This window comes from Diuraphis noxia, unplaced genomic scaffold (assembly GCF_037042655.1).
Source record: "Diuraphis noxia isolate RWA-SAM2 unplaced genomic scaffold, SU_Dnox_SAM2 contig0005, whole genome shotgun sequence".
NCBI classification, from domain to species: domain Eukaryota; kingdom Metazoa; phylum Arthropoda; class Insecta; order Hemiptera; family Aphididae; genus Diuraphis; species Diuraphis noxia.
The window spans coordinates 40,785,339-41,073,696 of record NW_028301715.1 but is presented as its reverse complement, the minus strand read 5'-3'; the positions used below and the strand labels follow the sequence as shown (position 1 = coordinate 41,073,696).

The 288,358-nt window shown below is 27.9% G+C and overlaps 21 protein-coding genes, 1 long non-coding RNA gene and 3 pseudogenes across 42 annotated transcripts in view; 10 read left to right on the top strand and 15 right to left on the bottom strand.

Moving 5' to 3' along the window:
- Positions 1–1,177, top strand: part of LOC107173435 (uncharacterized) — a 14,137-nt gene extending 12,960 nt beyond the window's left edge. For all 3 annotated transcript variants that reach the window (XM_089228401.1, XM_089228400.1, XM_089228399.1), the window contains one exon: positions 1–1,177. This exon is cut by the window's left edge and continues 1,821 nt beyond it. The gene's annotated coding sequence lies outside the window, so the exon portion shown is untranslated.
- A 601-nt stretch (positions 1,178–1,778) lies between these two features.
- LOC107173451 (uncharacterized) lies at positions 1,779–3,858 on the bottom strand. Its single transcript, XM_015523994.2, has 3 exons — positions 3,534–3,858; positions 3,177–3,416; positions 1,779–2,474 (listed from the first exon to the last, which is right to left on the bottom strand). The coding sequence occupies exons 1-3, from the start codon at positions 3,588–3,590 to the stop codon at positions 2,235–2,237; spliced, it is 537 nt and encodes a 178-aa protein (XP_015379480.2). The 5' UTR covers positions 3,591–3,858; the 3' UTR covers positions 1,779–2,234.
- Positions 3,859–6,163: 2,305 nt separating this feature from the next.
- Positions 6,164–10,160, top strand: LOC107173481 (protein arginine N-methyltransferase 5 pseudogene; annotated as a pseudogene). The gene is made up of 2 exons (XR_016191893.1): positions 6,164–6,631; positions 8,248–10,160. The product of XR_016191893.1 is annotated as a protein arginine N-methyltransferase 5 pseudogene (transcript).
- Positions 10,161–10,788: 628 nt separating this feature from the next.
- Positions 10,789–15,307, top strand: DNaseII (deoxyribonuclease II). 2 transcript variants are annotated; one of them, XM_089228402.1, is made up of 8 exons: positions 10,789–10,943; positions 12,694–12,898; positions 12,954–13,128; positions 13,414–13,657; positions 13,795–13,998; positions 14,743–14,848; positions 14,920–15,064; positions 15,163–15,307. In XM_089228402.1, the coding sequence occupies exons 2-8, from the start codon at positions 12,792–12,794 to the stop codon at positions 15,265–15,267; spliced, it is 1,086 nt and encodes a 361-aa protein (XP_089084528.1). In that variant the 5' UTR covers positions 10,789–10,943; positions 12,694–12,791; the 3' UTR covers positions 15,268–15,307. The 2 variants fall into 2 exon arrangements, with proteins under 2 accessions (XP_089084528.1, XP_089084529.1); XM_089228403.1 differs by lacking the exon at positions 10,789–10,943 and adding an exon at positions 11,656–12,590.
- A 1,734-nt stretch (positions 15,308–17,041) lies between these two features.
- LOC107173475 (cytosolic 10-formyltetrahydrofolate dehydrogenase) lies at positions 17,042–24,713 on the bottom strand. The gene is made up of 16 exons (XM_015524036.2): positions 24,405–24,713; positions 24,202–24,343; positions 22,838–23,072; positions 22,616–22,781; positions 21,476–21,580; positions 21,186–21,410; positions 20,859–21,070; positions 20,494–20,773; positions 20,016–20,350; positions 19,738–19,931; positions 19,472–19,665; positions 19,282–19,401; positions 18,414–18,664; positions 18,122–18,321; positions 17,975–18,047; positions 17,042–17,637 (listed from the first exon to the last, which is right to left on the bottom strand). The coding sequence occupies exons 1-15, from the start codon at positions 24,456–24,458 to the stop codon at positions 17,992–17,994; spliced, it is 2,769 nt and encodes a 922-aa protein (XP_015379522.1). The 5' UTR covers positions 24,459–24,713; the 3' UTR covers positions 17,042–17,637; positions 17,975–17,991.
- Positions 24,714–31,131: 6,418 nt separating this feature from the next.
- On the top strand, positions 31,132–36,495 carry Got1 (Glutamate oxaloacetate transaminase 1). 2 transcript variants are annotated; one of them, XM_015523977.2, is made up of 10 exons: positions 31,132–31,266; positions 31,342–31,518; positions 31,613–31,775; positions 31,868–32,046; positions 33,784–33,892; positions 34,591–34,808; positions 34,913–35,063; positions 35,147–35,312; positions 35,400–35,542; positions 35,606–36,495. In XM_015523977.2, the coding sequence occupies exons 3-10, from the start codon at positions 31,667–31,669 to the stop codon at positions 35,746–35,748; spliced, it is 1,218 nt and encodes a 405-aa protein (XP_015379463.1). In that variant the 5' UTR covers positions 31,132–31,266; positions 31,342–31,518; positions 31,613–31,666; the 3' UTR covers positions 35,749–36,495. The 2 variants fall into 2 exon arrangements, with proteins under 2 accessions (XP_015379463.1, XP_015379464.1); XM_015523978.2 differs by having other exon boundaries at positions 31,133–31,266; positions 31,342–31,505.
- Positions 36,496–40,318: 3,823 nt separating this feature from the next.
- Positions 40,319–42,446, top strand: LOC107173471 (protein FRA10AC1 homolog). The gene is made up of 4 exons (XM_015524030.2): positions 40,319–40,761; positions 40,826–40,988; positions 41,759–41,918; positions 41,980–42,446. Exons 1-4 carry the CDS (start codon positions 40,664–40,666, stop codon positions 42,252–42,254), a joined length of 696 nt encoding a protein of 231 aa, XP_015379516.2. The 5' UTR covers positions 40,319–40,663; the 3' UTR covers positions 42,255–42,446.
- On the bottom strand, positions 42,246–48,458 carry LOC107173469 (CUE domain-containing protein 1). 6 transcript variants are annotated; one of them, XM_089228791.1, is made up of 7 exons: positions 48,305–48,458; positions 48,098–48,243; positions 46,046–46,386; positions 45,220–45,370; positions 43,908–44,020; positions 42,664–42,755; positions 42,246–42,534 (listed from the first exon to the last, which is right to left on the bottom strand). In XM_089228791.1, exons 3-7 carry the CDS (start codon positions 46,327–46,329, stop codon positions 42,401–42,403), a joined length of 774 nt encoding a protein of 257 aa, XP_089084917.1. In that variant the 5' UTR covers positions 46,330–46,386; positions 48,098–48,243; positions 48,305–48,458; the 3' UTR covers positions 42,246–42,400. The 6 variants fall into 6 exon arrangements, with proteins under 6 accessions (XP_089084917.1, XP_089084916.1, XP_089084915.1 ...); XM_089228790.1 differs by having other exon boundaries at positions 46,046–46,389; positions 48,098–48,377; XM_089228789.1 differs by having other exon boundaries at positions 48,098–48,376.
- A 3,767-nt stretch (positions 48,459–52,225) lies between these two features.
- On the bottom strand, positions 52,226–59,196 carry Nop56 (Nop56 ribonucleoprotein). Its single transcript, XM_015524016.2, has 9 exons — positions 59,010–59,196; positions 54,159–54,363; positions 53,917–54,084; positions 53,431–53,629; positions 53,182–53,369; positions 52,872–53,124; positions 52,664–52,812; positions 52,445–52,590; positions 52,226–52,383 (listed from the first exon to the last, which is right to left on the bottom strand). Exons 1-9 carry the CDS (start codon positions 59,010–59,012, stop codon positions 52,288–52,290), a joined length of 1,407 nt encoding a protein of 468 aa, XP_015379502.1. The 5' UTR covers positions 59,013–59,196; the 3' UTR covers positions 52,226–52,287.
- On the bottom strand, positions 55,806–59,223 carry Caper (RNA-binding protein 39-like protein Caper). Its single transcript, XM_015524015.2, has 2 exons — positions 59,010–59,223; positions 55,806–58,454 (listed from the first exon to the last, which is right to left on the bottom strand). Exon 2 carries the CDS (start codon positions 58,441–58,443, stop codon positions 56,938–56,940), a length of 1,506 nt encoding a protein of 501 aa, XP_015379501.1. The 5' UTR covers positions 58,444–58,454; positions 59,010–59,223; the 3' UTR covers positions 55,806–56,937.
- A 3,654-nt stretch (positions 59,224–62,877) lies between these two features.
- On the bottom strand, positions 62,878–69,761 carry Gga (ADP-ribosylation factor-binding protein Gga). Of its 2 annotated transcripts, XM_015523982.2 has the most exons (13): positions 69,398–69,761; positions 66,730–66,971; positions 66,103–66,263; positions 65,801–66,034; positions 65,570–65,743; positions 65,287–65,509; positions 64,798–64,941; positions 64,491–64,625; positions 64,282–64,408; positions 64,039–64,211; positions 63,671–63,837; positions 63,482–63,592; positions 62,878–63,420 (listed from the first exon to the last, which is right to left on the bottom strand). In XM_015523982.2, the coding sequence occupies exons 3-13, from the start codon at positions 66,217–66,219 to the stop codon at positions 63,328–63,330; spliced, it is 1,698 nt and encodes a 565-aa protein (XP_015379468.1). In that variant the 5' UTR covers positions 66,220–66,263; positions 66,730–66,971; positions 69,398–69,761; the 3' UTR covers positions 62,878–63,327. The 2 variants fall into 2 exon arrangements, with proteins under 2 accessions (XP_015379468.1, XP_015379467.1); XM_015523981.2 differs by lacking the exon at positions 66,730–66,971.
- Positions 69,762–79,532: 9,771 nt separating this feature from the next.
- On the top strand, positions 79,533–82,271 carry LOC107173452 (uncharacterized). The gene is made up of 2 exons (XM_015523996.2): positions 79,533–79,647; positions 81,316–82,271. Exons 1-2 carry the CDS (start codon positions 79,578–79,580, stop codon positions 81,642–81,644), a joined length of 399 nt encoding a protein of 132 aa, XP_015379482.1. The 5' UTR covers positions 79,533–79,577; the 3' UTR covers positions 81,645–82,271.
- Positions 79,655–81,308, top strand: LOC149055351 (uncharacterized). The gene is made up of 2 exons (XM_089229084.1): positions 79,655–80,440; positions 80,505–81,308. Exons 1-2 carry the CDS (start codon positions 79,868–79,870, stop codon positions 80,505–80,507), a joined length of 576 nt encoding a protein of 191 aa, XP_089085210.1. The 5' UTR covers positions 79,655–79,867; the 3' UTR covers positions 80,508–81,308.
- Positions 82,272–84,456: 2,185 nt separating the features above from the next.
- LOC107173438 (peptide transporter family 1-like) lies at positions 84,457–97,156 on the bottom strand (annotated as a pseudogene). Its single transcript, XR_016192073.1, has 15 exons — positions 96,625–97,156; positions 94,143–94,215; positions 93,506–93,647; positions 93,316–93,408; positions 90,272–90,546; positions 89,950–90,032; positions 89,675–89,845; positions 89,339–89,590; positions 88,856–89,104; positions 86,876–86,985; positions 86,658–86,783; positions 86,087–86,195; positions 85,858–85,986; positions 85,475–85,579; positions 84,457–84,873 (listed from the first exon to the last, which is right to left on the bottom strand). The product of XR_016192073.1 is annotated as a peptide transporter family 1-like (transcript).
- Positions 97,157–102,773: 5,617 nt separating this feature from the next.
- LOC107173442 (peptide transporter family 1-like) lies at positions 102,774–113,030 on the bottom strand. Of its 4 annotated transcripts, XM_089229258.1 has the most exons (16): positions 112,836–112,853; positions 112,726–112,764; positions 110,442–110,514; positions 110,185–110,326; positions 109,989–110,081; positions 108,038–108,312; positions 107,661–107,743; positions 107,366–107,533; positions 105,623–105,874; positions 105,299–105,547; positions 104,755–104,861; positions 104,541–104,669; positions 104,357–104,459; positions 104,146–104,274; positions 103,490–103,594; positions 102,774–103,406 (listed from the first exon to the last, which is right to left on the bottom strand). In XM_089229258.1, exons 2-16 carry the CDS (start codon positions 112,756–112,758, stop codon positions 103,254–103,256), a joined length of 2,094 nt encoding a protein of 697 aa, XP_089085384.1. In that variant the 5' UTR covers positions 112,759–112,764; positions 112,836–112,853; the 3' UTR covers positions 102,774–103,253. The 4 variants fall into 4 exon arrangements, 3 of the variants coding, with proteins under 3 accessions (XP_089085384.1, XP_089085382.1, XP_089085383.1); XM_089229256.1 differs by having other exon boundaries at positions 103,483–103,594; positions 112,726–113,027; XR_016192056.1 differs by lacking the exon at positions 102,774–103,406 and having other exon boundaries at positions 103,574–103,594; positions 104,146–104,286; positions 112,726–113,027.
- A 1,271-nt stretch (positions 113,031–114,301) lies between these two features.
- LOC107173436 (uncharacterized) lies at positions 114,302–119,726 on the bottom strand (annotated as a pseudogene).
- A 35,450-nt stretch (positions 119,727–155,176) lies between these two features.
- Pkc53E (Protein C kinase 53E) lies at positions 155,177–236,805 on the bottom strand. Of its 4 annotated transcripts, none has more exons than XM_015524010.2 (15): positions 236,389–236,805; positions 221,263–221,294; positions 202,236–202,318; positions 194,430–194,541; positions 190,252–190,380; positions 174,175–174,328; positions 168,223–168,451; positions 167,822–167,848; positions 164,530–164,661; positions 164,287–164,460; positions 161,521–161,612; positions 161,256–161,457; positions 158,130–158,318; positions 157,887–158,027; positions 155,177–157,822 (listed from the first exon to the last, which is right to left on the bottom strand). In XM_015524010.2, exons 1-15 carry the CDS (start codon positions 236,571–236,573, stop codon positions 157,670–157,672), a joined length of 2,034 nt encoding a protein of 677 aa, XP_015379496.1. In that variant the 5' UTR covers positions 236,574–236,805; the 3' UTR covers positions 155,177–157,669. The 4 variants fall into 4 exon arrangements, with proteins under 4 accessions (XP_015379496.1, XP_089086061.1, XP_089086062.1 ...); XM_089229935.1 differs by lacking the exon at positions 194,430–194,541 and adding an exon at positions 191,012–191,123; XM_089229936.1 differs by lacking the exons at positions 167,822–167,848; positions 194,430–194,541 and adding an exon at positions 191,012–191,123 and having other exon boundaries at positions 236,389–236,804.
- Positions 236,806–237,041: 236 nt separating this feature from the next.
- LOC107173477 (mediator of RNA polymerase II transcription subunit 29-like) lies at positions 237,042–239,563 on the top strand. The gene is made up of 2 exons (XM_015524039.2): positions 237,042–237,754; positions 239,356–239,563. Exons 1-2 carry the CDS (start codon positions 237,367–237,369, stop codon positions 239,538–239,540), a joined length of 573 nt encoding a protein of 190 aa, XP_015379525.2. The 5' UTR covers positions 237,042–237,366; the 3' UTR covers positions 239,541–239,563.
- deltaCOP (coatomer subunit delta) lies at positions 238,995–241,499 on the bottom strand. Its single transcript, XM_015524037.2, has 3 exons — positions 241,339–241,499; positions 240,961–241,274; positions 238,995–240,882 (listed from the first exon to the last, which is right to left on the bottom strand). Exons 2-3 carry the CDS (start codon positions 241,251–241,253, stop codon positions 239,673–239,675), a joined length of 1,503 nt encoding a protein of 500 aa, XP_015379523.1. The 5' UTR covers positions 241,254–241,274; positions 241,339–241,499; the 3' UTR covers positions 238,995–239,672.
- Positions 241,500–246,781: 5,282 nt separating this feature from the next.
- LOC107173453 (glutamyl aminopeptidase) lies at positions 246,782–261,808 on the top strand. Of its 3 annotated transcripts, XM_015523997.2 has the most exons (16): positions 246,782–246,935; positions 247,995–248,244; positions 256,715–257,242; positions 257,303–257,564; positions 257,668–257,838; positions 257,951–258,048; positions 258,115–258,249; positions 258,310–258,471; positions 258,549–258,771; positions 258,831–258,955; positions 259,016–259,219; positions 260,186–260,405; positions 260,491–260,620; positions 260,678–260,791; positions 260,878–260,986; positions 261,110–261,808. In XM_015523997.2, the coding sequence occupies exons 2-16, from the start codon at positions 248,077–248,079 to the stop codon at positions 261,251–261,253; spliced, it is 2,793 nt and encodes a 930-aa protein (XP_015379483.2). In that variant the 5' UTR covers positions 246,782–246,935; positions 247,995–248,076; the 3' UTR covers positions 261,254–261,808. The 3 variants fall into 3 exon arrangements, with proteins under 3 accessions (XP_015379483.2, XP_015379484.2, XP_015379485.2); XM_015523998.2 differs by lacking the exons at positions 246,782–246,935; positions 247,995–248,244 and adding an exon at positions 256,265–256,539; XM_015523999.2 differs by lacking the exons at positions 246,782–246,935; positions 247,995–248,244 and adding an exon at positions 256,265–256,624.
- Positions 261,809–262,165: 357 nt separating this feature from the next.
- PIG-P (phosphatidylinositol glycan anchor biosynthesis class P) lies at positions 262,166–262,651 on the bottom strand. The gene has a single exon (XM_015524004.2). The coding sequence runs from the start codon at positions 262,649–262,651 to the stop codon at positions 262,241–262,243; it is 411 nt and encodes a 136-aa protein (XP_015379490.1). The 3' UTR covers positions 262,166–262,240.
- LOC107173455 (uncharacterized) lies at positions 262,593–265,010 on the bottom strand. The gene is made up of 3 exons (XM_015524001.2): positions 264,848–265,010; positions 262,864–262,989; positions 262,593–262,770 (listed from the first exon to the last, which is right to left on the bottom strand). The coding sequence occupies exons 1-3, from the start codon at positions 264,895–264,897 to the stop codon at positions 262,638–262,640; spliced, it is 309 nt and encodes a 102-aa protein (XP_015379487.2). The 5' UTR covers positions 264,898–265,010; the 3' UTR covers positions 262,593–262,637.
- Positions 263,078–264,825, bottom strand: LOC149055350 (complex I assembly factor ACAD9, mitochondrial-like). The gene has a single exon (XM_089228548.1). The coding sequence runs from the start codon at positions 264,786–264,788 to the stop codon at positions 263,124–263,126; it is 1,665 nt and encodes a 554-aa protein (XP_089084674.1). The 5' UTR covers positions 264,789–264,825; the 3' UTR covers positions 263,078–263,123.
- Positions 265,011–270,744: 5,734 nt separating the features above from the next.
- On the top strand, positions 270,745–280,931 carry LOC107173454 (glutamyl aminopeptidase-like). The gene is made up of 16 exons (XM_015524000.2): positions 270,745–270,926; positions 271,650–271,820; positions 275,177–275,704; positions 275,765–276,026; positions 276,173–276,343; positions 276,499–276,596; positions 276,664–276,798; positions 276,859–277,020; positions 277,098–277,320; positions 277,377–277,501; positions 277,560–277,763; positions 278,722–278,941; positions 279,039–279,168; positions 279,237–279,350; positions 280,468–280,576; positions 280,741–280,931. Exons 2-16 carry the CDS (start codon positions 271,734–271,736, stop codon positions 280,882–280,884), a joined length of 2,712 nt encoding a protein of 903 aa, XP_015379486.1. The 5' UTR covers positions 270,745–270,926; positions 271,650–271,733; the 3' UTR covers positions 280,885–280,931.
- Positions 273,995–274,891, bottom strand: LOC149055349 (uncharacterized). Its single transcript, XR_016192052.1, has 2 exons — positions 274,823–274,891; positions 273,995–274,562 (listed from the first exon to the last, which is right to left on the bottom strand). It is a non-coding gene; the product is annotated as an uncharacterized LOC149055349 (long non-coding RNA).
- Positions 280,932–288,358: the final 7,427 nt, after the last annotated feature.

Sequence of the window (288,358 nt, the reverse complement as noted above, 5' to 3'; positions counted from 1 at the left end):
CGTTAACACGGAATTTACTCTCGAAACATCTCTAAAATCCTAAAAATCTGAACAAAACTAATAACAGACATGTACCTGTCCTACCTAGCTACCTACCTAATAAAAATAAATAAAATAATACAATATACGTAAAAATCAGAATGACGACCATAATATTATCTAGTCATTATAACTATCGTAAAAATGTAAATATCATTATTCCTGTTTGCGATGAATAGTTAGGTACAAAGTAGGTATATACATTTATAACTGACTTTTCAGATCCATTAAAATAGTCCGAAACAAGAAAAGACGTTTCGATTTCACGTAGGGTACCTACCTACCTAATTGACGTATTAAAAGCTTTCGAATCCAACGACAAGAGTGCTTGATGTAAGTAATAGTAAGTATCTATACTCGTTGTGACTCACGGGTCGTATAGGCGCAATCTTATACGTTTTGAGCACTAAGTTTCGATAAGAATTTATTTTTCTTAAGCTGTGCGTGAATTGACCACGACATTTTAGAGCGATTTTTGGACTTAAATCGTATTAAAAGTGCGTGGACATATTCTGCAGGATTTCCGTTATTAGTAATAACTTATTACTATTGCGATTTTGCTATCGCTGTATATTAAACAATTAATGTTTCCAACACTGTAAGAAATAGGTACATATATCATTTTTATTTTTTTATAATTTTATCTATTACGAAATTGTTTATCGAATTAAGAATTTTGTATACATACTTGTCCTATGTATATATTATATTAGGATCGCATGATTTATGAATCAGGAATGGCCAACATTCTAAGTTACTTACATTAATTTCAAACTTAACATTATGTTCAACAAAGGCCAAAATAAAAATAAAAATATATATTTTTAAATTATATCAAACTAATTAAACTATGAATTAATTAATTATAACTATTAGTTACAAAAATAAGAGCAAAATCATGAAATCCATTACAACTGTTGTTGTATAGTAAAAAGTATTATCAATTATCAATAGTATAATAGTATATAAAACACAAAATAAATTGTAGTCCATCATTGGCCTTTTCTGGCTTATACGATGTATTATTTGTAAAAAGTGTAAACATAATTAATGGTGAAATGTGTTGTACACATACCAAGTACTGATTTTTTTCATTTTTGTATCTGTGTAAAAATAAAAGTGTATTTAATGCCTTCAATGAGATTATTTGTTTTTAGTTGCCTAATATAGGTAACTGTAATACAGACAGTCTTACGAAAAAAAATAATTTATTTAACATTTATATTGCTCTAATTTTTTTTTTTACTGTTTTACTTTATCAGTTTTTAATTATTATCCATTATCCAATATAAATTAATTGAGGGAGGGATTAGTTTTCAGTTAAAAATAACTAAGGTTATGATTCAAATGATAATAACAACACCGTGACTTTCATAAAATTTAAACATATAATTAATTATACTCAGTTCTTTCTTTTGTAAATTTATCTTCAATAAACAATGCCAATAAACACAATATTGATTTACAAACAAATCATGACACATAATAATATAAATTAAAAATAAATGAATATAATAGAAATGAAAAAAAAATGAAAAAAAAATATGACATAATTTAAGTCTTAATAAAATTAAAATACATAGACAAATAAATATTAAGAAAGTGTACAATGTTACAATGTTATCTTGATTAAAACACAAGTAATATAAAACAAACATTAAACACTAATTCGAACACATACTTTTTCGAAATAAAATATTTACAATCGATATGAAATTGTATGAGAGTTAAAATTAAAATATTATTTGTAATGTTATTAACAACTGAATGAAGATATCAAATAGTAAAATGGATAAATTATCCATTCAAAATCACTTTTATAGACATAATGAATTATTTTATTTTACATATAACAGGAATCTTCAAAATAAATAATCACTTATTGAATAATTGAAAATGCATGGCACATTTTTATTTAAAAATATATATTAAATAATAAAAATTTACTAGGAACATAACGTTCCTGTTTCAATAAAAGTATCTTAGGAAGAAATATTTACTTACTTTATAAATCAATCATTCATAATTTCAAATTGCAGGTAAAAATGTGTAAGTTAGAATCTAATTTTGATATTTTGATTATTTCAAATAAACATAGCTCACTTGAAATTTTAATTAAAATTTTTTTAAATGAAATTTATTTAATGTCTTATGGTAAATTTACTAAAAAGTAATAAGTCTTGAAATCAGTTACTTCACGGCCTCCAAGAAGTTAACAATAACTTGTCATTCAATTCAGATAAAATGATAGCACATACTTTTGCTTTTTCATTCTTCATGATAGTATGATATATTTTATCTTCTGGATCTTGCACGACTTTTGTTTTATAATTTTGTTTTAGAGATGCCACACCTTTTTTAGGCTGTGATATCTGTACACCTCGGCGACCTTGAAAATTATCTTTTGGTTTTGCATTTGGTTTTTCAGTACGTTTCTGTAAAAATATTTAAATTAAAGATAAAATTCAATTTTTTTAAATATAATATTATGAATTAAAAATATATTAAATAATAGATGTATGAGTAGGCATAGAAATCCCAAGAAACTTGAATATTTCACAAAAAAATTCATAAAATAAGTTTCTACAGACAAAATTAAAAATGTTATTAATTTTTTTTAATTACTATGAATTTCAAATGTACTTAAAATGTGAACATTTAAACACTAAAAGTTTATTTTTGTGAATACAATTATTAAATATTATTATAAATCATAAAAGGAAACAAATTTTAATGCATTTTTAATGCATAGTTAAATTAAATGGTTGAATTTAGAGTCAATTATATAATACGGTCTATGCAATAAGAACATCGCTATTTTTTAATAGTCATGCATAATTAAAATTGTATATATTATATAATCAATTTCTAATGTTTGACAACAATGTATTTTTCTTTAGGTGTGATAAAAAATATTGATAATAATTATATATTTAAGTTTATTGATAAATATTAACTATAAGCAATATTACAAGGTATAGTACCAGTAATAAAATAATATAATATTTTTAAAAAAATTGGTCAATTAAAAATTTAGCATTTGTCAAATTAAAAATGATAATTATAGAACATCAAAAACAACTAACATAATATACACATGACTCAAAGTGTAAATTTTTTGTGATGAATCAACTTACTCGAGTCTTACGTATGAACGCAGAGGCGTCGTAATAGTTAGGTTTTTCACGGCGTACACGTTCAGTCCTACGGCGGCCGTCTGAACGTGTAGTTGGAGCGGTTGAACCATCTTTGGATTCTTGGACTGACACTACCGTCGCCGCTGCCACCTTGGCTGGGGCGACTTTGGGGGTGATGTCTTTTTTGGACAGGTAAAACGAATGCTTGCATTTGGTACAAGTTTTCACAGCAACAGGGTACTGAAATTAATAATAATTGATGACAACATCAAACAAATAAAATAAATTTAATGGGACAATTGGATGATAACCAACATGGCTATCCATCGCGAGCGGTAATTAATTTTTTTACGTTACCTGTAGGCCACAACCGGGGCAAATTTTTTTCACGGAAACTTTTTTGTGTTTTAACATGTATTGATCTTTTTACGTGAATTTGACGGTGGAAAAACAACCGGCCGGCCCCGGTGTACTTGTGCCGTGGTATGTTAGCAATGACGACCCGGCATCACCAATGACGGTCGACGTGAAATCCAAAAAGTCGGACGAGTGAAGACGTTTATTTTAACTGGAAAATAAAGCAAACATCAAAACAAAATTGATTTATTGCCATTTAAAATCGAAAGGACGACGTCTATCGTCTAGTGCAAACGCTGTCGGTGACCTCTGGTGGATAATACTCCAACTGCCAAGTGGCAAGTACCAGTACGTAATGAACTAATGAGTACAATAATTCGAATTTCCTTATTCAGTGTCCCTCCTCGGTCGTCGTTATCGTGGTATTCTAGCTATTCATCACGTTGGCAACACCCATACGTGCTTATCATTCATTATTCATTTCTTAATCAAATTATTCATCATTCACTATTCACGAATCACGAATTCACTATTCAGACAATTCAGTATTCACTATTCACGAAATCACGACTCATGTGCATAGAGCCATAGACTTAGGTGTGTCGTCACGAGCGCTTTTCCGCAGTAAGGCCAGAGCCTGATTTACCAAATATATGGCCCAGGACAAAATAAAAAATCGGGCCATATATTATACATACATAATAATGTAATATCAATAATATCATATTACATAGTCAGTGTTAGTCACCGTTGGGCCCCTTGCCCCCTTACAGGCTACGTGGGCCCAGGAGGCCAGGACAAATGTCTATTCTATCCGTGCGTAAATATGGCCCAGAGTAAGGCATTCATTGGTTAATATAATTCTAAACCTGTCCTGCCAAAACAATTAGCCTGTTGAAAACTATACATGTAATATTTATATTAATAGTTTATAATTTTATATATTATCTTTTCCGTGCTTGCCGTGCTTGATTGATACTTATTACCTAATAAACACTGATTGGGAATCCTGTTGTAATTGTTAAAATCTTAAGAAAAATAAGAAAATATCACATTTTCAAGTTCACATCAATCTGAATAGTGAATAATTTAAGACCTTGTTCATATAAGACGCAAATCACAACAATGAAGAGTTGAAACAACGATCACACCTTAAATGTATATAATTAATCATTTTAATCGTGATGAATACTAAATAGACTAGAATTAAAATTTATTGGATATATCTTGTAAGTCTAGTCTTCGTTTACACAGTAATTTACGACACTTAATAATAATATTAATATGCACAAAACATTAGATAGGTAATGATTGATTAAAATACACTCGTAGGCTGCAGTGATGCCGAAATGCTTAAAATACTTAATATACCTACTATGACACCGTGCATCAAGAGGTCCTCATCATTCTCCTCCAATTTTAATAATTTAACTGTCAGATGCAAAGCAAAGCACCTAAAAATAAGTAACGTACCTAATGTTTAATTGTATATGTTTATATACATGGGATATACCCGAATAAATACAAAATAGAAAATCAAACAAAGTATAATACCTACACAATGCGTACAAAAGAATTAAACTAAAAGAGTTGATGGATCCTTATTTGATATGCACCCATGTCCCATGCTCATCATTCTCTGTAATGGTTGATTTTTTTTTTTTAATATTTGGTGTAGCGTATAGGTAATGGAAATAAGACGTACATGTGGTGGGCATTAAAAATTGTAGCTTAAAAGTTATTTTCTGTCAATAGCACAGGAGAATCAATAATACCATCAATTAGACGTCTCAGAAAAATTAAATTATTTCCAAGCTTCTGTCAACTAATAATAAAATTAATGTAAAAACGGTGCTGAGAACAGTCGTGGACAGGTGATCAATATTTCAACTTATAGTTGTATGCAACAAAGTAAAGAAACTTTCGTTGAACGCGTTCAATTTAATTCATACCATAGAAGGTAGGTATCAGGATCCCGCATAACAGCTCTATATTCCAAAATTGACTTCAAAAAGGAACAGTGTTAAGAACTATTAGGTAAGAGAAAATCAAAAATCTGCGATTCATTACAATTTCATATACAACAATAACAGTGTCAATACATCGCATTCACTTACAAGCGAGATTTGTCCATATCAATGCCAATTGGCCACCAAGACCGCTTACAAAATCGGGAATGATATCTGATAGTCATCAACGATCCAAAAATAAGCGATTTGGTTTTGCCAAATGACACAAGTCTCCACAAGGTTACAATATTATGCAATTATTGATCAAGAATTCGACTTTATCTTATCGCGACGAAATTGCTCATCGTTTGCTTGATCAGATAGCCTGCAGTACATTGCTTTAACTAATACGATTCATGAACTAGGTAGGTAATATCATATTAGCAGTGGATAGAGGAGTTGAGTTATTATAATATAGTATATATTATTATTAGGTAATTTCTATAAATTATACTGTATTACTGTCTATAGGACATAGGTACCATAGTATTACTACTATATATTATTATTTATAAACAACGATAATACTTATAAGTTATAAATTTATAATGTTTAAAGTTAAATAAATACTAAAATATGGTTTGCAGTTAGCCGGTTAAAAAAAAATCATGGGAGGGATACGAAACTCGAATTCCAACCCCACCATCGCAATTACGCCACTGACGTCGACGTCATGCGTCGAGTGCCAATCATGTGCATTGAAAAATAAAAACAAAATTTTGATGCGTGTGTGCCGCTGTTTAGTTTTGGACGTTTTGGTCAGTAGTCGGTACTCACTCGGACACTCGGTCAGTATGTCATGAGAGTGTGTCAGTAACTACAACTGTCTACTACTGACTCTGTAATCACTGCGGAAGTGCAGACTGCAGACGCTGTTCGTTGAGCTAAAGCTAAATCGCCGACAATCAGTTGTGATAACAGGCAAGTCGATTGGTGGCGAAGTGCCGACACCAGCTGACTTTATAGTGATCAGCGACTTGTCAGTTGTCACTTGTACAATCTGTTGTTGTGCTCCGCGCACGTGCGTTGTTTTGAACTTCGCCGATCGTCGACCGCCGTCAACAATCAACAAAAATTTCTTGAATCTAAGTATGTATCTTTAAACAATGAGTTTTTAAGTGCATGTTCTTATTTTGATTACTTGTACTTCATATTATGAATTATGATTGATTGATTTATTTATTGTTGCACATTTTGTAGAAAAACATTATTTTTTACAAAATGTAGAATGTCTATTTTTTACTATAGGTATGATCACGTCGAATACGGCTTTATGGTATGAGTGGTATGAAGTATGATTCGCGTAACACATGTGGGGAAACATTATAATAATATTTATACATACTATACATAAATGCATTTGTTGCGCTCGTGACGTCAGCGTCGTGCGTCTCGGATCTGCGTGATCATACCTAGCTATTTCTATCATGAATACTTGCACCACAGAATAGATGAAATTTCATCTATTCTGTGCTTGCACCATAAGTCTATAAGTTCTTATTATTCTGATAACAAATATCATATCATAGATTTTTATGTGTATATATTTTTAAAATTTTTTTAAATTAGTTAAATTTATATAAAAACCAATAATTATGGTTATTTTCTATATTTTGATTTGATTAATAATCAGTATTAAATAGACGGCTTTTAAATTATTTTATACTTGATAGGAAGCCTATGGGTATTTCTATACTATACATTTCGATCATAATAACATTTTAGATATATACTATACATATGCGCAAATCAACTAGGCTATGTGGACTTGGCTCCCTCAAAATCATAATTAGCCCCCCCCCCCCAATTTATTAATGTCCCACAAACTATTAAAAACTCAATTTATAAATAGTCAGGGCTAAAGCCCTCCTCCCACCAAATTGAACCAATTTGCTCATATTGGTGTAATCCTATGAATTATGATAGCTAATGTCATTTTGTTCTTATAGAATACAGTCGTTGGTTTGTAGTTTCATACTTCTCACTTCATAGTACATATTTTATGTTTATAAATTATGGTCTATGAATATTACCAATGCTTTGTATCACAGGTGCATAAAATTCTGTGCTTTGTGTATCTCATATTTAATTGATTGAGTGCACTGTTATGAAGTTTGTTCAGTAGGAGAATTCTTCATTCTATGTGACATGTATTTTCTCCATGGATTTTATATTTATTCATTGTTTTTTTTTAACTATAACATATTACCTATACGATACAACATTTAAGAAAAATCATTTGAAAGCACCAAAATATAAACAAAAATGGATTGGTGATTTTTTAGCCAAAAAAGTCGGTAACCTTTTTATTTAGTTTTTAATAAAAAAAAATATGTTGTTTTAACTATTTACCAACAATATTATTCTATTCGACGTTTGGACCATATAAAATAAAGTAACAATGCAGTATATATTTAAATGTTATTAAGTAATTAATTTAAAACTTATAATTTCATAGTTAATGCAATGAAAATCTTCTAATTGTGAAATTGTAGAATAATATTTTAATACATTTATTATCTTATTATTATTGAATCTGATGCTATGTATATTGATGTTGTTAATTCTTAAATAAATAGATGAAATGACAACCTCTATCATGTAATTATAAATTATGTAAACATATATAAATAATATAAAAATATCAAGTATCAAATAAAATGGTGTATATTATATACTAATACATATTTTTTTTTACTCTGTAGGATGAATAATAACAGTTTATCCAGTATAAATCAATTTTCATTAATAACCTCAAACATTCCTGTTGACTTGGCATTTGATTTCATTACAAAAAATGATTTACAACAGTGTCTAGAATATCTCACAGCATGGTACTGCAAAGTGGGCTGTATCCAATTATTTGACGATGAAAAAATTTTAAATTTGGATACAATACTATCTACAAATTTAATTAATAAAGTGATAGCAAAACTACCAACTGTGGATTGTGATGATTATAAACTTCAAAATGACATGGAAAATCAATTTGATCAAAAGCTTACTACATTGTATAATTTTAAATTTAGAAAGTTTTTAATAGAATTTAAATTATCAAACAATTCTGCAAATTTAGCTCGAGTGGTATGTAAATATTCAAATAAACCAATTATATTTTATTTTAATGTACTAGCATTAGAAAATGCTTGGGACTCTTGGAATATTTTTAGGAACATGACTGGTTATAGTTTACAAATTGGCATAGTTTTGTGCCTCACTAAATATGTGCCAACTCATGATGAGATGAGTCGATGGGTTGGTGAACCCATGTGTGCTTTATCTATTAGTACAAACCTTTTCAATTTAAACAAAAAAGGAAATCCAGTACTTAATGAAAATCATGAAGTTATTTTGAAAATGGCTGTACAACAAAAATGGACAATAATTGTATCGGGCGAACCGCTACCAAATATGAGAGATTATTTTTATTACATTATATTTATTGCCAAGAATGTTCATATACCAGCTCCAATAATTGTGTGTGATGATCTTCTACAACTCCCCTTGCAACCACTCAGAGACAATCTTATGTCTTGTGTATATCATGTTTTTGAACAGGATCCAGTTAAATATACACAATACCAAAAAGCAATACATTTGGCAATCATTGACAAAAAGGTAAAAAATATTGTTATAGCTGTTATTGGTGCCGGTCGAGGTCCTCTAGTTAAAGCTTGTTTGAGAGCTGCAGATTTAGCAGCTGTAAATGTTAAGGTATATGCAGTTGAAAAAAATGAAAATGCTATACCGACTCTACTTATGTACCAAAAAAACATTTGGGGGAAATCTGTTGATGTGGTTTTCAGTGATGGGCGTGAATGGGACCCACCTGAGAAGTGTGATATAATGGTGTCTGAACTTTTGGGATCATTTGGAGACAATGAATTGTCACCAGAATGCTTAGATGGAGCTCAGAAATGTTTGAAAGATGATGGGATAAGTATACCTTGTGAATATTCATCCTATTTAAGGCCTGTTATGTCACACAAATTGTTTAGTCAGACGATAAGAAATAAAGCTATCGATGAGTCATGTATATCAAAGTCAAAAGATTCTGCATTTGAACAGTCATACATTGTTTTACAACCAAATAGCTATAAGCCAACAAAGACCAAAAAATTATTTTCATTTTATCATCCAAAAAAAACACTAGAAAGCAATGCTCGTTATAAATGCCTTAATTTTGAAATAACTTCTAACATGCAATTGCATGGTTTTAGTGGCTATTTTAATGCTGTACTTTATAAAAATATTATAATTAGTATAGAACCATTAACTGAGAGTTTTGGAATGTTCAGTTGGTTTCCAGTTTTTTTTCCAATCAAGGATACCATGTTTGTTAAATCGGGTAATGTTATATCTGTGCATTTTTGGAGATGTTGCGATAAAAATAAAGTGTGGTATGAATGGTGTGTATCTTCCCCAAACCAAACACCTATTTATAATTGCCAAGGAAAATCAAATTCTATAAGACTGTAATTTATTAAATACTTAATTTTTATTACATTAGTAATATTTTTAACTAATGTAGATTCTTGACTTTGAATATTTAATTTTTATATTTACCAATGTTGAACATTCAATAATTAAATTTATGTTATTTATGTTATTTATTTAATGGTTCATTTAGTTATTTCATAGATTTTGTATAATGATTATTTAACACACTTTATAGAAATTATTACTTAAACGACTTAAAACTGATATGTAAGAAATTTATGACCTCAAAAAAAAAAGTAACTAATTTAAAATCATTTCTTATTATATTATTAAGAACACTTGCTCTTTAGTCGATTATTAAAAGTTGCAATAGACGATATATTTTCAAAAAATATTATTCATTGGCTTAAATTTTACTAGGTGATCATAACATTATGTACTTATGCCGTTACAACTTTTAAATTTGACCCCCTGCTACTTTTCCAACATAAACATTCCATAATGTCCTTATTATATACAGACATACAGTAGACTTTGGATGTTAAAAAAATACCCCTAGGTTAAGTTTTCATAGAAAACACGTACTTAGATTCCCTCAATAAATTAAAAATAATATAGTGTGAGACGACAGTAGACACTACATATATTGTATTCTATTTTGTATTAATTTCAAAAATATTTGAAATTAAGTGGTAAAAAAATTTTTTTGATGAGTATTCGTTTTTTACATAACCTTAAACTCGAGCACATACCTTTCTTTGTGATAAGTAAAATCACGAATACCTATAACAAAAGAGTAACATAGTTTGGTTTAGGTGGTGGTCGAAACAAAGGACTAAAGGAGGGAGTGTTACAGCCCTATAGAGAATTCAGGGTTGTCGAGAGTTTGAGACTGTAGTATGTAAACAGTCTGTTGTATATGTACATTTGGAACGTTTGTAATTCTGTATCGTCTACACAGGTAGGTTATTGTTTTAATAACAAAATTGTCAAAATAAAATCTCATGTTGAATTTTCATGTTTTTCTCGCTAGCCGAGAACTTTTTATTAGAAAGAGCGTAGTTAGACAGATAATATTAATGATATCTATTTAATCATTTTTATAGGAAACTTTTGCATTTAGGCAATTATATTTTAAAAATGTGAATTTTATCATTAGTGTAGAAGTAAATACTTTTTATGTACACCTACCTATGTAAATTCTAGGCTCCAGTCGTCAACGTTTTTATACGTCATATTAGTTATTTATTTAATAAATAGGTAGATAGATAGGTAATAACGACCATTATTGAAAATTATTATTGCGTACTATCATTTGTATATAATTATTCAAAAATGTTACATTGATGAGCTCATATTTTGTATGAGTGAAATCAAAATATTCAATAAGAATAACATGCAAAGGTTTGGTACCTATATATAACTGTAATTTTTTATATGAATAATAATAGTAATCATTTATGTAGTTATGATATAAAATTATTATTTTTTATACGTTAAAACACTTGTAGGTACCTATACTTACATTATATTACAAATAAAATACGTATATGTCATATATATGGGCAAAATATTTTTTTAACCGAATGATGGAAATGGCCAATGGGCAAAAAATTGAGAGTATGTATTTTTTAGATTTTTAATATTATTATAAGAAAAATATATGATGAATTTATATACGACAAAAATCAAAAATCCTTCTATTTTTTCTATGTACACAGTGAACTTTCATTGTGAGTTAGTAAGTATAACGTAAAAAACTTGAAAACAAGATTCTTATTTTGGATATTTCTAACATTAAAAAAATAAAAAATATCTAAAATACAGTCACAATTTATTTTATAAATGTTGAAACTTGGAAAGATTATAACATTCTTTAATTTTATTCCTTATAATCAATCAAGCTTGAAAATATAATAAAAGATTGTTACACATTTTTTCGAGTGAATAAAATATTGATGGATTTATAGGTACCTCATCGTACTTATACTTAACTTACTACTTAAATATTTATCGTCCTCAGTACCTACTTCGCGTGTATTAAAATCGCGTTATTAGTATCGTGGTAGATATTAGTCGTGGGTATTATTTCGTGTTAATTATTGTAATCGTGTAATTAAATTAATAAATAACAATATGGTAATTATTACGAAGTGTAAAAATACATTTTGATAAAATTTGATACCATTTATTAGTATTGTTAATGAAAAAAAAATTACCTATTATTTAACATATATTTAATTAGTTTAAGCCATCAAAACATTATTATTAAAGCGATAAACGACAACGATTAAGTTAATAATCAGAGACAATAATTATAGGTTGTAGGTATATTGATTCTAATTAATAATATTAAATAAGTTGATGCGCAATGCATTTGTATTTATTACAAATCGCGAATAATATTAGATATGATTTAATGTGTGACACCGTATATAACAGACTGTGAAACTTCCATTTAACATTCAACTACCTAAATATTTATGAGAACCAAGCTCATTTAATTCTATTTAAAAAATGTTTTTTGTTGATCATGAGATTCTGTATAACTAATACGGAAGTTTCATCGTAATTATAACTCGTTGACCTTTATAAATCAGAAAAGAAGGTAGAATTCGTTTAGATCACATTTTAAATAACCTATACCATATTCTTATCGTTTACATTTAATATTTTTATATAACTGGGTTTTTATAACTTTTATTAAAAAGGCAAAACATCGCTAGTCTTGCTGCTACAGTATTGTAGTCGGCAGTCACTATAGTGAAACAGTGCAACAATATTATACTGAATAATATCAAGTTACGATATGGGACGAGCGTTTTTGACATTTGTCGTCGTCTTGATGGCTGTCATTGCGGTGACATTTGGCGATCGACTGCAATGTAAAGACCCGTATGGACAACCAATCGACTGGTAAGTAGATATTTATTTATATTTTCAGATATTTATTAAAGTTTGTCAAAAATAGGTTTACGGCCATCAAGCTGCCGAACCTCTATTCGAACTTGTCCAATGGGAAGGTTTACGTCTATATGGATGCGAAAACCCCGGAGTGGATTTACTTGACCGGAATCACGACTGAGAAGTCGGCTATTGGACACACAGTGAAGCAGATGTACGCGACCACTCAAACCTATAACGAGGTAATATTATTAATAGTGGTACAAAAATAATAATAATTATATTTTCATCTACATGACTAGAAATATATATTTTGTGAGTGTACTTGAGTAGACAACATAATTCTAGTGCTTATATTTATATTAGGATTGGTACACTTTGGTTAAATACTCGTCAAACAATTAATTTTATTACAATTAATGTCTCGAATTTTATAATATACACGATTTCGTCAACTCCGAGAATAAGAAGAATTATAAATACTTATGGTCTGCTGTGATCATATCATACACCCTTATACATTTCAGTCGATAATGTGGGCCGTGTACAACGATGAGCCGACAAACGGTCCAACATCGTATTCGAAGGGTCATTCCAAAGGCATGGTGGTGGCCAATAACAGTTCGGGCTTATGGCTGGTGCACAGTGTACCCAAGTTTCCGCAGTTACCTTACCAGAACAACAACTCGTACACATACCCTAAGACTGGCTTGAAGTTCGGCCAAAGTTTTCTGTGCATGTCCATGACAGCTGAGGAGCTGGACAAGGTAGGTGAGTAATGAGTATCTATGCAATTTTCTATTACCTATATAATATGTTTGTAAATATTGGATTCATAATGTTTGGATACATCCAAAAAAAATACAAATGTTGCCCGGGATTTATTAATCAATGTAACGACCCTGCAGGCGATCAATTGATCAACAACGAAGTAGTGGTCTACAGCAGTCACTTTGGAGGCGATCTGAAATCAACGTACCCGGGTCTATACAACGCCTCTCTGCCTCAACCTATTCCCGGAGTAAAGAACGATGGAGTAAGGTTACAGCCTCTTAAATCTATTGAGGGCTTTGAGTTCTTGTCGATTTCAAAAAACAGGCATTTTGAAAAAGGTACACTTCGCATCTAAATATGTATTTGTATGGACTAGGTATACAGTTTAATAATACATAAATCATAAAAAAAAACCTTAAAAAGTCGAAAATTAAAAATTAAAAAAAAAGAACTGAGTTTTTTCTAACTATAAAGTACTAACTAATAAAATCCAATATTCTAATATAACGAATAATAACCTCTAACAAACTTGGAAGTCGAAGCATTGTCAACATTATATGAAACCAAACTATGCCTAGCGCTCCACTGAAAATCTGAAATTATACGTACATTTTTATACAAATTCCTATTGAATAAAATCTACTTTTAAAACGAACTAACCTTACTAAATTCGAGTATGGCTATGACAAGTATTATAAATGATATTGTGTTTGAATATAGTTACATGCCAGGGGCGTATTTAGACTTTTTTTTTTGGGTGGGGGGGCTGTGGTATTTTCTTCAACTGAAATTCCCAATCCAGCCTATATGAGTTAGAAAATTTACATCTGATAGGACATAATAAGCAGACTTCATAAACAATTCCTGGATTTCGGGGGGGGGCTGAAGCCCCCTCAGCCCCCCTCCCCCATAAATACGCCCCTGTTACATGCATATTTTACATCACATATTGCAGTTATGTACAATATACTTAAGTATGCCGTGAATGTGACCGTGTATTTAACTTATTATTGATATATAATCTTTTGATTTCGTCACACTAGTTCACATGCATATATCTGTTATGTTATATACAATTGTAGATTTATACGAAGACTTAATCACACACATGGCACAGTCAAATTTGTACACAGAGACTTGGTTAAATTCGAGAGATAGGTTCAATTCGTCATGTTCCAGCAAGTACAAGTAAGTTAAGATGGAAATACACTGAGTAGATCATCAGATTAGTTTTGCTAAATAATAATGATGGTTTTAAGGACTATGAACATCAAGTCATTGGCTATGAAGAACATAAATGGGTTGAAAAACGTATGGTACAATTCAACTAAAGACCATTCTAAATGGGTTGTGACTGGGAAGAGTTCTGTACATTGGACTTGCATTGGCGATATCAATCGATCTGTATGTTTGTGTTAAAAATACTATAATATCAATAGTAAAAAATATTAATGTTATTTTTATCAATAACATAAAAACGTTAATGTTTTTTTTTTTTTTAGAAAGAACAGACAAAACGTGGAGGTGGAACAGTATGCATAAAATCGTTGCCAATATGGAACCAATATAAAAAACTAGTGTCAGATATTGAAAAGTGTAAAATTTAGTGCTATTTAATTATATGACTCGCCAGAGTATACCTACAATTATTATCGTTTAATACTCTACCACCATCATGTATTTAATTTATATTCACTTGACACACACAAATATTAATAGTCATAATTTATAACTTACGAGGATTATTATATTATATGTAGGTATGGCATGAGCATATAAATAATAGGTATGTTTATTTTAAAAATAACTTTTAATTTCTATTGTTCTTAATAAAATTTAAAAAATGTCATAATTTATTTAAAACTACGAGTCAAAGTTCTTTGTAATAAGCTGATCACATAGACTTTTTCGTTAAGAATAGAGTTATTTTTGGACAGTGGTCGAAATTAATAGATAAATTATGTCATAGTCTTAGAGCCCAGAGGTTTAGAAACTAATACGAATACCTATATTCCGTAACACGAGAAAATGCATACGGCTGCCAATGAAAATGTTTTTTCGCGCACCAGCGTCTACCTCCGCGAACCGCCGTATTACAATATTATAAGCTCCTTCGAGGTGGAAATGTCACATTCGGATGCGCGAGCCGTATGCATTCTTTCGTGGTTTTTTTTTTTAATTCGTTATTTATAAATTTTTCCTAACAAAGTCATCTAAGCTTGGGTATAATGTACAACATTTTTAGCTATTTATAAAAACGATATTAACATAATATGTAGTAAATAACTAATTCTTTCGTAGTACTATACGGAGTATAGACAGTAGGTACTTTTTAACAGTTTGTACATATATCTGAACGTTATACTGTCGGGGGCCTGCACGTGTGTATTTAATAAGAGGTAATACTTAAGCAATATGCACTTTCGTTATTGTCTCCGCCCGTGGCATTTGGATCTTAAATTATAATTATAATCGTTTATGTGACAGTCATTGTAGTGGCTATTGGCGATCGACTGCCGTCAATTATTATAAAAGTAAAAAAAATTACAAAAATATAATATGTACAATTAAAAAAAAATTAAAATCTGGGTCTGTACATCACCACTTTGCCACACAACGTGAATAACAATGGAGGGAGATTACAGCCTCTTCATTCACTGAAGGTTTTAAGTTCTTGTTCACTCCTAAGAACAAACACTTTGGAAAAGGTAAACTATTTATATATATGTTACGCGTAATGTTAACATTTGGATAAAATCGACATTAGCCATTTGTTTTGATTAATGTGTAATTTTTCATTTATAAACATGAAATATCAACATTATCCGGATAATGTTAAAAGTTATATATTAGAGTTGTTAGCATTCTTAGAATAATGAAACGCTGGACTGCCAGAGTATAATATCTTAATTAATCTATAACCGAGTTAGTCAGTTATCTCACCAATAAGGTAAGCAATATATTATATGGGCTTACCGATTAAGTGAACAATATAATATATTATGGGCTTAATATTTATGTTAATTGCACAATATTTTCTTTATAATTTTATGTACTATAAAAATCATTATATAAAATGAAAAATAAACTCATATTAATAATTTATGCATTTCATTGGGAATTAATAATTGTGATTTAAATATATTCAATATTGTTGATAGTTTAAAATGATTTTATACATTTTTATGGTTGTTAAGACATTATACAAAAGTTCTTGGATGATATCATATTATCCGGTTAATGTTAACCAATATTTAATAATATATATAGTGAGTAATGTTAACAGATGGCTAATGTTGTATTATCCGGCTAATTTTAACTTTATCCAAATGTTAACATTACCCATTACATATACAAATAGAGTATACAGTATAGACTAACTATTATGTGTGTTCCAATTTTATTAAAAAAACAGAATGAAGATATAAATAACAATAATAAAAAACATGTATACATAAAACAAGATTTAACACAAAATTAAATGTACTTATTTAACAAATTGAACTAAATGCAAGTATGATATGTTCTAAAAAAATATTGGAATGCTCAAGAAGTGACCAGAAATCAATGATTTTTAATGTATAGAACTTATTCTAAATGCAATAAGATAATCTTTTGATTTCATCACAAAACAGATAAATGTACAAATTACATACAATTATAGATTTTAACAAAGAGTTAATCATACATATGGCACAATCAAACAAATGCAGTAAACACTGAGAATTTGGTTGAATATAAATAGAAAAGTTGGTTCAATTTGTTATGTTGTAGTCAGTACAATTGGGTTGAGGTAGAAATAAATTGAGAATATTTTTTGGTTTAATAATGTTTTCAAGAGCTATGAAAAATGTATGGTACAATTTGGTTTTGGACCATTCCAAATGAGTTGTGACTGAGAACGCTGGCAACAATTCTAAGCATTTAACTTGCATTGGCAACATCAAAAGAAGTATATGCTTATTGGAAATACCATACTAAAAATAATAAAAATAATCAATATTATTTAACATGGAAATTTTAATGTTGTTTAAGAAGAACAGCTGATAAAACACAGAGGTTGAACAGTATAGATAAAATCAATGCCAATTTGGAATCAATATAAACAATTAAGGCTCTGTTAAACAAATGCGTTATAATGCGCGTTAAAGCGGTAAATGGCTCGTCGGCATGGTGCTTTCATGCGCGTGAATAACGCAGCATTGTAACAAATTACAAAATCAAGCGACGTGGAGATAACGCTTTCTGTTTGACAGAGCCTTTAGTGCTGGATATTGAAATATGTAAAATACTGTACTATATTTTCCCTCTCACCTGAGTATAACTGTTGCTCAATATTCTACTGTTATGCATTTAGTTTTTAAGTATTCATTCAAAGCTTCTTCACCTAATGCAGACAATAATGAGTATAAAATATGTTTGACAAAAAAAATTAACAAGATCTTCAAGGAGTCACTGTACCTAAATCCTTGCCAAATCCAGACTTTTTGAACCCACCAAAAGGCGCAGCAACATCAGTTTTATTGTAAGTATTTATAAATACAGTTCCAGCATCAATTTTTTCTGCAAATCTCAATGCCTTACTTATGTCTTTTGTAAATATGCCAGAAGATAGACCATAATCAGTGGAGTTTGCTCGCTTGATGACTGCGTCTAGGTCACTAATGTCAAATTGTAAGCGCGATATATTAAATTTCAATTTTAATAAATATATAATAATCTTCTATAAGTGCACAAAAATTATTTTTTATACCTGCTACTAAATTTAGTAACAGCCATAATAGGTCCGAATGATTCTTCTTGAGCAATGAACATATGATCTTCAACTCCTGTGAACACAGTTGGCTCAAAATAGTATCCAGGTCGATCCAGACGTTTCCCTCCAATCTTTAATTCAGCTCCTTCATTCTTGGCTTTCTTGCAATAATTAATTAATTTTTCCAAATGGGCCTTATGGTTTTGAGGTCCATGATGAGTATCACGTTCTAATGGGTTTCCAATTTTCTAACATGGAACAAAAAACTGTTAAACTATAACCATATATTACAACTTAATACTTAATAGATTGCAATAAAATAACTGAATCCAATTTTTGATTTTAAAAGTCATTAATAAAATATTTTTGAAGAATTTACTTTTACAGGAAAAAAGTAAGTCAATTAATAACAAACTATAAAGAACTAACAAGACTTCATTAAACATTTTGAAACTTTTTTTTAAGATAAAAATTGTCAACTTTTTTAGCATAATGTAATATATACTCTGTTCACGGAGAGGCCAAAACTGCGTAGTGGACAAAAACTTGTTGATCCCCACCAATACAACTCATAACAGCTACGCACCACCTGCCGCTACCATCAGTCATTTGCACAAAAAAAGTTCTGGTTTCTCAGCAAACTGAGTATAAACTGTTTTTAATAGAGTAAAATATTTACACTATTTTAAATTTCAATAAAAATACATTTTTTTTTTTTAATTGAGTCAAGTTTCTTAAATAGGCAGAGCCGTAATTATTTTTTATTCAGCTATATTCAAAGAAAAAATTGCCATGTGCTCGTCTTATGTCGAATTAAGAGTACTTTAATTCAGTTAATACTTCAATACTTGTCTAATTTACTTACAATTTTTTTTACTTCTTCAACAACTTTGTCGATAAATTTGTCGTGTATGCTTGATTCAACAAAAACTCTACCTGCAGCTATACAATTTTCTCCTTTGTTGAAAAACACTCCTCCCATGCTCTAGTAACATCAAAAGCCAAATGCTTACAAAATGAATCAAAAAATGTAGAAAACAAACATAGAAACACACCATTCTAACAGATTTGTCTAGGTCACAGTCATCGAGTATAATCAAAGGTGATTTTCCACCAAGTTCTAAGGATACTTTTTTGAGATTTGATTCTGCTGAAGCTTTCATGATTGCATGACCAGTAGCTGTACTGCCTGTAAATCCCACTTTTCTGATATCTGGATGTTCAGCTATTGCTCTACCAGCCTCAGAACCTATTACACCATAAGTTTTTGTACGTTATAATGACATAATTAAATATTCACTAAAATCTACTGTAATAATACCAAATCCAGGAAGAATGTTTATAACACCAGCTGGAAAGCCAGCCTCTACAGACAATTCAGCAAACTTCAATGCTGTGAGAGGCGATACTTCTGTTGGTTTCATCACCACTGTATTGCCAGCCGCTAAACATGCTGCCATTTTCCAAGACAGCATCATTAAAGGATAATTCCATGGAGTAATAATACCACAAACCCTATTTTCAAACATAAAATAAAATATTATTTTATAATATATTATTTAATACATTTCAAGTTGTCATTTTAAATCATCAATTTACCCGTATGGCTCTTTTTTTGTAAATGTCAAATTTCTATTAGGTCTTGCATGTGATATTGGTATTGTTTGTCCATGTATCTTATCTGCCCAACCGGCAAAGTATTTCCAAACATCAATAGACATGCCAATATGAGTTTTCAATGCTAATGTGTACACTGCACCAGAATCAATGGACTCTATAGTCGCTAATTCTTCCCTATTTTTATCTAATAAATCTGCTATCTTATACAAAATAGCTCCACGGTCTCTGGGACTCATTTCAGACCATTCTCCTTCAAAAGCCCTACTTGCTGCAATAACTGCTTGATCCACATCAGCTTCAGACGCACATTGAATCTAAAATCATACAATGAAACAAGTTAAACCCAATTAACTTCTTTGCAATTCATATTATAATAATACATAAGAAAATTAAAATAAGTTAAAAGAAAAGTAAAAAGTTTTCATTATTAATAGATAAATTTTAGAGTAAGTCTTACTGAACAAATAACAGACTCGTCAGCAGGATTGATGCATTCTAAGGTTTTTCCAGACTCAGAATCCACAAACTGTCCATTGATGAATAATTGTTTTGCAAACTGTAATTTCATATTGTTGACTTCAATCACAACTGGATCATATTCTACACGAATATTGTCATCAGTTGAACCTCTTGACCTCTTGACTAAGGTGTTACAGAAATCAGAAAAAACAGGAGACATGTATACATCATCATTCTTCAGAGTCAGTTTCAATTTATCTTTTATCTCTTCAATTAACCTAAATTATTTAATCATAGAAACTAAGTGGTTATTAACTATTAACTAGTTATCTTTCAAAATTAAAGTTTAACTTAATTTATTACCTCACAACATCCATAGATCCTGCACCAGATTGGAAGAAATGAGTATCCTTTCCAACTTCCATGTTTAGAATATTTTTCCAAATTGATTCCACTACAGGGATGTATGCTTTTTCTTGATCTGTATAGTTTATAGATTCTTGAACAGTGTCTGCTTTACCATAATTTGATGCGGCCATCATTTTGCCATCCACAGACAATCTCTCAATGTTTATCTAAAACGAAAAATTAGATATTACAGTCAGTATATTAATTAAGATATATTGAAAAAAAATCAATTTTAAAGGACAATGTTAATGTCTAATAAATAATATCATATTTAGTATTTACTTTTATACCATCATTGCAAGTAATCAATAAACCATTATCATGAACAATAGCTGGAAATTGAATAGTATCAACAGTCACATGGTCACCGGTGGGTGTTTCATTTGTCCAAATAGACGATTTGTATAATTTTACTTCTGTTTTATCTATGGTAGTCCAAGCACCTGGAGAACTGTCTAGCCCTCTAATGAAATTATGAATATCTACTCCACTTCTGGACCAATCTACCTAAAATCAAATACTAAACATGTCAATAAATTGAACAAAATTATACATTGTATGTGGTTACTTACTTTTTGTAAGGCCTTTTTCCTAACCGATGGTTCAAAAGAAGATCCTTCTGTAGATTGGGGTATAACTGGAGCTGTACCATTAGCTACCATATCAACAGCTTCAGCCTAAGTAATTTTATAACATAATTTTTTCAAATGTGTTTAAATGTATACAATGTGTGCGGTGAAGAAGTGACCGACTGGCATCATATTATAACATAAATTAGAATTTTTGAAAGAAAATGCATATACCCCCATTTTTCCTAACCGATGGTTCAAAAGAAGATCCTTCTGTAGATTGGGGTATAACTGGAGCTGTACCATTAGCTACCATATCAACAGCTTCAGCCTAAGTAATTTTATAACATAATTTTTTCAAATGTGTTTAAATGTATACAATGTGTGCGGTGAAGAAGTGACCGACTGGCATCATATTATAACATAAATTAGAATTTTTGAAAGAAAATGCATATACCCCCAAATAACACTGTAATAACTACAATTTATACTTTATTTTAATCCATAATTTCCAAGTAATATCACTGCAAAATAATAAATTACTGAACAATGAACATAGAGCTTATATGAGTCACTGAGATATAATATACATACAGAGATAAAATTTAAAAAAACAATATATTTAAGGTACTCTAGGTATTCTACTGTAGAATAATAAAATAAAAATAAAAACTGTAGTAAACACAGCATTATTTGGAGTTACGTACAATTTCTCTTTAAAAATGTAAATTTTTATCAACTTTTTTAAATTTAATAATAACTGGTAAATTTATGGTTTGATTGTGTAAGTTAATTGATAGCACAGTTAAATTGTTTTAAAATAAAAATAAATACAATAAAAAGTTAAAAGTTTTGAAAATAAGTTTGTTAATAAATATAAATATAAATAAGTATGTTACTAAATTTTCAATATGTTCAGTTTTGTTTAAAAATACTAAAAGCTAGACATTTTCTTCAAAGCAGTTATTTTTCATAGGTATTGCAACTACAGTTTTATAGTATCACAAAAAACTATAAATATTTTTTATTTTTTTTTTGTTATAAGTAATGGATATAAAGTAAGATATTTTTAGTTATTGTGTAGACTAATTAAAATAACTAGGAAAACCATTAAATTTTTTTTTAAATAGAACTAATAATTACCATACTTTTGATGCCTTCAGGATATAAAAAACGATTATATAAAGAATCAACGGTGTCATCTGGTAAGACTGGGCATGACTTTTGAGACAATATTGGACCAGTATCAAGTCCGTCATCAGCCCAAAAAATAGAAAAACCTGCTTCTTTGTCTCCATTCATCAATGTCCTACAATAACACATATTTAATTATAAATAAATAATTCAATTCAATTATTATCTTACCAATTGATGGCACTAACACCTCTGTGTTTAGGCAAAATTGAAGGATGGTAACATATACTTTTATGTTTTGGATGTTCAATGACCTCCATAGGAATAAACTGTGAACAGAATGGTAGCACATTGAGTTCAGCATCAACTTGTTTGTACTGAGCTACGATCTCAGGTAATGCAATTTCACCTTTACGCCATGATTTGATTTTAAACACTGGAGTATTGTTTTCTGAAGCAACAGCGGCTAATAAGAAAACAGAAAAAAATTAGTAAATTTATACTATTATGCGTGAAACTAAAATAACTACAAATATATATTTAGTCTGATCCATAAGCAACAGTCTTCATTAAACAATAGAACTATAAAATAAATTAAATTAATATAGAGCAACATATAACAGTCATACCTAAATAATTTGGTATTTACAAATTATGTAACTACTGATGGTATCTTATATCTAATTTAGTCATTTTACAAAATGTAAGGTTGTGCATCCAAATCATTATTTTTTATTAAAATTGTTAATGAGCTAGCAACTGTTTTTATTTCTAGTTTCTTTGTTATGGTATTCTTTGTTGCCATAAACTAAAATTATTTCTATTAAAATTAAATATAATTTAGTTTTAGATGGTACCCAATTTTAATAATAATCATTACTAACTATTAAAGTTATAATTGATTTATGATTATACTTAAATTAAATTTAACTATATGATATTACCTCATTTAATATAGAATATTTTACAATTTAATTTAATTGTCTACAATAATTCAATCATATTGGAGAATTCATTTAATATTAGTTACAATAATGTGAAACTACATAAGTACTTTTATTCAAACTAAATATTACTAACTGTAAAGTTGTTAATTATACTAAAGTTTGAACTAGATGAGCTAGATTATCAATACTTAGTACAAAGTTTAACATTTGCAATTTGAATTGCTAAATATACAGTGTGTTTTCTTTTAAAGGTAACACTAAATAATTCTGTCCAGTGATATTGGATTGAGATGGGTTTTTTTTTAAATAGTTAGGGACTATTGAAATACACATTTTTTTAAATTTTCAAATTTTTAACCTTTTTATTGTGCGCATGCGCAATACAACTTGCATTTTTTAAATGGAAAACACATTGTTAAAGTAAGTTATTATACATTACATTTTGACATTAAAAATATATATATGCACATAGTTTAAAATTATATAAGTAATTATGACACTTTTTTATATGTTCTAAAAAATTTATGACAATACCTAATTAGAATTAATATAATAATACATGAAAAATTAAAATGTATTCCTTAGTTTTTTTGATAATTAAACATAAATAATATAGGTCACACTTATGTGAAATTAGTTATTACCTACCCAATGGATCTTGCCGATTGCCTTTGTCTAATATGGTAAACACACCAACTACGCGATGACCATTTTTCAACAATAACTTATAGACTTCAGCAGCAAATGAACTCTGACCGATGATGGCAACATTTAAGTCCCGTTGGTTGATCTTCAATGAACAATAGACCATTAGATCAAGTGAGGGATCAATGTTTAAAAATCATACTTACTAGACCGAAACGACTAATTGGTCGAGATTTAATAAATTTTTTGAGCATAAGCATGTTGAACACCTCTGGCAATACTGCAACAGTCTCAAGTACTCAACAGTCAACTTAATTCTATCGGAAGAAAATTTGGCACAAAACTATTCACACCCGAGGTTGGTCCTAAAATCTAATTACTGGTATAAAAAATTCTATTGAACTAATTTCTAACTTTCTAAGTCTCTGAGAGATCGAGACGATCGGGCACACGCCAAACAGTCGGCGAGTGAAATTTTAATTTTAATTTTTTAATAATGTAATAATGGATAACGTCTTGTGATAAGACGTTGCACCTATAATAGAATAGAGGACGCACACGGCACGTCGGCACGGCACACGTGGACGGGTAATTTTTTAGATAAGAGTTAACAGTTTATCGCACGACTATTTACACTTTACAGCCACCATAGAAGTTATAATTAAATATAATAAGGTCCTTAGATCATAATAATATTATACGCAATGTTTAATGATCTAAGATAAGGTATATACCCTATTATGACAACCGTCAACCACATAAACCATGAAGGCACGAATAAGTAGCTTTATAAATTTATAATATATCATATCTAATAATAATTAATATTATGTCTTAAGATGATGTAAGTGAAAAATTGTTATTGTATTAAGATTTTCAACTTGTAGGTGAAATCATCTACATAAAGATAAAACACATTATAGACTGTACAATATTTTTAATATGAATGTTTAAACTTTCAACTTCACGCAAATACAATTTGATTTTGCTGGATTATCATCTGCAACTTCTCTGTTTCAAATCTCACATATCTTGTCAATTTTAAATTTGAATGATTTTTTGCTTCCTATGCACTGTGGCCCGCTAGATTTTAAATTTGTAAAAATTGGCCTCTAGTACTTTGAGTTACCCATCCACGTTATGGGTGATAATATTTTTGAAGACTCAACATAATCTCTGTTTTGTATTTAATTATTTGACTTTGTAAGACTTTCAAAATGAACATATGAAAAAAAATCTTATAAACTTAAAATTGTTTTGAAACAATATTAAGATAAATCGATAATTCACTCTCTCAAAAATATTAATCTCTATTATAATTATTGTAATGTTTAATTTTACTAAGTTCATTCAAAAACATAAAAATAAACATGATTTTCTGTAAATTCGTTTCGTTTATATTACTCACATGTCACGTATACCGCAGAAAGAGAAATTAGAGTGCCAAAATACTCTGAATTTGATAACCGAAATAAATAATAGTAGCAATAGACATATTTAATAAAATAAATAATATTATAATTTATGCATATTTTTAGATGTATTATGTTATACTTACATATTATCGTTAAAAATATTTTTACTGTTATTATTCTAAAATACGTAATAAGTGCTGGGGCCAGAGGAAAATATGATAAATTACATTTATATTTTAAGTTTTCTAACTTGTATATGTATAATGTATACCTACCAAAAATCATTTAATAAAAAACAATTCATAAATTTAATCCCGATAATTTATTTTTTGTTTAAACTTTAACATGCCTAAAATGTTACTATTTAATTTACAGCAACATGTTATTTAAAATCGATTCTTCATTATTACTATACTTGTCTTGCTTTGTTTATAGTTTCACTTATTTAGACTGCAGTAGACATGTAATTAATTATACCTACACGTCCTATTCCATTTCTAGTTCAACACAAGCTGTATTACCCCCGTATGTGCACCAATGATCGTTCGAATTCTGTTTGTATGATTTTTAATTATTTTTGACAAAATTACTTTAAAATAATCAGTATATAATCCAAAACAAATTTTTTACTTACAAACCAACGTTTCATAACTCCAGAAAAAATATGCCTTTGCATCAAAATCCCGGCCCTAATTAATAACTTATAATGTGATATCATTATCAGTGGCATAACCAGGATTTTTATGGGGGGGGGGGGGGAGAGGACTGATCAATTTTTACATAAGTAGTGGTTTTATATTTTAAGAATACAATTTAAAACTTTTAGCGACTTTCATTGAGCATTAAAATTATTTTTTAATTTTCTCAATATTTCGGGGGGCTGCAGCCCCCTCAGTCCTCCCCTCTGGCTATATCACTGATTGCTATTTGTTATGATATAACTAAGTATTAAGTATATATTGTAGACATAATAATCGTTGAAAGAAAGAATTATTTTGGTTTGATATTTTGTCCGTGGATATATTGGCTAAATAGCTCATGTACCAACTATTATTATGGTAACATACTAACATGTATAATCATAATATATATAGGTACCAAACCTATGTTTGTAGTACTTTAGTAGGTAGGTACTAGGTACTGACAGAACTGTATAATTTATTAGTTTTAGGAACATTCAATAGAAGACATAAAAACTAAAAAATAAGAACCCTACAGTTTATATATAACTGTACATTATTAATTATTATACACTTGTCAAAATATGTAAATAATTACTACCTACACATCACAATATTAACTATTTATAGTAGGTACCTATTTATACTATTTAGACACACATAAAATATTTAAAAATAGGTATAATGAATAACAATGAATTGATAACATAACTTTGGGAGTATAATTACAAAATAATGTTATGTACTCCATGCCTTAAAAAAGACTACAGAGAGTATAAATGGATTTAAAAAAAAATTAAATTGTTAAGAAAGGGAAATGATGACTTATACGGGCGTTAGTCTCTGCCAGGAGTTGGAACGACTCAACTTAAGGTACTTATAATATATAAGTACTATACGTCTATACATAGTACTATATTACTATATTATTATAATGAATATAATGTATGAATTGTATAAATTGTATCATGTATTAGTAATTATACGTAAATATAATTTTTAAAAAAAATATTCAGTATTTTTTTTTTATGTAATAATAAAGGTCCTGTGGCCCCCGACTTCGGCACACCTAGGGGGCCCCGGGGCCTAGGCCCCGGCGGCCCCGGTCTAAATACGCCCCTGTGTATTACTTTAGTTATCTACTAGTTACTAGTTACATATTTAATAGTTATATACCTACTCATAATCTATAAAATACGAGTATATGAGTAGGTATACTTATAAGCTTATTAAGCAGGTATATGTATATTATGGTATATCGTATATTCGTATACATAATATTATGTACCTACTCGGTAGCCGTGTCTCGTATACCTATTTATTTCATTGTGATTTGTCAAATATAGTTACTCTTATAATGTTATAATAAATTGCTGTCATAGCGTGTAATGTGTGTTTTAACAATTTAATGTAAAAAAATTATCGTAGTCCGTAGACTTATGAAGTTGCGATAAGACTTAAATAATAATCGTTTCATTGACGTTAATAAATTAGAAATACTACGTAATATATATTACACAATAAATAATAATGTTTCGATGACTGATGCGATTTCTGATTGTTCAGTTCGGACGATTTTTCATGTACTTATCTACTACCAATCTGCCATTGAATATAATATATAAATAACAAATACTAGTATTAGTAGTATTTATAATCAATGCTAATACAGTACGCCCAGTACGGTTTCGTTATCCGAACGAGGTTGGGGAAAGAAGTTATTCGAATTACCGATTTTACGGATTAGCTATGACTTAAAGGAAGATCAATTTACATGCATTTAAATTTTAAAATTTAAATTTATTTTTAGCTATAGGTACATACTGTATTAATTCGTATCAAAATATTATAATCATGCATAATATACAGTCAGTCATAAGTTGTACCTTGTACCTATTCATTTAAAATGTTGTTGTTTTTTTTTTAAACTTAAGTTCATATAATATACTGATTAAACGCCTTGTCCCACATTCCTCAAACACCTGAGCAACATTAATTCTTTGCACTTTTCAACGTTTTCTTCAGCCCATTGGATAGCTGTATTAGTGTATTCTGCTATGCTTAATACTTTTGTAGCTTTTGAAGCAGAAACCACGACATATTAATTATACATTATGATATATATATATATATATACCTGTAATATAATATGTGTATTATTAATAGTATTAACACTAATTACTAATTGCCTACTATTAAATATCAATATAGCGATGCGACAATTTTCAAGACATTTCGGATAACTGTCGGATTAACTATAGCCTGTGTTCGGACTTACTTTACTACATCTATATGACTATGTGGCCATGGGACATGATATATGTATAAATTATAATACAGTATTACAGTAGGTACGTATATTAACTCTTTTAGTACTTATATTACATAGGCGCAACTAGGGGGGTGCTTGGGGGTTCTGAAGCACCCCCACACCAAATCCACTAAAAATTTAAAATTTAAAAATCATGAAAAAAATGGTTTTTTTTTTGTATTTGACGTTCATTAGAAGAAACACAAATTGGTGGTGATGATTATAGTTATATCATAATATCATATATTAGGTATTTATTTAAAATATACAATTATTGTAGAATTAAGAATATAATAATTATATAATATAATATATTTATATCGTTGCAATCATAGATAGGTAATAAATTCTTCAACAGAGAAGCTTCTCATCAATGTGTCGTTTAAAAAACTGGCTAAGAGCAAGTATGGAACAACAGCGGTTCACAAATTTATCAATTTTAAACATCGAAAGAGACATTGTTTAATTGTTAACAAAATTAATTCTTCAGAAATACTAGAAAAGTATTCTACTAAGAATAGAAAATTATTATTAGTATTAAATAATATTATTATGTATAATAGGTACATATATGTATATATTCAGTTTAAACTTTATTATTATTTTTATCACTTAAACAATTATATACTACACCTAATGTATTTATAAGGTATACGGTATACTATAGCTTTTATACTTAAATATTAGTGTGCTTATGGTTTTATAGTGTGGATTGGAATGATTATAATAATTATAAAATTGTTGTATGGTAGGTGTTTGGGGGGTGTGGGGGCTATGCCCCCACGAGTCTGTGTCCTCTGCATAATTTTAGCACCCCCAGTGATTGGCCTCTAGTTGCGCCTATGCTTATATAGTTAGGTATATCTTTTATATTAGACATTAGTACTGATAGGACTGTTTTATCGGTGAACACTGGGCATGCGGAGATTTAGGGCGTATACCTCTACCTTCATGGATATAAAATGAGAATAATTTAAGGGACTAAGGACCCCCAAATATATTTTCCTAAATGTTCTTAAGTGAAATGTTGATCAACATTATTTATAAATTAAAAACAAAATTCAAAGATTACCTTGGGCCTACTAATTTATAATAATAATAATTCATTAGATTCTGATATGAAACAGAAATTACTAAGTATAGTTACTGTAAAACCAACAATAAAAAAAAATAAGAATAATTAATTAATGGTTAGGTACTGTGCAAATTACCTTAAATCAATTTTTATTTTTATTTTAAGCAATGTAGATAATTTTAATCTATGTTTGTTTTATTCGTGTATGTTTGAATATAATGTTATTTTTATAGTTTTCTTTTTTATCATGTACAAATATTGTATTAATATTTGTTTATTTAGTTTTTATATGTATTTATAATCTTACTTTGAATCTTTAAAATTGAATTGAATTGAATTTATTTCTTTAAATAATTATATTATATAACTTAATAACTTTCTATCTCCAACACAAACTTTACTTAAAGGAGATACATAATCGAAAATGTTATATCTTCTTATCTTCAATTATTATAAAAATAAAATATATTGTACCTACCTTATTGTAGGGATTTAGTCCCTCCCCAAGGCCCAAATCTCAAACACTGTATTTGCAACGAGTACTACCATAATTAATATTAAACATAAGTAAACAGCATTACTATATAATACGTAATTTTTTTTAGTATTAGATAATTATAATTGGTCTTGTAAACTAAGTAATGCACAACGCACAAATTATATTTTTCATCATCTACACATATATGATTAAAGTTAATTATTTGAAACTATTTTTGTGCCCCACTATAAAGATGCAAACTATTTTTACATGACTTGCCCCCTATTCCTAAAACTACTTCAATTTAAGTAATAATTTGCATAATAATTTATAAAGGCTTTAATAAAATAAAGTTTTTTACCTACTTTTGTAACTTGCTTACACGAAAAAGGCTGTATGAACTTTTCAACAATATTTCACCGCTTAATCATAAATAGTGGCATAGCGTTTTGGGTGTTGAAACGTTAAAATATTCCCCTCTGCCATCATGGACATATTTACGCAAAAAAAAAGGTATTTATATATTACATTGCCTCGTTAAGCTATGATGCCGCCCCGGTGCATATTAAAACATGGTGCCCTTAAAAAAATTATAATTATAATTTTTTATTTTATGTTGACCCTAAAAATTGCCACCCCGGGGCAATTGATCCCCCTCCCCCATTAAACGCATCTCTGCTTCTATAGATACTATTTTATTTTTAATGATAAATAATATTTAGGTAACTATTGATTTTTTATACTTATATTTCTAGGGTTTATACTAAACAATAGGAAAGGAGTGGTAGGTGCATTTTCAATATTCTTTCAATGGCATCACCACACCTAAATACTATGCAAACTATTTATATGCTTCAGATTTCTATAAAATATATTAGACCAGAGGGTGTTGTTTGACTCCGGGCCGCCGAAAACCGATGGCCGTCGATTATACATGTCAAGTTTAACATGGTTTAAACAGAATAAAGTTGATTTATGAACGTCCTTTGACTCATGTGACTTTTTAGGCATAATTCTAATTCTAAAGTCACGGTTCACAATTTACAGCTGTTCCATCTTGTCACCCGCAGAAGTTACTAACGCTGATAACATTTTACATCATTTACATGGTATGCACGATATAATTGGTACTGTGTTGATATAAGATTATAATAAATTGATTTAAACAGTTTTTATTAATTCAGTTTCAGTGCTGTTCGCTGTTCGCTGAGTGGCCGAGTTGACAACATTACTGTCGAGTGTCGGCGAATGATACCTTAATCTTAAATCATTTCACTACTTATGTTATTCGTTTATTGTCCAAGTTATTAAATTGTAATTAATAATTATTATTCTACTGTTTATTATAGTGAGTTAATCGTGTAAGAGCGTAATTTAATTATTCCTCATTTTTTTGCTAACCTTGAGCTGAATATAGCTTAATTTACTTACTTTCTTTAATCTGTTTCATTACAGACTATAATATTATTTTCATAAATCGTAATATTAAAGTATACCGCCAGCCCCATTATGAGTATTTTCAGTGACGTTGAGGAAGCAAAGCCCATCGAAGTATTCGATCTAGTGAGAAAATTTAATGAAGACGAATATCCATCGAAAGTAAATTTGACCATTGGGGGTATGTATATTTTTAATTTTGATTTATATCTGCTATTGCTACTAATTTGTTTTAAGTTGTGTTGACAATTTTTTATTTGTATCAATTTTTAGCATATAGGACAGATGAAGGCAAACCATATTATATTCCTGTTGTAAAAAAAGCTGAGAGTGAGGTGCTTGAAGGTACAATGAATCACGAGTATTTACCTATATTGGGCTTAGAACCTTTTACTAAAGCTGCATCTCAACTACTATTGGGCGATATCACTCAGCGACAAGAGGAAGGAACCGTAAGATTTTATTTTATATTATTTCATTTTAGAAAACAGCTATAGGTATTATGATAAATAATTGAATGATGATCTCATCTTCAAGTCTTAATATTTTTAGTAAACAATGAAAATATTATAATAATATTGATAAAAACAAATTTTATTCATTAAATGATTTAAAGCAACAAAAGTTAGACATATTGTTTATATTTGACATTTGAAAGCAAGAAAAAAATCAACTAATATTATCTAATTTAATATACATAAGTTATTACTTAGAAGATATGGTTTAAATGTTGGACATGTTTTTATCTCAGGTTTTAGGACTTTTTCTCCAGCAGATTATATCCATTTAATTATATTATATTGTAATATTTTAATAGTAAAAATAGGATATTTTATCATTGTCAAAGTGAAAAAAAATGTATAATTATTAATTTAGGAAAAAAAATATACCACAAAATCAAAAATGGGGGAAGTAGGTAGTAACCTCTTTGCTATACTGCATGTGTCGAGGGTTGCTGTGTAATTACTAATCACTAATCATCATTGAGTAAGTCAGTGTAATGTAAAGTGTAAAATTTTAAATCAATGGCAATTCATTGCACACAAAAAATGAGTGAAGATGATTTGTCAGTCTATATTATTAAGCATATTTTATATTATTTATATTGCTTTTATAGTATAATAATTTATGTTACTATTAGTAACAGTGGCGCCAAACTCAGAATTTTTTTATGAAGTGAAATCTAGTGTTTTTTACCCACCCACTCACCTGAACTTTTCAGCCTAATATGATCATTTCTAATATGATATAAAAGTACACTCTACACACAATTTTTTTGTTAAGATTATTTTATTTGAGTTTCGACATGATTACACATGAGTTATACAATTATTATTCTTATTCTTATAAGATATTATAATTGCAAGACAATAGTAAATCTAATTAGCTTTATTATTTATTTTATGTTTATGTCATAAAGTACACTTGTTTAGTTATGCATTATGCAAAATTATATTATGCATATAATACAATGTGTTATTAATATATAAATAATTAATTATACAATTAAGTAAGCAACTTAGCAAGAAATAAACTATTGTAAGCAAAGTAACTTATCACATATTCTGTGTCGATTTGTATATCTAATTCACATGACACTATCATAAGTGCTCCAATTGATCTTCTGACACAATGCTTCTTAAACGGGTTTTCACTAATTTTAATTTTGAAAACACTCGTTCTAATTTAGTAATACAAATAGGTAGATTGAATTAATTTTTCCGAATATACTGCATTTTAAAATGTTATGAGAGTATAAAATATAATAATGTACATATAAAATTATGTCCCCACTAATAAGGCCATTTCTAGTAAAAAAATTGGGGGGGGGAATGACTTAGAGTTTTGACTAATAAATATTACAACATAAATAAGTTCAATAATATTTTAAGAAAAAATTTAGGGAGGGTTGAACCCTACACCCACCTTCTGAGTACTACCTTGTCCCATGTTCAATATTTTTAAATTATAAAATGTTTACACGTTATAATATGGGGAGAAAATGTGTATACAATATACCTGTTACCATTAAAATATATGCAAATAGTCTCAAAAAGTGTTAAGTTCTTAATTTAAAAAAAAATTTATTAAAATGCTCATGTTATGTATTTATATTCTGAAATACCTTTAATTGAATTATATCTAATAAATAATATTGTAATTGTTATTTGTTTATATTATTATTTTAGATATTCGGTGTTCAATCTATCAGTGGTTCTGGAGCACTTAGAGTAGGTGCAGAATTTTTAGTCAAACATTTGAAATGTACGACATTCTATTATTCAATACCAACTTGGGGTAATTATATGCAAATAAAATTGTTTTAATTTTGTTGAATATATTATTTATTATGTCACTAAGATATCATTTTTTAGTTAATTTATTTTATGATAATATAGTTGTGCCAGTTATCTTTTATTTAATAATTAATTCTATATTTTTGAACGAAAAAATGTGTAAATATTAGTGTGAATTGTGATTAAGGTTATTCCATGGTATACTAAGTATACAAGTATAATATTATATATAAAGAATTACTATGGCACTAGTGGGATTTTTTGTAGAATTTGTAGTGGTGAAATTATTAAATAAAAACCTATATATTATGTTTAGTGATATTGATATTTGATTTGTTTGTATAACTGTAGCATACAAATATTCTATTTTAATTGTATTTGAACTTTTAAGCATAAGCTATGATAATATTTTTAAATTAAAATTTTATAGACTAAATTGTTATAAAATTATTTTCTAGTATACATTATAAGAATAATAACTCCTCTGACACAAGTGACTACCCTCCTAACAATGATTTAGATATATACAGAGAAAATTTATAATTTACAATTTATTTAATATACAAAAATTTTATCTGAATAGTGAATATAGAGATAATGTTTATTTAAAAATATTAATATGATATTTATATAAAAATGTCTGTTATATATTTAAACTCTTGAAATAGTTTAATTGATTTAATATACTTATTTGTTTAGAAAATCATCACTTGATTTTCATGACAAGTGGATTTAAAGATGCCAAAACTTATCGCTATTGGAATGAAGAATCAAGATCTCTTGATTTTGATGGATTTTGTGAAGATTTATCAAATGCACCAGAAAATGCAGTTATTATATTACATGGATGTGCTCATAATCCTACTGGTTTAGATCCAACTGAAGATCAATGGAAAAAAATCGCAGAAATTATAAAAGTTAGTATTGATATTATTTTAAATAGAAAATCCGATATATTTGTGTAAAAAAAAACATCCATAATATTTTATACTCTAATGTAATTTATCAATATATATTTTAGGAACATAAATTAATACCATTCTTCGATAATGCCTACCAAGGATTTGCATCTGGAGATTTAGAAAAAGATGCATGGTCTGTGCGTTACTTCCTTAGTCAGGGGTTTGAGTTTTTATGTTCACAATCATTTGCTAAAAACTATGGACTTTACAGTGAGTTGATTTATTAATACACTATTTTTAATTTTTGAAGGTAAAATGTAAGCTATATTTTATTTGGTTAATGCATTTTAAAGATGAACGTGCAGGAAACCTAACTTTTGTATTGAATTCTGGTGAAAATGTCAAAGCTGTAAAATCTCAGGTGACAATGATTGTTAGAGGGATGTATTCAAATCCACCAAACCATGGTGCACGTACTGTCAGTACAATATTAAATAATGATGTATTCAAAAATGAATGGTGAGTTTTTAATAATATATTTTTTTATTTGTTGTGAAAAGTTATAATTTATTGTATGTATGTATTTACTATAAATTTGATATTTAGGAAGTATACCTTGAAGCTAATGACAGATAGGATAAAAGCTATGAGAAAAGCTTTACGAGAAAATTTGGAAAAGCTTGGTACAGTCGGGACATGGAATCATATAACTGATCAAACTGGGATGTTTTCCTATACAGGATTATCAGGTAAAATTTGAATAAAATGTCAATTAAAATATTTATATACATTAACTTTTTTAAATATTGCAGCAAGTCATGTAGAATATTTACGACACAAATATCATATTTACATGTTGGGGTCAGGGCGTATTAACATTTGTGGACTGAATACAAATAATATAAGTTATGTAGCTGAAGCAATTAACGATGCTCTATTAAATGTTGCCAAGTAAAAATATAATAAAGTAATAAGAACCATAACAAACAAATTGTTTTTATTGTTTATCTCTGTAGACTAGAAATATTTTTTATTTAATTTATAAATAGATATTTACACAATTATTGTATGTTGGTATATTAACTATCACTATTATTTTTATTGTAACTATTTATTTGTTAAACCTTTGTTAATAATATTCTAATATTAAAAATTGTTTAATGCAATATTATTTAATAATAAGTATTGTTTACAGGGATGCAAATTGTTCAATAAATTTCCCTGTAACAAACATTTTTAACAAATAAAAGGTTTTGAAATTCAAAAGACTAAATGAAAAATGTACTTTATAGCATTATAGCTAATTTGCATCCTAATGTAACCTTGTGATAATGAATTGAACAATGTAGAGTATTCACTATTTAATCATAATATAAATTATATATTATAATATAACAAGATCTTTTAGTTAAATAATTATTTTTGTTTGACGCTAATGACAATAAAATATTTATATGCTACTTTTTATGTAAGCTATGTGTTAAACATTATAATTTAGAAAATGTCTAGATTTTTGGCTAAGTTTAAAATTTACATAGATAGTTCAATACTATATTAAGAATTTTCTGGTCCTAGTATAACATTTATTTTAGTATCAATGTTTCTGTACTTATGTCAATAATGTTAACAAATATAAGTACTAAAAATATAATGTATAGAATGTTTTTGAAATAAATATAAATAAAAGCTAACTAAATATTAATATTTTATTAATATAAATGATAGACTGTATCTTGTAATATTTTAGTATCTAACAACTATTGCATTTTTATTTAAACTAGAATCTGAACTGCTCTGAAAATTGAAATAAAGATTCAACTATTTTTTAAAATTCATAATTTTAAAACCATGAAAAAATATTAATTTCTTGGCTCTACCTACTATTTATTTTGTAATGTATTTGTCATTTGTGGATTAGTGACAAAAATTTGACATACCTGTCAAACAGGAAAACAGTAAACACTACGCTACAAAAAATTATATAGATATTTAAAATATCCACGCATTTGTAGATGGCGAGTCTCAATGAGATTTGTCGCTTTTAACCACGATCAGAGATGATATCTGAACACGCATGTGTTGTCTCCGTCTTACAAGTGGGTAATATAGCAAATTGTATACATGGCAGTTCACGTTTAGCTTCGTTAGTTTGAAATTTAGTGAATTTACCTCGTATGAAAAATAAAGGTAACATTATTATCTAGGGCATTACATGGGCTTTTTATTATATTTTAATTTTAAAGCGAGTTTTGAGTATTTCAAAATTGTAAATTGTTTGTACATCTTAAATCAGTTAAATCGTGCCACGAATTAAAATATACCTATTAAGTTTATTTTAATTTGTGGTGTCGTGCGTCAAATCAACTACTATATCATATTCAAATCGTCAAATTGTTTACATGGGCAATGGGATTTATCCATATTCCATCATTATTTTTAAAAATGTGTTGTCTCAATATTCGCGTCTCGCGTATTAAATTTGAATCCAATGATATTATATCATTGTATACGAAAAACGATTCTGAGCGAAGACGGTTTATCTGTCTAGGATATATTAGAGATTATTAAAAATTTTCAAATCTTAGATTTAAAAAGAAAATTTTTTATGAATTTCTAGTTTAAAATAATTTGCGAATTTTCGTGATTTTCGTGATTTTTACATATGTTTTCAAAACTAAAACTTCGAATGCTTAAAAAACAATTGTGACTATGTATTCCTTTTATTTTGCAACTGCTATTGTAAAAATATGTTAGGAGCCTTGTATTAAATTTTCAAATCTTAGAATTAAAAAGAAAAACTTATGAATTTCTATCTAAGATAATTTGAACATTGCCGTAATTTTTACGTATTTAGTCAAAATTTGAGCTAAAAAATCGTGCCTACATATTTTTTATATTTTTTAACTGCTATTGTTACAATGTGTTAGAAGCCTTGTATTAAATTTTCAAGCTTTTCTACCGAAAAAATAATTTTTTATCGATATTTATAGAAAAAAAAACTAAAAAAGCGGGTAAGTCGTGTATGTCGCTCTGCTGTACAGTAGGTTACAAGTGGGTTACTGTAATGGATGGAATTAAATTTGAATCCAATGATATTATATCATTGTATACGAAAAACGATTCTGAGCGAAGACGGTTTATCTGTCTAGGATATATTATAGATTATTAAAAATTTTCAAATCTTAGTTTTAAAAAGAAATTTTTTTATGAATTTCTAGCTTAAAATAATTTCTGTATTTTCGTGATTTTTACATAATATGTTGTCAAAACTCAAACTTTGAATGCTTAAAAAAAAAATTGTGACTATGCATTCCTTATATTTTGCAACTGCTATTGTAAAAATATGTTAGGAGCCTTATATTAAATTTTCAAATCTTAGAATTAAAAAGGAAAACTTTTATGAATTTCTATCTAAGATAATTTGAACATTGCCGTAATTTTTACGTATTTAGTCAAAATTTGAACTTTAAATGCTTACAAAAAAAAATTGTGCCTACGAATTTTTAATATTTTTTAACTTCTATTGTTACAATGTGTTAGAAGCCTTGTATTAAATTTTCAAGCTTTTCTACCGAACAAATAAATTTTTATCGATATTTATAGAAAAAAAAACTAATAAAGTTGAAAAATTAAAATGTCAGTAAACAGCTCAAAACAAATCTAAATATTTTGAAAATTTTATAAAATATATAAAATGCCTATATAAACATTCAGTCAAAATTTCAAGTATCTGCGGTCATTTGTTTTAGAGTTACACCAAAATAAGGAAATCGCTAAATGTGAAAATCCAATGTTGTAAAAATTTAAATTTCAAATGCTCATAAAAATTTGATTTGAATTTCCGGTAGACTTTTTATTTGTGATAAAGATTGAAAAACTTGAAAGGAATCTTGTTTTAAATTTTCAAATCTTAGATATAAAAGGAAATTTTTTTATGAATTTCTAGCTTAAAATAATTTGTGAATTTTCGTGATTTTTACGTATTTTGTCAAAATTCAAACTTTGAATGCTTATAAAAAAGAATTGTAAATATGAATATCTTTTATTTTTCAACTGCTATTGTAACTATATGTTAAGAGCTTTGTATTAATTTTTAAAGCTTTTCTGCCTAACAAATAAATTTTTATCGATAAAAAAAATTAATTAAATTTAAAAAAAACTAATAATGATCGAAAATTTCAAATGCCTATGAATAGTTTAACTTAAGTCGAAATTTTTTGAAAATTGCATGATGGATAGAATATACTGATATAAACATTTGGTGAAAATTTCATGTATCTATGGTCATTCGTTTTAATGTTACATCAAAAACCAAAATCGATTTTGTCGAAAAATTAGTGTGCGTAAAATTTCCGGTTTTTCCCTTAATTTTTAGTTTGTTTTTCTCGATTATTTAGAAAAGTATTAGGATATATTTTAGTAGCCTTGTGTTAAATTTTCAAATCTTAGATGTAAAAGGAAAACTTTTTATGAATTTCTAACATAAAATAGATTACGAATTTTCGTGATTTTTACGTATGTTGTCAAAATTCAAACTTTGAATGCTTATAAAAAAAATTGTTTGTGACTATATATATTTCTTTTATTTTTCAACTGCTATTGTAAAAATATATTAGGAGCATTGTATTTAAAACTTTGAATGCTTATAAAAAAAAATTGTGATTACAAATTTCTTTTATTTATCAATTGTTATTGTAACAATTTGTTAAGAGCCTTCAGAGCCTTGTATTACATTTTCAAGCTTTTCTACCCAACAAATAAATTTGTATCGATATTAATTTTAAAAAAAACTAATAATAATCGAAAATTGCATATACCTATGAATAGTTCAACTTAAGTAGAAAATTTTTGAAAATTGAATATACTTATATAAACATTCGGTGAAAATTTCATTTATCTACTTGTTTTAAAGTTACATCAAAAACCAAAATCGATTTTGTCGAAAACTGATTGTGCGTAAAATTTCCCGTTTTCCCCTTAATTTTTAGTTTATTTATCACAATTATTTAGAAAAATATCAAGATTTATTTACTTTTGACTCCCCAAAGTACCAAATAGATTCACTTTCTGATCGAACGAGGTACTGATGTCAAAAATCGAAGCACTTTTACTGCCCCAAAACGTGATGACAGACACAAAAAAAAAATAAAAATAAAAACACACATCATGGTAAAATCATTACATTCATCGCTCCGCTCAGAATCTAAAAATAAGTAAATAATACCACTATATTATATTATGTATATACCTTACGGCTTACCTATAATAAATTAATAATTATTTTTCCGTGTCTGTGATAATACCACAGATTATATAAAATATATTTATATAATACTTAGATCATATACTAGTAAATGATCTAAGATATAATATATATTATATTTATATAATCTGTGATAATAGTAAATACACCGAAATAGATAACACGTTTTGAATTTTTGTATTTTTATTATTATCGGGACAAGTACCCCTATCTCTTATTATTATTGTTGTGATAAGACCTATCTACTTCTACATATTTTATAGTATTTTAGTGACTAAAGTAGTGAGAGCCGAGAGGATTCGTTCAACGTTTTATCCTAATATAGCCTATAGGTATTTATTATTTTAAATTTGAATGTAAACATCCTTTTGGTAAATATAATGAATATTATGAACTATAATTCAACGCAACTCGCTACTTATTGCAATCAAACGGTTTAAAATTTCTCTAGAGATACCGATTTTTAGTTTATATAAAAAATGGAATTTGTTTTATTTAATTTTACTAACTAAAATTCGTTGGACCAATTATATGAACTTTGCGACTCCAAATCATTGTTCGTTTGTATAACTATAAGAATTAAATAGTTAATAGGTACTAATACAGTATGGATAAAAAAAAATTAAATGCTCTACAACCGTTTGAATTGCACAAAGAATTATTGGACAAGTATCTAGAGTATTGCAAATTTGTTGATTTAAAAAAGTATGTTGATTCTTGAGTTGGAGAATTGGCTTATGGTAGCTATTATCTTGGTTTTTTGTTTCAGACGTGAAAAACGTGATTTCGATGTTATACAGGAAAATCACAAGTTTGTATGGGAAGAAGACGATGAAGTTTTCACTTGGGAGCAGAAATTGGCTAAGAAGTATTATGACAAGTTGTTCAAAGAATATTGCATTTGTGACTTGAGTTTATATAAAAAATCTAAGGTTGGTCAAAATATAAATATTCTTCAATTTTTTCAATCAATAGTTTATCTTGGGTACAAGTCTACACAACAATTTAAAAATAAAAGGTTAAACTAGTGGTTAAGGCTTAAGGTTGAACTATCCTTATCATATTCCACACTGCCACAGCAAAGTCTAGTGATGAGTTTCAAAAGCGGATCAATCCATATCCGGATATGGATTGATCCAGCTTAAAATATCCAATCCGGATTATTAAGCATTTTGAAAACAATATTATTATTATTTTATTTATCTAAATATTTAACTATATAATCCTTGAATTACTCACAAAATATATATTTTACTAAAAAATTAAAAAAATTACTGAAAGCGAATTGGATTCAAAAATCCAAATCAATGGATTGAATTCATGAATCTGGATTGATCATAATAATTCTCAGCACTACAATAAACCACCAGAATCCATTGATCTCCAATTTCTAATAAACCCCTCATGCCATCTAAAATACTACCGGCCAAAATACATCTTAAATAAATAATGATAGTAAAAAAATCTTAAAGAGTTTTAAAATTTTAAGTGGCGTCTCTGAATGACAGTCTTTTTACTCAAGTCAATACCTCCATAATCAAACTTAACTTTTACTTATTGTATTGTAACCATTTACAGATAATAAATATATTCTTTTAAAATCATAAAAAAATGTTGGTCATCTGTTTAAAGTATATTAGATGTTTATTATAAAATTGTAAATTATTTGTTTTATGCTAACCTAATATTATTTATTATGTAGGTAGCAATGCGTTGGCAAACTGAAAGTGAATTGGTCAGTGGTAAAGGTCAGTTCATTTGTGGCAATAAAATTTGTAATGAAACATCACATCTACGGACATGGGAAGTAAATTTTAATTACATGGAACACTCTGTATCAAAAAACACACTGGTCAAACTAAGTATGTCTTACTTATAAGTAATAATTATATGCAATTTTTGTTGATATCTAAATATATTCAGGGTTGTGTATGGATTGCTCCAATAAATTGAATTATAAACATAAAAAGAAAGAAGTCAAGCGTCAAATTTCCAAATCGAAAAAAGATAAATCAAAACATTCCAACAAAGAACGCGAAAAATCCATTAGTCGACCAACTACTGGCGTCCAGAGTGAATCACCAGTAACATCTAAGCTAGCAATTGAAGATAATGTTTGGAGTGAACAGTTACAAATAGACGATGAAAAACCAAGAGAGGATGATTTTGAAAATTACTTAGAACAACTGTTATTTTAAATAAATTGTTATATTTTATTAACTTAATTCTAACCTATATTATTTAACACTTTCTATATTATTCTAAATGGTAAAAACAATAACATGATTGAATGTAAAAGAAAATAATATTTTCTAAACAATTAACAACAAGTAAAATATTTGTTTCAGTGTTCTTCTTCATGTAGAAATAAATTGTCTTTTGTGTGAGTATCTCCTTGATTCATTATATTGCGTGCCGTGCTTTTCTTCTTTTTTCCGGTAAATACTCGTGCAATCTGGATAAATTTCTTCCTGGAAGCTATAGAATAATTTTATTAATATCATTTGGTTTGTTAATAAAATTCTATGTGTATTTCATAATCTATAATACTTAATTTTTAACTTTAATATTTTGACAAAAAAATGTATATCATTATTATTTTCATACCTTTCCCCATATTTTTTAACCTTTCTTTAAATGCAGCATCCTCGTCACCGTGTATCTGATTTGGGACGAAGAACTTTTGTTCTTCAATAGGACTGTCTGTTGAAACACAAACATGCTATACTTTCGACTCAAATATCGTAAGATTCAAGCATCATACTGAACAAGATGATCTACCAAATCTCAGGTTTATATTAATTTTTAATAACGCATTTATTCAAACATTTAGAATCGACCTCTTTCACTGTAATTGTGATTGTTAAGTAGAGGATTTTTTTTTTTTGAAAATTCTGATGGATCTAAACGAAATATTCAAACGAGCATAGGCGTAAATAGGGGGGCTTGGAGGGTATTAGCACTCCCAATTTCAAAATTAGCACCTCAAATAATGTTCGTATTTATGTAACAAAAACTTCTTACTGTAAAAGTTAAATGAGAAAATGCTTAGCACCTTTAGTTTTTTTTTATTGAAATTACGCCTATGTAAGCGTGATGTTATTGAGTTAATAAGAGAGCGTAACATGGCAAAATTAAGCTCAACAGATCACGTTTATAAGTTTCAAAATTTGAGTGGATCGACCTTTTATAAAACTTGAAATTAAAAATTACCATAACTTATTTAAAAACTAAATCATCGAAAACAACCCTTGTAAAAACACAGATAATGTTCTTACAATCAAGTTTCATAAGAGGCCGATTCGCTCTAATAATCTAATGATTAAACTAACACGAAGCTATACACGATGTGATCTGCTGAGCGAGAATTCGCCACGTTACGCACTTGTAAGACGGAGACATCAAATGCGTAAAATCTTTGTATAAATGTATAATGAAAGGTAAATGATGCAACCCAACCCATAAGTGATATTTTGTTATTAACGTAAAATAGAGCCATAGAGGTTAGTCGTGAGTAGCTATGTTTGGTGAATCACTATGTATATGTTTAGGTATTGTTCGGGGGTGTAATTATATAGAGAATAATTTATTACATTGGGAAAGATCACCATCCCTCATAAAAAGTTTGCTACATAAATTGTATTAATCAATGTAAGCTATATAGGTAATTAATTCGTTCACAGAGAACACTTAAATTATCCTAAAATGTCAGCTCCCCCCCCTCCTGGCTACGTACCTATACGGCTATACGCCATCGAATTATTTCTTGTACAATACGTCGCTATACCATAATATAAATTAAATCAAGCTTATAGTCTATAGGTATAATGTAAAAAGAGTAGGTACTTAACGTGCCTTTATCCAAGGTGGAGAGAAATTGTTCGTTTTTGCGCAGCTGCACGAGGAATTCTTCATTTTGCAACAGAATCGCTATTTGCTCGTCGTTGAGTTCGCTCTCAGAAACCTGCAGTTATATGATCAACTATCAGTGCCAGTTATTTAGTGCCCGTATTTATACTGGTCGTAGAGGAGTAGGGTCGGTAGGGATTATAAAGCGAAATTATTAATCCTTGACCAATTTTTAAAATAATATTTTGTATTCAAATTTCCAAGAAATTATTTGATTATATAGACAAATTATTTGATTATTTTATTTGTTTGTCCGCTGGTTGCAGTAGGAACCAGGAGGTATGGATGACGAGTAACGACGAATGTCAATATTAATGTGAAAAAAATTAATATTAAAAACTGAAATGTCCCATACTCCTATTCGGAGAAAGTAAACATGGGATATTTAAAATCTACTTTGATCAAAAAACTTAAAAATGTAATACAAGGTTCCTCATAAGTTGCTGTAAGTGGAAATTTAAAAAAAAGTACAGCGTAAATTCGCTTTTTTATGAGCGTCTGCAGATTTGAAAACATTTCGCGTTAAAAATTTATAAAAATCTTTCTTCTTATATTGAAGATTTTAAAATTTAGTTCAAGATTCCTTGAGAAAAATTGTCTGTATAAAAATACCGGTGGGGCAAGAGGGCGATAAAAAAAAATGTGTACGCAGAGTAACAAAATCCTAAATATTGGTACGCCACTGGGTCTTCCTTTAACAGATTTTTCTTTCAATTAACCCATATATATATATATATATATGTTTTATAATCAAATATTTCTTTAAAACAATGAAAAATTATATGTATGCGAGTGCCTTGTGTGGTTAGAGGCTAGAGGTCTGGATGGTACACAAATCCTTAATTTCCTCTCTATAAGACAAAATCCTAAACGGACCACGGCTATGCGGTCGACTTAGGCCGCGTGCACATTGTGTACGAATTTGTTTCGTACGAAAACGTACGAATACTGGTCGTACGAATTGATTGCGCACATTGAATACGTTTTATTCATACGATTTATTCATTTATCCATTGCCGGCGTACGAACGTTAATGAAATCCGGACAAGTTCGGATTGTTTTCGTACGTCAAAGTTACACGTACGTATACGTACGAACAAATCGCACCAAGTCTGCGCGCTCACATAGTATTTGGTAGATCGGGATCGTTCGTGCGTGTACGTACAAGTTCGCACGAATCAAATTCGTACGAAAACGCATTCAATGTGCGCGCGACCCTACGGTCTGGGACAAGAAAGAAGAAAATATGTATACGTTTACTTGTGATGTTAAATTGCCAGTGGTCGTGAGCCTGAGGAAGTCGGTGGGCAGGGGTCCGAGCATCGGTGGGTTCCAACGGCTTGACGAACAGCCATCGATTTGTCGGGCGGCCTTCTTGCCGAGGTTGTGCAGCACGTCGGGCAACCTGAAAACCGGAGACAGACATAGAGCGAGAGAGAGAGAGAAAGAGACTCGTGCGGGCCCATCGATCGTCGAAACTGCAGGCCCTGATTTACGGATGTGCATCCGGTGCACGAGTACAGGGTCTAAACATTTTAATTTTTAAGGGCCCACTGATGCTTTATCCAAAAAAAACACTTGTCAATGTCATATAAGTTATATGCATGAATAAAACATGATAAATTGTGTAGTATGCCTAATAAAGTGTTAACTTTCTTAACTTAAATAAATAATAATATTAAAAATTCATATTCGATCTTCATTAATACGAGGAAACTGCAGGATTCTATTTGTTATTATTACCGCAGGAATCAAATATCGAAGTTCCAAAACAATATTAAAGTTTGAAGTTAAACGAATAATTTGACAAAAAAAAATAAAAAAAAATAGAAGTCGATTTTGAAAGGATTTGGATTAAACATTTAAACGTGTATTTACTATTTAGTGTAGTCGGTTATGTGCGATAACGTACCCCAAGGATAAATCGATGTTTTTTTTTTGTGTGTTTTATAATTTAACCCATCTTATTTTTCATATATAGTTAAAAATGGCCCAAAACTGAGTGCCTACGCCAAACGAGCCACCTGCACTTGTTTAAATCAGGCCCTGCGTAGTCGAAACGACTCGACGTTCTCCTCACATCGGGTCGAAGACCGCGTGCTGCACGGGAAGACCACCACCGTCGGTCGGCCCATTGAGCAGGTCGGCCGCCCGACATTCGCAGCTCATCGTCAACAGTTGGTCGACCGTCCGGTCCACGCTGCCCTTGTTGCACCGCAACACCGCCTCGATCACTTCGTCGTCAAGCGTCGGAAACATCGTCTTGAAGTCGGCCATCGCTTCGTTGAAGTCCAACCCGACGGTTGGTGGCCGACGATCTGCCGCGGTCTCGGCAGACTCGGCCACAACGTCCACCGCCTCCATGCCGATGGCGGTATAGGTTCGACCTAGACTTGGTTCGATTATGGTACCTTTAAACACCTGCTTTCCAATAACGATGAATAACGACTTACATATTATGGTAAAACATAAAAAAATTAATTTTATTAGATAATTTACGTCACTCTACAACAAAAAAGAATGCCTAATAATTTTGTTCGAAATTTCTATATTATTTATGTGCGCATTTAAAATTTTTCATATAAATCGAGTTCGTTTAAATATATAATATAATATTTCATGTTAATTATTAAAATACACCTTCGTAAAAAAAAAATAAAAGTATGATAATATTCTAATTGCAAGTGCCAAGTAGGTACTATAGGTATACTTGTACTTCAACAGTAATGTGTATTTCGGTTGATAATGATTATGCAAAACTCGGGAATATTAGAAATCATTATCTAATTGTTTCTCTACATTATTTATTCGCGTTTATTGTGTTTTATGTGCTTATAAAACATTCTTCAGACTCTGTAGTCTGTACATTTACCAGGCAAATTCCAATGATTTAAGTTGAAAGTGTGGCGTAGATTAGGTAAGCATTTATTATTATATATTATATATTATTATACCCTTCCGTTTTCTGTCGTGGCGTAAATTATACCAAAATTAGTATGTACCTGCAGCGACCTCCCTACTTGGACGTGGCGTAAATAACTTATTTTTTATATTTTGGTGCATATTACATGAACTCTTTGATGATGTACTAACAGTGGCGTAATTTGGCTATGTTTGTGGGGGGGGGGGGGATAAAATGTTTTAACATTTTACCTATACCCCCACCCCCATAAAAAAATCAAAAGTATTTATTATAAGCACCTTTCAGAATTCAGAGCAATATATTTATGTACACATGAGACAAAATAATCTGATAATCGTCGAGCGTCGTCGATCCACGATAAAATAATACTTTACTACTCAGGGTTTATTTTTGTACCACTACACAATGCATAAACAAACTCAAAACATACACAAAACATATTGCAATAGTGATGCTTATAAACTTGCGTGGCTGCATTTAAAACGAACTAAGTACGAAGTATTTATGTACAACTAGCATAAAGGATTTGTTTTTTTTTTTTGTATTATTTCTATAAAGTATAAAATATAGACTATTTATAATAATATTAATTCACTGAGGTATTTGATTTCAATATATATATAAAATAATAATAATAATATTATTAGATAAAGAAATACATAGGTGAATGTAGTTAACCAGTCTTTAAAAAAAAAGGTCATGGGGGGGTACGACACCCAAATCCCCCCCCCGTAATTACGCCACTGTGTACTAATAATTGGTGGCGAAAATAACAAGTACTTCCTAAAATTGCCGCAAAATATCCTAATCTCCCATACAATATGTTAATCACTATCAAAAATATTGAGAACTTATAATATTTTAATTTTTATTAGTTATTATATCTTATAAAATATAAGTTATAAGTGTTATAACACTTATTATTCCGGGTTGCACGAACAATTACTAAAACTGTAACCAACTGATACTGAGCAAATTGTTCCATAAATATAGCACGATTTTGCAGCCCATAAAATTTTATCAAACCATACATTAATCAATTATAATTGTTCATGCGATCCGGCATCGTTTTTGTTGTCTAATTGTACCTACCTTACCTATAACATATGTTGCGTGTATGTTAATTTATTAAATTATTCGCTATTGTTACATTGAAAAAAGCCAAATTGCGTTTAAAAATAAATAAACAATAGTATTTTGTGTAGGTACCTGGTACCCACTGCGGAGCGAAACGGTGTCTTTCACAACGTTTTGACGATAATTGCGGTTTGACCCTTCGGTGTCACAAGTCCGGTATAAGAGCTCGCCCTTTGCCACCAGCCGCCGAGAGAACCGCGATGATCCGAATTAATTTACTGTCGAAACAGGCGGAAAATATTATCATTTGCGATATATTTTCGTCGCAGTTTTCAGTACCTGCATAATATTATTATTCCATACCCATAGACAGAGAATAATACATTTGATACGTCGTGCTTTGCGGAAAATCAATAATTTCCAGTGCTGACGCGACTCTCGACAAAACATTTTACCGGTCGCAGCTTTCGTAAGGCTAACCTATATAGTAGATAGCACAGTGTATAAGTATAACCACCATGAACTATGATTATTATTAAATATTAATAAACTATGATTAACATAGTTCATGCCGTTCAATGTTCATGCGGTTAGAATACCACATCACAGTAAGAATCGTAAACACCACAATCACAAAATATGAATTCAGTGGGGTTCGGCTTTTTTTGTTTTGGGTGATGGTAGGGAAAGGAGCTTTAGACTGCTGTAGCTCCCTTATATTTTTTTATTACTACCTATAAAATCTCTGTGAAGATTTCCCCAGCATCCGGTCGCTGCAGTTTATATATGTACTTGTTAATAATATTTAAATTAATAAATTGTAATCGGCTTGAAACAAATATGATTTTTTTTCGTAAAACTTTATTGAATATTTCCAATGATATACCTTTGTTTGTTTAATGAGTAGACAAATCAATTTTTTACCGAGTAGCCAAATTTAAGAAACAATCTATGGAACAAACATATACGTCTACCCCCAACGGTCATAGGCAGAGCATGATACATTTATTCGGGAGGCGGGGGCTAAAGCCCTAGATGTAATATTAAAATAAAAAAAATTAATTTACAAAAATTACATTTGGCCCTTTCTAAAATCATAGTGCGGACCGCTGGTCTTCAGGCTACTATAATCATGTTTCCAACTTTGATTGTAAAAATAAAACTAGGATATAACATATTATAATAGATATTAAAAACATAGCTGAAATTCAGGTTATACTTTTTTAGTAAAAATATTCAACTAACATAATGTTACTTCATCATGTGGTTATATCCATAATTAAGATTTTTAAGATACATATTTTCATGGTAATAATGAGAAAAGAAATCTGTCACCTTGTCACTATTATGTAGGTATAACGTATAACTAAGAGCTTGCAATTCAATATATTTATTTAAAGGTGTGTTAAAGCACTTAATACTTACAAGTTATAAGCTAACTTATTGCCACTTATCTGAGACGAGACATAATATATATATAAATAAAAAAAAGCGGGAAAGTGGATGTCGCTCTGCTGTACAGTAGGTTACAAGTGGCTGAAGTCTGAAGTGGGTTACTGTAATGGATAGAATTAAATTTGAATCCAATGATATTATATCATTTATATCATACTTGAGAAATTTTCAAGTATATACGACTTGTACTTTTTGAATAATAACAAATATTTAAAATCGTTTGAGGATAAATCGTTATCGTTAGCTATTTCGTAAAAATTTAAAATTCAAACGCACTTAAAATTTTTCCTATAATGATGTTTCGAGTTTTCTCTATAGCTACTTGAAGGAAAATTAATGGAAAACTTAGTGTTGTATTTTTAATCCTTAGTTATAAACACAAAAATTTTTATGATTTTTCAACTACGAAATTACTTGCAAATTTTCTCGTTTTCGACAGATTTCATAAAAATTTGAACTATAAACGTTTATAAAAAAAATTGTGACTAACGATTTTTAATTTTTTTTAGCTACAATAAGAAAAACTCATAATGAACCTTGTATTAAATTTTCAAGTTTTTTTGTCGTCCAACATTTTTTTACCGGCACTTCAAAAAAAAAAATGAAAATTTCAGTGGTCTATAAGTTACTCAAAAAAAGTCAAAACATTTTGAAAATTAAACTGTATATAGATAATACTAACATAAACATTTAGTGAAAATTTCAAGTATTTACAGTGATCAGTTTTTGAATTACAGCCATATAAGAAAACCGTTTGGTCGAAAACTGGTTTTGCGTAAAAATTCCCGTTTTTTCTGTCATTTTTTTTTTTGTTTTTCTCGATTTTTTCGAAAACTGTTGGAAAATGTCAACTTTTGACCTTCATAATGTACCAAGGATATTCACTTTTACATCGGAAACCACCACCAAAGTTTGAAATTGAAGCATTATTTCGATTAGTTATGCTGTACACAGACACACACAAAAAAAAAACACACATCATTGTAAAATCAATACATTCATCACTTCGTTCAGAATCTAAAACTAAAAAAGTTGAAAAATTAAAATGTCAGTAAACAGCTCAAAACAAATCAAAATATTTTGAAAATTTTATAAAATATATAAAATGCCTATATAGGTATTCATAGAAAATTTCAAGTATCTGCGGTCATTTGTTTTAGTTACACCAAAATAAGAAAATAGCTAAATGTGAAATCCAGTGAAAATCCAATGTTGTAAAAATTTAAATTTCAAATGCTCATAAAAATTTAATTTGAATTTCCGGTGGACGTTTTATTTGTGATAAAAATTGAAAATTCAAACGGCTATTACGCGGGACCGCGTCAATATATATTATGTTCATATAGGAGTATTTATAATTTTAGGTACAGTAGTAAGTTTGAAAATATTATGCATTACTTTAAGTTTAATTTCTAGTATAGTATTACTGTGCTGGTACTGAAAAATTAATATTGCAATGTTCACCTCTATTGGTAGACTGCCGAAGTTGAACTGTTAATTTTATTATAAGTTTGAATTTTAGCCAAAATGAATTATTTTCATAAATAATAAATCATACACATAAAAAAGTATTAGCACGATATCAATATTTTGAGTGCTTTACGTTCGCTAATGGCTAGCAACTAAGCTTAGCGTTTGTGTTATGTATGCATTAATATTGTTAACGGTCATTATGAAATTTTCTTGACCATATTTATGTTGAATTAAATGCCTAATCATTACCCCTTAAAACACGTCTTCTTGTTTCAGTATCATTACGGTTATTATTCAAGAGCACGAAACACTGGCATTTGTTGTATTTCAGAATTGATCTTATAAGTGTGTAACATACTACCAAAACAAATGTATGCTCAGATAACGTGTAATGTATAGTGATCTCGTCACCTACAGGTGTCGGTTATTTAGAATTAGGTGACTCTTTATTGAACTCGAGACAATGGTTACTATGATGTAGTTTGTTTATTAGTTTTTATTGAACGATTAAACTTCACTAATTTGATCAGTAAAATATTTTGTCTAAATAATTAATTTTAAAAACATAATGGCGTGAAAATGCTCTGGTGCTCTGTTCACATCTGAATAAAGACCGTTTCGGAGGTTTTCTATATAAACCTACTCTCTGTTGCTGGATGCCTGAATGTCAATAACTCAATAACTATACATTCACTAAACAAATTTTACAACTTATTGTTTCGACAAAATATAAGTTCGTCAAAGTATGATTTTGAAAAAAAATTTTTAATACAGCAAAGAAATGCCAGTAGATCATACGAAACATTTTAAGTTTTTAATTTTAATTAAGATTTTAAAATGTGCATATTTTTGTAACATATGATAAAAATGAAGTTTATTAAAAAAAAAAGTATCCAATAAAATAATTCAGAATTAACTAGCGATGAACACATGTCTAGTATTATGAAGAAAAATCATGTTTCTACTGTTAATTAACAATAAGTGTTACAAGAGTTTTTCATAATATATTTTAATCTTTTATCAGTAGTACTCATTACTATTATTCTTAACATCAGTATCTCAGTTAAATGTTTATTTAAATACCTACATTTTACAACAACTTAATATCACTATTATGTTGACTTACTTTGAACCAACTTACTTTAAATTCTTACTCTGTGCTTTGAACTCATTTAAATTATATTTACCAACATTAACAGTAAATATTTTCAAAAACTATTATTTATTTTTTCATTTTTATATTGTCAAAAGTGTAAGTATGGCTTTTCATTGTAAGAGTAGAACATTATAAAAATGTATAGATATAGTGGATAGTTAACAGTTGAAAGCAAATTATTAGTCAAAGTAACTTTTATTTAAAGAGTAAAAAAGTTGTTTTTAAAAATACAAAATAATTATTCCCCATTCTCTTTTTCTGCACCCTTAGACTTTTTTGATTTTTTTTCTTTCTTAGTTTTCTTTCGCTTGACACTTGTATTCAGACTTTCATTCTGAAAACAATAACAAACATGAAAGATTCATAAGTTGGTAAATTTTGAATATACAAAATACCTGTTGTTGTTGCAAGACAAGTGATTCTTGGAGCGCATCATGCATAACATCAACATTTTTGGGAGGTTTTTCACCTGTCTCAAAATATTTAAGTCTATCTTCACATTGTTCTTTCATTTTCTGACCAAAAATATTACATGGATTATCTGCAATATGGAACATATTCATAAAATTATTTTTTAAGGAAATTCAAATAAAGAAAAGAATTAAAATAAATACCAGAAAAGGCATCAATTCGGCTAGCAATGCTTAATTTGTTTGAAAGAAAACGAGATGCCCGTCCTTTAAACTGCCTGCCGGCACGGCCAATAAATGTTGAATGATATATGAGACCATATTTTGGAGTACTAGTTTTGGTCTTCATTGCTCTACAAGAATAAATTATCAAAATGAAATAACAATGAGTTATAAGGTTTAAAATAAATACCTAAAAAGGGCTTTTTCTGCACCCAAAATTTGAACGGTAGATGCAGGACATTTAGCTAAATTTGTCAGCGAACCAGCTTTGGAAATAAGTCTAGCTCCAACTTGTTCACCAATTAGAGCGGCCATGTTAGGTGCAACAGTCCCCATTTTGTTTTTTAAATATTCTGATAGACTTTTTCTGTACTCGGACAATGATATGACGCGATTGGTAAACATCAATACATTTGTTAGATCAACCGGAGAAATATCCATACCTGATAAAGGGAATAATTTAACCATAGAATATCAATTATGTCTAATCTAATCATTACCCATCGATGATTTGGCAGCACTCAAGATTGCTGCTGCTTTCCCTGCATCCATTACGATCTCTTCAAGACCCTCTAATTTTTCTTCAGTAAGTTGTTTACGATCACCAACATACTTCACTACTTTAGCAAACAAATAGTTCTCAGGTACAATCTTGTAAAGTTCTGGGAAATGGTAGGAGTACCATTCTCTATTGTATAAAACATTAAGTTTTAAAATTTTATTACAGAATATTCCATTAAGTATTTTACCTGATACGCATTGAGTAAGTGTTCAGGTCTTTGTCTAACTGATCAAGCAATGAAACACTGTGTATGATCATGTTATCTACTTTATTGACATTGAACTTTACTTTAGCTCTAGAATAGCTGTGACCTAAACCCAATTGAGCAATACCTTCTAATTTCGGAGCGAATCCCTTCATAAGGGATGGAAAATGGTATCTAATACCTAAATAATATCAATCACATAATCAAATACTTAGTAACATTGTAATTAAAACAAAATAATTATGCGTAAATACTAAATATCAATAACTTAAGTAATTAATATTACTTACCTGAAACATAAAAATATATTGTATGATTTAATGAGCATTTATATTTTAAAGAACTTTAAGAATTATTTGCCATTTGAAATTTTTAAGAAAATTATTTAATTGAAATTTTAAAGCATGGTACAATTAAGTTTTTTTAAATTGTTATATGAAAGCAAAATGAAAATGAAACAAAACAGACCTCTCAATATCTCGAGCACAAATCCAGTATGTTGTATCTTGAGCCCGAGTTTTTCATTAATGCTTGCACCCAATTTTCCATCAGCAACTCCCAAAGTGACTTTTGACAATTTACCCACTTTAGGTACATTGGTTTCTAAAAATATTTGCAGACTCTCCGGCAATACACCTATGAACGTGATAATAAACAACTTGATGAAACCAGGACACGGCAGACGGACATCAGATTTTATCGTTTTGTACCTTCAGAGATGCTGTTGATGGATTCCAATGCGTCAACTGACGTTTTGAAAGGAGCAAATGCCAAAAGCTCAATGATTTTGGTGAAACGCTGCAAGTCGCGAACAGATTTTTCAACTTCTGATAATTCTGAACCTATTTCTTCAAATTCTTTTACTTTAAACAGTGTGAAGCCGGTGGCATGCTCGTAAAGGACTGTTAGTTTCGCCTGCGGAAATGAAGATATTTAGAACGTAAAATTCTACTAAATCTAGTATTTAAGCTTAAGCCGAACAATTAGGCGCTTAAGATACATCCATAAAATTGAATTTATTTTAATCAGTAAGTTTCTGCTAAGTTTAACTATAAATTGATAGTATTTTTGGTATGGGAACTTTCAAAAAACACAATTTAGGTGAGATAATATAACCATTCTATTATAATTATAATAAATTAGTTAAAACAAATATGTATTCAGATAATTCAATAAACATTTTATTTCAAATTTTAAGTAATATAAATTTCAATGACTGTCAGATATTTTATAAATTACATTTTTATATTTTTTAAAGTACGCTTAAAATATAACAAAAATATAAAACATACAATAACAGCTATTTTTTTATTTATTTTTTAATATGTAAGAACTACACATACTGTAAATCAGTATGAAAATATTGGTATTAGTCACATTCGTAATATTTATTTCATAAACAAAAAATAATCTTATGCTTAGATCGGTTATTACTTATTATTAAACATACAAATTCAATAAGATGGAATACAGCCATACAGGTTATTTAATATATAATTGTAAGTAGATAGGTAGGAAATATTAATAAAATAATTATTAGTATAATATTATAAAATACATACTATCCAAAAATAATTTTATACAAGAAAATATAAGTTTGTTTTGATTTAGGTATTTTACAATTTTATTTTCTAAATTGAACCGTACAAGTATAATTTCCCATTAACATTGTTTGAAATAAATAATCAGAGCATTAAAATCTAAAAATTAAAATAAGTGATTGATTTTTAACTTTAAAGCTTGTTTACCACCAAGTATATACTAATATAATGTACCTATGCATTTTAACTAAAAAGTAAATTTATACAAGACAAAATGTATATAATAACTCAGGTGTAAATTCAATTTGTGCTTTAGATTATATGTATACAAGTCTACTTAACATAAACAATATTCAAACATTAGTACCAACACAGAATGGGTTTCTTCAATTAAATCACATACAGTATAATAAGATAGGGATGAAAAAAAAGGCTTTATATTGTTACAAATTAAATAAATATTTTTGTTAAAAATATTTGACAATTAATTAGTAGTACATGTTTTAGTTAATTAATAATACAATTTACGAGCATTGTTGATAACTTAATGGTAACCATTAAATATGAATTTAGCAAATAGTAATATTATTATATTGTTCAAGAGTTCAGTGCACTTCAGTTTTCTCTCTCTGACCCACACTCAACAGACAAAAAAAATAGAAAATAATATTTTTGAGGGAATGACATATTGATATTATATTTCATTAATATTAGATTTTCAAAATAAACAAAAAAATTTAAACTTGAATGATGTTTTAAATTGCTTTGAGACAATATTTAGACAAGTTTGATGTCATTCCCTCAAATATTATACTCTTTTTTTTTTTTTTGTATCGGGTGATTTTACTTTGAGATTATTTGAAAACATAGAAAAAACAAGTTTGAATAAATGCGTTTTGTCTACATTGAGCTAGGGCCAAAGAGAACAATAGCTGACATCTTCTTAAGATATATTCAAAAGTTGAATACATGCATTTAATTATTGTTTTACTAATACTACAATGTATAGGTATAGATAAGCTAATGTTATGTTTAACTATCAAGTATACTACAAGATTAATGAATTAATTTACATATGTTACATTGTTAATTAACTTTTTTTTTTTTAACTAGCAATTTCAAATGTACAATCAAAAATATTGTTAACTATTATACCTACTGGATAATTGATGTAATAAAAGTGATAAATACAAATTAGATTTAAATTTAATAATGAATGTTAAGTTCATATTATTCGCTTCAATGAACAATAGTAGGGTTAAAGATATATGTGGTTGTACAATAATCAAAAACCAGTAATATTTTAATATATGACAATAAGGAGCATTCTTTATAATGGTTTATTACAAATATATAACTACAATATGAATTTTTTAAATCAGATTCTTGGATATTTCAGTGAATCAGAAAAGGTAAATGGAAAAAGAGGACAAATAGAAAAAATAACAACTTGTTTTTAAAGTTGTACAATAAAAGTATATAAACAAATAAATGACCATTTGATATTTATTAGTACACACAATTTTTAAACATAATAATGCCAACAAAAGAAATGAATTATATTCTGATGGAGGCCAACAGATGAAAAAAAATAAATAAAAATTCAAACAGTAACCTAACTACTTATTTATATTTTAAAAAATTACTCCAAACACATAATTATGTCCTAAAACTATTCACATCAGTTCACATGGAAAAATGATTTACGTAAAAGTGATATAGAAGAAATTACTTTAATTTCTACAACTTTATTCGATCACAATTTTTTATAATATAACCATATTAAACATATTAATTAATAACCTAACAAAAAAGGTTAGCTAAAAAATATGATTAGGTAGGCATAATTTTTACTCTACCTATACAGAATAATGTAAACATTTTATATCAATATTTGTCAATCGAAAGTTTAAAAAAATAAAATTAATAAATTGTATACATATAACTATTAATTTTTAGTTCTGGATGATACCAACAGTTTTGTAAGTGAAGAAGCTTCAGGAAACAAATTATGATAATTTGTTACAGGCACATACGCTGCAGTGATTACACGTCCACCAAACCATCGTCCATGTAAAGCTGCTACAGATGCAAGCGCAGTTTCAATTGTTGTACATTTAACATAAACATTGCCCTGTGGAGATGCTTTATCCACATACACATGTAAAACACCACCATGTTTATTGCATTCTTCAATCACGTCATCTCTAATCTCAGTTTCCCAAGTAGTATTACTATCTACGTCTTCTTTGTTTGGATCAAACATGTTGGCTAATAAAAAGCATTGGGTTGCGATAGGAGGAGTCACCTGAACAGTTGGAGTGGTTGGAGCTGCCTGCACTCCAGAGGCAACTTGAAGTGCATTGGCTGCAGCCTGTGGAATTGGGAATCCAGTACCTTCTGCTAGTTTGTACATCAGTTGCAATCTACCAGTAGCTCCTAAATCATAGCCAGCTCTGTCTAACTCATCAACTTCAAAAGCAGTTTTGTCATACATAGAATGATTTTCAGTCACATGACCAACCTTCATAGGTCGACCAGCTATTTCAAATCCATTCAAATGTTCAAGCGCTTTTTTAGCATCTTCTGCATTGCGATAAGTCAAAAATCCATAGCCTTTGGAACGACCTGTTTCAGTGTCCATCATTAACTGTATGTTATCAACATGTCCAAAAGGTTCAAATATTCCTCTTAACATTTCTTCAGTAATGTTATAGTGTAATGATCCTACATATAATTTCATTGGTCCATAATGTGTACGTTGTACCATATTTGGCATAGAATTAGCCATACGGTTTTTTTCTGCCTGAGTAGGTTGAACAACAATAGGGACGCCTAAAAGCTTTTGACCATTTAGACCCATAGCAAGTGGAACAGACTCAGGATCTTTAAATTCAATGTAAGCTATACCCTTAAACCGACGAGTTTTATTACAAGTGATCATTCTAACATCTCTGACTTTGCCAACAGATGAAAAAAATTCTTCTAAATCTCTAGCTCGAATTGTCTTTGAAAGTTGCATACAAAACACGGTTCTAGCATCTCTTTCTTCAGGAGTTAACATACTAACTGGTGGCACTTTAGACGCCAGAGGCGATGGTTTTCTACTGTAGCGCGGAGGAGGTAAAGGTGGTCCATATTTGGGTAGTTTGATAGGAGACCGGGTACGACTTCTTTTGTCTTTAGAACTGCGTCGTCGTGAATGTCGGTCTCTGGAACGACTACGATGTCTGTCTTTAGAACGACTTTTTCGTCGATGCTTGCGGTCATCTTTGGACCGACTATGTTTGCGAGCCTTGTCGCGCGATCGAGATCTAGTACGATGGCGACTTTTACGAGACTTGTCTTTACGTGATTTTTCTTCAGTGCCGTTACTTTCTTTTGGTTGAGCTTCTGGCTCTTTTTTGTTATAGGGTGCTTCAAGCAATGCTTCTATGTCAAAATCGTCCGCCATTATCAATTTGACTGAAGATGGAAGGAAACGGCAGGACAAGATTGCGTAACAAAACAAATAGTATTAGTTCGGCACAGGCTACGGACTTAACTACGTAAATGCAAGTATATGTATATATATTATATTGTGCGTGGTGTAACGGACATTTTATTGGCCATCTACGCGAAATGACAACTGGTGTAACGGGGACGGTGATTATGCAACAGTCGTAATGGAAAAATAAAATAGCGTGTCCGGTCAAGATTTAACCATCAAGCCTAGAAACGCGCGTGCACGCACACACACACACACACGCATACACTCACCATATGACAATAACAAACGAGCTTGATAGGTTTTCCAACACGGAGAAAAACCTAGAAAACGTGAACCTAAGTTAGAGAAAAGTGCGGTAAGCACGCGCCGGGCTACGAATTCGGTCTCGACCAAAGACAAGAAAAAACGTGTTTCACGGACCAACGATGAGGTAGGTGCATAATCACCGAATGATCGTGCGCGTTTATTGTGGGGCGAAGACGAAAAAAATCGAAATGAAATTATATTTGTTTAAGTATGGTTTAACTCACCATTTCCTTGTAGTGTAGTGCAGCGTGAATACGGTGGAAGGACGTCTTCGGGCGGAATCTTCCGTCCGTCGGCTGCTCGTCTGTGACTGACACTACTCAGTACTCAGAAGTCAGTACTCGTGTTGTCTGGGCATATTTAAAACGATTATTAAATCAGAAATGAAACAGGTTAAGGGTCGAAACAACGTGTTCGGAACGCCTGCTGAAGTTGTCGTCGTTGTCGATTCCCTTGTAGTCGGTGGAACGGACATGCCCAGGGGCCAGGGCCACTCGTGTGACCGGTGGATGTTGGTGACGGTATTGTGGTAATGATGCCGCGTCGCGCCACTGTGCCTGTACCTTGGTTACGGTTACTACTACTGGTTACCGCGATGTAATGGACGAGTCGTGTTTGCGCGGTGATTTCGAATCTTCGGTTGAATATTGTGATTATTACGTCATTTAGTCATTATCATGCCGTCGTCGTGTGTTTAAAAATACATTGAAGAAAAGTCATTACTCATTGATTATAACAGTGTTATGTTTGCGGCAAAACGCAAAAGTTGTAACATTTTGCAACTGTGCTTAGCTTAGCTTAGGAAATTTTCAATCTCTATTTTATTCAATCCTAAAATAAAAATGTACGTATAATATATTTTTAAAAATTGGATTATTCAATACCAAGTAAATCGTTAATAGAACTCGTAAAAATAGCCATTCCATACAAAAGATAGTATACGTACTAATTGTTACTGTTTACTATGGTACATATAGATTAAAATATAATTTGATTATTAAAAATGTATGACACCTATTATATTATTAGAAAAATAAATTACCATAATCGAAAGATTAAGTTTTGTCTGTTGGTTCCACGTGATAAAAAAAAATGTAATTAACTTAACTGTACAATAAAGATAATTAACTAGAAAAAATTTAAATAAATACATTTTTAACTTGAATTTAACTTTTTAACAAGTTAATTATTCCCACCATTGGCACCATTGCTAGAATAGTACCATAGACTTCAACAGATTTTTCAATTTCAGTAATTTAATCTTCATTGGTATATTTTTCAGCTACGTCAGTTTCTAAAAATAATAATTTGTGATAATTTATAAAAATTATAGTAAATATAACAGTATGACTTCAATACCTACTTGGCTACTTCATAGTTCATATTATTGTTATTAAAAATTTAATACCTGACGATTGTGTGCTAATAGATAAATTAGTTCTAAACGTAAATTTATCCAAACTACTTTTGTATGTTTTTTGTTCCTTGATCTCGTTTACCCTTTAATTTCTCTTCATTGAACCATTTAAGTATTTTTTTGACATTTTAAACTATTAAAAATTTCAAAATAATTAACAAATTACTATAATAAATATATTCAATAAATACAATTATTAGTCATTCACGGGACTGAATGCACGCAAGTCAATGTCAATAGTATATTATATTATGACGATAAGTAGATTTTGTTATCCGTAATGATGATTAAAGCCATCGTTTTCGCGAAATCCCCATTTTACTTTATAACCCACCAAAATATCCAAGTAAAATTGTGTTTACCCTAAATATGATAAGACGGTAGGTATATTATTAATTTTAAATGGCTGAAGTCGGCCAAGAGAGCCCAGTGCAAAATATGTCCTCCTATTTGTCCTTGCATAGATATGGCCCTGGGTATATATCAACTATCAAGGAAGCTAATAGGTATATCATTATATGATGGGTTGCAGTATTGTGCTAAACATTCCCACTCGTTTTCGGTTTTTGAACGGAAAAAAAAAAGGTATATCATTATAAGAAACGTTGTAACTTGTATTACATTTATTTAATATACATCAGTGGCGGATTTGAGGGGAGGCGACGTGGCGATTACCCCTCTCTAGGGATTTTTTTTACTTAAATTATAGCGCAGTATAATAAAATGAACATGAAATTCATGTCATAGCTATAACATTAAATTTATCAATAAATGATACAAAAAAACGTCTTTTTTTTTAATAATATGATAATGGGAAATACCTTGGGAAATATGTATTCAGTTACGTCTTTGTTATTACCTATCAATCTATGATACCAATTCGCCCCCTCCTCTAATGATCTTCAGATCCACTACTGATATACATAAACATTGTAATGAATTTTAAAGCATTTTATCTGATAATTTTTTTTTTATCGGCATTTATAGAAAATTTCTATAAATGCCTCAAAAAAGTTGACATAATTTTAAAATTATAAATAGAAAATCATATAACTGCAGTATATCAAAATACTGTTTTTACCAATAATCTAAGAAAGTTCCGAGAATTTTCTATTTTTACCTCTGGAAAATAAAACTAAGATTCAGTTTTCTATAATAAAGATAGAAACATACAGACGAAGACGATACTGCTATACTAGCATCCAACAAAGACCCAACATGGCCACCCACGATATGCAATACCGTCAATACTATTTAAATCTAATCTCCAATTGGACTCAAAAATGGAAAGTTAAAATGAACGATAAAAATCAGTTCAAATAAATTTTTCTCCGAATAAAAACGATTGTCCACAACTTTCCACCTAACCTTGGCCCAACACACAAAACAGAAAAGAAAACAGTCAAACACACGTCTACATCTCCTCCGTCCATTATTGTCCTCTTCAATGAATTAAAAAAACAAAATATTACAAGACGACTATTACCCCCCTTTGGTCATATATGGTATTCAAATCTGGGGCCAAGCCAAACCATCCAATATAAGACCCATACAAGCTTTCCAGTCTATATTTCTCAAACAACTGGAGCCCCATGATACCATGACCAATGACGTATTACATAAGGATCTACAAATCCCAACAGTCAACGAAATAGAAACTCGACAATACAAAAAGTTCCACTCCTAACTGCACTCAAACCAAAACCCTCTAATTTTCTAATTTTCTGCATGTTCTCTATTACCCTCCCCAATAACTCTCCGAGGAGGTTAAAAAGAAAGTGACAAAGATACGCTCTTGCATAACAAAAAAAAAAACTGTCTCCATAACATATGAACCCACAAAATCAAATAGGAGGTACTGTTGATGGACGATTTTCCCCCCTCAAGACATTATATACTTTTATTATAATTACCTATGTTTTTAAATTTACTTATTGTGCAAATCGTATAGATTGTAAATATGCCTTTTAAAATAAAAAAAAATTAAAAGATAGAACCATCCTTTAAAATGAAAATCTGTGTACAAGGCACACGCCCAAAAAATTTAAAAAACAACATTATATAATATTATTACTCAGCAATTTTCAGTTTAATAACAAACAAGTTATTACATAATTTCTATCATTTTTAGGTTTTAGGATAATTTTTTTTTTCATGTGACGAAATATTTACAACTTGATGTTGAGAAATAAACAATTAGGGTTTTTTTATGAACAAAAAGTTTATTCCTAAATGTGAAATATATGCTAAATATTTTTTAATATGCAAAATATATTTTTCTTCAAATTTTGTACTGAATAAGTCATCCACATTTTCATTCCTGTTGAACTGCATAAAAGTCAATAAATATATGTTAGTAGCTTTAAATCTTCTTTCTAATTTTTATCTATAAATTACAATAATTATCTATTTATTGGATATGGTGTTATTGTAATTAAAAAGTTATGTAGCATATCATCACCATCAGGCAAAAAGTGATCAAGGGACAAAATGTACTTTTTATGTGACTACCACAATATAAGTCATGCAGTTTTGGTATTTGGTTTTAATGGTTTAATATTTTTTTTTGTAGGTCAAAATCCAAACCATTGTAAAATATAATTTTCATAGATATGCCTCAGTCCAATGGTTTCACTGTTAATAATTAAAATTAATACAAATCAAAAATACAATAATAACTTATGGTATTTAATGTTTATTTAAAAAAATAATGTTTAGTATAATAGTTCATAAAATTGCATTTTAAAATTTAAAATACATAATTATAATATTGTATATTCACTGACTAGATTTTATTGGTAAAGTTAAGTATTAAATAGCAAATGTGAATTCAGTATTGTTTTAACATAAATATTCATAAATTCAACCATTTAATACTTTTTTAATGACTAGTGTATGACTTTCAAATAAAACATCATATTATAATTCCTTAATAATTATTATTTGAAGAGGTATTAAATGTTAATAATAATAATAATTTTTTAACATTAAATATAACTTAATATTATTAGTTGTAAAATAAATAGTTTGATTATAATATAAATTAAATTGTATGGAAATTAAATCAAAACATATACTAGGTATCTTTTTGAAATAAGTTTTGTGAGATCAGAATATTCATAACCTTAGTTTATGCAGAGCTGTTCAGTTTCACCAAATTCAGTAAACATTTCACCATCCATTGTATAACTTATTACATATTTCAAAGGTATAATTTCCTAAAAGTAATTCAATCAAAATTAATACTTAGAAAAATTATCACTTATACAAAAAACTAACTTTATTTAGAGTTGCAACTAGTATGATTTGCACAATAGTTTCTTGCGGTAAAAATGCATTATAAATAGGAAGACTGGTTCTTGATTGCGGTAATATACGTAACCTACAGTCCTAACAAAAATAAAAATAATAATATTACATACATTATAGCATATCATTGCTTATAAATTGAATATGTTTATATTTTACTTTTGGAACAACCGGTTGGAATGAAAAATTAAATATTGGTAGTTTACATTTGCTTCTTGTTGTAACAACAAAAACGGTAACATCTTCTCTTGGTTTATTTGTTGCTAAATGTAGTTCTGTACTAATACCATTCTTATCAAATAAGCTCACAATGACGGAGTCAGGATCTTAAATAATTTTAAAATAAAGTAATTAGATTAAAATAAGATTAGATTTATACTTAAAAATATCATCAAATTTTATAGATATAAATTATATTTCAAAATTATAAAATATTCTAAAGTTTAAATTTTGGAGTCATTTGATGAGATTGATGGTTGATGAATTATTTAATTTAAAAATTTGAAAATTTAAATCTTTGTACGTACATGGAATAATGTTTTCAAGTTCAATATTAATATCTCCAAGAGGCTTTATCTGAAGACTATAGTTTTTTGGTTCAAATAACACTGAATCTTGTGTGCCTAAAAATGGTTCTTCTGATAGACCATTGTTTTTAATATCATCTGAACTTAATTCTGGGTCTGTCAAATTAAATGGTCTGTAAAACAATAAACATTTATGATTAGTGCAAATATATATATACCTAAAATTATAGAAAAACAACTAACTTTTCAACTGTTTTAGTTTCATTAGGTTTATTCAAAATAACTTTTCCAAGAATATTTAGTTCTTCAAATAGGTCTACATTTAACACACTGTCCTTAATTTTTTCAGGTTTTTGAGGATTTACAACTTCTAAAAAATGGATGTTACAATTTTATTTTACCTAGATATGGACAAAAATGAACCATATATATATATTGTAGAGTATACTTACCAGGCTGCGGAGGATTAAATTCTTTTAAAGGATGTGACATTTGCAAAAAATCATCTAGTTCATTAATATTCACTGATCCATTATTTGAAAAATTATTCCTTTCACAATTAGATTCACTTAAAAAGTATTTTTTCCCTATAATTAATAATTAAACCATGTAGTTTAGTATTGGAAATTAATAACTGTCTATATTATACAAAACCAAATTATTTTAATAGAAATAAAGTAGTTATTGCAAAAGAATGATAAAATTAAAAATATAATATAAATGTTTAATTTGTGTATCTAATAAGCAAATTTATTTTACCAGGAGAAGCAGATGATATGCTAAGGTCTAACAAATTTTCATCATTTTCTTGATTGGTTGGTTTTTCATGGTTGAGATTATCTAAAACTTCATTATATATTTTTAATGTTTCTTTTACTTCATAATTAAGTTTAATTATTTTTCCTGTAAAAATAAATTTATTGTTTAGAAAGTTGTAACATAATATAAAGATAAATATTTTTTTCTAAGAATATAATTAAATTTATTATTTAGTGAGAACTTAATTGATGGAATCTATGTATAATTTTCATAAATAAATGAAGAACAATAAGTTTTTATGAAAAAGGTCATAGTTAAAAACCAACTAAAAATATTTGCAATTTATTCAGCTTAGTAGTTAGTACAAGCACTACAAGCATAACAACTTACATATTATAACAAAAGATTAAATACAGAAATCACAAAAATCTGTTTATAGGTTAGTTCTTGACCAAATTAACCAAACAAAATCACAATAAATATACTTACTAACAGTATCCTCATTTTCTGGAATTTCTAGTGATAACATTGTTTGAACTTTTGGTTCCAGTTGTTTTACAGTAGTATATAATTCTTTAATAAGTTCTAAATCATTTAACGAACCAGAACCATCACAATATGATTTGAGCATTTCTGATAGCAATTTAACATTATTTGAAGTTATTTCAATATCAACCAACATACTACTAATTCTTTCTGCTTTCTGTTCTTCCTATAATAGAACATTAATATTTAATCACAATTTTACAATTATTGAACTTTTTTTACATACCTCTTCAACCATAGATTTAATTAATTCGTTTGCAGCTTTGAGATCTTCTGATTTTTTACTTTTAAGCAACTTTTGCAGCAATAATGATTTTTCTCCATTCAAAATTGAAACTTTATTAGAATCTAATTTAGAAGCAGAGGCTACTCTTGATGGCATATTTTCAAATAAAAAATCCTGCAGTAATTATCGAATATTACAAATTTGTTAAATATTTAAATTATAAAATTTTACCTTTATTACACCTTGTTTTTTTAACATGTCTAAGGCATCTTGTATCTTTATTTCTTTGGGGAATTGTGATGACCATAATCCAAGGAGTTCAATTATTTTGTTTTTTATTAATTCTGGTGTATGAATTCCATTGCAGTTGGGAGATACTAAACGTATAAGTTCATTAAGGAAACGGAATTTTCCAACTTCAGCTTGAAAACTGGCACTACCAGTCTGCATACATATGTCTAATAACTAAAATAAATTTCATGATAAAATAATTTTAGATAAGATTATTTATTTTTTGCTAATGTTAAATATACATGAAGGGCTTGTAAGGCTTCCCATTCTTGCATTGAATGAATTTTAGCTAAAATACACTTTGCAGCTAATGGTGCACAATCTGGATCTCTCTGTACAAATCCACTAAACGCAATCATTGCAGCACTGTCAATTTTTTCGTTGCTATTTTTAGTTGCTCTTTCTAAAATAATAATATATATGTATATATATCAATTACAAATTGATTAATTAATTTAATTGTAATCGTTATGTACATTATTTAACATTATTACATTTGTTATTTTTTTAATGTTTAATATGGTATTAAATTACACTAGTTTTTATATTATTCTTAATTATTTAACTATTTATCACAGTAATTATTGGACAATGATTCTATCAAATAATAACTGTTCGAGGTGTTAAGGTCGCCACACACTGCAGCGGTGTGTAGCGACCTTTAGTTTGATTTGTACATAATATATTAGTTGATGTTAAATGCTATTTCTTCAAGTTTTTGTTATCAGTTTGATCTCGGATTGTAGGGATATTAGTTTTTTTTAAATTAGTACTAAGTACCATCAATTATTGTCTCGAAATAGAGAAAAGACATTTTGGTACTATTTCAAATATTAAGATGTATTATTCATTATTTTCTTCTTTCTTACTTAGATAATTTTTTCAACTGCATCAAACTGGTCGAGCTATTTTTATGGTTTTTGATTTAATTTATGTTTAGAGATTGTACACAAACATAAATTAGGCTCTTCATAAGAATATACATGATAAATTTCAAAATTTTCTAGTATTTCTACAAGTTTTGTTTCCTTTTCATTAAATTTGTTTGTTCCCTTTGTTAAGGCAAAATAGGTACTATTTTTCTTACACAGCGCTTTTATACAAATGTAAACTAAAAAATCACAATAGTTTATTTTAATAAAAAAAAAAAGCAAACAAAAATATACAAATATAAATAATTAATACATTGCTACAAATAATAGGAGTGTCCAAAGATTTTTAAATTTTAATCAATTCAATCATTCTAAAACTATTAATTTGACAAGAATTATAAAATACTATTTTTATCCAGAAACATTTATAGAGCAATTTAAATTAAGAGGTAGCCATACCTACATGTTGTCTCCATCTTATCAAAACTTAACATGACAAATTGTATGTTCTGAATAATCAATTTAACTCTGTTATATCAATTATTCAGCACGTACAATTTTCTATGTTATGCATTTTTAAGATTTAATGTGGCGCCCTCTTATGCAAAAATTGTTTAGGAAGACCATATTACGTATGGCTTCATATATTTTATCTAGGTACCTAATTATAATTTTTATAAAATGGAGATAGTATCTACTTTACACACGGAAAATATTTGTATTTAATAATATTTTCAATCAGTAAAAATCATAGTCTCTGGTCTCTATAGACACTTCTAAAACAATAACCACTTAATATTATTTGCATAAGCCAAGTACTGATTAGTTGCCGGTTAGTTATATATTAGCTTATGCATTACAGATGTAAAATTATCATGCTAGAGCTATGTGCTATTTTATAATTTGTTCAAATTATTACACAGGAAAATAAGATTAGGTAAGTATATATTATATATATATTAAGTAAATAAATAGGTACAATTAAATTATTTGATTAAATTAACAATTGATAATCAAATGTTAGAAATCTTTAATAAAATTTAATAAAAAACACATATTAACTGTAGAACTGAAATAAATACATAATTTGATGGTTATAGATAAAAGGTTAAATATTATTTTTTTGTAAGAGTTGATAGTTCAACTAGTTATTTTAGTGTTTTTTATAAAACCTAAATATATTTAGGTTTCCAAAACATTAATAAAATTACAATATCAATAAAATTAGTAGGTAAAATTTACAAAGGAAAAAACTGTTTAATATTATAAAAATCAATTTCTAAATAAGAGATACTTACTCATATAAATTATTAAGTAAAATTAGAGAACTAGTTTTGAATGAATAACGAGACATACAAAAAAAATCAAGTGAGGTGGAAATAATATTGGCTAGTAAAAGAAAGAGCTCTATAATTGTTTATATTTTTTTTGTAAATAAGAAAAATGTAAATAATCAGAGTGTAGATTTGAGATTTTATACTTTTTATGTGCAAGTTTTTTTTCTTTAATTAAATTTCTTAAATCATAATTAGACCAAGGCAAAGAGTAGTTAAATTTGAGATTTAATTTTGTTCTAGGGACAAATAAATTAAAAATATGATTTAAGATATCATAGAACTTTAAGATAGTATTTTTAAGATCTAAATTCATTAAATTAAACAGAATATCAATATTATCAAAAAATGCAATAATCTCCATAAATTTACAAGAGTTATAATTGAATAATTCTAGATTATTGGACTTATCTAAAATTTCAAATAGGTACTTCAAGTAAATAGGTAAATTCTAAGGGTGGTTGATGGGAATCAAATAAGAGTGTAAGTGAATAATTAGTAAATACGGAATCAATATTAACATTCGAGAAAATTTAATCCAAAAACTACCATAATTATTTTTGATATTATTTAGTTGGTTTATATTTAGGTAGTTTATATATGAGTTCACAACGCAGTGAGATGAGGTGTTAGTAAATAAAGAATAGTCTGAGGAAGAAAATTAATTTAAGTTAAAATCACCTAAAATTAATATATTTAAATATATATATATATTTTAAATAGCTTTTACTGCTTTTAGTATACAAGAACAAGATAGCTTAACAATTATAAAAATTAATATATAATCCAAAGAGATATATTATCCATGTTAATAACGAGATTTTCAACAATCTCGCAGTGTGTTTTATAAAAATCAAGATGAGAATTTGGAGGAATATAAGCACATGCACAAGAAGGAGATTAATATTGTTATAATTAAACATAACAAAATAACTGATCAATATTGGGGTATGGTGATAGTGTCTAATAGTTTGCAATCTAAATTATTTTTAATAGCCAGTAAAATTCCACCACCTCTATTATGAAAATCAGAACATCGAACAACTCAAAATATACCTATATTGAAATTAATAAGACCTAATTCTGTATCATTTATAGAATTATTTAACCAAATCTCGGTTAAAAACAATAAAACGTAATTTAAATTATATGTTATATTATAATATTATGAGATTAATAATTTACATAATAGTATTAATTTACAAAGTAGAAATGTCTTATCTATAATATAAACAACCAGCGAGTCGTGTATTTATTCACGGTATCTAATCGACATGTACGTCAAAAAGATAATATTATTATTTATTATGCATTGCGCAATTTCAACTCACCGATTAGAGCTTCTAAGCTCGTGGACACTATAATAGGATCGATGTCCATCATTGGATGACGATCATTGGCGATGTGCACTACGTCTCGGTCGTCTATATGCACAGGAATATTAATATGATATTATAGACATTTATTTAGAAGTACAGACGAGTACGACTGCAGTGCATTGTTTTGCACCCACTTGATTACATCGCACAGTTACTAATGATGTATTTTTACGTAATGATCGACTGTATCATGCAGCTAGATAATGTCACCGTTTTCACTACTTAACAGTTGTGTGTGGGTAGCCAAAGTTTGGACTTTGAACGTTGTACACGAAGTTATTAAAAAAAAAAAAAAAAAACATTGTGTGTAGGTGTGCGTGGCTGAATGGCTGATACGAGCGGCGCCGTTATCTTCCCCTATCAACTATGTTATCATGAAAAGGGCATACATTTTCCGATTTTCATGCGACCTATCATTATTGTCGCATGTTCTATATAAGTTGTAGCTACCGATAGGTATGATATCGCTAATAATAATAATAATATTATACTCAACTGTAACCAAATATTATAGTATTTGCTTTAGTATTTGCTGAAACCTATAATTGGTTGCGATAACTGTTCAGTGTCGACAGTGTTGAAAATCCTGAAGATAGTCCATATTAAATCATGGCTGAAACTGATGTCGTTTTCACAGTAGTTTTCGCCGTGGAAATATGACGAGTTCCGCTTGAATTCCGACATTACTAAAACAATGATTATTGTATTATTCGTCGACGATAATGTTCAATTGCCGGTAGATACCGCACAAAATTCACTCGGTAGATACAATGAGCACGAATAGTATTTATGGGTAAAATTTCAAAAATGACAACGGAAAAAGGCGGGCGCCGGGTGCCGTTGTCTAGCAAAGTAGTAATCTTTTCTAAAGATTACCATAGGATAATATGAGATGTACATCTAAGTTCGTGTCGTTCGTGAATCGTGTTTCGTGATTAACGTTAGGCAACGACTGCAGAGATGGCCGCCGTGACGAATCCAATCGAAGTCATACACTTGAGCCATGACATTGCAATTGCCTTAAGCCCTTAACTACAGAATATGTTTAATCTATTCTGTGCATTAACCTTTAACATATAATACGTTCAAAAATATTAAATACTGCGCGGAGTGCACAGCTTGAGTGATTATGGTTATGGACACATCCACACTTAGGTATACACGTTATAGGTATCTATAAATATTTTTTTTTTTAATCGAAGTCCCGATATCTATGCTTTTTAAATTTGAATTCATTTTTTGATTGATGTGTGGTAACTCGTACAACTATAGGCTAGACAAATAATGACTGGCTAGCCACCGCATTCAGACGTGAAATATAAAAAGGGCCAAATCCCAAATAATGGTCATAAAAACATTTATTATGGATAGTAATAATAACATTACTTGTTGGTTGCAATGGTCAAAGATAAATGAAGATTAATCTAAACGTCGCTTGATTAAACATAGAAATAGGCTGCAATTATCGGCCTTTTGGTTTTCCAACTATTTTTTTTCATTAATTTGACATTTGTGGTATATGTTAGATAAAATGCTGTAGTGTATTATGTAAGCCAATAATAATTATAGCCTATAGGTATTATTTATTTTGCAATTGATAGATTGTGCAAACCATACCAGTGCGTTCTCATATTATGAACTAATGAGCTATATATGGTCTCTATGTAGTTTTAAATGTGTGAATTGCACCTATTATCGTGGCATGATTTCAATATAGCTATATAGAATATAGGTATGTAATTTATTGATGATTTTTGTATTAATGGAATTGTTTATACATAATATAGTAAGATTATTAAGTGTATATATTGTTTTTAAACTCAGTAAAATGTTCATGATATAACATTTAATTTAGGATACAGTGAATTGTCTGGAATTTCTGTTGATTTTAACTAACTTTTCTCATTATCAATTATATTTTTAATAGAATTAGTTATTTTTATACAAAAAACGTTATTGAGTTAAATTTTTTAAATATTACAGCTTAATTTGTTTATAGAATGTAGTTCATAATTTTCTTAATTTATTATGTTATCGCATTTCTTGATTAGGCGTTTGTTACTCGATTATCTTTGCCCTTTTACATTTTAACATTTCAAAATAATAATCTAACTATTTTAAATTAATCTTGCTGTTCAAGTTAACGGTATTTTATTTTATTTTTAATAGATACTAAACACAAATCTAACCGAAAATAAAGTAAAATGTAGACTCTGTAACTTACCTATATAAGTTTAACTAAATATATTTGTTTTAATAATTTATACAGTAAGCGAAGGTGGTCTAACTTTTTGGTTACCAAGCAATTGTTTTAAATGTTTAATAACAATATTACAATTTTTTCGTTTTTGTTTTTCCTGAATATTTTATAAAGTAGGTACTGAGAATTTTCAATTTTGACCTCCTGAAAAGTACCTTCTATAAATCCAATTTGCTGCCAAAAGTTGGTGATCAGAGTATTTTTTTCTATTAGAAAAACTGTGTTGAGACACAATAATAAAAAAAATAGACACATCATTGTAAAATCAATACATAGTTCGTTCCGCTCCACTTAAAAAGTTTGGCATTCTTTGCTACAGCAGAATATAAAATATTACTGTCATCGTCCATCGGGGTATTTCGAGGTATCTAAGCTCTAACTTTGTAATAGATGCACCTACAAGTGGTGAGATAGGTTAGTTCACTTGTTTGTATTTTAGTTTTGAAATTATAAATTTTTTTAATAAATTGTTCATGTTTAACTTGATATATAATTTGTTATAGTCGTCTGCTTTTATAAGCTTAGCGAGTGGGTTTGTGATAATTAAAATATTTTTTATAATGTGCTATTTTTAAATCCTTGTAGTAATCTTGTTAATGACATGAGGCCGTGTAAAGAAATAAATGTCCATTCGTAATTCATGTTGGTCTTCAGTTTTAACTTATAAATAGCTAAATGTCTAATAATAATGATTAGTCCTGCAGGGCAGACTGATAATTATTATATCTAGTTTGATAATTATTTCTAAGTGTTTTTTTTTAAATTTATCATTATATTTACTCAATGTTATATTTTATTCTTTAAATTGATTTGTTATTTGATTTGCTCATTTTTTAGATATGGTTTTCTTTCTATTGATTTTGTTGTCCACTCTGCTTGTTATCGTATATAGTCTATTCATCGTTGTTTCATATTTTCAAAAATATGGCTCCGGTCACAATATGACATTTTATTGACGTAAGTTACACAAGGTCTGTTGTTGAATTTTATGATTACTATAATATTGTTGACGGCCACACGCTCGACGTTCGTCACATTTACTTTTCGTTCGAAGTTGAGCACGTCCAATAAGTGCTACGACGGACGAAACATTTAACGTCCGACGACGTGTGAAGCTCGTGTGACCAGCCCAGTCTAAACGTTTAGCAATTTTAGGTTTACAAACTTCAAACTTGTATATTATTTCGTACTGATTTGTCTTAAGAGGATCGTACGTCTGCACAAAGATTCGATTTCGTGGATAAATATTGCTGTTTGTTTGTCGTCCAACTAGTTTGCGTTTTTCTAAAACGCACTGAGCTGAGTACCTATACGCATTAGTTTGTGCGATTGGTTTGGATTCAGCTCTAAACGTTAATTGTTCTAACTATGTCCATTATATGTAGTACTACTACAGTAGTAGTCAGTAAAAATAGTTTTCTTTTCAATACTTATTATCGTAAATTTTTATTTTAGGTCCCTCTTTTTTGCTACAATTCATTGGATTTTTTCTTCATCATCTAAGTGTAACCAACCATTTAAAGTGTTTATTTTGTAATTTTATATTCTTAATGGCTGTATATGTGACTTCGTACTGAAAAAAAAAATGAATAAACATAAAATACGACGCTAAATCGGCTTGTATCTGTTTTAAGATAGCGGTGTGCATCGCTTTGTTAATTGATTCGACCGAGGTCATTCGCCTGTGTCGGATTCAATATAGCACTATCAAAGTGTATTTTTGAACATGGTTCAAACTACTTTCTAAACTTTTCTTGTATCTCCAATAACTATCTAAACCATCTATGAAACTTTTGTCAAAATCGGTTGAGTAGTTTTTGAGTCTAAAAGCTACAAACATAAAAACATAGTCTTTTGTTGTACTTTTCAATAATAACAATAGAAATAAATTACTTATTTATATACGTTTATTTCAAATTCATAATAACGCATATGGCTAATCTATAAAAATTTTTTATTTATATTTTACATCTGTAAACAATAACGACCCTTTAACATACATATATAAAAATTATTTGCCATATAAGAGTCAAAATGAAATTCATGTATGAAACTGTGAGACACTCTATAGTGGTTGAAAATGAACCTAAAATCATTCTCCGAATCACAAAGGATCTATTGGCATAACTTTAATTGAAATCAGCCATGTATTTTCTGAAATTAGCGCATTCAAACCTATATACAAACTCTCCAGTTTTATAAAAATGTATATTGTAGTATCAATATTATTAGTGTATTTTATTTACTTATATGATTGCGTTTATTTATTTAATTATTTTATATTATTAATATTCAGGGGTGGACTGAGCCAGTGAGGGCCTACTGTCCTAGAATTGTAAAAGCCCCCTTTTTGATAAATCCAGAGAAGCAGTTACTTTTTTTTTAGATTCTGAACGGAGCGATGAATGTATTGATTTTACCGTGATGTGTGTTTTTATTTATTTATTTTTTTGTGTCTTTGGTACTTTGGGGGGTCAAAAGTAAATAAATCTTGATATTTTTCTAAATAATTGTGATAAACAAACTAAAAAATTAAGGGGAAAACGGGAAATGTTACGCACAATCAGTTTTCGACAAAATCGATTTTGGTTTTTGATCTAACTTTAAAACAAGTAGATACATGAAATTTTCACCGAATGTTTATATAAATATATTCAATTTTCAAAAATGTTCGACTTAAGTTGAACTATTCATAGGTATATACAATTTTCGATTATTATTAGTTTTTTTTAAATTAATATCGATACAAATTTATTTGTTGGGTAGAAAAGATTGAAAATGTAATACAAGGCTCTTAACAAATTGTTACAATAACAATTGATAATTAAAAGAAATTTGTAATCACAATTTTTTTTTATAAGCATTCAAAGTTTTAAATACAAGGCTCCTAACATATTTTTACAATAGCAGTTCAAAAATAAAATAAATATATATAGTCACAATTTTTTTTATAAGCATTCAAAGTTTGAATTTTGACAACATACGTAAAAATCGCGAAAATTCGTAATCTATCTTATGTTAGAAATTCATAAAAAGTTTTCCTTTTACATCTAAGATTTGAAAATTTAACACAAAGCTCCTAAAATATTTTTACAATCGAAGTTGAAAAATAAAAGAAATACATAGTCACAATTTTTTTTTACAAGCATTCAAATTTTAATTTTGAGAACATACGTAAAAATCACGAAAATTCGCAAATTATTTTAAGCTAGAAATTCATAAAAAATTTTCTTTTTAAATCTAAGATTAGTAAGATTTGAAAATGTTTAATAATCTATAATATATCCTAGACAGATAAGCCGTCTCCGCTCAGAATTGTTTTTCGTATAAAATGATATAATATCATTGGATTCAAATTTAATTCCATCCATTACAGCAGTAGCCAACTTGTAACCTACTGTACAGAAGAGCGACATCCACGACTTACCCGCTTTTTTTTGTTGTACATTAATGCATATCCATAACACTTATTTATCTACATCCAGAGAACTTCTTATTCATAGTTAGTCTACAATTCTACACAATTTAAGTGTTGCTTTAAATCCCAATATTTTACTGCTTTATATTGGTGACATTTTATATTCTATAACAATCGACAATTTTTGAATTAGATATAGTGTTAAGACGACGTGTCGCACCCGCTTTACCTTTTTACCTACAAAAAATGCAACACGATTGCACTCTGTGAAATTAGGTATACACTATTTAAAAATACAGCTGGAATGGTTAGCTCAAAGCTAAAGTTATAAATTATAGTTAACCTGCAACTATACTATACCACACTATGATAATTACTAAAATACCGGGTTATTATTTATAATTTAGCTTTTTTACTCTTTTATGTTATAATAACTGCACAGTCACTGGGAAAATACGTTTATAAAACAAAAATATGACAAATGTTTATAATGTCGTATGTTAATACAGTCGAAATTGATTAACTAGAACGTTTAATTTCAACCTCGAGCTTACCATTCCGACTGTATTTTATATAGTGTACACCTGTATTGCGGAGCGCAATCCTGTTGCGTTTTTTTGTAGGGAAAAAGGTAAAACGGGCTCAATCGCGCTGATTTATTTGGCGTAATCTTATTGCGTCTTTTGCATATAAAAAGTTAGGGCGGGCGCAATCGCCGTAATCGTGTCCTACCGATTACCTAAAAGTTTGGTAATGGATAAATTCACTCTAATAGTCTAATATCAAAACTAACAGCACACTATTGAAACTAGCGAACGGAAATTTGCTATGTAGTACGTGATGTGTAAGACGGAGATAACACTTGTGAGTGCGACGTCTTCTTAAGACAATACATCAAAGCACCATAGAATCAAAACCAATTGTATTGAACACAGATTAATAATAATAATAAAGATTTTTTAAATGTAACCCTTTAGTTATAGCCACTTGTTGCTTATTAATAAAGCGCCTCGTAGTACAAGGATCTACTATCCTACAGGACAATAGGTCAGTGGGCCAGTCACCCCTGTTAATATTATATATGTGCTTCACAAATGCTATTATGAAATACTTTTATTTTATATTTAAAAAGAGATACAAATACTAAAATACGTCGTAAACTTAAAAGTTATTTAAAGAGTATTTCAAATCAATTAGTGTTTAAGAACAAATGCAAATACTTTTCAAATATTGCATTCTTTTTAGTTTTTATTATAAATTCGAATTATTTTTATTCTTTAAAATGTTTTAACTCAACCATTTAAACTGTAAAATTCTTTGACATTTGACTAACCGGGTCATTTAAACTGTACAGTGTATTCTGAAAAACTATATGCGCATATAGGTATAAACCTATGATTTGTAACAGATGGTTAGGAATCAAACAACAAACTTCATAAATATTCTGAAAAATATCATAGAATTTACCTACTTGAATAGATTCGTAAAATGCCATGTGCCTATGTATTTTAATTTTATACTAAACACAACGTAAACACCACAGAACGTACACAAAAATACAAACCATACGTAATGCGATAGCGGATAATAACAATACCTTATAATTTTAAATTCACGTCACAATATTTGTATAGGCTTTATTTTGATGAAAATAATCGACAATGATGCTTGGAGTTTATTTTAAGAGGCCATATTAATTCATTTGAAATGGCAAAGCGTCATTGGTTTTATATTTGAGTAAAAAAAATAATAACATTAAATAATATAATTAATAGTTCAAACAATGACGAAAAAATGCTTAAATAAAATTATTTGAATTTAAAATACAACTATAAAGCCATTTTAATGGTTAAACTGTAAAATGTAGTTATATAATAAAGACACCTACGCATAAAACAATATTAAGTACTTATGCATAGGTACTATATTTAAAAAGTATTCTTTACTACAATGGTTATTGGTATTTGGTTTTAAATACTTAGTTTGAATAATATTAGGAAATAAGTCAGACTGGATGCTACTTTGTGATAAAATAAATAAACTGGTATTAGTACATTATTATGCTATCTAATAAATACTTCGCTCGTCGCTTCAACGAATATTTAAACAATTATTATTTAAGGCACAAAGCGAAAAACTATTAAAATATATAACACGTTTACAAACACAATAATCGTTATCAAATTAATAAATAATTACTTAGAACACAATTCACAGTTCTAAGTCCTGCTACTGTTTGTTATTAGTAATAGGTAATACCCTACGGCTACGTCCCTACCAATTATTATTATTATTATCGACGCATCGATGTTTCCAATAACTCGCACTGTCTTAAATATTATAATATTATGTGATCATCAGTCGGTCAGTTACAACATTTCAAGAATCAACTGCCTGCATGAACGTTAATAATTTGTGGTAAGGACAATTTTCAATGTTATACTGTTGTAATATAGGGACTTATTATACTCGTATGTATGTAATAATAATAATAATATGTAATAAAATCAGACTTAAAATGGAGTATACTTATTATTACTCATATTCATAATCCTATGGACGTCGGAGTCCTATGATGGGTTTCGATGAATAAAGAATAGATTTATTACGATATTATTATTATTATAACACGGATATTGACGTTTTCGGCTTTGTTTTTCTATGAGTTTGTGTTCACATTAAGGAAATGTCAAAATAATGAATGAAATTCTTGTTTAGTACCTAATTTACAGAATTTACGTAATATACGGAATTTTTAATAGGAAAATTAAAATATTTAAATTATAAATAATCTTTAAATAAAGACTAAATAAATTCTACGAATCGACGATTATTACATCTATAATACTTCTATATAGTTTAATGTTATAAACAGGAAAGATTTGTATTTTTAAATATTTGTAACGAATAAACTCAACAACTACTGGACCAATTTCAAAAAATTTTTCACTATTAGAATACTACATTATCGTTGAAGTAACACGGGCTATATTTATTATTAGAAAAATCAGGGGTCCTAGGGATTCCTACTAAAATTTCAATAATGTAACTCAACGTATAAAAAAATGTGTAATAAAATTTCTATCTTCACATACGCTGCGGAAAGTAATTGATGATAAACAAAAAATGTCCTACAATATTAAAGAGTATATCAATATCTACAAAAAACTTGGCGATATCATAATATGTCCAACTATATTACAGTTATGTCAATGTAACTATTTTTTACATTTTAAATGTTGATAGAAATGCCGACCAAAATCAGAATATAACATCATCCATGTCTTTGTATTAATATTTATCCGAATACATAATTTCGTATTTTCGTATTTGTTTTATTTAAAATAAAAGTGTACAAGAAATATAAAAAATAATATTATGAGTAAAAAATCTTAGTAAAATAACAATAATAATAATAATGTCTAGCAATAGCAAAACATTGCCGGGGGCAGCTATAGTATAATAATGTACAATTGAGAATACGACAAGTCGAGTACCTACCTATTTGCTTGATGGTATTGATATTGCTGCATGTGACGTAAAGATGGGCATCACGGTGGACATGCTATTTTATATTCTTAGCGGAACGAGAGAGCTATTAGTTTTACAATGATTATTCCGTTTTTGTGTTTTTTTTTGTATAAACATTTCATTCGAGGGAACTAAAATGGTAGGTAGGTGCAATGTGCAAAATGTTTTATGCAACACCACGCGTACGTAGGAAACAAAATACACGCTGTGTTTATAGTTTCTGTAATTCCTAAGTACGGTTAAAAAAATAAATCGTGAACACTGATGGAAAAAGACGAACCAATGAAAGCGATGGCTGAATTACCCATCATATTTAACTGATATGTCGCACTTTTTTGAGTAGGTATAACCTGCGCATGTATTGTTTGTAATAGTTTCTTGAAAATGACGATTGCTGAATTAAAATTTGAAACAACAATAATTATAATATGTACCATTTATTTTGGATAGAGGTGAATAATAATTAGAGTCTATTGCTTTAATAGTTTTGTAAATTTCGTGTTTTTGTTTTTTTAATTTTCGTTATTTTGCAATTTTTATAAAAACACTTTTTTATCATTGTTGTTTCATCATATTATAATCAGTTTGTTTCTTGTTTAGCGTAGGATCTGTTTTTGTTGAAGTTATAATATTATGCAATATAGAAGATAATTTTAATGCGTATACGCAGTAAGTATGTGTATTGTGTATAATATATGTATATATATTACACTACAATACTAGGAAGACATAACAAGATATTCAAATGCATTTTGAATTTTCTTACAAACTTTATCTTATGTTTTTATATTATATTTTATTGTAGTTTGAACTATTAAATTTGTTTTGACGTGGAAATTGGAAGACTTGTATTTGTATTATAACTGATAATGTATATTCAATATTATGCACACATGGGTATATTATGTATATAAAACTCGCACATGGCTTCTATTTACATCACTCCTAACTTTTCAAAATTACATGGTGACTGCATTTTTGCGTGCACCAAAAGTAAGTATTTACATAAAGTCTATACTGTCAAGTTCCTTTTTTACTGTAGCAGTTTTGCTACCTACTACCACAGCCAAGCGTACAATTTCAATGAAAGAATTACTGAAGCCTCCTGTTTTTTTTTTTCAAGTATTATTAACCATACAATACACACTACATTTTAATATATTTTTTTTCTTATCATTAATAAGAAAAATATATACATTCTGCTGTAAGTAATATGGTTAATAATTTACAAAACTGGACGGCTATCTTTGGTATAACTTCTCCCTTGAGTCGTTTATTACAAACAGAAAATCTAGACTTATCAACTGCAATGATTCTCGCAACAAACATTGAAGAAATGTTAATTAAAATGCGTAATGATAGTGAAAAAGAATTTAATTATATTTTCAATGATGTTCAAAAAATATGTTCTGATTGGGATGTTGATGTTAAAATTCCACGAAAAGTTGGCAGGCAAGTACACCGTAGTAATATTGAAACAGATTCACCTGAAGTATATTTTCGTGTTTCAATATTCATTCCATTTTTAGATTTTTTTACTACCCAAATTCAAAAACGTTTGTTAGATCATAAACAAATTTTGTCAAGTTTTCACTGTCTCTTGCCATCAAAAATAAATAATTTAGAATTCAAAAAACAATTTGAGACTGACATTGTACATTTAGTACGTCGTTATGAAAAAATCGTTAACTGCAGTGAAGAACAAAGTATCGGAGAACTTAGATTATGGTGGAATTATGTAAGCCAAATGAATGACAATCTTAAAAATGCCCATTCAGCTTTACTTGTATGTGATGAAAAAATATTTCCAATTATACGAAAACTTTTAGTTATTCTTGTTACTCTACCAGTAACGACGGCCACACCAGAAAGGACTTTTTCGACTCTTCGTCGTCTCAAAACCTATCTACGAAATACAACCGGAGAATCTCGCTTAAACGGATTAGCAATGCTAAATATTCATCGGGATATTGAAATCTCAACAGACGCAGTACTAGATGAATTATCAAAATCATCGAGACGAATTAATATTAAGTTATAACTTAATAGGTTAGTGTTTTTAGTCCATAAAATATACATTTTTAAAAAATTTTAATGTGCATGTCTTTAAATATAAGAAGAATACAATTGTTTAAACATTTTTTTTTTTTTATATATGTATATAAAATATGGTAACCCCCCCCATTAAAGAATTCTGCGTACGCCACTGGACGGCTTGATAGAAGGGGGTGTCCAAGCAACACTACTTCAATCATTATAATATAAAAACCTTAATTTAAAAATGTTTGGGTTTTAAGCACGCGCCCATGCCTAAATATTGGCCGTTTTATACTATCACGCGTGTTTGGAACGTTCAAATATTATTATACGGTACGTACAACAAATAAAAACAGTTTTCTAAAACGCTTAATAGAAATATGATTTAGTCATTAACGATGTTTTGATATTTTTCCGTGAAAAAAAAATATGTTCAACGCCAACGTACCTTGTATATTATACAATCGGTACTATTTTATTTCACACTCGTCTTCGTTTATTTTGAATAGCCATTAGCTTATTGGCACTAATGTGTTATTGGTACATGTAACCATTAATATGTATATAATGATTTCGTCGTTGGATTGGCCTACTTAATATATTATCAACTGTGTTTTTATACAGATCGAATAGTTATGGAGGAATTAAAGAAAGCGTTGAAACTCCAGGCGAAGCTATACAACGCAGACACGGCCTTCGTCAGCATATCGACATTAGACATGGGTCGAAAGTATCAAATCACTGATATATCCAAAGTCCAGTCGGCATATGGTTTGCGCATATTGGTCAGTCTTCAGGGAGATCGGAGGATATTGAAAACATACTTACCTAAGTCTATTAAGTTGAGTGATTCTTATATTGACGGTTTCATTAATCGGGACAGAAGGTCGGTTCTATATTTAATTTACAAGGGTGTAAAATCTAACGGAGCGTATAAAATCGATTTTGAATGATTCCAGACCATCAAGTTTATTAAGATTGTTTTGAATATCGTTAATTTTCTTTTCGAGAAAAATTAAAATACACGTTATAAAATATTTCTTCAATGTCTAAAATATTGAAAACATAATGTTGATGTAAGATTAGTGTATTAATGTTTGCGAATTGATTATACTGCTCGCGAGTTAAATAATATGATACTATAATAAATTATACGAGCATTTTGAATACAAAATTAAATTTTTCTTGTCTTTGTGAAATAATACAAACGTGTAATAGATTTTTAAGTGTTATATCGTTAAGTGCTTCTTGATTATGAGAATAATATAGCGTATCATCAGAATATTAATTACAAATTGTGATTACAGAAAGTCAGTTTAGAAATTACATCATCTTATGAAAAATGATAATTATCAGAAATAACTAAAGTTTTTGGAGGGTTGGATCCATACGATATTGATGAATCAAGGGTCAAATGTATTCAGTTTAATTAATATTTACAATTTATAAGTTACATAGGTATACGGCCCAGATTTGTATACATTAAATATTGTATGTGAAACATATATCACATTTATTGCAAATAATGTACAATAATTGTACAATAATTGTACACAGTTTAATAAATAATTAACGTTATCTCACAGATTTTAATTATTTATTAAAACAGAAACAATTTAAATCACACTGATATACATATAGCAAGCTATAAACGTAGTAATTATCTTTTTAAATATTCATTACATGTATACATTATGAGGCCAAATGTTTGTTAATATCTAAACATCATTTTTTTTTATTTATTATATCACATTTTATGATATTATTTATAAAGCTAGTATACATATTTAATATTTACATTTCATACTTTAGATTTACTAAAATATGAAAAACAAAGAAATCAAAGAATCTTTAATTTACGCATTTTTAAACGTTAACACATACTCGTATATTCAGAGTGATTTTAAATCAAGCCTACAGAAGAATAATATAATGGATTTACGTTATACCCCATACAATTAGGGATTCTACTTATAATATCTGTTATTCTTGGAAGATCGCGAAAAATTCAACTGCCGGAGTGAGATAATGGTAAGCAGTTGTTACTAATTTTCCGTACGGTATGAACTTTTTGTAGTCGATCAACAGTTTTTGTTTAAAGGTTGCTATACAAGGATAACGTTTTAAAAAAAGCAAAGGTGTATCAAATTATTGAGTGAAAGACTGAAAAGATTTAGAAAAGTTTGAGCACTTTGTGCTGTTCCCAAGTCTTTATATCTTAGAGTAACGTACAGTTTTGATGGCTTATATTATCCAAACATTAATGGTTATTGACTTCACTCTCATCAGAAAACTCACAAGCGAATAGATGATGATTGATGACGATTAACGACCGTATAATATAGTTTCACTGTAAAAATAATTGCATTTTAATAGTTTTATTTTCTTGAAAAAATATATAAATACAGAATAATCTAATATTTACCAAAACAAAACAATATGGTATTATGTAGGGTAATTGGATTCTACAATCATCAATAGTTTCAGCAACTATTGAAATCACTGAAAATTATACGCAATTAGATTGTAAAATATATAATTAAAATTGCATTCCTAAATAATAAAAATTGATATTTTACATGGCGATGTATCTATATTGCCTATACGTTACGCCGTCACATGTTATTAATAAATAATGATATTATTATGTTTATGCAATCATCTACCATCATCGAAAATGACAGCGACCAGAGTGATAATAACATTTGGTATTCTTATTCCAATAAACCTTATTGAAACACACTATAATAATTATGTTTTCCAGCACACATTAAACCAGAGTATAGTTAAATATTAGATTTTAAAAATCCAAACAAATTATAATGTTTTTTATTTTATATCAATAAAAGTATATTAATTTTATATATATATATATATATCTATAAATAATTATATTTCACTTATATGACACATTAAATCAGTGAAATAAAAAAATTATTAGATACTTGAGTTTGAATTATAATTGGACATTTTTAGAGGTACACTGAATTAATGAAAAGTAAAATATATTTATGTTCTATTTAACAATCTCAGATCTCTCTAAGTAAAATAATATTATAAATATAAAAAAGAATTATGTATATTTCCAAAGTGCAATCAGTGTCGCTAAACATTTTATATGGGTAGATGACGATAACAGGTGAGTGGATAATTTAAAAAAAATCGTTTTATAGGTATTAGTATTATTGCTATTTGGCTTATTGATGTATAAACCAATACCCATACGAATTGACAACACAGAGTCATAACTCATAAGGTTATAAAACATCAAATTAATATGCAGCAACTGGAAAAAATTATACTTACAATAAAAGTGAAAATATAATGGTGATTATATCGCAATTATATTGTTATAATTTTTTTTTTTTTTTTTTTTTATTAGGAAAGAGCCCTCGGCAGCATAGGCCATTGGGCTTACAAAATATGAATAGCTTAAATTAAATATTTACAGTAAGAAACGTACACGAGAGAACTTAATTCTAGATTTTGGATTGAAGGTTTGCTGTTGTGATGAATTGGATGATGTCTGTTATGGCCTTGTTATAATTTTATTTGAGTTACAAATACTAACAAATTCACGATTTTGTAACATGTTATATAAAATTATTATTATTTGAACAAATAATTATTATTAATTATATATACTCATAAATTATTATTTTCCAGTACCCAGAGTATTATTAATTGGTAAACATTACAATTATAATAGAGGGTCCATGAGATCGGATTAACATTAAATTCACAATTTAATCAATACATCACATATTTTAAGAAAACAACGTTTGTTTAATATTTATATGTTGACAATTTGTACAACTTTAGTCAATACAAAATATATTATTTAAATTCTTATTAAACTATAATAGAAAATAAATTATACATTTAAAAAATATAACAATTACAACAATAAATAGATACAAAGTTATCGATAATGCAATTTGTAATTAGATTAAACTGACCCTTACATGCAATCAGACAGTATGTATTGAAGGAAGCATCTAATGATCACTTCTCATCGAGTTGAAGTTCACTTTGATTTGTCACTATGGTTTTGTCGTCGTTTTTGTCGTTGTCGTCACTTAGCTGTTGTCTGAAAGCTTTGTACTTGTAATTATAACTCAAATAAGCTAATAGAAACGTGTCTGCCAGCATAAGTCCGGAGAAAAATAGATATTCATGTACCTGAAATACGATATACTATAATATGGTTGTATACAGTAAGTCAGTTTTGTAAAAGCTACTTTTAAAAGTATTAAAGTGTAGATATAGATACGTATTTTGGAAAATATTTAAAATATGTATATGCATACTAGGAAAAAAAGTATTTGAGTACAAATAAAAATACTTTCAAATATCTTATAAAATATGTGAACCAATGTTCATGTTCTTCGTTAATTTTATAGATATCTTATACAGTACCATTTGGTGTAACTATAAGACATGCCTAATTTCCCTCTTGAATTTTAATAAAATTTATTGTTGGGTGTAATAAATCAAAAAAAAAAAAAAATAAATCGTTCAATATATCATTATTCATTCAGAAGAAATTTTTTTTACAGGATAAAAATTGAAAAGAAAACGTATATGCTAAAAGAGATAAGTTTTTGAAAATTGGTATTTGATTTTAAATACAGATACTTCGTAAGATTAATGCCCATGTACTTTTTTTCAAAAGTATTTAAATACATCTGCTCAAATACTTTTACGACCACAGTATGTGCATTAATGTTTTAGACCATGAAATCACCATTGTCGATAAGCACGAATAATATTATGTTCTCACTTGTTTGCGAAAGGACAAAGCCGAAACAACAACGACCACTAGATTGCCGACTGCCTGTGTCATCGAGTAACAGGCCGATATGAACGATTTAATTCTGGGCGGCGCCTGTATGAATAGCAATAAATTATAATTATTTATTATTATAACTTTAAGTGACGCACACAATATATAATATTTTCGTTTCAACCGCTCGTTTTCACGGGCATTTTAGATCGTGCATTATTCGCATTATTAACGCAATAAAAAACGTATCGTCTTCGTATGGTTATCGTCACCATCGTTATATATAGTTATATTATGATGATATTATTATGGTATTGCACGTGCGTCCGTCCAATTAATGGATAGCGGCGCGGAATTATTACTTGCACGTGTGGACTTACTTCGGTAAACGAAAATTCAATCGACGTGGCGATAAAAATCACGTCCGCGACTATCATACACACGTATTGCGGTGTCTGCCATAAAATGTGCAAGTAGTTTCCCTCGTCCGTGGCGTACAATTTCGATTCCTATAAATGTTTTGGCTATGATGAAACAATTATGATAATAATTTGCCTCCAAATAACAATATAGTTAATCGCAGTTAGATATATAATATTTCGATTTTACCGGACTGTGGATGTCACCGTCCCTGCGTCGTATGATGAGAGTATATATCGTCGCCGGCTTGAGATTTATATTCGAGGAGATACGTCGTCCATCGTGAACTATACTATAGCTGAAAAATTATGATTAAATAGATTAGGTTTATGAACTTTGAGACGTTCTAAAATTCTAAATCTAAAATCGTCGCGCTTCGCTTTAGTCTTACAAAAGTGTTCAAGTGCAGATACGGATATGTATTTTTAAAAGTAAACAAACTAAAAAAAAGCTTTTAAAACCTTATAATAAAGCAACTGAGGAACCCAAACGACTTTTATGCTTTAGGTTAATTTTGTATAGATCATTTTACACCGTGCTATTAGTGAAACTTTAAAATTCACTATATCGCATCGTTTTCTTTGTCAAAGATGCATATTATATTTTTCTATTTGATTTTAATCATAGATATTTTGATTACTTTGATTACGTATTTGAGTATCTATTTAAAAGTATTCGAATATTTTTACTCATGTACAGCAACACACTGTGACGTTGTAGACGAGTCACTTCACCAATGTGAATAATGGTTGACACTTACTTTCCGAAAGCCACCTGTTTGAAATGTTCGTTTGCAAACGTAGATACGTTATATGACAGATGATTTTTTCCGGCGGTCACGAGTGCAAGGGACCCGTCATTTTTGATATCGTCGTCGATTACGATTCTGAAAAAAAAAGTAGTAGAATGTATCGACTGTTGAAAAGACAAACTATATGGCTATATCAGTTGTTATAATATAAATATTATATTCCCCACCTTAAACTCGGATGGCCATTTTTAGGCTTTATGAAATTGTCGAAATGATTGATACGTCGTAATTTTACTTCTTTATTTGCACTGCTGGACGTTAGAAAATACGAGATTGACTAGAAAATCGAAAATAAATACATTTTTTATCGTACATTCGTACAAGACTATAAACCGCAGTAATATTGATTAAAGCAATAAATTGTAGAAGTCAGACAGTATAATATTCCTGTTTGTGAAATTAGTTTTTTAATGTATTGAAGAACTTACAAAACCAGTTTCGTTTCTTAGCTGTTGCTTAAATAACTTTGACTCTAAGCGTAATTTAATATATAATTAACTAACCAAATTCCATCTGCATAAAAAATATCCCAAAAATCTAGACAAAACATTTTTTTTAAACAATTTGAAACTCGAAATTTTGCATATTTAAAAAAATCTACGGCTGGCTGTATTATTCTAATTAATTTAAATTAAGTTTGTAGTTTCGGGTTTTTAGTAGAAATTTAAATAAAATATAATATTATGATGCTATTCCCCTGAAAAAATAACTATAGGTACTTATTCGTATAAATATAATACGTTTTAAAAATTATTATAATAGTATTATAATATTATTCATCAAACTCTGATTTTAAAATGTTTTCAATAAATACTATAACAGAACTCTGTTTATATAAGTTTATAATCATTTAAAAATATGATGATTGTTTGCAAATACACACTACTCTTTGTTCGGTTTGAACTGAGCATAAATAAAATTAAAATTTCAGACAGGCTTAAATAATTTTTACTATAGAACCGTGTAAATAGTTGCACACTTATACCGTTAAGAGGACATCGTACCTGCTGTGTTGTCTCTGTCTTACACACGTACGACATAGGGAATTTTCGTTAATCAGTTTCAATAGTGTGCTGTAACTGCTGTTAGTTTTAATATTAGATTGAATTGTCCTAGTTTTAGGTAAGATTATTCATTATTATCTAGAGCACAACGTAGGGTTTTATTGATATAATTAATTTGAAGTTATGACGACCGCCTTTTTGAAATAGTACAATTTTTGTATATTTTAAAATTATTTTAACTTACTTAAAAATAATAAAAATACGTTTAGGTCTATAGATAACAATATCACCATAAACAGATAATGATAGGTCAATTCACTCTAGTTTTAAAAATAACAGAGTAAAATGGGTTATTGTTAACGTAAAATTTAGTATGGATTGTATATATGTTTGCAAGACGGCAACTACAAAGGCTACCATTGAATTGGCTCCCAATTTTGGGTAAATATAAATTCGATCCTTGAATTGGCTCCTGAAAAATGTATATTTAAATTGGCTCCTTAAATTGTTAAATATTATTTTTTAACCAGGGATTCTCATATTATAGGCGTTTACTTTTACGATGTAAAATCCAAATATATTCAACTTTTTATATACATATATTATATAGTACTCAATCTGATACAAAAATTATTATAAGTATAGACCCCGAAAAATAGTCTAATATAATAATTTTGTTTAACTTATTGATTTTTATGTATACATTTTATAATGACGCACATTGCTAAAATACTGTCTGTTTTTTTAATTTTTTAATTTATATAATATACATAAATTTTATAATGACGCACTTCGGTAAAATATTTTCTGTTTTTTAATATAATTTTGTGTAACGATATAAAATATATGAATTACGAATTATACGTATACTTTAAATTATTAACATATTGGCAATCAATAAATTTTTGAAAAAAAAAACGGTAGGGAGCCAATTCAAAGGTACTAAGTAAGGGTAAAATATTGACTACCTGTATTGGGGAGCCAATTCAGTTGCTCCGACTACAAATACGGGTGCTACGTCCTTTTAACTGATTATTTTTAGTTTTATCTAATCAAATAAAATACGCAGACAGCATGCTAAATAGTTTAAAATAAAAATAGAAGCGAATAGAATCTATATACATATATATAGTGTATCATCACCTGTCCTCGAGATACGGTCACGTTAGTGTCCAGGTTGCCGTAGTTAATGTACGAATTACACGATTCGTTAAATTTCAGTCTTATGTTCACGATGCCATCGTCAGAATGCGGTGTGTACTTGAATTTGGCCGAGCCCAATGGATCGATATCTACCAATGGCAGTGACGAATTTAACACACGGACGTTACAATCGAATCCATTATATACAACGAATTGTCCTTCGGCAGTAGGTATAGCAGTACTGTTGCCCTTGAAGGAGAATCGGTAAAATTAAATTAGGTATATAATTTTAATAACATTTGTCCGGGTATTCCGCGATATTGTCAAGTTTCGACAACTCGAATCTTAAAGGGCGAGAAAAAAATTCCGAGTTATCGAGATTCGGCTGAATTTATTATAATATTATCACTATTATTGTTATTATTATTATTATTATTATCATCGTGTAATTCGTGCGGGTGGATCGTCAACAGTGGTACTCACGAATATTTTATACTGGAGAATGGCGGCGAACAGAAAGGCTATCACCGCCATCGAGTTGCTGAATATGAGCTTTTGCAACGGCCGTCGGATGCCGAATTTCGCCAGGAACGGGTACAGGACGCGGTCGAACGACAGGATCAACAAGAGTGCGAGCAGTGGGTGAATGGTTTGCATCTGGTCGGGTTTGATCTCCCAACCGATGCCGTCCAACTTGCCGTCCATCAACGTCGCTTGCAACGTCCACCGTGAACCCTGTAACCGAATACCGAAAACATAACCACGGTATCAGTGGTACCGGACGCCGCGCACGTTCGTGTGCCGAAATCGGCGACTCACTTGTTGTTCGTAGAGCGCCCAAAACACCGGATAAGCGATGAATGTGTACAGCACTTCCAGCGCTGCTTTCGTGTCGGATACTTCGGTTTTCGAGTATTTGTTGCCTGCGAGATCCAGCCAATGATGAGCTTCGATGGAAGGCGACGAAAAGATTTTTTTTCGTACACCGCACTTAGCAACAACATAAACAAATACAGTGTCAGTATTGAGTTACGGATGTGTAAACGGCGCTCATACAATACGTATATATATATATAATATACCTATATACTTACAAATATGCACCCGAAAGTCTTGAAGATCACATGATTCTCCGGTTTCCTTTTCACGTACAATTTTCTTCCGAGAATAAAAATAACTGAAAAGTTTTGACATTGTATGGTGTTTTTCAAACAAAATAAATATATATTATGTATTTCAAAACTACCAATCTATATATATAAAAAAATAATATAATTTGGCGACCAGTTTATTATTGATATTTTAGAATATTTTCAAATATCTTAAAATGTAGTATCAATATTACGAAAATGTAGGGTAACATTGGGTGAGTGTAAAATTTCCCTCGTGATTTTATATAAATTCGATAACTATTACCTATTGCCGATATCATGAGCAGTGATAGAACGCCAAAGGCCAGCGGAAAACACGTGTCCCTGCCAAAACACTGTGTGCTTTTCCGTAGCTCGGGTGCTATAAACGTGGATATCAACGATCCAACATAAATTGCAGTTATGAATCTGCTGAAAAACTGGCCAAGTTGATGTTGTTGCTCTGGCAATTGGAATTGATCGCCACCGAGCGTGGAAGCACACGGTTTTATGCCACCCGTTCCCACTGCAATACATATTAGACCGACGATGGCAATGATTCTATTTAACATAAATCAATCAATCACTGTAGTATTATTTCCTTTGAATTTTAAATGTGTTTTTGAAAAGAACATTATGGAACAGCAATCTTTGAGTGTATCTGCTCGTCAATCGTCATCACAACTCATAATATTGATGGAATTAAGAGTAATTTCACTCGTAATTGATTTCTCAGTCTTAATACTGTATAATACACAATAAAAACTATTTTTCGTAGGATAATTATACTCTTTCTGTGTTTATAGTAGAATTACCGAAATTCCATAACGTACGGGGAAGAATTTTATCATCTGTGTCGTTGAGTTTTTATTTATTTACCTACCAAACCAATAATTTTAAATAATTAAATGAAAAACAAAAATATGTTCTTAAACTAATTAATTTTAATTGTATATTTATGATATCACAATAATATAAAAACAACGACAAAGATAAAGTACTTACCCATTCGTTGTGGAATTTCGACAATTCTATCACGCATACAGAGGGAATATAATTATATATGTATACATTTGTAAGATGGAGACAAACATGTGGGTGTAGCGTTCTCTTAATAAAATCGTATCCAAGTTTCTGTTTTCAATTTCAAATTTCTGTCTCTGACTACACACTGTTGAATACGTGACAATAACAAAATATATCTTTAGGTATTATGAAATGCACTATAGTTTTAAAGTAGATCATTTCCAACATCATTATTTTATAATTTTTTTTCATCTTTCATCAGTCGTTATTATATTTAATTTTAATATTTATATGTTTTCTCCCATGAACGGTTTTAAATTATAATATGCTGTATTTTAGTTTTAATGAGAAAAATATAAGTATATGAAACAATATGAAATATTTAAACCCACCATATCCATCTATTTTCTTTAAGATAGAGTGTGTCATGACTAGGAGGGTTTGATATTTGTCTGTTATTCGCCTCTGAACTAAATTCATGAGAAAAAAATACCAAGCAATAAAGAATACAAATTTAAAAATAAATATTAGAAATTTTGTGTACCAATATGTTTAAAATATTAAAATATTAAAACATGTAATATTTCTTTATTTTTTATCTTTAAATAGTTTGTAACGCTTTATTATTTAATAAAATATAACTACCTATAATAGTGGTATATAATATAAAGTAAAATAACTTTTTATGGCTGGAAACTAAATTCCTTGTATAGACATTTTTAAACGCTTATGCTTTTATCTTTATGTGTTATTTGAGTGAATAAAATTTAGTCCGACGACCGTCACCAATGTGATTATATTTATGATACAAAATATTTTTTTTAAGTTAATTTTTAGAAATAAAATTATACTAAAAACATTATGCGAAGATTACAAAAATGGTAAAATGTTTTTAACTGCCGTATCACATGGAATACGATATCATTAATATATAGGGTGATTCTTTTATCAAACAACACTTATATGGTGTCCGTGTGTAATACCACCTAACATACACCAATGACGCACAAACACCATCCAAAACCACCCAACTTTGGGAGCCTATTCCTTGTAAACAGATTAACGAAAATTGAAAATTGAAATGTGAAAATTCATTGAAAAAATAGCCTTTTTAGTTTATGATATTTTAGGTATAGGTTGTCATTTTAAAATCAAAAGTTGATAATGGCGGTTTACCTGATAAATATAAGGGTGAAAATATTTAAAAAAATATATAGTTCTAGAACAAGATGGATCTAAAATTTTGAAAAAAGTCAATAGTTTTTGAAATAATGAGTGTTGTTTGATAAAAGAACCACCCTGTACAGTGTTTCATACCGGTGTTACTAGTGATTAATAATTTTTATTTTTGGTATGATAATAAATTAATGAATGTATTTTAAATTTTAAGTTGTTCTTTTTCCCTTTATATTTTTTATCAATTTCGTACTGAATTGTATACAATCGACCTTTCCATCACTTTATACTATTTAATTTAAAATTTCGTTAAGTATTCATGAATTCACGATCGATAAATTCTCTGCATATTTATAATATTTTAGGAGTAATTAGTCTTGTATACATTCTATTTATTAAAAAGTGGTGAATATTGCTTTTTATAGTATTTGAAATCGTATTTTATTATATATTTTAATCATGTTAATATATGGTCGGCTTGCCATTTAAATATAATATTGTATGCGTAATTTAAAGTGCACCTTAAGTGTACTTATCTTAAAAACGTTATTAGTGTATTTAAATATTGTTGAAAATTAATATTATTGAGTTATTTTCCGAAATATTTAACAATGCATTTAATTTTGACTACAAAAATATATAGAATAAAATTTGTGACATTTTGTTCAGTGTTTCTTAAGTAAACTGTTTTATTTTTTCTTGCGTGGAATTATTAAATATTAATCATAAGATGATATGCTACAATTAATATTGTAAGAAAATTATTATTATATTATTATTATTTACTTTTATCTGAAAGTTTTGAATGTTATAAAAAAAATATTATAGTACGGTCATCCGGTGGTGGGATAATAAATTATTTGCCGTGCAATGACGGAGCAATAACAAGCAAAAACCGAGAGTTTTTACAACATTTAATATAATTATATCATTCCTCCGTTGATTTTTAATTTCTTTGACCACCGTGTATGTTTGATTAATAAATCATTTTAATATCAAACTAATACGTGAATAATATTAACACATTTAATAATGTCAAAGTAAAAAAATAAAAAATAATATTTATTATAGAAAAAATTTGATTAACCTAATGGATATTTAAAGTAGTTTAATATAAAATCTGTTTACCTTTGACTATCGAGAGTGAAACTGTTGGCCATCGAAGCTCCAGTGAGGATGACGTTTCCCACAGCATAAACTATCGACAGCCGTATCATGGTTCTGCAAATACGATAAAAAAAAAAAAAAATTAAAAAGTCACAAACGTGAAGGTGTGGCATTAATATAGGCGTGATTACCTACTATTGATTGTACTTACTTAAATTTTCCCCAGTATGAATCGGCCAATATGGCACCAAACAATGGCATGAAATAAGATAAAAATATAAAGCTATGATAGATCATTGTCGACTCATCGTTGGTATAATTTAATATCGATGACAGGTATAACACAAGGATAGCTGAAAACAAAAATACGAAAATATCGACTGTTTTATATTTTTGTCGACTATAATAATGTAGGAATGACAATAAAATAATAATGTTCTATATGAAAAGCGAAGTATAACTGAAATTAATATCGAGATAATCGATTCGAACCAAACGATGGATGCTCTTTTGACAATTTAACAATACACGTATATTGGTGACCGCTATTTACAAATACTTTTTTAAACTTATAGTCCTCATAATATTATGTAAAAAATGAAAATTTTTTTGCGTTGAGTTTATTCCCTCGCAATTTCATAGAACCTATATTGAAATTTTACTTATATTTCATCCGGTAAAATAATTTTTAAGTACCTATAGTATGTCGAGTACTAGTACTAGTATACAAGAGCCAACTGGTTAGATTCGGCGATATTATTATTTCGTTTTCTTTCTCATGTCTGTACACAATATTTACTTTGTATCTTTAACTATAGGTACAAACTGTATATGATTTATTTCCTTACTTCTAAGTCCATAGTAGTTGAACCTTTCACACAGTTCATTACATACGATAAACCAAACGGATTTTGGAGATTTCTATAACATGAAATAAAATAATTATTAGATTTAATTATACATAATAATATATCTCAGTCATTAATTTTTCAAATATCACAATGAAGTACTCGTATTTAACAAATATAATATACTGATATATTATATAAAATATCAACATAATGTAATGTTTTATAAACGTCATGAATATAATATGTATTTGCTAAATAATAATTATGACAAATTGCGAAATCATTTTAATATAAGTATTTCCATCCTTTCAAAATAATATTGAAAAAAATACAAAATTCCATCAGTTAAATAAAGTATTTCTGATTTCAATTTTATCGGTTTAGAAAAATTTAATACATACATTTTTAGCAAATACCACTACAAAAATGTAATTTAATTCACAAATATTAAATTTTACGTGTTATAAATATTAAAATATTTAATCAAAACTAATCGAACGGAAACCAATATTAAAACGTTTACCAAGTCTTATTTTATTATTCTGTATTCTCTATACAATTAAATTATGTAGAAAATGCTGCAGAGTGCCGGAAAGTCCATGTTTTCGATACTGATTCGCAGATATCGGTACGATTTTCACATATATTCTTTTGTAAAGGATATATTTTATTTTTTGAAAAGTAAGATTAATTTTTTACATAGGTACAAAAAAAATGTAACAACGAGGTTGCTATAATATGCTAATGTAATTTACCATCATTCATATAATATTATGCATCGGTGTCACGTGAAACCTAAGTGTTTTGTTACGCGAAATTGGTTATAGGTATATGTATATAGCTTTTGAGTCTAATATTTGAGATAGATATTATTATATCAATATGTATAGTGTTTATTATTCCACCTTTTATTTTTTAATTAATCTTTAGCTTCGGCGCCAGTAGCCATTAGCTTTATTCGTCATTATTTTCTTATTTATGACAATAATTCGATTACAATAATAATATAGTGAGGGCTTTAGGACTCAAAACTATTATTGTTAGTGTTCCTCTTAAATGTACGAACTTCTTCATTTCTATGCTCCTGAGGAATAATGAAATGTCGTTTTTTGGATGGTAATCAGGTCCGATTATTCCATCAGGTACTTATTTTTTACTCAATCAAAGAAATATTTGCTAATGGCCCATGTCGCCGAAGCTATAAAGATCAATAAAAAAAAAAAATAATAATATTTAGATCAATAATTACAATCACACACATTATATTATCAAGTTGTACATTTCAATATTTCACTTGTATGATGTAGATGATTGAAAAATACAAATAAAACATCAGTCTAATGTTTCTTTATATTTTTGCCTGTAGCTACATTAGCGATTGGAGCCTAAGTGCGCTCATTTATGAATTATTAAACATTTTGTTTAGGCACAAAAAAATATTGATAATATTATGTAAAAATTAAAAATGAAAACAGCAGCCGTGCGCTGTACAAATTTATGAATATATATTCATTCATACCCGTGTATTTGTATGCTATATAGTATATACCGATGAATATAATATTCAGCAATGAGCACACATCATTTTAAGAAACTTCCTCGTTTTTACATATTATTATCTTCGTTTGAAACGCTTATTACCGTTTACATAGATTTATATTAGAATCACTTTGTATTTTTTCAAAAACGAAAAAAAAAACTAAGAAACTATAATGCTTTTTATAACCTAGAAAGTATTATGATTTTAAACAAAGTATAGGTACAACTTTGAACATGATCGACTACCTAAATGTATCAACAGACTATAATAGTTCTCTTACATGTTGTCAAATGCTGTATGTTCGAAACACTCGTTAGGTAGGGACTGTTCACATGGATTTTTAATAGAATTACATTGAGAAAAAAACGATGATTCTTATACATACTACTACCGATACCCTAGAAAATATTAACATTTTAGACACGATCAACTTAATTTATGTCGTATACCTGATTTGAATATTTATTTCGCGTCAAGCATAATCATTGTGCTGTACGGCGTGCGATCAATTTGTAATTAATTCTGTACGTTTCCAGTACGTAATCAAAATCCTAGTTGTATCAACCCTAAACACGATTAGAAAATTGCGAATCACAATATTGCACACGCATCCGCTGACATGGTTACTATACCTACAGGTATTTATCAAAATGTGAAAGGTATAAAACGCAAAATCCTTTCGACTTTCAAAGGGTAAACATTTATCTCACGTGGTCATGAAAGGCTTGTTGATCGCCACGTGGTTGGCAGGGGGCTTGGGCGTGTATTCAAAAATAAGCGTTAAGCACACACGCAGATGATATGCCTCTATAATAATCTCTACCCATACTTTCATGTTACATAATATGCGATGTATTTGGTCTTAAAAATATTACAAAAACCATAAAAAAAAAAAAAATATACAACACTAAATAATGTGTCATATTATTATATACTTGCCAATTTTTTTGCGGTTGGTTCCATTATGTCGCAGCTTACAATTTCACACTAAGTGATTACTAATTATTATTGAAATATGATTGTATTACAACGGAAGGTATTAAAATAGACGGCGGCGGCAATGACGTTGTTGAACTCGGGTGGGCTATACCGATCGCATTTGCCTATATATAATATTACAGAAGTCGTTCGCACTTTTCCGCACGATTGCTCGTTCGAATGATGGTTTTTAAAATTATTTAAATTTTTTTTTTCATCACATCTTTGAGGGTAATCAATCGAACGTGCTTAATTATCGTACACTCTTATCAACTATCTATCTATTATGATTATTTTTATTTTTACCGGTGACGATCCGAAATCACACGCTCACATGCACGTGTTAACCGGCGGAATAATACTCGAACACTGAACTACCTAATTTTAGTCGAATCCCATCCGAGTGAACGACTCTATTAAAACATTAAAACTACACGATAATAAAAACATTATAATATTATTCTGATAATATAGTGTAATTAAGTTAAACTGCACGAAATTTGCGTTTCACTGTATAATAGTAGCACGTTTTAGTTTCAACGATGACTCGGCCGCCTCCCCACCACTAGGCGTACCGGACCGACGGCATTTCAATATTTATTATTATTAATAATAATAATAATAATAATATTGTTGTCGTGTTTACTACACAGTGCAATTCGGAATCACAGTGTTGAGTTCCATTTTCTATTATTATATTCTCTATGAAAAAGTCTACGCGTGGACGACATATTATTATAATGTAATTTATAATAAGATCGTGTCCATGTGCGACGGACGATATTTTTTCTATTCATTTTTAATGCCACCAAAGCCTGCATATTATTGTTATATTTTAATCATTGATATTCGATAGTGTTATTTTTTTAATTATTTTTTCGGGCAAGTTAAACACTAAAATTATATAATCATAGTATTCCGTTCATGTTACACGCTTTCGTTAAGTTTTTTTTTTTTTACGTACTCAGAGACGACTCGAAATTTTCACTCAAAGTTCAGCGCGCGTTTAAAACTTAAAGTATTACGTTACTCCACCGAGGATACAGTTACAGTGAAGATTTAACTCCGAAATCGATTTTATTATATTACTGATATTTGATAAACTGAAATTTAAATCGAGAAAGTTTGACGATTGTAGTTGTGATTAGTTTTACCGTATAATATTATACTAATTTAGTCGATTTAATATATTGTGTACAGAAACTCCAGGGACTTAGTTGGAAGGAATGAAGAAAGTTTTGGTTTTCTGTAAACTTTCGATAGTGTTATTATATTTTTTTTTTATGTAATATAGAATTTTTAGAAATAGGAACTTGAGGTGGTAGAGAGGTGGTTCTAGATACTCTGGAGACGTTTTTGATTGATAATAGTTATAATTATACGATAGTATTATTTTCATTTAACGAACTTTTAAAGAACTTTTTTTTTTTTTTTTTTTTGGGGGGGGGGGAGAGGAGCAAAATTAGTACTTCAATTAAATCAATAAGTTGATATTTGAATGTATTTGAATTTTTTTTCTACTGTTGGCGGAAACAGGTAACCCCTAAATATTAAATAAATTATCAGTTTTTCATTTTTATTTATTACCTATACGTAAATTCATATCCTGCATTTAATAAATATTTTTATAAGAACAAATACTATTAAGTGAAATAATTGAGACATATTAATTATTATTTATTGTCTATTCAAACTTTTATAGTAATTTGTAATGAATGTGATATTATTCTTAAAAATAAAATATAGTACGTAACAGCAACGGCCAGTGGTGATTCTAATATAATTTAATTATTTGAAATGATTATATTACTACTATTGTTGAGTGTCGCAGAGCACAAGTACGCGCACAGTGTACTTGTTAAAAATCATAAATGTGCAAGTGCATTTATAGTATAACACTATAGGTAGGAAATAATCCATTTTGATCCATGAATTGAATGCCACGACACACATTATCCATGTCTAAATTTAATTTGTGTAATAAAATATGAATAACAATTTTTTTTACGAGTACCTTCAGTTGTATTGCAATTGTTATTGTTGTCAAGCCGTCAAGGTATATAATAAAATAATAAGTACCTACATTTTACTAAACATTTAAATTAACTGATTAAAAAGGATTTATGAGAAAGAATATGTAGTCATAGATCATTATACTTTTTAATACTTGGTAGTTGGTACCAATTATTATGTTAGATACGGGCGATAAAATTATAAATCGACTATCAGGAATTGAATTTTGAACTTCGATAAGCTTATCGCATTATAGATTGATTATATGTTTAAAATAAAAGCTATACTATCTCGAATAAAACTGAAATCAAAAATATTAGGCAAAAATAATAATAATAATCAAAAAACTGATTGACTAACTAAATAAGGCTTTACTTGATTAATATTCACAATTTGTTAAACTATACAGAGTGCATCGTAGATTAACTAGAACCTGCTATGTTATAAATTGCAAAAAAAAAAAATTAGCGGTTTCGAAATAGGCTATAGAATCAAACCTTAAGCTACTTAACTAATAATTATTACGTTATTCAGTCATCAAAATACCCAATCGTCGTTTCTGAATGAAAAGGTTTTAACGTAATTTTTGTAATTATTGTTCAGGAAAGCGTTTTTAACTTAAAAATTGAATAACTTTTCACCGTAAGTACTATAAGTACTAAACTATACGAAGTTATATTATGTAGTATTAAAAAAGTTCCATAGAACACAGTTACACAACTTCCCCGGAAATTTTATTTTACTGCATTTGCTGATAAAATAATCCTTAAAAACTAAAATATTATTTCTAGAATTAAAATGTTTCACGCGTAAACTTTTTTTACTTTGAATATATGAATATATATTATTAATTTAGTTAGAACTTTTTGAATCTGATTTAAATCATTTTATTTTTTTGTGTAGTAATAGACTGTCGTACCCATTAATTTTCAATGCGGAGGGGTGAGGGTGTTATAACTAATAATAAATGTATGTGAATTTTGGTGGTAATACCTAAGACACAAATAAAAGGTATATAACCCTTAACCTCCCCCTTCCTGGACACAAACCGGTAGATACCTACTTCAAAGTGTAAATTACCTCAGTTCCTCACGCCAGACCATATTATTCGTTTTGATTATGCAACACAACATAATGTACCTACTCGGTAGGTGGTAGGTCGTATACTGTATCAATTATTTAGTCGTATAATAGTATTTTAGATTCTCAACTAAGCGTTGAACGTATATTATATAATATTTGGTTTTACAATGATATGTGATGTTCTCTTTTAAACACAATATGTTTTTGGGTTAGGAATAACATGTTTTTCCTTACCGATTATCGAAACGCTTTGGTTATTGTTATCTACCCATATAAAAACACTAATCAAATATAACAATAAAAAAAAATTGAATATATTATACCTAACCTAACAAAATGTAGCATGCTACTACTAGATACCTGCAATATAGTAAAATATATCTATATTATATGATTTACCAACTCCCAATGTAGGAGAAAAAAATATAGTACTTCTATAGCATACTAGCTTTTTATAATGTAAATAACACGTGTATGATAATATATCTTCAATGACATTAATATTTTATTACTCGAATGATAATTGAACTCTTGTTAATCTGGTTAGGGATTATTGCGTCAAACATAAACATAAAGGATGTAATAGAAACACCTGACAAATTAAATAGCTTTTGTTCTAACCAATAGCTAAACTTGTTTTAATATTTCTGAAAAAATTAAAAATAGCCAATTTGTAAATCTGATATTTAGACAAATTTTGATGGTAAAAATGTTTATCGAAGTGTGAAAGTTTATTTATATGAATCGATATAATTTTTGTAGCATTATTCATTTGAAATAAAATACATTTTTCGAAATATTCTCTAGGATAATATTCCGAAATAAGTATGTTTCTAAAACTATTAATTATCCATATTATTTTCATAATTTTTGTCATTTAAATTTTGTTTTTTTATTTGTCAGGTTTTTTAAGTTACACCCTGTATAATACTATAAGCCATCGGAACTATCGTATCATCTACTTTTTACGCTGTATTTTAAATTGTTGGGTGAAAATACAAATAGAAGATCGAGTGTTATTTATAGAGGTCGATTATACTATAATCTTCACCGATTAGCTAGTCGTCGCGAACTATCAAAGTCCCATCGTTACGAAGAACCCGTAGAGATCATTTTCTACCTATTACATGGACATAAAATATAATATTATGTTATTATATAAATCTTAAATTCAATAAAATTCTGTAAAAATATATTTATATAGGTACCTACTACTTACTATAATAAAGCTTTGAGATTTTTTTTTTAAAGACTTATATAAACATTTCGACACGATGATCGAGTGTGATATATATATCGTAAATATTGTGATAACACCTATTCAAAACTTACCTTGTAAAAGGATAAAATAAAGGTAGACGATAAACTATGATGATAACATGAACTATAGAATTTTTTTATCGATAGTTTCACAGACGTGCAAAAAATAAATGATCAGAACATCGAGCAATCATCTCATTGGTCTGTAGAATACGAGTTCTATGGATCAGATTCGTTGCGTTTATCCAGACAAAGCTATCCACGATTAAATGTATCGAATATAAACATAAATACAATTTGACAATAAAACGTAAATTCACTTAACAGAACATCAAAACAAGTACCTACAAATTACAAATATTTCTTACGTTTTTTGAAGTTATCGTTGGTTATGTCTGTTATATCTGATCAAGTCGATGGCATTGTCGTTGAGTACGTGTTTGTTTTGCGCAGCATTTTACTGTTTGACGTACATCATAATGTATTATCATTTTTAATATACGAGTTTATAAGTTTATATGGGCTAAGCCCCCAAGCCCCCCTCCTCACCTACTGCGCTTGAATTACCCACCGCGTGTGATTAGTATCTGTGTCAGTTATACCAAAGGACCATTCGACTCGGTGGGCTACAATAATAATAATGGTATAAGGCAGTATAAACTTATTAAAATATCTACCTATAGGTACCTGAGAAAATTGCAGGTTTATGCCTTTTGAAATTAAAAGCGATACGACCATACAAAGTGTGAACATATAATTTCACGATAAGTTATAGTACCGCAGCACTGTTATTATTATAATATCTACGTTTATCTACTAAACTGCTGTACGGATCACGTCTATACATATTATATATAATATCTTATACGCGTGGAAGGAAAGTGGTTTTCCTTAAACAGTTACACCAAACTAAAATTCAAGTTTGCAACAATATATATAGCGATTGCTGAACAACAAATGATAAGATTATCTATATATGCACATAAGGCAATATTTGAGAGTGTGTGTGTGTGTGTGTGGCAATCTATTACAAAGTGTTACAGACAAGCTGTATTGAAATTTGGTGTATAGGTAGTAGGTACCCAAAGATGTGTAATTTGTAACAAATTTTTTAAAATTTATAATTTAATGAGAAGCTAACAGGGATTTATTGTCTCGTGAATATTTTAGGTTATTACTTAATTCATTTATTGGTAAATAAAATCAAATACTTACTATAATTTCAGAATATAATTTAAGACTTGTTATCTTATGTTATTTTATAAACAGTCAAAAACTCAAAACCATAACCAAAATATGAATGTGTTGAAATATTTGTGTAGCTTACTGTTTACATTTAACGGACGACAAAATTCAACGACATTATCATTAATTTTTCAGAGGCCATGCCATATGCTGGAAGATCAGCTATAACTACTCGTAATATAAATATAATATTTACTTTATCTTATAAAATAAAAAGCATAAAACGGATGACATTTTAACAAATACTAAGCTTACGATTGTTATTATAAATGTTCGTCAACAGATTCAGTAAGAAAATAGTTATTGTGATAGTATTGAATTTCGAATTTTAATCGTATTTTATGATACTTGGTCAAAACAGCTTAAACAACTGTTTAAAAAATCTGCGAGCAGTTTGTACATTTGACCTATCCTTTGATCTATTATTTAAAACTAAATATTTTATTTTTAAAATAAAATAATTTAAATTTTAAGGTTATTTTTTCAAACAGATTTGCAAAGAAAAAACATCAAGTATAATACATAATATATTAATATTATTATAGGTACATAGTTACATTAAAAAAAGAAATATACAGATAAATAGTTATATTTATATATATGTTACAGTTAAAACCCAAAATCCGTCGAGATTGATTTAAAGTGGTTAAAACTACAATTAACTCCAAGTTAAAATGTCTAAATAAAAAAAGCTTTAACTAGTTTAAACTTTGAGAGTTGTGGTTAATTCAAGTTTTAACTACCTATAGTTAAAATCAGTTTTGACGAATTTTGAGTTCCAAATCTGTAACGTATCCATATGACCATATACATACATAATAATATAATGTAATTATATTTTTTGATTCTATAATAATTTGTAAATCAATAATAGGTTTCAGAACGCGTAATTTATTAATATTACAATACGTTTTAAAACAATGTAGTCCAACATGGAATATAAATTTTTCGAGTTTGGGCGTAAAGTAAGCGGAATTTAATACAATAGCTCAGTCGAAAACAGTAATTTCTTCCTTTTTGTATTCGGTATGTGACATTGCCGTAGTTTCGTTGGTATTCTTACTCCGATAAACAATACTGAAATAGGCCAATAACAGCGTATCAGCAAGCATGATACCGGAGTAGAGAAGATATTCGTGTGCCTTTAAGTATAAACGAAAAAAAGGTTATAAATATTATTACCTGTAGTGTATTTCTTAATTAAAACAAATTATTCACAGTTAACCTGATTCTTAATCGATATTGTCGATATGATTACGACCAACAAATTTCCCAATGCCGTTGTCAGTAAACTTACAGCAGATATGAATGACTTTATGTTTATCGGGGCCTATACCATAAACAATAAAAAAATGTTATTTATTTTAAGTAATACTGAACTAGTGAACTCCATATTTCTGGTTTCGTAATGTTAAACATGGATTAAAAATTATTAAATCGACTCAAAGGTTACTCTTACCGGTAACGACTTGAACTTTTTTTCCTTGACTTACTTACATTTAATATTTTTGCAGTACCCAAAAACTCATAGGTTATCAGTGGTTAAATAACTATTAAAAATTGTTCAAATTACCCATTTCATCCATAGGACACCCACCCATTAATATAGTTTTGTGAATCACGTGATTCAAATAATACTATTTCCTTCGAGCCAACTTTAGCTCTCAGTACTAGTCCATCGGTATAGACGAGCTGTATTAAATAAATTTCAAAATCATAAAACTTAATAAATTCAAAATCGTTAAAATCTGTTAGTATATTAGTATAAAAATAATTAAAAACGTATCCGCTTAGGTAAATGTATCCGGAATGTGTCATAGAATTAATACAATATTATGTTAAATATAGACGATATTATTTGATAAGACAAATTTTACCAACCTCTGTGAACGAAAATTCTAATGTAGTGACCACAAATATGACATCTGCAATAATCATACACAAATATTGTGGTAGCTGCCACAGAATGTGAATATAGTTTCCTTCATTCTCGGTAAATAATCGCACATCCTATATAAATTCCTTTTCACATAATATTTGCTTGTAGTTTATAAATTACAATGTTCAGGTTGAGCATATTATCAAATTTTACCATTTTATCGCCATTTCGTTGCAAAGTGAGTGTATAAAACGTTGCTGGTATAATGTCCACAGGTGGAATGTCCAATACTTTTCCATTGTACACTAAATTATACCTGTTATAGACATGTTATGTTTAAATTAAATTATTTTAAATTCATAATTGTAATGGTATAAACATATATTTCGTTACTTACTTCCCCACGTTAACAGCATTAAAGTTCATCCCTCGAAATTGAGAGAGAGAGTACGAGGTAAACGAGTTTTGATCTGCACTAGTCAAAGTGATATTATCGTCGAAATCAAATGTGTAATCGATAAAAATTCTAAAATTATTCGTTTTCGTATTTTAATTTGGATAGTATTGTATAGGTAATAGTGAAACAGACAATATGACGTATAGATACACACCTCAAGTTAGGATTTCCAAATTTTTCTTTAACCAAACTGTCACTAATGCCAACGTTGTTTAATGTGATTGTATTCGGATTTGAATTGACCAAGTGATAAGAATTCACCTAGCATTAAGAAAAAATATGATGATCAAATATCAGAAAAAGATAAAACCCCATTAAATTAATAATAAAAAATGAATAACAATAAATTAAATTTTTTCAAGTAAATGGTCTCTTCGTAAACAAGACTTGTACTATAATTGTAAATATATTTGAACCTGATCTGTTCAGCTTCGCATACGAGTATTTCATTTTAGGTATATGAAAATATTATTGATATTATAATCTTATACTATTAAATATATTATAAAATATTTAATAATATAATGCGCATTGATATTGGCCAATGAAATGAAAAAAACAAAACAAATAATTATATTGTTCTGTAAGCGTAAACTTATATTATATTAAAAATGGTAAATAAGTGCATAGATGATAGAAGAATAGTTTAAGTGTCATTAATGAAAACGTATAATATTATATTACAACACAATTTTTACCTCTCCTTCGATTATCGTCACGGTGGTATCGAACTCGTAGTTATCTGGTACAAATGAGCACTCGGGTTCAAATTCTAATGTGATGAAGATGTCATCCCGCGACACGACTGTATGAGTAACGTTGATCATTTCCAGAGGACCGATGTGATCTTGTACGTCTAACGTCCTCGAGCGTACGAATACTTTACAATCGAATCCATTGTAAATGTTTAGGCGACCTTGTCCAGACGGTATCTCAGTGTTGTCACCCTAAAAAAACAAACCTGTTTATTATGTATGGAATATGGATTGAAAAAAAATAAAATGCCCGAGCTCGAGTCTTACAAAAATTTTAAACTGCAGTAGGGCTGCGATTGTAAATGCTATGACGGCCAAGACACCGCCCAACGTGAGCTTTTGTAAAGGTTTCCGGATGCCAACCTTAGCGAGTAACGGATATAAAGCAACGTCGAAGAGAACGAGAAACGTCAGTCCGAACAATGGTACAAGTGTCTGCATTTGATCTGGTTTGATTGTCCAGTCTAAAAATTCCACGCGGCCATTCATCAGCATGGCTTGTAACGTCCATCGGGAACCCTGTGGAAGAACGGAAGTGACGTCACACATGCAACAATATATATATCAATGTAGAATTTACGAATCCTATGATCGGAGCTGCAGTGGCGTAAATACCTATTTTATGAAACGACCGCTTCGTGGTAAAGAAGTGGGTGGCCAGTGAGTATTGATAGAGTCGTTTATAAGCGATTCTTATATTAAAATCATGTCAAAAATAATACTTATTATTTTAAACCGTCATTTCATAGAAGCAAAAAGCCACGCCACCACCACCGGTTATAACAATAAACACATACCATAGACCAGTTGTTCGATTAGAGACCAAAACACCGGTCATGCCATGAACACAATAATTATCGCATACAAGGCTGTTCTTGTAGCCGGTGTTTGAATTTTAACGTAGCCTTATCACTATTGTACTCTGTATTTGTTGTCTAATTATTTTATATACAATTACACAATACGTTCCTGAATTTGAATTCATTCCTATCATACCGAGAAATATTGTTCGATTAAAATGTTTCCAGGCTAGAGAGGAAGATTTTTATATTTTAAACGTTTGCATCGTATATATATTCGATTAGTACTTTAATACATGACCGATTGTGATCCAAAAATCTGGATCAAGGTACAATTGTACATTTTGGCTTACAACTTTTATCTGATTACGGAGTCATAGTTAATTGATTTTTGGGTTATTATGTTATTATATTAATGTAGGTACCTACGGTATCCGGACAATTTCCCCCCGGACATTTTACCCCCCACCCACGACTGTTTTTGGCGTAGTAGGACATTTCCACCCTTCCATTTTTTTTTTAAAGTTTATTATTGAATAATATAATATAATTTATTATTTAATAATAAATTAGTTATTTTTTTAATAAAATATTATTTTTATATTAAATAATATTATTTATGGAATGTACATAATGCTACAAAGAAAAACACAGGTAGAATAAATAATATAAGTGAAGGTTTCAATAATAAATTTAAGACTTTGGTAAGAACTCAGCATCCAAATATTTGGATGTTTATTGAAGCACTACAAAAGTCAAATTCAATGGCAATTAATAAATTATTAAAAATTAAACAGGTACGGTTTTTTTTTACAAAAAATAATAAATATGAAAGACGATTACAAAATATATGTGCTTAGATATAAAAAAAGAACCAGAAATTAAATGTTTTTTACAAAATATATCATTTTATGTCGACATTTTTAGACTATTATACTTATATAATTTTTTTATGTTTTATTATACAATTTTTATTATATTTATGAAAAAAAAAAAATGAAATTTTTAACCTATTTTACATTTTTACTTATATACAAATTGTTTACGTTTTATTATATTTATGAAAAAAAATAATTTCTTATTAAATAATAAATAATATTATATTATTCAATAATAAACTTTAAAAAAAAAATGGGGGGGGAAATGTCCTACTACGCCAAAAACAGTCGGGGGGAAAATTGTCCGCCATTCGTATCTACGATTATCTTACCTGTTGTTCGTATAGCGACCAAAACACCGGATAAGCCACAAACACGCGGATCACGTCCAGGGCTGTCTTCGTATCCGATATTTCCGTTTCGGTGTACACTCCCTTAGCGTTTTCCAGCCAGTGTGTTTGGCTCGGAGCCCGTGACGTCATCTTCGCGCGCAGCGCGTACTTAAAAAATTAAACATGGAGATTTGAAGCGAGTACATGAGACGTAGGTACCTTATCGACTATCGATTCTTCCGATATCGATTTCAACTCGTCACGTTTTATGAAGAACGTTTAACATTTTACTTACGAAAATGCAACCGAATGTCCTGCCGATGACGTTGTGTTCCGGTTTCTTTATCACGTACATTTTTTTCCCAGATACGAATAACACTGTGGCATATTATATAAATGTACAGCAATTAATCGTTTTTGCAGGGTGTATATTATTATAGATAATAATAGATATTATACATCGTTAAAAGAAAAATGACATATAAGACGAGGAGCACGAGGGCTGCAGTGTGGCAATCGTTAGGAGGATTAGTCACGGTGACAAAGAGATATTTTATTTTATTTTCATCTGATGCACGTCACATTGAAGCGGTTACGGTGAAATAAATAATAAGCGCTTAAATCGGTGGAGTCTTTCCCCCGTCGTTATAATAATATGACGATCATAATTACCGATGGTAGTCAACATGAGCACGGCCGGCACACCGAAAGCCAACGGAAAACACGTGTCTCTGCCAAGACAGTGTACGCTCTGCCTCAATTCGGGCGTCAGAAACGTCGAAAATAATGCGCCAACGTTGATTGCGAACATGAACTTGGTAGTGTAGTGTAGCAGCTGTTTTTCTTGTTCAGGCAAACGGAACTGATCGCCACCGAACGCGAAAACGCACGGTTTTATGCCCCCAGTGCCGACGGATATTAAAAATAATCCGAGTAAAGAAATGATTCTAAAAATAAAGTCAATAAGTCGATAAGTATGTGAAAATGTATTAAACGCACGTGTAATCTTTTTGGAATAGGTTGAATACAATTCGGGAGAAGGATATTATAATAATTTATAGACACTATGATGTGCATAGTCATATCATTTCCCAGGCCTCCAGTTTTCCATGATTATTATTTATTAATTTATTATCAATTCAATATTTTATTTCATAGGGTGGTTGAAAATCCTGATTTAGGTGTTACGTTCGACTGGAACCATCTTTCAATAAGCGTATCGTTTAAATATTTAAAAAAAAATTAAAATTAAAAATTAAATAAATAAAAACATAATATCATAGATTGTGTAAGGTATAACAAATCGGTTGATTGAGATTTTATAAAATAATGTCAACAACAAATTGAAATACGCATACAAATAATAGGTAACTATAAGTATAATAAATCGGTAGATTTTGGCGCATTCGTTCGATATGACTTTTTTTCTTATCTAATTTTGGCGCTTATGTCTTCTACCGAACTAGGTCTACTAATACTTTTTGTGTTATTTTATACAAATAAATACTAAAAAGTTATTATGTTCTGAATACATCTAAATCTTTATGTTTAATTTTAAGTTTATTGAGTATTTCTGTATCTATATTATTAGATTTTATGGATGAATTATTTTTATTATGTTCATTAATTTTTATTCTGTTATTTACTATGTTTTTTATACGTTTTTTATGCACTTAGTGATTTTACTTATATTTCAAACTGTTATTGGGCACAAGCCCGTTTGAATAAAATTAATATAAATAAATATATTCCATACCGAGCAAGTTTTACTTTACGATATCGACTGGAAATTTAAATACGAATCGAGGGGCGCATCGAGTCATGCCGGTTTTATAGCAAACAAATAACGTCAGATGTACGTTAGATTAGCAAAAATACCTGTGCTATCTTCAGCCTGGTTTTTTATTTCGTTTCGGGTACAATTTTTGCGCGATTATATTAGCTAGGTAGCATGGGCGATCGCCGGGGGGGGGGGGTTAAGGGTTTAAACACCCCCCGAAATAGTAGGTACAAAAAATAAATTATCTGATCTACAAATGTTGAAATGTATTAGTGTATTAATAATAACATTTCAAAAAAATTTAAATAAATTATTAGTTATTAAAAAGTTTCCCTTCTCCCGTGGTTTGTAAATTAATGGATACAGTAAAATCACCAATAAAATGTATGATAATGCAGTTTCGAAGTGAGTATGACAGTATGTTATAACTTATTAATAACTGATCGACATCGAAGGCCGCCAATCCGATGATGTACGTAATGTAGACAGACAACGAGTGTAATTGCCGTCTACCGGAAATTCCTACAACTAACCTACACTAACCTACAAATTGTAATAATTAGTTATTAATTATTATCTATGATATTATATTATTATGTAATATGTATATTATATATGTATTATGTATTTATGTATATAGTATAAGTGACTAAAATAAAATATAGAAAAGTGTAATACAGACATACAGTATGAATAATATGATATTTATGAATACCTACTTTAAATTTTTTCAACCTTCCCCCCCGAATTTTTTTCCTGCGTTCGCCCCTGCTAGGTAGTGTATTATTTTTAGAACATTTGTTGTTGAATATAAATATTTATAGTAAAACATATTTTATTAACTTTTGAACGTGGAGGCTAAACATATCTGCCATCGAAGCACCGGTGAGCACAGTGTTTCCCAACGCATAAATCGCTGACAAATACATAATCGTTCTAAAAGAAAGAAAAAAATCGTCATTTAAAAACAGTGATAAAGTTGATATATTATATTGTTTATGGCGGTTCAATTTAAGACCATACGCCGTATAATACGTACTTGAATTTTCCCCAATAAGAGTCAGCAAGGATAGCACCAGGCAGCGGCATGAAGTACGCCAGAAATACAAAACTGTGATATATTATCGTCGAATCGTCACCGTTAAACTTCAATATTGTTGTCAGGTACAGTACCAAGACGGCTAATATGGAATATACATTGTTATTGTATTAGAATAATTATCCACAAGCGGCGAACTTATAACCTGAGCTGTAGTTAAGCCATCGCTAAACTAGGTACTATAAAAATGGACTCACTTCTCATTCCGTAATAGGTAAATCGTTCGCATAATTCATTGAGTACGATAAACCATATGGACTTTGGGTATTTCTGAAACGAAAAATACAGTTTAAAAACAAATATTAAAATAAGCCGAGCGTGCAGCGAATCAAATTTTTTGCCACGCCTACTTTATTTATTTTAGTTTTAAGTATATCACCACATAAGATATTTTGTATAAGATCATATTATTTTAGTGTTTTATTCATGTTTGTCTATGATGTTTCACTTTCTTTGGACATTTAGTGTTTAATTTATCATGAGGTATTAATTATGACTCCTATAATCAACTTGGCGAAGTTTTTGTTAAATTAACAAATGTTTTAAATAAATTACATTTTTACAGCGTCAGTAAGGAAATGTACATAACTACATAAGTATTTTATGCATTTCTGTACTGTCGACTAATCAAAATGATGCAAATAAATAATAATGCAATTTTAATTAAATACCACACAATAAATGAACCTACTAATTCAATTATTTGAAAAATAGGTAGGTTTACTACGTGTTTTTATAAAATAACAAAAAAGGCATTCGTTTAGTGTTATAATAATTATAAGTAGTTTGCAATTAATTGTATTTTGTATATATACTAATTAATAGTTTTATTTCAGTAACCTAATGTCTCACGTCTGTGTTCCACTTTGTTACAAGTTATAAACTAAAATTGTACTTGTGAAATTTAACTAAATTAAAAATGTGTTAAGTGCATGAAAATAAATATAGGTGGAAAAACTGTGTGATCTTGTTTAAAAATTCAACGACAAATATGCATTACCTTAAATCGCAAGATAAAATTAAAATTTTCGAAATGTTATAATATTCAGTTATATAACAAAGCTAATTAGCTATTTGTTACTAAATTAGGTTTTCTTGTACTCGTTTAAGACATAGTCGCGAACACGAATAACAGGTAGGTATGTCCAGATCTTTATGTGACGATGCATTGTTCGTGTATTTGTATATATTTTGTGTAAAACACAGTATTATCACTTGTTTGAAAAGCAAGTCCATATTATAGGTATTATAGGAAAACTGTAAGAGATTATAATCCAATATATTAATATTGTTGTGCACTGGACTTGATATGACGGTATATCGTGAGAACTAAGAAGAAGATGATCACAAATGGAATCAACACTAATTAATAAGTTTATAGAAAACGGTTGCGTTCGTCATTTTAAATATTGCAATATGAGAAAAATCACACCATATGATAATTTTTTTTTTTTTTGGTTTTGAATCTAAAAATTATGGCCACCAGCTATTGTGGGGGTCACGGTAGGAGTTAGTAATACGGTTGTAACGGTAGGTTGGTAACACATTTTTGTGTGGCAACGTTTTTTCCATCGAGAACCCGGGTGTTCACCCATCCGGCAACTAGTGGCAGCGGGTAGTGCGTACTCTCAATCACATTGCGTGACTGATTACAGAAACTGCGCCACGCCAAGCCACATAAAAACTGGCGTACGATTTCCAGGCAATAATAATTAATGTACAAAAAACCGAAAACAAAACGAATTCATAATATAATATTTATGAGAACATGAAAGGAAAATATTATTTTCCGGTAGGTAGCAAAGCATACTACACCTGCAGCGAAGAGGTGGTAGGTAGCATATTGTATTGAGCACGAATACCTTTATTTGTTCAAATGTCTTGTGTTTGAATATGAATTTGTTTTGTGTTGAAACTGCGAACAACGCGTAATATACCTACTCGAGAATTATTATTACTGCAGACATTATCATATTTTCACACTGCACACCGAATAAAAAATATAGTTTACACGTTTTTCAAAGGATAACGCTATAATGTTGTGCACGGAATTCAAACGATGAATATTATTATGTTTAGCATCAAAATATTGGTCATGACAAAATGAAAAAAAAATAAAGGTAAATAAATGGCAGGAGAAACGATTGAAAAACACAGCAAAACGGAATCGCTCGGTACCAAAGTGATTTCTCCACTGTAGGGAGACTGAATAAAGTACGAGATATAGGGTATTATGTAGGTCTGTTTTTATTTCCCGGCCTTAGGATATTTCCGTCTTATAGGATGTCCGTTATGAGGATGTTTTACTGTAGGCATCTATGTATAAAATTAACAGACAGGGAGTAAATTTATTGGTACCTGCGAAAACCGTTTTTTTTTCTGTTTTACGATAGGCCTTATTGATAATAGCAATGACAAAATATAACGATTGCCCTTCTTAAAACCGTATTATTATCCGTGAATATTTAAATTTAAACTCACCAATTTTTTGTTTTGATCAGATACCAAGTCCATGTTGGGCTGAAAAATGACAAATGATTTAGTTGCTTGTTACAGGCGGGTATCTATGTGAATGGTTATAACCGCCGAACCGAAAAGTTGAGGTGTTTGATACCGAATGAGTTTGTAAAATCAACAATACCGACGTTTGCCACGACCTCGAAAAATATATGCAACTTTTAACAATCACGCGTTCACACGAAAACGTTCGCAGTGTGTACACCTAAAGCGATTGTTTTACAAATGTTTCGAGTGGAGAAATCTTATGACATATTATTACTGTTAAGTCAATTATAAAATCGCACTCACAAATTGGGCGTTTATTTATTGTCGACTTGATTGCGTAGAACATTATTAGCTTTCGAAAGTTTTATCATTTAAAATTTAAATCAAGTGCTTAAATTGTACGCTATTATGTATAGCATATATATATATACTCGTGATAGATAATTATAGCAGTAATAATTAATCCCTGTTGTTTGAAATAATCTTTTCTTCGATACGTCGTTGTAGCCTGTAGGTATACACACTTGACGCTTAAAAAAGATCCAAATCCATAAAAAAAAAAAAAAATGAAATAAATTGTTTTGGGTGTTTACATGATAATATGGTCATTTAAGTTGTTATAGGATATTTTATTTACGATATGAAAAGTAATCATTAACATTATGATTTGTGAATACAACGCTAAGTATGAGCATGAGAAGTGCGGTTCAGTTTATAACAATGCAAAATATTTTATTTATAGAAATAAGAAAACTACCTTCATATTATTACGTAAACGGTTTTAAACGATAGAAATTAACTATGTATGTCGTGCATAGTTTATTTGAATAATAATTAGAGGCCAAAACGATTTGATGATGAAAATATATTACACAGAGAACCTAAGGTTTTCGCAGAAAACTGTTTAACGTTGTTAACATTATATTATGTCATGTATTTTATTCTAATGGAAACGAGATCGTAGGTAAAGAATTTATTTATTTTATTTAATCTCAACATAGTATAACAGGTGTTATACTGAGTATATTCGTGTTGAGGTCCATCACGGAGATTGTCCAACATCGTTTTTTTCGATATGAAGTCAGTTTTCTGGTAACCGGTAAAAATATATCCGGAATTGATATACATTTTTGAATTTTAGTATCGTAAAATAATAAATTATCACCTCTCTTTATTAGATACCAAATATTTCCCAGATATGTTAAATCTTCAGCATTCACTGGATTAGCAGCAGGTTTTTCGTTCTTAAATTCTTTTCGTTCGCATTAACTTAGAAATTTTTTCTATTTTCGGCAACTGGTAAATTAAGATCAATTTTTTTTACCGCATTTATGTCAAACAGAACTAAATTATATAATAAAAAGTAAGTTTTAACTCCATCTTATCCTATTGCATGGCGTAAATATGTCTAATAACCTTTTTTTTTTGGTGGGGGGGAGGGGAGTAGATTAATCAATTTAAATATAAAGACACGATGGTATACCCCACGACCCGCCGTAAGTTAATTTTAGGTTTGGTGAGAAATTTTTTTTTGAGAGAGAGAGAGAGAGGATTAAGCTCCCCACTCCTCTCCCCTCAATATACGCCTAGGTGCTGAGCGTATACCCTGGAAAAAAATTACGAATACATCACTGGGACATAAACTAATAGCGGATATGAACGACTTCAAGTTTGTCGGCGCCTATATCGATGTGTATAAACAATAAGAAGTATTAACAATATTATAAAATAATTATATTAAATGGCGAGTACGGGGAAAAAAAACTATGGGTTTGGTATGCAGTTTTTAGATAATAAGTATAAGTATTATGTATAGCGAATTAAATGTATAAAATAAATAATATAAACCTCTGTAAATTCGAATTTATTAACTGTGACCACGAATATTACTCCAGCTATGGTCATTATCAAATATTGTGGTAGCTTCCACAGGATGTGAATATAGTTTCCTTCGTCCTTGGTAAGTAATCGCACATCCTATATGTATATTTACCATCGCATATAAATTAATTATGGTTCAATAGATATCATTATATTAATTACAATCATCAGATAAAGTATTCTATTATTTTACCATTTTGTCACCATTTCGATGTAATGTAAGTGTATAAAACGTTGCTGGAATTATGTCTATTGTTGGCATGGTCAATATTGTTCCGTTGTAGTGTATATTATATCTATTTAAATTTAATTATTTGTGATATAATCAAATCATTTTAAATTTCATTATTCATATTAAAATCAAGTTATTTTCTATTAATAAGTGAGATGACCTTCAGAACACATTATAATAATAATAATAAATAATAATAATTATTATAATATCATGAACTTACTTCCCTACCTTAACCAAATTAAAGTTCATGCCGCGAAACATAGAGAGAGAGTACGAGGATAATGAGTTTTGATCTGCACTGTTCAAAGTGATATTATCGTCAAAATCAAATGTGCGGTCTATCAAAGTTCTGAAGTAAATTGTTTTTGCAGATAATTTTATTAAATATTATAAAATGTATGAATTATTGGTGTAAAATACCTACTCACCTTAATAAGTATGGGTTTCCAAATTTTTCTTTTACTATAGATTGTCACGAATGCCTACACGGTTTAATGTGACTGTGTTCGAATCTAATCGGCCCAACAGATATGAAATCTCCTTAAATCATACGAAAAATGCATGGTTAAATAAATTTAAATAATAAATAATTAAGTAATAAATAATAATTATAATTATAATTAATGTATAATATATTTTTTCTATTTTTGTAATTATGTATCGCAGGTTTCGTAGGTATTTGATTTTGAAGAGTACTATTACATGTAAAAGCCGATTATCGAAATTCAAGAAGTTTATGATGAAAAAAAGCAAATAAAAACTATATTTAGAGGGTATCCACATTGCCACATTGGTGGGTTTCTCTCCTCACGTCACTCACGTTATGTTATTTATTATTTATCAAATTTACTTATTGTATGTACAAATATTACAGATTGTAAATATTCTATTTTATCTAATAAAAAAAGAAAAAAAAACTATATAATTGATACTTAAATTTGTTTTATTTATATAATAGGTACTACTCTAAAAATAAAATCACATTGTCTACTAGTATTTAAGTTAGGTTAGGTTAGATTAGAATCAGTTACGTAGTTTCATTAATTAAATTGAAACATTTACCTCTCCTTCGGTTATCGTCAATATGGTTTTGAACTTCAATTTAAAATTAAAATTTATTTCGCGTTTAATATGTACAAATGTACAATTTTTACGAAAATGCAACCAAACTTCCTGGAGATGGAGTTTTGTTGCCGTTTTTTCTTTACAAACATGCTATTTCCGAATACGAATATTACTACAGCGACATGTAAAACAATAACACTCAAGTTAAATATGTATAGTTTTAAAAATTCTGATGAAATTAATCGATAATGACTTGATGGAGATTATTATAAGGGTTTTTTAAAATTCTCTTTATTTTCACCTAGTTTGCTACTTTCATAACAATTTCATATTTTTTAATGGCATTATAAATTATTATTTCATATTTCAAAATAGAATATTTTTCTAAGAATTTTAATTCATAAAAATTGATATTTTATCTAGTTATGAGTATTTAAATTGCTTAACATTAAATACTCGTAGATATATAGGAATCATTTTTTATAAGTAATTTATATTTAAATATTCACCTTCGAAAAAATATAAAATTAAAATTATATTAACGTATTATATTACGTTTTAATTTAATGAAAAAAAATAAAACCATAGAAATGTATAATGATAGAAAATAGTAAAAATATGACTTTTCGAAAAAAAAAAAAATGTTGCAGTTTTCTATTAAGTTTAAATGATGCGAAAAAGATATTTTCAAAATCTTAAATCAAAACATACTTTCGAGTTATTAATTGTTTAACTTTAAAAGAATGTGCTTGTATAATCTTAACAATGGCAGGAAACATCAGCGAGGCCGGCACGCCGAAAGCTAACGGAAAACACGTGTCTTTGCCGAGACAACGGACTTGTCTCAATTCGGGAGTCAAAAACGACGAGAACAACGAATCTAAGTCAATGGGCCAATGAGAACTTGGTAGCGCAGTGCAGTAGATGTTTTCCTCGTTGGGGCAACTGAAATTGATCGCCTCCGAAAGCGAAAACACAAGGTGTTATGCCGCCCGTACCGACGGCCATCAAAAATAATCCAAAGAGAGAGAAGATCCTGTAGAACAATAAATACATAAAATAATCAACGGAATTTTTTTTTTTTTTTAGCAACACGTGCAATATGGTATTTATCGTAAGTACTGCAGAAAAGAGTGGGTGGGCCGTGTTATTTATTTGGCGTTGAATGCGCGTTTTGAGAGAACCGATATTGAGTTGGATGTTACACAATACATTTGTGTTTTAAGCTGGCAACGATGTAGTTAACGATATCGACTCGAATTTCAGGTCGACGCGTTAAGATTTTTGGAGACTTTTTTTACGTATTCTACGTATAGGTAAAGAATAATACTTTTCGGGATTATATCTATTGTAAAATCATAATTTATTAACTTTTGAATGTCGAGACTCAATAAATAATCTGCCATCGAAGAACTCGTGAGCACTACGCTTCCCAACGCGTGTACATTGACAACGATAAAATCGTTCTGAAAAAAAAAATCGTAAATAATCACAAGACAGCTATCGACATGTTTATGGTGCTCATTTAAATTTAGCGCGTACTTATATTTTCCCCGATAATGAGTCTGCCAGGATCGCACCATTATGATGGCAATGGCATCATCATGAAGTACGCCAGAAATACGAAACTGTGATAGATTATTGTCGAATTGTCACCGTTGAATTGCAGTACTGCTGCCAGGTACAAAATCAAAACCATTAAAATGGATCATTAGATTTTGTTTTGTAGATATCATATTATGTAATAATATTAGCAAAACATCATGTTTTCAACTGCAGCTGAGCAATGTTGTTAACTCACTTTTCAATCCATAATAGGTAAATCTTTCACAAAATTCATTGAGTACGATTAACCATATATGGACTTTGGATATTTCTGAAAAACAGGTCGAAATTCAAATGGATTTTAAGCGAGCAAGGAGCAAACCATATCATTTATTTTTTTCAATCAGACACTATTAGTTGCGCTAATTATCATATTACCGCAGCGTTATATTAATTGAGCAATTATTTTACGATATATTTGTACATGCGTAATGTGTATATGCTTCTCCATAGAATAATAAATATATCCGTTCACATGTTTTCTTTGTGAAACGAATACGGTTGGACCGGTTGGTGTATAGGAACAGCGAATTGTAACTACGTATAGCTCTTGAAAGTAGTGACGAATAAAATTGATCTTGGTTAGGCAGTCTTGTCCTAGTCAATGATAAATCCATGACAAGATTGAGTCTGCGAAATCAAGACCAACGTTCTAAAAACATCACATTTATACTGCAAGTACATATATACAGGGTGATTTTTTTTATCAAACAACACTCATATGATGGTGTTTGTGTGTAAATGCCACCTAACACATTATACTCGTACACCTATTAGGCTATAACACTAAACACACTAATACCACCCAAAACCACCCAACTTTGGGAGGCTATATTTTGTAAACGGATTAATGAAAAATGAAAATTCAAACGTGAAAATCCATTGAAAAAATAGCCTTTTTAATTTATGAAATTTTAAGTATAGGTTGTCATTTGAAAATCAAAAGTTGATAATGGTTTACCAGATAAATATAAGGGTGAAAATATAAAAAAAATATATTGTTTTAGAACAATATGGATCTAAAGTTTTGAAAAAAAAAAATTTGAAAAAAGTCAATAGTTTTTGAAATAATGAGTGTTGTTTGATAAAAGAATCAACCTGTATATATTATTTTATTTGTTTATTTCTGAGGGATATTCGAGGTGTTACCTCGTTCCCGACATCGACACAAACGTTGAATTATACGTTTTATTATGTGCATAAATAAATTTATACTTTGAAAATATTTTACTCATTACAGACAACAGACAGCAACGACGGGTATCATTTTGTTGTACGATTTTATTTTTCACATTGTTCGTGTGATTTACACTGTTGTACTTTATCGTAGTACGCCTCGTCAGTGTTAGTACATCAGAATTCCCGATTTACGAATTGAAAAATTAGTTTAAAATTTTAAAATGAGTGGATCCAACATGGACAAAATTCAAATTATAAAATAAATAATTGGACTTGTATTGATGTTTAGATTATAAATATATTTAAAATATGATACAATGTAGCTTTATTACAATACAGATTATAAAATAATCTTATAAAATTCTAACCTAATCGGCATTTATTTGTTTTTATGAATTATGTTATGAGGAATCTACCCATGCATTTGTCGTCTTCGTCGTACCCAAGTACTTCTAGCAAATTTTCGTCCAATAGTTTCAATTTTGCGTTGTTAGTTTTTTTTATTAGAGTGAATTAATGAGCTATGAAACAACTTTTAGCTAAGGACATTATGTATACTTAAGTATCGGCTTTAATTCGATGCATTCAAACTTGATATGAGACATGAATTTTTAATTTGTGATATTTCACACACCCATATCTTACTTGAAAATAAAAACATCATCAAATCGCCGATGCTTAAACACAGATCATGTTAACTTTTATTCCCTAAAAGTTTGAATAAAAGATTCCTGGATAAAAGTAACCAATAAGATGTCTGTAACGAAAGTAGTTTGATATCAATGAAATGTCTGCGGTTCTTATAGTTACACGTAAATATTTATGTTTTAACTCGCCAATTTCTTATCTTGGTCGGATATCATAACCATGATGTTGTTCCTCTATACCATTATCTAAACACCTAATTAATTAACTATAGCGGCCGAACTAAAAAAGTGAAAAGTTAAGGTGCTTGAGACACGAACGAGTGTGTTTAATTACCTTTATACACGGAACACAAAATCGGCGACATTCTTTCAAGTTTGATTTCAAATTTAAACTCTTTAATAATATTTAGTCCCCTTATCTGCCTTCTATTAATCAGTCTTAAATGCACTTATTGACAATAATAAAATTACAGCCTTAATATCTATGGCTTTAGATAGTATAGTAGTTGTGGTACGGTGTATTACATTCTACAGGACGATAATATTATATAGTCGTATAGATAGTATGATTGTACAACGAGTAATAATATAATGGCGCGAAATGTTCTTAAAAATATGAACTTAAACATACAAAAAAAATCTCGTCATATTAGCGCTCCATGTAGGTAGTGGCTAGGTTGGCTAGCAGTATTAATTTGCTGTAGAGGGCACTATAATAAGACGCGACTTTTTGTCAAATTTGACAAGAACATATTTTGGAGTCGATCGACGACGTGATTAACTACAGGCCCATTAATGTTCATCCGAAATTAGCTGTTCGCTTATAAAACCTTACAGTTTTAATAATAATAATAATATACATATAAATATATTATTTTTCCATCATTTGGGTTCATATTATATAAATCCGCTTGAACGCGCAATGATCTTAATAAGTGTTTTTGTTGGAGAACATTCAGAACTCACTCTTTCGCGTTTAGTCACGCAATCATAATACATTTAAAGCCACGCTAATAGCTCTGTTCCATAATCATCATCGGTTAGACAATCATCATTATAATGTATATGGTTTGATACCGTAATCTATAACAATTAATAAAACTTTCTATATACCTTACTACGATTCCGTACGAACTATCGCACGATTTTTTTATTTTTTTTATTTATTTAAAATAATGATATTTACAATCTGTGTTTAACATCACAATAAGTAAATTGGATAATTTATGTACATGTATAGTCTAATCTAGTATAACTAGAATGATATGAAAAGGGAGGCCAACCAATGATGGACCCAACGTGAATTTATTTTAGATTAACAAATCTCTGCAATATTTTCTTTTGAGCCTATATGGATGGGATTTATGGGTTGAGTAGATGAGATTTGTGATACTAACGGGTTAGTATGGGAAGGTAGTTTGAAGTAGTAGGATCTGTAGTTTTCGGTGGCTATAATTGGTCAACTGACTCAATTTTTAGGTCAGAGTGTAGTGAAGAGTTGGAAACAAACCAAGGAGCAGACGTTATCATACGGAGGGTAATGGACTGGAATGCTTGTATCGTGCGAATTTGGGACGGCTTAGCACAGCCCCAAATTTGGAATGCATATGAGTCATATATGTGATATGACCATATTGGGTCACAAGATTATAGATTGGTAAATGTTGTACATTATCAAGCCAACAATTTTTCATCACACGTGGCAGTATGTTATAGGTAAGTGTATCATAAATATATATTTAGGTCGCATCGGAGATTATTTTTCATAAGCGCATCAGTAGATATGTAAATGATTAAAATACCTAACAACATATTATTGCGTGTAAGAATGCTGAACGTTATAAATAAGGAATTAAAGAATGCAACGTGGTTGGGGGATCTTGTTACCCTTTAATAACCTTTATTAGTTATTCAGGGAACGTTTGGTTTATAGATCCATATAAATTATTATATTAAAAATAATACTTTAATAATAATGTAGATGGCTGTTAATAAGTGTATTGGTGAGTTCGCTCCTGTTGATGGTGACTGTCGAACTAACTGCTGTGTGTCATTTTGATAATAAGTAATTATGAGCATGGATAGAAAAGTGTTGAGTGTTAAGTTTGGGTATAAGTATAATATTTATATTTATATATATATATATATATAATATATATATACAATATACATAAGGTGTAACGAATGTTACAAGAATTTTACATCATGCTTTATTGGGATGATACTTAGAATAATTTTTTTTTTAGCGTCTAATATACGCATTAAGAACTCGTATCTAACGATCAAACAATCATAAAGAAATTATTAATTTTCCAGATAACTTAGGTGTAAAAAATAATGAAATAAATGGTATTAAATTATATTTTATTAAATTAAAATTAATTTCTTTAAAAACGCACTATCATAGTAACATCGTTATAGATGTAATAGAATTACCTACCATAATATTATCATAATAAAATATTTCTATGTTGATACTTGATCATTACGTAAGGCGATAATAAACAACACTATAAAGTAAATGATTTTTGGTATAATAATACTACCTTTGTATAATGTACATTGTACACGAACAAAAAGTAGTCGCTAAAATCATTCCATTATAATATCTTTTATATTCCTGTACTACAGAAACATTACACTGTTTTTGCAGAACAGCGTTTTCGTAAATATTTTATGTTACATATTTTATTCAAAACGAAACGAGCTTGTAGGGTAACAATGTGTGTTTAGGATACGGATACATAGGGTACCTACTATATATGTGTTTAACGGTGTAACTTTATCATATTATTATTATTATTATTATTATTATTATAAATGTAAAGTCGTCTCGCTGTCTCGCATTAGATCATAGAGATCATAAATAAAATTTATGTCCGGTTTTATATAATATTATTCTCTACCGAGATAATATAACATTATACATGTAATATATATATAATGTTATTATCGGTTGACTTTCATCCAAATAAAACATTTGCGATTGCTCAGATAACGGCTTAGTAAGTGTAGGACGTGTGGGGGATTAGTCTAAAAGTGTATGGCGCGATATAATACAATATAAGTAATAAAAACTGTACGTCAGTGGCGTAACTATACGCGTAAGTAACGTATATCAAGGAGGGACATCAAGTCTATGGTGAAATTCAAGCGTTTCGAGTATGGTTATACGCATTATAAATTCTTTTCCCGTGATAATTCGTAATTTTAAGATGGCCCATGAAAATTGGAATTTATTGGCTCTTGCTGAGAACAGTGAGAACGAGTTATGTTTAAGCAGTCCAACATCCATCGTCATTATAATAGTTTAATTGAAAACGTGTTTTCAATTGCGTTCTGTTTTTCGAAAGAGATTTCTCCTCATGGTTGTACGGGTTTTATTTACTTTTTGTTTATTAATATTATGTATACATACTATATTGTTATTTTATAGATTAATAACAATGAGCCAATTTTTTCATTTAAAAATAGGACTTTGGACTTTAATATAGACTTACAAGAATTGATCGACTGTAGCTAAATTTATAACTTGCTATTATTGAATTGGTAGGTACATATCTTCTCATGGTGCGGTGTAATGTTTTGTAAAGGCCTATTTAATAATTTTTAAACGGTATTTTTTATCAATTTAAATCTAAGCATTCCATGTTCTTTTATAATCAACTAAAAAATATTGACAAAAAGTTTTATTACTTGTCAAGTTATGTCCCAGTAGGTACTATAATAACCAACTTAGGGTCTATAATTTGTCTGTAAAACCCTCGTACACTTTATTTAGTAAAACAAAATTTTTTTTTTATGTTTATTTATTTATTTATTTTTTATTAGAAAAAAAAATATACAATCTGTAAATATATATACAATAAGTAATTTTGATGGTTTTTTTTTAACAAGGCTCGATGACGTGAGTGAAGAGGGTGCCCAGTGACACTACTTCAATTTGATTAGATTGGTGGCAATATGTATAAGTAGTTAAAATGATTATTTTTTTTTTTTTTTTGACTAACTGATGGTAATTGTTTTTAAGTGTTAAGTAGGTCGCGGTGGCCGTTTACGTTTGAGGCGGCGGATAGGGTTATCTGGGAGTGAGGGAGAGAGAAGAGAGGTTTGAGATGAGAGGGTTAGGATGATTAATAGTATTTTTATGAAATTTTTTGTAGTGATTTGACGCTATTTCAGAGATAGTTGGAATTCTTAGATCCATAAAAACAAATTAATAAGTAAGAGGTACAATATTTGAATGCGCGGTATACATTATTTTCTGTAACTAAAAAACAAAAAATTGTTAATAATATTTTATTTCAATCCAATTTATCCATTATTTGTTAAATACACACATAACTTTCCTATTGTTTAATTAGTATATGTTTGATAAAATAAGTTTGTTTAAATGTTCTAGGTATCATAATGTGTTTAATTTCTCAATAACCAATATTAATACGACACTCAAGTATATGTTAAGTTAGGTATAATCAATTCTTTATTCACTATGCGTATCTAAACAATAATATTATTATGGCATCTACCCCTCTTAAAAATTTGTAAATTATAGTTGAATTTATATATAGGTACCAAAATACATTCCTATGGATACGCCACCGCAGAACGTGTTCCGAATTATTGCATTATCAATTACCAGATAATCTAATTTTGTGTGTCACGTATTCGATTTTTATTGAAATCATGTTAAAACGAACCAAAAACTGAGCATGTTGCTATATTTTAATATTATAATGAATACTGTAGAACAGAGATAATGCCGGTGAAGTACACCATATGGTGTACACTGTGCATGCAGCCATTACCACCAAGAAATTATAAAACGCTTACAAGGGTGAAAATAAATTTAATATTTCAAGCTTTGTGAGCATACAAAATACAGCTAATTCAATTTTCTCAATTTGAAAAAAAAAATTACAAACGAAATTCTTAAATTATATTTTCTTTTCTTAATATTTTTATTTAAAATATTCTTTCGTTAATCCTTGTTATAATTTTGCTAATTCAACCTAAATACAAGTATATTATTGTGAAAATATATAATTTTTAGTTAAAATAATTTATTATAATCGTATTCATTTATTCGAATACATCTCCGCTTAATTGTTTACGAAAAAAAAATTGAGTTTTTATAATTTTTAAATATTCATTTATATTAAAATAAGTATTAAAGTTTGTAACGATTGATATTTTTTTACTTTCCAATATTAATACTTAATTATTCCATTATATAATTAATCTCATATAGTATTAAATTTATATTCACATTTTAATAGTTAAAAAAAAATATTACCTATTATTTATTATAAAATATTATTATTACATTAAAGATTTTTTAGACTTTAAATTTCACATATTTTTAAAATTTTAACTATAATACCCTAAAAATGTTTGAAAAATTAAAAATATAATCGAAGTAAATAAATGACGAAAATTTAACAAATTTTATTTATTTATAAACTCTTTAAATATAAAATAATGAAACAGAAGATCAAAGATAGAAGTATGTTGTACTTAACGACTCAACTTCAACTTAAGCAACGGTAGTTTTAATCGATAAAAGAAACTTTGAAAATATTTTATAAATTTAACAGGTGTCTATTAAAACTGAAATAACTAAATTATTATACTAGAAAAAGTTATTATTAATTTACATATTTTAATAAAATATAATCTTACATCTTACCTAGTATAGAAAATATTATTACGAGATCAAATTCAACCATTTAACGTTATACATTTTAGATATACTTTATTTCTAAAAGTATTAGCGTAGCCTTTCACTCCGCTCATCAATATCTTAAATATATATAATATACTATTATATTAAGTTTTAACTCATACCCTACTACTACTCGTAAGCGCTACAGGCCGCAACGACCCTTGGCTTTCAAAACAATTCGTCTCCACTCGTCTCGATCTTTAGCGATACTTTTCCAGTTCCGTATACCCATCTGTTGTAAGTCCTTCTTTACTTCGTCTATTCATCTATTCCTTGGTCGTCCTCTTCTTCTGGCTCCTTCCATTCTTGCCAACATTATGCGTCTTGGAATTCTTTCCTCGTACATTCTTTCCACATGACCTAACCATCTAATCCTGACTACCCTACTCTACTAAATTCGATTTTTTTTACAGAAATACGTAGAAAAATATCATATATTGAAATATTAAATTGAAACTGAATTTCCGGCTGAATATTGATGACTCAACACTACAATTGAGATCGACCAAACATTTTAAGATGAACAATGAACATAATATTATTCTATTTTATATTGTACCTAAATTCATTCAAATTAAGACTTTATATTTTAAAATGTTAAATCTAAACAAGTGAGCGTTATATTTTTATAGTTTTATTTTTTTAGAAATGTATTGTCAATAATTACTAGCTTAAAAATCTAAAACTTACTTGTTCAAGTACAAATTATATGTTCTGTTTTGATATTAAAGCTAATTGACACGTTATCAAACTTTTAAGCAGGACCATTATCTGGGTTCTCTCGTTAGTTTTTTACGATATATTAATTTTTAAATGAGTTATGAGTATATAAAGTATAAATATTTTAAAATGCACATAACTCATTTAAAAATTTAAATACCGTAAAAAAACCATCGAGAAAACACAGATAATGTTCTTATCTAAAATTATGATAATTCACTCTAATATCAAAACTAACAGCACACTATATTGAAACTAGTAAACGAAAATTTGACATGCAGTACGTGAGTAAGACGGAGACAACACGTGCGAATTGCGAGTGCGACGGCCTCTTCAATATCGGATAAATGACTCGACATTTCCGGTACTATAGCAACAAGGATTTTATACATCTCTTTAATTTGAGTTTCAGAGTCTGTGGGTTAAACCATATTCTCTGCTTATATCGAATAATTTAAGTTTCCCCAACACTGTTAAAATAAGCTTGCATCATTGCTTATAATTATCTCAAAAAAGATATTTAAATGTCAATTTACATCTCTAGTGTTTAAAAGCAATGAATAATTTTAATTAAAGGCGTTTCTGTAGTCAATCATTACCATCACAGATCATGATATTTTAGTTGATTCCGAAGTCAAAGTTTTAATATTTTACTGTAAGTAATTAGAAAGAAAATAATTTTTTTTTCAGCGGTCATAAATAATAAATCGTTATGGTTCCCCTTAGTTTCCCAATATAATATATGACTACGGAAAATGATAAATGGTCTGATCGAATTTTATAATTTCCAAACGCGAATGAAAGGTCAGTTTCATGCTGCAGAGGTCAATATTTATTATAATACCTATGATATTTGAAATAATTAATTTGATTTCGAATGTTCATTATTTATTTTTGGACGAAATTTAAATAATTCACTCTCGACATACTTGAGTTATAGTAATATATATTATGTACAGCAATATGACTTATATTGATCATTAAAAACTGAGCGATGTGCAACCGTATTTTGAAATTAACTAGCTGCGAACCAGCTGATTAATGTAATGGAGGATACATAAATTGTTAGGTAATATTTCTTTAATTTATATTCCGAGAACCGGAAGTATCTATATCGTTTATCCATGAACCATGCTAGACGGTCGGGTCACCGCGGGTAATAAAATGCGCATAACATAATAGGTACTTTTGATTATAATTATTATACGATTATCAAATAGCGTTTGAGATTTGGGGAAGCAGGCTGCAGTCCTTCTACAGTAACATTGAAAAAAGATTTAGGAAATGTCGGGGGCTTAGCAATTAAAGCTTCCTTCCCATATTTGCTCGTTGCTCCTACGGGTAAATATATTATATATATATATATATCGGTCAGGCGATAGAAAATTCAATAATATAATGAGTAGCCATTAGCTAAAACGTTCCTGGAATCTAGTAGGGATAATGCAATATTATTGTTTATATGATTTTAAATTAAACATTTTAAAGGTATGTCTATTTTTTGTATTAAATTAATTATAATAATTATACGGACCAGATAATGTACAATCTAAATAAAGCATTGCTTATATATATATATATATATATATATATTATTTTAGTCATAGAAATAAACGAAACATTTTAAAAGTAACACTAAATATAATATTCTGTCCAGTGACATTGGATTGAGATGGGGTGTTTTAAATAGTTAGGGACTATTGAAATACACATTTTTTACATTTTTCAAATTTTCATCGCTCTTGTTATTATTGTGTGCATGCGAACACAACTAGCATTTTTTTTTTTTTAATAGAAACACCCATATTTAACAACAGATTTGGATATCGAATATTTTTAAGTAAATTTGATCTACTTAACCATACATCTAAAATTAAAATTGATCAAATTATAATGTGTTAAAGTTTTGATTCAAAATATTGAATTCTTCAATAATCATCCTAGACTCTTAGGAATATTATGCAATTTCAAGTCTTTTTTTGAATCCGTAGGTCAGGTTAAATCATATAAACTTTTTCAAACTTGACATTTTTAAATTTCAACGGAATACGTGTGTTACATACGAGTTTAAAACTTGCGACTTTCCTTTCAATAAACACATTTAAACAAAATATGCTATAACTTATCAGTTATAATTAGTTATTATTGTCAGATTTATACGGACTTTAAGATAATATATTATTCTCAGCACACGATAAATAAAATTTAGTTTATTTTAGTAAAATAGTTAAGGCTACAAATAAAATAATATTATTGATTACAAGTAATCAACCACGTGTACCTTACCTATCTCGTAAAACAAAAATAAATGATAGAAATCATACTCTAAATTGAAACATTTATGATAGAAGTTATGAGAAATAAATCAAATCAGTTTGCTCAATTTTTTCTTAGTAAAGTAATTAACATTTACATTTAATTGAGGTTAATTAATTCCTCAATTATTAAATTTAAATGATTTAATAAGAGTACTCGGGTGGCATTACTGAGTGCTTCACCAATTTGCAAGTCTCGCTACGTATATTAACTTTACCCAAAATTACTATTAATGTACTTTCTTTGTGTACAAATTGTAATTATATTTTAATAAAAAAAAAAAGAGAAATAATGTGTACCTACTAATAAACTATGATGAATCATATTTGATAATGTTATATTAAAAAAAATATCTAATTTTTGTTTCGCATTTATTTAAAAAATACCTAATTGAAAAAACGAAACTAAAGTTTTATTAATATTCACTATTGAAACAGTCTTTTAAAATAATTATACTTAATCGGAACAAAATATCCTAACCCAATGGTTATTTTACACCTATAGATACTTTAGTGGATATTTTAGTACATAATATTTGTTATCCTAGCTAATACCCACTCGCATATTATTGTACCTTACAGAGGGCGACGTGCAGGTATAAATCGATAGATTTTTACGATCGTAAATGGTTTTGTCTGTACCTACTTTTGCGGCTATATACCATATCATATTGTAACGAAACGCATATAATATTATGGCGTTTCTTTATTGGATACACCGACACCGATCGAAAATAAATATCTGCGTGTTGCGTTGCAGTGATGTCGAGCTAAATGAAAGCCGCCGTCGTCTTCTTTCATTATTATTATTTTTTACGAGTATTTCATTTTTGCAGCGGATCACGCCGCGAGCTCGTCAGCCGATCTGCAGACTGCAGACTATACGTCTCTCGCTGTTGTAAACAGAACCTGAATATTACTTTTTGTCGAGTACGTACCCTATGCCTACACCGTGAAAAAAGAAGAGAAAAAGGAAATAAAGCCGTGACTGATGGTCGTACTACGGTGACTATAAATAACGACTTTTGTATAATGACGAACGGGCGTCAGGTGACCGCCGTGGTTATGGAAATTTATCAAACACGCGTCGACGGAATCGATGATAAACGATTTGTGAACGGCTGCAAAAGCTGCGGCCCGACATATACGTCAATATTTATTTTATTTTTTCCTGCGATATAACCGTATACATCGTTAAGCAGAGTGAAAATGTCTATCAAGTGATATTGTGATGTACAAAATTATTATTATTACGGCGCCACGGCGGCAATAATATGCGCACAAATTGCATCACGAGAGGCGCTGCGCAATCACTGTAGGCTGCAGGCCGTGTATTATATTATTATTAATTATTATATATGCAGTCGGTACCAGTGTTCGTATAAAACGATGAAATCTATAAAATCAACATGGCGTCAAAACCATAACACGAGAGTACCATGCCCGAGAAGAGAGAGACAATTGCTTCCCGCCTCAATCAGAAATTTTTTTTAGCATAATTCCATATTAATTCTAAATAATGTAGGTTACCTATATTCATTTTGCATTTGGATTTTTAATGACTTAAATGTGAGATATATATAGTAACTCGCTCTCTTCCTCCCCCATACCCCCCGAAAATATTTCACAGGTACACCACTGACACCATTTTTAAAATGTTTCCGAAAAGACGACAAAATATTGAAATGCAAATTTATCTAGATATAACTATGCATAAATAATTCGTCATAAACAGTTCAGTAATTATATGAAAATTAACTATAAAAATTGAGAATTTCCTTGAAAAGCTATACATAAGGTATAAAGTGGAAATAACCTTCACTCCTGAAGCCATCCCTCGGTATAAAATGCACTTTATTTGAAGCTTGGATTATATATTTTTTTAGTCTATTGTCAACGCCTGAAAGTATGAAAAGAACCATAAAAAAATCGTCCCGGTAGCAATTCATTATTATCCTAGGCCCTAGGGTAATCTTGAGATATTTTTGTGAGTTATATTTTATTTTTCTGTACACAAATACATACCTCTAATAAAACATTAGCATTGTTATTAATATAACATTATAAATATTATTATTTATTATATGTACGTGAAATCTGAAAATTGCATGATTAATTTTTTGGTTTGCTAAAATGATTTTATGTTTGCGGCATCAAACCATTTTCCTATAAATATTAAATATTTAATAAACAAAAGTAATGGCTTCAATCGTTTGAAGTGAATCGATTTATTCGACTCTACACGACGTTGTACAAATTTGGCCATAACTCGGGTAGACGTGTGTGTCGAATCGAGCACTCGTACGGTGAACTATCTGTGACTGGCTGGGTGACCAACTGCTGACTTCGTGTGACAAACTAACGATACCAAATTTGTCTATAGATCAAAAGTTAAATCTAAGCTAAACATCTCTTTTTTTTTTAAATCTTTTTAACTGGATTAGTTGTTTGATTTTCTAATTAATTTGATAACTTGAGTATGCGAGCAGATCTCAGCAAAAATCTATCGAAACAACTCGGCCATTTCCAATCAACTAAAAAAATAATACGTTGAATTAAAATGATGCTTGTAAAATATTATCTTTATAACCGTAATTAAGACTTAATTCTGACTTATAGGTTATAATAAGTTAATAGTTTTTTTTTTTTATAAGTATTCCTTGATATAATATAATCATTTGTTCGACACCAAAGTCTAATTACTTAAACCGCTGAAGCTGCACCTATTACACCATTACAATTAAAATAATTTATAGGACGAGATGAATTTTTAACAAAACATTTAATTTTCATTAAAAAAAAAATTAAGTTAGTTAGGTAACTACACAATCGTTTAAATATGAATGACAGGAAATTAAAAAAAAAAAAAAAAAAAAAAATAGAATACTAATAAATAAACCCTATTTAACTTAGTTAAGTTAGTATACTCTCCAAATTAGCCTTGAACTTTCACAGCCAAATATCTTGTCTGTTAACATTATTAACTTGTAACTCGCGCTGTTAACGTTGATATTATTAAACTTAACCAGCTCTCAATTTAATTACTTTCGTTAACTTTTTCGGACTTGGACAATACTATATATACCTAATGTATATATATCAGAAGACAGAAAGGTATTGTACAACGATTATACAAAACGCTGAGCAATATTTCCAGTAGAAAATATGCAATGGCGCTAATACTCGAGGGATGCCATCATTATCGAGAAACACATTTAAACATTGTTTGAGCCATGCATTGTCATTTTTATTTTTTATTTTTACTTTTAATTCGTCCGTAACTCTCCGGTGATTTGCTGAAAAAATCGGTTTTTACTTAACGGAAATACCGAAGCGAATAGGTCGTCGTATACCTGCGGGATAGGTACGGAAACTAACCGTATTTCGGATGCTCCATAGTCTATAATATATCCTAGTCCGTATATTATTATTATTTTATCATACAACATCGTAAAAATAAAATTATTCGTAGGTTTTCACCGTGGATCTAAACGCATTCCGAAGAAGGGCGTTATTTTGATTAAAATATATATTTTAATATAAACATGTACTATGCACTAGACGCCGCCGGTATTGTTATAGGAATACATAATATACGGTCTAAGGATTGAATCAGCGTGTCGGGTATCAAAGGGCAACGAGCAAGACGTAAACGAATTTATTTATTTCCCCGTCTCGCTGAAATGAAAAAAATTCCCTCATAAATACACGTGCATTCGCGTATTTATACGTAGGTACACGGTAATATATAATTAATAGACTCTATGACCATGACTAGTTGACTAATACACGTAAATAAAAATTATAAATAAATTCGAGATTTAAGATATAACGAGTGTATAACGACACTAGTTGTAATAAAAATACATTCTACAAAACTCTAACGTCACGAGTAGAGGACACGCTTGACAAAAAATATGATATTCACACAAATCACACTAGTACAATTAAAAAAAAAAAAAAAAATGATTAATTGATTATTGAACTTATTTAACCAATTTAATTCTAATATAGTCACTATATTATAATAATATTACAGTACAAGGCGATTGGTATCAATACATTATTAGCTAGAGCTTTTAAAATTTTTACTTTTGTGAATGACGACGAATACATTTCTTATTTCACTGTATAATATTTTTCTGAATGATTTCAACGTACATGAAAATCGAATATTGAACATTTAGATTATTAATTATTAGTATCAAAAGTTGTATTTATTAGACAAGCGGAATGTGCTGTTCAGGGCTCAGAGGCCCCCGCTAAATAATGACTCTCTGACCCTTCGTCCGTCATATATTTTAAATACTATAAAGTTATAATTAATTAATATATTGCATAAAATTTAAAATTAAAAAAAAAATATTTCGCTAAGGTAAAAAAATTAAAAAATACATACTGCGATTAGATAAAATAGAAAACTTAAAAATTATAACGGTTGTAAAAATGTAACAGGAACCGAGGAACCTATAACACTGTTTTGTGAAGGTTTCAATTTAAATTTAAAAAAAGTGCTTTTAAAAATGTTAAGATTTTTCGTGAAAACGATTGTTAACCTATAAAAATAATCGCTTTATGCATATAGGTCCTATTGATCGAAATATCGAAAAAGTATGCTTGTCATAGTCCGGTGTTTCATCTACTAAAATATTTTTTACATACCACAACCCATGCGGAACATATTTCGTGGACGTCAATAGCTACAACACGACGCACATTATATTATGCCTATTGTTAAAAAATATTTTTGAGATTTTTTCGCCTCGACAATAGTATACGTTCCACAGAGTCCGGCGACGTGTCCGCGAGAGGAAAGTGTGCTGAAGAAGCGTATATATATATACTCGTACATTAAGGGGGGGGATTCTGATGCTAGCGCGACTTTTTTTTTGTTGGTCATTTTAAAATATACTTAAAAAGAGCTTTTTTCACACACAGAAAAAACTAGAGAGAAAAAAACGCGCTAGTCCGAGAAGGTGTCGCGAAAAGAAGAGAACTGCAAATGGGGAATAATCATAATCATAAAAATGAGGAGAATAAAAAGCGTGGTAATAATATAATATATTATTATTTATTGACAACGGCGGATGAAAAATCGTTTGCAATCACGTTTTTCATCCCGTTCGGTACACTAGATATAATAATATAATACACGCGTGTGTGTGTGCGTAATATACAACATCGACATATGTATTATATAAATATTTATATCTCTGCGTGTGCGCATTGTACACGCATATTCTTTGTGTTCGCGAAAATTGTCTACGGCGAACAATACTGCAGACACATATTATGCGACACTACAATATGTATATATAAGTGTACAATATATAACATTTTGCCTCCCTCGTACGACTATAAATTATAACATTTTACTCACCTTTATAATACAGGCATGGTGTAGATATACAGAGAGGCTGCAGAAATGTGGGCGATGTGGGTTGGCTCGGTCGCGTACAAAATATTTTTCGGCACCCATCACAATACGAATGCGCAGAAGCACACTTCGCGTGACCTGCCGCAAATACACAACACTCGTACGCGCGTTTACGCGACTATTCGCTATATACGCAATAATGTTATTAAAATGTATAATAATTGTTCGGTCGTGTATGAACAAGCCACGTACGAGTAGTGTTGTTGTAACGCGTGGTCGGCATAACGATTTATCACGAAAACCGCGTGTGCCAAACGCAGACCGATTTTTCTCCTTTGCGGGACATTAAAAAAAAAAGCCACGTTCCGCCCCATACGTGTTGTACGCACACACCTGCAACGGTATATATATGCGCGTTATAAGTCTGACGATTTAGCGCCTGTCTTGAAGCTATCGTTGAGTTATAAATAGGTGACGTTAAACTCCTCGAATAACGCAACGTTTTACAGTATTTTTTCAGCGAAAATATTGGCACCACGTATTTTGCGCACATTATTTATAATGCGATGATGATGTCCACGACACTCGCGGGGAGTGTACTTATAGTTTGGATTTTCAATCCCCCCCCCTCATATAATAGTTGCTATGGAGTATAGCGATCCGATAGGATGTTTCGTTCATATATATGAATTTCGCTTTGGATCACGAAAATCGAATTTTTTGTTTTGGTTTACATAATATTATATAATATTAAACGTTAAATAATCAATATATTATAACATAATATATAAGAATGAAAGTAGGTATATATATATTGATTGTAGCTTATATTTTATTTATTTATATGAATTTAAGAAACCCAATTATAGGAACACGCATAATGCTTGACAGCATTTTCAAGTATGATTGATTACATCGCATCGGATATAGGATAAAATAGAAAATTCAAAATTAGTGATTAAAAATCAAAAATCACTCAACTGATTTTGACGAAAGTCTCAAATTATTTTTAGAGATGTCCTGAAAGTTTAGAGAGTAGTTAGAACCGCGTTCGAAAATTTACAAAGTGTGATATGTCTAATAGGAAGTAAAAAAATAAATTGAAAAATTGTGATATTTCATCGAAATGTTCTGATGAAAACCCTTAACTCTTCAGAATGTTGTTGGAAAATTAATCATAATTGCTAGGAAAGTCGTTATCATGGGAAAATCTATAAAACACTCGTCATTTTTCGAAATGTTATGGCTAAAAACTAATAATTGCAATTATTTGCTGCTTACGTATACATTTGATGAGTGAAATTTCAGTCTCCTCCATATTATTTTGCACCTAAATCTTCGTTAATTGCCCATTGTTATAACGTAAAATCGTCGTTAATTCAATTACCTGTAATTAGACTAAATGTCACTGATTTCTTCACTAATTATCCGAAATTGATCAATTACACTTTACACATCAAACATTGAGCAAAACGTCATTAAACTGTCCTAATTGGGCTTAATTGCCCAGAACTTGCCATTATCAGGGCTAGTAAAAAATGAGCTCGATTGTTAAGAAACATTTCTGATAGGCAGGTACAGGTATAACTTATTATAGACGTATAGTTATTGTTTTTAAGTAGTAATAATATTATGTTTAATTTAACCTTGTATAACTTCATAATTTATTTGATATACCTACACAGTGTAAACATAATTTTCGGCCATACAACCAATTTTTGGAGATGGAAATTTTTCTTTGGCTTGATCATTCTATACGCAACCATTATTGTGATTCCTCTCAGTTTACGACAGTAACAAATCAGTGGTCCGTAACCTAATAATGTTTATAAACGTTTTCGTAAGTTAAATTCCGCACGTATTTAGTGCCGTTTTGTAAAAAATCGAAACGAATAAAATTCCCAGAACCATTTTATGAAAAAGACCGCTTCTCAAGTGCCAAGCCACTAAAACTTTTAAAGCTTACGAACACTATCTGGTTATATGGTAATAACCAGTATTGATATGTACCTATAATCTGTCTAATGATTGCTCTATACACACGTATTACATTATACTTACAGTATAATATATTTAGACCCATTATTATTATGTTATTGAAATTTTTCAAGAATGCTGGATTCTTTAGAATTTAATTTTATTGTGCTAAATTATTTCTCTGTTATCCTGTACTTTTTACTTGTTATTTGTTAATGTATATTATATACTTGTAACTGTTGAACTGTATTCATTTTTATATCGGTAGCTATCGGTATATTATATATAATATGATATAATAATAATATTATATTATATATGCATAATATCCAAAGTAAGGCGGCATTAAAACCAGAAAAACCTAATTTATATCTTAAATAGTTGATATTAATTCTTATAATAATGAATATCTTGCTACAAATTTATAATCTAACTCGCGCGTTAAAAACAAAAAGTATACCTGATTAGTTTTTTTGTAGTTTTTACTTACTACGAAAATTCCAATGTTCTGTAAATGTTCCCATTTACGATCAAAGTGCAACGACTGTATTTGTTTGTTCAAACATTTTGACCGTTTATTGTGAATTGTGATGTATGGCACGGGTTCAGAGTTTTGCGAAGTATTTCGGTCGAGATCGAAATTTGTTGTGCAAACACAGTCGTTGCCTGAAATGTTTAATCGCGTGCAAGGGCCTTATACTACTGCGAAGTGCCCACTGAATAATAGTTAATAATTAATTAAAGTATTTATGTGATAATATAGATACTTTTTTATCAATCATTTATACTCTTGTAATGCACGGTTTAAACTACGAATCCTAATATTTTACCTAATTATTAATTTAACGTAAGCAGTGCTCGTCTTATTACTTTACATTAAATTTTGAACGAATAGGTTTTTAATTTTATATTTTCAACTGCAAAAAAAAAAAACAACAAACTTGCAATTTTTTTTATTTGCACCGCGAACTAATTTCTAACGAGGCAGTTACCTGTATGAGCTAAGGTAGAAATTTGGTGAATTTCAAAAAACCTACTTTTATTTTATTAAGTATTTTATTACGTTTTATAAAGTGACTATTAACTTTGCAGACTAGTCGAAAAAAGATTAACCGACTTGGCCGGCGTTGAATTAATATCACGGTCGACGAGTTGGAGCCTGCTGCAGAGCGAATCTCTGGTCGGTCCGCCGAGGATTTAAACGATGCAGCTCAGCAATATATTATTATATATACGCACAACGCGCTGCAGGTTGTAAAGCCTCTCGGCGCGGTCCCATCGCTTTGAATGTTTAATCAGCGTGTCTTTCCCTATGTACAATATACACATATTATATAGGTACACTGTCTCTCATTCCATTCTTACATTTTCGTACGACATTATAACTATTTATGTGCCGAGTATTGTGTCGACGATTGCGCGCGGGACCTATAGTCGCATAGCCTTTCAAAACTCGCGCATAGATATTTCACGTTTCCTTTTTTTTTTCCGCCAGCCGAGCCCATCTCGTATATACAAGGTGTAACAGATAGAACTGAATTTCGAACTAACTTTTTTCACATTAAAATATTTTATTTTTTTTTTGTTCATTAAGTGAACCTAGCATTACACGTATAATACATTTTTTTATGTTTTATTTTTTAGTACTGAAAAAAAAAAATTAATTTAATAAAAAAAAAAATGTTGGATAAATTTAAAATAGCCTATTTGTGAATCTGATTATAAAAACAATTTTGATGGTAAAAAGACTTATCTAAGTCAAGTAGTTTATTTTTTAGAATTTTTTTTAAAATTCAATATTTTTTTGGTTAAATTAATTTGGAACGCAATGACTTTTTGAAAAATATGATTTTTGAGAATTTGCTGACGTGAGTATATTTCTTAAATTATTTATTTATCATTTAATATTAAAAAAATTTGTTATACGACGAATTGGCTTAATTTTTTTTTTTGGTCAGGTCTTTCTTTTATATACCCTGTATATATATTTATATATAACATATAATACAGTAGGTAAGTATGGAATTTAATATACGTTTACATTATTGTGTTTTTCGTTTGTGTACGGCTGCAGCAACGGGCGAACGTATTTGCACCAAAACGTATATACCACGCGTGGGATCCTGCAGCGATTTCTCGGGCTTTCGAGTGTACGACGATCTACCCGCCACCCACCACACACCCACGCATACACGGTTTTACTACTGCTGCCGCTATCATCATATCGATCCCGTCTTTGTGTGCCGCGGCGACGGTTTCGTGAAACGCTGTGCACCCACGAGTTGGGAACCGCATAAATTATGCTTACCCGGTTCGAGCATTAATAGCTACATGCATAGCATAATATACCACCAAGTATGATGTATATATTTATTATATACCAATGTTAGGTTTACCTGAAATACTGTCCAGTTATGTTGCATCGTCGACGTAATAATTATATTCGATATAGGTACGGACCCATGAAAGTTTTGACTGCGTTTCATATTATTATCTTTTTCCTCATATAATATTGATAATTTATAAGTAGATGTACCTACCAACGTATATAGTTACTATATATGGGCAACATGAAATATTTAATTTTACGAAATAATTGAAAAATGCAAATCCAAGCCACCGGCGGTGTAATTATTAAAACTACTGGCCAGCGAATCGAGGGGTTGACGACGAGAGACCTATTTGCTGCAGTTTCTTATATTTTCTCCGATGCCATACGATATGGAACAATTTAAGTTCATTAAAAAACATTTAAATGCGTTACATTAATATTGTTATAAAATAATATGTTTACGGCAGTAATAACGAACGAAGTAAACGAATTTCAAAGAATTATAAGTACCTAACGACGGGTCATATTATTCCACCGGTCGGACACTATTACGCAAGTCAACGGTAAGTCTTTACGACAGTGTCATCACGCCAAAGTCGCTCTGTCGGTGAACTGGATTGCCTCAGAGATGGTTTACGCGCCTAAATGAGTTTAGCTGTCATATAATAATATTAACTACCTATTTAATTAACCCTTTCAGTCCCGACTTTTTTTTTTTTTGGAAAAAAAATTTTTTTTCATTATTTTCTTTTTATTTACCGTATTTATGAGTGATCCTGTGAATTAAAAAATTTTGGCACACTTATTTTCGGAGAATTCGTAATGTACATTATAATGTACATTGGGACTCAACGGTATAAAAATAACATACTTTAATCGAACGCTACACATTTATGTTTTTATTATTTTGAGATCTAAAAATGTAATTTCCTCCAAAATATTTGTGATATAATGTGTACTCGTATAAATAAATCATTTTATCATCTAATGCAATATTTTTAAAACAGATATCTATATTGTAATACTAGCTATTAATAATAACTAATAATATATAAATGTTTTATTTAATGCATATTTATTATTTATAGATACCTATAACAAATATTATTTTTAGCCGTACTATATCTTTTACTATATAAGTACTGAAATTAAAAACAAGTTTAAAATAAAAATAATATAGTAACAAGTAACGACGGAAAATAACAACAAATCGAACGTCAAACTACTAATAGCAATAATAGCATTATGACGTTCATGTCGCCCGTTAGTCCGTCGCGCCTCGTGCGGTCGTGTTGAGCCGACGAGTCCCAATGTACATTGTAATGTACATAAATAGTACCTTCTATAAACTCCGTGATATTGTACGTATAATAACGAAACCGGTGGCAAAACATCAACAAATATATCAAGAATTGATAAAAAAAATGCACAACATTTTAAATTATCACATACATTCAGGAGGGAAAAAAACATATCGAAAAATAATCAGGTTATGATTATCATATTTTTTCCCTTTTGCAGTTGAATTTAATAATGTTGGTAACACTTATGTAAGATATTATATTTTATTCTGATTCTACACATTATAACGAATTCATAGACAACACGATAACGAACGTAGCGCTTATCATTATTTAATTATCAATTATAAAAATGTATGTACATTATAATGTACATGGGGACTGAAAGGGTTAATAGGGAACGGATTTGAATGCAAATTTCATCTTTTTTTTTTCTAAAAGTCCGAAGACATTGCTTTCCAAGCACAAAGTTCATTTCACACACCAAGGCATTAAAAAATGTAACTCATGTTTTGCATTTAGTTTTTGCACACATTTTAGATTTGAAACAATGAAACATATTTCAAATACTTTGTGAGGAAAAACAACATCTCTAGATGATATAATATCTGGAAAACTAACTGCTGATGACATGGCTCATATGAAGTTTGCGCTTATATGACGCCATTTGACGGGGAACAAAGTTTCTCAAGATACAAAACAATACTGGCCGATAACCGTCGAAGATTTATGTTTGAGAATATTAAGCAGCACTGATTGTGCTATTATATGAAACACAAGCTAAAAGTATATAACGAATCTATCTAAATTGCATGTTCATTTTTTCGTAATTATGTTCATGGTAAAAAGAAAATAGAAGAACTAGAAAATGATCAAAATGATACGAATAATTAATACCTAAATTTATATATAGCTTTTATAACTAAACAATTTTTTTTCAATGTTAAAAGTAATTTTTAGAGCATTTTAAATTTTCTGTTATAAGTGCATTAAATCGTATTTTTAAAGGCATTTTTCTTGTTATTTAGAGCATTTAAATCCTTTCCTCAGTAATTATATGATTTATATATTATTCCTATGGTCTGACGTATCGAGGGAGATGGGGCCCGGGGAAGCGCTGATTATTTTTGCTGAAAATTGTGTTTTACGGCATTATTAAAATATTAACTATAATATAATATTAAGCACAATTTTGCGGAAGTATTGAAAGCCATCGATTTACTATAAATCGTTTTAGAGATAATTGTATGTCAAAACTGTTCACTGTTGACTAAAATGATTACTCCTATCACTAATCAAATTGTTCAACAATTTAGTGTTTCTGACATCCTTTATAATACATTTTCGTTTTGGCAATGAACAAACTTAATATGCCGTGCCTATCAGTGAACAGTCAGAAAACGATTTCGCTTTCGTTACCTTCGCGGAAATACGCCTATTATTTTGTCAAGACGTTTCCGTATAAAATAGATTATGCGTATTTTATGAATATTAGCGCAGAATGCAAATGAAGACATAGCGCTTTTTAAAGGGTTTGATTTAGTCAGTTATAGTAAAATTTGTGAACAATTATAACTTAAAAATATAATATATTATTTAAATTTTAATTAAAAGTATCTTACAAGTGGTCCCAACGTCAGTACCATTGTCGGTTGTAGAGAAATTACGAGATTGAAATATATATATATATAAAATTAACAATTTGGAACGTAAAATAAACACTTAGACTACAATCATTAATTATAAACTCAATATTTGGCGTGTCTAAAGTTTTTTTTAATGTCATAAATCATTAGTTTAAAAAAGTAATTTAAGTTTGGAAAACATATTACGTATAAAAGATTTCAAAACAATAATAATAATTATTAATCTGGTATATTAAAGTGAAATCAAATGAGTATAATTTTCAAAAATGTATTTGCATTCTTTTCTAAAAGAAATAACTCGGCATTTGTTCCATTGCATTTAAAAACATTAAATCATACCTATTAATTTTTTTGGTCATCGCTGTTCTAGTATAAAATAGCCAAATATAGTGAAATAAACATTCTAATGTGTTAACAAATAGTGTTTATGATCGCTTAACAGAAAATTGGTTGACAAAATATTTTTTATTTATTGTTGTTAATGTTTGGTTACCACAATGCTATTGCTAAAAATGTATCATGAAATAGGCTACCCGAAATCTAATAATGATTAATCAATGTACCTACATACGTTTTTGTTTGGTTGTCATGGCATACAACTGTAACGATCAAGAAAAAATGTCATGAAATACCTGCTACTTGATATTCTCGACGCTGCGCTGCACGAAACAACATGTTGAACAATAGATACATACTCCTTAAATTTTTCAAATTAGGATAAACAAAAAAAGGTGGTTATGGCAACAAAATTTATATTGATTGCTGGTTGCTAGGGGCCAGCTCACCAGCTTCAAAAAATTCGATAAAATAAATATTTTCGATTTTTGAGTCCGTTTTTTAGTTGGTATGGAAACGCATAATTACATCATTCATCGTTTGCTAGGCAAACTAAGCTATTAATTGTAATACAAAATTATAAAATTAACATACATATTTAATTTCATCTTTATTATAGTATGATTACTATGGTGACTGTATAAGTGAAATAAAATGAATATAATATAATTAATAAAACTTTTATTATAATATATGTTAGAAAGTAAAATCTTTTAAGCTAGTTGCTTTAGATGCTTATTGGAAACTGCGCTTTTAATTCTATCAATGAAATCTAAAAGTACACTGCAGTTGAAATGAATAATAATTGCAATTAGGATTATAAAAATGAAAGGACAGAATATTTACGGACCTACAATTATATAAAATATATTAGCTGACAGGCGACAGCTGTATAATTCTACTTTGTGGGAAAAAATTATCAATTATAAAATACGACGTTATATCAATTTATCCATGTTTTCCATTCACTTTGTGAATGAACCGAGATGAACAAACCACTTGTGTCTTTCACCCTACCTTAGCATTCAGTTTATTTCCTTTGTGGGTAAACAATTTATCACCCAGAAATGATCGTGTGTCGTAATAATGGGTTGTATTTTATCATTGGACGTTTTGTGTATGACCTGCAAAATTTAGTACGTGGCTCCGACATTTGATATGAGGCTGATTGCAGGCACCATGAAAATCGAGAAAGTTCGATAATTTTGATGACAACTCTGAGTCTATGTTTTTATATAAAGACAATACATTTCGATTGTGAAGTTGCTGTGAACACTTCCAAACATGTAAATTAATCCATTATCAGTCGCAGTAATACTATTGTATAACTTACAATGTTACAAATACGTATTTAAGATCAATTTTCGGGGAGGGGTGAGAGGGGTTGAACACTTAAAACCCCTCTCACCTTAGCCTTAAATTTAAATTGATTTCAACAATATATCTACGAACCTGCATTGAGTCTACTATGATTTAACTTGGTCACTTTACTATAGTCAGCTGAAAAAAAAAATAAAGAAAAAATTAGGGTGTGGCTAGATAATTTGACAATTCACAATTGATAGATTATTATTTAAACCTTTGAATTCTCTAGACATACGGTATGCTTAACGTGACCATACGACTAGGTCTCGTTTTCGAGATAAGTGTCCCGCATTAAGAAAAGTCGACTTGTGGTAAGTATTTATTGACCACATATCACAATCATACTGTATCTATATAGTTTACAGTACCTAAACCTAAATAATATTATATTATATTATATATTTTATAATATATATATTCTGTAAAATGCTAAAACTCATAGTCCATAGATTGTTGGGAATCTATAAAATAATCAATAACATATTATCTGCCTTTTTCTGTTGTCGTTTTTTATACAAACAATTAATGTTTTTTTTAAATAAAACAATTATGGTCACGCTAGGTATGCTGGTATATGCATAATAATCTCTCGATGTTATGGGGGCACTTTTGCACATTGAGTTTAGTTTTTTCCTGTCAACTGGTTCCCAAAAACATTCATCAAGTAGTTCTGCTTACTAGTTTTGTATAGTGTAGACTGTAAATAACACCGTTACAGAGTAATAAGTAGGAGGTACACCGATACTATATAGCATTATAATAATATAGATATATACCTATATTATCATTTTAGTAAATCCTTGCTATTAACTCGAGAAAGTGTATCGTATATTTAATAGGAAATATTATGTATTATAGATACTTGGGATCACATTTTGCACATCCAACAGGTAAGCAAACGTCTCTTTAAACTGCAGACCTGCTCGTGTAACATTTGATATATTTAAAACAGTCCCGTGCCGACCATTCTAGCGTACACACGTGTAGTAAATATGTGCTCGTTAGCGTTATATCGTTTCAGGTACGGTGCCATGCAATATTTTAGACTAAAAAATAATGATTCCGTTAATATTCTATTAGTTGTAAGAGAATTCCAGCCGTTCTTTCCATTTTAATTTAATTATTGTGTTGATATTGAATGATATATTAATCTCTTGAAATATTTTCCTTGCTTGTTTATTATACTTTATTGCTTTTTTTTGTTTCATGTCAAATTCGTATTTATTCTACAATGATTTTTAAATTTCTTACCTTTCTGCGTCCTACTCCGTACTCGAGACAGCAACTAAAACCATAATATGAATTTCTTACACCTATACCGCCAAACAATAAATTATCAGTCTGACGCACTCAATCATCACCATATCTGAGTACATTTTTATTGGCGCAAACAGACTTAATTTCACTTTCAAAACTCACACCAAAGATTGTATACTATTATGATTTTTATACAAAATACACATCGTAAAATATCTTTAGAAATAGAGGCTGCCACACAGACGCAATTCTATTTTGTTCTTGGGAGGATACCCATTGTACACAATATATTTTACTTCAAATAGATTCGTAATGGTGGAGCTCCGCACATCCCTTTAATTTACTTTGAGAAATTTTTATAACTACAACATACAAGATTTTTACGCCATTAAATTACGGTATTCAGAGCTGTGAAAGGGGTGGGGAAATAATTGCAAGTTGGGAAAAGAACCATCTATTTTATACTTAAGTATAGTATACTTTTACATAATATATTCATAATATTAAACCGTTGGGACGTAAAATCGACGCCTACTTGAATGGACCATAATGTGACATTCATGATGGTACTGTAAGGTGTGTGTGTGTGTGCGTGGATGCGAGAGAAAAAAAGTCTATGAGTGTGCGAATGTGTTTGTGTGTGTGTGTGTGGTTGAATGGGTGAGTGGACGGGTGCTGAGTGAGATGGAGGAGAAAAATCCCTTACGCGTCTCTGTGCTCGGAGTAATTTTTGCAACCACTTAAAATCAGCCCCAATTATAACAGCCACTGGAACTATATATTTATGTAGGTATATACGTCATTGCGCTTAATAGCGTTGTAAAACTGAACCCGACTAAACCCCGTTTATTTCGTGTCTGTTCCAAACAAAAACGGATACGCGAGCGATAACTTTAGTGAGCAGATAATAATAGCAATAATATATATATATATATATATATAATAAATAGTACTAGTTGTGATGGGTTGTAGTTTCATAATAATACTGTACAGATCGGCATTTGCATACCTGGCAGTGGATGAAAATGTTCGTGCACGAGTGTATACGACAATTAATCGTTTCGGTAGGATATTGATTGTTGTTAATTCTGTGGCATCGATTATTCGATTCTGATGTTTAAACAAACGAGTCAGAAGATCGTAATGTATAAACGAAAGCTATATACACGCACGCATTGAACGAAAATATCCAAAACTGTAACGCATAGTATTTCGTTATAATTTATAACATTATGACTTATGAGTAATGAGTTATGACTGTTGATTTAGTTGAACCACACGTCCTTCATTGTGTAAAACAATATAATACGTTTATGAAATCATTATTGAATAATAACGACAATTTATTATATTGGCGTTAAACTATTATTTCTACAAAATTCGTGCGGTACGTATTACGTATAACACGCTACACAGAATTGATATAATTCTAAATCAAATATTATATTTTCAAACGTGATACGGTAAAAAATAACATTACTAGCTGATATTATCAATGGTAAATTGAATATTAATTAATGTTAATTTTTCCTTTTTACATATTATAATATTATATAATATGAAACTCGTTTTATAAAGTATAAAATTAATATTAACAGTTATATACATTATATTTATAATTAATCATCAAATGGATTGTAGTTTACTATGATAATATTTGAACAATAAAAATAATATAAGTTTTCTTACACCGAGAGGGATTTTGAAAAAAAAAAATCAATATTACAATAATTATTCACCGTTTATATTTTACTAGTCATCGCTTCATTGCTTGTGTAGCTCGCTGCGAGTTAATAATACCCCCGTGAAGACCGAGTCATTTATTATTACTATTTATTACTAATATATATACGAAATATAGTATGAAAATTGTAAGACGCGAATTTTTTTTTTTAAGTCACATTTTTAGCAAGTATAATATAGTCTTATACTAACGGTACACAATATCTCAAAAGGTGCCGTTGACATGTTTGGTATACTAATGACCAGTGCTAGAAAAATAGCTACCAAATCGGTCGGGGCTAGCAATACGACTGATTTGAATTGCTTTGAAAATGTAGCGGAGGGAAGTATTGTGTGGGAAAGTAAAATATATTATTATATTTATGGTTAGGCTAGGTTACTCGAAAAAGTGGTTTTTTGATATTCATGAAAATAATATATTATTAATATTTAGGTACAATGTGTAGATATAACTTTCAATAAAAAACATATACATTATACCGAAATATAATGATCAACCTAATTGAAAACAGTACAATAATAGCATATAATATTTTAGTGAATATTAATTACAGTCACATAATTTACAAATCTATTTTCGGCTTTGGTACTTTACTAGACTTCATTGGAGGAAATACGTGAGCTAGGATAAGCAAACTAGATGGTCAGTCAGGTGCAACCACGTAAGTGAAGCTTAAACAAGAATCCAAAAAAAACATTTAAAAGTTTTTATCGTGAACTGAGGTGGTGTACAATAATAAGAGAGTTTATAGGATGTCCAGTAGGCAGTATTTGAGATGTGCATGAACGGGCTCAATAATATCTAACCAAGACGATAAACGAAAAATAACGACTTAACTAAAATTGCTCATCACTTAACTAGTTCTTGATTTTGTGTCTTTGACACTGTCAATAACTGAAATAAATAGATTACGATCACCCCCTGGTTATTTATTTTTTTTTGAAGCCGGCCAAGTGAAAAGTAATAAAATTAAAAAATATTTATGCACATGAATTTTAGTGTGAATTAAGGTTATTGACTAAAGAAAGAGCATATTTTGGACTATTTGGTTGCAATTTATTACCACTGTAGAAGCTCGATTAGGCACTATAATATTTATTAATCGTTTCAATATAGATAACGGAGTTGTGATTACTGTAACTATATATGCTTTGAAGGTAACCAGCCAACCAGTCACCAGATAAAATACCATGATACCTATGTTTCAACTACGATAATTTTAATTTTTTTTTTTAGGTAGGTAGGTACTTACTTGTTTCCGTAAAAAATGCAATGGTATTATTTTAACAGTTTGATCTGAAAGTGAATTTTTCGGTGGTCCTCAATATGAGACACTTGTAAACTATGCCAAGTTAGAGCGAATGAAATATCTAAATATATATATGCAAGAAATATGTCCACCTATGGAAGCCACCACAATGTAACAATTTTAACGCTTTTATGATCTCATTAAATATAAATAATTAATATTTTAACTATTTAATAGGTACCTTAACCATTGAGTTGCAGTATGACGTACTATAAGATGTAAGACTCATTGAAAATTATTATTCTTCTACTTTTCTCGACGAATCTCTTAAATCAATTCAACCGGCATAATGGTTCCAATCTTGGCGGAGTCGCATTATTAAAAAATATAAATATCGAACAATTAATAAGCTTAAATTTAATGTAAACTAGCAATGCTTCAACTGAATTCTTATTAAATAATAGCCAAGGAATGATAAACAATGATCTAAAAATGTAACTCGCAAAACTAAAATATTCTCTACGTATGTTTATAATACATTTTTCTATATTTGTATTATACAGTGAATCAGTGACTATTTTTTCTCATGTTTTTCGTATTTACACACACTTTAGTACAACCCACAAACAGAGGGGGAGATTCGCTATATTTATCTCAATAAAAATGATAATAGATAATATAATAATAATATGTGTTTCAGGTTGTACCTTAACATAATGATTAGGTAAATTGAATATCGTTGTAAGATCATTACTTAGTATATTTCAACCGTTATCTATCTATTACTACATTTATATGATAGCGTTAAAACGGATTGAAATTAAATCGGTTTTAACTTCTTAAACTACATAGTGCGAGCGTTGTAACTTTTAAAACGGTTTATATTTTTTAACCAGTTTTAACAAAATCATATTAACGTAGTAAATATGTATAAAACTGCTAGCATAATAATCGCCTCACCGGTAACGAATTTAACACACAGTTTGAGACATATAAGAGGTAGAATTTTTTACGGGCTACGAAGTGTTCGAGTTCAGCTAGTTTATCATATATTTATTTAATGTAATCTATTTAATACATGTCATTTTTTAAAATAGATTAATGTTTAATAATTCAAATAAATATTTACAAACGTTAAGCGCGCACAAATTATAAATCATATTATTAAGCTACCTACTATATATTATTATCAACTATAAATAGTTAATATTTTTACATATTATGTTTTATTGAATTATTATATATTTTTGATAATTATTTTATGTTTATTTAATTATTATTACTTACTGGCAATTGGCATAGCTATGTTAGTATAATATCTAAAGATGGCTCAAGGCCAATAACTATATGTATAATAGGTAGCTTCAATAGATTTATAACACGTTTGGTGTTTGAGGATTTCTATTTTAAATCATTGTAGGTACACTAATTATTATTTTCTAATATATTTTAAATTATGACTATTTTATGATATCGTAACCATAGTGTCGTCTTACGGTATTAATTTTTTTTCTTTTACGTAAATATAAATATTTGAAATTTGAACCAATGTATTTCTAATATTTTGTGAATAAATTTCTCACGAGTTTGTAAAAGTAAAATTGAAACAAACAAGTGCCCGTAGAACAGGTACCTATATTTTATGGTTGGTATATACATATAATTTATTCGCTACAGTATTATATATATAAGGCGCATGTTTATAATTATTATATAAATTATTATTATTTGTCGGGATCCGGAGCGTAATGGTGGTTTTTATTTCCCCAGCGTATACAAAATATTTATGGTCGCGGTATTGTGTTCGGTATTTATAATGGCCGTTCATATTTGAAAATAAAAATAATTACGGAAACTCGATTGTATTTTTTACCGAATAAAATATTTTGGAAATGTTTGAAATACTTTTACATAGATACTAACCTAACCTCTGCTCTATACGTTGTGTAAGTTGTATCATCACACGAAACCGATTTAACACGAGACGCAAAGCTGCAGCTTGTACACGATAACCACTTGCCAACTATATTAAATGTACCAAAAACATAATATTTATTATTTTTGTATAAATGACACGGCGGGTGCAAGCAGCGGCAGCGTGTGCTCATCAATAAATAATCCGAAAATAATATAAAATATACTTCTGATCGGCACTGGACAGGTACAGTTTGGTGTACAATACGAAATACGAATAATAATTTAATACTACGGTACGATATTTTTAGATAATCAACATAACTGGGCTCACCATATAAATCATTTTACTTAACATATTTTATCTCTACTGTTTCTATTAAACAAAAAATTAAATATCAATCTCAAAAATAAATTAGTTCTAAACAAAAAAAAAACAAATTTACATTTCTATTCACATCACATTGATAAATTATCTTACACCCATCTATTATAATATTACCTTTATATTCGATGTTGATTTTCGAATTTTTTTCTCTATATAGGTAAAATTTACAATTTTATTTTTAAAGATCTGATTATGTCATACAAGATCAATGATTTTAAAAAATCTCAAAGAATGTTATTGATGAACGTTATTTTTCGACGGGCGTTTGTAATTTGAAGTATTTATCCCGAAAATCAAAAAGTATTATAATAATAAGATATAAAATGTGATAAATAAATACCTTTTTATTTTTTTTCGTCTTATGATACTCAAATACTCATTCTTAATGTCTAATGAATAAATTGGCGTTTTTGTCCTCGTGATCCTCTCATGAGTGCTTTTGTGATCTGTAATCAACGCCGAAACAGTTTGACATTGAATTCGAACAGCTACGTAAAAGTAATGATAAAGGGAGACGGTAAATATCGTTTGAAGAAAGTCAACAATTATTTACATTGGTAATATATACCGATTATATTATATAAATTAGGGAGTAGGATTTAATTAATGTGCGAGACCATAATAATAATATAATTATATATTATAGTACAAACGTTTATTATGTGCCCATATACCTAGGTATACCTATACGTCACGTCCAAATAAATATAAATTTAAAGCGATCAAAAATTGTCGTAAACTTATACTGTGAGAAATTATATTTTAGTACATTTTTATGTGAGTTCAAATTGTTTTCTTTCTTATCCGTAATATTTTATCGACAAAAAACATATGCATTCGTTTAATACATTTTTTTATGTTCATAAGTATGTAAAGTGTAATGAAAAAATAATATAAGTAATCACAATAAACAATAGGACAATAACAATATTAAAATTCATATTATTAGAAAATGTTCACATTAATGTGTAAAGATATTGGAACGTATTTATTGCAAATTCAAATAAATGTAAAATTGTTATTAGTTTATACGACAACTATTGTTAGAATACCTATCTACTAGAAAAATGATAATACAATACTTTTAATTTAATTTAGACATTCAGAAAATTTATTAAAATTGTATACCACTGTGAACTTAATGAGCATCTAACTTATTATTTTACTTTATATTATATTGTATACAGTCTTGTAAAAGATACTTTTAAAAAGTATTCAAGTACAGATACAGATACTTTTTTTCAAAAGTATTTAAAATACGTATTTGAATACTTGAAAAAAAAAGTAAGTACAAATACAAATACTATTAAAAAGTATTTACAGATACTTTCAAATATTTTTTTTTTTTTTTTTAAATATGTTTTATCTTTTTTCCTTGGCCTAATAACCTTATTGATAAATTGAATTATTATTTATTAATCAACTAAATTATTATTTTTATTTTAGAACTCTAATTTTACTTAAATTAATTAGAATAAGAATGATTAAGTTAGAATAATTAAAAAGTAAGACGAAAAAAGTATTTAAAAATAGTATTTGATTTTAAATAAAGATACCTTCAAAAAAGTATTCAAATACTATACCCAAGCACTTTTTTCAAATGTATTTAGAATACGTATTTGAGTACTTAAAAAGTATTTGAATACTTTTACTCAAGTACTTTACAAGTCTGATTGTATATTTGTATATAATAGGTAACTTTGTACATCATCATTAATCGGTTATTCGGTGACTAGAGTTTATTTGATTACAATGTATATAATAATAATTTATTATTATTATTATTAGTTATCTACTATAAAAAAAAATTATAATAAAATGTAATAAAAAAAACTCAAAGTTATATATTTACAAGTGGGCAATTATATTAACTACTTTCAAAGCCAGTTTGTGAAGAATTTCGTCTGATTCACGTAACATGTAACTATTACATGTTTTTCAATATCACTACCTAGTATAATAAGATTTTTTTTAATTCGTCATTATTGTGATACAGATTACAAATACATATTTTTAAATCATTTAATACAAAGTAAAAAAAAAAATATTTGAGTACAATACTTTCAAACAGTTTTTAATTGGTTAATACCTCATAAGTTATAAATTTATAATAAATTAATCAACTGAAATAAATTTGTTTAGCATTTGCATACAGAATTTCACACAGTATAATTTGGTTTAACTAAACATTTTATTACATGTCTGTTTTCTTTTTGGTTGGATATAATCCTTGTGGTTTATGGTAGATACTTTTTTTTTTTATACGTGATTGGAACTAAAGAGTTATGTAACTAGGTATTTGATTTTAAATACATATATTTTGTTAAAGTATTTAAAGTTATTTTTTCAAAGTATTTAAAATATGTGCTTAAGTATTTACATATTTACTTAAGTATTTGAATATTTTTACTCATGTAGTCACGTATTTTACAAAACTGACGTCTACACTCAAGTATCTTTCATAAAAAAAAGTGTGATTTTAATTATTAAATAATGTTTTATCAATTTATATTACTTATACTCGTACAAGGGCGTCTTATATAGGCAATTTTAAGTCACGGCAGTTTTTGATAATTCATATCAAACTTATAAATTCTTACAAAGTGCAGTACATCGGGTTACCTGAGGTAGAAGCACCTAACCTAACCGGCTACAGTTTAATCACACACAAAATTGATTGTCATCGAATTGATAATTTGTTATTTGATATTTGATGCTTATGGTATCTAAAAAATATGTAATCGTGTGGTTCTATTTCATATTTTATATAATTATTTTAACCATGAAGATTGATTACTACTACGGCCAGAGTGCTCCCCCCTCCTCGTAATATTTAAATATATTATTAAAACATAAACCTAAAAAAAAAATAAAAAAAATACTGGCTACGCACTTGTGGGTAAAACACTTTCAGTCATTTTTATTTGTCAGCTATGTCAGCTGGGTCGCTGAATATCCGTATCAGCCAACTGCAGAATAGTTATCATATTTTTTCGGTGACCAAAAGAATAAATTATTTTTTTTATTGTCATCTCGTTAGTTGGCAGACAACCCTGCAAACGTTAAAATATTATAGTGTCGAACACGGTTCATCATGTGTTATAGCCTATAGGTGCTCGAAATATAGCTTTTATTTATGAGAGTATATGTCTATATACAATTATTATTCGGTAAAAACGCGCTTATTAATGCTTGCCAATAACAAAATGTGAATATTATACAATATACTTATACGGTTATATTGGGATTTGTTAGTAAAATAATTATATTATTGATCGGTTATTCCGTGTATTTCGATGCGATACCGATATCTACACGAAAACGAGTACTTATATTTACCCTTGCAGCTCATCGATATATAATATAATATATATTATTAATACATCAGTAAATGAGCTACCACAACACCATAGTTATACCAACATAATAATAATGATGCCCAAACTCATTACGAAAATAAAATAAAACGGGAAAAGCGCTATTTCGTGTTTAAATCCCCGGTTTCAACTTTTAGTCCGTCGTATACAAGCACTGTATTGAATCGACGGGATGGGTATTTATAAAATGGTAAGTAATAACAAACTCGCGGATTGTATATACTTATATATAATATATTATCATTATTATCATAAAATTATATACATAAATATAAACGTATCGACTATTACTGTAAAATGTAAACCACTGCGTGCTAGGCAATTTAGCGGGTACATGAAAAAATTACCAAACGTCAAATAATATTTGATGGATGGCATGCTGAAAATACACTTTCGCATAATATATAGGGTGATTCATCGATTACGCTCACCACTCATTTTTTTTTACATCTGATAATTAATTAATTTAAATTTTTATTTTTCGAATTTTAAAGTAGGTCTTATCCTGACGGCCTGGCCTAAATTTTGTATATTCTGTGTACTGAAAGTAGTCTTGTGGCGATAACGAGTTCATGTTTTCAAATAATATCTGCCTGTTTTCTGTAAATTTATTAGTAGAATATTAATTTTAAATTTACAAAAATGTGAATGTACCTATATAAATTAAAATTTGAACGAGCTATTTTTACAATTATTTAAGTTTATAGACCAGGGGTAATTTATATGTATATGATAAGATTATTGGTTTGAAAGGTATGATTGTGAAAATAATTTGAAAATTATAGTAAAATGTTGATAGTAAACTATCAAAATTTTAGGTTTTATAAATATACCTACTTTTTAGGTACTTACTAGAGCACCTATACTGGCAACTAGATAAAATATTACATAAATTGTATAGTTATGTAAAATATTTTTCTAGAATTATCATCCTTATACATAAATATATATTATAGATGCACTAGCACATTTAAAAAACCCGAAGACTTCTCATACGGATTTTGACTTAGATACATTGAAATTTTCAAAAACTTCAACCTCTTTATTATTTACATAGAAAAAGGTAGTTTCTCATTTGAGAAAAAATTGTATATGTTGCCAAATTATGCTCAATAAATGTTATTTTAAAATACGGCCCTTGTGTATACTCAAAAATTCCAAAAACCAGAATTTGAATGAGTTCATTATTAAAAGAGTTACTATATACGAAATAAAAAATAAGAGGGAAGATAAGCATGCTCGTTGAATCACCCTGTATTTGTGGAGCGAGTACAGGAAGTTCCCGGTGACCATATTATTTTATACGTCCGTTATGTGATTAAGTATAACAGTGCAGAGGATAACATTATAATATCACAATAACGCGTGAGTTGGTTACAGACAATATATAATATAAATATATATATACCTATGCAGCTGAAAATTTAAAACGGTTTATGTACCTATTCATTAAATTATCCATCGCATGTTATCGTATAGGTAAAGTACTATACAGTGTGATTTGACAAGCTTGCTCACATCCATTTTTTTTTTTTTATTTAACAATAAATTTAATTAAATATGATTTTTGAATTTTTTATAATTATACTTAAAAATATGTTTTTGAAGGTACCTAATTCAAAATTTAACAAAGTAATTTTTCAGTTATTAAGATATTTGTACAAAAGATAGTAGTTCTTAAAAATGGTATTAGAAAAATGTTAAACTAAAATTTATTGTTAAAGAATATTGGTTTTTCAGAAAAATTATCAATTAAAAAATGTTCGACAGAAACGGTGTGTTTTCGTATTTAAAACAGAATATTTTATATTTATGGGAGACTCGAACATCAATTTTAATAGTTTAAAAATATGATCTTGAAATAAATTTAAGATTTGTGAAAAATTTGAATATTTTGAATGACTACATTATTAAAGAAGATAAAGGGAGAGATCATGCTTGGTGAATCACTCTGTATATTATGTAGTACGTGAGTACGCGCTGTTTGTTTGTTGTCTGCACGCACATGAAAATATATTATTATTATGTTAATTTACTTACTTATACTGAGTGTGTATGATACGAAGGTCCGGTGAGACTAAAATGACTGAAAATAAAAACCATTCCAGAGACACTGCGCGAAGCGTTCTCGACGAATACCGAACCCATGATATTATTAGTATAATGTAATACACTTAGGTACCACCGTATTAATATTGAACAAAATAAATGGCTAAAACGAAAAATTTTAATAAAAAAACTGAAGTTTTCCGACCCGCATAATTTTGCAATACATTTTCCGGACAGTGTAAAATCGCACCCCCTATTTCTCCTCTCCCATACGCCAAGTGGGTTATTCGTTAATATACGTAACTGGCAAAGGGACTGATCATCGCGGAGGATTATCATTTATCGGTAATGAGCTTGCATAAACACTGGACGTAAACCACGTCGATCGACGGCGGCGGCGGCGGCGCGGCGTAGGTACACGTCATAATGTGTACTGCGTACCAAGTGACTGAATGTATTATATTAATTGCTAGTAATTATATGGAAATGGTCAGGGGAGTTGGGACACGTATAAAAGACGCATAGATACGGTATAAAGCTTAAATAAAACGGCTTTGAAGCAAAACGTTTTGATACCTACGTAATATATTGTTACACGATACCTATTGCACAAAGTAGGCCAAATTTGTTATCAACATTTAGACCAGCAATCTTCCCACGCTTGCTGAACTAAACATCAACAGGAACTGATAACTTTGAAATTAATTTTTAACACAGTAATGCAAGCTACTCAGCCGTGTATGTATGAGTATAATGATCTTTAATTGGAAAATAAACAAATAAAATACAATGTGTTACATATTAAAACTATTAGTTATATTATTATAATGTATTTTTAAATGAATAAAATGCTAAACGATTGTTAAAATCTATATAGGTGTATAAAAATTTCAACAACACTGAGAAAAATTTTGGCACATAAATAAAAATGTATTAAAGGAGAAGAAGATAAAATATTGTGATAGAAATTACTAAGTGATATTTGATTGTCAGTATTGTAAACAATTAATATATTTATTATTTTTGAATGGTGTATTAATTTAATTTAATAGTGTATTCAACACGATTTTAGCCTATCGACTAACTTGTGTCTACAATTATTTAAAATATGATAAAGTGTAATAATAAGAAATAAAAAAATAAAAAATAAATATCGATTGGTCAAATCAAACATAGAACTTATAGTTGGAAGTTTTAAGATTAAACAAATATACGAGTATTTAGCAATTTTTCATCAAACTATCAAATAATGGTATAGAAATCTATAAAATAGCAACAAATTATTTATACATAAATTGACTACAATAAAAATAATAACGATTGAATGGCGAACCATTTTTAATATTCATAAATAAATATGAGAAAGGGAAAATAATATGACCGAAAATCATAAAACAATAAAGTAAAAAAGTGCACAAATTGTAAGTTACAATAATATAACATTAAAAATTATCAACAATAAATACGAATAAAATTCCCCCAAGCCCATATTAGATACATAATTAATTATTTTTTTAACAAAATTGTAGTACATTAAAAGACTTTTTAACAATAAAATGTGATTACATTAATAATAATAATATAATGATAAAAGAATAATTATTAGGCATACAAGGTACAACACTTATGTACAAACTAGACAACACAAAATACACTAAACATTTATAGTAAATACAATTTTGATCGTTAAATATTTTCTTTTAGAAGTTTAACCAGATCCTACTTTAAACTTAAGTTACACAAATAGACTTAAATTGTGAGCAAGTTAAAAATTAGCTAGAAGTAAATGATACATAGTTACTACCAATTTGATTTACTATATTATAGTTTAGTATAATATCACTTAAAATGTTGTTAATCCCAAAATTACTTAAATATTATATTATATTACTCGATTTAAAATATGTAAATACATATAGTAAGACGAGCAATATAGATCGTTTGATATAAAAGTACGTTGGATTTTCTAAAAAAAGAAAAATTGTTTAAGTACCTTATTTACTGTTACCACGGTATTTGTTTGTGAATTATCAACCATTAACCTTAAACATTAAAAAAATATCCATTTAATATACTTTTATTTCAAACGGCCGATATAAAGTAATGTCTTTTTTATGAATAATACACATTAATTACGTTTTAAAAATTATATTCCCGAAATGATTAAACCGAGAGTGACTAATAATTTATTAATATACGTTATTTTATAATAATTTAAATAATAACGTAAACATTTAAGCAATAATAATAATTATACATATACACATATAATATATATAATATTTATATATATATATATATGAATAAATGTTTGACAATAAAATTATTTTTAAACGAGAAAAATATGTAGATACAACCTATCGTTTCTACATAAAAACACGTTTGTTCGTATTTATCATAAAGGGAATAAACGGAAACGAGGTAACTATGTTTGTTTAGGATATTCAAACATTGAATATTATGTACCTAATAAAAATGAGAAATATTATTTAAATTTAATGACATCTTGTGTCTATTGCACTTGTTTAGATCACAGATAGAACTTATATATTCATTTTTTTTTTTTTAATTTTCTTTTCAGAATTTCAAATGTATTTCTATTAACTACTTCACTTTGGATTAAAACTATGTAAAACAATTAAAGCCACACATCATATCAATAGGCGTAATGGTCCCAATTGTATCCTATTTCATAGAACGATGTTGTTTAACGTCCTTAAGGTGCCACGTAAAATTAAAATGCGTACAGCACTCATGTTCTGAAATACGGACGTTTGCCGACTCATTATTCCTCATCACTACTACGAAATATATGATAATACTCTAAACTTACATTAGAAAATACTGTTTATGGTATGACGACTAAGGTTAGACATTCGGAGTACGTTCCGCAGAAATGTCATGTACTACTTATGTAAATTAGTTTAATCATGATAATAAGGACCGGCACAATAGAAATAGTATTAATAATACTACTAGTATAATACTGAATAGCGAAACAGAAAAAGTATGTTTTTTGTTTTTTTTGTTTTGATAACGTGATCAGGGATAATGGTCAAAAAGTATATCAGTTAAAAACACTGAAAGAAATTCGATGGGTATTGTGTAATGTCCAATTGACTATAGTGAATTCGGAATCGGTAGACAAAGACGGGAGAGGATAACAGCGAAGGAGTGTAAAGGAAAACCCTGTAATAAAATTGAAAAAAAGGATACTTATAAAGGAGATAAATAAATTATACATGCTGAATGAATTCTGGGTTGAGAAATGAGAAACCCATGAACTCTGTTTGGTCTAGATTCATCATGAACAGTTTATCAGTGGGGGTAAGATCTGTTTTTTCACCAGTGAATTGCTTATCGAAATTGCTCACGTCCTTACGGTGTTTCTATAACATAAATATTATATTATTTTTTTACGGATTCTTAATGCCATGCGTGAGTGATACTCACGATTTTTGGTTTAAACGGCGGTTGCACTTCGCGGTTTTCAATTTTTGCCCAATCGATACGTCTGAAAAATACATGTCCCCGAATGTCTTCCTCACCCCTGGGACCTCCTCCCAATCTTTTCATTGGATTTTTAGTCAAAAACTAAAGTTTTAAAAAAATATCAATATTTTAAAACAAAAACAAAAAATGTTTCTATTATTAGATATTTAATATATAACAAAGGTGATATTAAAATAACGATACCCCTTTGCATATTTCTTTGGCTTCTTTTGACATTCCTTTGGGGTAGCTGACGCTGTGATCAGTGATGGCCGCAAACAGTTCTTCTTCGTCTTCTCCGTCAAATGGTGGCTGTCCGACTAACATTTCATACAAGAGAACACCGTAAGCCCACCAATCAACAGACTTGCCATATGGTTGATATAAAATTATCTGGAAATCGATGAAAAGTGTTTGTTTTGAAATTTGAAGTATACTTTAGACATGCGATAATATGATTTTTGGAGTAGGTATTAATGTAAACGAAATTAAACAACGCTGTGAGTACGTTATTAAAATATATTTTAACCTTCCGGATCAGCTCTCTGAATTACTCAGCCCCGAGCAGAGCAATCTCACAACTACCCTGGAATTTCTCCGCATCACAGGACTTCTTAACAAAATCTAATACAATAAGTTAACGTAATGTTTCATTGTTTTCTCTACTTTATATATTGTATCTCTACATAAAAATGTATTACTATGTATAATTTTGTAAATATAATGTTCGTCCAATGGCCATAGTAGCCGCGGACTTGATTCTATTAATAAAAAAATATATTTTATGAGATATCAACTGATATTCAATAAATTGAAACATATTTAATATTACCTATTGTGATAACCAATTCGTCTACTGTTGAACGATGCCCTAGATGAACTATACTAAGAATGAGTAATATAGATATTATAACATAATATCTAATCATTAGATTGTGATACCAGTGGAAGTTGATTGGGATTAAATGGTAAACCGTCAATTGTATGTATTGATAATAGAAGAGATAATGATATGACAGCGAGGTAAAGATACTCGTTGTCTGATTCTGTTGATTAATTATATTGGTCCTAATTAACAGGTGGTATTCGAATAATATAAAAACAATGAGATGTTTTAATCGAAACAAAATGTTTATAACTGCAATAATAATATTTAATATACGCTCAAACGTTACCATAAACTTTGATATTTTTAATGTCTCGTTTATATTTTTATGTTTTATAACGATGTGTACATAAAAATAAATGTTATTATACCTAACCTATGTAACTTTAAAAAAACAATCAACCTAACTAATATTGCTTGGTGCCGGAACATCGTGTGATCTACCGATATTAAGAACACAATATGATAGATGTTAGAGCTACTATCCTTAATCATATTATGACTAACGAATAAAATGGGATTGTATAAATAAATAAAAATGTAATTCCGATATGAGACAGCACTTAACCTTAATTTGTCAAGAATAGATGTATGTGATAGGATATGGGACCATTACCTAATACAATTGTAATTCAATAGGTGTACATATATATATATATATATATATGTATATATATAATATATATACACCATATACATATATACAGGTGGAAAAACTGGAAATTTATAAATCATTATTTGATTTGTGAGTTGAGGACAATAGGGACATTTGTGAGCAATACTTAAAATATTACACTAAATATAACACATTTTAAAATTAAAATAAATGGTATAAAATGCAATTGGGTAACTATCACAAAAATTATGAGAAATAATAAGAAACGGAAGTTTTAAAATAAAAATCATTACACTAAGGTGCACAAAAAAGGCTGCCGAGTGCCAATAATATTAATAATATTTTTTGCTATTCATTAACATTCGCATTATAATTAAATTATGTGATTCGGGTAGATCACACGCCGACTGAACCGAATATTTTTGTCAGAAAATCTCACTTTGTATCACAACTCAAATTTTGCGCTAAAAATGTCTTAAATACTTATACTGGTAAACAAGCGTACGGTTACAATTATCTATAGAATTGAATAGAACCAATTTAATGTTTTTTTCTCTCTATAGTACAGTGATGCAATTGATTTTCATTTAAAAATTCAGAAAATATACACCGAAAAAAATCATCTTAATAACGAGAGCTTGTTTAGAAAACAATACTATGTTTTTTTAAACGTCTTATGGTGTACAAACATAATTAACGATATTTTTTGTTCTTTTTCAAATTTAAAAATGTTATTCAAAGTAGAACGATATAATAATTAGGGTACTTTCAAGATTGTTAGTTTTGTGTGGATGAATACAGTTAATGAACTTCAACATTTTAAATACTATTGAACGTTGAGATAAAATTAAATTTATACGAAGCTGAGACTTAAAATAATACTATTATCCCATATCCTGTTAAAGAAAATAATGGAATATTAATTTTGATTATAAACACAGGACAGTGTATCATTAATATCACTTTGCTCTCAATAGCCAAAGATCTACTGCAATAGTCTATAATACATAGGGTGGTATCACGTTTTATATAGGTTAGTACTATTGTAATGGCGGATAATATAAAGAATTTTTTTTTTATATTCAGTGAAAAATGAATAACTAATCTGTAATGATGGTGCCAACGTATAAAACTTAAACAACTTAGAAAAAAACTCTAACTAAAAAATATCGTTTTCTATGACATAATAGATAAACAATTACTAAAAACATCATGCAAATATTGTCGAATAATTTGAAAAAATATGTGTAGGTATTATGAAAGTTGGCAAATGCATTTTTAACACAAAAATGCCACTTTAATGCATCTACAATTTTGTAATTTATTTGTTTATTTAACTATTTATCTAAAAAAAAAAACTAAAATAATGTATTTTATTACAAACTTAATTTAAAATTCTAAGAAAATAATATAAATTCATGTTTATTTCACTGATTTAGATTTTACACTGTAAAATAGTTAGATAAATTAAGGGATTTATATATTTATCATTAATAACTGTTTTCGAATATAATACACTCATCAAAATGTTTAAGCAAGTATTCCAGTAATGTTTTATTTCGTAGATGATACAAAATTCCCCAGAGACTAATGTTAATGTAAACCTGACACTATATTGGAAATACTTCAGCAGTAACTAACTAGACTAAATGTAACATGTTAGGTTACACGAGTTGGATAAAGTATAAAGACAATAAAATCTTCTTTCAGGGTATATAAAAGAATATAGACATAAAGCCTTGACTCTGTATATTTGCAATAAGAAAATCTGATGCCAAAATAATAAGGTAATCAAGCGCATTATCGTTCATGAACATAAATATTTTACCTCTGGGGCAATATAATCCGGTGTTCCGCAAAATGTCTTTGTAGTCTTATCGCCCATAATGCCTTCTTTGCACATACCGAAATCAGCGATTTTTATGTGACCGTCCTGATCCAATAGTACGTTGTCCAATTTTAAGTCTCGGTATATGATGCCATTGAGATGTAAATAAAAAAGCCCGATCGCTATTTCTGCGGAATAAAATCTGGAAAAAATATATTTATGAGCAAATATGATACGAATAAACTTCACGAGAAAATATACATACACGGCGACAGGCTCTTTAAATTTTCCACATTGTTGGATTTGAAACATTAAATCACCGCCATTTATATACTCCATCACGAAATATAGACGATCCTAGAAAAAAATATTTTTTCATGCACAAAATAAATCTAACTAGGATTGTTGATATAAATAATAAAGGCATAAATTTAATTATTTCAATATATATATATATATATATATATATATATATATATATATATATGAGTCTGTGTGTGTGTGCCTGCAGACACAAATTGATAGTTATTAATTTATTATTATAAGTACAAAACAACTCGTGTAAAATAAAGGCAAGATTGTTTTTAAACAGTCATATTTTATTTATTGTCGAAAAAAACATTTCTATTTTTACTTGTTATAAAAATTGTATCATTGTTTTATATATGCTTAATATATTATTGTATTAATCAATTGTTACAGTGTAACGGAAATCTAACATGCAAGTAAGGAATTAAACGTCGTGCATTAAAAATAAATAATATATCCACGTAATAAATATTATAATTTAAATATATAGTTCGAATGTTCTGATGTAAAAATAAAAACTATTGTGCGTTTAGAATAACTCTATAATCAATGTGATTAGCATTGTCTTAAATTTGAATGCATTTATGATTATAAACATTAACTTAGCTGAAACAGAGTGGATACTGATGTATTGAACTACTTATCTAATATAATATAAATGCAATAAAATACATATAAAAACTAAAATTCATGGTAAAAAAATAACATAAAACGTTATCTTATTAGTTTCTGTGATAAAATTCAAGTAATAAAAATAAACAGCAAAATATTGAGAATGAAAAATAAATATGTTACGATAAAAAGTATACTTTAAAATAATATTGATAACTGCTATAAATTAAAATTATAAAAAATACGAAATGCATTTTTAAACAAAAGCCAATCCTCAGAAACGAAACAAACTAATATTAAATTAAAGGATATTTACTCAGTAAAATTAAGCATTTGAGCCAGTAGAAAAGATATATATTTATAAAAATTAAAAAAATTACTACATTTGTATAATATAATGACATTATTAAGTTGTTAAAACAAGGGAAATAAATAAAAATAAATGTTTGAAATTGTTAGCTCAATTCTAAAAAATACTTTTTACAAACCTCAAGTTAAAATAACTGTATATTTTACGTATTTATATATTTTTAAATATTAACATCATCCCGCGATCGTAATTTTACTGGACGTCATAAAACATCGCTACAATATTAAATTTTATATATACGGTAAAAATCTGAGTGAGATTATTTCCACGGAAATGAAAAAAATTACTTGGGTCACAATGATGAGTTTTTCTGTGTATACTTTAAAGCATATAGGTAGTAGTATTTTTTCAAGACGTAAAAAATGTATTGTTGATCATGGAAAAATATAAAACGAACCTTCTCAAGTCTTAGAATTATTCATAGTGGAAGTGTAGTTATATTTAATGCTTTGTGCTCAAAGTTTGTGTTGAAATTTAAACATTTTATAACAGCAAAAAGTATTAAACATGTGATTTATTATAAACAATTGTAAATTCCATTGTATTTTATATGCAATGAAAATGAAGTTAATATTTATTTATTTTTCATTCGTTATAATTTAATTTATTTTCTAAACATAAGATACCTTTTCTGCAAAACGCATACAAATTTTTGGCATTTCTATAATGAGAAAGAAGTCTATCAAAATGTCAGTATGTTACAACTCTATTTCGAGTTTTCTTTGGAAACAAACAATTTACGCACACAAAGTAAAAAATTAACATATTAGGTATTTAATAAGTATCTGTTTTAATAAATATAAGCATGAATCTCTTATAATTGAAAATATAAAAATACATAATAACATAAGAACAATACTTAATGTTGGTGTATCCATCAAAAAACAATTTTAAAGTGACATTAATTTATGAAATTTCCGGATTACGTGTTATGATTAGGTATTACAATCAACTTTTTACCAGCTATAATATTTTATAGAACGTATTTGTTGTCTCCGAATTACAAAAAATGTATAACACTAAATTTATATTTTACATAATTGATTTCGTTTTATTATTTTTATTATTACATAGTACCTACCAAATACTGACCAGGGTATTTTTACCAAATCAAAAACCACAAAATTAGTTTAATAAATAATTAAAAAAAAAACATAATACGTAATCACTCGTAAGTTTTATTGATATCATTGGATATAACTATTTTAAAATCGTTTTACTTTTTTATAATATTTAATTAAAATAAACAATTAAAATAAAAATGACAGGAAAACACAGATAATATTAAGTTTTTTTTTTCAATAATGTTGGATCAACTGAAGTCTCGATTAGTCTCGATAAATGATGATTAATATGTTACTTTCATTAAGTTTGTTTATAGGTCAATTTACTTTTTTATTAAAACGATATCAATCATGTCGAACATAAATTGTTCATGTTAGGTATTTAAGACAGAGATAAAAAATTAGTATCACGTCGTTTCAAAGAGACATAAAAGATATTTTCATATATAAAAAAATAAACAGGACCTACCTTAAAACAATATTTTTTACAAATTACACAAAGTTGAACTTCAAAAAATTGAAATTAAAGTTTTATCATAGAATTGAATTTTCAATGTAAAATCAACTAATACTTTATTAATTATTTAATTATTATTACAATTCAAATTGTTGAGTGTGTCTATTTGCAATTATGTCATAATATTAAACAATTATATAACCATTTGTGAATACTTACCATAGTCTGAAAACAGGAATGTAATTGTACAAGAAACGGTGGTTTACTAGACAACGCTAATACACGTTTTTCCACCATGGTGCATTCAACATCATCATCTTGAATAATTATATCTTTTTTCAAAATTTTTATCGCATACAATTCATCGGTTCCCTTACGCTCAGCTAACATTACCTTCAAGTTAAAACAAAATAATTAACAGACGATAAAAATAAACAATAACGATCAAGTTGCTATCTTTACTTTTCCAAAACTGCCTTTTCCAAGTACTTGTAAAAAGTTGAAATCTGATGCCCTAATTACATCTTTTTTCCCCATATTATGAGGTACATCCTTGTCAGGCACCATTGGTTTTCTGCTGGTTAATGATGTCTTCTAAATTAATGAGTATAATATATTATATAAAAAAATATACATAAATATAAATATTTTTAAACTTTACTAGCAGAGTATATGTATTTAAAGCTCTTACTGAAAACACAACACTTACATGCAACAACATTACTTAAATTAGGCCACAAGAAAAACACAAGCAATTTATAAGCTCTATGATTTTTTTATAATTTTTTTAAGTATATTTTATAATACAAAAGTATTGGACATTCAATTAAAATTCTGAATAAGTGTAATTTGGAAATTTTCATTAAAGAAATATAACTATTCCAAATTGATTTAAAACGAAGTACTAAAGACTTTTTAAGATTATTAAGGTATAATGGGCACTTTATGTTATTATTTGATATTATGTAACATTAAACTTCTTAAATAATTTAAAAATATAATTGCTATATTTGCAATATTAAGTTATAACAATTTTTTGATACATTTATTGATTGAGAATATATGTGTTTAGATAACGAGGTTTAAAACTTGATTATAACATATTTTATTCTCGATATTAAAATTTCAAGAGTTAAGGCGTTCAAAGAATAATAGAATTAATACTATGGTACTATGTACTTTTAAATTTAAAAATAATACTGATGAAGTATTTTACATTTTCATTTACATTTAAACTGAATTGGTATTCAATCACCTATTAAAAAAATAATAAAGTGTAAAATCTATTCAATCTAAACAAGAAATATATCCATTTCAATCACCTATTAAAAAAATAATTAAGTGTAAAATCTATTCAATCTAAACAAGAAATATATCCATTTCAAACTTTTGACTTGTTTTTAAGTATATTTAAAAAAACTTCTGAACTTGCTCCCCTAATTTAAATAAAAACATATAAATAAATTACTATGAATATTACAATATATCACAATTAATATATTATTTGTTACTATGTATTATCTTGTCATTCAAACCCCCTTTAAACGTGTTATGGAATAAGTGATCTGAATCAATAGCATTTATAATAAAATAAATTAATAACATTCTATAGCTGTCTGGTATTTAAAAAAAAAATATTGGATAGACTATTATATTCTAGGTAATAATAGATACATTTCTAAGCAGAATTTGCATACAAAACATAAAACAATTTTCATTAAAATAGTAATTTTACCAATCAAAATATTTCTTTATAATAATATTATAATAGCTAGTTATAGTTATAGTACCTTACACATTTAAAATAACTATAGTTCATATAGAAAATTGTATTAAAATATGGTTTGCAAATTTGCTGAAAGCTTTTGGTAAATTAAGAGTAACATGTTTGTTAATTTTATTTTTATCATCAATGCATTCAATTGTACCTATTTACCTATATAAAATAGTTTGATAAATCAATTTATCAACAAAAAAAAATATTAATTTGCTCATATTGTATAAAATGAAAATAAAAAACAAATAAACAAATAATACAAATATATATATTTGAACTTGTGTCTTTCATGTCCTTATAATTATGTTCACTGAAATATTCACGTTTAAAACAACTTTTCGATTAAAAATGTTTGTAAAACTAAAACCACATTGAAAATTTAATGAAAAAAAAACACAAGGAGTTTTGATTGACGGTAAAGTGAGTTGATGAATAATTTATTACACAGTTTTCTTAGTAATTTACTTCTTTCATTTCAATGAAGGTTTAAAACTATTACCAAAAACAAATTTAACGTATTGTTAGTTGGCCTTCTTTTGTTTTCTCTGGTTAGTAAATAATAATAATAATAATAATAATAATAATAATAATAAAATAACTAACATAAATGTTTGTTTAAAGACTAGAAGTTAACAAAATAATATTATCATCTACCTAAATTTTTAGTTTTTAATTATAAATAATGGAACATGTTTATTATGTATGAATCATAATTTAAATATAATACTTATTATAGAGCGCAGTAACTAACGGCAATATTTAATATTCAAGGCATACTAATTTATTTTACACAAACAAAACGCATATATTATGTACTTTTCAACGATTAAAAACATAAAGTTGAATAACTAACCTAACCTTTGTAAAATGTTTACAAAATACTGATTTACTTTTTAAGTAAGTTTTTCAGCGTATTCGTATAGTTTTTCAGAAAATGAATAGTAATGCATTGAAAGATTAATGCCATAGATTTTTTTTTTTACAATATAATATAGCTAACCTTTCGTATATTTCATATTTTAAGAAATGTATAGAACACTAACAACTACATATGTTAAAGTTACTGGAACTGTTTTTAAAATAGGATTATATTATGATTGAAAATGAGTTGAAAAGTAAATAATTAATTTATCAGCATTTGATTTATATAAGTACATTCCATTAAATTTAATATCAAACATTTAGAATGAGTGATTGTTGTTACGTTTTACTAAAAATATTTACGTACTAGATAAAACCATACATGTACCTACTCTTTTTTTTATTAATTTGTTTTTTCAATTGTTTGTTATGCGAAAACAATAGATACTAATAAAATACAAAATATATTACAAAAAACAGTAATTTTATTGATACCACTGCTATTGAACACTATGAAAATAACAAAGTATTTCCTGTATAGTACTATAAATAATAATATTTCTTGTAATGTTATGGTTGAAAACGTTATACAATAAACTAGGAAATGATTTTCTAAAATAAATTAAAATATCTGAATAACACTAAAATTTGAGTTAGATGAACCTACCATTTAGAAAGTTGTTTTTTAATTATTTTTCTAAACTTTATTACAAGATGCGGAACTATGAAAACATAAATTCATAACACTTATCAGATTTTTATACGGGTAATTAGTATTAAGTACTTGAGTCAATTATTAATCAACTTATTTTAAAAATATTCTTAGATATGAATCAGAATTATTATTGAATTTATAAAAAGTTATATTTTTTTTCCTTCTAATAGAAACTCAACAGAAGAAATGCTTATTTATAGTTATATTCTAACAGAAATTTGTACTTTGTACACATGCTATCTGCAGTGTACAGATAAAGTTTGATTAAGTATATGTTTGATTAAGATAGGATTTTAATTAAAATACATTTTACGTAGTATAAATATTCTCTATAATATATACATGCTGTACGCTAATATACAAATAAAACTACATAGTATTTTATTGAATTTGAAACGAACCAAATTTCGACTTTGCGTTTTTGAGCCCTGTGTTAAGAGAGATATAAATATAAATTAATTAATGTGCAATGCTTACATAAACGTGAATAACATTAGTTATTTGACAAAAACACAAAAAGATATTTTTCGGAAGGTAGCATAAAAAAAAGGAAGATAGGAGAATAAAATAGAAGTACAAAAGTTTCATCATGCTGCACGAAGTTGAAAGTTTTTAGTTACAAATTTAGTATAGCATTTTTACCAAGAAGAACCAATTTCATATACTATAATCATATTTTGCATGAATGTTCTGAAAATTGAACCACAAACACAACACACAAACGTACACGCGCAGATAGAATTAAAAGATGAAGGATAAATAAACATAGGTACTTCGTATTGCTAAAAATTATTTTCCTTACCCGCATTTGATATTTTAGTGCAGCTAAATCAGCACCTTCTTCAGGCACGGGCACATTATAGAATTCTCCTTCTTCTTGAGTCAATAACTTGAACCAACCTTCTACCGGCATTTTGATTAGTTCCGAAATTCCAAATGACAAAGATCCCATGAAATCGTTTCTGGACGTCCTGTCCCAATCCCAAACCTCAATCAATAGTCTGCGATCTTTATCTTCAGGCTTCAGCTCACTGCACAAATCAATACCATAGTTTTATCTATCTTGTGACGTTTTCCCCGGAACAATAGAAGGTAAGTTTTGTGATTGAATTCAAAGATCTATAAGTTTCGCATGTCAACTTTGATGTTAAGTAAAGATAGTTATAGTTTATAAATTGATTCTCTCCGCAATCTTTTTAGACTTCCTTAAACACTCATATCTCCTCAATTCTTTATTGTCTCCCATATTATAAACGTTTATTTCTCAACTTTAAAAACAATTTTAAAGTTCAACGTTTGATGAAATAAATAATTCAAAAACTAAAACACCAATAAACGATTCATCGTTACATTATAAATCACATTAAAACTATTCCAGTGGAAACACATTCTTTCATTAATACGTTATCAATGAAATAATTTTCATAAATAGAAAACAATTAGTAGCTTAACATAAAATAAGTCAAATATCTAAAAAAGTATTATTATTTAATTTCAATCTTATAGTTGAGTATATTCATTATAATAGAGTAAATTTGAATTCAATGATAAATGTATGCAGATATGAAAAACGATTTTGAGGAGGAACATGTGTTAAGCCTATTTCCAATGTTATTTTATAATTTATTCATATTAAAAATTAAGTGATGAATAAAATCTAAAAGTTAGATTAAACATCCAAAACAATGGGTACTGTGTATCATTATTATTTATTATAAGTCAATATCAACGAACATATAATTTTGTAAAAATATTAATAGTACTTGTAGTTAATAGCTTAAAATTTTTCTATTTTTTAAATTATAGTACCCGTAGAAGTTAATAATATGCCTATTGCAAAAAGTTTCAAGGCCGTAAAATTAATTAATTTTTAGAAGTACAAAAAATTACTAAATTGTTACATATTAATGTTTATGAAAAAATAATTCAAGTTTGTATTTTTAAAATTATTTAATTGCTTTATAAAAACCACGTAAGAACATTATATTTTTGTAATAAGGGTTTATGATTCCGACAAGAATTTTTAAACGTTTATATACAATTTTTTAATTATTTTCAATATTTTGAAAATTTTATCATGTTTAGTTAATGCTAATTGATTAAAAAATAGTGTATTTTACTATCTATCCTCATCAAAGGATCTTCAGAATCGGTAACTTTGGCTATTGCCGATTAGTATTTTGTAAAAGGGTAACAGTTAGTTGAAGAATATGTGTATGTAGCGCGAAGATTCGTCACTAAAACCCCAGGTGGTCACCTATCCGGGAGCTAGAGATGATGCTTCAGCGCAGCACACATTAATGAATGTGAACAATCACCGTGATACACTTAGGCCTATTAAGTTATTCATATTTTTTTCAATCACAAAAAAAAAAAAATTATTGAAAACGGAATCGCGTAGATATTCCTGTTATTATGTAGGTTAGGTTAGGTTAGTCTCCTGATGAACTAAAATGATCTAATTTGCAACCAGAAACCACCTTCAAAGTTTAAAACTGAAGCTGTTTTTACTGATTCTAAAGATGACGTCAGATAAAAAAAACACAGCATTATTGTAAAGTTAATACAATCATCGCTCCTCTTAAAATCTATAAACTGTTTTGCGCGTCTTTAGTTTGCATTTTAAGCAAAGGGTTATTAATTTTAAACATTATGAAAGATATTAAACAAATATAATTTATCCGAAAAAATAATTTTACAAAATAATCTAATACAGTAAACATACATGTTTATAGATTTATACACGAGCAAACTTGATTTGGCCTATGGAATAGTTAAAACAAAACATATAGTTTGTAATAATTCCATTATTTTTATGCACTAACATATAATTTACAGAAGTATTCATGTTTTTTCTACTCGGAGCATTCAATAGCAAAATAAAAAAATAATGGGTACTCGTGCAAATTTATGTATACCTACGCGAAGTGAAAAAAAATAATACTTAATAATAATAATAATAATGATCCGAGTATTTATGACCGACCGAGGGTGTTTTAAGGACACCATCAATACTTCGGAACGGATGAGCGAATTATATGCTGCAGTAATACCTATTGTACCTAATACATTATATTTATTACGCGCCGAACACCGACGACAATGGAAAGAACCACCGCAGTGTCATCATCAGTCGTTCGGATTAAGCGGATTCGATATTTCAAGTTCCTGGAGTTGGGTACTTTGATTTTGCGTTAACAATGAATTGACGGATGTCCCGCGTACGGCACATTTGTTAGCGTGATAAAGAGTGCCTTGACGTATGCGTAGTAAGTGAGTGGCTGGGTACGTGCGTGGTGTAGCGCTGTAATTTGTAGGACGGTTGTATGCAAATTGTCTGGACGTTTCTAGTTATAGTGCAACGAGAGAGACAACGTTATTCTACTACCGTATTAGCATTGTGGTTACCTATATCCTGAATTTACGTAATAACAGCATACAGGTACGATTGGCGTCCGATATGATTGACACGTGAACATAATTAAGGTATTTCAAAAGGTTTGTCAACCCATAGCAGTACATCGTTGCGAGGATACAATGTATTATTCTGATATTAAAAAAACAGAAAAAAGTAAATAATAATCATAATAATATAACATACTTATTTCACGCAGTGCACGTGTGACAGCTGCAAGACAGTGGGAGTGGTCTTTTGAATAGTTCACCCACCAATGGTTGGATAATAGCTTAGGTTTCGTAACAAAATTGGTGGGAGTTTTGAAGATGGTGTATATCAGACAAAAAATAACACTGCTGTATTTCATAAATACAATAGTATAAAGGCGACCATCCCTCAACGGCGTTTTTTAAATTGGAATTCAAGTAAAAATACAAATTTACTTGATTTTTATGGCAATATTATAATTATCTATATATTACAATTATACTGAAATAAAAAAAATCAGTTGCCGCTGCAGCTAGTAATTTATTTAGCAACTAATTTTGCTTGTAACATAGTTAGATTATACAATTAGAAAGACAAATCTAAAAAAGGAAAGCGATGTTTGATGGTCTTCACTAGTAAAAAGTCTGCTTACATAGGAAACTTGGGTGATTTGTTGTATTCATCGTATTTGGTGTGGTAAATCCTATTTCCACCTATTTCACTAAAATGTTAAAACTAATTGTTAAACAAAGTTTTAAAAAAAACCACCTATTTACAAATTTAGTATAAGGCACTGTGTTTAGTTGAATTTGATGGTGAAAACACTACATAATGCCTTAATTATATAATTTATAATTCATAAATATAAATATTTATATTTTGTACAAATTTTAGAATTTTTATCTGATAAACTTTGGAACATTAAAAATTATATTAGTATAAAAAAAATTTTAAAATAATTTAGTTTGTCACCCAAAACTTGTCAAAAATATCAATAAGGTAAGTCTGAAGATATTCAAATATATATAATAGAAGTAAATATTATAAACTTCGTGAATTTTTTTTTACAATTTTAAGTATGAAGAAAATGATTGTTTCCAACGGTATAATCTGTATTAAATTTAATACAGTTTGAGATCCCCAGAGCAATGAATAATTGGTTTTAACAACTGTGAGCAGTGTGAGCTCACACTTGTTTCTAGAAATACATCTCTTTGTTTCAATTAATGATCATCTACTCAGTAATATAGTGAACATTATATATTAAAACCCACGGAATGAAAATGGTAAAAACGCGATAAAATCACAAAATTCAAGGAAATTCGTTTTTAATAAAATATAAATTAAAAACGTGGCAAAAAAACTTAACCTTCAATCAACTTATTAAACTAACTATTTTTATTTAAAATATAACAAAGTTAACAAAATAAATCAAATCACTAATTAGCTAATCATATATAAAAAATTGAATCATTTCCATGAAAAATCTCGGGAAAAGGTTTTCAATATTGTTAAACATTTACCGTTAAAACATAATTTATTACTTATTTATATATTAACTTTTTGTTTCGTACCTTATTTAACATTTATATTAAACTCGGGGATAACTAACTAATTAAACTTATGAAAAAAAAAAAAATTAATAAACTATTATAATAAGTAACTATTTTCAAATAAGATGTAACCATTTTGTTTTCCAAAAAAATTACCAATTTAAAAATTGTATCATTGTAGTCAATTGAGTTAAGGATAGAAATTCAAAGTGAAAGATGTAATATTTATACGAAAATTAGATGCTATTCGGTTTACAAATTATTGTACTTGTAGATTTTTTTTTTATCAGCTTTATTTTTAAAAATTAAAAATGTTGTTTTTATGTTTCTTAGAAGCCTTAGATTGCCGATTTTATGAAGTTAATATATGTTAACATGTATTTTAAAAGTTAAATTACTGATTTTCATTAAATATTCAAATAATTATGTAAATTTTTAAGTTGAAGTAGGAGGTTGGTTTTTATTTATATAAGTAGGCGGTTATATGCGAGGACAAAATTCGACGAGTCTCTGCATATTATTATTTATTTATTTGTATTGATATAACCAAAACATTTTAAATACTTCTCAAGAATTAATTCTCTAAATATTTAAAGCTAGTTTGATTAATGCATAATAATTAATATTGCAACTAATCGTAATAAATACATAGAAGATAATCATGTAAATAAAAAATTACTTATGTCAATTATATTAAATAATGATTATAGTCAATTTTTTATAAATGTATCCAAGGGATATGCATACATCCATATATATTGTTTACATATAAAATACAAATTAAATTAAGTTAATTTAAATAATTTTTTAAGATACAATATTCAAAATAATATATAAAACAGAAAGATCAAATTTTTTGTAAAAACATATAGGTACTCGTATTTGTATCGTTTAAAGCATCTTAGTATTCATATTAATATAAAGGGTGTCTCAAAAACTTGAATGTAGTTAATTTATTTATAAAATTATTATTCCAGTAAATAATTAATATAATAATTTACGACATTAATAACTTAAAAGAACACGTCAGTTTTTAAACACATTTGGCCTATATTTTCTTAGTATTTTAACCATCTATCCCACCTCGTTATAATCAAAAACTTTAAAATATTTACATACACGCACGGAAATTAATTTTCATTACAAAGTTTGTACACTTCAACTTTATACGTAGTCCTTTATTGTTTGTTATTTTGATAGGATTATAATAATATACTCGTATATTTACAAATCGGAATCCCCAGGGACAAGTCTCAACACGAGTATACTCTATACCTATACTATTGTATTTTAACCCATGATATCAAATCTATTTGTTTCCGCAAGTTTCATTCATTTCATTTAACAAACAATATAAACGCTAATAGAATTCCACAAGAACAAATGAAATGAAAATATTTAGGTTGCCTCGGCTTTTTTTGGAGTGGTTGGGGTGGTGGAGGTATGGAGTAAGATAGAAAGATAGATCTAAAACGGAACCCGTGGACATCAAACAAATTAATAATACTCCACCACACTCCGAGTACAAAACCCATGTGACATTCTTAATCAATCAACATCGCAGCAGGTATCTTTTATCCTAATCTCATATATGGTGGATGGAAGTGTTATTGGAATTTTGAAGCAGGGCAGATTAACTAGGAAAATAAATTGTTATTGCACTTTTTATTTATTTTATCCACGAAATCATAGGGTCGACGAGTTATATACAGGTATATGGTACCTCCATATATAACTCCTAATATAATATTGTTTAAAAAGCCATCATCACAAATCAAAATAGCTTGGCGTTAATCAAAAGTAACATTGTACTCACAACGTAATTGTTTCATTCCATACAGGATTTAACGACGATTTGATTGTCTTGGTTTTCTTCTTTATGTTGTCTGTATCTGGTATAAGCTTCAACTTTACATAAGGGTCTGATGACCCATTAGGATCCATTGGAATGAGATTTTTTCCTTGACGAACTAAAAACATAAAATCAATTAGTACAATATCGATAAAATATGACACAGTAAAAATTATTAATAACGATTAATACATATAGAAGAGTGACAGGAGGATTTAAGAGTAGTATTTGGGTAGAAGACCATTAATATTATTACATCAAGCTGATGTTCTTACATTTTTTTTCTTCAGCCTCACAAATAAATTCACATCGCACAGACTAAGAATCTTTTTCAAATCAAAAATCGTAATCGCGAATTCAATGATCCGTCAGACGACTAGCCTTAAATTTAATTTATTACGCACCCAAGCTTCACAAATAAATTACTATTACAAAATAAATATTACAATGAAATAAATATAACAATAAAAATAATATAGGAACGTAAATGTATACAAACGAATGTTTAAAAACAACCGATTGAAAATCGTTGAAAACAGTGTATCGAACTCAGGGGTCGCTGCAGTAGATTTTGTTGTTTAGCACGTATAAAATGACGATAAATAATCGATATTAAATGGTAGAATTTCAATATTGCATACTGCATTCTGCAACATTGATTAATCACGAAAAGAGGTGTCGCGAAGTCGACTGCGGCGAACATGGAATATAAATACTGACCATGATATACAAGTATATTATTTTGTTATTAATAAACACTATGCACATCAAAATAAGGGTATGATACTACTTTAATTGATAAATGGATCGCGTATTATGTATAATCTTGATAATATCAAGTACGATTGTCGTGCATTAATAATATAAAAAATTATGTATATATAACACAGGTTAAACATTAAATATTAAATATATAAAGGACAAAGGTATACGCTATTGTAATTATTAATAACGTTTAAAACGAATTTATTAAAAATTTGCAATGGATTATATAATAATCTTGTGTATAATATTTATTATGTATATAATACAATGCTATTGTTCCATAAAGTATTGAAATCCTAAATTGGTAGAGAAACCGCAAATAGCCAGCAATCAATAATTTCACTAATATTTAGTAGGTATTTTACGATTTAATTGACATCAATATTCATATTAATTATAGTCATAATTTTTAATATATAATAGTATAAATAATACATTCCTATTTTGATAATTCATTCATTAAAACAAAAAACAGGAATGTAATTTATAGTTGAAAGCTCATAATCAGAAATCTTTTAAAAAATATATATATCGGTAATCAGTATTCATTACTCATATTAAAATAAGCCTAAGAGATTGTTTTAATAATTTCAAACAAAACTAATTTAATTGTTTTTTCTAAACCCTTTTTTCAACATTGTTAACACACCGTCATTATCACGCACACTGGTATAACGAAACTAAACAATTACTGTCACTCTAACCAGCCTTATTCGCTTTTTGGCAGACACAACAAAAAGGTCTCCTAAAAAATATACATGGGTATAAAGTGGGTGCCAGTAAAAAAAAATAAAAGGACTTGTCTAGAGAACCCCTATAAGGATTTGCTCTAAACATTGCGAACACCGTGCCAGCAAGCCTTGGAGAGCAAACGACTATGTTTTTTTTTACACAACGGCCAAATAGCTTATCGTCAACCAAATTCATTAAAGAGGAGAAGTCATAGAAAATCAGAAAAAAAATACACTAAACTTAGTTTTATCTAACTTAACTGTTATTATTGTAAAAACGTATAGGTACCTATATGATGGTAAGTTATCCACATAACATACTAATAAACACAACCTTACATACAAAAAAAATTTTGACTTAATGACATACATTTTTATTTTATTTTAACTTGATTAGCCGTAAAATTATTTGAGCTGGGTACTTATATCGTTTGTTTTTTTTTATTTTACTTGAATGTGTTTATTAGGTCATACATTTTGTTCAAACGAATCTATTAAATATAAGTTATAAAATATTTATCTTATAATAAAATCGTTTATCATAATTCAACAGATTTCAACATAATTAAAATGAAAAAAAATATTTGAGTCATTCAATAATAGCTAAAAGAACTTGTTAATTTTTGTTTTTTATTATGTAAATATGTAATCGGTACAATTTAGTCACAATAAGCATATGCGAGCAAAGTAACACAAAATATAAAGCAAAAAATAAATAAAACAGGCGAGAAAGACATGATTAATGAAGCCGTCCATAACAACACTTTAGCTGTTGTATATATGCTAAAAAGAACTTATAAAAATAAAAATATTAATCAATATGATGATTATTTCGATAATCATTGAAAAAATCATTTTTAAAAATCTGGCAACAAAATAAACTGTTTGCTTTACATTAAACTTGATTTTAGTTGTACATCAAGCTTGAACGAAAATACTCTTCGCTGGTTCACTAAACATTTTTTTTTTTTTTAAACCATATACTTTAGTAGTATAAATCCTTATTCTAAAAAGACATCCATCAAATAGTATAAAGAATTATAATTTTCGAATATAAATAACTTGCAACAGCTTGTATTTAAAAGTCATATTAGTTTAACTATCTATGCCAAGAATACCTAAAAATATATATGTCTGTCAAAAATTCTTTGCCTGGATTACCTATATACATATAGTCATATAGAACCATTAATTTTCAAAAAAAAGATGGGAAAGTGGGTACTGCTCTGTTGTACTGTAGGTCACCGTAATAGATGAATTAAGTTATAATTCAATGATACAAAATTGTTATACTCAAAAATTATTTTAGGTGAAAACGGTCTGTCATTCTATATACAATTATTTTTGAATTTTAAAGAGAATAACAAAAATCATTATTTCCCCCTAATAATTTCATACAAATTTTAACTAGAAATAGGAATATACAGGGTGATTCTTTTTTCATTGAACACTAATTATTTAAAATAGTATTTACTTTTTTTAAAATATTTTTTTACATAGTTTCAAGTTGTTAAAAAAACCAACGTTTTTATTAAAAAATTATATTTTTAAATATTTTTTATCCTTATTATTTTTTAAGTTTTTTACTTTTTTGAATGACAACATAGAGTTTTAATTTCATATTCCAAAGCAGAATATTTTTCTAAGTATTTTGATTTATAAAAATCGAATTTAGGACGAGTAGTTTATGAGTTATAAGTATTTAAAGTTTAGATTGGCAGAGTGGAGTGGTACGGGGTTACCCCACAAAATGTTTGTCCACTACTCCACTTGTTTTTTAACGTTGGTTTTTTAACTACTTGAAACTATATAAATAATATTTTAAAAAACATTAATAATTTTTGAAATAATGAGTGTTCGATGATAAAGAATCACCTGGTATTTAAAAAGATTCAAAGACGTTGTATTTACATAATTTGTGGATTTCTTGGTAACAGCATGAAAAACTTATGAGAAACTGTTTAAAAAGTTGCACGTTATAGATATAAAAATTAAATGTTTTATAAATTATATAATTAATTTCAAAATTTAGTGATTTTCACGAATCTAATCAAATTTAAACTTCAAATGCACATAAAAAAAAAACATGCATATTAAGTATCTTTTATACTTAATAATTGCTTATATAACAAATTTTGAAGAACCTTGTATTTAAAAGTTTTCGACAAATTTCAAATATCTATGAATAACTCAAAATAATTCATAATATATTAAAAAATTTTCCGCGGAAAGAAAATGCTTATACCTATAAACATTCAGTGAAAATTTCAAATATTTATGGTAATTCATTTTTGAGATACACAAAAAAAACTGTTTTTTTTGCAAAAATTTCCCATTTTTATTTAATATAATATATATATATATATATAAATATTTTAGTTTTTCCGATTCTCTAGAAAAGTACGGGAAATTTTCAACTTTCATCTCTTAAAAGTACCAACTTGATGACAATTTGTTATGAAAAACAATCTAAATTTACATCCATATACACACAAACACAACATGTTATTGTAAAATCAATACAATCGCTCCGCACAGAATATAAAATATGTTACCTATTATATAAATATTTTCGGCAAATTTTCCTAAAAATAATAAATAATAATTATATTAAATTAATACCTGCGTGTCACTAGATGTTTAGACTATTTAAATATATGTCAATATTAACAAATTTCTATTGATCAAACCATAAAACATCCCTTGTTTTTTCGTATTTCAGACATTAATTATGATATCAGTTTATTTTAAACCAGAACTATGTAGATCAATGAGTTTATCGTGCCTTATGTTTCCGTTTAATGAATATGTTAAACAATAAACATATTATAATAATATGATTAGAATAATTCAGTAAATAGATAATTGATAATTATCATTAAACTAATCATTAACATGTACAATAAGTATAAATAGCGACAACGCAGACATTTAATATTCAAATGAAAAACTTTTTGAAGAGTAATCTAATATAAAACGACAAAGTGCACAAAACGTACAAGATTCAAGCTTTTTCTACACAAGTTTGATAATTCTGAATTGTTCCTATACACGCATCTTTTACATTTTACAAGTGTTAACACGATTATGCGATTTACAACGTTGAACCAAAAGATATATTGATATATACAACGACATACTTACTAACGAAGATAAATTCATAGAACCAATTCACTGTATTTATACTTGAAATCAAGTCGAGCTGAAATCGGTCTCAGATTTATTAGTGTCAATTAATTAAGCAATTAATAATTCAAATGGGACACAAAGGGGAAGTCGTATACGTATTTGTAATACCCTTAAGAATCGCACATCTCTGCATAGCATAGATGACGATCGATTACTCGTGTCACATTAAATGCAGACAGTTTGTTCACCTTCCCTAACCCCGAACCCTAAATAAATATTTATGAACAGCTCTACTATTTTAAGTTTCTATTTATTGAATTGCTTTTGTGGGCTAAACATTCAAAATATTTAGAGTTCCTTATTTTTTATCTAATTTTTATTCATAAATACTTTAAGTTTTTGAAAAAACTAACAAAAATATATCACAATAACAATAAAATATTTTTAAAAAAATGAACCTTTAGCAGCGTGACTATGGGAAATATCTACATAACCTACCTCCTAGTTTTACGATATTTCATAATTTAAATTTTTTTTACAGCAATATAAATGCAAAAATAGTACTAGCCATGCTATACACATATTTTAGGACATGATAATTTACACAAAACACAGTTTTAATTTTAATTTTAAGACTTTTATAATTTTTAAATCCTAAAATTTTTTATAGGAACTTAGTAGAAAATATATTGACATATGATTTTCATTTCGTGTAGGTACAATAAGTTAATAAAATAAAATCATTATTATAGTTCTCTTACTTTGAATACATAATATGCAAAACTTTAAAGTATTTTATGCTAATTTTAATAGAAAATAACATATTAGAGTTACCAAAACTAAAATTGCTAACTTCTGCATAATAGAACAGCATAATTAATAGCCCTATTTCCAGTATCTAACAAATATTTAATTATTAGAAACATAATACAGTTTAAAATTAAATTGCATATTTCACAATATCACAGCAAAACAAATTCTAAAAAAAAATTTAAATGTTTGTTTAATACCTAATTTTAAAACCTTAACATGTTACATAACATATTAAAATTAAAATTAAAAAATACAATAATAGGCGTGTCCTACGAGATTTGAGAATTATAAACGAAATAAGTACTAACAATCTTTAATAGAAAGATCAAAACGATAAATGTTTATACATGGAAAAGTTGTGAAATTTATGAATAGTTATCCATATCTTACTACCTTCTTAGTTTTGACAAACATAGTGGAAAAGTTAAAGGAATAAGACAAAATGTGTCATTATTATGATTATGTTTAATAATTAATAATTAATAATTAGAAAAATATACATAAAAAAACATTTATAATTTTATTTTAAAATTAAAAATACTTAAACTTAATATTGAAAACTAAACATATTATGAATTTATGCGTTTTTATAAATGTATTCATAAGGTTTATTCGATCCACACCGTTTAAATTAAAAACTTTGACTTAACAGACAAACTCAATTGAATGAATTTGTAAACGAGAAATATAGTGGTTGAATAGTATCTGAATTTAATATATTTTATTATCTTAGTCATGTTTTATTCTATATTGCATATGATGTAGGTATACAGTATACATATTAACAAAGTGAACTACTTTCAGTTTTCCCATAAAGTTTAAATGAAAGTAAAAATACGAATCCCTTGGTCTACATAAAAAAAATAACTATTATCAATTTAATTTAGAAATAGTAATCAAAAAATAATGCACAGATAGCCGTTTGAAAATTAGAAGTTTGCAGTATTTTAATAATACGTAAATATTTTAATACTAAAATATACAATGAATATTATATTTTAAGGCTGGAAGCGGTAATCAGGACTCTTATCGTTTGGTTTGATTACCACGATACAGAGTAGGTAGTATTTTTTATATACATAAAAATAATAGTATCTCGAACCTCAGTTTACTTAAATATGTAAAGAAGCGATTTTTAAATATTACATTTAACAACCACTCGTGTGTATAGAATAAATCATAGAAATATATTCTTAAAACCAATAATCTATAAACAGTATAAACCAAAAATTACATAAATTATAAGTAGAGAATAATATGGTTAATACATTCGAAAGATTATCACATAATATTAAGCCACCTAAAAAAACAATATAAGAAGTATATAAAAGAATATATATATGTATATTCAATTTATGTTAAGACAACAAAATAAGTAATTAAGTAAGTTATCACTTTTACTATTAAATATAATCTCCAATAAATGTTTAAGTCATATTTTGACACAATATTTTTAATCACGTTAATAACAGTTTAAAGAAAATAATAATTATCAAAATAATTTTGTAAAAAACTTAACGTTTAAAATTTACTTTTATTTCTAATGCACTTCGATAAACCCGAAACAATGAACGAAGGGATTTTCAGTAGGATCACATACAGTATATATAAATAAATACATAATAATAATCACTCTTCATAAATCTGTAGAGAAAATATATATATAATTTTAAATTTTTAAAAAATATGAATTTTAAAAATAATTACAAAATGGCATACTAAAAATGTGTTAGGAACTGAATTTAAATAGGTACACAAAATAAAAAAAAACTAAGAAATTAAATTATTATAAATCGGTTTTTTGGATAGAAAAATATTTAAAAAATTTGAATTAATAAGAATATTAACTAGGTACCTAATATAATTATATAGCTCATTGAAAAAGCATAAAATAAATACGAAACAGTAGAATTGACCTGGAAATTCTTTATGCACGAAAATTGTTCTCATTACTATAAACCAAAGTGGAAACATAATAAACGCATGTAAGTCTATATTCAGGATTATCAATAATGCTGGTTAATACATAAAGAATGAATAGAAATAGATGCAATATACACAAAGAAAATTATAATGTAACGAACAAATGTAAAAGTTTTCAGAAAATGATAAAGAGAACGAATAAAAAAAAAGAAAACTGTGACTTGCCCGGAGAACAAGTGCCGCCATCCCCCACTCCGGGGCAGTAAACCTACGGGTGCCCCAATAGAAATTCTGCCAAAACTCTCACCCACGTGTAAAACCAACCTACAGTTCCATAAGAACCTACAGTACTACCCCCTTCCCAATGGCCTTAGTTGCCGCGGGATAATTAAAAAAAAAAAAATTGATAATCGATACGGATAAAAAAAAGAATAAACAAAATCCAATAATGTATACTTATAATTAAAACAACGGTGGTATAATTTAATTCTTAAATAGAAATAATAAACCTCCTAAGATAAAAAAAAAATAATACCTCAACAAATTTAAATTAAATTATATTAATGATTAAAAAAAATGTTCAACCGGATAAATGAATAATGGAATAAAACTATAAAAAAATTAAGGCAGTTGCATATCATAAAATAATGATTGAATGTTATAATATATCACAGACGTTGTACAAATCCAGAAAAAAATACCCTACAATCAGTCAAAACTAGGATTTACAAATTATACAATAAGTTTTTCGTTAACCTTTTCCTTGGCCAATCCTAGTTTTTACTAAAGGATTACATTAAAATTTAAATCAATTAAATTTTATCGAACGAATTTCACCATAGATATAATTAACACAATAATATCAATGATTACAATAATTGCAAGATTGCAACTATGATTTTTACATACAATGATAATTTTTGCAATACAATTGTTAATTACATAAAAATATGTTTAGTCACTTTAAATACGTATTATTAATTAGTCATAACGTATTTTATAGTGAAAAAAAAAACGAATAAACGACGAGATGAATTAAGAATGTTGTTACCTATATGTATATAATGCGATTAAGGCCACGTTGAGGCAGTCGGCAGGTTTATTCACCGAATACAATGCCAACTAAGACTTAAGAGTCGCTGATTTGGGTACGGCAAAATTCGAAATAAAATAGAAGTAATCAAGTAAATAGATTTTCACAAGAAAAAAATAAAGAAACATATTATGCTAAAAATTGTACTATATAAATTATATTTTTATTTATAGTACAGTTCAATATTATTAATAAGCCCAAATAATTATGAAAATGTGAAATATAAATAGATATGTTATACTACAATAAATTCAACCTCTAAGTAGTGGACATAATAATTAATTTAATGTGTACAGTTCTCTTAGTTCTCAGCTTAGTTATTAAAACTAAAAGGTGTTCACTATTAGAGGAAAAAAAAAATTTAAACCTTTAAAACTCAAACAAATATAATATAATAATTTTATTTAAAAATAACCAATAGTTTTTCCTAAATTTCAAAAGTAATAATTATATATATTAAAAATGTCAGTATGAGTTATTACTTATTTGTAAAATAATATGAATATATTATAAAATATAATAATAATATAATATAACTATATAATATGAACTAAGTTAAGATAAGTTCGATTTTGCACCCCTCTCTATTTCAATTGTATAAAACATAAAGATAAATACAATTGTTGTATCCATTTTCCATATACCATGTCCATTGTTTAAAAATACATTTAAAGTTTGTATTGATAATGGTATTCCTACCAATTGTCTACCATAAAGAGTTTATAACTACTAAGGTACCTATAGTATTACATGTGTATTTATTTCAGGCAGCTTTATTGGGTATTTTATGTTCACTTTTTGGATATGTTCATTGGGTAGGTATCATTAGATGATTCGCTTTACAACTACTTTTACTAGAACCACTGTATTATTATTTTTAAAGTTGGCCGCGACAACAATTTAGAATGTTCCAATACAAATTAATTATAAATATTTTTTTTTTTTCATTACGTTCTAAAATAAATATTTTATCGTAAAATACATAATCCTTACATTCTGTAAAATAATTCAACCTTTTTATGAACTCGATGGGTACGTTTTCAAATGTTTCCACATTGCTATTTCAAGATATTTAGTTTTTACATTAAAAATTTTTTGTTTGATTAAATATACCGAATTGTATGGACGTATAGTGTTTCGTTATTATGTATCAACGCTGCAAGCGTTTTCAAATGTTAAATAACCTAGCCACTGATCGACAACTAGTAAATCACAACATAAAATAATTAACTAAGATGTTCATTATATGCGTGAACTATATCCAAAGACAACTAGTTTTAACTATTTCAATACTTGAGAAAATTAAAAACAACACCACATCCATTAATCATTAAAAGCTATAGCAGCTTTGAAAATAAGTATGAGAGAAAACTGTAAAATGCAGGTATACAACTTTATGAACAGTAATTGCATTTACTCAGAGAAAATGTAATGTACGCATTAGGTTTTTCAATTGCAAAGCCCGAGGGTCAGCGAGTGAAATAAAAAACAACAAAAATACACAAAGGTTGTAAGCAAAAATTAAACAGGTTAGGTTTTTACATCTAGACCGGAAAATAATACATGGTCAGAATGTTTGGTATTGTACATTTTTTTTTCGAAATAATAAATTATGCAAACGCTTTGGTCGGTTCTGCAGAGGGAATGCCATTTACCCAAAAAACATATGCACCCTCTCATTACCTTCGACCGTGCATATACACTAAGGTACTATTATGGTGTAATCTCTAACATGATCACTATGAGTATAAAGTACATAACTTGTATCATGAAAAGTAACATTATATATTTTAATACTATTAGAATTATTCAACTATTTATAAAATACAATATTATTTAGTCTACAGTACACATTGGGAATGAATATCTTATGAGAATATATCATGTAAATTTTAAATTTCATATAGATAAATAGTTATTAGGAATGTTTAAAACCAATACAGACAAAACGGGTAAGTGGATGTCGCTCTGATGTACAGTAGGTTACAAGTGGGTAAGGTACTGTAATGGATGGTATTAAATTTGAATTCAATGATCTAATATCACTGTATACGAAAAACGATTCTGAGTGGAAACGGTGTATATTAATTTATTATATTGTTATTCTTTAAAAAAAAAAAAAAATTTAGATACCTATAAAATCAATTCCAAATTGATCAAGTCATTCATAATAGGAATATACAATTTATTATAAAGTATTAATACCTATAAGTCACTAACGACATTAGCTATTAATATTAATATTAGAATATAAAGTATACTCTAGAAATTTAAGTACCTACCCGCGAATAATATTTTTAAATTACAACTATAACTAAAATTGTTATTCTTGATTATTTAATATGTGATTTCATCAAAATTTGAACTTAAAACAACTATAAAAAAACTGTGTTTAAATAATTTTCAGATTTTTTTTTTCAGCAGAATTAACTAATTATGTGGAACCTTGCTTTAAATTTTCAATCCTTAACTATAAAATTTAAACGTATTATACATTTTTAACAACTGAAAAATTTATAAATTTTCAATTAAATACATTTTGTCAAAATTTGAACTTTAAACGGTTATAAAAAAAACGTGCCAATGTATTTTGAATATTTTCCAACTGCTATAATATCAACTTATGGGGAGCCTTGTATGACATTTTCAAGTTTTTTGACCCAACGGATAAAATTTTATTGCCATTTATAGAATAAAAACTAAAAAAAACGGAAAATTTCAAATATCTATACATTTTAAATAACAATTAATTAAGAATATCGGTATACAAAAAATTAAGTGAATATCCAATGTTATAATTCAAATGCCCATAAAAATTTCATTTAACTTTCCAGTCAATTGATGAAAGTAGACAAACCCATGATGAATCTTGTATTTAATTTTCAAATCTTAAATATAAATATATACATTTTTATGATTTTCTAACTAGGTCACAGGTGTATATCATAGGTACAGTTTTTACAGCTATTTTCCGATACACCGTAAAGAGGTACACATTGACATGGATAAATTAATAATTTTAGAGTTTTAAAATTGAATTTAAATTTGAATTCAAGCTTAATATAGATTAAGACCGTCATTATTATTTGAATTATCATTCACTTGGATCATTCACCAAACTTGTATCATATTAAATTGTTTTATCCTTAATACCTTATGCTAACTGAAAAAAGCGTACATTTTCAAATGCACCAACAAGTATAGCCACATATTGAAAATAAATATAAACACTTTTACTCCTACATCCGCTTAAATCAGTTATAAGTGTATTTTTCTAATTCTTCAAAAAATGCATTAAATTTTTTTAAACACCTTAAGTTTTCAATCATTAAACACAATAAGGACACACTATACAAAATACTGATTGCAATTAATACTTTTTTTGAAATGAAAAGAAATATGTTAATTCGAAATATTCGTATTAATATTAGTATTAATTTCAAATATTCTCAAAACAAACAATACAACTCTTAGCACATTTCTAAGTAACACTGCGGTATACTACGCTTGAAAAATTATCTACTCTACTCCAAAAACACATAAAATGATTCTCAAATTTCAATGATTTTGTTAGTATGAAAATTAACAAAATTCATATTATCTACATAGGTAGGTACTACAATTTCCACTACATGTACCTACTCGACTACCTGACAATACATAAGTACATACGATCAGTGGTTGACTTGGAAATAATGTAGTATAGGTACTCTAGCTACTTTTTAAATGTAGCGTCCCTAGCATTTTAATAAAACTTACATAACCATGGGCTATGGCGGTGGGTGTCCCCTTTTAAAAAAGAAGTAGGGGTACGCTAGCGTATCCAAAAAATTAGTTGATGTACTCAGACCCATAGCGTCCCTCCCCAAGTCAACCATTGCATACGATAATATCTCATGTATTACGTATCAGCGTAATCATTATGATTCGTTTAAATATCAAATTTTATCATAATTTGTACACAACGCTTATAAATTAAAATTGTGATATCATGCATTTCAAATGCTTTTAATAATTACTTTAAAAAAACATAGTAGGTTATATTACTCATATTATAAGAACCTTATATTCAATTTTTCATTTTTTTTTTACCGACAAACAACAATTCTAAAAAAATAAAAATGAGAAATTTTAAATGTCTATAAATAGTTAAAAATAAAATAAAATATCATTCATAAATATTCCCATTATCACTCTATTTTTGTTAGTTTTAGGAAAATTACTGGGTATATATTACTTTCTACTTTCTATTTTATCCTTTAACTACCAACTAGATCATATTTTTCACCAAAAACCTTCTTTAAATGTTGAAGAATGAAGCAATTTTTTTGGCCCCAAAATAAACAAGCACTACAAACTTCAAATTGAGTTGGAGTAAATTACCAGATGTTCCTATAATTCCTACACATTTAAAATCACGTCATGTAAATAAACAAACCGTGAAACTGTAAGCTTACAAATTCACTTATTTACATAGAGATATATAAATTCTTAATATATAATAATAAATAATAATAAAAAAGAACATGTAATATTAATTGTATAACAACATTACGTAATATTAATATTAGCATTTAGGTACACATAACTAAGCAAAATAATTTATTATTATTTGAATAATCACTAAGGTGAAATTATTTGAATTCTCAAGTTTGTCAAAAGAATACTAATATATCTCAAAAGATTTTTTCACCCAACTCCAGTATTAAATAAAGTTTACTCAAACAACACCACGAATTTACTCAATAAACACATAGTACGTAATATTAATTATGAAACTTCCAAACATCTACATATTCACATTCTTTATTAATCGGGTAATTGTTAATTAAAAACAATAGTCAACGAATTTATAAAAAAATATATACCTCAACTTAAACCTCATATTCCTCTACACAGAAATAAAAATCAAATAACCAACTAAAAAACAAGTCCATGCAGTCAACTGCTGAGCTTACTGTCACGCTCGAAACATTTTAGCCCAGGCCCTGTGATGCATGAAATAATATCCCAACAAGGAATAGGTATTGTATCAAAAGTTTTGTTCGTTCTTCTATAATGACTATATAAAACCCGTAACTACCTACCACATTATAATACGTATTATTTACGTTACCTCACCCAACCTTAAATAAAAATAAATGTACAGTTGATAAAAAAAAAACTCGATTCTTCCCTAAAAAAAAAAAAAAAAAATACTAAAATAACAGATCAATTCAGTAATATTCTTATTTTTCAAATCACATGAACTAACCGATTTCTTGGAATTCAAAACACACTTCGTTAAATAAAAATCAATAAACATTTTTACAGTATCACTTACTTTTGTTTTTTATTCATTTAGATTATAAATCATTATAAATATTTTATAGTTTACAAACCATCTTAGTGTGTCATACGCTATTTTATATCCAATGGCAAAATTTGTATTAAAAAAAATAAAAATAAATAGTAGTATCTCAAAAGGTAACCTAGAACTTGAGTTTGAGATAATACATGCGGTTTTTAATTTATTTATACAACAATTAAAAAATTTACAATTACTTTCAGTCGTAAAATTCTAATGAAAAAATGTAATATAATTTATAATATTGAATATTCCAATAAAACAGTTCACATACAAATTTAAATTTAAACAAACATCTAAACACCATGTCCGGAAAAAAATATTAACAAAACAGTACTTGAAATAATTATTTAAAAAAAGAATTCAATATAAAATAAATTTAAAGGCTAAATTTCTACACAGTACCTTCACATATTTTCTTTTTCATTCCCACGAGACCTATAGAAAATCCGAGCTAAAATTTTAACAGAGACAGTTTTTAATCAATTTTGGATAGGTTGAAAGGAATAAAAAGAAGAATAAAAAGGAAAAGAGATATTATAAGATCAACATTTTTTGTGTCAATAACTTATGAAAAGAAATATTTATTTGAACAAGTATGAATTTGCACGTTAGATATAATTACCGATTTACAAATGACATTTTTAGATGTTACTATTTAAATTATAACATTTTCCATTTTTTGATTAATGTTTTAAAAACTTAACGTAAAAGATCCATAAAACCAATTCAATAGGTCTTTTCATTTATAAATTAATAATATACATAATATAATGAATAATATAATTTAATTTTAGTCTTCTGAAATAACGTAAACATTTTATTTTAAAACCGTTTTCAGAAAAAAATAAAATCTTTAATCTACTAGTTGTTTCTAATAAACATTGTATTTTATAGATACTAAAATTCTAAAAAGAATTTGAGGAAAATAAACTTAAACAATGCATATGGCTGATTTATATACATTGGTAAAATATAATTATTTAAATTAAATACTATTTTGTCTTTACACCAATATAAACCATTATGAATTGATCTAAACATATACAAGAATATAATATGTTTAGATAAGTACTCGGCGTATACGGTATACTATAATAAATTAACAGCAAATTAAAGGTTTAGATACTTTAAAGTATTTCATTAAATAATAAGAAAATTTTACCAGATACTTATTTATATCAATGAAATAGATTAAAAATTACAAATTGAACTGAACCTGCTATCAATTCTAAATTTACAAAGCTATTTCTAGATCAGCTCCAGCATGGACTCTGGACATATAGGTACTCCAATGATATTCAGGCATGGATTTGACAGTTGTCAAACTGTTGATGTCTTTGGTTCATCAAAATAATAATCTTCACTATTACTTTAAAATACCAACATTATCACAACCAACCAAATCTTACTACAATTTATATTAATCAATGTTAACCCATTATCAAAACTCGCTAATTAATCTACTTTCTTCCCACACAATTACTGGTAACTCCAAACGGATCTATACTACTAGCTTAGAGTCGTCTTAAATAACGTTATCGAGTGTTTTTCATATTCCGCAATCCAGTCACTATAATTATCATGTGATACCACAACATCAGGTATTTGAAAAATACCTGAACAGTACGTGATTCAAATTCAGTAGAACCAGAATAATCAAACTTCGATATCAAATAAAAAGATTGAATAAATCAATTAAACTAATAATATCTTTAAACCATTGACGAAGTAAAAAAAAATAGTCACTTAAACTTCATCCTCATAGTTTACATAGAGGAAGCCAACAGTATTTTTAAATAAATTAGTAAAAGAATTATTACGTAATAAAATATATTAATCAACAAATATTGAAATAGCTAATAAATAAAATATAATTTGCATCCGTAGAAATTATATCAGCTAAAACTTTGTATGGATAATTTATTAATTATCATTTATCGTGATTTGTTTGACAACAATATAAAATATAATATGACCTAGCTCCTAGACAGTCTCAATAAAATTTTAAAATCAATAACTTCAAATTATTTTAAAAAAAGTTTGAAACATGTTGACCTTTTAGTTTATAAATAATTCGCCCGTACAATTTCAGTACGTACAATTAATTTATCATTATTACAATAGAGCTTCTAACTAATATATATATATCATCTTAATGCGTATTTATTTTCTAATAAAATTCAAAAAATCTTATGGTGATATAAACTAAGTTTAAATTGAGCAAAACTGTTACTTACTTTCGATGATAAGTTTCGTTCCGTGGCACGTGGCTTTCACTTCTATTCGTCCTCGTCGTTCAGTATGATCGCAACCGCATAAATTCGGAACACTCTCCTGGCACCGCTTATGTACATTCATATCACATGCTAATTTGTTTAAGTATAATATACAAGTTTCAATTAAAATTAAATATTTATAATTTTAAAATATTTTACTTTGATTAAATTGTGTTAAAATACAGTTAAAGCTCAAAAAAATAGTAGATATGATATATTGTGAAAACGTCATGCATAAAATGTTATAAAACTGCCATGCAATAGTATGAATTAATACTGAATCATATAAATAAAATTTTAAAGGTAGTAAAAAGTTAATGAAACTAACAGTAGACACCTAAATCTAAATATCAGCGATGATAAATTGAAGTCTTATCAATATGGCTAGTAATATTTTCATGAAAATATAATAATAATATTATTATTATTATTATAATATTTTTTCAATTTATAATTCTAAAATTAACAAATAGTTGAAGATTTGAATACATGTAGAGAATTTAGAATTATTAAAGTACAAAAGTTGATAGTTTCTATTCGTGTTGATACTAAATTATTATGTGGCACGTTTCTTTTAACACTAAAATAAAGCAAAACAAAAATGAAAACAAAAACAAATTATAACTATACCTTTTGAACAAAAATTAAATTTATCAGATAAATCTAATTTTGTTTAAAGTTGATTATAAATTATGTGTGTTATTGGTTTAGATTTTCTAACCTGTACACTTGAGACCCTGATGGGTAATGCCGTGCAACATAGATCCACAATGGTCGCAAAAAGAAGGTGTGATATACGTATGAAGATCCCATTGATGTTTCGCCGTTTCGGCCTAGATATATCCGTTCACCAGGATAACATAATTGGATAGTTTAAGGAAGTATTGTGTTTAGTTAATTATTATTTTCATTTAGTTTTTTTGTTTTTTTCTTTATAATAAATTTATGTTTGGAAATTAATCATTAACCAAATGGTTCATACAAATAATAGCAAAAACAGAATATCGTGCCATACGTCAGGATGACCACATACAAAAATAAAATAAAAATAGAATAATAATAATCATAATACAATTATAAATCAAACAAAATACAATAACTATATAAACTAGTTAAACTACTGTAATATTAATAATCTACAAAAATAATTTAAATCTGCCAAGAGGAAGTGTACTAAGATTTTTTCATTAAGCATCAAATAATCTAAACACTTTAAAATATTAATGATAATTTAAATTTTAAAACAAAAATTATTTATCCTTAAAAAGGAACAATAATTAAAGGTAGGGTAAAAATGTTAATGTAAAATGTATTAATTTTTGATACAGTTAGTATAGTTAAATAATCAATCATAGTGTTTTACATTAAAATTGAATGTATAATAATATATTAACAAGAAAAAAAAATACCACTTTGGTTTCGAATAAACACATCATTGATAAATATAAGGAAATAAAGTTTAAAATTGAAATGCTATTATGACTACCTGTTTACCTATAAAATCTGTTTTATGATTTTATGAGTGTTAGTTTATAATTTAAAAAAGTGTCTCAAAATATCCAGTAAATACATAATATATAATCTCAGGGGAGATAGGACAACTGAATGAACTAATACAGTGAAGCTAAGAATTACTAAGACTTAGCTATAGAGAAGGAGATGGCCATTCTCCTTGATATGACAGAAACCTAAATACACCTATGAAAATTTTAGGTGGCCGTCCTAGACTATATATTAGTTTACTCCCAGGGAAACCGAAACAAAAAAAATTATTAAATGTATAGGATATTTGAAATTTAGGAAGTGTTATGTAAGAAGCTAGGGAAACTTGCAGGTTACAGCTATCAAAAAAATGTAATCAATGATAATTATGTGCCCCGTAAAAGTTTAATTGTATTTTACAGTGAAATAAATTTAAATTTAAGAACATATTATATTATTATGTTATTTTAAAATAATCATTAAAACATGAATTCAATGTCATATAACTATTGTAAGACACACTAATTGAAGGATTTAGTAATATAGTTGAAAAATACATTTAAAAAAAACATATATTACAAATCATGATTTATGATAAACAATAAATTAATTATAATTGTAAAAAATAAATCAAATACTTGAACTTAATTTTTAAGATAATATGACCCATTTATAAGAGAACTTATAATAAAACATTTTTATTGGTAGGTATATAGGTAGGATCCAAGCATACACAACCTAAAGTGTACAAGTCTGTATATTTAAATTATGTTTTAATAATAAAAAAAATTTTAGGTTTTTATTTATTTTTGTCAAATATATATATATATATATATATATATAATACACTTCCTCTAATAAAAGAATAGTGAAAAATCGTAAAAATATATTTTGAAAGGAAAATATTTAAATGAGGTCATAGACTATAATAATAAGCTAATGTTATAAATTGTTCAAGTTTAAATTTTCTTTACATTGAATGGTTTTAATCGTGTATCGAGTGTGGGTGTATAGCCCACGCATGATACGTATTTAATAAACTATATTTTTTAAAAACCACAAATATTGATAGAGTTTGTTATAATATACATCGTTAAATCTAATTCGGTTCCCTAAACCTTATTTAATATAGATAATCTACAACAATCGTCATCGGATATCTTGGCACTGACCAAGCAGTGTTATTCAGTATATATGTTCCCAAAATGGTATTATCCCCGTGCTAACACTGGGTGACCTACCAACGCCTCGCTGCCACAACATACCTGTCACAACATACCTCCACCATACGTTGCTTACGTCTACAACGTGACAATACTATTTAATACTATAAAAGCCATACTAAATTCCATACAATGTTGAGAACCACTGTTTTGAAGCTATCGCACCGACTAGATCCTAGACGGAGTCGACCTAGTGTAGATACCTTGTTTACCTAAGTGTTATAACTCGAAAAACAAAATTTATTTTTATCCATCTTCTGTTCTATGTTCTAAACAATATTGAAAAACATTGGTGAATAATAAATTATGTGATTAAGGTAACTACCAACAAAAAGTTGAACAACATTTAAAATAAAATATATTTCATAGATGTATCGTGATACAACACTATACAATATAACTTCCTATCGTATCAATTAATGTGATGATTTTTCTTCGATTCCCCTAATATGATATTATATTTCAATTCGATATGTCATCAGAACAATCTAATTTATGCACATTTTAAACATTAAGAAATTAAGCGAACTTGTAATTACAGAATAGAGACAGTTTTTAATTCAAAATATAGAATGCAGTAATTCCATATCAAAGTATTATAAAAAAAATCTGGGAGGAAAACAAATAAAAGGGAGCAACATTAATTAGACACAACAATAAAGTAAATATATTACACACATTTATTAAATTTATCGGTACTTATCATATTATCACGAAAAATGTAACAAATAAAATTAAAAGGTTTAAAATTAAATTTATTTAAACTGTTTTTATTTTGTATAAAACCTCAAAATACCTACGCAACTTAAGATAATATTTTTTTCTACCGTTTTCTGTATTTAACAGTAATTTTGTGCAGTCTATATCATTAGTGATACAGTATAATATAATAAATAGGTATACTTTGAAACTTGAGTCCCCGTGGCTAACCATCGTGGCAATGTTATATCCTCAAAGATGATTCAAACCGGGCAGAGTGAACATCTCCCAAAACTATTGTACAATATATATAAGGTGTACACGTAAAGCGTATACAAAATGTATTAGTTGTTAATTAGGAATTTTGGTTGTTGGTTACGCAGAAATAGTAGTTACTGGTCTCTCTCAATACATCTCACCACCGTTTTTGTTAATGCATCGCGATTATTATTATTTTAACTCTCGTGCAAGCTTTAAGAAGAGTATGTATAGTGGTTTTTAATAGCAAGTCTATGCTTAAATGCTCGTTGTAATTAAATATTAAAATTAAAATAATGTTATAAAAAGTAATGTAGAGAACACAGGCAGGCATTCAGGTAGAATTCAGAACAAACAAAATAATAAGAATACAAACACATGAGTATTGTTTTCAGAAAACGAAGAAATTAAAAATAATATAAATATATATTAATATAGGTAAATGATAAAAAAAATGTATGTTTCGAATTTGCTGACCTTCGCATTTCATTCCCTGATGTATGATACCGTACAATAATGAGCCACAATGGTCGCAAAATGCCGGGCTAGCGTAGGTATGCACTTTGAACCTGTGTTTGGTCCTGGAAGACTAGCCAGAGAAAATATTGTGTTACAAAATAAAAACAAATAAATCGAAGAAGAAATAAAATACACCAAAACGATTTAAAAACTTAAAACCCTCCTAACCAAACAAACATAAACATAATATTAATAGAAAAGGAATATTTTTACCATACCTTTTAATATATATTTAATATCATTGATGTTTTATTTACCCTACAAGTTTCTTCTATACAGCTAATTAAAAAATTATAAAAATGTTACTTGCTAAACGCATATATTTTTAATAAAATGATAATATACATAATAAAACGATAATATACGAGTAATGTGCATATGGAATTCCTATTTATTACTGTATTAATAGATAATAGCAATACGTCGGTTTTTAAATATTATAAATGTTATTTGAAATACCTAATTGTTTTATGCAATATTTAAAAATAATATGAAAATATTTAATAATGATCCATGAATTATTTAAATATTAGGTATACATACCTATGATTAAAAAATTAAAAAATAGTGTTTTAATTTTATATTGAAAATGAATTTATAGATGTATATATCATATACATTAGGTGTAATACCTAAACCATAATTCAAACGAATTTAATAAAATATACAATAATAAATTAAATGAATCAATCGAATCATAATAAAATGAGAGTTTACCAATTGCGCTTAAAATAACCTTTTCATGTACCAATTGCGCTCAAAACATTTCAGGGTCGATATACCAATCGCGCTCTAAAAATTTAAAGGTCAATGCACTCTATACATTTTACATTACCTAAGGAAAACTTATTAGTTAGTTACTAACCGATTTTGTTGCGAGTATTAATTTATAATACATTGTGAGATTTCTAGTATTTTACTACTTTGCACTATTTACCACCCACGAATCAAGGAGCACTTAAATCATGACCTATAAGCTGCGTGTTGACCCTAAGCCCAAGTCAGTGGAACGTATAGCCATTATACAGTTTAATTAATGAAAACTAAAATAAAATAATATTAATTATAACAAGAGAATAGGTGATTAAATCATAAAGTAATAAGATTTTGAGTTTAAGGTAATCATGATGTTTTTATTTTGCATGTCTTAATAATAATAATTTTTTAAATATTAATTTGAGCATGGCATTAAAATTTAGAATAATATAATTTGAATAGTTTACAGAATAATATATTTGTTCACCACGAGGAAAGGAGAATATAATCATAAGTATAACATGGCAATTACAATAAAATAATTAATTTGGTTACCACGAGGATAATAATAACATAATGAAAACTTGTTTTCATCTATCACTCAAATGCATACTTGCGTAATCAAAATGTGCGCGTAATAATAATAACGTTTCATAAAATTCCCGATACTGTTATAAAATATTTTATAACCAGTCACTTTAGCCAGTAATCATTGGTCAATAAATGTCAGGCAACTTTGAATACAAGCGGAATTGGTATATTGACCGTAAAATATAAAGGGCGCAATTGGTATACTAACCGTAAAGTATAAGTGGCGCAATTGGTACAATGACCCTGAAATGTATGCAGCGCAATTGGTATATTGACCCTAAAATACAAATTTTGTTTTAGGCGCAATTGGTCTATGCCCAATATTTGATCCAATTTTATGTAGGTGTCTAGTATGAACAGTGACATATTTTATTGGGCATGGACCAATTGCGCACCAAATATGTCACTGTTCATACTAGGCACTTACGTAAAATTGGATCAAATATTTTATATAGATAATCAAACATAAAAGTATGACTTATTAGAAAAATTACACACATAAAACCTACAAAATTTTAATATTAGTATGCAATTACATAAATAAGACTTATGCAATTATTTATAAATGTATATAATAAATACATACATGTATTTAGATACTATTACTAAACAATTGAATTTATTATCGTAATATGTTTATTTAAAAAAATTATTCACGAAATAAGCGTTCGAGTTCTTTTAATCGACCGAGCTACTAATATTAACTAGTTAAATATTGTTTACAAAACTATATAATACTGTTTACATTTTACTTGAAAAACATATATAAACACAATAATTCTATGTTCTCATTAAAAAATTATGGTCCGAAGTATTTTACATGATAAATCTTTTTCCAACAAAACGTATTTATTTACAAATTTAATAATATTTTTAGAACGACTATGACTCGGTGATCGATCTCACTCACAAACATGTTCTAAAATCAAGCATGGGTCGACGTCACTAGTCCCCGGAAGGGTAACCATCCGAGATTTTAGTAACAAATCCTCGCCTCACATACATGTGTTCGTCAACCAACCGTAGCACCCATAAAAAATGATAAAACCCCTAATTTCTGTTGCTTGGAATCAATACACTTTGAGGAGGTTATACCTACCTATACTTTGTGTTGATACTAAAATTAATAACTTATAATATACCTTAATTATACTAAATTAAAAAATTAAAACCTACCTATATAATTATAAATTAGTATAAACTTCGATATTTTATCTTTTAAATTTGTTCAGTTTACTCAATGTAACATGACATTATAAAATAATCAAGTTCAATACTTTAAAGCTAATAAGATACCAAATTTATAACCAAACAATAGCTAATCCAAATGCAATATCTAAAAATAGATTAAAAAAGCTAAGATCTGTTGAAATTTAAATCATTGCAAGAAAGTTCAAATATAAATTAATTGGTGAATATTTAATATTCAATAAAACATTATAACTCGTAGCAAATTACAGGACGAATAACATTTTTAATGATATTTCATTTTAAAAAAAAGGCGGGTAAGTCGTGGATGTCGCTCTGCTGTACAGTAGGTTACTGTAATGGATGGAATTAAATTTGAATCCAATGTTATTATATCATTGTATACGAAAAAAGATTTTGAGCGAAGACGGTTTATCTGTCTAGGATATATTATAGATTATTAAAAATTATCAAATCTTAGATTTAAAAAGAAAATTTTTTATGAATTTGAAGTTGAGATTATGAGTTTGAAATAATTTGTGAATTTTCGTGATTTTTACGTATTTTGTCAAAATTCAAACTTTGAATGCTTATAAAAAAAAATTGTGACTATGAATTTCTTTTATTTTTCAACTGCTATTGTAACAATATGTTCAGAGCCTTGTATCAAATTTTTAAGCTTTTCTGCCTAACAAATAAATTTTTATCAATATTAATTTAAAAAAAACTAATAATGATCGAAAATTTTAAATGCCTATGAATAGTTCAACTTAAGTCGAACATTTTTTGAAAATTGCATGGTGAATAGGATATACTTATATAAACATTCGGTGAAAATTTCATTTATCTATGATCATTTTTTTTAAAGTTACATCAAATACCAAAATTGATTTTGTCGAAAACTGATTGTGCGTAAAAATTCTCGTTTTTCCTTAATTTTTAGTTTGTTTATCCCGATTATTTAAAAAAATATTGAGAATTTTTTTACTCTTGACCCCCCAAAGTACCAACTAGATTCACTTTCTGATTGAACGAGATACTGAAGTCAAAAATCGAAGCATTTTTACTGCCCAAAACGTGGTGACAGACATAAAAAAAAACACATCATTGTAAAATTAATACATTCCTCGCTCTTCTCAAAATCTAAAACGTTATCTTTAAATTTTCAGTTAGTATTCTGAATAATGTTATAAAATTATAATTTCCAAGAATTAAGACTAGCTAAAGATAAAAGTAATTTTAAATTTTAATTAAAGGTAGTAAATAAATAATTTATCTTTTGATAAATAATGAAGCTAAAAGTTTTACGATCTTCCATTTCTAGGTAAACAGGTAAACTAAAGTTGTATTGTAAAATTCATAGTAAATTTAAAACATTATTATTAATACGCTGTTACCTATTCCTATCATAACAACGGGTTTTTTTTATCAATGACAACAGATAATATTATGTACATCACTATTTGTAATAGTTTATATAAGATTAGAATACTGTAAAATCAAATTCATCATAAAATGTGAAATATTATTGAGAAAAAAATTATTTCCTCAAAATTTATAAAATATTATATGTTATTTTTCAATAATTAATCAAGATAAATTAAGAACCATGAAACACTTTAAAATTTTACAATAATTATAAGAATATAAAATACATTTATTTTAAGTTATTAATGTATTAAAATTATTTTATAATTTCACATGGAATAATATATTATCTAATATTTAATTATTTTAATCCATTAATAATCTTTGCAATCAAAGAAAAACAAACAATATTTCAATAAAATAAGTAAGTAGTGTTAAAGAACATACATTAAAAATATAAGTATTTTAGGCAATATTTAAAAAATGCATAAACCCAATAGCCTATGTCGCCGAGGGTATACATGTTAAAAAAGATGGTTTATTTTTTAAGAGCATTAAATAATAATTAATTCAACTTCAATATTTAAATGGCATAACTTAACTTAAAATTTATATAATTAGTAAAAAAGAAAGTTTATGCACAGAGAAAAATAAAATTGCATAATATAATTAAAATAATACTATAATTATTATTTCTATTGAAAAAAACTGAAGATATATATTAAAAATTAAACTATTACATAAATTCTTGAGGGCGAAAAATTAGATTTTTTTCTAATTTAATATTTATTGTACAACAAAAAAATATTTTTTAAATTTTAAAAATGTTTTATACACTTTAAAAATATGAAAAGGTAATTTATGTAATAAAATCAAGTATCCACCCTCACATAAAAATATTGTAAAAGTATTTAAAATTTTTTTAAATTATATTTTAATTGAAAAAAAAATAAGTAAAAAACTATAGATTATGTTTTAAATAATACGAGTATATTAACACTATTGTTAAGCAAACTATTGCGAGTAATTATTAATCCAAATAATGTATTATTTTTTTAGCTTTATATAATGTTATAAGGTTTGTCAAAATTCACTTAAAAAATGTATAACATAATTCACACAAACAAAGAAAATTATGTATGGGTGTATGGAGTAGGTGTCTGTTTTAGCATCTCGCTAAAAATAGTACGTAAATTCATGATGCATTGAAAGATGGGTTTTTCCATTAATTTTATAATACCACAAACTTATTGGAATGACAAGTTGAAACGTTACATAAGCGATATAGTCCTATCACTAAAGTTATACATTTATATGAATCTAAGAATAAAAATTTTAGCTTTTGTGTTAAAAATAAATTCCAAAATTTAGCATTTAAACTTAAGTTGTAATATTAATGGCGTTTCGACGAAGTTCATCACAAGACCAATCAAATAATTTGATACACACAAATAATAAACTGATCTAAACTAAAATTTTGAATAACTCTTGTTTGATAAATAACATACAATAGCAATAATATAGGTACACAATATTATAATATTGTAGGTAGGACACATTGCATGCATGTTGCCATCTGTTGAGCTCGGTCATCGATCGCCGTTTTACAACAACGCGTGCCTCTATGTGGTCGCTCGCGAGCTTACACCTTTTTAATGTGCATGCTTACGCCACCAAAGACATGACCCAATTTTAACCCTACAATCTCGAGTAACAGTGGAACACATATATAATAAAGAGATAATTGCTTCAGAGAGCATCATAAGATTAAAACTAAAAATTTCATAACTTAAATTCCACAATTATATGATCTTCAGTACATTACGATAAAATTCGTGGATGTCGCTCTAGTAAAGTAGGTTTTAAGTGTGTTACTGTAATGAATGGAATTCAATTTGAATCCAATGATATTATATAATTGTAAACGAAAAACGATTCTAAGCGGAGACGGTTTATCTGTTTAGGATATATTATAGATTATTAAAAATTTTCAAATCTTAGATTTAAAAAGAAATTTTTTTATGAATTTCTAGCTTAAAATAATTTGCGAATTTTTGTAATTTTTCAAATGCTATTGTAACAATTTGTTAGGAGCCTTATATTAAATTTTCATGTTTATCTATCCAACAAATACATTTTTATCGATATTAATTTTTAAAAAAAACTAATAACAATCGAAAATTGCATATGCCTAAAATAGTTCAACTTAAATCGAATTTTTTTGAAAATTGCATGATGAATAGGATATACTTATATAAACATTCGGTGAAAATTTAATTTATCTATGATCATTTTTTTAAAGTTACATCAAATACCAAAATTGATTTTGTCGAAAACTGATTGTGCGTTAAAATTCTCGTTTTTCCCTTAATTTTTAGTTTGTTTATCCCGATTATTTAAAAAAATATTGAGAATTTTTTTACTCTTGACCCCCCAAAGTACCAACTAGATTCACTTTCTGATTGAACGAGATACTGAAGTCGAAAATCGAAGCATTTTTACTTCCCCAAAACGTGATGACAGACACAAAAAAAACACATCATTGTAAAATTAATACATTCCTTGCTCTTCTCAGAATCTAAAATGTCAGAAATTTTCATTAATAAATTTTTTTTTTTATCAATAGTTACATTAAGGGGTAACAGTTAAATGATATGAATTTAAAAAAATAAGAAATAATGTTATCTATAATCCATATACACCAAAAATAATATTATCAATCATTCATAGATAAGTTAAGTTTAAAATCACTAAAATGAATAATGATTTTTACAATAATATTGAATATATTCAAGTATAACTGTTCTTAATATTAATCATAAGTTATAAATCACTATAAAAAAATACGGTATGTTGTCAAGGCCTTTATTTATAATAAAAAAAAAAATAAAATCGACGAAAATAATTTAAATTTAATTACATATACCTGGTTATTTTTTTTATTTATTGTATATATGCCCTCGGCAACATGGGCCATTGGGCTTAAAGCGAAAATAATATATTTTATATTTGTGTCATATCTATTATTATTTGTTGTCTTAAGGTCAAAATGTTTGTATATATAACAGAACATGACATAAGAAATATTATTGTGATTTTTTGATAAATCATACGAGAATTTTTATCTTAGTTCAAAAAAATTTATTTCAATTATTCAAAAAATAAATTGTACTCTTGTGTGTTATAAATTTGAAGCAAACCTAGTATAGTTAGGGTCAAACTGATATTTATATTGTTTTTATAAATAACTATTTAATTTAAACTAAATGTTAAGTTGAATCCAAAATCTGTGTAAAGTCTACAAATTAAAAACACACTAATTAATACGGTTTTGAACTCATTATTCCGCAAAGATTCAACTCTAATTTAACTCAAGTTCAAAGATATCATATGACATCACTTTGTACTGATGATTCCACAAAATTTAAGAAAAAAAAAATCAAGATTCATTTAATTAGTTTAACACTAAAAATAAGAAATAATTACAAAACTATCAACTGTTTATTGTATTATATTACAGGTACATAATTATATGCTAATAAATACGTTTTGTTGGATCGACAACATATGTGTATCAATATTGCCTATACTAGCCGCCGTTCTACAAAATATGTATAAAATAAAAATACTGAATGCAAGAAATATTTTTTAGATTATAACATAACATGACTTAACGTAATCTATGTTGTTCTGTAATATAGACATTACTATATTAGCCCATTATATTATCAGTCTAAATAATCTGATCTAAACGTATAGTGGTCGTCCTGCACATTATGTTTGTAAATAAAATTATCAATTCAGAAAAAAAAAACAATGTTAAGTTTTTGTTATGAAAATCGTAATAATTGGATTACTTACATCAGAATCAGGTCCCTTGTCGGCTCCGGGGCAAGTAAAAGAAACAAATTCATGACAACGTTTGTGCACAACAAAACTGCATACTATAAAAATAAAATAAAATTAGTACAATATTTGTTATAAATTGAAAATACATTTATTATTTATAAATATATGGCAGAGGACTTGAAGCATTTGCATATTTGTTTTACACAGCCACAAAAATAGCAGAGTACGATACAAATACATTTTATGCTTTCACAAAGCTAGTTTTGAAATTTTATTGTGCATATAAATGTATATTATGCGTTTTTTGGTTTTTAAGGCATATTTTACACTTTCATATGCTATTTTATACTATTGTGACATATTTACCTTAAATACATTTTTTCCACAGTGAATTTTTATTTCAAACAATACAGTCAAAAATTTTGGAAAAAATTTATTTATTTTTAATTTTTGTCGTATAATATGGTTTTTGACTGTCCACGGGCACACATTTTTCGTAGAAGCGATAACGATCTAACGTCGTACACTATACCTATGGCATCGCCACCACAACTTTGTGCGCACCACACGGTCTTTTATTCGATTAGGATTTATTTATAAAACGTTTCTAGACATGACAATAATCAACATTTTAGTATTTAATCTCAGTCAGTTTTGTGCAATGTACATTCATGTTAAAAAAAATGTGCATATTATGAGGTTTTTAAGTGCATAAGTGCTTTTTGAATAATCTTAAGGTAAAATTATCAGTTACAAAATCAATAAAGAATAATAAGAAAAGAAACCAAACTTAACAAAATAAAACAAACTACAGAACGTTGGAAAAACATAGCACATTTTAACAGAAAAGAAGAAATATTATTAACAAGTCTAAGAATAGGACATACTCGCTTCACACACGGGGTTCCATGTCATAATATCTTCGGTCAAAATGTCTCTGCCAAAATATCTTTTTAACTGATTTTTTTTAAATAAGATAAGATAATATTTATTGGTTAAAAAAACAAAATAGTTAAAATAAATACAAGAATAATTATTAATTACTTAATTTTTGACTTTTAATAAAAGTAAGAGTCATATTGAAGAAAAAAAATCAAAAGCCAAGTACACCAATTGACGAGTAAAACTCTTATGACAAAATTATACATAAACCTGCTCAAATTTCCAGCTAGTTAAGTTATAGGTATCTAATAAACCTATAAGGCCTTTACCATTTTTTATCTTAATGGCAATATGGCATAATATGTATACGTATTAAATACCTATATAGCCTATAGTGATGAGGATCACAAGCCAGTTTTTGTGTTATATTATATTATATTATATTGTCATATAATATTTATACAATAAAATATAAAATTTAAACCGGAGATACAATGATATGTAATAAGCTAATAAAAATAAAATAAAAAGATATTTTGTTCGAAAACATTTTTGTTTAAAGATATTTTGACTAAAGATATTTTGACTAAGATATTTTGACCAAAGATATTATTTCGAAGATATTTTAACCAGTCACCCACACATGGTTACCTAATGAGCAAAGAGAACTACCCAGGTGCACAACATGCGGAGTTCACTTGACTATCAAACATATACTCGTCGAATGCAGACAAACAGAGATGCAAGAACCAATCACAACATCCCAGAATTTCTATACTAATCATTAGGTCCAAACGTATTAGCCAACAAACAGACACTAAGCTTCATAAAAGAAACTGAAATCGAAAATTTATTGTAAACAAATAGTATAAAATAATATGTAAAAACAAAACTACCTATGTAAAAAATTATATAAAATCAATGTAAACAATGTCAGCCAAATGCCAATGGCACCGCTGTCGAGGCTTATTCTAATAAAAAAAAAAGAATAATATTTTTGAAGGGATGACATATCGATTCGCTATGTCTAAATATTGTCTAAAAACAATTTAAACATCTTTAGTTGCAATTTTTTTTTTTTAAATCGAATACAAAGTCAAATAACTAGAAAGTATAAAACCGTTATGTCATACAATCAAAAGTATTATCTTCTATAATTTTCATCATAAAACTATGTGATTTTACTCTAAGGTTACATAAAAATCATATAAACGACGAAAGTGTTTTATCTTTCTCGGGTGAATCTGAGAGAGAAAACAAATATTACGCTGACATAATCTTAATACTGAAATGTAATCCAGCCTATAACTAACCATATACATTTTACTAAAAAACTAAATTAAGAAGTTTCGTTGTATATTTTTATTATTTTTTATTAAGTATTAAAATAAAATACAATGTTCTAATATATGTATATATATATTTGTTCACTGTGGGGAATACGAATAAAAGGCCCATCAATAAAAATAAATGATAATTCGAGAGGTAATATTATGTGTATTTTTTCAATATTAATAAATTGTACTCGGAGATTTAAGAATTAAATTTAATATGTAGATACCATATATAAGAATAATAGGCATATAGTGAACGATAAGACGAATAAATATAATTTAAAAAGATCAAATAGCTTTCCCCTGTGTAGGTATACCAGACCTATCACATATTTTTAACTCCATCATGCGCCTGTCATACATCCCGTGTACGTGGAAAAAATCAATCATAATTTTAATCCATAAGTCAGGTCAACCCCCCGATCTTCCCTCCTCATACCGTCCGATTAGTCTGCTTCCCTCCCTAGCAAAAATCCTTGAAAAAATTCTGCTTAGAAGAATCAACCAAATTATAACGGAGAAAAAAACCATTCCCAATACCCAATTTGGTTTTAGAAACAACCATTCTGCCCTGCACCAAGTCCACCGATCGTTGATAATATCGCATCTACCTTTGAAAACAAACACTACTGCAATGCCTTATTCCTAGATGTAGCTGAAGCCTTGATCGGGTGTAGCATAAGGGCTTGTTATACAAAATTCGTTTTCTTCCCGCATATCTTACCATAAAATCCTTTCTCTTAAACAGATCATTCCAGGTTCGCTGTGAAGATGAACTTTCGTCAACTCACCCTATAAATACAAGGGTTCCCCAGGGAAGCATTCTCGCTCCTACGTTATATAATCTTTTCACCTCTGGCATGCCACACTCAAATAACTCTACTCTAACTACCTTTGCCGACGATACCGCTATTCTATCATCCAACATTTGTCTTCAAGCTGCCACAAACCACCTCCAAGAACATCTAGTAACTCTACAACATTGGTTCCATAAATGGAGAATAAAAATCTATGAAAACAAATCAACATTCATCACATTTACTCTTGGTCTTAAAAACAGTCAACAACAAAACAATCCAAACACAAAACTCCGTAAAATACCTTGGACTTCATCTTGACAAAAGGCTAACTTGGGCAGCCCACATAAAAAACAAAAGATCTTCCCTCAATCTAAAACTCCATAAATTCAGACAGCTCCTGCGATCTAACCTCTCTCTTAACAATAAACTTCTCATATACAAACAAATCATTCGACCTGCAATGACTTATGGCATACAAATTTGGGGAACCTCTAAAAACTCTAACTCAAATAAATTCCAATCCTTTCAATCCATCAATCTCCGACTCTTAACCAATTCTCCCTGGTATGTCAGCAATCGAACTCTACATAAGGATCTAAAATTCCAACTATCTCTGAAATAGCGTCAAACCACTACAAAAAATTTCATAAAAATACTATTAATCATCCTAACCCTCTCATCTCAAACCTCTCTTCTCTCTCACTCCCAGATAACCCTATCCGCCGCCTCAAACGTAAATGGCCACGCAACCTACTTAATACTTAAAAACAATTACCATCAGTTAGTCAAAAAAAAAAAAAATCATTTTAACTTAAGAGGCAAAAATAACTACGAAATCTTACAAACAATTTATTAAATAAATACCGATCGGTATAATAATTTTAAATTTCCTGTAAAACATTAATACAACAGTCGGAATTATTATATTCTTATACTAATGAGAGGTCATCTTCTTATCCGAAAAAATAGCCATTTATAAGTTACATGATTAATTGAACTATCAAGGTTCATGACAATGATAATGCAACTTTATAACTTAAACGAAATTAAGAATAATTCTAGTAAAAAAAGAGCAGTTCGGTGGTTCCGTTACAAAAAATATGAATTATTCGTCATATTGAATAGGTATAATACATTTTAAAGCCTAACTGAGTAATTCGTGTATTGAAATTCGGAATTTTTCAATAACACATTTTGATAGGGTAAAAACCACATCAAATTAAAATATACTTAAATTTTGAAATTTAATAGTAGCCATTTGTAAATGTTGACTTAGTTTTTAGTTTCCAGTATTTAAATATAATAATAACTATAATAATTACAATTTAATAAATTTTAATAAATTTGGGTACCTAAATATATTATATCTTTATGAACAATTCTACATGAAGTAAACATGAATATAATTAATAATAAATTGGATAATTATGTTCTTCGGTTAGGTTATAACTTATACAACTGTATTATAATTGATCACTGATATATCCATTATTAATTTTTGAGATTCCATGTTTACAATTAATTATTGTGCCATATATGTAAGCATTTAGAATTTTTAAAGATTTTTTTCATAAGAATAATTTACACATTTTATATAATTTTTTATTAAAAAATGTTATCTTAATATAAATTAATAAAAAAAGGAACTAATAATTGAATTTATAATTATAAGGTTTATTATGTAAAACAAATTTCTAAAATGCATTGTACTTCAATGTATGAACGACATTAATAAATAAGATTATCTGATTATTACACCTATCACGTGTCTAATATTTAACGTATGTATATTCGGCACAAGCCCCCAAATATCTTAAACAAAATTTAAAAACAACTTAACTTCATTTTATTGTGACATTATATATATCCTAAAACAAAATTAATTCTAGTAAAATAATAATTGATTACTATTTAATAATTATATATTGTTTAAAAAAATAGTATTTCTAGTTTTATATAATCGATAATTTTAAGAACAGAAACTGTATATTATATTATATTATGATTTTTAAGTCGAAGGCTGAATATATTATTACATTTGACTTTTTGCTTGAAACATATATACCATTGAACATAATAGGTTGTGTGCTTTGAGTGAGGTAGTATTAATTTAATCTACGAAGTTTTACTTTCATTTATGAACATTGCCAGTTTTTGGGTAGAAGAAACTAGAAAACAATGACCTATGAATATCCGAAAATTTAACACAGTAGATAATCAAAAGAGCACTTTTGAAAATTTTTATTTTTGAAACATAATGTAAAAGTTATTTCCAGTAAAATTTAAGTATCTTTTTAATCTTTTATTATATTGAAATAAGTAACATAAATATAAGAAAACATGTCAGTAGTTCAGCAATTTTTATCTCTATAATTATAAGTAAAATATATTATTATCTGGCAAAATGAAGATTTTTAATAAGCGATTATATATTTAAAACTTGTTCTTAACTAAGGATAATTACCATATAGTGATAACTTATCAACAACTAAACATAATAAAAACGTTACAATTATAGTAGGCACCTACGCAAAATACAGTAAAACCTCTATATGTATAGTGAAGAGCCATATTTCATTCAATTGATATTTTTCAAAATTCAATACAATTTTTATCACTATTAAACATGCCAAACCACAATGATTAAATGAAGAAAAACGATTATTAAATGGAATTCGTATTTTCCTTCAGCACGTTAATATCAAATAATGTGGGAAGTTCATAAAATTGTCTGAACTAGTAATATATTTTTCTTCACACATATAGAGAAATAAAAAAAAGGAATTTATAGATATTCCTTGACTTATGAGGTGGAGAATTAGTTTTAAATTAAAAAAAAGTTATAGTTAACACCAAGAATTCAATACATACCTGCAAGTAATAAATATTAAGTGACATAAATAATAAACAAATAGTAAGAAATTATAATTTTTTTTTAATTAAATCTATGGACAGTGAGAATAAGCGACTAGACAGCATTTTTCCATTGAATTCGCATTACTAAATATCACATTGTAATAAATTAGTAAAAATATATTAACAAAAAACGAAATAAATTTAACTAAACTCGATTGTATTTTATGTATGTGAGAAATAACCATAGATAATTTTTAACTAATTACATCAGATAAAACTTTTACCCAAATAATATGTAATTACGTAATATACTGTCTTTAACTTCAAGGAGAAAATTGTCTCAAAAATTTCCCAACTACTAAAGAAATTATTAAGTTTGTGCGTATTTTAGAATAGGTAAAGAAATTAACCATCTGGGTTCCTTTTTAATGGATAATAACAGTCAACTTTATACTACATGATACACTATAGTATTATAAAATTACGAACATAAGTACCTACTGTTAGTAAATTTCATTATTAAGAAAGAAGTTTTTGATATTTTTTAACGAATTGTATTTTCAACAATTTCTAATATTTATTAAAAAATTCATTTTATAACATATTTTACGAGCAATTGTTTCTGGTGTAATAACTATTTTAGAAATGAAAAGCCCCTCTTTAAATTGTAAATTGATTTAAATTAATAGTTTTATTGAAATTATTGTAGAATTCCGCCTGAAAAAAAAATACTGTACGACGAAATTGTATTCGTCTAAAATTTAAAAGGATTCCTCGTTGGGGGGGGGGGGGGGCTTTTGTTTTGTAATAACTCTATTTCTAAAATCACAAGAATCGACATCATATTATTTCAAAAGCATTAAAAATTTGAATAATACATACATTTTTATATTAGTTTTTAATAACATTATTTATTTTAAAATAAAAAGTTTTAATTTTGAGTAACGAAAATAATAAAGATCTATTATTCTGTTTTAATCTAATCAAAAACTAATTCTTAACAATTTAAATATTAGCTTGGTAAATCAAATAATAAGTTAATACCTAACTTACATGTACATTGTACCGAATTTAAAATTAAGGTAATATTACCTAACTAAAGAATAAAACAGTAATCAAACCCTTTCGAATATGATTTTTAATATATGAAAGCGAGTTTACACATACATGGTACATACGTTTTATTTGAATATTTCAAGTATAAATAATTTAAATAAATCAATTAGTTATTAGATTTACGTAGATAGATAGATATAAATAAACATAAGAAATAAATTATTATTAATAATAATAATTTCATACATTGTTTATAGTATTAATGATTGTAACTTTATGATTTAAATTTAATAAACCAAAAAATGTATCAAAATATTAAGCAAAACACTGTAAACATCTAAAACGATTATCATATTTTCAAATAAGGTATTGATTGACTATCACAATATAAAAACCAAACTCAATAACTAAATACATGAGCTTCAGTTAAAAGACACTATTGTTAAATTAACAATATCTTTTCTTTTTCCTTACCCATTGATAAAAAATTTAAATACCTTGAAATAGTAAAAACACACTAATAATATATTGTAACTGTTCCAGGTTCCTACAAAATTTTATTCATATTCTCAGGATAATATAATCATTAATTATAAATGCTAGTATTTAAAAGCATAAGTATCTATAATCAATAATACATTATAAAATTATAGAATTTTAAAAATAATAATGGTTGATATATTATAATAACTACATACTTATACTAATATAATTTCAAAAATATTCGTAAGTATGTATAGTAAGAATGTATCAATACTTAAATGTTAATAATCAAAAAATGTTTTCAACATAACTGAAACAACATTGATAAGCAAGTAATGAATACAAATAGACAATATCGAATATTATATGACTAAGTCATTCTTCATTATAAAACTATTATCATAAAGTTTTAGATGTTCTAAATATTCCGTTGATAAAAATTCATCAATTATTTCATTGCGTTTCACAATTATTTATTTAATTTAAATATTACTCAAAGTAAAACAAATTAAAATGAACTTTCAAAACTATCATTCACATAAGACATAATCTAAATCAAAAAATTAGTTAAACCAAAAATATGTGTACAAATGCCAAAATTAAAATAACAATGCAACTGCGTTAGTATTTTTTTCTATTTTCTCACCACCAAATTTTTTTCTGTGAATAACGCGTCCAACGAAGCAGAATACATTAATACCAATGCATACATAACAGCTATAGGGTATAACGAGCGTCATTACGTTTTTCCTAACATAATGGACCACCATAGTTGTGGCGGAGAAGTAGTGTCAAAATCAATTTCTAGGGTCACCCCATCCCTAGTGAGTCAGTTCTAATGGCTTAAAAAAATAAAAGACAGGTTTGGGATGGAGAAAAATAAATCATAATATGTAATGTCAATAAAATAGGGTAATATTCATTTTATGCTGGTATTCAAAAAAGAAAAGGCAATTTATTATTCTCTAACGCTTATAATTTAATCTGTAGAATATCAATATATGTGATTTAAGTACAAAAAGTATAAAAAAGTTAAAAGACTAACTATTGGATACTCAGCTTACTTCGATTAAATTAGCACTGTATATGAAAGCAAGAAAATATGAATTTTAGCCTAACCTAACCTGCAGGTAGGTTAAAAAAAACAAAATAACCCAGTATTGATATACGATTTTTCATCAAAATCCAATACCCATTAAAAACAATATATTATATTAAACAAACTAATTTAATGTCAGAAATGTTGACATACCTAATTGTCTTAATTACACAAGCAAGGTTTTTGTTTACAAATATCCAATAAAAGAATTATATTACGTCCCAATTCCCAAGTTCTTGTCATTAAAATATACCCTTAGGAAGTAATTAAAATAAAATTAATATGAGCTAGCCACATCATATAAATATATCATATACAATTCTCATTAATATGATTTTAGTTTCAATCAATACCTGTATAATATTTTGCTCTAATAAAAACTTTATTATTTATAAGTTGTATTTTTTTAGCATATCTTAATGATGAAAATATGTATTTTAGATTCTGAAAGAAGTGATGAATGTACCTATTAATTTTACAATGATGTATGTTTTTTTTGTGTCTGTGTACAGCATAACTAGTCGAAATAATGTTTCAATTTCAAACTTTTTTTTACATGCATTCAAATTTTAATTTTGACAACATACGTAAAAACCTCGAAAATTCATAAATTATTTTATTCTAGAAATTCATAAAAAATTTTCCTTTTATATCTAAGATTTAAAAATTTAATACAAAGCTCCTAAAAAATTTTTACAATAGCAGTTGAAAAATAATAAAATGCATAGTCACATTTTTGTTTACAAGCATTTAAATTTAAATTTTGACAACATACGTAAAAATCACGAAAATACGCAAATCATTTTAAGCTAGAAATTCATAAAAAATTTTCTTTTTAAACCTAAGATTTGAAAATTTTTAATAATCTATAATATACCCTAGACAGATAAACCATCTCCGTTCAGAATCGTTTTTCGTATACAATTATACCTATCATTGCATTCAAATTTAACCTACCTAGTCAGAGGTCCACCCCACCCCCTAATGTACAGCAGAGCGATACCCACTTACCCGCTTTTTAAAATTTTTATTTTAATTAAATCTTAATAACAATAACTTAAAATATATTCACTATTATGTAATATTTCATTTTTATATAAAAATAAATGGTTTTAGATTAATGCTTTACTTTTTGGAGACTCTAATTCAGCCATTGATGAAATTCAGTATTTATGTAGCCCACGACCGGAAATTAAATGTAGTTGATACTATCAAATGTTTAGTTACTTAAATTTTCCAATATTTCAATAACCTAAGAAAACCATTGAAAATCTTGAAGAAATGTCAATAGGCAGAATTCATCCTAATCCTACTTAAAATCGTTTTAGAACACGATGATTTATTATAGTTTTCAAATTAAATATATATAGACAAACGGGAATACGGGATACAACTACCATTGTGATCAACTAAAAATCAAACTTCAACGAAATTCAAGTATTCCATAATATTACACTACAAAGTCACAAACGCTCCACCCTTTATCTTTGACTTAACCCTTCTCAAAGACCTTGGGATTAAATTAATTGAAGAAGCTGCACCGTTTTATAAACGATTTTTTTAGACTTCGTAAAATGACGATGAATCTACTCATAAATGGTTTACACACTGGAAATTTTCATCACTAACTCAAAAGAAGTAGTTCCATAATCTTTTGATTTAATTTTCTTTTAACTTTATTAATCCTAAACTAAGTGTTACTAATAGAGGGACTTCTTGATCACGTAACTCTCACTTTCTTTTTTATCACATATTATTATTGTATACTAGATTGTATATATTCTAAAAACATAATTTGATATCATATGCCAATACTGCTAAATCGAACGAGAGAATTCCAAATCTCCCATCTTATGTATAGTGTTAGGATTTCTCATTGCCATTATTTTTTAACACATTACTTACAGGTCGTATGTCTCCGTTAGTGCTGTTTAAAAAACTTATTTTTATTCAAATGATATTTGTTTACTATTAAGATATTATATAAGGTAGCCACAAGTCTACATTTATTTTTTGTAATCAAACTCAAAAAGTTATATTCAAGGTTGCAGGATTCTAAAAAATCTTTGTTAATTTGATATTTATTATTATTTAAGAGACAATATAGTGTTTCCTAACTTAAAATCGAGGCTTTATATTTCTAAGTATTAACATTCTTCAGTTAATATATTAATTTCTATTAAGAGATTAATAATATTTGAGTTTTAAACATTAAAATATTTTATTATTTTATTCTATTGACTTGCAAATGCTAAAACGTATACACTTAAATATATTTTTCGATTTTCCAAGAATCTGACACAAAATATGGAGAAAACAAAATTTATTTTTTCTTGAATTAAAAAATTTAGAGACAAACTGTTTTGACTAATTATATCAATATGCACCTATAGTATCTAGTACGGTGCTAGTACGGTACTTTATTTACCAGTCCGTTGACATTGTCGATATTAATATTATTATACATTTAATGATATTGTTATTTGTAGAATGGAAATAAGAATGAATGTCATCGCAATCGCTTGTCTTTGAAACCGAACGTAACATTTTAGCTGTAAGATCAACTCTTAAAAATCAAATAAGTCAACTTAATTCAACTAGAGATCTTGCTCAACTTTTAATCGTGAAAAATCATTCTTTAACAGCCAGTTTCCCAGAAGTATGTACTGCTCTTTTATTATTTTTGACAATTCCTGTTACATCTGCAAGCGCGTTCCGGTCATTTTCGAAACTAAAAATTATTAAAGGATATTTAAGGAGTACAATGATGCAAGATCGTTTAAGTGGCCTGACGTTAATTTCAATCGAACAAGAAACAGCCCGAGAAGTTGAACCTTTGAAAATTTAATCGATATGTTTGCCGAAGCAAAAGCAAGAAAGAAGAAATTTTGTATTGCTTTGTATATATTTTTTAAACCAAAAAAATGTTTAGTAAAATTTTACTATAAAAATAATATTACACTAAACATGTTTTTTATTGTTTGTAACCTTTTATAGAAGGGTAGAATTTTATAGGTGGTTAATTTTTGTAGGCTATTCTTCATATCTCTTTCTTCCAAATTTATAAAACTAAGGGCCCGATTGGATTATTTTGCCACGGGCATTAAAAGTTCTAGTTACGCCACTGCTAGTACCTAATACCTATGCGTTAAATTTAGACCAAAGATAAAATTAATATACTATTATCTTCATATTTAATTTAAACACAAATTTAGTTGATCTTCAAACAATAATTAATTACCTAACCAATGTTAATAAATTATTACATTTAAGGTAAGTACAGACAACTTTAAATTTGTTAGAACCCTAATTTACTTTAATAAGGTGAAATTTAAAACGTTAGAATTGAAATTAACGAATATATATCAACAATTAATACAATAAGTTATATAGTAGTAGTAATGTAATCGTGCATTGTAAATTTTGTTTAACTTAGTCAAAAATACCTACCATACTCTATCTAGCATGAGAACACACAGATTCTTGGGCATCCTAACACGAAACTCTGACACCGTGAACAGTGTTGCGTGAGGATATACGTAAAATAACCAAACTTCGACAAACCGTGGAATATTCTCTCGCTCCATTCGTTATAAAAAAATTCCAAATTTAAACTTTATAAAGTCCATATGAGACAAAAATCAATGTACATTAAAAAAAATGTACAAGCTAGAATACCTCTAATAAATGTAATTATTAATAAAACACATTTCATTCTATTATTAGAATACAATTAATGCCAAAACTATATAACAAAAGAAGACACCTGGTTATTTAATTGTAAGCCATCTGTAAACAAATGCAAATTATCCAAATTTAAATTAATTTTCAAATGCAAATTGACGCACAGATGTAATGAAATACTTACTTAAAAAATTGTCAATGTCATTACAAAAATTATGTAGGAGCACCAATTTATATAATACAAATATATATTGATTTTAAATTAAATACGGTTATTATATTTTTTTCTTACTTAATTTTAATATAATTAATATTTTGTTCCATTTACTGCAAAGTTATATTAATAATATATACGACAATTATGATTTCTTAATTGTCAAAACAAAGTTATAGAATGGCAATAATTATAATTAATTAGGTAAATTTCAATAAATTCAAACTCAAGTTTAAAAATGTTTATATTGTTATAAAATGTAAAAATTAGAAGAATATATTAAACAAAATAAGGTTTAATACAAATTAAGTGAAACAATATATTTTCGAATACAATTCACCTTCAGGTATCAAAAATTAAAAACACCACATGCGTATCATACAATAGAAAATTGTTTCAATACTAATGAGATACATACAATATACTTTAACAGTAAAACTTTAACTTTTACAATATATTACTATGACTAATTTAAATTATTTTATACACACATCAATAAGCATATTATATTATATTTCTCACACATAATAAATTCGACGTATACAAGGTGTACCAGAAAGACCTGACAAATTAAATTAATTTAATTTTAATTCTAATCAATATTTAAACATTTTTTTTTTTTTTTTTTAACATAGAAAATATATAATTATTAATTTTTAATCTAATTTAATGTTTAGAACAAATTTAAAATAGCTTATTTTTAAATCTAATTTTTAAACAAATTTTAATGTTAAAAACGTTTATTTAAGTCAATTCATTTATTTTAAACAGCTTTTAAAGATATCAATATCTATATAAGTAAATTGATTTTAAACATCATGACTTTTTTCAAAATATTCTTTTTTATTCTTTTTCAACCTGACACATGAGTATAAATGTATTTCTTCAATTATTTATTGTCCATATAATTTTCACGATTTCTATCACACATTTAACCATGATCAATTTGTCCATTAAATTATGATTTAAAATTTTTGGTTAATTCGTCGTTTATACCCGGCTAGTCATGATCAAAACTCCTAAAAAATTCCTGAGGATTTACCCTATCTTAATCTCCATAAAAGACTTTTAACACAGTCATTTAAAATATAGCACTAAAAGTATATTAAACCATAATATTTTCAGTTTTGTAAAGGTGAAACAATTTTTAAAATTGGTACTTAATGACAAATCGCTAATTTCTTATTCTTCCATACTAAATTGTATAACCACATAAATAGCAACCATACAATACACAAAAATATATTTATTATTATTATATATATTATTTCTATAAAAAAATCTCGAATTTGCAATAACAAAAATAAAGGGCCACTTATCAAGATAAAATAAAGCCTATAAATTCATGTAGCTTTCTTATGGTAAAAATTGTTAAAATCAGTTAAATAGTTCCAGAGATAAACCGATCAAACAAACAATTTTTCTTATTCTTTATATTATATAACCCTTTTAACCCCTTTAGGGGTCGAATTTTGAAAAATATTTTCTTAGTGGATCCTACATCATGAAACAAAACTACTGTCCAAATCTTATACTCATAGCTTCGGCGGTTCTGACTAGGCGACGATGAATCACCCAGGACAAATCGTTTTATATCGTAAGAAATGTCTCATAGTTATCAATATATTCGAAAAGGATTAAGTGCTTTTCCATTTAAATTTGAATATCATTTACGAGTTCCTGATTCATTAGAACCCGCTGTGAACAATAACAAACCGATCATAAAGGTAATATTGTGTTAAATTAATCCTTATACCTAGTCATAAAAACGTTAATGTATAGCTGTGTATAAATAAAATGTTTCTATTTTTGATAGATTTAATATGCATTTAGGGAGTTAGGAAAGGAGGGTGTTAACCACAAGGAGAAACTTTTATAGGGGTTGCCCTTTTTATATGAACATACTTGTAAAATTTATAAATATGTAATTCAGCCAAATAAATTTTTAACCTTTATTATGATATAATCCTTGCTTACTTTTTAATCATTAAGATCGGTCGTTGAAAGGTATGAATAGTTATTAATAACTATACCTATATACTAGTACATATAACCTAACCTTCCTGTCTATTATCTACAAAGTACAAGGATTAACCTACGAGATAATTCTATGAATGATATAAGTTACCATATCCATATGGACGCCTTACCTTGACGCAAAATGACGCACTATCCTCAATTCGTAATCCTCCGAAAACAGGAAAAACATTTTTTTCGACCAAAATTCACTATTCTCATTAAACGTTACCTACATTGAAATTTCACAGAACTAAACATCACCAACTATACCTACATAAATACCCAATCGTAAACAAGGTAAAATAAAAGGTCGGCGATCACCGGGTTTTCTATAAGATCGACTGGCCAACTAAGAAAAATATCACGGTCACCCGCTAGCGTGTTAAGTACATTATCATTTTAAAAAGCTTTAAAATGTGATTTTAATTTTTTTGCAAAAAAAAAATTATTTATTTGTCACTATTTGTTTTTGTTTTAATATTATTTACTTATCTTATTTCTTATAGTAATGAAAAAGTTTTTGTTGAATTCATGGAGTTTACGTGTTTATAGGTACATTAATATTCTTCGATATTATACTTTTATATTATAATGATTAATATGCCAAAATCGATGTCAAAACCTTAAATCATATACCTAATCTAATGCCGAAACATTTTTAACTGTCCATAACACAGAACCTAACCAATTTAATCAATATAATTATAAATAACTAAATATGAGAAAATATTAATGAAATAGTGGGAAAACTTCATAGGTCAAAAAAAACTTAGTGATGAGTATCTCTATATAATTTATAATTTTGCAATATAACTTGGAATGAACCTTGAAATCCCCATCGATGATATGGTTAATGTTATTCCCAGCGGATAATCAAAGTATTTTCGGTTGATCAGTTGTAATTACAGATGTTATATAAAAATAAATGCATTTTTAAATACATTGAAATCACCTCTAACGGACACTTTTAAATAGCGGACACCTGAAAAAGGCACATGTCTTTTTGGGAATTAAAGACATTCTACAAAATTAAGCCCCTTGAATGGCATACAAATTTTCAGCAATCGAGAATACCTGATACTTGAATGTATCACATTTCACTAGGTACTATAATGAATGTGGTCATAATGGAAAACGGTGGCTGTAGACCGTTTCCTCCACAGCCATCACGTCGTTCACGGTTCTCGATCAAATCGTTATCTCATCCTGTTCGCAAATACTTGAGTGTTGTACAGCATGACAAGTGAAAATATTTCAACACTAAACGAGTCTATTGTATAGATACGTATATTATTTGAGAATCACATCTCTTCCGATTGGATGAAATGCATCACCCTTTTCCGAGGATTACGAACCTATATAGTTTATAGTCATAGTAAATCACATATCAGTCATATATGTAAATTATTCATAGGTTTTTCATACTAGGATACCTCTACGATTGTTATTTAGAATTTATTTTAGTTGCACATAATGTCATAACTCAAAATCTAGTGTGTATATTGATTAATAAAATCTAAATAATACTTTGATAAAATAAACAATGATTGGTTTTTTAAAACTCCAATAATAAATATTTTTAAAAATAGTTGAACTTGCTTAAAAAAAACACTCTGTGTAAGTATAATATAAGAGGACCAGAAGAATATCTTAGTAAAGGTCACTCTGTATGTAATTTTTATACATAATAGCATATTCACGTACATAGTTTTTCCTTTTTTGAAACAAATATTTTTCTCTAATAATAGAACTGTTTTTGTAAGTAATCTGTGATAATTTACTTGATAATACGGTTGGGTGGTTCACAGTTAGTTCCCATCTTTTTTTCTTCTATTTACACAATAATATATACAATCTTTACAATTGTGCACAATTAGCATATTTGATAAGGGTTACAATAATACACGAGTACATGAGTAAGAAGCTATGTAAGCATTGTATGAAACTAGTTATATTTATATATACTGATTCTTCTTCTTTTTTTCTTTTTTCTTTTGATTTTTGATATTAGTTCCCTAGCAAGTCACGGCACCAGCTCCTTTTTAATCGACGCTTGGGGTTGCCAGGTAATGTTTGGGTGGATAGGTTTTTAATGAGTGGGTTTTGGTGTGTTTGAAGTCGAGCATGAAAGATTTTTTAGAAACGTATAGCTTCTTCTGTCACGATTTTAATTGATGGGTCATTATGTATAGTGTAATTCGAAACAAAGGGTGGAGCATTAGTAATTTTCCGAAGAAAAATATTCTGAAATTGTTGAATTTTGATAGTATTGGACGCTTTTGCTGTACCCCATACTTGAAGGGTCGAGGCACGTTTGGGACACTAATAAAAATGCAACTCGTTTGGACCAGAATTTTGTGAACCAGTTTGGACCAATTTTTTATTCGTATATTTTACTTCTAAATAATTACTAAAAAGCCCGCTTAGATGTTCCGTTAAACTGTGTAAACTAATTTGTAGATTGTGTAGAGAACAAAATTATTTATAATTGATGGCTGACCAAAAAGTAAAAACCCACAGTTACATTATACGTTTATACAATTAATATAATATAAATGATATCTGTTACGACACAGCCCTATCGGCCGGTGCGATAATACTAATTGACAATAATTGCGGTTACCTATATATTACTATCGCAAACACTATATTCTATTTATGCGCAGTGGTGACATCGAAGCCCAGTTCCTATACCTGTACCTTACTAGGTTAGTACATATAGTGCACTATAAAATGGGAAGGAAAATGCTGGTCCAAACGAGTTGTATAAAACTAATATTTTTTAGTCCAAACGAGTCTTCAAAATTGGTCCAAACGAGTTGTGTGTTAGGAAAATTGGTCCAAACGGGTCCTGCCCTAGTTGAAGACCATAGAGGTTTGAGTAATGTTTTATACATAAGAATTTTAATTTTTAAATTGGGTTGTTTGTTATTTATGAGTAGCGTTTGCAGTCTGCAAAGACGGGCGTTTAAGGCAAGTCTTTTTAGTTTTTATACGGATATGGCTATGCCAAATGAGGCGCTTATCCAAGTTAAGTCCAAGACATCTAACTGAGTCAGATGTGGAGATAAGTTCCTATCTAATTGTATAACCTACATAATAGATTTTTACTGTCGATATATGTATGTATTTAATAAGCACGAAGTCCTAAAAAAATTATCAAGCAAAATTGTTATAATATATAACAATATGTTCATGTGAATACCCATAGAAGATTTAATAAAATACCTACATTGAATAGAACAAGTTCGTGTCACAGTTAGCTGCATGTTTACCATTTTTCTAAACACATTAGGCAGGCAAAAACAAACAAAAAAACAGAAAAAGAATGACATAATAAACATTAAAAATATTCTAGCGTGTATTCTAAATACTAGATTACTAGATATTAAATTTAATTAAATAATAAAAGCCATTTAAATCTCATTTATTAGTATCGAATTTACATTTTTTAAATAAGTGTAATTCGAAAAATTACAACACTTATATAGAATAAGAAAGTTTATAAAAACCAAATCAATCATGATAACTCAACATTTTTTTTTTTTAATATCTCACTATAGTCATAAATATCGCCATTGATTAATTTTAAATCAACAGATTAATAAACTAATTTATTATAATGCTCCAATTTAAATGAAAAATGAAAAAAAAGACATAACTAAAAAAGAAAAACATGATTATAAAACTATTAATAATTTACCAAACTTACATTTAAAAATTTTCAACTCCTATATTAGCTCAATCTGGGTTTAATTACATAAAACGTATTTTCGGAACGGACAAATATTCAAAAATTCTTAAAAAAATAATGTTTATGTATTACATACAATAATTATCAATATCTCTGAATAATTAATAATTTAACGAGCAATAGCTTAATGCTTCAATTATTTACTATGATAGTGCAGATAATAATCCAATTGTATTTTAAAATTTAAAACTCTAATGTTAGAGGAGACCAAACTCGAATGTGTGGTCTCCGTCTTACAAAATTTGTACTTTTGACAAAAAATTATTTTTATTCAACGGTTCCAATTTAGTGTAACTATATTTAATAAAAGAGAGAATTTATTTATTATCATGGTTAAAAATTTAAAAATGTAAACATCGTAAAATAATAATGAACTATGTAAAAAGCTACCAATAAATTTGACAATAGTTATACACATTTTTTCCAGTAATTAATGAAAAAATGACCAATATATTTAAATAACAACTTATTTTAAAACAATAATGCAATTCAAATACAATTAATTGGAATAATCCAAAATGCACAATATTATTATGGAACGATGGTTGACTACAGTCACAAATGTGTGCTACGGTCAAGCACTGTCCGAAGATCATTGGCTCCCAGATGGATGATCACAAAATTACTTAGAGACAAATCCTTGACAAACATTAGACATGTGTTCACCAACAAATAATACCCTCCCACTCCTTAAAGAAAAAAAAAGCTCAAAAACATAGTTGCCAAAGCTCAAAAGACCAATAAAAAATTTTAAAAAAATTTAATGAAATTTAACAAATTTTACTAATTTATATTTCTTAGCGAAAATGGGTTAAATTATTAACCCAGTATAACTAAAACTATGCTAAATTTTCTTACCTTGACATTGAAATCCTTGTTTTCCAAAACCCCTAAAATAAAAGACATCAAAAGTTAGTTTTTTTTAATAAAAAAATTGATAAATAGAATGATATAGATAAAAAAGGCAGGTAAGTCGTGGATGTCGCTCTGCTGTACAGTAGGTTACAAGTGGGTTACTGTAATGAATGGAATTAAATTTGAATCTAATGCTATTATATCATTGTATACGAAAAACGATTCTGAGCGAAGACGGTTTATCTGTCTAGGATATATTACAGATTATTAAAAATTTTCAAATCTTAGATTTAAAAAGAAGATTTTTTATGAATTTCTAGTTTGAAATAATTTGCGAATTTTCGTGATTTTCGTGATTTTTACATATGTTGTCAAAATTCAAACTTTGAATGATTGTAAAAAAAATTTGTGACTACGCATTTCTTTTATTTTTCAATTGCTATTGTAAAAATATGATAGGAGCTATGTATTAAATTTTCAAATCTTAGATATAAAAGGAACATTTTTTATGAATTTCTAGCATAAAATAATTTATGAATTTTCGTGATTTTTACATAATATGTTGTCAAAACTCAAACTTTGAACGCTTTAAAAAAAATTTGTGTCTATGTATTCCTTTTATTTTGCAACTGCTATTGTAAAAATATGTTAGGAGCCTTGTATTAAATTTTCAAATCTTAGAGTTAAAAAGAAAAACTTTTATGAATTTCTATCTAAGATAATTTGAACATTGCCGTAATTTTTACGTATTTAGTCAAAATTTGAACTTTAAATGCTTATAAATAAAAATTGTGACTATATATTTCTTTTGTTTTTCAACTGCTATTATAAAAATATGTCAGGAGGCTTGTATTAAATTTTCAAATCTTAGATATAAAAGGAAATTTTTTTATGAATTTCTATCTAAGATAATTTGAACATAGCCGTAATTTTTACGTATTTAGTCAAAATTTCAACTTTAAATGCTTATAAAAATAAATCATGCCTACGAATTTTTAATATTTTTTAATTGATATTGTTACAATGTGTTAGAAGCCTTGTATTAAATTTTCAAGCTTTTCTACCGAACAAATAATTTTTTATCGATATTTATAGAAAAAAAAACTAAAAAAATTGAAAAATTAAAATGTCAGTAAACAGCTCAAAACAAATCTAAATGTGATATCATATTATTTATCTTATATACTTTTCTTCTTTATACTCTAGTATCATTATGTAAATATAATTAAACTGTAACATTTATATTTTAAACGCCAATAACCCTGGTAGTTGAGGCGTATTTCTAAATAAAAAAAAAAAAAAAAAATCTAAATGTTTTGAAAATTTTATCAAATATATAAAATGTCTATATAAACATTCAGTCAAAATTTCAAGTATCTGCGGTCATTTGTTTTAGAGTTACATCAAAATAAGGAAATCGCTAAAAGTGAAAATCCAATGTTGTAAAAATTTAAATTTCAAATGCTCATAAAAATTTAATTTTAATTTCCGGTGGAATTTTTATTTGTGATAAAGATTGAAAAACTTGTAAGGAATCTTGTATTAAATTTTGAAATCTTAGATTTAAAAAGAAAATTTTTTATGAATTTCTAGCTTTAAATAATTTGTGAATTTTCGTGATTTTTACGTATTTTGTCAAAATTCAAACTTTGAATGCTTATAAAAAAAAATTGTGACTATGAATTTCTTTTATTTTTCAACTGCTATTGTAACAATATGTTAAGAGCCTTGTATTAAATTTTCAAGCTTTTCTGCCTAACAAATAAATTTTTATCGATATTAATTTAAAAAAAACTAATAATGATCAAAAATTTCAAATGCCTTTGAATAATTCAACTTAAGTCGAAAATTTTTGAAAATTGCATAGTGGATAGAATATACTTATATAAACATTCGGTGAAAATTTCATGTATCTATGGTCATTCGTTTTAAAGTTACATCAAAAACCAAAATCGATTTTGTCGAAAAATGAGTGTGCGTAATATTTCCCGTTTTTCCCTTAATTTTTAGTTTGTTTTTCTCGATTATTTAGAAAAGTATTAAGAATTTTTACTTTTGACCCCCCAAAGTACCAACTAGATTCACTTTCTGATCAAACGAGGTACTGAAGTCAAAAATCGAAGCACTTTTACTGCCCCAAAACGTGATGACAGACACAAAAAAAAAAAAAAACACACACATCATGGTAAAATCAATACATTCATCGCTCCACTCAGAATCTAAAATGTGTTAATATTTTCCAAATCAATGAACAATTTTTTATGGTGAGGCTTTGTATGAATAAATTATACATTTAAAATGTTCAAACTAAGAAACTATTAACTAAATATTTTAACACACAAATACAATATTGTCTACTTTTATGCTTCAATCATCCGTTTAAAAAATAAAGCATTGTATTAGAAGTAAACGCCTATTTTTCAGAATAATATTAAACATTCTCTCAGGTATATCTATTTAAATACTAATTGAAAAATTAACAAACTTCAAATTACTATTTTAATATTTATAGTCTGTAGGTTAAAACATATCATTATACTATTACAATAACTAGGTAGCTTAAATAATATATTAATACTAATATTAATTATATAAATAAAAATAATAATCCCCTTCCCAAAAACCACCAACATTTTAATTAACATTCAATGCAATTAGACTTGTCAACATTTAAATAAATCACTAATACTGATCACCTACCAACAGCAAAACTTGAGCATAAGTTATCGCGTAGATTAGAAATATTTGGGGGTAGTCAGAAAACACCAATTGTATTAAAAACAGTAATACGTAAACACATTATAGTAATTATTAATTAAACATGTGATGAAAACTAAATTTGCTAGTGCGCTAAATTCCCGGTAAGGTTTTTTACTTTACCGTATTTTCATATAATGCAATAAACTATAATTCCTTATAAAATAAAACAATAACTTTGTAATCTATGTTGGTACTAGTTAATAGTTATCAAAACGAACTACTCATATGATAGATATATTTGTAAATATTGTAAATTTAATAATGCAAATTTAAATAAAACAATAGATACAAGGACAAATTGTTATCATAATATCGTATATAAAAAACCATATACATGCGACCTTAAAAAAAAATAATATGAGATATTGTTGAAAATAACATAGACAAACATTAACATACAACAATTTTAAAATAATTTTAAACAATTTTAACAATTATCAATTTGTTTGATTATTGATACTCAACATATCTGTTCTTGATCAATATAATTAAGACAAAGACTATGAGAAACAAACATTATTTACGCGATATTGTAATAGTTGATCATATTATATTTTTAATCACAAGAAACCGGACAATTTAAGAAAATATGACCTTATTAAAGTAGATTAAATGACACATGATGTATATCATTTTTTTTTTTTTTTATATTGAAATTATTAATAATTTCTACTTCGACATCTGAGGCCATTAGCAGCATGTATATCATTTTATTTTTGATATTTGATACATAATTTATTTTAAGATTTACTATTGTATTAGATATTCATTAATATTTCTGCATAACAGTTTATTATACCCTTTTAAAAGGAAACGAAATATTTAATATTTTTTTAAATACTAAATTAAATCACACATACATATTAAAATCCAACTATTAATACAAATATATATCCTTAAATCAAAACGAATCACTCTTAAAACCAATGTAGAGATGATCTAAGTACTAATTACAAAAATTTTGTTTTGATATTTTGGTTTAAAAATGAATGATTTAAATTACAATGTTTTATTTTATTTTAGATTCCAAACTAAGCAAAAACTTAGCAAAGGTAGTTTTGGGATAGTTGGAGACATATTTCTATACCAGATAGAAAAGTGAGGAGGGAGTAAGCCCCAATGTTTGAATTTAAGATTGAATATGCAAGTCCTAAGAATAGAAATTAAGTCAGACCATGACATTTTTTACTTGAAGTGCATCTGTGGAAGGTAGAGGAATTGCATTTTCTATGGCATATTGTTATAAATAATAAACTTAGTTGAATTTATTTTGGTGTAATTTTCAGTTTTAGCAATACTGTTTACATAAAAAATTAATTCTATCATAATATGCTATATTAAGTATTTTAAGTATTTTAACATTAAACTAAAATTGTATTAAGCACTTTCGAATTGAAAATATAATACTACCAATATTGGGATATCGCTGTTTTTGAAGTAAATATTTAAAAATAATTTCATTGACTTACAAATAGTCAATAATAAACAGTCAGTTCAGAAATTAAAGTAAGTAATTCAAATTTGAACTCAAAAGCGGGTGTTACGACTAAAAAATCTATTTTGTTTTGCATGCAACAAAAACCATGCTACTCAAGGCCATTCATTCGAAATATTTCGTGTTCCTTTTATCATTGAACACACTGTATATTAATATTTCAACACTGTACAGTCTAAATTAAATAAAGTCAAACTTCGAATCGGGAATGTTACTGTTACGAGTATGATTTTGAAGTAAAACAATAAATTATACGACATTCTCAAAACAATTATTATTTCTTACTAGAGCTTAGCTAATTAAAAGTAAAATCCAAATAATCGTACATCTAAAGAAAATTTGGAAAAAAATTATAAAAGTTTACTACACAGCTTTTAGTCACAAAACACCACATGTTTTTTTCTCGAAACTGTCTGAACAAACATTTTAATAGTAAACAGAAAAAACACCTATTATTACTTGTTATTCGAGTACATTGTACAATATACTAAATATATTAAATAAAGTAAGAATTAAAAAATAATAATTTTTATTTTATAATCTGGTATAAAAAAAAATAGTAATATTTGAGAAAAAGAATAAACCAAAATTAAAAATATCAGTCAAAGATGTTGCTATCGACAGCGCATATCTAAATCAAAAAACATTGTATCTTTCAAAACTGATTTCTTCACCAAAGCAACGTATTTATTATTGCTAATATTAGGGCTTAAAATGTACCTATATCAAAAAATATGCATGCTTAACTGCAATGTGAACTAGGAAATAATATTTTTTGGGAGTGGAAGAAACCTTAATTACGTTACGTCGTGTAACGATAATATGTTTCTACTAGTTTTTAATAATCACAAGCATCTTAGTCAATGTTCATATTCTATCAGCAACTCATATGTTTCTATTTGTGATGAGAAATTAAAAACAAGTTGGATATACCCAAATTTATAAACAAACCAGCATACATTTTATTTTATTGATCACAAAATTTAAATATTATACATAAACAACATCAACGAAGGTTTTATTTGCCCTGATATTTCCTTGACCTATTTTCTAAATTAATAACCTACCCCCGCTATCACAATATAGGGTAATTAAATAAACATAAAACCCAGAAATGAAAATTAAATAACGTTAAATCATTTATTCAATTCGATTAATGGTTTTCTAATCACATAAGCTTTTCTACAAAATATCGTATTATTATTACAATACACGTCAAATAACGTGCATGTTATAAACATTTGTATAATATGAATATTTGTATAAATATACATAATCCATTTAAAAACCATCAAATTAAATTTAAATTTTTTTTTATAAACATAAATTATAAAATAAGTTTCAAAAATAATAAAAATTTAATTATTATTACTATCTATTATAAAAGATGCTCTTAGAAAAAAATACAAAAATTCATAGTTAATTATAAAAAATAATAATTTTTTTTTTTAAATACTTTTAATTAATACATTATACATAAATTAATTCAAATATATATGACTTATTTTTTCAAATGTATTCCATAAAGTTACCTAATATTATTTAAATATTATTTATGACTTATGACATTCAAACAATTTTTGTGATAAATTATTGTACTTAATAAGCAATATACATTGAATTTCCTTCAAATGTTGATACTAAAACCAAATTCAAAACCATTTAGAATACTAGGCACTTTTGACAAAAATCAAGCTTAACACGTTGTGCTAAAATGACTAGTAAGAACAAAACCATTCTAAACTAGTCTACGAATGTATAATATTTAGTTCTCTAAATGAAGTTCTAGTAATCTATCATAAAATTTTAAGCAATATACATTTTTCCAATATCTGCATATTCAGAAAATGTTATCCCTTAGCCCTGGCGTAATTTTATATAGTCTCATCTAACCAGACAAACCTATAATAATAATATTCATAAACATACCTTAGCAAGCTATTTAAATTATTTAATCCCTATTATAGGTGCAGTGAAATATAATATAAGAATAAAATTATGTACCTATCATCTAACAATATTGTATTAAAAATGACTTAAATTAGAACTCTACAGTAATTTTATTATTTGAGATGTAATTTTAAAAATTAAATTAAAATACCTAAGTAAAATGTTTCATAACAGGAGATAATAATTACACCACACCATCGATCATATTTAATATTTGATCATAAATAAATACATTATGTCTCTGCCAAATAACCAAAGCCCCCTACTATATATCTAACGACACTCTACATAGATATCTAGCCATTCCAACAGTACAAAACATCGCAAAAACTTTCTACAAACGCACACACTCCAAGTTCCGCAGCCATCGTAATCCCCTGATTTCCGAGCTATCCACCAACGCTATTCCTGGTGACCTCAGAAGGCGTCGTACCTGGTGTCGTGACCTACTTATTACTGAATATTCAAAAAATACAAGTGTTCCAATCTAAAATTCTCAGACTCATAACAAATGTTCCTCCTTATATCTCTAATCACACCCTTCATACTCATCTCCATATTCCTAAAATCACTGAAACAGCTATTTTACTCTAAAATCTAAATTAAGAAATCACATTCATAATCACACTAACCCTCATGTTAAAAAGTTACTATCCATCTCCATCCCCGTAGAACCCCCTAGAAGACTCAAGCGACAATGGCCTCGAGATCTTATAAATGAAGTAAAAAAAAAATCCTAAATAGTTTGTGAATTCACGCTAAAGTGCCTTAGCAGGTTGGTTCTTCCCTCAAGACACTCAAACTAATATATATATAATTTTAAAAAATAACATCATTTATGCTTATTGTACTTTTTTTATGTACAGATTGTATAAAATCTGGATTAAAAAAAAAAACAGATTGTGTATATTTAAATAAATGATAAAAAAAAAAATACATTTGATGGTTTTCTGTTTAGTGATGTTTATTTTATTTTTATTTCTTAAACAAAAAAAGTTTTTTTAATATTCCTTCAATTGGTTCATTTATTGGTTCATATATTATGGTTATTTTAAGGATTATTTTTTTTTCTACTCAGCGCTAATTTAATTTTAGTAACCTATTAAAACAGTTTTAATATAAAATAATGATTGTGTTGCTTATATTCATAATTAGAGCAAAATTATAGAATGTCCAAAATGCCAAAATGTTTAAGAAATCTCAACAAGCGAAAGTCTAAAAGTCTCATATAACCATCTTTACAACGAAATAATCAGGTAGAAGTTCGAATTTAATAAATATATCGAGTTAAGTTGTTAGCTATTGTTCATTGAAGTCAACAGTATTTAAATAATTCGAAAACATATAGAATAAAATATAAAATTTGAAAACATACGCTGACTAATCAGTGAAGACTTAAAATTAGTATGTTCAAAAATGTGAATATTTATTATTTTTTAATTTTTTTTTAACAATAACTCATTCAATACATCAACTACTATTGTCTAAATTGTTAGTGTTGGTAAAATCTAACAAATATACGATTTTAAAACAAATAGATTTTTTATTGACAATTAATAGCTGAAGAAAACCCTCACACAGAAAGCGTTTTAAAGGCTTTTTGAAATGCAATCAGGTACAATATACCTACTATTATACTGTCTTAACAATACGTTAGTATAATACGAGTATAACGACTGCCGGACCGCCTACCGTAGGGTAGTACTGCCCGTAAGCAACAACGGCACATCAGTAAATAATATATTAATTAATTAGAGTAAAAATAAATGAATTTAAAACTGAAACAAAATAACATAGTAATACACGTGGATTTTATACGTATAAAAAAACGCACATTAATATTCGTAAGAGTAATTAAAATTTACCTGATAAATAACTCTAAAATTTCGAATCAATCGTCATCAATAGGTTAGTAATTTAGATTTAACAATTCGTTAACCATGGTATTTTATTATTGGCGCTATCCGCTACACGTCTTATTAAACATTCGCTTTCATCAATTGTACTATTTTAGTATTTTGTCGACTCTTTTTGAGTTAATTTCTACTAAATAAAATAACACGACAAACGTCAACTTACATATGTACACTATGTAGATAGGTAATTAAAATTTTCTACGCTTATTTTTTTATGGATTCAAAAATATTCTTATATAGGTACTGACATTTTGCCAAACAATAAAATAATATTGTTAAAATCATAAATGGATTATGGGCATGTTAACTGATATTCATTAAAAATTGTATATTAAAACTTTCAACTTAATTTGGATACATAAAATACAAATTATCAAAAATATATTATTTATTTCGTGATTGTTACTAAAATTATTTGTAATCAAATATTATAAAAATACTGCGTAGTAAACATCAAATTATATGATTATTTTCCATTTGTTATATTCGTTTAACTATAAATCTATTTTATTATTAAAATGAGATAATTAATTTATGATATAATCAGTAATGTGTTGTTTAAAAATATGAAATGCATTACAAATGTACATAGCCGAAGAGAATGTGGTATGCACCTGAATTTTGTATTCTCCACTACATAAAAATTTTAAATCTACCGAAAAATTGATCGTTTATTAGTCATAATTTATAAGCGTTAGGTACATTGTATATATAATGGTTAATTTCCCTAGAGAGACAATTGTTATATAATACTCTCAAAAGTTTGTGTTTCTTTATAGAACCCTTAAAAGTTCCACGTTTGTCGGTTGTATTTAGGTCACCTCAGTAAAAGCCATATAAGTGAACATTTGTGCTATAAGTCTTTTCAACATTTAACATATTTGGATTAGTATAATTCACTTCGATAATTTAACATTTCATGATACTATAGTAAATTAGTATAGTTAAAATTATTATTGATGTTAATTATATTATTGTTCTTAGAATAGAATATACAATTATTATTTTTTTATTATTATATTTTATAATTTTTTTCTTTGTAGGAAATTTGAATAATACCTACAAATTACTCAACTAAAGAAATGAAAAATAAAAAAAAACAAATTCGTTATATTTTATATAGTATATACTTACATTACAATGGGTTTCTATTAAATTAAAATAAAAGTAGTAGGTAGTCGTAAAAACGAGTGGAAGAATACATAGTAGCTAATAGGGCAGTTGAAAAATAACTTTATTAGGTAACTACAAATCTACTTATCTTATTGTTATAAATGGAAAATTAAAATAATGAGTTTTGAAATTATAAGTTGAATATTTTATTTAAGCCAACGGTAATTCTAATTTATAATTATATAATCTACAAAAGTAACAAAATATAAATGAAAATTACAAAAGAAAACAAAAATTAATTTTGTTCAGTAGGGCAAAGCTTATACTAAACTTTTGTATACAAGGTCATTAAGACAAGTAACAACAATTGAAAAATAATGGAAATTCGTCATACATTTTTTTTAATTTTTTTTTTTTCAGCCGGAGGGCAATTTCGGCTTAAATTATGAAACCCAATTAAAGTTAATGTTAAAGTAATACCTAAAAGGTTATCATATATAATTGGAGTTTGAAACAAATTAAAAGTGTAAATAGGATATTCAAATATTGTAGGCCAGATGGTTAGAATGTTAAGTATACCTAATAATTAAAAATATTACACATAGGTATGAAGACTATATTGCTAAAATAATACATACAAGCGACTGATAATAAATCATACAAAATTTATCATGATAACAAATTCGTATAAACCTTGGATAAAGAAGATATTTTAAACTAGAAACAAATTTTTCAAATATCAAGTAATTTTATTTTAGATTCATAATGGAGCAATTAATTTATTGGTTACGTATTTTCATATTTTTTTTTTGTCATCACCTTTCGGAGCAGTAAAATATATCAATATTATTATAATATAACATTAGGTATTTTAAAACTTTGAAGGTATAACTGGTAGCAAATTGAATCTAGTTTTACATTGGGAGTCAAAATTAAAAATTCTCAGTAATAAAAAAAAACGGAAACCCATATAAGACCATTTTTTGATAAAATAAATTTTATTTCCAAAAATTGATTAACATACCATCACCTAGTATAAGGTTAGGTTATTATATAACCTAATATATGTATTTATATAATAAAATATCCTTAAAAATAGATATTGATCAAAATTGTTATTCGATTGCAATGATTTATCAGTGGTTTATAAATATATCACAATAAACAATGACCTACTCAATGACGTGGTACACTCGAAACCTACTTTATACACAGAAAAGTGACTTTTTTAGGATTTTTAAATCTAAAATAAGTAAAATTATAATATATAATCAATATAATCCCATGCCTTTAATGTAAATCGGTAAATATCATAAAAAAATAATCAAACTACAATTTATTTGTCTGGAATTAAAATTACCCAAGATCTGAATTATATTCGTAATGCATATAATATATTCTATATACGTACAATATACATATATAAACAGTATACTGTACAGTGTACTTATATAGAATATCAAAATCTGAGATTATAGATTAAATTTATTAATTTTTAATTTTAGATTTTCCTTTTCTTTATATTTTTTTAATATACCTTAAAATAATTATAATTTATCATTGTACTGTAATTTGGAATTTTTTTAAATCAAAAGTTTGTAGTGTTATAATAAACAAAGGGAGGATGTGATGATAAAAAAAAGTTAAAAATATACATTATCAAAAAGTTCAATAATCATATTGTCATTGTAATAATGATTAATTCAAATTCTTCGTACCAAATAAATTATATTTTTAAATTCCTAGTACATAGAAGTATATTGCAATATCCTGGTTAGTATAAATTATAAATATTTTAAAACTCAATCACGAAAAAAAATGAATGCCTCAAGCCTTAAGGCATGATGCAAAAAGCGAAAGTTTGGAATATGTTATTGCTAATAAGTTATTAATATTCTTAAATGAAAGCTAATTTTCAAAACCTTTTATTATTGCTAACAGGCTACACAACTCAATCGTAATTAATTCGCATGTACTATAATACAATTCACGTATAGGAATTAACCTGCAATAGTTCGATATCAATTAAAGATATTTACAAATCACGTTATAAGTTAACTATACAAATTATAAATTTATTGAACTAATAAAATACTAGGTTTTTAATATTCTAACTTCTTAAGGAAAATTAGTAGGTATTATATCAAAATAATATCATCATTGCGTATATTATATAGTATATACCATAAGTATATTATTATCAAATATTTGCAATTAAATATTTCAGCTGAGTGACTTAGGTATTTTATTCGAAATGCATTTTCAGAAGATAAGAGAGATTATCTACTAAAATTACATTTTAAGAAAATTGCCAATTTTTAACAATTTCGGTAGGTATAAGAGCAAATCCATTAAAATTTAATTTTTTAATTTATATAAATCTCTAGACTATACTATTTTTAAAGTTATACTATTTTTTTTTCAATTACAAAATTGAAAAGGTTTTTTAACAATTCTTTATTTTTGTATCAAACGAGTACTCAAACCATAATCATTTATACTTAAGAAATAATATAAAAAAATTAACACATTACAAATTTGTTTATTTGAATATTTTTATTTAATAAACGTTAATGTTTAGACTTCTCTTCAAATTACGAAAACCCTTCTTCAATCAAAGGTAATCTAGCTTAAATATTTAGCAATACTTTTTAGCGAGAACCCACTACATAAAATCAAATTATATTAACAAACAAATAAAAATTAAAATTGCGTAAACAAAATGTATAAAACAAAATAGATAAAATCCGTGTTTTGATAAGAATAGAAAATACAATTCAAATACTATAATGGTCTGAATAGATAAAAAAAATTTTTTAATTGAAAGTTATAGCGAAAATTTCTTAAATTTGTAATTTGTAATTTTACAATGAACAAAGTATGATAAAGGGCTCAATGCTTTTAATAAATATACAAAAGAATTCAGAAATTCAACCAATTTTGCGTAAAAAACTATGCTTCTTCAGGCGTTGAACTGAGGAAATAATAATTTTAAAAAAAAACCGTAGACTCGATCTAATATAATAGATTTTTAGTGTACTTCTATCTTTCTCTTACTTTTTATCAAGTTGTATATATTTTAAAATCTTAGGTATTAAAATTACATTTTTAAGAATTTTTTGCTATTTATTTTTTTTTAATTATTTGCACTAAGTATCGTGATTTTGACAAACTTTGCCAAGATTTTCATTCAAATGCTTAAAAAAAGTTGTGCCTAAATGTATTTTAAATATTTTTAAATTTCTATAAGAATCACTATAAAAAAAAACACTGAATTACGTTTTCAAGCTGCTTTATGAACAAGAAAATCATGTACACCAGTGTACAACATCAAAAAATTAGCAAATAATAATAATGATTCACGATTGCACATCATACATAACTTAAAGTAGATTTAGATAATTAAGTAGAAGTTCTTACAGTGAATTTGCTCAAATTTAAGAATTGATAAGTACGTATAGGATCCTTTTATTTTTTTTTTTAAATGCAAATAGGTACATTTAATCGTTTAAATTTATTTACCAACTTAATTATAACTAACTGCAGATTTTCCATTAAAACTTAAGTGTTCACGATTTAATATGTTGTAAAAAATAATTCAAAATACGATTAATATAAAATACATTCCAAAAATAATGAAACATTTTAAAATGGAAAGGAACTCCGTAAATTAAAAAAATTAGTATTCAACCGAAGTTTGAGCTATTTTTATCTCAATTCCATTAATAACACCGTAATTAGGATAAGTTATGAATTTATAGTATAGACACCATATATATAATTAAGATATTTATTATATAATATGTGCTATGCAGATTTTATTTAGAAGATTTATTCAATTTCTTCGTAAGAATACAACAGAATCGAAATACAAATTTACAATATACTTATCCAAACAAATCTCTAGTCAAGTTCCCATAAGTTCCTATTAAGTACAAAGTGTAATAGCAACATAGGCGTAGAATTATCTAATATATTTGGAGAGGGGGGCTGGAAAAACAATTAATAATTCAACATTCAACTCTCGTAATCACTCTTTATTCATATCGACTGCCACCGCCAGAATTACAATTACTATAGCCCTTTAAATCGTATGTGTATATTCTGTAATAAATTTACAAATTTTGATTTTTTCATGATCCACCAGGTTTACTATAAGTATTCTTTATCAACTATATAATGTAATTTATTGTACATGTTATTTACTGTAACTTTTGCTCATCTTGGGCGTAATAAATAAATAAATAAATAATAATAAAAAAAACACTATAAGCTAAATGAAAATAAAGACATTTATTTTTTTCCTACTATAATTCCAAACGTCTTTTAGTTTTTGAGAAGATATTTAATATATCATTTGAATCAATATTATTTGAAATATCTCTTTCAATATTAATTAAAGTATTGCTAGTCTTGAGTCATAGTTAACCTATCCCCGCAAATAACCTCTCACATGATGCCGAAGAAATCGGCCAGGTAAGAGCTAAATTAAAAAATTTATATAGGTACATTAGGAAAAGTTGAAATTGTTCTATGTTTTTTGAATAAATTTATTTGATTTTTTTGTTCGGGTTCATTATTATATTTTTGAATAGTTTTTGGCAACCATCATTTCAGTTTGAAGTTATAAATTAAAACAAATAATTCTGGTGGGAGAGCCAAACTCCCAAGTCCAGTGGCGCCGAAGTGTTTTAAATATATGATGACATCGTATATTAAGAGGTCCCCATCATCCCCTCTATTTTCATAATTTAACCATCAGATGTAAATCAAAGCGTCTACAAATAAGTAATGTAACGTTTGACCGTATATTTTTATGTGTAAACGTATATTCTGTATGCAGTACACGGCAGTATCTCATGGTGGACCCCCCATCTGAAAAATCTACTATGAGTCTATGACATATGTCATACATAAATTGGGTAATCTGCGCTACTGCCCAACTCCCCCATAGATATGCCTGAGAATAGTAAGGATGAAAACATATGATATTTTGTAGTTTCGCCTCACTCACCAGTCATCACCATAAAAAAATAGATATGTCTACTGACATAGTATAACTACCCTAAGGGTATAATTTATAAGAATTTTAAAAGGTATCCCAAAACTGTCAACACTTCCCTCGAAATAAAAACCCAATCTAAAACTAGCTCCTATTAATTTTTCAAAAAACGACCATTTACATTTTTTCCGCATTCACCTTTGAATAACGCGTAAGTTAATACTAAAAAATACAAACAATAACGTGTAAAAAATATTATTCTTCTTTACTTAAATAATTATTATAACAAACGAAAATAATAAATAAAAAACTAATATTCACTATTTAAAAAAAAAGTTATTCACAATAACATAAATATATTGACTCAAAATGTATAATAGCTAAGATTGTATGTACAATTATTCAGTACATCGAAAAACAGATACCTACCTACATAGTTTTCACACTAAAAAAATAAACATGACAATAACATTTAAAGTTTGTACAAAAATGTAGTACGAAACATAGTATAATTAATTTAAAAAATCGAGATATTTAAATGAAAAGTTTGATTGGCCTACCTTAAAGTTTATAATTAAAATAAATATCAAAACTCCCACAAATTACCTATGGCAAACCTGAATTGCGTATAAATTATTCCAAAAACATAAGATGTTTTTATTACTACCCACGACGAAGCAACATAACAGTACCATAATTTTGACTTTCGATTTAAATTTTAATTAGATCTACACAATTTTCAAATTTTCTAGTGTTCCACTATAGGCCAGTTGAAAGTTTTTAAAAGGACTTAAATTTATTTTACAATGCAGCAGTTAGCACAAGGAAATCGAAAAAGCTTACAGAAATAAAATAAAATTAATAAAATTATTTTTTTTTATACATCTATTTACCATATGAAGTCCTTGCAATGGCTACAGAAAGTCGGTTGCTTAAAGAATCTTGGTATAAATTTGTGATCTTTGACGTTATAGACGTTCTTCTTTTTCAAAGCTCCTTTGCGCCCACGCAATCGCAGCCCAAATTTGGTATTCATATCACCAGCATTGTCCTCCATGCTTCCGTAGTCGTCAGCCATGATTTTACCACAACTATACTTACGGACTATTATTTAAAAACGGCGATAATCGTTAGAATATTAATAAAACGAAATATTTAAATAAAATATTATGATGTCGAACGATCAGTGCGCTGCAGTACAACTGATAAGAAAGTGAAAGAGTGAACGGGACACACACACAAGCCTCGACGCATAGTAGTGACTGGCGACTGGCAAGTGGCGAGCACCGACAAAAATACAAGCGACTGCCCGCGGCACAGAGCGTCAGAGCTTGCTGTAGAAAAATATTTTGATGGGCGCGCTATCATCCAGACTTCACCAAGGTCGCCAACCTAACCACATCAGTGTGACACGTATAACTTTTCAATTTTGTCCTAATGCATATAATTATTGTAAGCAACATAATCGCAGTCACTGTGGTAGAGCCGGGATCACAGAGTAAATATACCTATATATAACATATAACAGTTCACTGTTCACTGGCCACTGGTTGTTCACTCTTCACTACTCACTGATCAGTAATTGGTGGAATCGGCAGGATCTAAGATCTTGGTCATGTTAGATAACGCCGTGTAAGATAAAAAAAAAATGTATGAATTATCACTCGATCAAATATCATCTATATTCAAATCACTTGAAAATATTATATCATTAGTAATTAATATTTAATATTCAAACTAAGAAAGACAAGTTCCAAATTCCAATTCATTATAAATTATTTTATTAGTTAATGTCAAATTTGAAGTTATTGACATTTTAATAAACCTTCTACGTAATTACCGAATACTTATATTCATTTAATAGAAAAAAAATGTCTATGCCTGTATTTCCATCAAATACACCTCAAGTTCCTCAAGCCATGCAACAAGTACAACAGCAACAACAGCAGCAGCAACAACAACAACAACAACAACAACAACAACAGCAGCAGCAACAGCAGCAGCAACAGCAACAGCAACAAGAAAAATTAGACAATATATCTAAAGTGAAAACTCAAGTGATTCAACTTAAAGAATCATTAAGTTGTGTACTTCGTGCAGCTTCATATACTCTGCAACAAAATCATTACATTGACACAGGATTATTAAAAACTGTAGAAATACCCGGCCCTCGATTTGAAAAAACGATTGAAGAATTTTTTTCGATTTGTGATCAAATAGAGTATAACCTGAAGACTGCTATCGAGTGTCAACAACAAGGTATATTTTTAAATTTTATTAGTTCACTTCTAATTATTAGTCAGTTAATTTTACTCAAGGTTTCAAGAAAAATTAAATTAGAATATTTATTTTTGATAGGTACCTACCTAGTTTTTCTTCATAATAGGTCATTTTTTAATATAATTTGCACATACAAAAAAACACAATCTATTGACTTGTGACAAAAATGTACAGCATAAAAATGTTTCATTTTTAATAAATGTGTCACCTTTCTAAAATTTCATCTGGATCTACTTTTGCTATATTTACTCTTAATAGTTACAATCGTGTACATCTTCTCAAAATAGATTTTTTATTTATTTATTAATCACTCTCAAAAATGCTAAAGCTCTCTTCCAAACTTTATCATGTACTTCAAACTTATAATTAGACCTATACCTGAATTTAGTTACTTTATCATACATTCAAACATATAACATTACAATATTATCCAAACCTAAGAAATATCCATAATATTGGGTTTAAGAATTTTAGACATTTCTTATTTCTAATAACTAATGAAGTAAACATGGTTTTGTTGTATCATCAAGTTATTTCTACCTACTCAAATATTAATCCATATAATCATTGATTATATTATATACTATAATCAATAATCATATTACTAGGTAATAAATTTATGAAAATTTGATTTAAAAAAATGTGAATGTATGTCTTTATTTTTGAAAATTCAGGTATACAAATGAACAAGGAATCATTATTTTTGACTGTATATAATATTTCCTTATTTGTTTTAAAAATAAAAATTAATTTGTTAGTTTCCTGAGGTATTAGTAACCTTTTAAAAGTTTTAAATAAATGATAATTGACCTAACTGCGTACCACAACAAAATATGAAATACTCTATCAAAAATGTATCAATGTATTTACTATCTAATAATATTATAGTAAATATAAAGATAATAAATATTTAAAAATAACTATTACTAATAATTTTCTTTGGCCGATTGCGGCCAAAATTCTTAAAGAATTGTAAAGCCAAGAAGAAGAACTTTCTATCATTTATTTTAAAATCTTTCTAAGCTGATCCTTAAGGTTAGAACATACAAGTATTTCCATTAATTTATTAATAATTATAATATGTTTGAAGACATTTTTTTTTTTGATAGAGCTTAAATTATTTTAGCGATATTTTCTCTACTCCACAATTCCGATTGTAAACAAATATTTACTATTTTATGGATATCTTTTTAATAAAAAAAAAAATCACTAAAAGCAATTGGTATAGAAGTATATATATTATTTATTTTCTACTATAAAATAAATAAATAAATGTATTAATAACAATTTTACAAAAATGTTTTATATCAATACCTAATTATGTTAATTACAATATTGAGTGATTTGAAGTTTACTCCACATTTCCTCTCCCCTATTTGACTAATAACAATTAATATCAAAGTAATATAATTCATTAATTTATATCTATAATACATTAGTTATTTAATATTTATCACCGAGTTATCAGTTTACTTTAAGAATGTATTTATTTATATGAAAATATTAGGTATTATTAGGTATAATTACTAATATAGTTATTACTTGAAATAATATTGCGATGCATATATTTTAATGTTTAGGTCTAAGCAGTCAACGTTATATACCACTAATGGTATATCCTACAAGAACGGAACCATTACCAGCTCAGGAGTTAAGTTCGCTCACATACCCTCAGTATTTAAGCACAGTTCGATCACAAATTTCTTATTTAAAAGAAGTTCAAGAATTACTGTTGTCTACAACTCAGAATAATTCTAATGAATAATAAAGAAAAAATGTATATTTAGACAGCATAATGTTATAATATTTATGTATAATAAATTATATAAGAATTTTTAATAATAATAAAATAACTAATAAAGTGTTCAAAAAAAAAATAAAAAAAAATTCTTAATGTTCAAACAATTTCATAATTTCCTGTGTATAATGATGTCTCAGATGTAAATTTAACAGGTGTACTATCATCAACAAGTCTAATTTCCATTGGCTTAATTTTATTGTAAGATGATTTTGACATAAAATCAACCTTGATTGGGAAGAAATCGGAGGCGATCGATTTGGGTGCTTCAAATTCAATAGATCCTGTAGGGTTGGACGAATCAACTACAGCCACTGACCATATTAAAACATTCTTTTTAGGTTCATAACTATAAACTCCACTGCACTCTTGAATAACTGGAGCATTACCAAATGGCAACGGGACTGTGACAGTAACATTATTCAGCTCGAGATCAGCATGTTCCAAATTATATTCAATATTTACATCACAACCACCATAACCATTTTCACTAGGCCAGCAATTAATTGAAAGCGGAATAGCTGATTCTTCTTGAGACTGAAGAGTCCATTTTAATAGCCCTACTTCAGAATCTAATGGAAATGGTTTTGTTGGATTTTTCAAACCTATTAATCGGTTAGTCTTGAAAAGTTCCTTATCAATATTAGGATGTGTCTGCAATGGAATGTTTCCAGATTCAAAATTGAACTGCAAAACAATTTTTTGATACATTTCATTTGAAATTCTTAACGAAATCAATCCATGTAATTCAAAATTGCGGACACCTCCATCACGACCAACAATGGCAATTAAACGTTCTTCTTTTTTAATATGAATATCTTTTTGAACAGTTGAAGAAGTTGATGAAATAGTTGATGTCTTGTTGTTACTAACAACTTTTTCACCTTCAGATTTCAATTGATCAACAAACAAATCAACATCTTTAGATTTTGCTCCTAATTTTAAAGCTTTATTGCTAGATGTGTATTTTGGTGTTTCTGGCTTGGAGACTTTTATCTCATAAATTGAATCTGCAACTGGTGTCATTGACATGTAAGAGCTTGATGATTGTGGCATACGTACACCCTTTTTGACAGCATCAATTCTTTGACGTTGTAATTCTTTTGCTTTTTCGCGCATTTTAACCTTAGCATCACGCTCTTGTGATTGACGTACTGCTTGATACATTTTTTCTTCGTGAGAATCCATTTCTACAAATGTCCTTACTTGTGCTAAATTAACACTTTCCCTATATCCAAGAGCTACAATTTCATCAAAAGCAAATATTAAATCAAAAGATTTTTTTGATACTTCACTCTCGTCAACTAACCTAGAATAAGAAACCGAACATATTATTGTTGGCAAAAATTACAAAACTTGAATTATTTAACTGATTTAGATTACTTACTTGCAACAGTCCAGAACTACTTTTGAAAACAATCTTAATGTTTCCAAATCTTCTAATATATTACTGGTCTTTGTAGTGATCAGCAACATGTAGAGTTTTTCCAATGGTTGGTATACATATCGTACTGAATCCGTCTCAACAAATGTATGTTGAATATGACGTTTTTCTGTCGACATTAGCTTGGGAAAAGCCGCCAGTAGTCCTTCAATCCGCGCTTTGGTCATTTCAACAAACTGTCGAGAGACTATGGTTTTTCCCGTTTTTGTGCAGACGGCTGAAGCCAGCAGCACCATTTTGGCAGTGAATTGTTCAAGCTAAACAATAAATATAGACATTAGGACATTACTTTTTCGGTATGTCATGCCAAGTATTCCGCACCTTGTAAATGTACTCTCAATCGGCAATTAAGTTCGTACGGTATAAATTGAAAACTCTTAACGAATTACAATTGAATTTATGAAAATATGAACTAACAAAATGTGTATGTGTACACACTACAACAATTTCTCGATGGCAATCATCTATCATTATACCCGTGGTACAAATAACTGGGTATACTCAATACTGATACTACAAAAGTACAAAGTTGCAAAAAACTGCATATCATGGAATAAAAAATATTTACTCTACGTGTATTCGACTCATAATGACGTTGTTCGGTGATTCGATACTTGTGAGATAAACGTTTATAACTACAGTGATACGAACTCTAACAAATAATGAAGAGACAAGTATGACGTCATGGACCAAACCCTGTTACTATTTTACTAACATACCACAAACCTACCTATACTATTTTCTCCAGAATTCATACCTTTCTGCTTATCGCAATTCAAATTATCTATTTGACATGTGGCATGGTATTCGGGTTACGGTTGGTTAGTTACAACCATAATTTCATAAATATTTTACTAATTTAGTCATAAAAATAATAATAATAAATTATTTTCTACTTAATAAAAAAGTAAGCAACAAAATTTGAAAATTTCATAAGCACGATGACAACAGTAAAGAGGTGACTGGTACGAATATCACGGGTTGCCAAATCTTAGCATGAAAAAAATTCAATCGCCCACCACCCTCCCTAAAATGAACTAAAGAAAAAATTAATTTTGGAATCAAATGTAGTTTAGCATCTCCTCGAAATTTTGGATCTTCTTTCGGAAAACTACTTAATTCAACATTTAAAAATTATGTTTTAAAATTTATGTCAAAAATTTGATTCGGAAATCATTAGTTTTTGAGTATGTAAACCTATAATAGTATAATATGTAGAAAACTGTAAATAAGATATCGTATTTTGGAAAAAAAACAAATTACTGGTTTTTTTTCAGAAACCTATGTATTTCATATATTTGGTATTTCAACCTAAAAAGTAGGTCACGGGATGAAATCAAGTATATTTTATACGGAGATACCTATCGGACATATTAGATACATAATCTCAATAATAGTATAATGCATTATCTTTATGACTTTATATACCTATAGATTTATTATACACTTTGTTACATATCTATCGACTTACATTTACATCATATACATACGTAGCTATAGTGTTCTATAATCTCAATCATTGTTTATTGCTTTTGAATATTGGACACCAACTTGCTTGCCAGTAATACTCGATAGGTATATCTATCAACGTATGACGTATAATATGATTAAAATTATTAAATCATTAAATTTAAAAAAATACTCGTAGATAAAAATTAACAAAAAAGCGGATAAGTCGTGGATGTCGCTCTGCTGTACAGTAGGTTACTGTAATGGATGGAATTAAATTTGAATGCAATGATAGGTATCATTGTATACGAAAAACGATTCTGAACGGAGATGATTTGTCAGTCTAGGATATATTATATTTAAATATTGTCATATATTCAATTTTGAAACAAATATTTTATTTTTCAATTAAGACGCATTTTGCATAAGGCATGGTTAATCAATTAGTCATAATTCAATATACCTTATATTATCATAGATATACGAATACCTGGTTTGAGGATAAATCGTTATCATTACGCGATTTCATAAAAATTTAAAACTCAAACGCTCAAAACATTTTTCCTTTAATGACGCTTCAAATTTTCTCTATAGCTATTTTAAGCAAAACTTGGTGTTAAATTTTATAACCTTAGATATAAATACAAACAATATTATGAATTTTGAACTACAAAATAATTTGCAAATATTCATGGTTTTGACAAATTTTTGTCAATATTTGAAATTCAAATGCTAATAAAAATTTAATTAGAATTTCAGGTGGACATTTTTTTGTGATAAAGATTGACAAATTTGTTAGGAATCTTGTATTAAATTTTCAAATCTTAGATTTAAAAAGAACATTTTTTATGAATTTCTAGCTTATAATAATTTGCGAATTTTCGTGATTTTTACATATGTTGTCAAAATTAAAATTTAAATGCTTGTAAAAAAAAATGTGACTATACATTTCTTGTATTTTTCAACTGTTATTGTAAAAATATTTTAGGAGCCTTGTATTAAATTTTCAAATCTTAGGTATAAAAGGAAAATTTTTTATGAATTTCTAGAATAAAATAATTTACGAATTTTCGTGATTTTTACGTATGTTGTCAAAATTAAAATTTGAATGCATGTAAAAAAAAAATGTGGCTATATATTTCTTTTATTTTTCAACTGCTAGAAAACTATATTATGAGCCTTGTATTAAATTCTCAAATTTTAGAATTAAAAAGAAAAACTTTTATGAATTTTGATCTAAGATAATTTGAACATTGCCGTAATTTGTACGTATTAAGTCAATATTTGAACTTCAAATGCTAATAAAAAAAAATCGTGCCTATGTATTCTTATAATTTTTTAATCACTGTAAGAATAACTTATGAGGAACTTTGTATTAAATTTTCAAGTATTTTGATAGGGCCAAAAAATTTTTATCGACACTTAAAAAACAAATTTTCAGACAAATTGAAAATTTCAGTCGTCTATAAATATCTCAAAAAAAGTCAAAATATTTTGTAAATTAAATCATGTAAAGAAAACGCCAATCTAAATAACTGATAAAATTTTCAAGTATCTGCGACTTATACTTTTTGAATAATAACAATTATTTAAATTCGTTTGAGGACTAATCGTTATCGTTACGCTTTTTCGTAAAAATTTAAAAATTCAAACGCACTTAAAATTTTTCCTATAATGATGCTTCGACTGCTTCGAGTTTTCTCTATAGCTACTTGAAGGAAAACTTATGGAAAACTTAGTGTTGTATTTTTAATCCTTAGTTATAAACGCAAACATTTTTATGATTTTTCAACTTCAAAATTACTTGCAAATTTTCGCGTTTTCGACAGATTTCGTAAAATTTTGAACTGTAAACGCTTATTAAAAAAAATTGTGACTTACGATTTTTAATTTTTTTTAGCTACAATAAGAAAAACTCATAAGGAACCTTGTATTAAATTTTCAAGTTTTTTTGGTCGTCCAACATTTTTTTACCGACACTTTAAAAAAAAATTCTCAAGAAAATCGAAAATTTCAGTGGTCTATAAATAACTCAAAAAAAGTCGAAAATTTTTGAAAATTAAACTGTATATAGATATCACTAACATTAACATTTGGTGAAAATTTCAAGTATTTACAGTGATTAGTTTTTGAATTACAACCATATAAAAATATCGATTTGGTCGAAAACTGGTTTTGCGTAAAAATTCCCGTATTTCTGTCATTTTTTTTTTTTGTTTTTCTCGATTTTTTTGAAAACTGTTGGAAAATGTTTACTTTTGACCTCTATAATGCACCAAGGATCTTCACTTTTACATCGGAGACCACCCCCAAAGTTTGAAATCGAAGCATTATTTCGACTAGTTATGCTGTACACAGACACAAAAAAAAAAAACACACACATCATTGTAAAATCAATACATTCATCACTTCGTTCAGAATCTAAAACAATAATATGATACTTAAAATGTGTACACAAATGTTACGCTCTATTTACAGTAACTAGTAACTACATAGGTATATGTCGTAATATAAATTACATATTAGTCGTATAAAGATTGATTTCAATCAACTTCATGACAAATTCCCAATTCAATTAAAAAATGTTCATTTTGACTCAAGTAAAATGATTTACCAATATATATCGTATATCTCACTAAGACATTGTATAAGTATATAATACACCCTTAAAATCAAAAATATACAAATATATGCATAAAATTAATTCCACAAACAACATTATAGATATTATATAGGTAATAGGCTGTAATAAACAATCAGCTCACTTCACTAAATAGGTACACTTCATTTCAAACTTAAGTTTTTAAGTAATAAAATGTGTTACCTATCCTTAGATCCTATACATTATTATAATTTTATTATAACTAATTTAAGTGAGTAGGTATAGATATTATATAATAATACTAAATTGACTTCTATTGATTTGTAAATGTTGACTATACTTGATACTGCAACAGCGACACAGCGTATGAAACCCTTACACATTTACAGGCATTCAATTCGACATCAATAATAATAATATCATAATTAAATAACCTATAACAAAATAAGTATAGAAAACCAAATAATTCTTGAATCTTGATTTTAGGAATATGTATCCTTTCCCGCCGAATGATTGCTCTTAATTCTAATAAAGGTATATACAATGAATAATAATTATTATTAATTACTCATATTATTACCTATATATTTTAAAACTAGCAATTCTAACTCATACGATTTCTACACATTATAAAATGTTGATAAATTAATGTTAGTTTTCTACACCTGCTACTACGCAGGTATATAATTTTCAAATCATTACCATATAATATTATCTAAATCTATAATTATTCTGGATTCTAGCAGGAATATAAAGATAAAGAACCCAAAACTACTATTTTTAATTACAATTTAAATATAAAAATATATATGTAAATATCAACATATCAAAAATAGGAGTTTATATGTTATATCACTACTTATGTCTATCCTTAAATTGTATTAGAAATTTAAAATCCAAGAATTTAAATATTTTAAAATATCACTGCTCACCACAGGGTACAAAAATAACCGCATGCCCCTCTCACTACATATACATAAAAGATATTATGTAGTTTTCAAGCCCCTAAAACGTTTGTGCCCGGATATAACAGTACTCTCTGAACCTCTCATTTACACCACTGAAAATATGATCCTTACCATAAATCATGATTTTAAAATTTAATAAATATATTATTAGAATGAAAAATGGGATAAGCATGCTTAGTGAATCATTCTGTACACTTTTTAACAATTATCAGAATATAACTGAAAATCTATATAAATACATAATAATTGCATACAACAACAATTATATATTATCTTCTGCTTATACGTCAATATAGATATTAGATATTATTACTATCTATTATTATACAATATAAATAATCAAATGTTTGGTTTGTTTCAATAATAGCAATAATTTTAATGATTTAATTTCATAAATAAACTACATCATCAAACATATGATAAATATATTTATTCGTAATTCGTTATTAAAAAAAATAATATCGGGTGTAAAACATAATAAATTGTGTATTTTACAAATATTGCTTATTAATGCCTTATACATAAATACATAAGTCCAAATTATATATATTATTGCGGAGTTAGTATATGGTAATAATTTCTAAATGACTTAAAATTTGTATCTTGAAATATTATTTTACCATCGTTTGTATACAATTTAATGATTGGAATTTTTCAATTTGACCATGACCAGCAATTAAGGTCAAATAATAAATTGGTTGGAAATTAGTTTCACTTTCTTGAATTACCTACATCAATAAGTTAACTTATGGTGTCTGTGTCTCACTCTCTGCATACGTTCTTTAGGCTATTAATCATTCATCTAAAAAACAGACAGTTTTTGATCATTTTTATTTTATCTTGAGTATTATAGTCGTCTGGAACATTACACTCAAAGTGCAGAACCGGTGATTTACAAAGTACGTCATTTAACCAATATATTAATTATATTTATAAATAATATGTATTCTGCTCAGAAACATTAAATTAAAGTCTGTAGGTATATATTATGATCATGATCTGGTAAGATAAATGATTGGATTCTGTCTTTAAAAAAAATATTTATATACTTACCATCATGTGTCTAATATGTAAGTAGACAAGTTTAAATGTAATTTAATCATACAAAATATATATAATAAATTAATAACCATTTACTATATGATTGATGTGGATGTGGCATTTTTTAATTGTGTTAACTTAACCTATTCTAATAAATAATGATATTATATAAATTTAAAATCGTTTTTTAAAATTGTTATTAAATATAACGATAAAAGTACCTACATAATTTATATTTTAATCAAAGCACTTGTCACTTTATTTTTTTACCAATAATTATTTTTGCTCAGAGCTGTCGTGGTATTGCATAATTTTTCATTTTATAGATTCTACGTGCAATTAAAAATCTAAAAAGACGTTCGATTTAATGACTTCTTATAAAACATCACGCTGAGAGTTGGTTAGAGTACCTATAAAATAATATGCTTAATAAAATATATATCATAAAAAATTTGCAAGGAAAATAATGGCACCAAATACTGCAATAAGCACCTAGCTATTTTCGCTAATAATTATCGTATTATAAACAGCAAATTACATACAATATTAATTTTGAATTATTTATAGATATGGTAGTTTGGTCTAAATACTACATATATATTTTTTATTGAATGTATAACAATTAACAATGGAAATTTAAACTGTTCAGTTATAGACAGAATGATACCTGATGAGGAATTAACATAATAATATAAACCTATGAAAATATTTAATCCTGTAGAAATTGTAAGCCCATCACGTCAAATTAGGGTATTTACCTAAAGCTGTAATATATAGATTTTACCCAAATATATAGGTATATAACAGTAAAGTAAACATATATTTTTATGACACTTATTGGTGGATTTAATTAAGACATGCCTACACAATTTCGAATGGTTTAACCTTTCCATTAAAATGCATGTTTACATGTATAGGTTCATATAGGTTCACTGTTCATATATATATTCGTCATCTTGACGAATAATAATATATATAGCTAATTTGATCGGATCAAATATGATGCCTGTAATAAAATGGGTGTTTATACTTGTTTTGGCGGCCGTCACAGCCGTAACAATTATTACAATCATGATCAATCAAACAATAGAAACGGAAAGGATGCCAGAAGATGAAAAGCTTACAGAAATAACATCAGCTGGTCATTTGGTGGCCCCCTACAATTCGGTGAGTGTTTGGAATAATAATTATATGGAAATACTCAAATACGAATAACGAGCCACAGATATGTGAACATGTGATAACTGATAATAATAATATGATATGGTACCGATGGAATTCATAGAGAGATTTTTCAAATTGTCAGAGTTTTCATTCAAGTTCTCGTTTTCGTATGTTGTAACCTGTATAGGTACATCACATATCCAATAGCCAAATCAAAATAAATAATATACAAATAATAAGAAATAATAGGTATTGCTTTTTGAAAATTATATTACGTATGAATATAGTTTATGATTATATTTTATAGTATTACAAACTACAAACATACAACTATACATGCAGGGTGTCCCGTGAGGATATACCCATTAGTTATAGAGGGAGGGGTAGGGGGTGCTCGCCACCAGAACAAAAACCATTTTTTCGCCGTTTTATCTATAAACTAAAAAAATTATGAGATTAATGAAAATAAAATATTGAAAGGTCAAATTGTTCAGCAAAATAATCTCTACAGAGTAAGTATCTCTATTTTTTTCAAAAATAAGAAAATAATTTTTGTAACCTTTTTACCAAAAATGTAATTGAATTAAAAAATAAAATACATGAGAAGCACTTGTCTATGTGAGTCTATTAAAATACACCGATTTATGATATATTTATCATCTTAGGAGATATCACAATGGGTAAATGCTCGTGAGTCGTGGATCACCCTGTAATCTGTATATTACCATTATTATAGTAAGAATACTAATTACTAAACAGTAACTAACAATAAACCATACCAAAACATATATTTTAAGTCAATATAGTATCTACAGTGTCAATATGATTTTGTATTAGTATCTATCAGATACTGAAACTATTATCTATAAACCCGACCTAACCTTCTGAGCTTCTGACCTTTTTCTGGCAATAGTTTCAACAGTGATCACAATATTTTAGTAGAAAAAGATGGTTGGTAAGTACCTAGATATAAACGGAGATAGAAGAAGGAGAGGTTATCCAAATCGACGAATCGATTTCCAAGGAAAAATAAAAATACTATAGAGGTGGTCTTCATTGTGATCTAACTGTGAAGATAAATAATAAATTTCTAGATTTATCAGAGAGCAAATAGAATATACCTAAAATTGAAGAGTGTTACCATTAATTAACCAAGAAAATAATGTTCAAGGCCTTACTGCATGCCCCTAGCCACTATTTGGGTTAATGGATTAAATTGTCCTTGTTCTGATGACATTTTAGTGAGATTTTTTTTGTATTTGTTGTAATGCAAAAGTATTATAATACTATACACATATAGCTACATAATCACAACTATATGTATACATTGCTTCACTAGACATTTTGATGATGAATGACATTTTTGAATTTAGCTAATTATATATACCTATGTCCTATATAGATTAGATTTATGATGAATAGACTGCACTTTAAATTATATACAATTATTGCAAGCTTTCGGAGGAACTTTAAATTTCGTAACAAAAAACTTATACCTAGAAGAATACAAGATTAAAACTAAAAAAGCAGATAACTTATTAATGTCACAAGTTAATATTTATAAAGTACCTACCTACGTCCAGTATTCACTGGTTATCAATAAACTCACCAAAAACGTTTGAACGTAAAAATAAAATTAAAGCCTACGATACACATCTACATATACGTTATATATATAACGATATGCATTTATATCCATACCTTGTAGGTATATTATATTATATAGGTATACCATACAGGATGATTTACTATAACCATGCTCAATCCCATTTTTTCTGTTAATAATGAATTTCTTCAAATTCTTTTAGTCTTTTTTCTCAAAGACTATTTTTTCAAATTCTTGAATTTTTTGCACAAATTAAGTACCTAGTGTCTTGTGGTGGCAAAAACTTCAGTTTTTCAAATGAGAACCCCCCAAAATAGTAAATACGCATATCATAACTTTTGAATGACAGCAAAAAGAATAATTTGTAATTTAATTCTATAAACATTCCGTTTATTTGACGAGCTATTATACCAATATACCATGAATATTTAAAATGGTTTAACTTCGTTATAATCAAAGCTTTATTCGTCGTACATATTCTTTATACGATTTAAGGGTGACAATATAATCAATAGTAAAAAAAAACTAAATTACAGTTTAAAGTAAAGGTTTTAATGATATGAATTTCGTGCAGCCCTCACATTTATTTTAGTTTTGTTTTTAATATGTCGAAGTTTATAATCCTATCCGTATACTAATATGTAACTGCCTATTCTAATTTAATCAATAATATTTATTTTATCATGAGTGGCCGTGTAGGTACCCACATACCACACGAATAAATTTAAATGACCTACCTACCATTTTACCATTTATTATAATATTATTATATACTACCTACGACCTATACCTATATCTTTATTTACCAATAGGCAATAGTAACTACTTGGCTACCTATGTTATATATAGCAGGGGTGGCCACTAATCTTAATTTTGGAAGCCATAAATTTATTAAGTTAATTCGAAGTCAGCCACATTGTTAAAATACGTTTATTAAATTAAGATACATTAAGGAATTTAATAATAGTACCTACCTACTGTCAATTTCGAATATAATAATTTTAATTATTTTAGAGTTAAAACTATCAACTATAAAATTAATAATAATTAGTAACTTGATCGTAGATATATTATAGTAATTGCGAGTGTCAAAGATTAGAATTAAAGGTAAGTAGACCTATAGGCTATAATTAAACCAAACTTAATCTAATCAAATTCTACACCCCAAAATTACTACGGTGGCATGGTCAGCGACGATAATAAACTGTCTGACTGTAGAAGAAAACCCGTATATTGGGCTAAGAGGTGAAAAAAGGGTGCTAACAGAGGTTTTACTGAACTTCTTAAGCCTTTTTTTTTCTGTTGAAATCTAGAAAATTAACAACACCCCGAAATTATAACAAACTCTGGAAGTAATAGGCCCAAATATTTGAATATTGTCAGACTGTTATTGATAAAACGAATAAAATTACACAATGATAAACTAAAATCGACTATCGTTGTAAGATTATTAGTTATTATACTGAGTATATTTTAACCGTTATCTATCTATATGTATAAAACTATAAAAGTATACTGCTAGCAAAATCACAGGAAACGAATTTGACACACAGTTTGAGACCTATAATAGACAGAATTTTTTACGGGCTACGAAGTGCACGCGTTCAGCTAGTATTATATAATTAAAATAAACCTATTATAATCGAACCTAAATTTTCTACTATATTATACTCATTATACAATACAATATATCTAATTCATTAATTTATTGCTAATCTATTATTGTTGCTCTCACTGCTCTCGGCACAATTAATTTGCAGTATCTACCTATCCATATACATATATGATATATCTATGGATTAAGTAGTCAACAATTAAATTAGATAGTTAGGCCAGGGACGTATAAGGTACCTAGGTGTCATTTTATTATATCATATACGTAGGTAATTAATATTTAACAGCATACAGCCGCTGGTTTTGCCACATTTATTCTATGATAATTTTCCTATAGGCTATAATAATGGTAGGTACTACCTATGCTATATTCAAACATTTCTAAAGATAATTCAAAATGAAATCAATGAACTAAATTAATCTTACTTGTTTGTATCAATGTGACTTTTACTTTACTTTTTCTTTGTACTTCTGTATACTTTAGACAATACTTATAGAGTTATAGTAGGCATAGGCGCCGACTCCGCGGGGGCAAAGGGGGCGATCGCCCCCGTACATTGATTTAACGGGGGCATAAGTATTATTTCGCCCCCGTGCCCCGTTGTGTACAATAATAATTATTTGGTTAAAATACCAGATTATAACATGAAAATATTCATTAGAACATCGACGATTGTATATTTGTATATTACCTAAATATGATCCATAAATACTATAGATCGCTTGACGCTCACTACTATTTGGTTTTATATTTTGTCTAAAAATACATCTATAATTTCAATTTTTCCCGAAATATAGAGACGGAACTGATTTTATTACCATTATAGTATATAAACTAAAAATTTTCAATTCAAATCATATTATTTATAAATTATAAACAAATATATTTATAGCACCCTAGAGGAGTATTAAAATAGAGTTAAGGGACAATTTGGTAATTACTCCTCCCGGTAAGCAAACTACAGCATACTATAGAATTTTTTTTCATTTAATAGAAGAGTTTGCCCCCGCGCTAATATCTAAAAGTCGGCGCCTCTGATACCTATAGTAGGTATATAATATGTTACCGTAAATGCCCGAACACCATGGGCGCAACTAGGGGGGGGGGCTTGGGAGTGCTTAGCACTCCCAAAATCAAAATTAGCACTCCCAAATTTTCTGTACCGATTTTTTACATTATCGGTGACAGTAACACTTCTGATTTTAAAACAAGGGGGGGGGGGGTTCTCGTATTGTGCTTTAGATTTTAGCACTCCCATAAATTTTACCCTAGTTGCGCCCATGCCGAACACTAGGTAAACCTAATCAATACACGACACATAACATTTAAGCGATAATAAGCTACATAAAAATTATAACTATTAACTATATATTATTGAAACAAACTACTGATAGTTATTTAAATTTTTATACAAAATAAAAATGCATTTGAAAACAGAAATTATTATTTATTTGTTCATAAAAATTAGTAAAATTGGCGGGTTGTTAGAAATAATTATTTATTTGCACATGTTGTACTGTTATGGCATTTTAAATACATTTTTATTTTGAATAAAGATTTAAATAACTGTCATTAGTTTGTTTCAATAATATATAGTTATAATTTTTACGCAGCTTATACATAGGCGCACATAGGGGGGTGCTTGGGGGTGCTCAGCACTCCCAGATTTAAAATTAGCACCGCATTAACTATTTAAAATATTTATTACATAGTTATATCTTTTAAAATATTATTATATAAATGTGTTTATCAGGATATTTTGAAAATATCAACAGTTAGTTTATCAGCAGAAATGCTGGTCTTAAAGAATAGTCTACCAGCCAGCTTTATACCTATTTGAATAAATGAAAAATCAATGTTATAAAAGTTCGTTTCCAAATGTCTATAAGCTATTTCAAGTGGAAATGACAATTCCAATTTCTTCTTCAACGTGTGAACGCTCCTTCTCAGCTATGCGTAGATTGAAAAACTGGTTACGCACCAATATGGGCCAAGAAAGATAGACAGATTTACCAAGCTATCTACACTTAGCATTGAGAGAGATCTTACCAATAAAACAGAGGGGGGAATTATATTGCGAAAATTTGCAATATCAAACAGAAAATTAAATCTTGTCTAACATTAATAATTAATGATTACATGTTATTATAACTTGTAATATAATTACCTACTTTTAAATATTTATTTTATTTTTTTTTTATACAAATTTATAATTATCGCAATGCAATTATTATAGTATTAGGGTGGTGTGGGGGACTTTGCTCCCCACGGGTCTGTGTACTATAAATTATTTCAGCACCCCCTAAATTCATACCTTATGTGCGCCTATGAGCTTATAGCATAAAATATGTTGTATAATGTTTATCGAATATTGATCATATTTTACTAAGTCAATTTGTATATCCTATGATGTACACAACATGTTTAGTAAAAGCCCGAATAAAATTAAGAATTTCAGCATTTACTGAGTACAAACAGTAAAACCACTAAAACCTAACATTAACTAGTAAAACCTAGGTTTACCTAGTGATCGAGCATTTACGGTAACATATTATACTCATATACATAGTAGCTGTCGTCACTCGAAAGCTGTACCTATTATTTTTTAAGTAGGGTCCATTGTCCGTAGTTTGTGACCCACTATATCACTATAGAGAGCGGATTTTTAGGTTTTTATAACATAATATTATATTTATTCACTTAATGGGGCTGAAAAATGTGGAAAACTTGTATCCAGACATCCAGTACAGAGTTTTTAGAAAAAAATTACTTTGCATAATATACAAAAGTATATCTTGAAGAATATTTAGCTATTCAGCATATAATTCAATGTTTTTTATTTTGAGCCTTGTCCAATTGTCAATAAGCTTTTTTTATTGCAAAATACTTAAAAAATACAATATAAGCGCATAACTGCATAAGATTTATTTTTTTCATATACATTACACATATGATATTGTTTACAATATTGTATTTAATTTTAAGTCTTTAAGGAAGATAAGATGATGATTAGCTGTTGATGTGTGTTGTCCTGGTTGAGTGCTCTCATGCAACTGCAGAATACTTGAAAGTTGAAATTCCTGTTCTTGTCTCATAATATGTACGAAATTCGGTTTTAATTTATAACGAGTTTCATCGTAAGTGTGGTACCACAACTGGACGCTGACAAACCGGTACATTTATGGGGAGGAAAATCCCTCTTTCCAGTTGTTAGTCGCTTAACCACCGTAAACTATGTAGCTACATATTTAATAAGAGGTGGGTGAGGTGGGTTGGCAATGAAATTTTTTTATGCTACTTAGGAATATTTTAATAGGATAATAGCAATTATGTTAATAGATAAAAATTTGTTGTCGGCGAGTGGTTATTTCTTAATATGTTATGCTACATCTTTATTTTTAAGGATAGCCGCCACTACTTGTACTTTTGCTGTCCAAATTTCGTTTTTATTGGGTAATTATATAGATTGTTGGTTTTGGATTTTTACTGGCCATCTCATATTTAAGGCAAAATTATTATCAAACACTTAAGTATAGGTATCTATAGTGTCAACTTCTGCGACAGAATACAATGTTAGCTCCTATAATATGGTATATAAGCATTTATTAAATAATTGTCGATTAAGGGGATATATAGGTAATTTAAAAAAAGATGGCCATATATTTATTTTTTTTATTAGTATTATATATTTATATTTATGATACATTATTACATATTCAAAAACATATTAATTAAAAACAATAATAGGGTTGAAAAAAAACATATTATTGTAACTTCTTATTTTCGAAATTCTTATTACTACTATGAAAACAATTTATGACTAGCCGCCAATTTGAGATGGAAAAACGGGAAGCAGGAGTACCATCCATTTTCGCCGAAGCCCTTCAGCCAGCCAACATCCAGAACACGATTTTATTGATAACCGACATAACCAATTCTAATTTAATCAAACATCTATAAAATAATTGTATATTTATATTAAGCAACTTCATTCCAATGTAACTCTATAAATCTGTAGTAGCCAATGGCCTTGATGCCGAGGCTTTTATTAATAAAAAAAAAAAAAAAAATTATGACTAATCTTGTAATAAACTGTAAAGCTATTTACTAAAAAAAAATATTTTATTGAAAATTCCAAAATTTTAAATATTTATGAATACCTAGCTCAAAATATTTTGAAAATTATAAAATTTATATGAAATAGGAAATAGGAACCACTTAGGTAGGTATATAAATGTTTGGTAAACATAATTTTTAAATATCTATGGTTTTTTGTTTTCGAATTACCCTTTTTATAAAAATGGCGAATTAAATAATAATTATGATTTTATTTTAAATTTTCCAAATAGCTAATTTTAGGTGCTTATTGAATCATTCAATTCAATTTGAATGGATTCAAAACCTCTTGATAAATGAAAAAAATATTTTTTTTTTACTCTTTTAGAAACATTACATTTTTTATCTCGGACAGGTGAAAAGGTCTGTTGTATAGGAGATTACAATATCTTTTATGTTGAGGTAAATAGGTTATTCGTATAGGAACTTACATTTATTCAGTAATTCACTGAATAAACAACATAGTTATTCATAATAACTATGACATATTGTAGAACAAAATACAACAGTCAAGTTATTGCAGCATGCTTATGATACTTTCTTATACCTACATAGACATATAGTATCATTGTTATGAAGTTAACTATAAAAAAAAAATATACGCACTTTAGTGATCAATTTATATTTGATATGATATCAAAACTTTCTATAGATGAATTTATATACTGATTGCATAGGTAACGCCCATTAGGCTTTGATTTATTTTGTAATTTGTTACAGTTAGTACTTACTACTTAGTAGTTACTACTTATAAACTGTAAATTGTAACTTGAAAGAAGTAAAAGTCTTTTTAATTAATTTAAATATAATTGTCTTGAAATTTAAAAAAATTTCAACTTTTCAGAGTTAAAAAGTGCTCTCCAGTGCTCCAGAGCTTAGATTTTTATACATTTACTTTAATTTCTGTAGTTGAGATTGGTCTGTTTTTTATTTTTACTACATGATCCGTAAAGCTATGGCAGTAAGTTTGACCTGATTAACCATTTTTTTTTTCTTTTAAATAAATAAAATTATCATTCTTAAAATAGGTAATATACAATAAACTGGTATGTAAATGAATAAAAAAATGAACTATTACTGTACTTGGGTAAACTTATTTTATTATACTTAAAGCATTTAGATAATTTTTTGTTTAGAGTATAATGGCAGCAAAACCGTGGGAATCTACACATCGTTTATCCCCGTACATTCGTCCACAACAGTACTTCATTAATCTGTATCCAAATCTTGAACAAGGTTCATTTGTTGGTTCTGTTGATATAACAATAATATTAGACACTGCTCAAAGTTACATAAAGCTACACTCAAAAGGATTGAATATCAAAGAAACTAAACTCAATTCCAGTTCTGTAACAGCGTTCTCATATCCAGAACATGAATTTTGGGTTGTAGTACCTAACGAAGACTTAAGTGCTGGAGAATACAAATTACACCTTTCATTTGAAGGTAGTTTATTGAACAAAATTGTCGGATTTTATCGAAGTGTTTATACAGATTCAAAGAGCAATGAACAACATTATATTGCTACTTCTAAATTTGAACCAACTTATGCGCGGTTGGCGTTTCCATGTTTTGATGAGCCTCAGTTGAAATCAAAATTTAAAATAAGTTTAACTCGACCATCTGGTCATAACTACATTGCATTATCCAATATGAATCAAGAGGTAATTATAAAATAATTTTGAATTCAAATTTTTTACTATCAAGTAATATTTTTGTTTTAGTCTGAAGAGATTAATGTTCCTGCGAATGGATTGACTACAGTCCATTTTGCCAACACCGTTCCAATGTCTACTTACCTGGCTTGTTTCATTGTATGTGATTTTCAATCACTTGAATCTGTAAAAGCGGATCAAGGGTTTCCGTTAACGGTTTATGCTAGAAGTGGTCAATCTGAAAATATGAAATATGCTCAACAAGTAGGTCTTAAGGCAATTAACTTTTATGTGAATTATTTTGGAATTCAATACCCATTACCAAAATTAGGTATGTATTTATAAAAACTTATTTTTAAATTTCACATGATTTTATATTGCTATTATTTACATTATGATTATGATTTAATAATTTATTCAATTTATTGATACAGATTTGATTGCAATCCCAGATTTTGTTTCTGGTGCCATGGAACATTGGGGTCTTATAACATTTCGTGAAACTAGTGTTTTATATAAAGAAGGTATAAGTTCTAGTTCTAACCAAGAACAAGTAGCTTTGACTGTTGCTCATGAATTAGCTCATATGTGGTTTGGAAATCTTGGTATGTAAATGCATACAAAAATAAGTACTTATAAAAGATTTAACATATAGCTCAAATTGAAACAAAAATACATCCAAATTGCAAATAATTATATTTCACTATTTTTTTTCAGCTACTATGAAATGGTGGAATGACTTATGGCTTAACGAAGGATTTGCTTCTTACATGGAATTTAAAGCTTTGCAAGTTGTCCACCCTGATTGGGATGTTGTATGTATCTGCTATATCTGCTTTTTGTTAGCCATTATTCTTTGTAATAATAAATTATTTTATTAGGACACATTGTTTCTAATTCATTGCCTACAATCAGTGCAATATTTAGATAATAAACTTAGTTCTCATGCTATAGTGCAAGATGTTTCTCATCCAGATCAAATAACTGAAATTTTTGATGTAATATCATATAATAAAGTAAGTTTGTTTGTTTCCAATGTTTGATGTTATTTCTAAAATATGAATTTGATTTTTTAGGGTTCTTCTGTTATACGAATGTTAGAAGGAATGTTGGGTGAAGAAGTATTCAGAGTTGGAGTGAGCGCATATTTAAAACGTTTTGCATTTAACAATGCTGAAACTGATGATTTATGGGCAGAATTACAAAATGCTACTCAAGATACAGTCGATGTTAAAAAGGTAAAAATGATTTATTAGTTTGTATACATATTATAATATTTAACTTGTTATAAATATTTGTATTTAAATAATAATAGCTCATGGATACATGGACAAGACAAGCAGGGTTCCCAGTAGTATCGGCTATACGGAATGGAACTAAACTTACTTTAAAGCAGCAAAGATTTTTGTCCGACCCAAATTCTGATTCTTCGTCTGAATCATCTCCATATAATTACAAATGGGAAATTCCTATCACTTATACCACTTCAAACAACAATACTGTACATAAGTTTTGGTTTAGCAAAGATGAGGATTCAAGTAAGTACTATGGTTTTTGAATATTTTAATTGATTTTAATAAAAATATTTATTTAAAAGTTACAATTGACATACCCGATGCTGAATGGATAAAACTTAATCATAGACAAGTTGGATATTACATCATAAACTATTCAGAGAGTGATTGGGGTTTACTTAACAATTTATTAGAAAAAAATGTTGATGTGAGTATTTGGATAATATTTTTTAGCCATATTAATACATTTTAAATTTTAAATTTAAAGGCATTAAGTGCGGCTGACCGTTCAAATCTTATTCATGATGCCTTTAGTTTGGCCAAAGCTAACTACTTACCATATGGCATTGCGTTAAACATGACAAAGTATTTATCTTCAGAACATCATTTCGTTCCTTGGGATGTAGCTGCTACTAACTTAAATACATTATGGCACAACTTATATCAACGTGCAGCACATAAAAATCTTGAAGTAATAAATTATGAGATTATTTAAAAACTAATAATTACATCTCATGGTCAAATATGTTAGATCAGTGATTTGCCTAGCATTATGAAGTTATCTATTACTACGTTTATATGATAGCGTTAAAATGCTCACACTATGTAGTTTAGAAGTTAAAACAGATTTAATTTCAAGCCATTTTAATGCCATCATATAAACGTAGAATATCAATGTTTATTGCTAATACCACAGTTTAAGTAAACCTTAATTCCATCATATTAATAGTCTTGGAAAAATAATTTTTGAATAACGACAATAATAATGGTGAATTTACGATACATTTAAAGTTCGTAAATAATTTTAAAAAAAAACTAAACCATGAAATGTTTCTTACCAAAATCTTTATAGAAAAACTAATAATTGCTATGATAATTGACATTATTCAATGCTATTGTAATTATTTCCATGATTATCTTTGAATTTAAATTAATAAATAATAAAAAAAAAAAAATTGGACAACAAATATTTAATATTGGAACCATTACATTTGGTGAACTTAAGTTAATAAAACGAAACCTGTTAAGATAGCCCATTGAAGAATCATAAATAAAACATAAAAACTTAAATTTTATTTGTGTTCATAAAACATTGATATATTATTATCATAATTTTGTTCATACTTATTTAAACTTTTGATGAAATTCTTAAAAATTAATATTTTTTTGTACGCTGTTACATAGATTATTATTTTCCATAAACAGTTTTTTTAAATTTTTAAATATAAAATCTAGATTTTAGCTATTTTATATGTTATATCATGGTCCCTTCACACAATTTTGTGGTTTAAAGTTATTAGCAATCATAATATAATTTTAATTTTTTTACCCACATTCACCACGTTTTGATAATTATACCTTAAAAAATTAGTCATTTAATGAATTTAACAATTTTATGAATTTGGTTTGACGAATATAATTATTTTGTTTATTAAAGAAATATGTACAACATTTATTGGGAAGTATAAAAGAAGATTTTTGGAATGATTCAAGCGATAGAAACTTCTTACAACGTAAACTTCAAGGAGTTATTCTCAATTTGGGGTGTTTATACGGTTTACCAAGCTATCAAACTAAAGTATATGAATTATTTAAACGATTTCTGGATGATAAGATCCAGCCAAATCCAGATATTAGATACACAGTTTATTATTATGGTTAGTTAAATTTTAAATATTGTATAGAAATAAATAGGTGATCAATTATTATTTAAAAATTTAAGTTTTTTTTAAATGTTTTTAGGAATGTCTCAAGGTAATGAAAGTGAATGGAATAGACTGTGGGATTTATTCTTAATTGAGCAAGAACCTCAAGAAAAAATAAAACTTATGGTGGCATTAACTGCCTCAAAAGATACATCAATATTAACTAGGTAAATTGTGCACTTAATTTTATTTATTTGAAATAAAAATATTTAATTGTTTTCTAGACTACTGCAATATGCAAAAAATGAGAGCTATGTTCGTTCCCAAGATTATTTTATTATCATATCTCAGATAAGCCGAAATCCTGTTGGAACTCAATTGGTGTGGGACTTCTTGAGGTATATAATATATTTTGATTGAATTTAAAAAAAAATAGGTATATGGAAATTTTTAATGTAATGTTATAACGCAATTGTTATATTAGGGATGAATGGCAGTACTTGGTTGACCGTTTTTCTCTGAACGATCGGGGATTTGGAAAACTTATTCCTTCAGTTTGTGCTCAATTCAATACACACCAACGCCTTGAAGAAGTAAATGCTTCTTATTCTTAGACAAAATTTAATTCTTTGCAATATAATTTCATTTAAAAATCAATAGGAAATTTCTAATATACTTTATATTCATTATATATATGTAATATGTATATTTTGTAGATGAAAGTATTTTTTGATAAATACCCAGAAGCTGGAGCTGGAAAAGCTGGTCGAAAAACTGCACTAGAAGTTGTATCTAATAACATCAAATGGTTAGAAAATCATGAAGCTGTCATTACTAATTGGTTAATTAATTCCATATAATTTTTTTTTTAACATAAATTTTATTGTTGAAAATTTACAGTTATTATCGGTTTTATTATTGTTTGAAATATCAATTTTTTATTATACAGGGTCCTATAAATTATCATTACAAAATTAACCTTTGTATTGTTTCTATGGCTAAATAACTAAAAAAAAAGTTAATAAGCTATGATTGTTCCTAATTGTATGTAACAGTGTACATTTTAATAAAATAAATGTTCAATAGGTATATTTATAAATAATTCTTTATATTCATTTACAATAAAAAACTAAAAAAAATTACCAAATATCAAAAGTTAATGTACTTGTTTTTAATTATATAAAACAATTGTAAATGATAATTTGAGACTAGTATGCTTAATTTTTCGGTAAAATCTTAAATTATTTATTTAATTTAAGGCTTAAGATTTAAAACTGATTTGGAGTTAATCTTAATAGACGATAGATACCTACATTTGTATTGTTGGTAGCGGTCATTTCCCACCATTTAATTTTCAGTAGTACATTTCACTTATTTTTTTGAACATTGTTTTAAATAAAAATATTTGAAATATATTTAATGTCATTTTTTATAAATTTAGTTTTTTATAATGGAATTTTAGCAAATTGTATAACATTTATAAATATAGTTTTAATTAGTGATATTAAATCATGATTTTAATTTTCTTCAAAATTATAAATACTAAAATTAAATTGTTGATTTGTAATTATTCAGTATACACTATATGCACATTTGTTAGGTAGACTGATAATGTATGGAATTTTAAAATAATAAAATAAAATTTCAAAAGAGAACTTTTAATATTATAAAATACATAAAAGAATGATTATATATGAATACCAGCACTCAAATTCAATGGGTTGGCATGAGTGACATTTATCTTCATCTAATTCAAAATGATTAAACACATATTTACCGATACTTTTTTTATGTTTATTTGAACAATCAGAGAACATAATTGATTAATAATTAATAATAATGATAACTTAGTTTACATCTTTAGAATCTAAATATAATGTTTTACAAACTTCTGAAAGATCAAGATCAGAAACTGTTGGTATACCTCCAGGACGGACTTCATTGATTGTTTCGCGAGCATATGAATCTGTTAAGATACGAGGATCATTCATTGGTGGAACAAGCAGCATATTAATAGCTGGGTACAAAAGGGCAATGACCACAATGAAACAACATACCCACACAGGTATGGTAATTGCCCAGTACTTTTGTGGTAGGTATGTTAGACCAATATATTCCAACCAATGACTCGGTATGAATGCCCATGCCAAATAAACAACGAATGCGGTCTTAGAAGCTAAGTATAAGGCAAATCCATAATTGGCTCGACTTTCGGTTGGAGACGGTGTATTTTGACGAGGAGTTTCAGAAGTGATCATAGTCAGCTGATGGAGATTTAAGATCAAATTTTTGTATTACTTCAGATAAAACTTTAAGTATGTCTAATAAACTGTTAGAACTTGAACGCAAGGAATGAAGTTCTGCCGATTCAAGTGTTCTGAAAAAATTAATGTTTCTAACTACCTTTAAGTAAAAATAATAAGTTTATAATGCAAGGTAACACCACAAACTGTTAAATTGTAATACTTACACAATCACAAATTTTCCTGCAATATCACAAATTCTATTAATAGAACTATTTGGCTCTTTTTCTACTCTAAGAGCATGATAGATAGCCCTAGCGTGGTGGGGAGTTCCAGCATTAAATTTGTGAGTTCTGAGATATTATTATTTAGGAAAAAATTAATTTTTAACAGGTTATTAGGTAGTAACATTAACAATTAACATATTATAATACAATCAAATAAATTAGATATAAACATAACTATATTTGGTTTGATGAAAGATTAATTAAAAAATATTTCTTTTCAACGGATGTTCAAAGAAATAATTTTTCTCAACAAAACAATTTTGGCCAATGGTTTTATAATGTGGATCTACAACATTGTGTGGAGCATCTAGTATTTCAGTTACTTTTTGACTGCATTGTTCACGGACACTGTTGCAAAATACATTGGCAAAAATTAATTCTGTAGGATAGAGCTGTGCATTTGAACTAGAAAGTTTTTGCGATACTCTATGTAACACGGCCGCCATGGCAAACAAGTCCATAGCAATACTGTTAGCCCTAACGAGTATCATTTGGTAATAGCAAGTATCGGGACCAAGATTCACAAACATATTTTGAACACCAAATTGAAATCTGCTTAAACAATATTCTAAGTCCAATGCTTGTTTTTTGAGTGATGGATGCAAGTGCTTCTCAATATAATGATTCAATTTTGGTTTATTTTTCAGTGATCGTTGAATTTTCATGATATGACTTATTGTGTACTTGGGAAACATAAGTGGATTTCTTAATTGTTTCACATCTTCAGCCATAAACTGTCCAGCATACTGAATGCCAAGCAGAGCACCAACAATCTGTAGTAAATTTGATCTACCTTCGAATAATAGCGAGTTTTCAATGTATTTAAAAGACTTCTTGGATAGACCCAAGTCATTCAACAAAGTTAAGCAACTACGTGTTGTTTCACTAACAAACAATCGAGCGAGAATCGGCTCATAGTCACTTGTAGAGTCATAGGTATCTAATATCAGACTAGTAAATTCCAAAACACAGTCCATAGTATACAAATGGCTATTTAGCTTTCCTAATTTAATTAAACTTGATCGATCAGTGGTCTGGATATGTTGAGAGGCTTTTTGAACAATATTTTTTATCTCACCTAATGTAGCCGAAGAGGATTCTAATAAATCACCACTGAACAACATTGAAAAATATTTTAGGCCTTCGTTTTCAGATCCTAGTATACAATCGGCTTCAACATTATTGAATGTTACATTATAGTGATTTCCTTCGGTAGTAATTTTAATGCCACTGTGTTCTAACTTTTTAACCAAAAAGGCTGTGAAAAAATTTTGTCCACTCTCTGGACGATTGCATTCATCCATAGTTTTAGCAAGTACTAAAAACATATTGGCTCGTTCTCCATTCACAACCCACTGTTTTGAGCCATTAATTATCCATTTTCCATTTTTTTGGGAGGCTGTAGTCTCACTGTTTTGAACATCATATCCGTGTTTGCTTTCGTAAATACAGTATGATGCAATACATTTACCAGAAGCCAGTTGTGGTAAATAGTTACTCTTTTGTTCATCTGTACCAGTCGTATTAATGCATTTCACAACGCTACCATGAGCGATGCACTCTCTTAAGTCCGCAAAACTATTTCGTTTATAAGCTTCTGAAATAGAAGCTGAAGTCAGTTCTAAACCTCCAAATTCTTTGGGCACACAAACGCCGAAAAGTTTATCCAATTTCGGTAAATTGACTTGTTTTGTACTTCGGACAAATGCTGTTTTGACAAAATTTCCTATAAACAAACTTTTCGCAAAAGATGGAAGTTTTTGATCAACAGTATTCCCGAGAGGGTGGGACTTATTCGAAACAGCAGCGGCGGCTTGCGAATAATTTCGACATACAGAGCTAATCTTACATCTATACAATGACATGATTAATATATAAATAATATAATTTAAAGTAACTTATTATACTACAGAATTAAGGATACACGGAGTGCAGTTTATCTTCAACTGGACTTACTATAGTTTCAGAAGACATCGCAAATTAGACACAATAGTAAATTAGTGAGTTAGTGAGTAATCCGAAATTCTGTTGATTCTGAACAGTGAACACTAAAATCATTTTTATTTCGGTTTTGTTTTGTTAGGTTATGAGTATTTTCACCGACAATACGAATTTTAATTGATAATATTATCAATTGTAATTATAGATAATATTATCACAGAACTGTTCTGTGATATTATCTACAGTCGTGATAAAAACCAAAAAGTCTGATTCGAAAAATAAAATACTAACGACTAACCAATAACCATGGTGTAGTGATCTCTCACTAACCCGCCGCAGAGCATATTTTAAGTAATTTTCACTGGGTGGCACTTCAATAAAATTGTCTACTAGAGGAACATAGAAAGAAAATCAACTCTCCTATCTCAACAATTTTGATATAGGTTTATTAACTGTACTCTACTAAAAAATACATCTACAAGTTGTATAATATAGGTTTATTTATTGAGAATTTGAGATATTATTATTATATCAAAATAACCGATTTTTCAATGATAAAACTTTGATAAAATAAGTAGAACAGAGTATATATATTTCTATCAGTATCTGTATTTAAAAAAATACGTGTTAAAATTTAAAATTATATGTTTGAATCTACGGAAAAAAATGTTTGGATAAATTATTGATTCTGGTATAGCTCTGGGTCAGCCGGGTCAGGTAGTTTCCTTCTTTTCTCTTTAGATTACAGAAACTTAGCATTTTAATGACAGCTATATTATAATAGTATACACTAGGTATACAGTCAACAAACAGGATAAGATCATTATTATTTATTAATACTAAAATTCGTCCAATATGGGCTTTTATAGCAAATTACGGACCGATTGAAAAATATTTCTCGAAGGGCCGAGACTATCCAATCCGGCCCTGGACGAGTATAAGTATTTGATATTTCAATCACAGAACAATGCTATGAAATATGAATACTTCTAAACAATTGTATAAAAGTAGTACAAAATTTACCTATACAGTGTATGGTCGCCTCGCCTGTCTTTCATCAGGAGTACAGGACGAAAATTCAAAATATGTAGAAAATTAGAAATGTTGTAATATAGCACCTTATTCCCACCCAACCTTCAATTTACGGTGACGATCGACGACTTCCGAAGATATTGATAGCACTGTTAAAATTACGTGTACTATTTTCGTACTACATCAGTACAACTATATCTATTCGTATAATTTATTTTATCAATAGGTATATAATATAAACAATTCCGACAAAATAGTTGTGAGCATGTGACATGTTCTACATTCAATAAAATATTATTATTGTTTATTATATAGTATGGGATGAACTATACAAGAGTCGAAAGCTTAAAATAGTTTTATGTTCTTTATACATATATTATATACATAATAATTGACATTGGTACCTATCGGTCGTTATGAGAATGTATTATAGTCAGTGGCAGTGTGGCACGATCACCCACCAGTGGGTAGCATTAAAATATCACTGGGGGGCACTAGTGCCCCGTACTTTGTATGTTAAAATATGCCATGTCACTAAGACACTAACGCCTATATTTTGAGACTTTGAGTTCGACGACGTTGAATGGGATGACGAGCAGGTTTTTCAATGGAGAAGGTTACAGAGTTTATAAATAACACAACGTTAGAAATTTAAAAATTTTATTAAGTTAGAATAAAATATTATATAATTTTGAGGACAGAACGAAAAGTATCTGCCCGAGAAGTTAGTAATCTACTCACTACAAAAATTAATGGGGAGGAACTTAGTCTGGCCACGGCCCACGGGGGTCTGGTCTGTGGTCCTGTGGAGTGCGCAGACTGTACGACCAGGTAAGTTCTACATATGTGGAGATTGAACTAATTCTAATTCTGCTATGGGCGAAGTCCTGTATTTATGCAGAATTTGGACGGCTAAAGTATTACACGAATAGACTAGGAGGTGGATTAAAAGGTACCGATGTTGTTGTTATTGCCAAATCTAATTGAAAGTCGTTCATATTCGTAGTTACTTTATTAATTCTACGAATTGTAATTAGATTATGTTGTTTTTACAAGACTGGAAATACGAATTGAAGTATTGATTATTTATTGCTAATTGGTTTTTTGGTTATTGGTTACTACTGTATACGATAGATGATTTATATATCGCTACATTGACACATTGTAATCATATTATATTATATTATATTATTTAAAGTTTGTATTTTAGGACCAATATACCAATTGCGCTGTATGTATTTTACGGTTAGTGTGCCAATTGCACTCTTTATATTTTACTTAATATATTTCAAATGGGGCATATTTGACAAAAAAATTAACAATCAATTCTTATATCGAGAAATACAAATCTGTCGAAATTAGCAGAAAAGAATTTTTAAAGATTGTGAGTTATCATTATTGTAAAAATGTTTAAGTATGAATTATAATATTATTATGTACCTATTAATAGGTACTCCCAAAAAAATAATTTACGTGTTTATATATATTTTTATTATATTTATAATTACGATTTAATCTTGAATAATTGCCGATCAAACTTGTGAGTTGTGACCGGTTAGTGTACCTATTAATTTATTTTTATTATATATATATATATTTTTTTTTTTAATCAACATGTTATTATTATACCTCGTGGTGACCAAATTAATTATTTTATTGTAATTGCCATGTTATACTTATGATTATATTCTCCTTTCCTCGTAGTGTAAACTAACCAAATTATGTTATTCTAAATTGTAATTCCATGCTCAAATTAATATTTAAAAAATTATTATTATTCTTAAGACATGCAACATCATGATTACCTTAAACTCAAATATCTTATTACTTGATGATTTAACCACCTATTTACTTGTTATTATTAATATTATTTTATTTTAGTTTTCATTGATTAAACTGTGTAATTGCTACAAGTTCCATCGACTTGGGCTTAGGGTCAACACGTGGCTTTTAGGTCATGAGTTAAGTGATCCTTGATTCTACCACCCATGAATAGTTCAAAAATAGTAAAATACTAGAAATCTAACAATGTATTATACACTAATACTCGTAAAAAAATCAGTTAGTAACTAACTAAAAAGTTTTCCTTAGGTAATTTAAAATGTATAGAGTGCAATTGGTCTATTGACCCTAAAATTTTTAAAGCACAATTGGTCATATCGACCCTTAAATTTTTAGAGCGCAATTGATATATCGACCCTAAATAGTTTTGAGCGCAATTGGTACATAAAAAATTCATTTTAAGCGCAATTTATTGGTAAACTCCTTTTTAAATACACCCATTTAAGCTTTAGATCAGATCTTTTCCGGAGCTGCTTTCTTTTTAATCGAATTCAGCCATATTGTCCTGCTATGAATACCACGGTTCACGAGTAACATATACATATTAAATAATAAATTAATACTAATTATTCTCTTGAAAATCATTTTTTATAATTCTTTTGAACATAATGCAATATTTAAGCATTGTAAGGCGTACGCAACCAACCTAAAATGTATACTTTTTTATTAGGAATAATGAAAAATATTTTTAAAAATAAAAAATTGTTTTAAACATGAACATTGTAACTAATACTAGTTAGTAACTTCCACTTACCATACATAATTGGTGTTTATTTACCAAATGGCATTGCATTAAACATGACAAAATCTTTATCTTTGGACCATTATTAATAGTAAATTGCTTATTTATGAATGTCTCAGGTCAAGTCTTGAAGAAATAAATGTTAACTATTATTTGACAAAAGTTAACTCTTTGTGATATAATTTCATTTAAACATCAATAGGAAATTTCTATTTTTTTAACGTGTTATATATTCAATATAGGTATATGTGTATTTTTTAGATAAAAGTATTTTTTTATTTATTTTTTTGACAAATATCCAAAAGCTGAAGCTAGGATAACCAGCAGAAAATCTGCACCAGAAGTTATATTCAATAACGTCAAATGGTTAGAAAATCACGAAGCTGTTATTAGTAATTGGTTGATAAATTCAATCTAATTGATATATATATTTATAGACTATGAATTGAAAAAAATGAAAAAATTAGGTAAACACACCATTTAAAATACTGTATTAAGTCATGGATAAATATAATGTTTCATTGGTATCCCTATTTAATAAAATACGTATATAATAAGATAATTAACATATTCAATACTACATTAGAAATTAGGCAAAAAATTATTAATTTCAAAAACAATTATACTATATTCAATTTAATATATTGGTATATTATTAGTCCATTTCATTTAAAAAAGTAATTAAAAACAATGTCAATAATATTTATTCTTTTTATAGTAATCAACTCTAAGGTTGGTTTTACAGCATTCTTCCTTGCTCCCTTTATTCTTCTCTGTTACTGGCCATTATCTTCAGTTTTTTGTAGGTTCTCAATCCCGCATCTTTAATAATTGTTTTAACTAACGTTGTTCTAGAGCGCCCTTTGCCTCCCTTGCCTTCTATTTATCCATCCAATATTCTGTGGTTTAGATCCTCCTTGGACTCCTAGTGTCTTAAAGTGTGTCCAATAAGTCTCCATCTACTTTCTTTGATTGATCTTAATAATCCTCTAAGTTTACCTATTTCATAATGCACACTACTGTTATTGGTACGAAACTCAGTTCAGTCGACTCTTAGCATCCTCCGTCAGCACCACTAAATGGTGGTTATTAATGGTTATTAATCAATAATATTAATAGTAATTAAATATCTATAGACATATACAATTTCATAATCGGATAGTACCACACTTTTAAATTTTACTCATGTGTGATGTGTGAATCATCCCCACTTTTCACGTGAGTAAATCGCCATCAAAAACTGAATGTTGCTATATTATTATTATCCGATCATAGGATAACGCCAGATGGGCAGTATGCAATCAACAATAAATTGCGAGTTTTTTTTTTTGTTATTATTTATTTGATTTATTGTTGAATCAGAAAGGCCGCTATTATTCTTATATTACACTATTTTTATTCAAGCCTAAAGATCAAAATTCTATATTTATATACCTATGTATTTTTATTCTGTTGGTCCAGAATGACCGTATTATATTATCAGTTATCACTATTCATTACTATTCTATTAAATATTAGGTACTGTGATTTTTTTTACTGTATGTTATTTAATTTCTATACATTATACTGTATCTTAAATAACCACCAACCATATGTTACTATTTTATTCAAAGTTTATAATCATGCGTGCACACTTACACATAAATGAGCGTATTTATGTTGGAGACATGGGGTATATGGTTTTTATAGCTTTTTCTAATGGTATAAAAATCTATAAGTATTATAAAATATGATCCTCAATAGACAACACTTGACATGTATTCTTAAAAATTCCATATTAATAATTTGAAATGTTGCATGTATGTATTATGATAGAGAAAATGAAGGTGAGCAATCGAGCAATTAGCATACTTAGTGAAATTCACCGGGGAATCGTCCTTATTTATACTTTATACAAAAATAATTATAAATATACCTACCTAATATATAAGTATAGAATAATTTGATAAAAATAGTCATATAACATTATTTTATATGATGTATTATCAAATGATGAAAATAATAAGTTTTTATTTCGTTATAAAAAATTATTATTATTATCATTTTCTTTTAATGGATAAAGTTTGTTTTTTTTTGCAAAACTGTTTATAGATAAAATTATACATTTACAAATTAATCCGCACCTTTAAATTGACCTTGGACTTTGAATAAGATAAATAAAAAATAAATTGGGAATTAGTTTCAATTTCTTGAATATACATTATACATTAGTGATTAGTAGGTAAGTTAAATTATCGTTTCTCATTCAGTATTCACTACAGTCACTACTAACTTCTATACGTTCTTTGTAGGCTAAAAATCATTCATCTAAAAATGATATAATAGTTTGATCATTTATATTTTATCTTAAGTATTGTCTGAAATATTATAGCCTTACAACAAAAATATGGAGATTCACAAAGAAGATTTTTTAACAAATATTCTAATTTATTGTATTTATACCTAGGTATGTATTTTAAAATACTCAGACTAGAAATATAAACTCACTACTTGCTACATAATATAATTATTAACATTATTTATCAAAATATCAGATAATTTTTATTTTATTTTAAAAGGACGTTTAAAGGTACATTTTTGTTTACTAATTTTAATAGAGTGCTGTCAGTTTTGATATTAGTAATTTGACCTATTGTTAAACACTTTAGGTAAAAACATTATTTGTTCTTAATCTACAGTGATTTTTTCGATATATTAATTTTTAAACAAGATATGAGTAAATGAAATATTATAAATTAAAAATGTTTATAATTCCTTTGAAAGTTAAAATATTGATTAAAAGTAGACGCCTAAGTACAGATAGTGTTCTTAACTATAAAAGTTTGATTGTAGGTAAATTTACACTGTATAGAGTACTAGTGCAGCAAATAACGTTAACAATCAACTTGTGTTATAATATTTATAATCATATAAACAGAAATTGGCAGCAATGAGTATCAATTTTAACTTAGCATATAGATTTTACTCATTTTACTCATTTTAGATGTATAATATGTAATACCTTATTAAAATCATATGATATAATTTAGTATACATCATATTATTGTTGAATGTATAATAATGTAAATTTACCATGATCGGTAGGTATATTGATAGCGGATATAAATTTAAAATAAACAATTTAATATAATTTAAGATTTTATGTATACTTTTAAATGTATGTACGCAGGTAGGTTCACTGTTCCGAAATATACAATAAAATATTATATTCATTTTGGTGAACAAGAATATAGCTAATTTTACCAAATCAAATATGACGCTGGTAATAAAATGGGTGTTTATTTTGGCGGTCGTCACAGTTGTAACAGTCATAACAATCATGGTGAATTATAGAACAGCGGTGAGTGTTTGTAAAAATTTATGAAAACACGAATTTTGGACAGTAGAAATGTAAAAGTAAACGGTGATTATTGTACTTGACAAATAAATGCGTAAACCATCATCAATATTTGATAATTATAAGAACGACAAAAAAAGAGTCAGTAGTTCAGTATTCAGTAAAAAAAATTTTATCAAAATAGTAATTATAATATGAAAAAATACAGGATAAACCCACTTCAAGTCTCAAGTAGTTTTTGATTCTATAGGGCTCAGTGGTGAATATATCTTAATTCTGAGGGATAGAGAAGGTTAGGTTTGATTCCACAAAGGTAATGCGGTTCAACTCTTCCCTTTATTTTATTTGGAAATGTATTACTTTAATAGGCATGAAAAATATGTATACGTAACATTCGTAACAACAATTTTTTTTTGAATACAACTGTACATATGTATATATTACATCAAAATATAAAAAAAGTAAAAAATTATTGGTAGGTTGATGTAGGTACCTACAAATTTTAAATTTTTTTTATAGTATTACATAATTTAATACACTAGCTGTTATTTAAAATTATACTTGCTTATTAGCAATAATTGCATCAAGCTATACTATTGGTCATTGTGTTTCTTTTTTGTTACTGAACCCATGGTAACATCGGTTGGTAATTTTTTTAGTAGGTTTTTTCAACTGTGAGTGAGGGTATGGTAGGTTGGAACACGTTTTTTCGTATGTGTGACAAGGATTTGTTACTAAAAATCCTATGGTCACCCATCCAGAGCTAATAGCAACACCAGCCAGCACGTACAGTCAAAGGGATAGTTGAACGTATGGCCACGCCACACCTATAGCCACTGTGTTTCTCTTATTTTAGCTTCAAACCATCTTAAATTCCATCACCGATTAGCAGATAATACCTATATAAACTCTTAAGTAGGTTTAATCGTATTATAACATAAAGTATTTTAGTTATTATAGTAATAGTGTATATTATATAGTGGTGACGAAAATTGATATTTTTTGATGCTGAGCTGAACGATGAATGATATAAATGGATTGATTTTAAAATTATGTGTTTTTTGTCTATTTACACGATAAGTAATCGAAATAGTTTCGATGTTTTAACTTCAGTAGATTTTCCGTCAGGAAACTTAATCTAGTTGATGCACTAAGCATTAAGGTCAAAATTTAAAATTCCCATTAGTTTTTAAAAGCACTGGGAAAAAAATTCGCAAAAATTGTTTAAAAAAAAAAACGATTTTGAATTTTGGTGTAACTATCAGACAAAGTGCCGCGTGCCGTAGATACATACAATTTTCCAGGTATCTTTATATTAGCATGTGCTATTCACCATAACATATTTTGACTTATTTTAAGCGATTTACGGGCACTTTCGGTTTCAATTTTTCAAATTTTTTTTCTTTAAATGTCAACACAATTTTATTTGTCTGTCAAAGAGCTTGAAAATGTAATGCATGATTCCTCATAGGTACGTTTTTTTTTTATAACTATTCAAAGTTATCATTTTGACAAAATATATTAAATTGAAAATATACAATTTGTAATTTGTTTAGTTAAAACTTAAAATATCCTAGACTGACAAACCGTCTCTGCTCAGAATCGTTTTACTTTTACAATGTATCATTTATATCATTGAATTCAAATTTAATATCATCCATTTAAAGTGATCCTCTTGTCACCTGCTGTACAGCAGAGTGACATATACTTCCCCGCTTTTCTTCAAAAATGATTTTAGTTATTAATACATTTTCAACATTTTAAGTGCTCTAAAGTTCAGAATTTTATGTACTATTATTAAATTGTGGTACTTTTTTATTTTCACTACATATGATGATGCCGGTAATAATGAACCAAATATTTTACTATTGCTAACATTAGAACTACAAAGTTGTTAGCTACTACATATATAAGTTTCAAATTTTTAAAGTTAAGTGTAATATTTTTTTTTTTCATTTTAAAAAAAAACGCATATGACCGGCATTACCCATATAGTGGGGTAATACAAGTCACACAAAAATACATGTAAAAGTAAAGGACAAAATATAAATTTCTAAAAATCTTACAAAATATGATGTTATCTGTACAGAGATATTTATCAATATTAAGAATTTATAAAATGCATTAGAAATGTGTAATTTTTGTATTAATAAATTTTAAAAGTATAAAAAAATATATCTTAGGTACCAAAAGTGAACAAACTTTTAATTTATTTCATTTAAAATTCCTTTATGCATTGTATTTTGTATATCAGATTATATCTTATTAATAAACAAATATAAGTTACCTAATATATAAAATATAGGCAGGTAAATATGTACTTTCATAATATAATAATCATTAAATAGAATAGGTATATACATTTTAGTATATAAAAAAAAAAAAAAAACAAATTGTAATATGTAGTTATAGCTCTTAGGTAGACAAGTTTTAAATATAATATATAAATTGCAGTCCTCTCCTGCTTGGTAAAAAAAAACAAATTATAACATTTATAGCTCTTAGGTAGATAAGTCTTTTCATCAAATTTAACAATTAATAATAACAAATATTAGTTAACACTTAGGTATAATTTAATATACAAATATCAGGTTAGGTTAGGTATGGTATATTGAATTTTTTAGCAGCCTTACGCAAACTCATCTCTTTATTAGCAACAACATTTATGGCTTGTATTAGTACAAGACTTAGGTCTTCGGTATTCCAACTAGCTTTAGTTGTTTTTCGAACGTATGTTCGTGGCATCTAAAATAAATTATTAACCTATTAAAATTATAATATTTAATATAATTTATTTGAGACGGGGTAATGACAGTCAGACAAAATTTGACCGCAGTTACCCCATCACATTTGGCCGGTAATACCCCTTTCATAGTTACTTTTAAATACATGAATTTACTTAAAAACCATACTATTTAGATGAATCATGATCACATAATTGCAATCCTCATAATATTTAGAGATAAATACAACCATTAATGTAGAAAAAAAATTAAAACTCTTACCTTTAGATGATTTTCGATTTTGAAAAATATTAGATCAAAAGTGATAATAAAATTGATAACAAACTTTTGGTGGGAAAAATTGTGTTTTGATAACAACACTTATCAAATAACGTTAAAATCTAAATTTTAGCTATCATATTTCATGAGATATGTCACTGAGTCACTGACCGGTATTACCCACTGGCCGCCATTCCACCACATTCCCCTAATATTTATTAGTAAATGGAATTATTACTTTACATTTGAATTTGAAAAATTGATTATTGACCAAATTGTTTTTATAAAAATCATAATAAAACGATAAACCTGTTTTATGTCATAAAGTCATTGGTTCTGAGTTCATTTATTTTTTAGGGTATAATGGCAGCAAAACCGTGGGAATCTACACATCGCTTATCCCCATACATTCGTCCACAACAGTATTTCATTAATATGTACCCAAATCTTGAACAAGGATCATTTGTTGGTTCTGTTAATATAACAATCATATTGGACACTGCTCAGAGTTATATTAAACTACACTCAAAAGGATTGAATATCAAAGAAACTAAACTCAATTCCAGTGCTGTAACAGCGTTCTCATATCCAGAACATGAATTTTGGGTTGTTGTACCTAATGAAGAACTAAGTGCTGGGGGATACAAATTACAAATAACATTTGAGGGTAGCTTATTAGGCAAAAGGGTTGGATTTTATCGACGCGTTTATACAGATTCAAGGAGCCTTGAGAAACATTACATTGCTACTTCTACATTTGAACCAACTTATGCGCGGTTGGCGTTTCCATGTTTTGATGAGCCTCAGCTGAAATCAAAATTTAAAATAAGTTTAACTCGACCATCTAGTAACAACTACATTGCATTATCCAATATGAATCAAGAGGTAATTATAAAATAATTTTGAATTCAAATTTTTTACTATCAAGTAATATTTTTGTTTTAGTCTGAAGAGATTAATGTTCCTGCGAATGGATTGACTACAGTCCATTTTGCCAACACTGTTCCAATGTCTACTTACCTAGCATGTTTCATTGTATGTGATTTTCAATCACTTGAATCTGTAAAAGCGGATCAAGGGTTTCCGTTAACGGTTTATGCCAAAAGTGGTCAAACAGAAAATATGAAATATGCTCAACATGTAGGTCTCAAGGCAATTAATTATTTCGTCAATTATTTTGGTATTCAATACCCATTACCAAAATTAGGTATATAATTAAATTCAAATTACATTTCTCATAATATGATGATTAAATTCATTGAGTATGAAAATGCTAACTGAATTACATCAAAAAGGTGTAGTCCGTTCCATCATACCAAATAAATAATTGAATACTCAATATGAACTGTTTAGATTTGATACCAATCCCTGATTTTATTTTTGGAGGAATGGAAAATTGGGGTCTAGTTACTTTTCATGAAACGAGAGTTTTGTATAATAAAAGTGTTACATCTATTGATGACCAAGAGATGATTGCTTTAACTGTTGCTCATGAATTGGCTCATATGTGGTTTGGAAATCTCGGTATATATAAATATTAATTATAAATTTATAAATAATTAAACTTTGAAAATAAATAACTTTAAATCCATAGTTAGTAATCATTAACCTATTTGATCAGCAACTATATTATTTATTATGCCAAATAAATTATCATACAACTTATTGAACTTTTCAAGTTACTATGAAATGGTGGAATGATTTATGGCTTAATGAAGGGTTTGCCACATTCATGAAATTTAAAGCTTCGCAAGTTGTCCACCCTGAATGGGATGTTGTATGTATCTGCTATGTTCATTTTTTTGTAAGATAATGTTCTTTTTAATTATCAATTATTTTACAAGGACACATTGTTTCTTATTCATTGTCTCCAATTGGTACAATATCCAGATAGTGAACTTGGATCTCATGCCATAATACAAGATATTTCTAATCCAGATCAAATAACTAAAATGTTTGATATCATATCATATCGAAAAGTAAGTTTGTTTGTTTCCATTGTCTGATGTTATTTCTAAAATACTAATTTGATTTTTTAGGGTCCTTCTGTTATACGAATGTTAGAAGGAATGTTGGGTGAAGAAGTTTTCAGAGTTGGTGTGAGCGCATATTTAAAACGTTTTGCATTTAACAATGCTGAAACTGATGATTTATGGGCAGAATTACAAAATGCTGCTCAAGATACAGTCGATGTTAAAAAGGTAAAAATGACTTATTAGTTTGTATACATATTATAATATTTAACTTGTTATAAATATTTGTATTTAAATAATAATAGCTCATGGATACATGGACAAGGCAAGCAGGGTTCCCAGTAGTATCGGCTATACGGAATGGAACTAAACTTACTTTAAAGCAGCAAAAATTTTTGTCCTACCCAAATTCTGATTCTTCGTCCGAATCATCACCATATAATTACAAATGGGAAATTCCTGTCACTTATACCACTTCAAACAACAATACTGTACATAGGTTTTGGTTAAGCAAAGACGAGGATTCAAGTAAGTACTATGGTTTTTGAATATAGTTGATTTTAATAAAAATATTTATCTAAAAGTTACAATTGACATACCCGATGCTGAGTGGATAAAACTTAATCATAGACAAATTGGATATTACATGATAAACTATTCAGAGAGTGATTGGGGTTTACTTAACAATTTATTAGAAAAAAATGTTGATGTAAGTATTTGGATAATATTTTTAGCCATATTAATACATTAAAATTTAAAATTTAAAGGCATTAAGTGCGGCTGACCGTTCAAATCTTATTCATGATGCCTTTAGTTTGGCCAAAGCTAACTACTTACCATATGGCATTGCGTTAAACATGACAAAGTATTTATCTTCAGAACATCATTTCGTTCCTTGGGATGTAGCTGCTAAAAACTTAAATATATTAAGCGGACATTTATATCAACGCCCGGCTCAAAAAAACCTTGAAGTAAGAAATAGTATGTTTATTAAAAAACTAATAATTACACGTCATTATTGTCAAATATGTGTTTTTCATTCAGTAATTCGGCTAGCACTGTGAAGTTATCTGTCAATGTTTATTCCTGATACCACAATTTAAGTAGACCTTTTTTTTGTCATATTAATAGCTTTGGAAAAATATTTTTAATAAAACGAAAATATTAGTGGATTTACCTATAATACATTTAAAGAAAATGAATAATTAAAAAACAACTAAACAAAGAAATGTTTAGACCATCCAATTGGATAATAATAATTTAAAAATTTTCGTTTAATGTTTAAAAAAGTTGGTTCCCAAGTCAAAAAACTAAAACATTTAATAATAGATTTTCCTTAAAGTTTTTATTTGCTGTTCTAATAATGTATTGACAATATATTGTAGCAATTTTGTTTATAAACTTAGTTGAAACTTTTACAAAATTCATCAAAAACATAATTATTTGCGTATCGTTTTGTGATTAAAAATTAAAAATTGCATAAAATAGTAGCATTACAAGGATATAACTATATTTTATACATAGTTAAATTCTCAACATTTTTTTTGTCGTTTTTAAGATATTTATCTTTTAAGCCTTAATGAAATTCAGACCCATAAACTACGATAAATAATAATAATAATAAATATAAAGACGTTTTATAATAATATATGTTCAATTTATTTATCCACCATCCTCCATATTATAATTATTATCTCTGATTTTGATGAAGGTGAGACTGGTTAGAGTAATATTGTGATTATAACACCTTAATTTTAATTTATTTTTTTATAGTCCCAATGTTTTTTTTTCACAAAGTGATTTTTCGATTTCACACAATTAGCAGGTATTTTGCTCATTAGAAACTGATCTCATAACGTATTTAGTTACAACATACTGATTCGTGAATTTGGACCAAACACATATAAATTTATTTATTGTTTATAAAAGAAATATGTACAATATTTGTTGGGAAATATGAAAGAAGATTTTTGGAATGATTCAAGTGATAGAAACTTCTTACAACGTAAGTTTCGAGCAGTAATATTCAAATTAGGATGTTTATATGGTTTGCAAAGCTATCGAACAAAAGCATATGAATTGTTCAAACTATTTTTGAATGATAAAGTTCAACCACATGCAGATATTAAAGATACAGTTTACGACTATGGTTAGTAGAATTTTAAATGGAAGTATTTATTTTTTAAATAAATATGTAGGTAATTTGCTATTGATTTAAAATATTAATGAAAATTTTGTTTATCTAGGAGTGTCTCAGTTAAATGATAGTGAATGGAATAAATTATGGGACTTATTTTTAAATGAACAAGAACCTCAGGAAAAAGAGAACCTAATGCTTGCATTGTCTTTTTCAAGAGAAACGTCAAAATTAACTAGGTAAATTTTGCACTAAATTATATTCATATCGAATAAAAATATATAATATATTTTATTGTTTTATATAGATTATTGCAATATACAAAAAATGAGAGCCAAGTCCGTTCCCAAGATTATTTAGAAATCTTATCACAGATAAATCGTAATTCTTTTGGAACTCAATTCGTATGGAACTATTTGAGGTACCTATAAATATATACGTACGTATATATGTACGTAACATAGCAAATTTTATGCTCAGCAGATCACGATTAGCTCCGTTAATTTAAAATGTATGGTGAATTGACTTCTTATAAAAATTAAAGGTAACATTATTATCTAGGCCATCTCGTGGGCTTTTTATTATATTTTAATTTTAAAGCGAGTTATGAGTATTTTAAGATATACAAACAATTTACAATTTTAAAATACCCATAACTCGCTTTAAAAATAAAACATAATACAAAGAGATGCCCTAGTTAATGTCATCTTTAATTTTTATAAGAGGTAAATTCGCTCCACATTTTAAACTAACGAAGTTAAACGTGATCTGCTGAGCGTAAAATTTGCTACGGTGCAATTAGGTGTGTTTAGACAAGCTCAACCCCAAAATATTATTATTATTATCATTATCATTATTATTATATATAAAATATTATTATCATTATTATTATGTTAGTTATTATTAATGTTGCATATTCCATAAACAAAATATTCATAAGTTAAAAATTCTAGCCCCCCCCCCCACCAAAAAAAAAAAAAAAAAAAACTGACCCTAATTGCACCTATATGTATAACACGCACTTGTAAGATAGACTAAACGCGTTTACGTAGTAGGATGACAGAATATATATGATATTATTATGACATTTCATATATTCTGCAGTGATAAGACTCTCTCAATTTTGGTTCTAGTGTAAAAAATAAAAATACCTATGGAAATTGAATTGTGACAATATTTCCGAGGGCAAGACGGACGTTTTTGCCATCATGATTCTCAATATATCATTCATTATATCGTTTAGAAATAGCAAAAATTTCAACATTTTTAAATGACCTTTAATTTTTAAAAATTTAAATATTATTGAAAAAAAATGCACCATCATTCCCTCGGAAACATCATTATTCAATTTTGTAATAGGTATTTTTACTCTAGAACCAAAATTGGATGAGTCCTACTAAGACAATATGTGTAAACGCGTACCTATATGTCGTAAGTATCTACTCGTGTAAGACGGAGAAAACACACACGGGCCTCTTACATTTATATTTTAAAACTATAGGTGTAAGAAAATTTAATCTAATCTATATTTATATTAGGGATAATTGGAAGGACTTGGTGGATCGTTTTTCTCTTGATAATTGGCAACTTAGAAATCTCATTCCTTCAGTTTGTGTTCGTTTCAATACACATGATCATATTGGAGAAGTAAATTTAATATTATTTGTTCTTAATTAACTTAAATGTTGGTTGATAACAACCAATGTTGAACTAAATATCTCGAATACTGTATTTTTCTAAGCTACCTATTAGTATGTTTCTGTACTTTTGATATACTTGATATTTATATAGGTAAATTTGGGTTTTTATAGATGAACATATTTTTTGATAAACATCCAGAAGCTGTAGCGAAAAACGATAAACGAAAAACTGCACTAGACGTTGTATCAAATAACATAAAATGGTTAGAAAATCACGAAGCTGTTATAAATAATTGGTTGATACATTCCATATAATTTTAAAAATACACCTAGTTGAAAATATAAATTTTTTAATTCATATAGTTGAAGTATTTTTTATTGCAATGTTTATCGTTTTATATTGCTTTTATTATTTGTTTATTCCGTGTATAAATTAATACGCGTTTTTGCGTGCACTCCGTAGCCCGTTAAAAATCCTACCTCTTATATATATAATATATATGTCTCAACTCTCAAATGTGTGTTACAGTTTTCATTCTACTATCAAATTTATATTCATAGTGTTTTATTTTAATTGAACCATAAACAAAGTATAAAATAAACTTTTTTTATCCAATGCTCAATGTTTATGAAGAGAGCAATAGCCTAGATGCTCCCCTGTTCCCCTAAATTGTGCCTCTGTAGCTAATGTCCATAGTTGTCGGGCTTATAATTAATAAAATCAAAATAAATAAATATAATGTATAGTGATTTTAACTATCATTACTATGTATTTATGTTTTTATATTTGTGTTATTGTCGTGTACGAAAACGGAGACCATTTTTAATTATTTTAATATCTTGTAATTTTATTATAATAGCACTCATAGCAGTTAGTCTATCTGTCACCATCCGCCGAGTTCAGACCGTGCAATATGTTTTAATTTATAGATATTATCTTTAAATGCTGTCATTATTTTTTTTTTCTAAATTAACATCTTGACGGTCAAATGATAAATGTAACCACCATATTACCAAGTTAACAACTCTTAATCGAATATCTCAATGTTTTTTTTACGTACCAAATATTAAATATGCCACAGAGACAGAGCCTACTATACGGGAATTAATTGATATTCCTTTTTAAATAAAAACTAAATTTAAAAATAATATTAATATATTATACAACAATTAACAATTTCACTGTTATGACAACAATGAAAATGTACAGGGTGGGGCGTGGTTACTTCCTTATTTAAAAAAATCATAACATAAAAAGTATAGGCAATATTGATTTAATTATTTGTTCTGTGTATAGGGGTACATTTAAAGTTTTATTTTATTTGGTTTTAAAAACGACATCTCGAAGATAGCCACCGTTCTCGTCAATGGACTGAGATAGTCGGAATTTGAAATTGTTATCCACTTTTTCCAGCATATCTGTGCTTATGTCGGCAATAGCAGCACGAATATTGTTTTTGAGATGACCACAGACCAAGGGTCTTTGGACGATACGTGTACACCAATGATTTTAGGTAGCCCCACAGGAAAAAATCACATAGGGCTAAATCTGCAGGAGATCGTGCTGGCCACTGAAGATCACCTCTAAGAGAGATGAGCCGTTCGGGGAAGTTTTCACGCAAGATTGACCTTCTTGCCGTGTGAGCTGAACTAGTCATAACAAAAACCTTGGATATCGTGCTTTCGAACAAGCCATAAACCAACGCTATACTATTAATAGCCGCTCAGTTGCGAAAGTTTCAGATAAGGAAGTAACCACACCCCAGACAGTGCCGACGACGATGTAGCATTATTGCAGCAGACGTAGGAGTAGTGGAGGTTGTAAAGATGTGTGACTGTGTGAGTGCAGTGCACACTGCACACGGCAAGCAACGCGCGTCGCTATGTAACAACTAACAATAGCTCAAAATTTATACTTCCAATAAGTATTTAAAAAATTAATTTTTTGGACTTTTCTCATTAGATGGCTCATATGCACACCAAATACTTGCATTTAAAAAAAAATCACGAAAATCGACCCGGTAGAACTTCAGATATAACTGTCATAAGAAATCTCCTCACGTTGTAATAATAATATAATAGATTGTAATACCTATGTTAAAATAAAGCAAAATACAATGAAATTTCCGTATCCACATTAGAAAGAATAATCCGTTTTTTTTTTTGTACACTAAATTATACTTATTTTATACGCAGGAATGCAGAATTAATGTAGTTTGTTACTTATAAACACGGAAAGTATTCCATAAGGCATAAATAGCTATCTTTTGACCCAATATTTCATATTATACCAAATTAGACTAATAATTAAGGCCAAAACTTGTGTGCATTTGCATATTTTTATTGGTTGGTCAAAAAAATAGCTAGTTTATACCAAAATTCGTTTTATAACCTAACGATGCTGTATACGAAATTTTATTTCGCATATTTTTGCATATTATGGTATTTTTGTTTGCATTTTTAGGGCATATTTTAGCATTTAGTATCATTTTGGAGCATATTTAAGATCTTAAAAACTCGGGAATTACAAAATATTAATTTGTTTCACTCATATACCTCATTTGGGCATAAACGGCTCCCGTTTTCAAAAAGGTCAATTCCCAAACAGCTCCTGTCGAAAAAGGTTTTACGAACAGATCAATACCCAAACGGCTCCCATCGAAAAAAGTTTTACTATCAGGTAAAATCCGGGTAGTAATCCTGTTTTTTACAACACAAATTCCTTCCCACTTCATACAGACTTAATTAATTTCGGTAGGTATACAAAAACTGTATACAGTTACAAAATATAAAAATATTTCCAATTAGCCATGAACACATAATATGATATAGATTAGATATCGATGATATACGACGAGTCATATGTACACGACGAAAAAATACACACAAGCTTTGGCGATTATGATACTCGCTAAGTACGAGTACGTATAATATTGTATATATATATATATATATATATATAATTAATTTCGGTATACAAAAACTGTATACAGTTACAAAATGTAAAACAAAAAATATAAAAATATTGTAAAATCGTGTGTCTTAAAATGTGCACGATTCCGTACGCTGATAAGGACCGTACGGAGTCGTGTTCTACCCCTTTTTTCGACGGGAGCCGTTTGGGAATTTACCTGTTCGTAAAACCTTTTTCGACGGGAGCCGTTTGGGAAAAATAAACAATAGACGGGAGCCGTTTGGGTATTGACGCCTCATTTATGGAAAGAGGTAATCTAATCTTAATCGCTAATTATTAGGGTCAGCAATATTATATGTCCGTAGATCGGTGACAGTATCGCATAGAGATAAATATAATATAATATTTTATCGCACCTATTACAGTCGTCAGTCGCTCTTTATACTCGTGCGGTGCGTTATTAAATCGACCGTTTTAAAATGCCGAAAGTGAGAACTTCCAACACTAATCGTATCAATAGTTACATCTCTGAATTTGGAGAAAATATATTTTCTTCGGATGGGAATATATTGTTTTGTAAAATACCTATGTGAGGCAAAGGTTACATGTGAAAAACGATTTACAGTTTTACAACATCTTAAAACGTCTAAGCACTCACGTGGTATTCAACGACTCGGCGACCAACAACAAAAGACTCAACAACTTTTACCTACTACATCAACAATTAATTTTTTCAATAAAGATTTGTGCAAAACGTTGTTAGCAGCCAATATACCATTAAATAAATTACAAAATACCTATTTTCGTTCGTTTCTGGAAAAGTATACGCATAAAGATATTCCATCAGTATCTTTATTAAGAAGTACCTATGTCAATGAGTGCTATGATGAGACAATGGACGCCATAAGAAAAGAAGTGCTTGATAAGAAAATCTGGATTTCGATCGACGAAACTACTGACGTACAATCTCGATATATTGCAAACGTAATATTATTGGTATTTTAAATGCCGATGAACCAGGTAATATATTTTTAATTTTTTCCGGTATTCTCGAAAAAACCAACCACTCTACAATAGGTCAAATTTTTGATAAAGCTCTTTTTACATTATGGACAAATGGAATCCGACATCCTGATGGACCTGATATACTTTTGTTTTTGAGCGATGCTGCTCCTTATATATAGTCTAGGCAGCTAATTGTTTACAAGCTTTTTATCCAAAAATGGTCCACGTCACTTGTGTGGCCCATGGGCTACACCGGGTGGCAGAAAAAATTCGTGGTCAATTTCCAAAAATTGATGAACTTGTCTTAAATACAAAAAAAAATATTTTTAAAAGTGCCAAGTCGTATTGATTTGTTTAAAACTGAGGCTCCAGATATACCATTGCCTCCAATGCCTATATTAACAAGATGGGGTACATGGATTTCTGCTTCAATGTATTATTGCGAACATATAGAAGGTATTCGAAATGTAATACAGAAATTGAACCTTGAAGACGCCATTTCAATAGACAAAGTTCAAAAATTAATTTCTAAAGATCAAGTTGAAGCAAATTTAACTTTTATTTATTCAAATTATGGATTTTTACCAACTACTATAACATCTTTAGAAAGCCAGAATGTTTTACAAGCAGACTCAATTAAATTAATAGAAACTGCGCGAAGTAAAATATGTGAAGTTAGTGGTACAAATGGCACTGATATTAACAAAAAATGTGAAGATGTTTTTAAAAAAAATAATGGTTTTCATATTCTTGAAAATTTCTAAAGTATTATCCGGTGATGTATCCACATTAAAAGGTATCCCAGAAGATTTGACCAGCAACGATTTGTTGCATTATAAATACGGTCAGCTCCCATTTCGCCGCCATTTCATTTCGCCGAATTTATTTTTTAAGTAACTCTCAACTTAAGATTACAAATTACATACCAATTAGTTATGTTTATGTAATATGTATTTATGTAAAAATAGTAATAATTAGCCAATTAGGTATCTTATATAGTCATAAATAAAAAAAATCAATATTTTCATAGGTAATTAAAATTTTTTTAATTACCTTCGGAATTGGTTCAAGAGGGTTTTCTTTTGCTCTCAAACGAAGTTTGGCCTTAAAACGTTTTTCTTCAATTTTAACTGGACGAGGACTGTGGTTATGATTACAAAACTTATCGGAATGTACAGTGAATTCATCTGAAATTTTTACACGAGCTCCACAGTTTTCAATACATTTCCAATATTTTTAATTTTTAATTTTTTTATCAATTCTAAAATAATAGTTATTAAAAATAAGGCACTCCCCATTTCTCTGTGTTGAGATATATTCAATATTCGACATTTTGACAAATTGTGAACTGTAAATGCGCAAATACGTACTGGTAATAATCATATGACACTGACTGTGGTAACTTTGCAATTATCGCTGCGACGACACACTATTCATTCTATTTTATTTATATAATTATTGAGGATTTATCAATCGATAACTTCAGAATTGAGATAGTATAGCACTAAGATCGTTTCAAACGATAAATATTTCTCTGTGTCTATTTATCACTTTTCAAATCACAAATTCATAACCATGTTCTAAGACAAAAATTATTTTATGCGGCGAAATGGTTCGGCGGCAAAATGGGATTAGTTTGGCGGCGAAATGATACCGCGGCGAAATGAAACGGCGGCGAAATGGGATACGACCATAAATACGCACCTATTACATCCGTTGATGTAGAAACTTCCTTTTCACGCTACAAAAATTTGTTAACGGACAATCGACGCTCAATGCTATTTGAAAACTTATACAAATCATTAATTGTTCAATGTAATAACATCGGGTAAAAATTAAAATGTTTATCATCTGATTAATGTTTTTGTTTTTTAATTTTAATTTTTTAATTTATAATATTTTTTAATATCACACATTTTTGTAAATCATTATTCATTGGCAATAATTAATAATATTGTATTATAGTATAAATTGTATAATACATAAAAAAATTAATCATTTAATCATTTTTTTACAATAACATTTTTTTTTAGAGCATATTTTAAGGGCATATTTTGGTAATTTTTAGGGCATAACTGCATACATATTTTATAGATTTTTAGGGCATATAATTGTTGGCCCTACTAATAACTAACTAAATATCTACCTGATGTATTATACGTAATTACGGTATAGTGTATACCATCATATAGTACGTACCTACCTATATATGGCTATATAAATTCTATAAGTGCCTATAACATACGTTTAATACTCGTATACCCATTTGCTAACTGGGTCGCCATCATTTATATTCACAATCGCAGAGTTTATATTCATAAAAATAATGTTATCTACATTTTACATAAAATAAATGTGAAATGGAAATCTTTGTCACGCATGTTCTCTGAAACCACTCATCTGATTATCTTGATTCTTTTTTTAAATAATAATAGCTAGAGTACATCGAGAAACAGGTTTTAGACATGTCTAATCTATGCATAGATTTAGTCTTATAATAAAGTTGCGGGGGTGAGAGAATACAAAAAATACAATAATAAAATGGCACCATCTTTCCACCAAAAAATAAAATAAATATTAAATATGTTTGTGTATAGTAAGATTGCAGATCCAAGTGGACTAGTTGCACTTACAGGTGCTCATTCATTTATAGGTATTGTTTAATTTATATGTATAAAGTCGAAAATGGAAATTTTCCTTACTGGTTGACTTCGAAACTACTCGTCCAAACGTAATAATTTTTTTTTTTTTAATTAAAGAGGACATCATGAAATGCATTTTAGGCAAAATTAGACAAATTAGTCCGATATATTTTTATATATTTGGTAAATAATAAGTGATCAATTAAAATAAAAACAGATTTTGACGATTTCGTTTAATACCAGCATTCAAAACGGATGATACTAAAAAGTTGCATGTCTATTCGCTTGAATTGTCATGCATGCCACGCGACACGTTCTAATATTGAAAATCGGCGTACCCCGTTCCTATCATTATTCTACGAAACATCAATCCACCATGACTATGCAAATTTCAATAGCACCTGTAGGCTTTCGGTGAAAAAGTTGACGGACAACATTATCTGCCAAGCTACAATTTTATACGGACATTTTAAAGGCGAAGATTTACTGTTCTGTTGCCACGCATCCCTGCAATGATTCCAACAGATATAGGTACGCCATTCGAATTAAAACGCTTGTAATTTCCGGTGCGCCTTTGAAACGACCACAAACAAAACACAAGAACATTTGTTTCAAGAGTTAAGACTGAATTCGGAAAATCCGTGCTTCTCACGTGGACAGTTATGCATGGTCTGCTCACGGAAAACCTCATTTATTTGTGTAAGTATACACGAAAAAGAGAAACAAATAGTATGTATCCAAATTCACTTCAATAAATGCGACTGTGGTTATTCGTCGTTTCATTAGGTACCTACGCTGGTACAGTGGTACGCTTAATATAAAACATAATATTCATTAAGATTAGTCATTTTTAATGGGCAACGAAGTGCACGCGATGAACTAGTTAAATATAAAACCGATATTTTATGCCTACCCGAAAAATATTATCCTTTATAATTTTTGTAATAGGTGATTTTACTGTATGGTTACCCAAAAGTCATAAAAAAAAAAAAAAAAAAACGATTTTATAGGTGAAAGCATTTCATCTATATGTTGCGCGTGAGCTGAGTGAAAAATATCGCGTTGACGTCTTCTTAAAGCTCGTTTGAAATTTGTGAGAAAAATGTTTGAATCGTGATATAAATATTTTATATCATGATAATTACGTTTTTACGTAAATATATTATTTTTGTTTTTAATTACGCTCAATCTGGCGCACATTTATAACTTAAAGAAGTGATGAACCATA

Excerpts from the sequence above, each read along its gene's own strand:
- LOC107173451 (XM_015523994.2), bottom strand. The coding sequence starts at position 3,590 with ATGTTAAAACACAAAAAAGTTTCCGTGAAAAAAATTTGCCCCGGTTGT. Across the intron at positions 3,417-3,533 it reads GCCCCGGTTGTGGCCTACAG|TACCCTGTTGCTGTGAAAAC; the intron begins GTAACGTAAAAA and ends TATTAATTTCAG. Across the intron at positions 2,475-3,176 it reads CGTTCATACGTAAGACTCGA|AAACGTACTGAAAAACCAAA; the intron begins GTAAGTTGATTC and ends ATATTTTTACAG.
- DNaseII (XM_089228402.1), top strand. The coding sequence starts at position 12,792 with ATGGGACGAGCGTTTTTGACATTTGTCGTCGTCTTGATGGCTGTCATT. Across the intron at positions 13,129-13,413 it reads CCACTCAAACCTATAACGAG|TCGATAATGTGGGCCGTGTA; the intron begins GTAATATTATTA and ends TATACATTTCAG. Across the intron at positions 14,849-14,919 it reads TCATGTTCCAGCAAGTACAA|GACTATGAACATCAAGTCAT; the intron begins GTAAGTTAAGAT and ends GATGGTTTTAAG.
- LOC107173475 (XM_015524036.2), bottom strand. The coding sequence starts at position 24,458 with ATGCTTATGCTCAAAAAATTTATTAAATCTCGACCAATTAGTCGTTTC. Across the intron at positions 24,344-24,404 it reads CAATTAGTCGTTTCGGTCTA|ATCAACCAACGGGACTTAAA; the intron begins GTAAGTATGATT and ends TGTTCATTGAAG. Across the intron at positions 19,666-19,737 it reads AAACATTCTTCCTGGATTTG|GTTCTGAGGCTGGTAGAGCA; the intron begins GTATTATTACAG and ends ATGGTGTAATAG.
- Got1 (XM_015523977.2), top strand. The coding sequence starts at position 31,667 with ATGAGTATTTTCAGTGACGTTGAGGAAGCAAAGCCCATCGAAGTATTC. Across the intron at positions 35,064-35,146 it reads TAAAAACTATGGACTTTACA|ATGAACGTGCAGGAAACCTA; the intron begins GTGAGTTGATTT and ends TGCATTTTAAAG. Across the intron at positions 35,313-35,399 it reads GATGTATTCAAAAATGAATG|GAAGTATACCTTGAAGCTAA; the intron begins GTGAGTTTTTAA and ends TTTGATATTTAG.
- LOC107173471 (XM_015524030.2), top strand. The coding sequence starts at position 40,664 with ATGGATAAAAAAAAATTAAATGCTCTACAACCGTTTGAATTGCACAAA. Across the intron at positions 40,762-40,825 it reads AAATTTGTTGATTTAAAAAA|ACGTGAAAAACGTGATTTCG; the intron begins GTATGTTGATTC and ends TTTTTGTTTCAG. Across the intron at positions 40,989-41,758 it reads GTTTATATAAAAAATCTAAG|GTAGCAATGCGTTGGCAAAC; the intron begins GTTGGTCAAAAT and ends TTTATTATGTAG.
- LOC107173469 (XM_089228791.1), bottom strand. The coding sequence starts at position 46,329 with ATGGAGGCGGTGGACGTTGTGGCCGAGTCTGCCGAGACCGCGGCAGAT. Across the intron at positions 42,756-43,907 it reads TCCACCTTGGATAAAGGCAC|TCCTATTGAAGAACAAAAGT; the intron begins GTTAAGTACCTA and ends TTCAACAGACAG. Across the intron at positions 42,535-42,663 it reads GTTAAAAAATATGGGGAAAG|CTTCCAGGAAGAAATTTATC; the intron begins GTATGAAAATAA and ends ATTATTCTATAG.
- Caper (XM_015524015.2), bottom strand. The coding sequence starts at position 58,443 with ATGGCGGACGATTTTGACATAGAAGCATTGCTTGAAGCACCCTATAAC.
- Nop56 (XM_015524016.2), bottom strand. Across the intron at positions 53,630-53,916 it reads TGTGCTCGAGATATTGAGAG|GTATTAGATACCATTTTCCA; the intron begins GTCTGTTTTGTT and ends GATATTATTTAG. Across the intron at positions 52,591-52,663 it reads CCGAATTGATGCCTTTTCTG|ATAATCCATGTAATATTTTT; the intron begins GTATTTATTTTA and ends TCCATATTGCAG.
- Gga (XM_015523981.2), bottom strand. The coding sequence starts at position 69,449 with ATGATGGACATCGATCCTATTATAGTGTCCACGAGCTTAGAAGCTCTA. Across the intron at positions 66,264-69,397 it reads GAGCTTAGAAGCTCTAATCG|AAAGAGCAACTAAAAATAGC; the intron begins GTGAGTTGAAAT and ends TTATTATTTTAG. Across the intron at positions 64,409-64,490 it reads ATTTAATCCTCCGCAGCCTG|AAGTTGTAAATCCTCAAAAA; the intron begins GTAAGTATACTC and ends TCCATTTTTTAG.
- LOC107173452 (XM_015523996.2), top strand. The coding sequence starts at position 79,578 with ATGGCTTCTATTTACATCACTCCTAACTTTTCAAAATTACATGGTGAC. Across the intron at positions 79,648-81,315 it reads CATTTTTGCGTGCACCAAAA|ATCGAATAGTTATGGAGGAA; the intron begins GTAAGTATTTAC and ends GTTTTTATACAG.
- LOC149055351 (XM_089229084.1), top strand. The coding sequence starts at position 79,868 with ATGGTTAATAATTTACAAAACTGGACGGCTATCTTTGGTATAACTTCT.
- LOC107173442 (XM_089229258.1), bottom strand. The coding sequence starts at position 112,758 with ATGGACTTGGTATCTGATCAAAACAAAAAATTG. Across the intron at positions 108,313-109,988 it reads TTTAGCCTCCACGTTCAAAA|AATCATTTCTTTACTCGGAT; the intron begins GTTAATAAAATA and ends CTTTATTTTTAG. Across the intron at positions 104,460-104,540 it reads AATGCTGTTAACGTGGGGAA|GTATAATTTAGTGTACAATG; the intron begins GTAAGTAACGAA and ends TGTCTATAACAG.
- Pkc53E (XM_015524010.2), bottom strand. The coding sequence starts at position 236,573 with ATGGCTGACGACTACGGAAGCATGGAGGACAATGCTGGTGATATGAAT. Across the intron at positions 202,319-221,262 it reads ACAAGGATTTCAATGTCAAG|TATGCAGTTTTGTTGTGCAC; the intron begins GTAAGAAAATTT and ends TTATTTTTATAG. Across the intron at positions 164,461-164,529 it reads GAAAAGGCAGTTTTGGAAAA|GTAATGTTAGCTGAGCGTAA; the intron begins GTAAAGATAGCA and ends TTTAACTTGAAG.
- LOC107173477 (XM_015524039.2), top strand. The coding sequence starts at position 237,367 with ATGTCTATGCCTGTATTTCCATCAAATACACCTCAAGTTCCTCAAGCC. Across the intron at positions 237,755-239,355 it reads TATCGAGTGTCAACAACAAG|GTCTAAGCAGTCAACGTTAT; the intron begins GTATATTTTTAA and ends TTTAATGTTTAG.
- deltaCOP (XM_015524037.2), bottom strand. The coding sequence starts at position 241,253 with ATGGTGCTGCTGGCTTCAGCCGTCTGCACAAAAACGGGAAAAACCATA. Across the intron at positions 240,883-240,960 it reads GTAGTTCTGGACTGTTGCAA|GTTAGTTGACGAGAGTGAAG; the intron begins GTAAGTAATCTA and ends TTCTTATTCTAG.
- LOC107173453 (XM_015523997.2), top strand. The coding sequence starts at position 248,077 with ATGATGCCTGTAATAAAATGGGTGTTTATACTTGTTTTGGCGGCCGTC. Across the intron at positions 260,621-260,677 it reads GATACATCAATATTAACTAG|ACTACTGCAATATGCAAAAA; the intron begins GTAAATTGTGCA and ends ATTGTTTTCTAG. Across the intron at positions 260,792-260,877 it reads TTGGTGTGGGACTTCTTGAG|GGATGAATGGCAGTACTTGG; the intron begins GTATATAATATA and ends TTGTTATATTAG.
- PIG-P (XM_015524004.2), bottom strand. The coding sequence starts at position 262,651 with ATGATCACTTCTGAAACTCCTCGTCAAAATACACCGTCTCCAACCGAA.
- LOC149055350 (XM_089228548.1), bottom strand. The coding sequence starts at position 264,788 with ATGTCATTGTATAGATGTAAGATTAGCTCTGTATGTCGAAATTATTCG.
- LOC107173455 (XM_015524001.2), bottom strand. The coding sequence starts at position 264,897 with ATGTCTTCTGAAACTATAGTAAGTCCAGTTGAAGATAAACTGCACTCC. Across the intron at positions 262,990-264,847 it reads GAAGATAAACTGCACTCCGT|AACTCACAAATTTAATGCTG; the intron begins GTATCCTTAATT and ends ATAATATCTCAG. Across the intron at positions 262,771-262,863 it reads GCAGGAAAATTTGTGATTGT|AACACTTGAATCGGCAGAAC; the intron begins GTAAGTATTACA and ends TAATTTTTTCAG.
- LOC107173454 (XM_015524000.2), top strand. The coding sequence starts at position 271,734 with ATGACGCTGGTAATAAAATGGGTGTTTATTTTGGCGGTCGTCACAGTT. Across the intron at positions 271,821-275,176 it reads TGGTGAATTATAGAACAGCG|GGTATAATGGCAGCAAAACC; the intron begins GTGAGTGTTTGT and ends TTTATTTTTTAG. Across the intron at positions 280,577-280,740 it reads CACATGATCATATTGGAGAA|ATGAACATATTTTTTGATAA; the intron begins GTAAATTTAATA and ends GGGTTTTTATAG.